Source organism: Heterocephalus glaber, unplaced genomic scaffold (assembly GCF_053883595.1).
Source record: "Heterocephalus glaber isolate CG9 unplaced genomic scaffold, H.glaber_assembly_v1.0 deba00000937, whole genome shotgun sequence".
In the NCBI taxonomy this organism is placed as follows: domain Eukaryota; kingdom Metazoa; phylum Chordata; class Mammalia; order Rodentia; family Bathyergidae; genus Heterocephalus; species Heterocephalus glaber.
In genome coordinates this window covers 12,258,348-12,511,527 of record NW_028258173.1, presented here as the reverse complement: position 1 = coordinate 12,511,527, position 253,180 = coordinate 12,258,348, and the positions used below count along the sequence as shown (strand labels likewise).

The window sequence follows — 253,180 nt, the reverse complement described above, 5'->3', positions numbered from 1 at the left end:
GTGGACATCCTTGTCTTGTTCTTGATTTTAGTGTGACTGATTTCAGTTTTTGACCATTTAGTATGATACTGGCTATTGGTTTTTCATAGATGGCTTCTATCAGTTTGAGGTAGAGACCATCTATTCCAATTTTTGTAAGGTTTTTATCATAAATGCATGTTGGTTTTTGTCACATGCTTTTTCTGCATCTATTGAGATGATCATATGGTTTTTGTCCTTGACTCTATTGATATAATATATTACATTGACTGATTTGAGTATGTTGAACCATCCCTGCATTCTGGGGTGAATCCTACTGGGTCAGGGTGTATGATCTTCTTGATGATCTTTTGCATTCTATTTGCCAGTATCTTATTAAGGATTTTTGCATCTATGTTCATTAGTGAGATTGGCCTGTAGTTCTCTTTTTCAGTTGGGTCTTTCTCTGCTTTGGGGATCAAGGTGATGCTTGCTTCCAGGAATGAACTCAGGAGTATTGCTTCTCTTTCAATTTCATTGAAGAGTTTACACAGTAGTGGGAGTAATTCCTCTGTAAATGTCTTGTAGAAATCAGTGGTGAAGCCATCAGGACCCACCTGGGCTTTTCTTAGTTTGTAAGTTTTTAATTATGTTTTCAATTTCATTGAATGATATTGAGATGTTCAGAATTTTTAGGTCTTCTTCATTCAACTTCAGTAATTCCTACTTATCTAGGAATCTGTCCATTTCTTCTGTGTTTTCCATCTTATTGGCATATAGCTTCTTGAAGTAGGTATTGATGGTCCTCTGGATTTCTGCTGGGTCTGTTGTAATTTCATCCTTTTCGTTCCTAATTGCATGGATATGAGCCTTTTCTTTCCTTTTTCTGATAAGATTGGCTGAGGGTTCATCAATTTTGTTTATTCTTTCAAAGAACCAACTCTTGACTTCATTGATTTTTTTATTGTTCTCTTAGTCTCCATTGCATTGATTTCTGCCCTGATCTTTATAATTTTCTCCTTGCTATGGGCTTTGGGTTTGTCCTGCTCTTCTTCTTTTAGAAGCTTGAGGTTCAGCATCAGGTTGTTTAATTGGGCTCATTCTGTTTTCCTAATATGAGTATTCACTGCTATGAATTTTCCTTGTAAGACTGCTTTCATTGTGTCCCATAGATTTCAATATGTTGTATGGTCATTGTCATTTAATTGTAGGAACTATCTGATTTCTTCTTTAATTTCCTCTATGACCCATTGGTCATTCAGAAGTGTGTTGTTCAATTTCCATGTGTTTATGAAATTTTTTTGGTTTCTTTTGCTATTGATCTCCAATTTCATCACACTGTGATCTGATAATATACAGAGCATAACTTCAACTCCTTTACACTTACCTAAATATGTTCTATGAGTGAGTATGTGGTCTATTTTGGAGAATGACCCATGTGCAGCTGAAAAGAATGTGTATTCTGATTTTGTGGGGTGGAAGACTCTGTAAACATCTGTTAAGTTCATTTGTTCAAGAGTTTGATTGAGTTCTAGTATTTCCTTGCTCGTTTTTGGTCTGGTTGATCTCTCTATTTGTGACAATGGGATATTGAAGTCCCCCACTACTATTGTATTAGTGCTTATATGATTTTTCATGTCTGTTAGTATGTGTTTTATTTAGCTGGGCACACTAGTGTTTGGTGCATAGGTATTTATGATTGTCATCTCTTCCTGTTGGATTGTTCCCTTTACAAGGATGTAGTGTCCTTCTTTGTTTCTCTTAATCAGTGTGGGTTTGAAATCCACTTGGTCTGCAAAGAGGATAGCTACTCCTGCTTTTTTTCAGGTTCCTGTCGCATGGAGTATTGTTTTCCACCCTTTTACTTCCAGTCTATGAGTTTCTTTTTGAATTAAGTGTGTTTCTTGTATGCAGCATATTGTTGGATCTTGATTCTTGACCCATTCTGCCAGTCTATTTCTTTTGATTGAGACCATTACCTTTGATGGTTATAACTGATACATATTGAGTTATCATTGTCATGACTTTTTCTTTTTGTTGGATTCTCCCCCTTTGCTTTTAATTTCTTGTCATGCCCAGTGCATTCTTTCTGCTAGGCTTTCTGGGGTTGTGTTCCTCATTGTCTTTTCCTAGGATTTTGTCTAAATTTTGTTGGAGTGCTGGTTTGGTATTTATAAAGTTCCTCAGGTGCTCTTTGTCATGAAAGTATCTTATTTCTCCATCAATTTTGAAAGATAGTTTTGCAGGGTACATCAATCTGGGTTAGAGGTTGTTTTCCCTTAGGCCCTGGAACACATCACTCCATGGTCTTCTTGCCTTTAGGGTTTGCATTGAGAAGTCTGCTGTGATTCTGACGGGCTTTCTTTTGTATGTGATTTGTTTCTTTTCTTTACCTGCTTGTAGAACTTTGTTCTTCTGTTGGGTTTCTGGAATCTTAACAATTATAAGCCTATGTGTAGAATTTTTTTTAATCAAGGCTAGTTGGAGTCCTATATGCCTCACTTTTCTGTATGTCAAATTCTTTTCCCCTGCTTGGCAAGTTTTCTGCCGTCACTTCTGTGAACAGTTTTTTTCTGTCATCTGCACTCTCTCCTGTTTCTTCATTGACTCCAGCCAGTCTTATGTTTTTCTTCTTTGCATCATCTATCAGCTGGTGGATTGATTTCTCATAGTCCCTTACAATTTTAAAGAAATTTTTCTTTTCCTGCTCACTAATTGAAATCTTATCTTCTAAATCTGAAATTCTCTGTTCACATTGGCTCATTCTGCTGTGTAGACTTTCAATGGAGTTTTCAATCTCCTGGATATCTGTTTGCATCTGTTTTATTTATTGCATTTGTTTTCTATGTTGGGATTCCATCATGTTCCTCTGTTCCTCTATTTTTTTTTATCTATGTCTTCTCTAGATTTAGTAATCATGTCTTGTACTATGGGCACAATCTCTGCTGTTATGTGAGAAGTTATTTCTAATTTCATTTTTTCCAGATTCTCTTTCATTGCTAGTTCAGGGAGTCCAGGTGGTTGAGTTTCAGATTGTTCCATCTCCTTTCCCTTTGAGGCTGCTTTAGGTGATCTGGAAGTCTGGTTCTGAGGCTTGTTTACATGTCTTCTCATTTAGATGGGGGGTGTGGAGTATTGCTTATGCCTGCTTGGCTCACCTCCTCTGTGATGGGAGCAGTGGTAGGTTGGCCTGGAAGCCTCCTCTGCACTGGGAGCTGTGGCACGTTGACCTGGAAGCCTCCGCTGTACTGGGACCTGTTAGGGAAGGGGATTTTTGAAGAGGAGACATTTGGTCAAAGCCCTGAAGATCAGTCAGAAATAGGACACATGAACAGCTGGGAGAAAATTTTCAGTAAAGGGAAAAGCAGTTGCAACGGTCAGGTGGTACAAACAAGCTTGGTGAAATGATAGATTTCAAAGGGAAGATGGGTGATGAAGTAAGATCTGTGGCTGCTGTGTGGCAGATGAAAGGGTAGAAGATTGTATGTAGCAGAGCCAGAAGCCCACCTGGACAACAGTGGTGTGGGCGCACAGGCCCCAGGCAAAGGCCCACCCAGATACCATCAGTATATGAATGCAGGCCCCAGCCAGAAGCCTGCCTGGACAACAGCTTCACAGGCATACAGGCCCCAGCCAGAAACCCACCTGGACACCATTGGTAAGGGACACAGGCCTCAGTCAGAGCAGCACAGTTTAGGGATCCAGAAGGCCATCATTCTGGGCCCAGGAATTGGTGCAGCAGTGAGCAGTAGAGAGAAGGCCTCTCTGAGGCTTGTTGAGAATTGAAGCCCACTGGGAAACCAAAGAGTCACCTCAATAAAGGCACAACAGACTATGGTGGTTGGTGAGTTGTTGGGGTCAACACCTTCCACTGGAATCAGACTTGTTTCAGGGGAAGGGTAGCTTGAACCTGTGGTAGAACTGTGCAGAGTTCAAAGCAGAAGGAGGTTAGGGAGCTCAATTACAGCCTCACAGCCAGAAACCAGCCTGAACTTCAGTGGACTATGGCTGGTTGGCTGAAATCAGTTGACACAAATCTATACACTACTCATGTTGTCCACTGGGGACAACAGAGACACACCTTGAAGGGGACATTTTGTCTTTTTTTCTCCTTCTTCTTCATTCCTCACTTTTCTTGTTCCTGTTTTTGTCCTTCTTTTTGGTACCAGGAATCGAACTTAGGACCTTGCGCTTGCCAGGCAGGTGCAGGGCCACTGAGCTACATCCCCGGTCCCTCAATTGTTCTTATTTTTATAAGAGTGAGAATACACTTTCTGGTTTTCTGTTGCTGCCAGTTTGTTCTGTTCTTGCTTTTGTTCCTTCTTTCTCTCTTTTCCTTCTGTCTTCACCAGTTTCTCAAAGTTCCCATGATCTTCCTGTGTCTTCTAACATTACCTCTAACTTTTCCCTCTCTTTCTATTTCTCTACCACACAAATCCTTCTAAATATCCCAAGAGGGCAAATTCACTATGTTGAAGAGCTTACTTACTGCAAATATATTTCTGGTCGATTCTAGATTTTCATATATAACCACAAGTCTGGTTCATGTGATCAAAGGTGGTAGATTAATAGTTACCACAGGTTGTCACTTTCTGGGCTGTATTTGATGCTATTGTTGATGCTGATTATATTACTTTGGCCACAGTGACGTGATTGTTCTAGTCAGTTGTCCTTCCTGGTATACCAAGACTAAGATTACCTAATGGCCATTTCAAAGAGAACAACTAAACTTGGAAGGCAACCCAAGAAGTAGCCATTCAATAAAGGATCTAAATACTAGCAATAAAGATACTCGCAATAAGCATTTTACAAGCAGCATCCCAGGGATTAAACCAAAAACATCAACAAAAACAATAAGAAAATATAGAAATGGAAAGACACCTAAACAAGACTCAAAACCAGACTTCTAGATCACCAAAAGAAAATCCAAGGGGCAACAAGATGGAACAATCTGAAACTCAGTCACCTGGACTCCCTTAACTGGCAACAAAAGAGGACCTGGAAAAAATAAAATCAGAAATAATTTCTCAGATAACAACAGAGATGGTGTCCTTAGTAAAAGACATGATTAATAACTGTAAAGCAGACTCAAAAAAAAAAAAATGACAGAGCTCAAGAACATGATGGAATCCCAGCATAGGAAAGCAATGGAATCCATAAAACAAATTCAAACAGATATCTGGGAAATTAAAAATTGAAAGTTTATGAAGCAGAATGAGCCAATGTGAAGAAGATAGAATATCTGATATAGAAAACAGGATTGTGATTAATGACCAGGAAAAGAAAAATTTCTTAAAAATAGCAAGGAACCATGAGAAATCAATCCAGCAGCTGCTAGATGATGCAAAGAAGAATAACACAAGACTGAGTGGAGTCAATGAAGAAATGCAAGATACTGAAAATGATAAAAAACTGTTTACAGAAGTAATGGAAGAAAACTTCCCATGCAGGGGAAAAGAATTTGACATACAGATAAGTGAGGCATATAAGACTCCAACTAGCCATGATAAAAAATATCTACACCTAGGCATATAATAGTCAAGATTCCAAAAACCCAACAGAGGAGAAAAATATTACAAACAGTTAGAGAAAAGAAACAAATCAGATACAAAGGAAAGCCCATCAGAATCACAGCAAACTTCTAACCACAAACCCTCAAGACAAGAAGAGCCTGGAGTGAAGTATTTCAAGGCCATCAAAAATTATAATGGACCCAGCAGAAATCCAATGGACACAGCAGAAATCCAGAGGATCATGAGTATCTACTTTGAGAAACTATACACCAGTAAGATGCAAAACACAGAAGAAATAGACAGATTTCTAGATACATATGAAATACCAAAGTTGAATGAAGAAGACCTAAAAATTCTAAACAACCCAATATCAATCAATGAAATTGAAAACATAATTTAAAAACTTACCAACAAAGAAAAGCCAGGGTTCTGATGGATTCACTGCTGAATTCTACAAGACATTTAGAGAATACCACTGCTGTTTAAACTCTTCAAAGAATTTGAAAGGGAAGCAATACTCCCAAATTCATTCCTGGAAGCATCACCTTGATTCCCAAAGCAGGGAAAGACCCAACCGAAAAAGAGAACTATAGCCCAATCTCGCTAATGAACATAGATGCAAAAATCCTCAATAAGATATTGGCAAAGAGAATGCAGAAGATCATCAGGCTGAGGATTTAGCTCAGTGGTTTCGCCACCTGCTGCGCAAGCACAAGGGCCTGAGTTCGATTCCTGGTACAAAAAAAAAAAAGATAATACACTGTGACGAAGTGGGATTCATCCCAGGGATGCAGGGATGGTTCAACATATGCAAATCAATAAATGTAATACACTACATTAACAGAGCCAAGGATAAACACCATATGATCATCTCAATAGATGCAGAAAAAGCATTTGACAAAATCCAACACTCATTCCTGATAAAAACCCTACAAAAATTGGAGTAGACAGTCTCTACCTCAACCTGATGAAAGCCATCTATGAAAAACCAACAGCCAACATCATGCTAAATGGTCAAAAACTGAAATCCTTTACACTAAAATCAGGAACAAGACAAGGATGTCTACTATCACCACTCCTGTTCAATATAGTTCTGGAAACATTAGCCTCAGCAATTAGACAAGAGAAAGAAATAAAAGGAATAAAGATAGGAAATGAAGAAGTCAAACTGTCATTATTTGCAGATGACATGATACTTTAAAAAAAGACCCCAAGTACTCCACCAAAAGTCTAGACTTAATAACCAAATTCAGTAGACTAGCTGGATACAAAGTCAGCACACAAAAATCAATAGCCTTCCAGTACACGAACAACAGACTCACTGAGAGAGGAACTGGAGAAATAATTTCTTTCACAATAGCATCCAAATAAATGAAATACCTAGGAATCAATCTAACAAAAGAAATAAAAGGCCTTTACTCTGAAAACTATAACACTCTGAAAAAAGAGATTGAAGAAGACATCAGAAAATGGACAGACATCCCTTTGCTCCTGGGCAGGAAGAACCAATATAGTGAAAATGGCCATATTTCCAAAACTGCTATATAGATTCAATGCAATCCCAATTGAAATTCCAACAGCATATTTCACAGAACTAGAGAAAACAATCCAAAAATTCATTTGGAATAAGAGACCTAGAATAGCAAAAGCAATTCTAGGAAACAAAGACAAGGTATCAAAATCCCCAACTCAAAAGTATACCACAAAGCTACTGTGATAAAAAAAAACAACAACAACAACAGTATAGTACTGACAAAGAAACAGACTCAAGAATCAATGCAACAAATTAGAAGATGCAGAAACAACCCCAGACACACTCAGCCACCTCATCTTCGTTCTTTTTTTGTTTGTTTTTTGGTACCAGGGATGGAACTTGGGTCTTTGTGCTTGTGAGGCAGGTGGCAGAACCACTGAGCTAAATCCCCAGCCCTGCCACCTAATCTTTGACAAAGGAGCCAAACATTCTCACTGGAGGAAAGATAGCCTCTTTAATAAATGGTGCTGGAAAAATTGGGCTTCAACTTGCCAAAGATTAAAACTAGACCTATATCTCTCACCATGCACTAAACTAAAATTGAAATGGATTAAAGATCTAAATATTCAAACAGAAATACTGAACCGGCTGGAACAGAGGTTAGGTAGGACTCTTGAAGACATTGGGGTAGGAAAAGATTTTAAGAAAACCTCAGTTGCCTGTGAACTAGCACAAACAATCAACAAGTGGGATCTCTTCCTATTACAAAGCTTCTGCACAGCAAGAGAAATGACCAACAGCGTGAAGAGACAACCCACAATGTGGGAAAAAACTTTTACCAGCTGTTCCTCAGACAAAGGTCTACTATTTAGAATCTATAAAGAACTTAAAAAAAATCAGACCTCCCAAATTTAAAGACCCAATCCAAAAATGGATATCTGAAATGAACAGACATTTCTCAGACAAAGAATTATACACACCAAATAAACATATGAAAAAAATGTTCAACATCACTGGTCATTCGAGAGATGCAAATGAAAACAATACTGAGATTCCACCTCACTCCAGAAAGAAGGGCTGCAATCAAGAAATTAACCAATAACAAATGCTGGCAGGATTGTGGGGAAAAAGAAACCCTTCTCCACTGTTGGTGGGAGTGCAGCCTGGTGCAACCACTGTGGAGATCAGTATGGAGATACCTCAGAAAACTAGGATTAGAAGTTCCATTTGACCCAGCTATTCCCTTGCTGGGTATCTTCTCAAAAGAATTAAAAGAATCATAACACAGTGATATATGCGCACCCATGTTTATAGTGGCACAGTTTGTAATAAATAAATCTTGGAAACAGCCCAAATGCCCATCAACTGGTGACTGGATAAAGAAGATGTGGTTTTTAAATAAAATGGAGTACTACTCTGTCATAAAGAATGAGAAACTAGAGACATTTATGGCTAAATGGATGCATATTGAGGCCATACTCTTACATGAAACGGATAGGGCACATATGTGTAAATACCAAATAGTTTCTCTAGTGTGAGAAACTGAAAGTGTAAATGAGAATCAAAATATATAATAGATAATGGGAAATGGAAAGAAAAGGTTCAAAGAGGAAGGGGAAGGGGAAGTGTGAAGGGTATGTGAAAGGTAAGAAGGGAAAGGAAAAAATATGTGAAAAAGAACAAGATGGGAACAAAGTCTCTGTAAATAGGGAGGTGTGGAGGGGTTGAAGGGAGGGCAGGGGAATGGAGAAAAAAGAAGAACCAACATATATCATGTGAAGATGCAAATTCCCAATGATGAATGTCATCATATTGTATACCTAAAATGTACTGATAAACTTAATGAATTTAAAAAAATTAAAGGAAAACATGGAAATAGAGCTTTTCCCAATAAGGAGCAGAAGAAGGGTTGGAGGGAGGAGAGTGGAGGGGAAGGAAATTTTAAAAAAAGAATTAAGATGTGTTATGTACATGTACAAATTCCCCATGATGAATGTGAACATTATGTACTGCAAACATGTGCTAATAAAAAAATTTAAAAATGTAAAAACCTAAAATAGCAAAAGATTATTAGAAATAAAAAATCTACAGAAATAAGATACCAGGGTGTTACCAAGTTCTGGGGTGCTAGGAACCCCTTTCAGAGATTTTTTTCTAGGTTCTTCTCTTGAACAAAGAACTGGTCAAGACAAGCACAAAGGGTAGTGAGATTTTGTATTTATTAAAAGTAAGAAAAGAAACATGCTGTGCAGAGTGAGTGTGAGCCAATTAAAAGTAGGAAAAGCAGTATACTCTACTGGGGGGCAAGAGGGTCACCATGAAGGAGAGCACTGTGCCTAAGAGCTTAATGGTAGCCATCTTTGTATTTCCCACTCCTTGGACTGACCTCAGGTCTAAATCATCCTATCAAAAACTTGTTTGAGGGGCTCAGTGGTTCCACTGCCTGCCTCACAAGTGCAAGGACCTGTTTGATCCCCAGTACCAAAAAAATAAAACTTGTTTGAGTTCTCATGAGAAGAATTGAAGTTAGCACTTTTTGATTGGAACTGTTTTTCTGTACATGTCCTGGCATGCGCACTTGCTCAATCAACGGTTTGCCACACCCTAATCTCCTGCCTCAAGAGTATGAGCTATTGGATCATTTGGGTAGGTGTTAAAGCATCCAAAAATGATGTCAAATGTTTGGTGGAGACAGAGCTTGATTTCTGCACATATACTTACTCCCCAAGAATGTTAATTTCACACTATCAAGGATGTAAATTACATACACATACATCCAGTTTTATTTTATTTATTTATTTATTTTTGTATTAAATTCTTTTATTGGTACATTGTAGGTATACAACACAATTACATTTCTCATTGGGAATTGTACCTTTACATAATGCATCTTGCTTCTTATTTTGTCCCCATTCCTAGCCCTCCCTTCACGCCCTTCACCCTTCCCTATTTACAAAGACTTTATTTCCATTTTTTCCATTTCTCAGCATTTTTTCCTTTCCCTTCTTTCCTTTCCCCTGTGCCTCCCACTACTCCTACCCCTTTGGACCTTTTCTTCCTATTTTACATTATTGATTATTCATTCTAATCCATGGTACATTTTAGGTATACAATATAATGACATTCATCATTGGAAATTTGCACCTTTACATAGTCTCTCTTGGTTCTTGTTTTTCACCCTTGCCCAGCCCTCCCTTCAACCCCTCCAGCCCTCCCTATTTACAAAGATTTTGTTCCTATTTTTCCATTTTCTCATATTAATCCCACTCCCTTCTATCCTTTCCCTTAGCCCTCCCACTTCCTCTCCCTTTGCCCTTTTTCTTCCTATTTCACATTACCTATTATACATTTAGTACTTATTTACACTTTCAGTTTCTCACACCAGAGAAACTATTCGGTATTTACACATGTGTGTCCTATTTATTTCACTTAAGAGTATTGCCTCAATATGCATCCACTTAGCTATAAATGTCTCTACTTTCTCATTTTTTATGGCTGAGTAGTACTCCATTTTATTAAAAAACCACATTTTCTTTATCCAATCTCCAGTTGACGGGCATTTGGGCTATTTCCAAGTTTTAGCTATTACAAACTGTGCTGCTATGAACATGGGTGCACATATATCACTGTGGTATGATTCTTTTAATTCTTTGGGGGAAGATCCCCAGCAGTGGAATAGCGGGGTCAAATGGGATTTCCAGTCCTAGTTCTTTGAGGTATCTCCATACTGATTTCCACAGTGCTTGCACCAGCCCACACTCCCACCAGCAGTGGAGCAGGGTTCCTCTTTCCCCACAGCCCCACCAGCATTTGTTATTGGTTGATTTCATGATAGCAGCCATTCTTTCTGGAGTGAAGTGGAATCTCAGCTTTGTTTTCATTTGCATCTCTCGAATGATCAGTGACGTTGAACATTTTTTCATGTATTTATTTGCTATTTCTACTTCTTTGTCTGAGAAATGTCTGTTCATTTCAGATGCCCATTTTTGGATTGGGTCTTTAAATTTGGGAGATCCGATCTTTTTAAGTTCTTTATAGATTCGAGATAGTAGACCTTTGTCTGAGGAAGAGCAGGTGAAGATTTTTTCCCACATTGTGGATTGTCTCTTCACACTGCTGGTGGTTTCTCTTGCTGTGCAGAAGCTTTTTAATAAGAAGAGATCCCATTTGTTGATTGTTTGTGCTAGTTCACGGACAACTGAGGTTTTGTTCATAAAATCTTTTCCTACACCGATGTCTTCAAGGGTTCTACCTAACCTCTGTTCCAACTGGTTCAGAGTTTCTATTTGAATATTTAGATCTTTAATCCATTTTGATTTTAGTTTAGTGCATGGTGAGAGATACAGGTCTAGTTTTAATCTTTGGCAAGTTGAACCCCAATTTTTCCAGCACCATTTATTAAAGAGGCTATCTTTCCTCCAGTGAGGGTGTTTGGCTCCTTTATCAAAGATGAGATGGGTGAGTGTGTCTGGCATTGTTTCTGCATCTTCTAATCTGTTCCACTGGTCCTCAAGCCTGTTTCTTTGCCACTACCATGCTGTTTTTATCACAGTAGCTTTGTAGTAGAGTTGCAGGTTGGGGATTGTGATACCCCCTGCCATGTCTCTGTTACCTAGAATTGCTTTTGCTATTCTGGGTCTCTTCTTATTCCAAATGAATTTTTGGATTGTTTTCTCGAGGTCTATGAAGTATGCTGCAGGGATCTCAATTGGAATTGCATTAAATCTATATAGCAGTTTTGGAAGTATGGTCATTTTCACTATATTAATCCCTCCTCCCCAGGAGCAGGGGATGTCTGTCCATTTTTTGATATCGTCTTCAATCTCTCTTTTCAGAGTGTCATGGTTTTCAGAGAAGAGGTCTTTGATTTCTTTTGTTAGGATGATTCCTAGGTATTTCAGTTTTTTGGATGCTATTGTGAAAGGAATTATTTGCCCTATTTCTCTCTCAGTGAGTCTGTCATTGGTGTAGAGGAAAGCTATTGATTTTTGTGGGTTGACCTTGTAACCAGCTACTTGACTGAATTTGGTTATTAAGTCTAGAAGACTTTTGGTGGAGTTCTTGGGGTCTTCTATATAGAGTATCATGTCATCTGAAAATAATGACAGTTTGACTTCTTCATTTCCTATCTTTATTCCTTTTATTTCTTTCTCTTGTCTAATTGCCACGGCTAATGTTTCCAGAACTATATTGAACAAGAGTGGTGATAGTGGACATCCTTGTCTTGTTCCTGATTTTAGTGTGATGGATTTCAGATTTTGACCATTTAGTATGATATTGGCTGTTGGTTTTTCATAGATGGCTTCTATCAGTTTGAGGTAGAGACCATCTATTCCAATTTTTGGTAGGGTTTTTATCATAAATGCATGTTGGATTTTGTCAAATGCTTTTTCTGCATCTATGGAGATAATCATATGGTTTTTGTCCTTGGCTCTATTGATATAGCGTATTACATTAATTGATTTTTGTATATTGAACCATCCCTGCATCCCTGGGATGAATCCCACTTGATCAGGGTGTATGATCTTCTTGATGATCTTCTGCATTCTGTTTGCCAGTATCTTATTAAGGATTTTTGCATCTATGTTCATTAGTGAGATTGGCCTATAGTTCTCTTTTTCAGTTGGGTCTTTCTCTGCTTTGGGGATCAAGGTGATGCTTGCTTCCAGGAATGAATTTGGGAGTATTGCTTCCCTTTCAATTTCATTGGAGAGTTTAAACAGTAGCGGCAGCAGTTCCTCTCTAAATGTCTTGCAGAATTCAGCAGTGAAGCCATCAGGGCCCGGGCTTTTCTTAGGTGATAAGTTTTTAATTACATTTTCAATTTCATTGGTTGATATTGGGTTGTTCAGAATTTTTAGGTCTTCTTCATTCAACTTTGGTAATTCATATGTATCTAGAAATCTGTCCATTTCTTCTGTGTTGTCCATCTTATTGGCATATAGGTTCTGGAAGTAGGTATTGATGATCCTCTGGATTTCTGCTGGGTCTGTTGTAATTTCACCCTTTTCATTCCTAATTGCATGGATTTGCGCCTTTTCTTTCCTTTTTCTGACAAGGTTGGCTAAAGGTTTATCAATTTTGTTGATTCTTTCAAAGAACCAACTCTTGGCTTCATTGATTTTTTGTATCATTCTCTTAGTCTCCATTGCATTGATTTCTCCTCTGATCTTTATAATTTCTTCCCTTGTATGAGCTTTGGGGTTGTCTTGCTCTTCTTTTTCTAGAAGCTTGAGGTTCAGCATCAGGTTGTTTAATTGGGCTCATTCTGTTTTCCTAATATGAGTATTCACTGCTATGAATTTCCCTCGTAAGACTGCTTTCATTGTGTCCCATAGATTCTGATATGTTGTATTGTCATTGTCATTTAATTGAAGGAACTGTCTGATTTCTTCTTTAATTTCCTCTGTGACCCTTTGGTTATTCAGAAGTGTGTTGTTCAATTTCCACCTGCTTATGAAATTTTTTGAGTTTCTTTTGTTATGGATCTCCAATTTCATCGCACTATGGTCTGATAATATACAGGGGGATAACTTCAATTCCTTTGCACTTACTTAAACATGTTGTATGAGTGAGTATGTGGTCTATTTTGGAGAATGACCCATGTGGAGCTGAGAAGAATGTGTATTCTGATTTTGTGGGGTGGAAGACTCTGTAAACATCTATTAAGTTCATTTGTTCAAGAGTTCGATTGAGTTCTAGTATTTCATTACTTATTTTTAGTCTAGTTGATCTATCCATTTGTGACAGTGGGGTGTTGAGGTCCCCCACTACAATTGTATTAGTGCATATATGACTTTTCATGTCCGTTAGTATTTGTTTTGTATAGTTGGGTGCACTAGTGTTTGGTGCACAGATATTTATGATTGTCATCTCTTCCTCTTGGATTGTTCCCTTTACTAGGATGTAGTGTCCTTCTTCATCTCTCTTAATCAGTGTTGGTTTGAAATCCACTTGATCTGCAAAGAGGATAGCTACTCCTGCTTTTTGGGGGGTTCCTGTCACATGGAGTATTGTTTTCCACCCTTTAACTTTCAGTCTATGAGTTTCCTTTTGAATGAAATGTGTTTCTTGTATGCCGCATATTGTTGGATTTTGCTTCTTGACCCATTCTGCCAGTCTATTTCTTTTGATTGGTGAATTGAGACCACTAACATTGATGGTTATAACTGAAAAGTATTGACTTGTCATTGCCATGACTTTTTCTTTTTGTTGGGTTCTCCCCCTTTACATTTAATTTCTTGTCATGCCAGATGGGTTCATTCTGCTTTGCTTCCTGGGGTTGTGATCCTCAACCTCTGTTCCTAGGCTATTGTGTAAAATTCTTTGGAGTGCTGGTTTGGTATTCACGAAGTTCCTTAGGTGCTCTTTGTCATGAAAGTATCTTATTTCTCCATCCATTTTGAAAGATAGTTTTGCAGGGTACCTCAATCTGGGTTGGAGGCTGTTTTCTTTTAGGGCTTGGAATATGTCACTCCAAGCTCTTCTTGCCTTGATGGTTTGTGTTGAGAAGTCTGCTGTGATTCTGATGGGCTTTCCTTTGTATGTGATTTGTTTCTTTTCTCTGACTGCTTGGAGAACTTTGTTCTTCTGTTGTGTTTCTGGAATCTTAACAATTATATGCCTGTGTGTAGATTTTTTTTGATCAAGGCTATTTGGAGTCCTATATGCCTCACTTATCTGTATGTCAAGCTCTTTTCCCCTGCTTGGGAAGTTTTCTGCCCTTACTTCTGTGAAGAGATTTTTTATGTCATCTCCACTCTCTCCTGTTTCTTCATTGAGCCCAATCAGTCTTATGTTATTCTTCTTTGCATCATCTAGCAGCTGCTGGATTGATTTCTCATGTTCCCTTATAATTTTGAAGCAATTTTTCTTTTCCTGGTCACTAATTGCAATCTTATCTTCTATATCTGAAATTCTGTCCTCACACTGGCTCATTCTGCTGTGTAGACTTTCAGTGGAGTTTTTCATGTCTTGGAAATCTATTTGCATCTGTTTTATGGATTCCATTTGTTTCTTATGTTGGGATTCCATCATGTTCCTCAGCTCCTCTCTAGATTTATTAATCATGTCTTGCACTAAGGGCACAATTTCTCCTGTTATCTGAGAAATTATTTCTGATTTCATTTTTTCCAGATCCCCTTTTGTTGCCAGTTCAGTGGGTCCAGGTGGTTGAGTATCAGAGTGTTCCATCTCATTTCCCTTTGGGGTTGCTGTAGGTGATCTGGAAGTCTGGTTTTGAGACTTATTTATGTGTTTTCTCATTTCGACTGGGGCGGGGGCTGTTAGCGCCTGCACGGCTTACCTCCTCTGAGCTGGGTGAGGTGGGACAGGGGCTGGGAGCAGCGGTAGGGATGGTGACCCAAAAGCCCTTTCCTGTGGTCTGGGAGCAGCCGGAGGGATGGTGGCAGGGAAGCCCCTTCCTCTGGGCCAGGAGCAGCGGGACAGAAGGTGGCCCAAAAGCCCTTTCCTCTGGGCTGGGAGCAGCGGGAGGGATGGTGACCAGGAAGCCCCTTCCTCTGAACCAGGAGCAGTTGGACTACAGCTCAGAAGCCCCTACCTCTGGGCCGGGAACAGTAGGACTCAGTACCTTGGTCTGGTGGTCTGGTGTCCTCTGCGCCTTGGTAATGTGGAATCAGGTGGCTGCCTGTCTGCAGTGGGGTGATTCGGTGTCTTCTGCTTGACTCAGGACCTCGGTAGGGCATGCACAGACCTGCCTGTCTGCAGCGGGCTGATTCGGCGTTTGTTCCGCACGACTGGGGACCTCTACATCCAGTTTTATAGTATTGGCAAACATGAAAATGCCTTTCTCTGGCAATGTTGAGCCTCACATGTAGAAGAGTAGATAATTGTAGGATCCTGGTTTGGAAATTTGGGACAAGTGTGGTGGAAAGTATTAGTTGGAAGGTAAAAATCTCACCAATTAGTATAGTTTAGGTGACTAAAAACAAAAAGAATGAAGTTAGCATGGTTTGGAGGATAGATCAAAATATGGGCTTTGAGTTTCTATGTTCTCTCTTGATAATGTAAATGAATAATGGTATGAATTACTAGGATGGAGTTTGAAAATAATGAGAAAAAAGTCAAATATTTAGCAAGCTGTGCCACTCAAAATGTCAATGTCAAGAATGCCATTGTTGAAAAAAAACTCACATCTTTGCTGAGAATAAAGTATCACTAAAATTATTTATTCATAATAATTATATTTTCATTTATTATGACCTCATAAAGTTATTCTTACTTTCTACTTGAAATACTTCAAGCATTTATGCAAATTACAACTTTTAATAACAAGTTAAGACTTTTTTTCTAGGTTTTTATAATACAATGAAGCATTAACCCATCGGAAACCATGGTTTCTTAGTTTGGATTGGACCCAAAGAAGGGTTTTAAAGAGACATTAAAACATTTCCTCCAATTTGCAATGAGAGCTCCACTTCAGGAGATAAATTTTAACTCAAAATTTTAACTCTTTTTGTTCCAAAATTGCAGTGATAGGGCTGGGGATTTAGCTCAGTGGTTCCACTGCCTGCCCCGCAAGCACAAGGACCAGAGTTCGATCCCTGATACCGAAACACAAAACTGCAGTGATTATAACTCAATAAATCAAAACAAGAAAAATATGTGTATTGACATCTGTAACTAACAACTAAGTTACTTCCTTGGCTAGACACTTTGGGAATGATGTAGTACAGATAAACAATGAAGAATTGTATGACTAGCTAGAGAGATAACATAGATAAACATACTAGAAAATAACAGTAATTGGTAACACCTGGAACATTCTGCTGCATACAAGGACTGGGGACAAACCACTTGGCTTAGTTCAAAAGTCTTTGGCAATTGCATCAGTGCTTTTGTGTGAGGAACACTTCTTCCAGGTTTTTGCTGTTATACTTTTCCTGGCACAAACTCCTGTATTAGTCAATGTTATCTGTTATAATAAGCAATATCAAAATATCAATAATATAAGTATGTTGATACTATGAAGTATTCAGTGGCAGTGTAGTTTTTCTCTTTTGGCTTAGCCCCTTGCAACTAGACAGGACAGCACACCCAGTCCTTCTCCCATGGCCTCTGCATCTCCCAAGATGGACACAGAGCAGAAACTCCTCATGCTTCAAAACTCCATCACTTCCCCTTCTTTGACTATCTGGAGAAAGTTTTCCTTGTTATAGGATGTGACCATTAAGTCAGATACTCTAATCTGTTCATGCCCACTACCAAAGTAATCTTCTCATGTTAACATAATATGTGTCATGCAACAAAACAGATACAATGGAACAATAACATATCATAACCACAGGAGCGAGATTAGGAGAGGAAGCATCTTAGTGGGCCATTTCAGAAATTCTGCCTCTTCCAGTGATATATTTCAGATAAGAAATAATTATCATATTATATATAATTATTTGCTATTATGAGGCCTACATGAAATAACCAGTATATGTGTAGAATCTAGCAGATAATGTGTATTCTTTGATGCTGTTGCCATTATCCTACTATGCTTCTGAAATGATCATAGTTCTGAAATTCTGCCTGCCTAAGTTTACTGTTTCAGTTTATTTTATAGGCATGTTGGATATAAATCCTCTCCTTGAAACACTTTCACTTTTCTTCATTTTTTAGCTTTGAGAATGTACTTTTGAAATGCTAAGGTGATATATGCTTCTCTTGGCCAGCTCCCATAATATAGCATTAACACGAGGTCATTTAAAAACTCTCAATGTCTTAACTAAGATTTTCTTGTTACTGGGGCATGATACCTGACTCTACAATTTAAAGTGGAAAGGTTTATTTTGGCTCACAGTTACAGTCGTAGTGGGCTGGCTCCATGCCAGGACCACAAGGCAGAGAGGATCGCGGTGGAGGAGGGCTGCTTGTGTGCCTGGACTGACAGGAAGCAGAGAGAATCATGGGAGGATGCAGGAAGGGAGATAGACCCTTTCAGCCACACCCACAGTGAACTGCCTCTTCCTACCAGACCCTACCTCCAAACTGCTAGTCAGCTATTCCGCCCCCATTAGCCAGTCACCTTTCAAAAGCTCTACCTATGAGCACATGAGGCTTTGGGAACATTTTAACTCTGAACCATAATATCCACTAAAATGTTTGCTGAGTCTACTATAAGGTTAATAGTACAATTCAACCAAGTCTTAGAAAGTCATGTGTGATTTAGAAGATGAGCCTTCTAATACAATGATAAGTGCAGTTTTTTGAACTTGGCTCATTGCAACCTTATTGTAGTACTAATTTAAGTAATGTGAAACATTATCTTTATTGTGCTGACTTATATCTATTCATGTGTAACGCATAAAAGTTAAATAGAACTACTGCTAGTGTCTCCTTAAAAAAATAATAATCTGGGTCCCATTGCTTAAGCTTTCATGTGAATTTTCTCTTAGGTTGAGGGCAGTGGTTTATTTCATTAGAATCAAAGTACAGGGTAGTTTTTTTTTTTTTTTTTCAGAATTGGTTTCAAATGTTCAGTTAGCTAATAACAATAATGGTAGTAATGACAACAAAAAATTCATTTAAGCCTGAGTGCCAATTTATGGTGCTGGTTTTAGAGTGTTTCAGGGTTACTAGTTGGACAGGTCATAATGTATAGAGACACAGTAAATTAGAATTATGATATTTAGTGCCTTAAAGAGTACCCTTATACAATCAAAAACACAAAAGCAGAAATATGTCTCTTTTTAAATATTTTAATAGCATGTGTCTGCAACCCCTAATAAATACACTCATTGTAGGCATGTGGTGCACAGACATTTTGCATCTTGATCCTTTCTGCTTCCCCAACCTCACATTCGTCCCATGTCACCCATCTCCAGATCCCCTTTCCATCTCCACCAAGTCCAGCTCCCTGTTTCTTATCACCTATCTTTTATTTTCCTCTTTAGATTATTTATATGTTGGGTTTCTCATCTTAGAGAAAGATATTTGATAGATTTGATATTTAATTTGTAGGTAAAATATATATTGGAAAATGTTCATCAACTTGATCATTCAAATTCTTATCGTAAGCATTTACCTTAACATGTTTTGAATTTCCTTTATAGTCACAAAAGACAAAACACTCTACAATCTAGAGGGTTAAAATGACAGAAAAGGAGAGTCAGGGAATTGAGCACTCTTTAGAATGGTGAATTACAAGAGACAAGAACCATGCTGCTGGGTAATCAACTGATTCTCTTTCCCCTAGAATTAATAGTATGTCTTAATTTTACCTAATCAAAAAGATAAGAAAATATTCTATATTGTGAAGTTCAGGGAGAGAAAAGCAAGCAGTCTCTGCACCATCCTCAGCCATGGAAACAAATCATCCTAAGTGCTATTTTAGTTTAACACTGTATGAAATGGGATGTGCTTGCCGGTACCTGGCTGCGTGGTCTGGCCGAATCTCAGGCGCCATCTCTGCTCTCACTGCCGTACCCGCCCGCCCCAGTAGGACTAACGTTATGGAGAAAAGTTATCACATGAGTTTCAAAGTATTTTGTGCTATATCTGAGATGAGGCTTATTATTGCTATAAAAGAGTAACATGCATAAAGAAAACAGATATTTGGAGCTTCAAGGCTCTTCCTGTGGGAGGAGCTTCCACTTCACGGAGGGATCGAGTTCCTCATCAAAATCGTCCATTTCTTGCTCCTTGGAGAGCTCCAGGAAAACCTGAAAGGGAAGAAGGAGAAAAGAAGAGAAACGGATGTCGCTCTGCCTTCCCTAGCTCCAACTGAGTACAGTTGTATCCCCTGGATGAAATAAAATGACAGAAACTGCCTCACCTGCTCCAGGGTGGACTGGGAGAGGCTGTACTCCTCCATGTCGAAGCTCTGTTTCACTGCATAGAGGTGAACAGACATCAGGGGTTTATGCATTGTAAATGAGATTGACTAAATCATTGTAAGGCACAAACAACAAGTGAAAGCAACAATGCTAAGGGATGTGACAAACATTCCTAGGCTGGGCACATTATATGGTTTAAATATGTAAACATGTTTGCTTAGGTTAGGAGGGGGCACAGCTAGGGCCACACTTGCATGAGGTTGTGCAGCTTTAAAGATATGCCTTATGAAACAGTGCTGAGAAGGCTTCCTTCTCTGCTTTTGAGCTGTAATTTAGCAGCCTCGACACAGGAACAGATTGTGAAAATAAGGGACATTTAAAAAATAACAGCATGAGCATACTAAAGAGAAGACATCAGTGGTCTTTTCTAGAAGCCACGGCAGCCTGTCCCTAACCAGGCGGGACATTCTTCTGGCTGAGCAAGTTAGACTGGGTAGGACAGTTAGAGTCAGCATAACAGCCCAGTAGATGGGTTTTTGGTGGAAATATGACCCCCAACGTCCCAAGCTAATAATGACACCAATGTCTATGTAGAGACCACTGTGAACTATCACACAGCCTGGGGAGTGGAGGTGCTCAGCTGAGGACTGGAAAGAAGATGTATCAGGATGACCTTGGATGCTGTCATCAAGGGTCAGAGATGCTTCTAGAGCCAGGTCATGAGAATTTCTTCCTTAAGTCAGGTAGCAACTGAGCAAAGCTATCACTGAGACATTGGAAAATGAAACAAGCTGCTTGGAGGAACTAAAGCAGTGTTCTCCAGCTCAAAGGGAAGCTGCCAGAGAGTGGGTTACTGTTGGTTATGCTGTAGGTCTGCTTCTTGATCTATGGCTCAAGTCCATAATATGCACTGCAAGGTATATGCCTTAAATATAGTGTCTGCAGTGAGCATGTATCTATGATCTAAAAGCATGTAACCATTTTCACTGTATAGTGAACTTCATCTAATCTTGTATTATGTTATGTGCCAAAAATACAACTAAGTAAAAATGAAAAAAAAATCCTTTGTGCCATTTCATGTACAACTACACTTACAGAACCTGTTCACCGCATTGGTTTCCTGCCTCTAGAATTCAAATTCAGATTTTGACATCAAGATCTAGCATGGTTTTATCTCAGTTTAGCTGGTCATTTCTGTAAGTATTCTGTTTGAGAATTATCTGCTTCTCAAAACCTCACTCAAACTGATCTCGCTTACCGGTCTCTAATTTGAAGAAGGCCCGTGATAAAGGTTGCACATCCTCCACTGGCAATTTGTAGACCATCAGCGAAGAGTACCTGGGAGGAGAGGAGAAAGAGTTGATCTCTGAATGTGCTGGTCATCACCTCCAACTGACCAAAGTCTATGGCAAATATTCTGTATTTTTAAACTTTCATCAGTAAGAGCGTTTGTCATGGTAGGAACTCCAAGAGTAAAATTTGGGAGCACACTGCATACCACTCTCCAGGTTAGTGTCACAGGCTCCAAGGCAGGAATAATGTAGGGCCCGGCTAAGTGACATTTTAAGTCTTGCTTTTGCCATCTACCCACAAGGGAGAGCTTAGGGCCCTCACACCATCAGATAATTTCCTAAAGTTTCCAAATACAGTAGATTCCTTCTGTACAAAGCCACCCATTCATTCACCCCCTTCCCTCACTCAAATAAAGCTGTGTTCCCAATGTGGGAGTAAGCAAAATGGTCTCTGAGGTCAAAGCAGATGTCTTCAGGAATCAGGCCTCAAATGCTGTTCAGGAGGACCTTAGGCTCAACAGGTGCTACTTGGGTAGATATCAGCCTCCTTAGGATCAGAAATAGTCAGAATGTGATTTCATTTCAAAGGATTTATTTTCTTGCATTTATGGAACAGTCAACCCTATCCACAATTACTGATTCCCATTAATTACTAGAATCTTGGGTAGCAAATTTAGTAATACACTCCACAGGTTTTAGATAAACCACTGATTAATAAATAGCTCTTGCTGTTCTGAATTATTTCTTTCATTGTTCTGATTTTTGCCCTGTAATTCATTTTCCCTGAAAATTCTAGGGAAAAATATCTGTATAACTTTTCCAACGAGGGTGTCATCCATGAACTTTTATATAAAATCAGGGTAATTATGAATATAGAATAAAATTAAGGGCTACAGTCTAGTTCTGCCATTGGTCACCTCCAATCTATTAAGTCATCTGTTTTAGTATGGAGCTTTCATTCATAATGATAATAATAAAATCTGCTTACTGGGAGATCACCATGGTCAGCTAGGTAGGAGCAGTGAGGGAGAGAGACTTTAATACAAGCATAGGAGGAAAGCAGGGGGACAAGCAAAAAACCAAATTTGGCCAAGTCATCAGAAGGAGAAACCCACTGGACCAAAATCCAGCATCAGGGAGGGTTAGAAATGGAAGCTCATTGCTCCTGGACTGCAACCTCCCTTATGACCCAGGAATGACCTAGACATCACCTTGGGAGAGGATCTGGCTCCAGAAGGAGGATCAGCATTTCAGTGGTGGCCTGGCTGATGAAGTAGTCTCCTGATTACTCTGCCCTTCCCATGGGGAAGAGAAATACAGCCAGCAAAATATTTGCAACCCAGAGTATGAGAGATATTAAAAGCCAGAATGATGTTCAAGAGGACACCAGCAGCAAGCTCTGGGGAATTTGAAAACAATGGTGACACTCTGATTAAGGATCAGGATTTGAGCAAGGAAAAAAACTGGCTTCAGGCTTGCAAAAGCGAGCAGTGTCTGAGAGTGGTAGGACTCTGGGGAAAGAAGCAGCCAGATTGACTCAGAAATAGTTACTCGCCTATTCCTTCCCCATACACTGGGGCATTGTGGTTATGGGACCTCTCGTAACTCAGTAACTCACTAGCAAATGCCCACAGGAGAGCCCCCAACACCCTCCTCAGGGACTGCTGAAAGCAAGGAGCCCTGGGGCTTTTTCCAAGTCTCAGAAAGTGACACTTTGGGGAAAGGGACTGAAAAAGGACTGGGGATGGAAACACAGAGTAGTGTCTGTGCCTGGGGGTGCCTGGGATATGCAAGATGGAAGCCTCCTGGAGGGAAAACCTGAGGCGAAGGTGGGATTTGCTGTGCAGAAAAAGCCGTGGGGAGCAAGAAGCTTTTGACAGAAGTTTGGAGAGGGGGAAGCAACTTGGGCGCCCAAAATTGAACTCAAACTGCAGTATGAATGAGACCATGAGGATGCTTTGATTTTGTGCTTTTGAAAATGCATGAGTTTTTAAACTTTTCTTCTATACTTTCTTTCTAATTACTATTTTCATTTTCCCCTTCTCTTATTTTTCTTTTGTCCTCTCTTTCTTATCCCTTTATCTTCCCTTCCTTTTTTCCTCTCATCTAAGATAGCTATGGAGATATAGATGTAGATATAAATATAGAAAGATATAGATATGGTGTCTGCATGTGTGCAAAAATTAACTGGTGCTTCAATTTAAATAGTGTGTCATGGCCGTGTCAAGATAGCCCTCACCAAAATTGTGCATAGAGGATCCAGTCATAAACTAACCCCCAACAAATTAACAGGTTCTGACAATCTCACAGCTTCCATCAGTCTTTAGATAGGACACTCACCCTTTACTCAAGCTATAAAAATAATTCCAACAGAGTCTGATCTCCTATATTTTATCTATTGATATTTCTCTTCTTTCCCTCTCTTCTTACTGACTTAATCCTTTCCTTTTGCACTTTTTTTTCTCCTTACCCTCCACGTCTTAGTCTGCTGGTACTAGTAGAATTCAGTCAGTAAGGAGTATTAATAAAAGAATGAAATTGTTAAAATAAACTTTAATGTATATAATGGATGCATGTTTGGATCTGTTGACATTGTTATAACCAGTAGATTCCTTGCAAGACAGTGACCAACTCTGATCTTACTAAGCGGAGTAGGTTAAAGAGGTAGATAAACAACAAAACAAAACAAAGCCAAGAACACATCACTGGAAAATAGACACTAACTAGAGTGACCTCCATAGTAGCAACAAAGTCTTTCTATTCTAATTGACCCTTAACCCCCAACACACACACACACACACACACACACACACACACACACACACATACACACACCATGAGAAAATAAACTGATAAAATGTCTCCCAACTCCCTTAAAGGAGATCCATGGGGCCTCAATGGGGAGGAAATAATGGAGCAATGTGATATAACTAAAGAGATAATAAATTTAATAAACAAAACTGTCAATGAACTTAAAGAAGATACTATCAAAAACTTTCAGAACTAACTAAAATGATTCAAAACATGAATGACCAACTCAACAAAGAATTACAGTCCATGAAAATATGCCAAACAGGAATAAGGGAAATAAAAAAATTCTAATGAAAGTATAGGAAACAGAAGCGAGCAGTGTGAGAAGAGTTTCAGAATTAGAAAATGGGACTGGTGTACACAAGATACCTTTAAAAAACACGCAATGGATGATGGGAAATGGATCCAACAGCTACAAGTGACTCCAAAAAGATTAATTAGAATTACAGAAAGGACAGCATAAATGGCTTAAAGAATATTTACAGAAGTCAGCACAAAACTTTACTAGTAAGGAGAAAGAATTCAACATAAAAATAAACAAGAATATTTACAGGAGTCAGCATACAACTTTACAAGTAAGGAGAAAGAATTCAACATATAAATAAGCAAGGCACATAGAACCCCAAATAGCCATGACCAGAAAAAAATTTTCTATGATGCCTCATAGTCAAAATTCCAGAAGTCCAACACAGGATAGAGCCTTTAAAGTTATTGGATGAAAACAGCAAATCACTTATAAGGTAAAGGCCTTAGAATTACACCAAACTTCTCAACATAAACCTCAAAGGCCAGCAGAAGTTGAAGTGAAGTGTTTCAAACATTAAAAGAAAACAAATATTAGCCCAAACAAATATATCCTTCAAAACTGTGTTCCAGAAGTGATGAAGAAATAAGCACTTTCCATGACAGAGAATACCTTAAGAAATTCCTAACCCCCAAGCCAGTGCTCCATAAAATTCTCAAGGATACCCTAGACAGAGAATATGAAGTCAACAATGCCAAAATGTATGATGGGATGAAAACATCAAGCAGGGTGAACAGTTAGGCAAAGGAAAATAAAGGAATCAGCAACAGGAGAAAAAGAAAAACAAAATGTCAGGAATAAGTCAATGCCTTTCAATAATGACTCCCAATGTAAATGGTCCCAATTACCCAATCAAAAGACGCAGATTGGCAGATTTAATCAAAGGAACAAAACTTAGCGGTAATACTACATACAAGAGACACATTTAATCCAAAAAGTAATTCATACACTAAAAATTAAAGGATGAAAAAGAATAGTCCATGCAACAGGAACTCAAAAAGCAAGGAGGAAATCTAATAACAAATTCTGGCAAGGCTGTAGGGAAAAAGGTACCCTTCTACATAGTTGCTTGGAATGTAAACTGGTTCAATCACTATGGATGTCAGCAGGGAGATTCTTCAATAAACTTAAAGCAGAAATTCTATTTGACACAGCTATTCTTCTAGGCATCTTCTCAAAAAAGTTAATGACCTCATGTATATAGAAGCATAAATACATATATCTGTTGTGTAGGAGCATAAGTCATAATAGCTAACTCTTGGAAATGACCCATATATACATTAACTGATAAATGGACCAAGAAAATGTGGTAAATATACACAACAGAGTACTACTCAGCCATGAAGAATGATAAATTTGAGTCATTTGTTGGAAAATGCACCTTGAAACCATGTTAAATGAAGTAAACCAGACATGCAAGCATAAATACCACATTGTTTCTCTTATATGAGAAAGCCAAGGTATGAATAGAAGCAAAAGAAAAGAAAATATTATGGAACAGGGAGATAAACCTTCTGCAAGTGGGAAGAGAAACCAGATATTGAGGAAGGAAGAAGAGAATAGAGAGCAATAAGTAAAATAATTGCATTGTAGACATGTACCACATCCCCACAATGAATATAATCCTTGTATACAGTAAAACATGCACTAATTTTAAAAAGGAGATCAACATAACACAAAATGTTTGAATTTTGACTGGCTCTTGAGGGGTTTAAATATAAAGCACATTGGTGATTCAAATGCGAAATTTTTTCCCTAACTTTATTTGGAAAACTTATTATCTAATATTATTGTCACATGTTAAATTTCTTGGGCATAAACTATCTTGATTACAGTAGTTCTTAGGAGATATTTAGTACCACATTGAAAAGTACAGTGTCATGCTATCTGTAATTTATTGTCAAATGGTTGAAAAAATCTTAAAAATAGATTCTAAATTCAGTGTGTTATCCCAGATAGGTTCTGTAATTTAAAAAAGACATTAGTAGGAAAAGTGGTGAAATCTGAATGAATCTATAATTTCGTTAACAGCATTGTGCTGTTGTTAATTACTTAGCCTTGAAAACTGAGCCAAAGTTATGCAAGATATTAATAAGGAAAATTGGGTGAGTGTTGTACAGGAAATCTGCAGTATAGATGCAACTTTTCTGTACATCTAAATAAATTGGCTTAGTGAATTCCTTGTAAACACCAGCTCGTTATCCAAGTTACTCATTGGAATAACGGTGTCTACTTTTAAAGATCTGAATGCCGACTAGATAACAGGCCAGGAGCTGCACCTAGCACACTGTAACCCACAACACAGGTGACATTGGCTTCGTAATCGACCCTCTGTGTATTTTATTTCTTGCTGTGTCCCACAAATACAGTATTTACTTTGTTTAGTTTTTTTGTTGTTTTCTTTTGGGTTAAATGTAGCCCCCAGTGATGGCAAAGCAAAACGACTCTCAGGAAAAACAATATTTGGTACCAGATGGAAAGCTGGCACCAGCTTTACCTTTCTTGCCGAGCAGCCTGGGGGAAGAGCCTCAGGATTTCCGCGTGGAGGGGCTCCACCTGGGTGGGAGTCTTCACCTTCATCTCCAGCAGATAATCTTTGCCAAATTTGCTTTTCAGGTGTTGGATGGAACCAATACACCTGGAGCAGAAGAGGAATCGAAAATGGACAAGACAAACACGGGAAGCATGTCTAAAACTATGCTCCAAACGTCTTGATTAACCACTGTCCTGTCGTTTCAAAAGGGTGGTGGCATAAGTGTTGTCAGCTTCCATAACATGGATGGGCCAGGTGTAGGCCAAGACGGGCGCTCACCTCAGCCTTCCAGACACCATGATGGCCACTCGGTCACACACGGCTTCGGCCTCTGCCATGTAGTGGGTGGTCAGGAGCACACCCCGCTCTGTGTCTCTAAGGGTGGCCCGTATTGCTTTCCTACGTCGTCAAGAGAATAGTTACAGTTAATGGAAGTCTTCTGCTTCATCTGGAAGTGGTAGAAAGGAAATTTCTGCTAAAGCAGAAAGGAGAAATAATAAATCTAGGGGCAAGAGTGAGTCAGGCAGGATGAGCACAAGCCAATCTGTTTGGACAGGAATATTGTGGGGTTTTTTGGTGTTGTTTTGTTGGAAGTGGTAGAGATCAAACCCAGGGCCTTGCACGCGAGGCAAGCACTCTCTTACTGTTTCACATGCCCAGCCCTAAACTGGGGACTTTAACTAAAGAAGAGAGTTGGGGAAACTGGAGGGAAGGATACATGAATAGCAAGTTTGAGCAGAGATAAACGTGCAGTGAGAAGACAGACAAAAGTGAGCTGCACTCCTGAAGCACCAGGACCTTCAGGGCTGAGAAAGAGAAACAGAAAGTGTCTGAGCAGCAGCATTCAGAAAGCCGAACTTCACAGGCCAACTTGGTCCCCCAGCTCTCTGTGAGTCACTAGTTACTGTACAAACGGAAACCTGTTGTACAAAAAGGGGCCGAACAAGCAAACCAAACAGTGAAAGAGTACTGAATTCTGAAAAGCTTATTTTTTCCTCAGTGAGAACTGGATATAAAGTATCACAGAAAGAAGTTTTTGGCCAAATATTAATTTTAATTATAGGGATAATATTTGCTACTCCTAAAAACAGTGTGAAGGAGAGACTTTTGCTGTGTGTCTAAAAAGCATTAACAAAACCTAAACCTCTCCCATGGGAATCAGCGCTGGCCCTGATGGCAGCTCGGCTCCTCACCATATCTGCTGCTGGCCCTCGGGGTCCATCCCGGTGGACGGCTCATCCAGAAGCACCACTGAAGGGTTCCCCAAGATGCTCAGCACAAAGCACAGCTGGAAGGACAGGGACAGCCCATTGGTGCTGGTCAGCGAGCACACAGAGCCACACCAAGCCCTCCAGCTCTCCATACCTTCCTCTTCATCCCCTCTGACAAGGTCCTCACGGGGGCCTGCAGCTGGTCCTGAAGCTTGAAGGCTTCCACCAGCCTGGCGGGGACACAGCAGAGCTTTAGTCAGCTCCAAGGTGTGGAGGGTGAGGGGAGGACGGGCCCCGGGAAAGCGAGAGTGCAGGAACAGAGCCCAGACACGAGGTTCTGGAAACCCCCTGGGAGACTGGGTGCTCTGAATCTGACAGCTGACCTGATCCCCCAGTGAGATACATTTGGCATCTTGTAAAACTATAAGCACAGCTCATGGTGTCCAAATCATTCTTGTGCACTCTAGTTCATACCTAAAGTTTAAATGCATTCAACAAATTTTATCGTTGAATGTGTACTTTTATCTTTTCATGCTTCAAATGAGAGAAAGAGAGAAAAAAACCCTGTGTAAGTCTACTGAACTCTGAATGGGTCAGCATTTAGAGTTGCCCATCCGAAGTGTCGGAGAACATTGTCACCCCCAACTTCCTTCTGTCCCCTGGGTACAGAACAGCCAGGTGCAGCTCCCCGTGTACCGTGTAACGGCCACCTCAGCATCGCCCTTGCGCAGCCCCTTCACGGCGGCAAACACCTGCAGGTGTTCCCTCACGGTCAGGCTGGGCCACAGCACGTTCTCCTGAGGACAGTACCCCAGGAAGCCCTGGGGTTCAGGAGAGCTGCTCCCTCTCAGGAGCACCTGTGAACAGATGTCAGAACCTGCATTTGCAATGCTCCTCTTAGTATTGGTATGGTTTCTTTCTCCTTATTAGTTCTGGTCACAATCTAGCTGGGGAGAAAGAATTCATTCAGAGAATGAACACACAGACACAAGCGTATGCAAAGGTATCACATTATCCTATGTTGAGAAATGCATTGAGATGCAAGTTAAAAGCACAAAATAATGTCACCTCACACCCGTGATAGGAGCTATTATCAAAAAGACTAGAGGTAAGCATGGGTGAGGAGGTAGAGAAAGAGAATTCATGTTTATTGTGGATGGTATACATATTTCAGTATAGCCATTGTGGAACATAATACGAATTCTCCTCAGGAAATGAAAACTGTAACTAACATGTGACCCAGTAATCCTACTTTTGAGTATATAGCCTAAGGAATTAAAATCATTATGCCCAAGAGATATTACATTCCCCTCTTTATTGCAGCACTATTCATAACAGGCAAGATATGAAATCAATTTAAGTGACCAGCAATGGATGAATGGAGAAAAAAGCGTGGTGTCCATGCACAACAGAACACAATTCAGCCCTTTAAAAAGGGAAATCTTGTCATTTGAGACAACATGGGTGAATCTGGAGGACATTTTGCTAAATACGACAGGTACTGAAATACAAGTACTGCATACTCTCACTTAAATGCAGGCTCTAAGAAGTTGAATTCATATAATTAGAAAGTAGAATGATGTTTACCAGAGGACAGAAGAGGCAGCTGGAAGAGGAAAGGGAAATGTTGATCCAAGCTTACATGGATTCAGTTAGAAAGGAAGAGTAAGCTTTCATGATCTCTCACACAAAATGGTGACTATATAAATAATAATTCATTTCATTTTTTGGATTGCTAACAGAATAGATTTTAAATGTTTCACCACCAAAAAATGATAAGTATGTGAGGTGGTAGATTTTGTTAATGAGCCTGATTTAACCATTCCATATTGTAAGCAATATAGAAAGCTTCATATTGTTACCTCATAAAGAAGTCCAATTATTAAATACCAATAAAATACATTTTAGAAATTATTTTTTAAAAGAAAAAATGAAATATGTTAGATTTGTTGAATCTTGAAATTATGGCTGACATAATAAATCCCTTCAATGGTATCAGACTAAAGCACCTTAATTTAATTGTTCAACACTTCATTTCATTCAGATAACTTTATTTTTTTGTTTCTTCTGTGTTTCAGATGTTGCACAAGAGCTTTGCCTGGAAAGGAGAAACTCTTCAGTATCTCTGCCCATATGACATCTCTATTCTGTGATGGGATAAGCAAATAATAAATTGGATAAAACAGTTTTTTATTAGCAGCTTGACATAATATTTGTGAAGTTGGGGTGGAGAAGAGCAGGGGAAAGTGTTTTAGATTGGGCGATCAGAGAGCCCATCTGTGGGCAGAGGCAGGCGTCTGGGGCAGAACAAAGAGCAAGAGCAAAGCCCTGTGCAGGGCGAAGCTTGATGTGATCTTGGACCAAGGTCAGGAGTAGGGTGAGCAAAGGAGAGAGAGCTGCAGCAGAAATACACGGAAGACAGCAACTGCAGCCAGCCACAGGTCAAGGAGAGGTGACCTGTCAGAGTGGGGATTACTGGAAGTATTTAAGAGAATAACATGGTTGAAAACCGTCATACTGGCAGATCTGATTAAGCTCATTTCATAACACCTAAGAAGTCGGTTTTATCACTTAGAGCTCTCATTTTGAAATGTTTTATGCCAGTGGGGCAATGAACAACTATGCCTTTATTCCACTGTTTGATGAGAAGAACAATACTGAACTGATTTGGGGCCCTGGGGTGTCTGCACTGGAGAGCTGCCCCAGCTGAGTAAGCAGTCCAGGTAGGGTCAGCTGAGCCGGGGACATTCCAAAGAGACCTCTTCCCATTGCCTGCTGTCATCGTGGCTTCAGAGGAACTATGAATGTGGGACTTCTCCCTCTTTTTCTGAGAAATTTGTCAGTGATATTCATGGCTACGCTTTCCCCCCTGGATTGACCACTGACACTTTCCCCTGGCACAGTGTCACAGACCTCGGCCTTCTCTTGGAATGCTTTCCAAAGGAGTTCTTGAGATTTTCTACTTCCTGTCACAGAAATTGGCAGAAAACATTTTGTCTCTGTCTTGTGATCTCTCTGATAACTCCAAGCTCTTTGACATCCTGCCCAGCCTCTGCCTCTAATACAGGCAGTGCAGGGAGCAAACTTTCTTCAACATCACTGCCTTGTGTCTCAACTTCTCGCCATTCTTAGAAGCACTTTATCCCATCTGTACTGGGGAAGTCTCTGGGAAGACCGAGTATGCTCAGTGACTTTTCAATTGGCAATAGCACATTAGGAAGGGCAGTAAACAAAAGATTTTGTTTTATATTTTACACAATTCTACTCAACACTAAACATCAGAATATTGAACTAACAATGTCCATTAAATATAATCCATAAATTATGAGGCCAACTAAACAGAATTTGTTACAATTTTGATAATGATTCTTATCCAGTTATGCTGGGCAATATTCCCTCTTAATTTGCTTAAAAGAAATAAAAAGTTAACTCAGTTAAACAAGCATCCATATTCAATGACTAGCATTTGTGTGCTTTAAAGTAGTAATTTGTTGTTCAATATATTGCTTAAATAACAAATTTATTCTTCAATATATTTTTTAAATAACTTAAAAAACTAGTGAGTAACATTATTCAGGTTGCCACCTGGATATTGTTGGATAAAATACTATTCATCTTGTCCACCTACCTGACCTGCACTTGGTTTTGTTTCTCCAGTTATCATCCGAATGGATGTGCTTTTACCAGCTCCATTATGTCCTAATAATCCTAAAACTTCACCTGCAAGAAAAGAACATACATCAGTAATAATAACGCTATCGTTAGACATCTCAGTATGTGATACGTGCTTTATTTATAATATTCCCTTTAATTGTCATGGTGGCCCTAGAGAGGTTAAAACCTTGAAGAGTTTCAGTTCCTTGCCAAAGGCCAGGCATATGAGGAATGACAGTTCCACGCCTGGAAGGCAGCTGTGTCAAATGGAAGAGGCAGAAGTCAGCAGATTGGCTCCTTTTACCCTCTGCCTGCAACATGTTCAAGACTTCAGAATGTACTAGCCTAGCCCAGATCAGTTCTCTGGTGTATAGTAGTGATCATTAGGAAAGCAATTAATGCTAAAAAATGAAGTGTGCAGTTGCAATGGTTTATTCTAATGCAAAGCTTGTTATTTTAATTCAGACCCCACTCTGTCCCTATTCAAGGAGAAATTAATTTTTATTAAAGAAGTTCCTCAGCCAAAAACAGAAGAGTTACTGGGTCCAAACCTTTTCTAACACAGAAAGAGACATTTCTTGTTGCTGTTTTCTTCTTTCTCTTAAAAAAGAGGCATTTCTTCTCTGTATACTCCTTTCGTAGACAGCTAGCAATAATGGCAGGTTTCTGTAAATGACAAGTCATACATGGAGATGGTATATGATATATATGGTTTTTTTTTAACCAGGACTAAATATAGAAATTTTTATATTGATGGTGCAAAAGCAATGAAGAATCAAACTGCTGCATAGATCAAGCCAGTGACCCATCAGTGAAAGCTTTCCTACCATGCATTAATGGGAAAAAATGTGCCTCTTTCTTTTGAAAATGTCCCTGATGAAAAATTAAAAGGGGATCATTTCATTAAAGCTCAATTTTTGGGTACTGATTATCTTTATAGTCTCAGTGACAAAGAAGGGAGGACACATAAAGACTTTTGCTGTATAAAAGACCAATGATATTTCCAGGCAAAGCAATTACATAGTTGAGTTCTGAGCTGAAGGAGGTACTTTATAAATGAAATTCTGTTTTTATTTCAAAGAGAAATTGACAATCACTCTGGAATTTGGCAGATTTTTTAACAAAATCATTTCACAGAATACAATTGATATTAACTGTTGGAGATGATAAAATTAGGAATTCAAGCAAAAACTAGAATTTTTTTTTTTAAATGAGACAGAGTCTTACTACGCAGTTTAGCCAGGCTTGAACTCACTATGTAGCCCAGGCTGGCCTCAAACTCATCCTCCTACCTCAGCCTCCCAAGTGCTAGGATTATAGGCGTGCACCACCATGCCTGGCCAAATTTTGGAAATCTTAAGACTTGTAACCATCATTATGGCTTTGACAGCTATCAATGTAAATATTTTTCTGAAATGAGTGACTGAGAAATTACCAAAGGTGCTTTCATTGCTACTGAATGAAATACATTAACATTTAGAAAAACCACAGTAACTGTACGAACTAATGGGTGCCGAATGACCAATGCATAGTGTTAAACATCGGGCCAGGCTAAAGGCCTATTCAGAGGGTAAGACAGACCAATGCATTTTCAGGTAACCAACCCTAAAATAGCTTAAAATAGGATTTTAGATTTTACATTGTAACTAAGCTTAAAGAAACTATTAGTTATCTAGTTTTACTATAACATCGAAGAAAAATACCGTAAGAATATAAAAAGAAAGACTATGAACATACTGATAATCTTCTGAACTATTGTCTATGAGACTGAATTTTCTTCATATACTTCAACCAAGATAACACATCATAATAAACAAAATATGAAAGATGTGAGAATATATCTTTCTTCTATAAGCCAGACATAAGACACATTTGCAAACATATAAAATAACTTTTCTTCTCACTGGAAATCATAGTTATTTTTGTGAAAATGTTACTACTGCTAACATGTATTGGGCTTAATAATTTTAAGTACAGAAGTATATTAAACATTAAACCATTTCTCAATTTGATTTCTAACATAGTAAATCTTCATGGATTAACCCACATAAACCAAAGGTATTTGGGCTTTCCAACAATTTTTAACAGTGTAAAAGAGTTAAGATACCAAGATTTTAGAAATATGGAGGTAGGGTAACACACTATTTCATAACTGGATTCATTTAACTGACAATGATTTTCTTAGTTGGTGAAAAAACTACTCGGCACATTTTACCTGCTCAAAGTTTGGAGATGTTAAAGCATTTGATGTTCTTACTCTTTCTAGCTGAACATCTTCATCCTCCCCTTCTGGGTCTTCTAGATTGTGAAATACACTACTGGTTCTTGGAGAAATTCTAGAGTTAAAGAGTTTCATTAATAATCAGATGCTGTTTCCCAGTGTCATACCAAGATCATTTCATCCTCTAAACTTTATATTTGAGTGGAGTGGATGATTCATAACACTTCATAATTTCTGTCTTTTGAGGAAACCTTTCCTCTTTACAACCTTCGTGATTTAGTCTGTAGTGTCAGCAAAGTAAGCTATCATTGCTTCTTCTCTCTCTTTCATTATCCTTACTATGGAGCTATCACTTTTTCATCTCAACAGACAACTTAATACACATACTCTAGCAAGAAAATTATATACTGTCTCACGATAAATATTTTGGAAACCATAGTTATGATGCCAAAACATGGATATTATCAAAATATTTTTTGATAGTAATGGGCTAGAATATTTAAAAATCAGGTGTGTCACAGAAAATTCTAGCTATATGATTCAGCACAGGCATTACTTTCTTTTTCATTCCAGCTCAAACCTTAATACCAAGATCATTACTCTAGGCTCTGGTTCCTCTACCCCTTCTTGTCCCATGTGATCGCAGATGGTACTCTCAAGGTCTTCTGTCATGTTCGCACTCAACTTTCTGTCACAGTTAAAGATGACGTTAACATGGTGGCAGGATGGCTGACTAGCTTAGTTTTTTCGGAACTGAGGGTCTTCTTGGGATATGGGACTTCCAGTGTTAAGGTTGTGAAAACTCTAGGCAAGTGGAGATTTCTAAATGGAGATTCCAATGATGAATGAGGTCTCCAAAGAAAGATGCTTCTGATTTTGTTCTTGAGTTCTGACTAGAAAGTGTCCTCCTTCAAGGTCATTTCATGTCTGACTCCATTTCCTTTTCTACTACAGTCTGAGAGGAATTGTTCATGATCTACTTGCAGGGCTTCTCACCCTCCCAGGAAAAGAGTGGTTGTTGCTGTCTTTGGCCTCTTACCCACTCTGTACTATTTTCTGTATCCACTTTATTCCTTTAGCTGTAGGCTACACAGACCAGTTACTATTCAAAGTGATTCTGTCCCATCTAATGTGCCACAGGCCCCCACTGAAAACAGTGCAGATGAAACCCTTGCTTTTAGTGAACCACATGTGTTAGTGCTGTTCTGACTACTACGAGGTCACAATTGTCTTAAAGCCCAGTCCCTGAATTCCACTGAAGTGTACTGTCCTATAGCCAATGCTTCAGTATATCCTAGTGTGCCCTTGATAACTGACTAGGTTTTTCCCTGTATGCAATATCTTTAAGTAGTTATCATTTTAAAAAAACCACTAAAATACTTTTCCAAACCTAAAGACAGGATCCTTTCTCATTGTTTTCTTTCCAAACTTGCATTCCAGACATCGAAGAATAACAAGAAAGATGATTAAATGAACATACGGCTAAGGAGAAAGAAAGACACTCAAAATTAGAAATACTAAAAGGGAATATCAGAAGTGAATTAGAAATTCTCGTTCTTTTACAAGCACATATTTGGAAAAAATATTGAGAATTTGAAGGACAGACTATTAGGATAGTCACAAAAAGTTAAGTTCAATTACATTTCTTTGGAGAGAAAAACTAGTAGTGTTTTATATTATATCAAAATATATCTATATTACACTGAACACAAAATTTTATTTATACTTAGGTGATATCTATCTTTATCTCCAAGAATTAAGCATTATTAGGATCTTTGTAAAGATTTATTCTAATTTTAGAGATATTGTGTTTAGGTGGGACTTAAGTTGTATAAAACACCTTAAGTAAATTTTCAAAATATAAACAAGAAAGCACAATTGAAGAGTATAATGAAAGATATTTCTCCAAATGCAACAATATTTCAACGAGAGTCAGGCTTACAATTAGGAACACCAGAAAGTCATATTTCTTCCCTTGTTCTGAAGGGGCATCATGATATATACGGTGCTGGAAAAGGAAGGACAATCTTTAAATACAAAGTTTTGTGATTCATGAGTTTTACTCAAACAAATGTGACTGGCCCACTGAGCAGATCTGCTTATATTTCCCCAGGTTTCCCAATGGGACAAGGGATGTGCCAATTCTTAGACACATGTGAGGGACACACTGCTTTTATTTGAATGAGATTCAGTGATTATAGGTCAGGTACTCAGAGGCTCGGTGCTTGCAAATCCCCATGGTGGGGGAGACGGAGTTTTCCCTCTCCTGCGCCACTGCTCATTGATGGTGCCCTTCTGCCATCCCTCTTTTCATTAGATGCTTAGAACCACCATGCTGCTTTCCTAGCCCAAGCTCAGTTCTCAGACAATGAGAACACAGAGAGGTTCACCCAGAAGATGCTCCTAACCACAGAATCATGAAATTTGTTCCACACGTGCACTTTTCTGAGGAGAGGGCCCAGTGCTTGAGTCAGATTCCCCAAGGCTGACATACCCAGAAAAACTCTGATAGACTAACAGGTGAAGTGATGATTATTTTGAGTAATACGTCCCCCTTCTGTTTATATATGTATAGAAATTAGTCACTAGGAAATGGGAATTTATTCCTTTTGTATGAAATAAAAATAGAGAGTACCAAATCAAATGTGACTCTATTGTGCCAAATAAAAAATGTAGTATCAAATGTAATACTAGGGTGTATCAAGCATTAGTAACCTCAATCCCAAATATTAGGGGAGAATTTTTTGTCTGCTCTTTTTTGACTAAATATATTCAATGACTTTATCAGTATAAACATTTTCCACCTGCTCATTACCCTGTACCAGAGGCCAGTAATGGAGGTAAATTTGTACCTGTAGGCCAACAGGACTATGGACTATTCTTGGTGTGGGGAGGGACTTTATATTTTAATTTTTAAAATTTAGGTATTCATATTTTTTCTTTTCCCTTCTTTCCTTTCCCCTACCCCTCCTACTTCCCCTACTCCTTTGGACCTTTTCTTCCTATTTCACATTATCAATTATACATTTTGATCCTTGTTTACACTTTTGGTATGGAAACAAAGTCTTTGTAAATAGAGAATGGTGGAGGGGGTGAAGGGAGTGGAGGGGAATAGGGAAAAAATAAGAACCAAGATACATCATGTAAAGGTACAAGATCCCAAAGATGAATGTAACTGTATTGCATACCTAAAATGTACCAATAAACTCAGTGAAAAAAATTTAGGTATTCAGCTTTCAAAGCACATATTTTTCAACTAAGGACAAAGCTTTCCTAAATAGCCACATATTTCAAGACACTTGAACAAATATTGGGATTCCTTACGTCAAAATGTAGCATTGTACAACCAACCAAGGTGGCAAATGGAATTAAGGCACTGACACAATACAGAAATATGTCTCCAAGGAAATCCCCCATAACAGCTGCAGAAACCAGTGTGACCTAAAAGAAAAATAAATATCTATGTTATGCTGCTCTCTGAAACAGTATATTTTCAAATTTGAGATCATATGAAGTTTTTCTGATTTTGACATACACTTCACGAACCAAGATAAAATCAATATTATCATAAACATTTCCAGCTAGGCTTCACTTTCTTTTGTTTGACTATGACAAATATATCAAAACTGGACAAATTTTAGGATATGATGTATAGACTAAATTTTTTTACATTCTGATTTAGTTATAGAAAAACAAATATAAAGTTCTTTAAAGAGAAAAGTAAGATTCAGACAATCATTAAAGGAAAATGGTCTTGAAATTGATCAAAACCAGAAATGAAAAATTAGAGGGAACCATTTTCTTAGGTATATCAAAAGGAGAAATATAAGCATGTAATATACCTTTAAGTGACATGGGCACAAATATTATAGCACAGAGTTCAGAGATGAGATGCTCGCATGTACAGATTCACACTTCCTCTTCTAATCTACTATAATGACTCCAGAGAAGGCCTGTCCTGCCTTTTATTTCAAACTGTCATTTTCATGGCTGTCACAGGACGGTTTCTAAAACTCTATCTCTGATTGTATTCCTATTACAAAAGCTTTCACATTTTCCCATAATGAAAGATAATCACCCCAAGAATAGATTGGTGAGCTTATCAGTTAAGATTAGACTTGGATCAACCTAAATTTCCATCTTAGCTAGGACATTTGGGTTTGGCTTTCTGTCCTGTACACATGCCACCAGGTTCTTAGCATTTTCTAGGATCAGCCCGATTTTCTTCCCTTTTGAAGTTTTGTTCATTCATTATTTTCTATTTTCATTATCCTTCTTTACTAATTGAAATGTTTCTCATTCTTAAGAAATCTTCTTGGCATGAAATTCATTTCCAGAAATTAGCCAATCTCTGCATTTCATGGTTTTTAAAAAAAACTCAATTATTATATAGATGATCTACCTCAATGGACACTCTTGTCTTTAGTATCTGGCTGTATAAATACTTGTGTGTTCATCTATTTCTACTAAAGGATTCTTTGAAAATAGATACTGTGCATTTTATGGGTCTTATCACTCATGAGTCTCAATGCCTGGCACACAGGGAAAGTCAACAAATATTTATTGAATGATGATTTATTTGGAATGTTTAAAAAACACAAGTTAGAAAAAGTGCATATAATTTACACGTATTTTCCCTCCTAATTTTATGGAGAGAGTTATGATTTTTATCAAAGAATTCTGAATGGGGAATTTGGAGACTTAGTCTTCAGTTTTAGCTTTCATTAATAATATTTGTAATCTTGTGCAACTTCCTGGGGTCTTTTGGACCTCAGTTACTTTTTCCCCAAGAAGAATGTTAGAAAGATTTCCAAGTTTCCTAAAAATTCCAAACTTTATGGTAGTATAAGAAACTTGACTGTTTTCAAAAAAAGAACAAAGCAGATATGGAGAGAAAAAGCATACTTACAAATGTATATATCCACAATTATATCACGCAACCCCTAAAAATTGCCTAGAAAAATACAGTAGAGGTATTTCAAATGTGCTATTATTTTATCTGATGCCTACTAAAATTAATAAAGCATTAGCTCTTCATAATAAAAATAAACACATCTATAGTAAATATACTTACAAAATAGAAGCAAAATGACCAAATGCCACTATTTTTTCTCCCATTACGAAAGATGAATGAAATCACATATGTCATGAAGATAACTGATACGGAGTAACCAACAATATATAGGATCTGAAATTAAAGACACTATTAAGAGTATGGAAGACAAATGCAGTCCAGGAAACCATTTAGATCCAAAACTTATCATACAACAAGATCTTTTAAATTATATCAACTAGAATACTTTAAATGTCATTGAAATTGTTTAAAGGAGTGATAACAGTAAAATGGTAGAGTAGGCAGCTCCAAATTCCTATCTCTCAACAGAAATATCAAAAAATAAGCAGCACTGGCAGGACCAACTTTGTCAGAACTCAGTACATGAGTCAAAGTTTCATGGCAAATTCTGAATCAATAAAAAGTCCATTTTAAGATGATAGGTATGCTTTAGCATGTTCTGACTTTGCTTTTGTCTCCTTCCTTCCCCAGGGAGTATTGTCCTAAAGATGGCAACCTATGTTTCAATGCAGGATCCTGCTCACCAATTCCAGGTAGAACACAGCTAATCTTATTGTCAAATTACTGTAAAGGTCTGACCTAATCTGTTTGAGAGTTATCTGAAGAGCAGGTTCAGGCATCTTCTCTAGTTTCAGCTAATGCAAATTCACTCAGGGTGGAAAAGTGGGAAATATTGCTCAAAAACAAATAAAGCTAATAAACATTCTGTAGCAGCCTGGAGCAAAATAGAATAGCTGAGATATAAAGTAGATCATCCTGAACCTATAAAAATTTTCTAAGGAGAGTTTCATAGGGAAATAAGAGCATTCAAAAGCACCCATATGTGCCAAGATATTTAGAAAGTCACACAAATACTAAGGCAGAATGTGTACCCGTGAAAAAACCTGAGAAGAGTCGTGCAAAGATGAATGACCACTGAAGGAGCACCAACCAACATAGCCTATCTGGATAGGCTTGAGAAGATTTTTGAGTTTCTGTTTCTCAAGGAAATCTCTTTCAAAAACATGAGTTGAACTAGATAAAGGAACAGAGATTTCAGTTATCACATAGGGCTGAGTATACAGCCTGTGACAATGTTGTGGAAAATACTCTAACCAAAAGATAAATATAGAGCCAGGGATGTAGCTCAGTGGTTCTGCTGCCTGCCTCACAAGTGCAAAGTCCCACGTTTGATCCCCACTACCAAAAGAAAGAAAAAAAGAGATGAATATAGCCATAGTATCTAAAAATAGCAAATTCTACACAAAGGGGAGAACCTGTTATCTAGAGTTACCATGTTATGATATTCAAATTGTTCTTCCAAAAACCTAAAACAGAAATAGAAAAATGTATCCTATATTCAAAGGAACAAAATAATAAAAAACTCTGAAGAAGTCTAGATATTGAACTTACAAAATGACAGCTTTAGGGCCGGGGATTTAGCTCAGTGGTTCCGATGCCTGCCTTGAAAGTGCAAGGACCTGAGTTCGATACCCGGTACCAAAAAGAAAAAAACCAAAAAAACCAAAAAAAGCCCCAAATGACAGCTTTAACAATTATATTGCATATATTCAAAAACACTAAAGAAAACCATGGAGAAAGAACTGAAGGAAATAAAAAGTATATATTTAAAAAGAGAGTGAAAATAAACAAATATAAATTATAGAAATGAACAGAAACAGAAATTCTAGAATTTAAATAGATACCAACTGAAATAAAACTTTCACTGAAGATATTCATCAGTACATTTGAGTTGGATGCAAAAAATCAACAAACTTGAACGCAGACCATTAAAATTATTCAGTCTAAGGAGTAGAAGAAAAAGAAAATAAAAGTACACAGAGCTTAAGAGATCTGTGAAATACTGTGACGTGAACCAATATATACATCTAGGAAGTTCCAGAAAAAATAAAAAAATGACAGAAAGAGCTCTTGAAGAAACAATACCTGAAAACTGTCCATATTTCATGAAGCACATGAATGTTCACATCTAATAGGATTACCAAACTCTAAATAGAAAAACAAAAGTAAAAACAAAAAAACTGTCTCATACCAAAAGAGTTTGATCTCAACTCTATAATCCAACTGTTGATATATGAAGACAAAAAGATAATCTTGAAAGTAGCAGAGGTAAATGACTCATTATATATGATGAATCACTAATTAACTGATAGTCAATTTCTCATCAGACATGGCAGAAGCCAGAAGGCAATGAAATGATGTATTTAAAATTCTGAAAGAATAAAACTTTTAAGCAACTATTCTTATTTTGGAATTTGGAAAAACTGTCATTTGCCCAAAAATGCGACAAAATTAAGACATTTCCAGAAAAGCAGAAGCAAAAGGAGTTCATTACCAATTGATATGACTTATGAGAGCTACTAAAGGGAGTCCTTCAGGTTGCAATGAAAGAACACTTGACAGCAACTTGAAGTTGTACAAAAAATAAATATTTTCAGTAAAAGTAATTACATAGGCAAATATGAATAGTCTTCTATTTTTAAGTTTAACTCCATTTTTTATTTCCTATATGGTTTAAATGAAAACGTATGAAGAATAATTACTAATTTTTGTTGTTGGGCTCACAGTGTAGGAAGATGTCATTGGTGACAACAGCATGGAGGAGGTAATGCAGAGTTTTTACGTGTATTTGGAGTAAATTGATTATCCATTCAAATTAGATTGCTATACTTTGGGATAATAAATATAATCCTCCTGGTTACTGCAAAGAAATGATCTAAGCTATAATCAGTAACAAAAGGTAATCAAAATGATCCATTACAAGAAGTTAAAATGGTAAAAATGCATTGATGAAGGAAATGAGACACGAAGAGGGAATAGGACTGACGGGAGACAGGACCAAAGAAGAAATCACAACAAAAATTAGAAAATATCTACAAATGAATGAAAACTAAAACACAATGCATCAAAACTTTGCAGAGTGAAGTTATGGTAGTGCTCAGAAGGAAATTTCTAGCTGTAAACGCATTTGTTAAAAATGAAGAATTAACATAAATCAAAAACTGAACATCACATCTTTGAGAACTAGAAAAAGAAGAGTTAGCTAGCCTAACAGATAGTAGATAGGGAAGAAATAATAGAGCCCCCCAAAATGAAATAGAGAATGGAAAGAATCAAGAAAACCAGAAGTTGATACTTTTAAAATACCAACATAAATGACAAAACTTTAGCTAGAATGACAAAGCAAAAGTAGGAGAGGCAAATAAGTAAACTTGAAAGTCAGAGTGGGGATCTTACTACCAACTCTACAGAAATAAAATGAGGAGGCAACCAAAAGAAATTTACAGAATACTCTGACCAATTGTTCATCAAAACTAACAGATCGACTAGATAAAATGGACAAATTCCTAGAGACACATAACCTTACCTGACTTAAAAATGAAAATGTGTGTGTGTGTGTGTGTGTGTGTGTGTGTGTGTGTGTATAGCTGGAATCAGGAATCAAACTTCTTTCCAAAAATGAAGTGCAAAAATAGATGGTTCCTCTGGTAAATTCCATCAAACATTTAAAGAATTTGTATCAAACAAGTCCAGTAAAAAAAAAAAATGGACAAACAACTTAAAGAGACATTTCTTCAAAGAAGACAGAGTCCTGGTCAATAAACAATCATCAGTCATTAGGGAAAAGCAAATCAAACTTACAATGGGAGACCACTTCTCACCTGCCAGGATGGTTTTACTAAAAATTTTTGAAAAAAAAAGAAAAACAAAAAACAAAGATAATACCATATTTATTATCGTGCATTGTTAATGGTGATATAAACCAGTATGGTTAATGTAGGAAACAGCCTGATTCCTCAAAAGGATGAACTTTGAATTACCATACAACTCAGTAATTCCACTTAAAACTGAAACAATCTTACATCAATGTTCATTTCAGCATTATTCACAGTAGTCTACAAATGGAAACAACTCTAGTGCCTATGAACAAACGAACTATGTACAAACAGTGGAATATTATTTAACCATAAAAAGGAATGAAGTTCTATTGCATGCAACTTTAAAAACATTATGTTATGCAAAATAAACCAGCCCCCAATGGACAAATATTATGTGAAATACATAGAATAGGCAAATTCATAGAGATTGAAAATAGAATAGCAGTAACCTGGGGTTGGGAGTAGCAAGAAATGGGAAATTATGTTTAAGGAGCATGAAGTTTTGTGAATGAAAAAAATTTTATTAAATTGAATTTTGCAAACAAAAATTATTAAAATGGCAAATTTTATGTTACTTGTATAATACAACAATAAAAAAGTCTTAAAAATGAAACAAAATATTAAATATAAAAGAATGCATTACATTACATGAATGTCAATATTTCTGATTAAATCATCTCGTGTTATTTATTTTATGAATACTGTCACTTACCTCAATAAGTACATCAACAGCTGTATATATATCCCCTTTTACTTTTGAGGTATAGTATACTAAATACATAAAGAAAATGAGTGAAAAGTAGATTGGAACTTCAACCAGTGCCTGTCCAAACCAGTAAGCAGAAGGGTTCAGGCCTGAAATCCACAACTGCAGTTGAGCTTTGTTCTGAATAAAGTATGAGAGATATAAATAAATGAATGGTGAAATTTGCTTTTAAGAAGATATAGAACATATAAGAAAACAACTAAATGAATTCATATTAATAGAAACACACCTCGCCTCCAAATGCTTTACAGACTAATGGATATGGGTAATTTCAAAACTAATATTTCCAAGTTTGCTTGTAATTAATGAAATGATCACTCAAAATCTTCTTGATAGAGATATGGAGAAGGTCTCAGAATAATGATGTAATCTATACTACAGTGAATAAAACAGTGACTTAAAGGCATAAAGGAAAGAATTTATCCATCTAAGTGCTAACTTTCCATGAAATGACTCAACTTTGAGTCAAATATAGGACAATGGATTTTCTTCGTTGTATTCTGAATAAATATCATTGTTAACACTATAAATACTTAAACATATTTTCTAATTTTCATTGTAATTTCTTCTCTGATCTATCATTATTGGCAGTGTAGTCTTTAATTTTCACGTATTTCATAATTTTCTAAGCATCTTATTATTTCCTAATTTAATCACATTTTGGATAGAGATCATATTCCGTACAATGTAGATCGTTTAGATGTTATTGCTTTCATCACTGAATTTTAGCATAATCTGCCACATAGTAATTAGTAACTAATAGCATTATATCATAATTTTTGATATGGATTTGACATGGATTTGAGCCCTGATTTTCATCATGCTCAGCAAGGACTTTAGCACTGAGCTCCATATCCAGTCTTTTGTTTGTATTTATGTATTTATTTTAGCTTTAAGATAATGTCTCTTGAAGTTGCCCAGGCTGGGCTCAAACCTGTGATATTCCAGCCTCAGCCTCCTGGGTGGCTGGGATTATGAGGCTGCTTCTCTGCACCCACCTGTATCTGTCTTTTCTGCTGTTCTTCATTACTGTATGTATATCTCCATTTTCATCTGGTGTTAGTGTCCTTCTGTCTGAAAGGGTTCCTTTGGTAATGTTTAAGTGTGTACCTATCAGCAATGATTTCTCTTCATTTTCATTTTCATCAAATCTATTTGTTCGTTTATTTTTGAAGTATGTTTTGCTGAAGACATATATATGTATTTAGTTTGGCAATTTTATCCTTTCAACATTTTAAGGGTTTTATTTCCTTACCTTCTGGCTTAGGTTCTCTTAGACCTGTCCTATCGCTGTTTTTGTTTTTCTTTGTAAAATGTCATTTTATTTTGGAGATGTGTCCTTTTTAATTACTAGTTTCAGCAATCTGATTATGATGTACCATCTAATGATTTTCTTTTGCATGTGTCCTGTTTGGGATTCCGTGAACTTCTTGTATCTGCGAACTTATATTTTTCATCAAATTTTGAAAATTGTTTTGAAACACATTTTCTGTCACTTGGCCCCTCTCCTGTAGGGAATTCAACTGGTATACTTATTCTCTTAAAACAACTAAGGCTCTGTTAGGGTTCTCAGAGATTTTTCTCTCTCTTTTTCAGTTTATACACTTTCTATAGCTATAAACAACAGTAGTTTAATTTTTCATCAGGTATGATAATCTTTACTTATACAAGTCTCATTTGATTTGTTTTCATAAATTTCTTCTGCTCCTCATCACATTAATCTAAAGCAGATTACTATTTGCTTTTTCAATGTTATTTCTGTTGTTTACAATAGTATTTGTTTGTCTTTGTCATTTCTGGGTCTCTTCTCAGTTGATTTTCCACTCAGTTTGTTTGTATTTTCTTCCTCCTTTGAATGTCCAGTAATTTTTCTTGGGTTGGCTCATGTGCATTTTAAATTGTTGAGTATTGGGCTTTGCTTTCTTCTTTCAGCAGGTTCAGTTTTGTCTGGTAATCCACTTGCTTGCTCTACTTTAATCTTGTTTTAAAATTTTTGTTAAAGACACAATTAGAGGAAGCTTTACTACAGGGCTAAGTTAGCCCTAATGTTAAAGCACACCCCTTGTGGGTTCAATCCTTTCATAAATCCTCTAATAACTGATTGGAAACCAAATATTTTCTACTTCTTTGTGGGCTGTGTGAATTATGCATCTTATAACAGTTTGTTCATTTTTGCCTTCATGTAGTTTTACTACAGGTGCTTTGCTTAGTGTTAGCAACAAATTCAAAGCAACCCTAATGCAGAGTTCTGTGGCTCTTTCTCTATGTAGCTCCATCTTTTAAATGATCCTGCTGAGAAAATTCCAGCCAATTCAACCTACTTGAACTCCAAATTTCTATCTCTTCAGTTTATTTTTTGTATTTTGATTAGTGTCTATTCCACAAAATATTTCCAGAAAGACAACTGTGATGAATGGAGAGATAATGTTGCTTGTTTTCTTCTCTTGGTTATCCTAGTCTGCTATTGTCCATTTTCCTGTGTCTAAAACCAAATATTCTATTTTTATCAAAAATATTCATGGTAGGAGGAGAAATCTCATTCAATTAGCCAGAAATAAAATATTCTGAACTTTCATTTATTTCTCTTTTTTCTTCATTCCTTTTTCTTCCTTTTGTTCTTTCTTTTTACTGATATTACCTACAAGTGTTAAGAAAGTGCTCCATATGTAAACATGCATACTGTCTAAAGAAACCCCTTATAAACTGAAAGTGTAAATAGAGACTAAAAGGTAAAATAAAAAAGAAACCCCTTATAATCCACTACAATCAATTTCTAATTAATTAAGTAAACTAAATTTTCCATTATTTTCTATTACCTTATAGTCATCGATGCTGGTCATGGAAATATAAGGAGAGAGACAGGACATCAAAACGATCCATGAGATGAGATAGGCTAGATTATTAAACTGAGAGTAGATGTCATCCTGAAAATGTGAGAAGTGCAAAGGACTTAAGGCACAAAGTTGACATTCATTTTCTGGTTGCCCTTCTCAAAATATAATTAATCTGATAATCTGAAATCTTGCCTTGGTTTAGTTTTGAGGTTGCCATCTCCTTTCATTCATTATCAGTGTGTATTAATATGTTTAGTACAGATTTTTTCCAATATTTTGTATTCACAGTTGCTTGAATCTGCAAAGGCAGAGTGCATTAAGATAGCATGGCTGACAGCATAAAGTCAGTTGTGCCACTTGGTGTCCATACAGAATGACACAATACACAATACAGTTGTGTTAATACCGTTAATAATGTTAATAATAACAGTTTAATACTGTTAATAATGACTTTGTAGATGAAGCCTCAATTCTTGCTTTATGACTTCAGAAGCCAGAAAATTAAACCAAGAAGATTTTGATTAATGAAACACAGTACATCATATATGAAAAAATTCTTAACAGACTGTTAGCAGTGCTTATCATGAAAAATAAATTTATACTATCATCTTACTGAAGGGAGTTCATATTTTCTGAGCATACAATAAGATATAAAAAGAAAGTTATGATTATGCTGCAAAATATATAAATAATTTTGGACACATGGGTTATTGTTATTTTATGTGTAGATGTATTAATGGCATTTGTTATTCTAATGAAATCTAGATTTGAATAGGATGTAAAATATACTGTTAGCCTGTTTTATTTATTAATTTGGCAAATATATTTTTAATGTTTACCCTATTTCTGTTCTTATCCCCAGGACAGGGTATAATATGTCAATAGGAAATTCAGTCTCTTTTCCACCAGTGGATAAAAATGTACTTATCAGAGACTAATGCAAATAATAATTGCAAATGATTAATACATTTTTTGGTTCTCCATAACACACATTCAGATCACCTGGAATCTACATTGTGTAAAAACAAAATTTCTTGTCTGATGTACGGAGAACACTTCAGCGGGCCTGAGCGGACACGGGGACTGGGTTACTTGGGAGAACCTGAGTGCGATGACGCCTCCGCAAGTCTGCTGTTGCAGTGTCAAGCAGTTCTGTTCTGCTGTGTTACGAATCTTGATAATTACAAAATGATGATCACAATCACACCCATTGGTTCAGGTGCAAAGAAGTATAATTTTTCTTCCTTTTTTTTCACTTAATTCTCTCATATTAAAAACATATGGCTTTTAATGGTAATCAGCACTGCGAAATGGAACTTTAAAAGTTGGAATTTTTTTCTTGTAGAGATAAGCAACTTCTCCAAACTTCCTCCTTCTCTCCTCAGCCCCAAAGAAGTGACAGAATATGCAGGTGCCAGCACCAGGAGGCCAGGAGCCTGGTTGTTTACCACAAGAAAGAGAAGGATGAGCCACAGATGGCTGGAAGTGACAGAGCAAGTGTGCAGATCTGCACTGTACCTCTGTACCCCCTCCCTTCTGATCCCTACTATAAAAGGCCCTTGCGCACCTGTAAATGGGAGGGTGACTTGAAGCAAATAGGCCCCTCCATTTCTGCAGAGCCAACTTTGAATGAATCCTTTTTCCTTTTCACCCAAACATATGGCCTCCTTCCATTTGGTCAGCAGCGAGCAGGTGAACCTGAGCACAGGAGCTAAGTGGCCGGAGCCTAAGTGGCTGGTATGCTCTGGTTATGGTGCTCAGTGATCTCATGCTCTTTGCCTTATCCACTCCCTAAAAACGTCTCAGACATCTTTTTAGCTGTGTTTCACATTTAGGAAATTTAAGTTCTGTAAGTGGACTGATATTTTTAAGAGCCAGAGACCAGGATGCATTCAAATGCTGCTCCTCTCTCTGGTACTCTCCTCAGTCACATTCAGATCCATTAGGATCGTTCTGAACAGAGTGAGCTGGAAAGTCCTGACAGACTCGGGAGATGATGCACCTACCACGTCAGGATATGTGCTTCGGTCAGTGTGAATGCTCCCTGATGGGCTCAACATTCCAAGCAGTCCGTTACTAACAATATCCACAAGAACTGGGAAGCAATTCAGTCTCTTGGTATTGCATGACAATGAAAAGCTGTAATTCTGAAATATAACAAAAGGGTTATGAAATCTGAAAGATAAAATACAACATTAGGGAGTGAAATGTATAAATATTCTTCTCAAATACAACAATACAGTAAATGCTGAAATTGGCCAATATATTACTAGATCCTCAATTTCATTTTCTTTGAAGAAGCACAAATTTTAACATTATAATTTAACAATATCCCAGTATTTCAATGTTGGCATATTATTAAAATTACAACCGAACCTATAGAAGGCCAAACTCATCATAAATATAGAATATATTTGATTTGAAGATAATCTTTGAGTCCTCTGACCTAAGGCCTGATAAGGCCAGTGGTAAAGAGTTTATTATTTTTAAATAAAACAAAACTTTCAGACTACGTATCCTGTAAAATTTCTGTGAGGATTATAAGAATTCCATACACTTGATTCTGATCTTTGCAATGGATTTTAGATGATATGAACTTTGCTTAGCAACATCGCATGTTTTCTTTAACCAGAAAAAAAGTATGTGCAATGGAGCAGATTATTTTTCTGGATCACACTGATGTTATAGTATTACAGCCATGCTTTGAGGTAAAACCACTAACTTGGTATCCACATACCTTTCCATTGCCCGACACTATGATGGCTCCATTGTAAGACAGCTCCTCTGTGCCATTTCTAGTTCCAAAGGCATCCACTTCCAATGCTATGTTCTGTTTCTCCAGTGAATGTATAAAGTCATCAATGCTTGCTCCTTATAGGCAGTGAAATGTAAGAGGCAATGAAAAACCAAGAGAACATGTGAAGTTATGTATCAAAATGACCCTTTATTGTCAACACTTGTAGCAAGCAAAAATACAGACTCTAAAAATGTTGGTCCACATTTCCTTTTTGAACAAAAATCTCTTGATCTTTTATATGTAGATTTTATAAGTATGTTTTAATAATTTTTCATTTACTTATGATTTCTGATAAAAAAAACTAATTTTTGTTGACATTCTATGATTTTTGGATTGGAATTTTTAAGATTCATATATTGCCTTGCCAATGGCTACCAAAATGACCATATTCTCAAGGTGTTTTTAAACACACAAATTAACCCTACCAATGAATTATTTGATTTGACAAATCTCTATATATTATTATTATGAGAGTAAATGTTGAATCATTTTTATATAAACTCATTTTTCAATATGTATCCATATAATGCATTTGTTCTTTCCTAACCACTTTCAGCATTTTTACTCCAAATTAGGATTATTTTCTTTAGCCTTCAACTTTGAAACATGTCTAAAACATGCTCATTTTTTTCCTTCCTGCTTGTGTTTTCTAAGGAGCGTTTTAACAGCATGAATATTTGGAAATTGAGAGCAACATTTTCACCTGTCTTATTGATGATCAGTAAGTTAGAGAGAAGTTTCTGTGGTTGTTGGTCAGGGGTGAGGAAGTACATATGTGGAGACAGATCCCAACAGTAGTCTTCTGGATAGAATATCTTATGAGCATTTGCTGCCAAAATATGCAGAAGTCCACTTCCAAAAATCAATATCCTATGTAGAATAAAATTAACAGTATAGATCCATAGCCATTTTCCAGTCTTTAAAAAAGGTCTCTGCAGCCAGGAATATCATACAACAAGAAATTGTTTAAAATAGACATAATCTATATGTGGCTCTCTCATTTCTTGATTTTTTTTCCCCGATAGCTAAAATGAAGTGATAACCATGGAGATATCCTTGGTCCATTTCTCTTGTTATTCTTTGACTATGGTTTTACCTTTGCAATTGTGGGATATAACTTCTTGAACTCTAATCCTACTTCTAGACTGTTATAGTACTTCTGTCCTATTTTCCCTCTTTCTTCTGCATCATCTATTAATATGTCAGACTCAACTTGTTCTCTTACTATTGCTCCTTATTCTGTTAGTGGAAACATTTTCCAAGCCTCTCAAACTAAAAAACACTTTTAGATTTTTCTTTTTTAAAATTCTCATTTGAAAAAAATCTAGATAGTCTTACATTAGCACTACTGGGCAAATCTCAAAACGTCACTCATTTCTGGTTTCCAAATTTGGGGTGTTTCACTACTCCTTGTTTTGCTACATAGGTACCATCCCTCTATTCTCTATTCTGTAGTCTCCCCAGTCTGTTTTAAAGATTTTCCAGATTAATTTTAAAGATTTCTTTGGACTTTGATTTTGCTGATCTCCTCAAAAGCTTTAGAAATTCTAATTACCCATTTAATTAACAATATTGACTGAAATACTGCTATGTGCCATGCCTCACATCTGCATATTGATTGACAAAGGACTGAGGGACTACTAGTGGGAATGGACACAGGGTGCTAATGTGATTTGACAAACTCTTTAGGATCAGGCTTATTATGGCTTGTGTTTAGAGGTTCCCCTAAAGCCTCCTGCAGTCATAAGTGGGGCTTTTTCAGAGGTGGCTGGATCTAAAGTGTGTGATCGATTCATGATGAGGTGCTAGGATTAAGGGTGCTGGGATTAAGGTGTGTGATTACTAAATCAGTCCACTGATTGGATTGGAGCCCACCTGAAACCTGGTGTCCTAGATGGAATATAAAAGGGGCAGAGAGAAGCTGCTATTGTCACTTGTAGCTTGGTGCCTTCTGCCTTCTGACCTCTACCTGTCACAAACTGTTTCTCCTCTGCAATGCCCCTCTGCCATACCACCCTGCTTCGAGACAGTTGATTATGGGCTGAAACCTCTACAAAATGTGAGCCAAAATAAACCTTACTCCAGGCTTGGTTTCCAGCTAACATGACTATGACTCACACTAGTCACCCTTCATTCTAAAATTCCTTCCCATTTTCTTTCCAGTTAAAGCTGTTTCTGGTAAATTTGTGCCACTGACTCAGTTTCAATTTACAAATTTCCACCATCACTGAAGAAAGGACCCACATTAGCCAACAACACTCACAGTATGAAGAGAGCTTTCCTTTCATGCTTTATCTTCAAGAAGCGTACCCTCGCAATAGCACACACTTGCTGCCACAAGAGAGCCAGACCAGCCTGTGTCTCACTCATCCCACTAAGTGAGGAGACAGTTTCTCCCATTTCAAAAAGCCTCCCTGTTTCTCTTGGCCCTTCAGCTTCTACATCTCCCAAAGCACAAAGATCTGTAAAATAAAATGTAAGCAATGCCTAGTAAGTGGCATCTTGTGGGCTCTTGCTTGAATTTTCTCCAAGAACATTCTTTGATCCAGTGACTGAACACAATCTTTATGTAAATAAGAGCAGAAATTCCAAGAAATATGAAAATACATATAAATAAAAACTTGTATACAGATATTTATAATTTAATTTATAATACACTGAAAATTGAAACACTTCAAAGTATGTTTCCTGAAAAGGAAATAAATTATAGAATGTAACTTAACAATAAAGGGGAAAAACTTCTGATACATATGACACATTCAAATCATAAGAATATGAAACTAAAGAATTTGGCACACTATTCTTCTACTTGTATTAGCTTCCAGAGGAGGGAGATACAAACTTTGGAACAGGTAGCTTATAGAGATTCACTTGGGGCAAAGCTTAGGAAAGGTATAAAGAAGGGGATGAAGAAAATGTTCTAAATCTTATTTTATGTGATTAGTTAAGAGAATTTAAATTACTCATTATGAAAAATTAGTAGATGGGCATTTTATTTTATCTAAATTACAGTTCATTAACTAAGTAATAAAACTGACTCATGGTGAATCTCAGTAAACTATGAATATAAAATACTATTGTATCTTTTATTCAATTAGTTTTTCTACAATAATAAACCATAACAATACTAGAAAATCAAATCCACAGGCTTATTAGTTATCAGGTCAATTCATACAAATAAATAGGATTTATATGATGAAATATTAGAAATGGATTTTTAAAAATTTCATTTAACAGAGCCAAAATACAGCAACACAAGAAGAAAAAATATACAATACACTGTAAGATCCTTAGGAATTAATTTAACAAAACATGTGTAAGAGCTTCTTTAAAGAGAAGTCATCAAATTTTGCTGAAGTACAAACAGAAAAATATGGGCAAGCCAATCCATATTCACAAATGGGAAGGCACTTTTGTCAAAATTTTAATTTTTTCAGATATAATCCATAAGTTCAATGCCTAAAAATGGCAGAGAAATCTGGTCCAGTTCACTTCCTGGGGCTGTTGCATCCCAGCCCTGGGTCAGTTGGACAAAGCCCTTGAGCTAGTGGGCTTTCAGAACAGATTCACTGCCTCCCTGATGGATGAGCTGCTGAGACTGGATGGTGTTCCAGTGGATAGGAAGAGATCTAGGGTGAGCAACTTACGTTAGGCCGTTACCACCATAGCTGGGTCTGTGTGAGACCAACAGCTGGAAGAAAGGGAACAGGTAAATTCTTACAAACTGCTTCATTTTTCTAGTCTACTGCAGAAAACTCTGGATAAAAGGGGGAAGGAAGTTTGGAGTAAACAATTCTAGTCCCCATGAAGGTGTTCTGAGTAGACTCGGAATGAACTTTTATTTCTCCAGCATCTCGGTACCATCTTGAAACCAGTCACATGTGAAAAGATTAGAAGAAAAAAAGTCTAAAAAGATAGAGTTCTCATTGAGGAGCAAGTCTTATCTTACTTTTCTGTTGACTCTAATGTCTCCAATGAAGCCATGGAATGATTTTAATTAAGGGGGAAAGATAGCCTATTTAATAAATGGTGTTGGAAAAACTGGATTTCAACCTGTCAAAGATTAAAACTAGACCCATATCTATCACCATGCACTAAACTAAGATCAAAGTGGATTAAAGATCTAAATATTAAGACAGAAACACTAAACTTGCTGGAAGATAAGTTAGGTAGAACTCTTGAAGACATTGGCATAATAAAACACTTTATGAACAAAATGTCAGTAGCATGGGAACTAGCACAAAGAATCAACAACTGGGATCTCATCTTATTAAAAAGCTTCTGCACTGCAAGAGAAACCACGAACAGAGCTAAGAGACAATCTACAATGTGGGAAAAAATTTTTAGCAGCTGTACCTCAGACCAAAGTCTACTATCGAGAATATATAAAGAATTGAAAAAAATCAGATCCCCCAAACTTAAAGACCCAAATTCAAAAACGGGCATCTGAAATGAACAGATATTTCTCAGACAAAGAAGTAAAAGTAGCAAATAAATATATGAAAAATGTTCAACATCACTGGTCATTCGAGAGATGCAGATGAAAACAACACTGAGATTCCACCTCATCTGAGAAAGAATGGCTGCTATCAAGAAATCAACCAATGACAAATGTTGGCTGGGGTGTAGGAAAAAGGAACCCTTCTCCATTGTTGGTGGGAGTGCAGACTGGTGCAACCACTGTGGAAATCAGTATGGAGACATCTTAAAGAACTAGGGAAAGAAGGGAATGGAATTAATATAAGAAAATGAAAAATTGGAAACAAAGTCTTTGTAAATAGGGAGGGATGGAGGGGTTGAAGGGAGGGCAGGGGAAGGGGGAAAAGTAAGAACCAAGAGAGATTATGTAAAGGTGCAAATTTCCAATGATGAATGTCATTATATTGTATACCTAAAATGTACCAATGATTAAAATGAATAATTGATAATGTGAAATAGAAAGAAAAGGTCCAAAGGGGTAGGGGAAGTGGGAGGGGGAGGGGAAAGGAAAAATTATGAGAAATGGAAAAAATGGAAACAAAGTCTGTAAATAGGGAAGGGTGGAGGGGGTGAAGGGAGGACAGGGAATGGGGAAAAAATAAGAACCAAGATGCATCACGTAAAGGTACAAGTTCCCAATGATAAATGTAAATGTATTGTATACCTAAAATGTACCAATAAAGGAATTCAAGGGAAAAAATAAATAAAAATAGAACTAGGGCTAGAGGTCCCATTTGACCCAGCTATTCCCCTGCTGGGTATCTTCCACAGAGAATTAAAAGAATCATACCACAGTGATATATGTGCGTCCATATTTATAGTGGCACAGTTTTTAATAGCTAAAGCTTGGAAACAGCCCAAGTGCCCATCAACTGGAAACTGGATAAAGAAGATTTTTTTTTAATAAAATGGAGTACTACTCAGCCATAAAGAACCAGAAACTAGAGATATTTATAGCTAAATGGATGCATATTGAGGCCATACTCTTAAGTGAAATAAATAGCACACACATGTGTAAATACCAAATAGTTTCTCTAGTGTGAGAAACTGAAAGTGTAAATAAGAATTAAAATGATTAAAACAAATACTTGATAGTTGAAATAGGAAAAGGTCCAAAGGCGTAGGGGTGGTGGGAGGGGAAGGGGAAAGGAAAGAAGGGAAAGGAAAAATTATGAGAAAAGAAAAAAAATGGAAACGAAGTCTATGTAAATAGGGAAGGGTGGAGGGGGTGAAGGGCGCACAGGTAATGTGGACAAAAATAAGAACCAAGATACATCATGTACAGGTACAAGCACCCAATCATAAATGTAAACATATTGTATACCTAAAATACCAATAAAAGAAAAAAAGGAAAATAACAAGAACCATTCAAAAGTTATATCTCTTATAAAATTACTGATTTTATTTTAAGTGTCTTGAAATACTTCTATGAGAAACAATTCCAATATATCAAAACCAAGTGTCCAGGGTTTAAATGCGAGGATCACTCTTTTGTAAGTTTTCCAAACAATTAACAATGTTGCGGAAGCTCAGGAAAACTTTATGACACTGATGAAACAAAGGGTTTTCAAAATTTGCACTGCACAGGACACTGTAAATACTATTTATGCGGTATTTTCTTTTAATTTTATTTACCTGGTTGGTCAATATCAGATTTCCCTTCTAATTTCAGGAACACCTCATTCAATGTTGTCATGGAAACACCATAATTCTCAATTCCTAGGTCAGGACAGCTTTCAAGATCCCTATAAAGATCTAAAGAATGAACAAATAATGAAAATCACAAGTGAGTTGGGTAATAAACACAGCTTTCTAATTCTATAGGGGAAGGTTTGAAAATGTTCTTGTGAAATGCAAAACATACCCATTACATAATAAAATTTTAGCCAGGTGTGGTGGCACACGCTTATAGTCTCAATACTCTGGGTATTGAGACTAGGGCAGGAAGATTGCCAGTTTGAGTACAAACCGGGCTACTCAGCCATACCCTGTCTCAAAATAAAAAAAAAAAGAAGTGCCCAGGATGTATTCAGTGTAAAGGTCTAAGGTTTAATCCCTGGTACTCAAAAAAAACCCCTGAAAATTTCATAATAAATAAACTTACTTCTAAGTAATATGAATAACTTCTCATTTTGAGTTTATCTGTTAGTATAGCCCAAGCTTTATTTTCCTAAGACAATTATTTATTATATTCATATTTCTGCTGAAATTTTCCTATTAATTTTTTTATTTTTTAAATTTATTTTTCTTTCCTATGAATTTTTATTAGATATATTAAAAAATTAAATCTGTAAGGAAATTTAGATCTGTATAACTCTAAGCCAAGTTAAATGAATACTCTTTTCCAGGAACCAGTTTTCTAACATTGTTTAGGAAAAAATAAGGCACTAATGGGGAACCACATGGAGTCTAATCAACAAAATAGAAGGAGCAATTGTTAAGAGGCCCATGGTGATGCAGAATCAATTTTTCTTCATAATATATGAATCTGAGAGGAGACCATAGGAACTGTGTCCTCCGTCATCTCTGTTTCTGAGCTCAGAGGGAAAGAATACATAAAATCACATGGAAAAAAAACAATACAAAATGAGAGATTGACATAGAACTTGTCTGGGATATGGTGTTAATATTCACTTTTTCGAGAAATTCTGATTCCATCCACCCATCCACCCATCCACCCATCCATCCATCCATCCATCCATCCATCCATCCGTCCATCCAATTATCCAAAATGTCTGTGGTGCGCTATTGTGGGTGAATAAACAAAGTCTCTATTTCCACAAGGTTGAGTTACAGAGGATAAATGAAATATAAATTTAATCTAATCTGGATCCTGCTGATTTTCTTCAAGTCCTAGGGTTTTGTCTCCTGAAATACATGAGTTAGAGGCACATTTATAAGCATTTTTCCTCAGTACTGAATACGGGAAAGTGGATGTGATTTGAACTGCTGGTGAGCACTGAGAGCCATTCTTCATTCCACTTGAGATTTAGTTCATCTTTTTCTAAGTCACATATTCCTTTTCAGTGGACTGATAAGAGTTCAATTAACATATTGCCCACTGGTTCTAAGGCATACTTGCATTTTTATGAGAAAATATGCATTTGAATTTCCTTGCTTGGTAATATATTACTTGTGTGGCAAAGTTATCTGTTTCAGTCACTAACCTGGGTGTCATCATCCCTGGAGACCAGAGGCAGATGCCCTGAGTGACCAGCACCATAGATCTGTCTTTATACATTGGCCTGATAACCAAAGCTGTTTCTAAAGCCACAACAAAGGAAACAGCCACACAATGAGGCTCTTAAATTAGTTGAGCCAAAGGTTTTCAAATCACCATGTTCATTACAGATTTTGAACTCTAGGATATTTGCCTTCACACTTTAAGGTGATTGAAAGACAGCAAAAACAAACTGAAGACTTACTTAAAAGTCATTGTGATTCAATCACTATAGTATGACAATGTCCCTTAGAATTTATAAAATAACCCAATCCTTGCAGTAAGCATTAAATCAACTTTAAACTCTGTGGCTGGAAGGCAGAACTAATTACTGCTGTTTTTTTCTTATGTACTCAATGACACATTTCTAGAATATTTTCATAAACCCATAATTTTTATTGTTAGTTTTGATTTTGATTTGTTTTGGTTTGTTTTCTTCTTACTTCAGATAAGTTGCATTTTGTTCTTTTCCATCTGGCAAGAAATGCTTAGTTGCTTTTTAGAAGACAGATACAATAGAGTAAGTTTATCCACAAGGAGCAAGTTGCTTACACACACGACATCACCCCTGGAAGAAGTTTATGGACTATGTCAAACCTACAGCATTTGAGCCACCAACCACAGGACTTTCCTTGTTCTCTTTCCTCAGATCATGGAACTGAAGGCACACCGTAATACTGGATGATTTTTAGCAAGTAACTTGCTGTCTGTGTACCTGTTTACTCATATCTAAAACGGGGATAGCTATCATACCAATCTTTTACAGTACTTCGAGAATTTGGTATGCTGCTTCATCCCAAAAGTTCAGTATCATACTTGGTACATATTAATCTGACATGTCATGTTATTTCTTGTCTTTGCTGATGATTTCATGTTATGGTTTCCACATAATGAATTACCTGGAAATTTATTTGTTCTTTCCAGAGGCAATATATAGATCAGTTTTCCTTCATTCTCTGCTGACAATTTGGCATCAGGGATGTGGTGTTTAACAAGTGATGTAATTCTTTCATGAACACATGTTTCATTGAGCTGTAAACTGGTGTTCAAAAAATAGACACAGAGAAAAAGACACAGAGACACGGAGAGAGGTTTTCAATTCTTAAAAGCTGGGCTCAATATCAAAGGGCATGCATTATTTGAAATGTACACCAATATCATTCAAAAAAATTGCTAGAAAAAATTACTCATAAGTCCAAATGTAAACCAAATCAATTTATATGAATGTGGTAAAAACTTCTTGGGTACTAGCTAAGAAACTATACTGGTACTCTAGATGAGACCAAATACAGTTTTGTCAAGACTGAAAAAGTTATAGGAATACTGGGCTTGAATATAATCAACTAGTGTGTACATTTATCTAAATCTACCCTAAGCTTTCCCTTATCTGTGGTCTCTTCAATATGCGAAACATCAAATATTCCAACCTCATCCACCCTCTATCTCTCTGTACACACACGTCTTATGCACATGTGGTGTTCTTATGTCTTCTAATGTTTGTGTTAGGTATCATGCTTACTTTTGCTTATTCTCCTTCATTCCTAGTCCCTCAAGTGGCCCTACCTCAAGTGATAGCCGATCCCCCATTTCTTCTTCAAAAACAAAGAAGAGCCCGCACACTTCAGCTTCCCTTTGGAGAGAAACAGTTTTCTGTCTGAAAAAAAAGATACAAAGAATGATTCTGCCCTTCTTTTGAGACATCTGGCAATAAGCTGTATTATGAACTATTCAGAAGTGTATGCCGCTTTAACCATAGACTGCAATAATGGCAAAGGAACAGGTTACTATTAGATGAGTACCACTGGTTATTTCTGTGTCATCCAACTCCACAGCAAGACCTAAGTATGTGGACATATTTTTGAGAGAGATAAATACCAAATGACAAATTTTAATTGATTCTGCATCAATGATCTGCATTTTTCAAGTTGACTTCATTCAATTCAGAATACATTCATATCTTTTTCAATATGGAATGTCATTAATTTACAACGAGTGAGCCTCCTAGGAGATGACACCCTGTGTGACCACAGTGACCAGAGTTGGGAGGGTGATCGATTTTTCACACATTTTGTGAGCAAGACCACCTTGTCCATGCTCACAGGGCCCATCTGTGCAAATTCAGCCGTGGGGAATGGTCATCAATGTTGTCATGGCTCCTAAAGTTCTCAACACGATACTAAGAGAACCAGCAGTTACCAGCCAGGATGTCTGCCTCATCCATGAACTGAGTACCAAAGAGGATCACATGGCCTGCTTTCCGCTCCTTCAGGAAGTTCCATACTCGGTGCCTTGAGAAGGGGTCCAGCCCAGCAGTGGGTTCGTCCAGGAGGAAAATCTGTGGGGGAGGAAACAAGAGAGAATCATCCACTTACAAGGGAAGCAGACCACACAGACAGCAGTTGTAATTTTCAAAGATATAGTGGTGAGGTATTACTCTTATATCTAATACTCCATTATATAATTTTCATTACAAAAGTTCTTTGCAAATAAAGAATTTTTAAATTTGAATTTATGTACACATTTAGTGTGACCTACCTGAGGATCTCCCAAAATGGCAATCCCAAAGGTTAATTTCCTTTTCTGTCCACCACTTAAGTTTTGGGCAAGAGTATCCTGAATATTCTTCATTTCCAATTCCTGCAAAACTCTGTGCACCTAAAAAAGATCATGTTCACCATAACTAGACTTTTAAAAATTACTAGCATTATATTGTAACGTGCAGTGGTTACATTCATGAGCAGTGCCTGGGTTTGCATACTATACCATGTTTATTTGCTATAACTTTAGGTAACTTATTTGTCCTTGCTATATCTCAATCTCATATATAAAATGGAGATTCTATTTTCTCAGAGTTGTCAAGATTAAAAGATCTAGTATAGTGAAATCTAACAGCAGTATCACAAGTTATATATGTGTCTCATACTATTAGTTTTAGGTTTTCTTTCCATATTAATATATTCTCTGCACATAGATAATTTAATGAACCCAAAAGTCAGGGTAAATTGGATTAATCATTTGACCAGCACTTTTATTGATTTTTATATTATTTCTACCATATTATGTACCTCATTATCAACTTCATTTGGCTGAATCCCTTTTATTTTCGCAAACAGCCTAAGATTTTCTTTCACAGTGAGGAAGTCAAATTGTACATTACTTTGCGGACAAACTCCAGTGAGCTCGCTGATATTTTCTAAATCAGTTATTTCAGAAAGTTTGTTGTTATAAATAGTGACCCAACCTATAACCAGAGGATAAAAAGTTATTATTAAGATAATACAGCATCCTTAATTTAAGATAATCATATATATATATATATTTTTGTATTAAATTCTTTTATTGGTTCATTGTAGGTATACAACACAATTACATTTCTCATTGGGAATTGTACCTTTACATAATGCATCTTGGTTCTTATTTTTTCCCCATTCCTAGCCCTCCCTTCACCCCCTCCACCCTTCCCTATTTACAAAGACTTTATTTCCATTTTTTCCATTTCTCATCATTTTTCCTTGCCCTTCTTTCCTTTCCCCTGTCCCTCCCACTACCCCTACCCCTTTGGACCTTTTCTTCCTATTTTACATTATTGATTATTCATTCTAATCCTTGGTACATTTTAGGTATACAATATAATGACATTCATCATTGGAAATTTGCACCTTTACATAGTCTCTCTTGGTTTTTATTTTTCACCCTTGCCCAGCCCTCCCTTCAACCCCTCCAGTCCTCCCTATTTACAAAGATTTTGTTCCTATTTTTCCATTTCCTCATATTAATCCCACTCCCTTCTATCCTTTCCCCTAGCCCTCCCACTTCCTTCCCCTTTGCCCCTTTTCTTCCTATTTCACATTACCTATTATACATTTCATCCTTATTTACACTTTTAGTTTCTCACACCAGAGAAACTATTCGGTATTTACACATGTGTGTCCTATTTATTTCACTTAAGAGTATTGCCTCAATATGCATCCACTTAGCTATAAATGTCTTACATATATTTTTGAAGTTACTAAAACTGGATGTATGATTTTATCTTCAATTGTCATATGATTGATAGATTATGAATTTTCATGTTAGGGATCTATTTCACCTATGTGGTGTTTGAAAATATGTCCACATCTCTCCTCCCATCAAGAGGGGAAGTCAGTTTCTCTACGCCTTGCAACTAGTATCAGCCATGTGACTTGCTTTGTGAAATGAGATCTTAGCCAACACCACCCAATGAAGGGATGGACCATGATTCTCCACTGAGTTCTCTGTTTTGCTGCTTACAATCTTAAGATGCCAATTCTAAAAATTTAAGCTCACCTCTTGAGAGAGACAGAGAGAGAGAGAAAGACTGGGGAAAGTAGAAGAAGAGGAAGAGGAAGAGAAGGGAAAGGAGAAGGGCAGGGCAGGGCAGAGAAGAGAAGAGAAGAGAAAAGGAAGAGAAGAGAAGAGGAGATTCAAACATCCCAGATATGTGAGTGAAGCTATGCTAGGCAACAAGCCACAGTCAACCCAAAAAGAATGGAAGATTTTCTTTGCCAACCTATCAAATTATGAGACATAACACATTATTACCTTTCAAAAGCCACTAAGTTTGAGATTACTTTATTTATACAGAAAAAGGTAATTAGTATCTGTGAAATAAGGAGTCATAACACCATGAACATCTGAGTGTTGTGAAACACTCAAATTCTCTATATTTTAATTAAGGTTATATCTACTTTATAAATGAATAATATAAGCCAAACATAAATTTCAGACACTTCTCTATCTGTATCTATACTTAGTGTTCAGAGGAATAATAAAGGTACAAATGACTCACTTGTCAACTTTGAGGAAAGTCTCTTACCTTTGGTAGGAACACACAACCCAGTAAGAATGTTTAACAGTGTCGATTTCCCAGCTCCACTATGACCAAGTACTGCAGTGATCTGGCCTTCATATATGTCAAATGCTAGGTCTTGGAGGAAAGCATGAAGGGAAGAATGGGAGAAAGAAATAAGGAAAGCAAACAATCCTATACATAGACATAGGTTTCGTAGGGAGCCTCTACACTTCCGACTGCATGGTCATGGTTTCTGACAGTCTAAATTCATGCATGTGTTAAATCCAATTAATACTACAATATTCCCCTTATGTAAATTTCAAAAGTATGTGATTTTAAAAAATGAAACAGGTTTTATATGCCTAGGTTCAACAGCATTGCCTGGCACATTAAAGTCACTTCATAATAATTTAATAAATAAAAATGGATCAGTAATAAGTTATTGTGTAGCTAAAAGCCGTGTAATCCACATATATTTTTGTCTCCCCTACAAAGCAAAATACATACAATCTTAAAGATGTCTATCAAGCTACGTTAGAAAAAAATATGAGTTGTGGAGCAAAGCCATTGGACAAATCTACTATTGTATATTATACTATGGATCTTTCATGTACATGTAATTCCAAAATTACCCAAAATAGAGATAATAGTGCATTTGGATGGAAAACTGATCATGAGATTCAAACATCCATTTACAAATAAATCTGCTAATTGCTCACAAAGGGAAAAATCAATTTAATTAAAGTCAAGAATTTCATGTAAAAATATAATTTTTTTTTACCTTTCAAAGCTTCAACATTTTTAGGCTTTCTTCTATATTCTTTTGTAAGGTTTCTGATTCTGACAAAATAGGAAGAAAAATTAAAGTTGACGATTTTCTTCAGTCTGTAATTCTGAGTTTGAGTGAAAGGATTGGTAGTTCTTGTCTTTGGAGCACAAGAAAATCTGAGAGTTTCTCAATTTCACTTAGTCATTATTAGATGTCACTAACACTTTTTTTTTACTATTTTATCTTGAGATAGGGTGTCACTGTCACTAAATTGCTCAAGCTGTGCTCAAATTTATGATCCTACTGTCTTATCTCCTGAAGTGCTAGGATTACAAGGATGGGCAACTGGGCCTGGCTAATTACTGTTTTCCACATTTGAATTAACAGAGGATTTAAAAAAATTTACCATCATAAGACCCCAACCAGAAAAGGCTTTGATATCATGGCTGTGGCTTAGGCACTGGGCTTGTCACCCAGCCTCACCTTTGAGCTGCATCATCTCCATTGATGGGAAGGCTAGACAATAAAGTAACATAGATCTCTAAACGGCAAAGATGTGTGTGAACCACAACAGCAAGTTGGAGATGACGATGTCTCCAATTTAACCATGATCCAGAATCTCTTAAGGTGGTATAAAAATTGAGACAAGAAACAAGTCTATAAATGAGCTACTTGGTGTCATTCCATTTGTGCCACTGAAACTAAACAGTGTTGCATGTTGCCTACCTAGCAGATGACTCATTGTAAACATTCAAAAGTATTGGATGCCATTGATTAGATGATGAGCATTATTTTAGTAGAAGAGATTACAATTATGACCATCAGTCCAGAGTATCAACTTGATTGGCTTTATCATCCACCCAGGCAATTGGGGGAGCACATTTCTCAATGTGTCTGTGTGAGTCATGCAGGTATATCTTTGGGATCTATTTCTGGTCCCTTGCCCCTTCCTTTCTGGCTGTACTCTGCTCTGCTTCCCAGCCACCATGAACTAAGCAGCTTTGCCTCACCCAACCCCTTTGCCATGGGGTTTCTGCCTTGGGGCCAACTTACCATTGACTGAATCCCTAGAACCATGAGTTAAATTAAGCTTTTCCTCCTTTAAATTGTAAGTGTCAAGTATTGTGTCTCAGTGACAAAAAAGCTGACTATTAGAGTAATTAACTATGGCTGTTAGTATAGCTATGGAGCCTAAGATACTTTATCTGCCAAGTTTTATTCTATTAGAAAAATACATGATTCATAAACTGATCCAATTTATGTTTGTTATTTGTCACCTACAATCTTTTACTACATAGTTCAGGATTCATTTTTATTGATGGAATTAATTTCTACTTCTGTCTCAATCTTATATTTCATTCTTCCATAGCACTTCTGCTTTGCTAAGTTTCTGGAGAAAATATTAAAGAGACAACAAATAAATCAAAGCCACTGCCTAATGTGATTTTCACTGCCTGAGATTAAGACTGGTTCAAATCACAAGACAAAAAGTGTGCTGTTAACAATGGAATAGGCTATAAAGTGTAAATAAAATAGGTCCTATTAGCAGCCAAGAGCAATTTTTAGCTGTTTGCAGTGGAGTTGACAAGAGCAGGTCTGATGGATGAGAAGGGGACCTTGATGCCTTTTTCTTCCTTATTTGGCAATAAATGCCACTAGCTCCAAACAAAATGGAGATTTTATTGTCACACAAAAAGGAGATGTGCACAACTCTAAAAGGCACATTTTCTTGAGTTCCTTGTTTTCACCTCCAGGCCTTTGCTTTTCTTATTTCTTTCTCCTTCATCTTCTTTGTAGAAATGATAAACAGATGAGGAGAAAAAAATTAGAAAAAGAAAGTAGGTAATATAAATGACACGGGGAAAATGTGAATCATTGAAGCAGAGGAAAAGATGACGAAGATTAGAGAAGAAAAACAATAGAAACAGGCAGAATGAAGGTTTTGCTGAGTTGTAGCTGCTGGTATGTGAACTCTGCATTAGATGTCAAGGTTGATATTAAGAGTAACACCTGGATTTTAAAGGAAGTGGGGGAACAGAGGACAATGACAGTTTCAGATCCAGCTAGGTGAGGTTAGATAGGAGCCATGGGAGGGATTATAAAAAGATTCCCAAACTCCAGGGATTTAGCTCAGTGGTGCCACCGCCTGCCTTGCAAGCGCAAGGTCCTGAGTTCGATCTCTGGTACCAAAACATAAAAAATAAATAAAAATAAGAAGATTATCATGGCCTCAGTGTTGTCTGGAGCAGGCTCAGGCTGAGGATAGCTTCCTGGCCTCCGACCCAGCCATTCTCCACAAACCATGTAATCTATTACCTGATGGCTTCTTTCCCATGGAATTCTGTAGACACTGGTTCAAAAGCCTCATCAGAAAACTCAGACTCTGTTTCATTCTCAAGGGCCACATGATTAGCTGTTTTCTTTTGACACCAAAATGAGGACTTCAAGAAAAACAAAGGTGAATGTCGATGTCCATATTCATCTATGTGACCCAGACAGAATTATATGAGATCAGTTATGGTTTTAAGCATCATTGGATTAAAACTAAACATGAGGACAATGTCAACAAAATGAATAGTGTCTTAAAATGCTTGATGTGGACAGCAGTAAAGAAAAAATTATTAGATATTACTATTATATTTGTATTAAAATAACTAGCTTTATAAACAACATTTGATAAACAATACAGCTGATTGAATTTTAAAGCAACATTAACAACCTTTCTAACCTCACAAAAGCTGAAAAGCAGACCTAGCACATGCTGTGTATTATTATATAGTCAAGCAAAAGATGAGAACTGATTATTAAGCAGATAAAGTGAATGTGTTTAGGGACAGCAGCATAACTTAACAAAACCATGTAATAGATCTTAAGAAAGTGAATGAACAGAAACAGTTGATTCATTAAAATAATATGAAGGGCAGCATGATACTAACTCGCCACCTATACTGTAGTCAGAATAAATTTAATGTATCCCTAGGTTCCTCTTATGATGTTCCTTTCTTTGGCTGCAAGAAAAATAAAACTCTCAAGAGATATGAAATGCATGTAACTGGGGTTTCGGAAGGAATAGGGAAAAGAAAGAAAATGTTCCAAGGAATAATAGCTAAAGATATGCCAAAGTGGATGAAAGACACAAAGTCATATATCCAAAAAGCTCAGGGAATTCCAAGCACATATAATAGGAAGCAAACCATTTCAAAATTAAATGGCTTAGCTGGGCATGGTGGCACACACCTGTAATCCCAGCACTCAGGCGGCTGAGGCAGGAGAATCACCATGAGTTTGATGCCAGCCTGAAACTACATAGCAAGACTTTGTCTCAAAATAAATAAATAAATGGCTTAAAACTAAAAAACAAAAAGGAAAAATCTTAAAAGATGCAAGAATAAGAGTGATGGGATTCTTCCTGGTGGGGACAATGCAAGCTGAAAAATGGAGGCTCCTGTCATCTGCAAGTGGTTTAAGAACATCAGCTTTAAATTATTGAAAAAAACCCCAAAGACTTTCCACTTAAAACTCTATGCTCAGTGAACATGTATCTTCCAAAAATGAAGGCAAAATAAACAGCAGGGAAAAATGAGTTATATAGTCAGGAATACATCAACACTTAATAAAAATTATGTTAAAAGAAAAATAGGAAAATTACATATTAGATTTCCTCCAATCTTAAACTGAGGCCCAAGAAAAGACTTAATAATCTTCACAAGATTATGGTCAACAGCCAAAGAAAATAACTTATAAATCTACATTGGACTCATAGGGAAATGTCTTTCCTCAAATGACACTATTTATTGTAGAATGAATGGGAAGTAAGGAGTCCTGCTTGCTATAGCCCTGGGGAAAAAACTAAATGAAGAAAAAAAAGCTGGGGGGGAGATTAAATGGTATTTTCCAAGAAAAAGAAAAATCATGAAAAATTAGTAGTCTCAAGTTGCTTGAAATAAGAGTACAATATGAATAAATATGAAATTTGAACACAAAAGCAAACATCTTTGCAATTTAACAGTGGAAACAAAAACAGCAGTAAAACATAGAAGACTACTTTTAACCATTTCTCAAAGAAATTTGTTCAAATTAGACAAATATTATCAGACCTTTTGCATTGGGTATTTTTCCCTTATATTGGACTACTTTTTATTAGTGGTGGGCAAAATAAAAGGTGAACATAAAAGTATATAATCTAAACACTGCACACAAAGACAAATTCAAATGTATATGCCTGGATATATAGCAAGTTACTTATATCATTTCATAAACATATTGGCAAAAAATGATAAACCAAGTGAAACGTTGTATTCTGAACATTTCAATAAGCCAGACACAATCATCATGTATAAGTTACTCTCTTAAATCAACTTGATCAGTTAACTAAATCAAGAATTCCCTCTGCTTTTTTCCTCTCACTCATTCACTTCTCTCCCTTTCTTTCTGAATTTACTTATGGCTTGTTGGGGAAGAGTCCTGGCCACTTTGTTTGCATGACACAGTGTCTGTCCTTAAGCATGGACAGTATCCTAGATAAGTGCACAGGTATTTACTGAGTACCTAGGATGTTTCAGATTCTCTCAGTTCTATCAGCCAATAAGACAAAAAAATGACTGCCTTTGAGGAGTTTATATTATAGGGACACATTGATAAATTGCACTAGAATAAAACTATAAATGTTTGATTGAGTCCTCTTCCTATTTTAGTCTGGTTCACATCATAACCATCTTGGAAGTTCTGAAAATACAGATGGCTTGGTGCTGCTCCCAGACAATGGGATCAGAATGTCTAGGGTTGAACTGATTTTGGTTTTTCCTTAAACTTCTTGCAACAACACCAATAAAACTGGAGGACATTATGTTAAGTCAAACAATCCAGGCACGGTAAGAAAAACACCATGTGGTCTGATTTCTTTTGGAATTGAAAAAGTTGAAATAAGAGAAGCATACAGTACAATGGAGGTTACTGGGGGCTGGGAGGGCAGAATAGAGTTGGGGAGATGTTGGTCAAAAGATACAAAATTTCAGTCAGACAAGAGGAATACGTTCAAGAGATCCTACCCCATGGTGGCTGTACTTAATGGCAAAGTGTCACAGTGAAAATTGCTGAGAGTAGATTTTAAGTCTTCTCACCACAAAAAAGGATACGAGGTAATGCATATGCTGATTAGCTTGGTTTAGCCATTCCACAATTAAACATATTTCATAATTTCATGTTGTGCAGGATAAATATATAAACTATTGGTTAAACCAAAAAAATAGCAAAGTTCCTGGGTAATTCTGGTATGCAAGCAGAAATTAGAACTGCTGAGTTTTAAGTAACTACAAATTTCTATGGTTAAGAGTAAAGTCAGAGAGCATTTAGGAATCAAATGTCCTAAATGTATAAAAGAGAAAGAGACAGAGGAAATGCTAAACATACACTTAATTCACTAAAGAGCTATTGATTCTGTACACAAAATTCATATTTCAATCTTGAGCAGTTAAATTGCAAAAGAGAATAAAAGAAATAATTTTGCTGCACTGGTGGCTATGATCATCTCCTTCCTGTCAATGCATAAGTTCTTGAAATATAGGTAATACATGTGTAGAAGAAAATTCATAACTGTAAAAAGCATGTTAAGTTTTATTGTGCTACTACTTACTTGGCAAAATTTTTTCAAAGTAAAACGTCAATGCCAGATAGAATAAACTATCAAGGAACAACATGAAAATTGTAGCTATGATTAGATTTGGGTCACCCATTGAGTCTGCATTAGAATTCATATCAAATTCCAAGTGTAAGAGCTGAAAATTAAAAATAAACCAATAAATGCAAGCAACTTAACTCTTAATTCTTTTAAAATTTAGCTACAATATAGACTGTGAATATCACTTTCTGCCAGACTCTAAGAATACAAAGTTAAATCGTATGGCTATTTACAGTTCTCTGTTGGAAAACTGGGACATGTCTAAATCGTACTGTAATTTAGTAACAGACACAGTAGACTTAGATATTACATGAAAAGAGTGGACCTGGTAAATATAAGAAAATCACAGACGAGGCAACATTTAAGCAGGTACTTACACAGAATTTCACTAAATTGGGAATGGGGATGAGGTAGGATATTTCAGGAGATGGCTGCATGAGAGCTGAAAATGCTGCAAAATTGCACTGTGCACTTAAGGAAAGGTCAATGGAAAAACATTGCCTGATCCGTATTTCTCAAGAAAGGAGCACTATTAATTTGTTATAAGCACAAGACAATTTATTGACCTTACTGTATGTTGGGGGGGCAGAAATGGTCTCTTCATCATACAAAATTAGGGAAAGTGATGAAAAGATATTTTAGGAATGAAAAAAGTATCTTTTAGTCAATATTTGACTAAGAAATACTATTTTTAACTTCTTTTGTTTTATAGTTTTCAGAATTGCAACATATATCACTTTTATATTATTAAGTGAAAAGGTTAATTGGAATAAGTTACAATTCAATTTATAATATAAATTCCATTTGAGGAGATGATGAAACACATTAATATTTTATGCAAAAAATTGTGAGCCTACTCTTCATTTTTTTCTGGTTACTCATCAAAGAACTTATTTCTAGATGAAAATGTCTTGTGGTTTTAAAAAATTATCTTTGTAGCCCCTTAAGCATGTTGTTCAGCAGAGGCAAAAGGCTTGCAAGTCTAAACATGGAACATGGACTATAGACTATTACATTTCAGAGGGAAATGGTATTTGGGAAATGTCACTAGTAAATAAATGCTCACCTGGGCCATTCCAAGTGTGAAGGCAAAAGGGCTGAAGAAACTTAAAATCCACTCCAAGGACACAGGAAGGTATCTGTACAATGCCACGAATCCCAGACCTCCCCAGGTGACAGTGAGAAGGAACACAACAAGGCCGGTGAGGAAAGGCTTCTTCAGCAAGATGCTCATCAGGAAAGCCAATGCGATCTACAATGAGAGGAGATCCAGTTGGTTTATGTTTCTTTAATAATTATTAGTAGTATGATGAAACAAAAGCTTTAATATAGAAAATTATGGTTTAAACTACACCTTGCATCACAAATTGGCACCACGAAGCACTACAAATCAAAGAGTACGCATCCACAGATGGGCTCATGCCAACAGAAAAGGAGTATGTGAGGAATGTCTTCATTGCAAACCAAGTTTGTTTCTTCGAGGGAGAGCTGGACAGAGAGAGATTTTATTCAGCAACTCACCAAAGACAGTCCATAGAAGAAAAAGAGGCTGAAGACCACCATGAAGCCAGCCAGGATGACAAATTGGACTGATTTTATAATAAATGCCAAGAAAAGGGTCAGAATGAAGACAAAACCAGCATAAAGCAAACCCCAGGAGAACCTGATAGGAAAACAAAGGGTTACTTCAGTATTTGATCAGATGAAAACAAGTACCTAGCTTGGAGACTAATATTATCCATCCTTTTGTTCACTCCTTCCCTCACTCACCAGTTATTCACGGAATCTTCTGTGATATATTTATAAATAGAACATGATTATTTGAGACTGAAGGAAGATATGCTTTTTCTTAGAATTAATACAAATAAAACACACACAAATTTCGTGAAGACTGGAGAGAAAGAAGTCTTACAGGTTTGGTTAGGAACTGTCTCCGCTGCATTCTAGCTCTGTGGCCTCTGGCAATCTACAGAACTGCTTTAATCTGCTTTTCTCCCCTTGAAAATGAGAGTAATAGGAGTGTGGATTCAATAAGACAAGGAAAATGCACAGAGCCTTGCCCCGTATGGCAATCCTTGATCAAATGTAAGATTCTTTTCATCATAGGCAAAGGGTCTCCGATATAAAAATAATTTGATACATTTTTATGAAAATAGGAAATTGCTCCTTATGGTTATTCTAATTACTTCTCGGTTACCCCAGAGTACTTATTTCTCCTTATATGGACACCTAATATTCTGAATATTTTAAAAGTCATGTTCTAGTAAGATAGAATGACCTTTAGCCTCTTACTTTTACTAAATTATTTTCCTTTGTCCTTGAAAGATATTTTTTCTCCATTCCTCATTAATACTTTCTCTGATAATCTAGTTTTTTTCTATACTCTCAAAAATGTTTAATGGACATTGCTTCTTGGCCTTTTGGCTAAGATCAAGTGTAAAAATGTTTAATGGACAATTAAATAATACCACTGCAAATACTACTAAAATATTATTATATAATTAAGAAATTAATGATACTTTATTATGGTTAATAGGTAACTTACGTTGCATTTCCTACTTTCAATACAGATATTTACTACTTTATATAATATTTATGACTATTAGTCATTTATTAATTTACATCCCACAACATGGCTATGGAATAAGTATTATTCCTTTCATGTTGCAGAAGAGAAACCTAAAAAGCAAAGAAGTTGATTCATTTTCTTTCATCTCAGAAACAGATAGAAGTTAACTTGCAGAAAGTTGATAGCAAGGTAAATTACTGCAACCCATAATTATTCGTATAATTCCCATTCATGCAATTCAAATTATATTTTTCAGGTAGAGAACGTAAAACTCTCTAAGTCAACCCCCCTTTCACCTGATTCTATAATATTCTGAGCTAGTTTAAAAATGGGCTAGTCTGATTCTATAATCTAATGGTCTAGTCTGAATATTGTATGATTCCAACCGTACGACACTGGAGAATAAGCAAAATGGTAAAGAGGGTAACAGCCAGGGATTTTTAGGAGTTCAGGAGGAGAAGAGAGGATAACAGATGGAACATACAGCAACTTCAGGACCGTGAAACTATACTACACAATATTGTAGTGGTGCACACATGATATTGCCTACTTGCTTAAATCCACTGAACTGTGTAACACACAGAGTGAGCTCTTATTTACTATAGTTTTTACTTATAATGATAACTCATTAATTTATAAATTGTGATTCATGGATTAGATTAACACAAGGTATATGTATTAACAGTGACATCGTCAGGAGCTGGGAAGCACACTGTCTCTATTTTCTGCTCAAGAAATGAAGCCTATTGTTTAGAATATAAAATAAAAAATGTTTCTGTTACGATTCTGACATGTCATATGATTAAGGAAGATTGTATTATCTTTTGATAAACTAGACTCTCACTTTGAAGTTTTATGTTCTTTCAGGTACACATTACCCAAACTGCCCAAACAAATGTTGACAGTCATAATTTACTGACCACTTGAGCCTTCTTGAAGTACAGGTTAGGGTTTTTCAAGAATAGTCTCATTAGGGACCAGTGTGGCAGGATATTCTTTCCTCTTTTTGCAGAAAAGGAAACTGAGATTTCAGTATTTTAGGCAATTTTCTCATGCAAACATAACTGTTGTGGGAAGGTGAGATTTGAATCAATGTCTCTGTTAATTTTAATGGTTCTGTTTTTTTTCTGACCAGAAACTGCCACTCAGGAGCAAAGCAAGCATTTATCTCAACGTCAATTGTCAAGCACAGTGGTGGCTTTTTCTTTGATGCCCTTAAAATGGTGTAACATTAAAGTGACCCAATAATTGTTCTCTCGGTCTGGCAAAAAACAAACACCTTGGAAGAAAATGTTTTATTAAATGTCAAAAACTAAATTCTCAGGGCCGGGGATTTAGCTCAGTGCCCCGTGCCTGCCTCACAAGCCCAAGGTCCTGGGTTCGATCCCTGGTACCAGGAAAAACAAAACAAAACAAAACAAAATAAAACTTTCTCATAAATCTGAAAACAAGAAATACTGGTTGTTCAATATTTAAAATATTGCCTCAAATGACAGATATACAATCCATTATTCAGCTCAGGGCAAAGTGTGGCAAAACACTGATAAGCATTACACCAGGGGAAATTATTTTATGCAGAATAAAAATGTTAGGATGCTATAGGCTTCAGTAAAGAGGCTTTTTATCTAGAAACCCACTTTTTCTGAGTTTCTCCACTTATTTATTTGTGCTACATGTGACTCACCAGAATGCTGGATCTTGGAGGCCCATCATTGTCATCAAGCACTTCATCTTCTTCCTTTCTCTTGTAACACTAAGTGAGACATAGTAAGTGAATGGGGAAAAACAAATAATACAGATACAAATGAAGAAATCTGTTATCTTTCCTTCTTGACCAATGAAGGGATCTATCTTCATGTGTTTTCCAGTAACTGACATCAATTCTTCCATCACTGAGTGATTTGTTGAGATCTAAACATAGATATCAGTGAATAAAATTTATGAATTCAGATGATATCCTCTCTTTTCTTTCCATGAATTTATACTGTGCTTGTCTGGATTCAATGTCAATCTAAATTTCCTCTTATATATTCTGCTTCTGGTACACTTGTCATACATTCTGATGCACCCTAATTTCTCAGACTTTACAGTGTGTTTTATCACCTCTATGCCTGCCACTGCCTGATCAACTTTCTTGGAATTTTTCTTCCTCATATGAAGTAGGCATTCTTCCCACCTGATAATTCAAGCATAAATATCATTTCAATAGAAGTTGTTCTATAGTATTCTAGGCTGCGACTCTTGCTTCTCTACTCACAAGAACTTAGTAACTATGCTGTGTTCTAATAATTTTCTTCTATTCTAATAATTTTCTGAGTTCATGCCTGGCTTCCTGGCACTATTGAATTCCGTTAGCAAAAGTACCTGTTCTAAATGTTGTTATCTCCATCTTTATGCTATACTTGGCTTATAGCTGAAAAAAATGAGTAAATGACTAACTAAAAGAATGAATGAAAGAGTAACTTAATGGGTAAGCAAATGAATGGCTAGAGCTTTTTATTTATATTTTCTGTCACAAAACTTTTGATATGTCTAATAGCATTAATTTTCTTTGAATATTAATTTCAGTTGAACATTAATTTACATTAAATGTTTTGTACTCACTTCTATAATGGCAGCATTTATAGCTGCTTGAAGAGCCACAAAACCTTCTGTCCAGAATTGTGAAATGCCACAATCAAAACTATCTCTAACTTCATGGCAATGAACTTTGGGGGGAAAAACAGAAGCATAACTTTAATTATGGAATGTAGTAGTCCTGAATATAAGAAACAATGGATTTTACAAGTCTCCAAACTTACATGCTTAATGCTTATATGTTGACTCAAAACCCATAAAAAACACAAATTCTAGTAATTATCCTCAAAGTGTAGAGAACAGAGAATTCCTACTTAAGAAATGTTCCTTAATTTCTATTTTATTCTAAGATTCACTCTGAAGCTTTTCCATATTTTCTTCTGTGCATTGCTGCCTCTCATTTTTGTTTAGCTTATTTTCCCTGCTTTTCTACTATTCTCAAAATAATTTTTATAATTATAAAAAAGTAGTAAAGCAGTGTAAAATAAGCCAAAATATAAAACAAAGCATTTGCTAATAAGATTACACTGCATATAACACAAAAATGTCAACAAAAGGAACTTCTAAGATAAAAGTGAGTTTTAAAAATTTGCTTAATTTTCTGAATTTTTTGTCTTTTTAAAATAATCTGTATTATAAATAATGAACTTGCAGGTAAAGGAATAGGAAAATAAGTCATCCGCAATAGACTAAAAAAATTGAATGCCAAGGGGGTGAAAGTCTTCTGGAATGAAAATTATAAAATACTGGAAAAAGGACCTGAAGAAGACACTAGACAAAGGAAGTCTTTTGGAGAAAAATTATTTTAAGAAATGAAAAGGCAAAACTACCCATTTATTGGGTAATAAACAATTATAGTTTATTAGAGAACAATTAGGATTAGAACAATTAGGATTAGATTAAGAAATTAATTGAACACATTATTAATTTTAAATATTTTTAAATTATGAAAGTATACTTAAGATTTACACATGATATAGGAATTAGTTGAAGAAATATCTTTGTATTGACTACCCACTTTAAAAATAATCCATTAATAGGGTGAAATCCTCTTATGTCTCTTCTGTGAGCTTGTCCTATTGCTGCTATTACCATCTCAAACTTTCCTGAAATTTGCAGTCATCTTTTAAATCTTCTTACTTTTTTTGACAATGTTTGTATTTCTAACCAGTACTTAATAAGCAATTTAAAATTTTTTACATGTCCAATTTTATGTCTTTTTTAGTAACTAATAAAATCTTTTACATATTAAGAATATTCACCTTTTCTGTTTCACTTGATGCAAATATCACTGTATGTGACCACTCTTATGATCCTTTTTTATGAATATAAATCTTGCCATGCCTTTTAATAAAATTTTATGTTTTCCATTAATGGAAATTTTTTACTTATAGATTTTCCCTCTCTAGATAATTTTATAATTGCTACTGTTGGTCAGTCTTTTCAAAAATGCTCCTCTGTCACCAATTGCTACCAGTGCTTCTTGGTTTTTCTGATAGTATATTTTTTTCCTTTCTACTGACAAAATTATTCTATAGTATATGTTTGATAATCACATTTTCTCAGCATCTAACTCTTGTGTATTGCTTCTTGCATACACATAGTGTGTAACTAGCAATTGTGGACTGTGAATTCACAATCAGAGAGGATCTGTCTTCGGGTCTTTTCTGGCACTACAGAGAAGTCTGAAGTTTAAGAACAGTTTTAGACATGCACTCAGCATGCACTCAATCCACTATCATTTTAAAATATGTTTGTACTTGAGGTTTTACGACAATGTAGGTGGTATAAACGAGAACTACAAGTCGACATAAAGACAAAAAGATGCTAAAAATTAGCAAAACAAATTTTTCCTTTGCCCCACCCAGAGCCCAAGGTACAACACAGAAGTTCTCTTATTCTTTTTCATTCTAACAGAGTGGTTTCCTTCTCCCTCTTCCCTTGCATTTGAAATTTAGCCTTTGGAAAATCCCAGCCTAATGTAGCTGTCTCCAGCTAATGCAGGCACAAGACCATGTTAACTTGTCTTAAAGTTGCTACTGAAGTGCAGACTTCTTGTTTGCAAAGACTGATAAACTGATAGAGCTTTATTAAACAACATTATTATAACAACCTGATTTTTGATACCCCTTTTCTTGTTGGCCATTAGAATTTCCTACCTTTCATGTGAGCTTAGCTTAAGAAGAATTTTTTCTTCCAAAATAAATTGTCTAACATTTCTAATCTATCTAACTTTCCTTACTTCCAGAAGTCACTGTTACCTTGTTATTGAAGTTGATTGTTTTGTACTAATTAATATCTCTACACATGCTGTATTGTATAATACGAATTGAAAGCTCTGTAGTTTTGTAGCTGGAAAGTTACCTGAATGGTCTTGGTGCTCCTTAATGATTGGGATACGAGATCCTCTGAGGAACTTTAAGTGATAAGAGAAAGGACTGGTAAATATGACTCTCACTACATCTTCATAATGGGTTGAAATGAGTTCTGTCATATTTTCTTCATCTGGAAAAGCTATTACTTTTCTTCCTGCCATTACAAGAAAAACATTATTGCTATAAATGATTTACTAAAAACAATGACTCTGGGAAACCAGATTCTATTCCTTCTAATACATTTGTTTTCATAAAAATGAACCCAAGTTACACAACGATCTTAAATCACTCAAAGTAAGGATGAGAAGAATACATTTCTAACATTCTAAATAACATCAGAAGGAATACATGGAAATTAATTTTCTTTCATGGTCTCCAATTAATTAGGCAGGTAAGTGACATAAAATATCATAACATTCCAAATAGACTATTAACAGAAAAATTATTCATCTAAAATCCTCAAACAGTGTAAAATAGCGAATTGTATATAGCCCAACTAGCCCTGATTTGCATTAGTGGAAGTAACTATACAAGTTTATTTTTTGCAAAAAAACCCAATTATGTATGATTAACATATCCCAGAAGAGTATAAAGTTCTTAAATAGTAGAATAGCAAAGTGGGTGTCACTAACATAATTTCTATTTTCCACAGATATTGTGTTCAACTCTATAATAAATGTGTGTATAAAATTTTATACAAATATATGTTAAAAACTGAAAGAATGAAAAGTGAATACTTGTTTCTTCATTGCAATGGGTATTTGTGTAAAAGGGGAAGACCAGACATCAGGCATTCTTATAAAAATGGATCTTAACCCTTAGTGCCTATCCTAAATCTGTGGGATACTTGACAGGATACCAAACATTTGTTCCTCCATCATCTTAAAGATGCTGTGTTGATTGTGAGACTAAACTCTAAAAATATGGGACATGGTAACTGTCTAACAAATATTATCATTGCATTTGCCTGGGAATATTCAGAAGCACAAGTTCAGAACACTGTGGACCTCAGCAGGACATCCACCAAAGACAGGATGTGTCCAACACATCTCAGGATGGGGTGAAGGTGGGCCTTCAGTGGACATTCACATCAGGACACAATCTGGAATAAGAAGTGGATTCAGCATTGGTAGGTAAGAGGTATTGTGTAGTGTTGCAAATTTAGGTGTAAGGAGTGCTATGATGTTTGGTGAGGTGCCACAGGAAGGTAAGTTTGGGACAGTTCACATCCACAGGTTCGCAGTGTACACTGATGCATGGACAGGAAGGAAAGCCCGGCATCATCTGGGAACTGAGGGCCACAGAGACTCTACATAGTAGGTGCTTGCATTTGTGCTACAGTGATCGGGAACTTCTGAATACGGAACTTGCTTTTTGGGGTCAGAATTCAAAGCAAATTTAATGGTTACATGGACCAGTGTGGATCTATGGACAGAGCTGTCTAAAAAGGGAAAAGTGGTTATATTAATTTCCAGCAACTTGTATGAAAGTCTGCAGGTCACCTAAGAACAGCGCTCTTTGAGGGGGATTCTGATACTCCAAGGTAATTTCAGTTTCCTTCTGTGACATTTTGATGCTCAAATTTAAATCACATTTATGGAGTAATCTTCATGGATGATTTTTTTAGGGTTTTTTTCTCATTTTATGTTAAAGAACACTATCAGATATGCATATGTACTTGTAAAAAGAAAAATAATCTGTGAGCTTTATTCTCCTGATTTCCATTCGTCCTTCTACTAAGCCTCTTGAGATTTAGGGGTGACATCACACTTCCTCTTTTCTTTCCATTATGTGGTTTGGAGGTATTGTCATGGGGACTGAGATCCTATGAACTGGAATATGAGAAAAGATATGCTTTTCTTCCATGAGTGTTGCTAATCTGATTAGAAGTAAGTCTTGAAACTAAACTAACAAGTCTAGAATAAGTACAGTTGGTAATTACGTTTTTACTTAAAACTATATGTGTCAGGATTCTTTCACTTATCAATGAAAGGTTCAAGATAAATAACATGCTATTGAAAAGATACTATAAAAGAGGATAAAGATGGCTTACAGTTGCTTTAGGATTTATACAGAGTGCTATAATTACATTAATCAAAAGTTCTTTGAACCAAGCTCAGTGTTATTTTAAAAAGAGAAAAAAAATTATGGCCAAGTTCTATTTGCAGTGATAATGCTCATCTTACATATTCACGGATAGCTACTCAACTGTAAAATAACTCAACTGTGGACAGGATTTGTTTGTTTTTTGTTTCTGTTTCTTTGAGACAGGGTCTCACTCTGTAATTTAGGCTGGCCTTGAACTCACTACGTACTCCAGACTGGCCTTGAACTCGTGGCAATCCTCCTGTCTCAGCCTCCCCAAGTACTAGGATTACAGACATTGGCCACCACACCGGGCAGGAAGAACAGACCTTGAAACATAGAATACACCTAGAAGGAACCTTCACATTTGAAAAGGAAAAATCTTTTGGATGTTAAGGAGTGATTTAATTTCAAATTCAAGAAAGGGCATTGATAAATGCTTGTTAGCCAAGAACACAACCAAACACCTTCAGACTTCTAAATGTTACTTGAACAGCAAGGGTCTCATTTTAGTATCAACAAACCCCTAAACACTCCAAAGTTTGAAAATCCAGTCTTGTGTTTCAAAAATCTGTACATAAGTTAGTTATTTACTTTGTTTAGAGAATGAGTGGTATAAGCACTCTTCTCCCTGGCTTTATTTTGTTTGCAGATAATGATTTGTAGCCCTTTTCTGTAATCAAAGGAAATTATATTGACATTCTGTATTACCTGGTAGTTTTGACAGCAAACATTTTATTAACTATAAATTAATGGTATATGTTTGTGACCAAATTAAATGCAGAAATTCCCCGATTTTATATAAAACTTACCCGTCATGAAGGAGGCAGAAGAGACTTTATTCATTATCCTTTGAGTTGTTTTATTGAAAGGTGTGTATGCAATCACAAATGCGGAATCATTAAATGAATCTATACGTCCCAGGTCTACAGGAGGCATTGATGAAAAATCATAAACTTCATGAAGTGTGTAAAAGGTGCACAAGATCAATAGTAAAAATGCTGAGTACAACCATTCCTACATACTCAGAGAGAAAGAATGAAGAAAATAATGACAAATAAGTCAGTCACAATCCGTTTTGTCATATAGCTGTGCTTTTGTTTGGCTACATTTCCAATTCATCTCCTGTAGTGTGTGCTTGTTGACATATGCGAAACACAGAGGTTGAACAGTGTCACTAATTTCAATGAATTTTCCATAGAAGTGAGGTTGATTGCTCTCTAAAGCTTGCGCCTGTGCATATATTGGATTCTAATGCATATCAAAAGCACTGACAATTGGGCTGTGATCAGAGGCTTAAACTTTATGCACCAATATGTTTGATTTTACTGTAAGTGTATGTGACACATGACAGTTCTAAGGCATTTTTCTTTAGAAATAATTAATACCTTGGTTACATTTCAAGACTGCAGGATTGAAAAGTTAAAAACTGCGGGGACCTTAGAATACTGGCCTGGTATGGTAGGTATTAGGCCTAGAAACCTGTAAACTACAAATAACAAATCACTTTTCAATTTTTTAATTTCCAAAGTATTTGGCCTTACAAAGAAGTTCACTGAATATGTGCTTAGCACAATCACAATTTGAACAACAAATGCTAACTAGTTATGCCTATCTGATACTTAAATCATGCAAGATTATAAGAAATAATGTTTTTTTTCCTCCACCCTATTGTATCAACTCTCTGAAATCTCTATTTTCTTAAGAAACCAAATGCTTATTTTAAAAAAATAGATCAAAAACTAAGTCCTTGTTCCCAGACATTGCATCTATTGGGTCAAATGTTTATCATTCCTTCAATTTACCATCATCTTTATCTTAATTCACCACCATCTTCATCTTAGCATTAACGAATACAACACTAATATTTAAATGCCTTCTTAAGCTTTTAAAATATTTATTGAATTTCAATTTCTGCCTTCTTTATTATATTTAGTCCTTAATATATTGGCTCCGCCTTCACTGCAAAGAAATGTGGTTTATTTTTCAGGGCCAGTCTATAAAGAATACTTGCCACAGAGGGAAATGCATTTTAACAGCACACATATGAAAGAACATAAACATTGCATCATACCATCAAAGTGTCCCTTTTCATTCTCTTTTTTTTAATCAAGTTCTTGCAAAATAGGGCCCATGTTTGTTGACACACGCTTATCTTTCTTTTCACCATTTTGCTGTTTAATAAGAAAAAAGGAGAAATAGAGGTTAAGATCTTAATATAAGAAAAGATTTTGTGAAAACAATTCATACCCTGATTACCCCACATTTCCAAAGAGATGTTTAAATTCTGTGAATCCAAATTTAGCCCTTCATCTCTCTAATGCCTTTTATCTCTCCTTCTTCCACATCTCCTTCTTCCACTGTTGACTTTTTCAACAGTGTATTTTCTTAAACATATATACATCTATTCATTCTATAAACACATTTTAATGCATTTGCATTGTTAGATTCTCTGCAATACAAATCTTTAGAAACTGATTTATTTAAAAACAATTTAAGAGATATTTTGTGAGCTTTTACAGAAGTCATTTCACTTATATTAATAGGATGTGAGGCAACTACACAATTTCATTTTCCCTGGGGGGAAAACTTAATCTTCATATTTCTTCTATGAAAATGTTACAATGTTAATATAGAAAACATACCAGATTTTTGGATCCAAATGATTCTGTTCTTTTTGACAATGTAAAGGGGATTATATCATAAATATAATGACTCTCTGTTCACCTGAGACAAGATATCTAGGTGATGAACCTAGAAAAGGAATTGCAGTTATTAGGTATACAATTACCAATCATCATCATCCTTCTTCTCATTTTACAGAAATTTAGTTCCACCTTCTCTGTTTATAATATAATACACAAGAGTAGATATTTCATGACAGTCATGAGTTGAATCAATGTACGTATTGATTTCACAAGTTACCATGGAAAGACCATAATACGTGGTGTGCTGAAGGTGGTGGAAAGAGTTTCCTTGAGAAGAATTCAGAAAGTCTTGAGCTGGATTAAGAACCCATGAGCTTTGACCTATCTTTTTCTGCTTCCTGTCATTGACCATCTGGAAGAATCAAAATGACGCAGGTTATAAAGGAAGTGGTTATAGTCTTAGAGGGCAGGACTGCTAAATAAAAACAAGATGAGTGTGCTCTAGTGGGAGAACTTGGGAATGGAGAGAAATAGTGTTTACTACTTTAGAGCCTTAGATTGAGGAAGCACACAGTGGAATTTGAGTCAAACTTGGGCACTCACCCTCTTACATACTCTTTTCTGATGAGGAGTGCTTCTCACCACGAGCACCACCTCAGCCATTCTATGTTGGGCACATAGAATGATACTATTGAAAGCAATCTTGGTTTTTGATCAGCAAAGAAACAGTAAAGAGAATAAAGAATTTGCTTTAGCAGCTTTTATAGCAATATAAAATTTCTGCAACATTACAGTATATGTTTAGTATTTGTATAATTATTGCTCTGGGAATTAGAAATAAAGTGATTCTTCACAACATGGTTTGAAGGATGTTACTGTGCAATGTTCTGGGGAAATATCATTCTTCCCAAGTTGACAGCTGGGAGAGTTGAGCTGCAGCCTGAGGAAATGGAAGGCCAGGCCCTCTATGGAAGGGCATGTTGTGAATGCAGCTCCTCTCAGCATTTGGGCGGTCCAGTCACCCTGATCCTGAGGGGCAGAGTAACATCTATGATTTCCAAGAATGTGAACCAATGGCACTTCTGCTGTGTGTGTGTGGGGGGCTGTGCACATGTGGTTTGAGTGGGTAAATGACTTTAGTGAGGAAAAGATGAAGAGATGAAACAAGTTAGATCTGGACCATCTTGAAAGGAGCCCCTGAGCAGGAATAATCAGGAAGTGGAAGTACAGTGGTAGATGAGTCCCTTCCTGCAACAGAAGCATCAAGTTACACTCAGGAATTCTCACTTGTATGAAAGTGTTCCTGAGGGGAAGAAGGGTCTTCTGAAAAGTTGGTGCACATGTCAGTCAAGGATCTCCAGATAAATGGACAATAGGGTGTGTGTGTGCATATATATATATATATATATATATGTATATATATAGCTATCTATTGATATCAATATACATTAACTTTAACAGAAAAGAGAGATTAATTGATTTTAAAGAATTGGGTTCATCCAACTTCCAACTGTGGGGTAGCAATTTTAAAATCTGAAGTGAAGGCTACCAGGCTAGAAACTGAGGAAAGAGTTGGTATTGAATTCTTAAGTCCAACTTTTGCAGGGCTGCAAGCTGGAAATTTAAGCAAGGCTTCTAGGTTGGAATCTTGAAGAGAATACCATATTCTCTTGGAGAACTTCAGCATGTGTTTTCTAGGCCTTCACCTGATTAAATAAAATTCACTCACCCCTGGGATAGTAATATGCTTTCTCAAAATCTACTGCCTTAAATATTAAGCTAAGAAAAGTACCACTTTTGCAACGTTTACACTAGTATTTGACCAAACAACTGAGTACCAAAACTTGGCCAGGTTGACACACAAAAATAACCATCAAAGTGTGGGACTTTATACAAATTTTTTTGCAGCAGACACTGTATGTATTTCCCAAGAGGAAAAGTTTCAGTGCATGGTTGATTTTTACGTCTTCTAATAACCCCAATCAACGACTCCTACACAAATATGACGTGCTTGGCATTTCCTGGAAAGTTTGTCTATAAAGAAGAACAAATGTTTATAATATATTCATAAAAGGTTATAATTGCATAAGAAAATAGATTTCTTAGCCTGAATTACAAAAAATATTATTTTATAAAGAACATTAATTTTATGCAAAGCATGACAGGGATGGCTTATATAAATGAAACAGGACTTTAAGGCACAAAACCTGCATCTCCATGCTGACCTATGTCAATTGGCTCTTACATCTTGAAATTAGCTGAAAGTGACCTCTTTTTGTTTTCCATGTGGCTGCAGAATGGCCAGCATAGTTTTTCTGCAACATTGTCACAGAGATAGGAGTAGTGTGTCCCTGTCCAAAGCCCTCGTCTCAGGCATGAGATAGAATCATACACTGGGTGGTGCTATTTCCTAGAGTCAGTGATCAGGCAAGGAGTGCAGGGACAATTTTCAGTGGGAAGCACTTGGCCACTGCAGGCTCAGAGGGTATCATCAGACCAGGAACCTGCACATGGCTGGTTAGCAAGATTAAGAGGCAAGTCTAGTAGAAGCAGGTGATGGAGACAACAGGACAGAAAGCCTACAGAATGACAGCTAGATAGAGGAGGAAATTCAAGAAAAAAAGCCTCAGGTCAGGACGTCCAGGACTCCCATGGGTTGCTTCTGGTATTGTAGATGTTCTTGAGGAGATTGTTGGGCAGGGTGAATCTGCCAAAGGGGTGATCTCCCGATTATGAAATCAGTCACAGCCCAGTGTAGCCTGACAAACTGAGCTGGATTCCCAAGTAAATCAGTCTTAGTGTGTAACCAAGTGCCTTAAACTCTTCTGTGTTCACTTTTCTTCCCTGATTCATATATGCTTTTACATTGAATATATGCTTTCTGAACAAAAAGTAAAGCATAGTCTTGTTATGATAAATTTCATAGTTTACTTCTAACTGTAAAGATGCTGATTTTTCTTCTGCCATGCTAATGTTAAAATCAGAAGAAAACCTTTTGTTTCACCACAACAAAGGAAAACTGTTGATTACAAACAACTCACAATGGCAAAGGAAGTGGACCTGAAATTGAACAGTTGTAATAAACAGTACACATTTCTCAATCTGACTTGCACATTTATATTCCAAGAGTAAAAGATGCAGGGATATATCTTCCATTTCAAAAATATCAGTCTGAGACTGAGAGGCAGAAACAATAAAAACATTTCTCTAAATATTAACAGTAAATACTCTCACAGAGTAAATACATACAAAATCCTGCAAATTGCCATGTAATAAAATCATACACTGTATAATTACATTAGCAAAGGCATTCACATTCAGAGTCACACATCAAATACAGCCAAATCTTTCAGTTTCTTATGACCTATCTAGCAAATTTCCAGTTAACTGGCACATTTCCTCATTTAAAAAAATCTCATGGTCACAATTTTTTAAAAGATACTTATTTGCAGAGTCCTTTTTGTCTGTGCAGTTTATCAGTTGATATTCAGAAATATTAAATTAAGTTTTAATAAATTTCCCCACAGATATTTGATATTTAGTATATGAAACATATTTATAATTGTATAATACAAATACAAAAATTAAGATAAACTTACTTTTGGGGTTTCTGAAGAAAGTGACCTATAAACTCAGTTCATTCTTGGGTCTTGTTTTTTCCAAGAAAATGGTTCACATTTCTTACTGGTCTATACATCTTTCTTATACTTGAACTCTGTCTGCTCTGAAAGCTCCCAATCAGACTGCTTTTTAGAGAGAGCACAGTTGCAATTTTCTTGGCTTGCTGAACATCGAATTCACGTGATCACTCTTGAACAAATTCCTTTTATTGACTTTCAGCCAGTTTCTGCAGCAGAGACCAACAAGCTGTATTTGGTTGGCTGGTTGTTTCAGGATTCTAAAGAGCTCTATTGCTGAGAGAATCCAGTATTTGTAATTTTTCTATGCCCCAGGAGAAATTAGCATACTTCAAAATATAAGATACTAACATTAAACAGTAAAAACTAAAAAGACTAGAGAAAAGGCTTTTATCTCTACCCAGGAGTCCTGGATCTCCTGGCTGATGTGTCTAGTTAAATAATCTAATCATTTTGAACCTCATTCCTTCACCTCATTTTTGTACAGTATTTACTTCTATGAGAGTTTCTCAACCTGAACACAATTGATATCCTGAGCTATATAATTCGTTGGTGTGTTAGAGGGTGGAGGAGGCAGTGACAGAGGAGAAAAGAAGAAAAAGATTAGAGGAAATGCGAAAGCCAAGGAAATGACACACCAGAGTGCTGAGTAGAACACTGGGTCATCAAGTCGGATGTTGAAACACCAGCAATGATGTCAGGAATTATGATGAAGACACTGTGATTTTTTGCCTATGTATTGAGTCCCCAGGAATACTGATTCCACAGGATAACAAGGAATGTGGATAATATACACATATATACAGTTTTGTTGCATTTGGCAAGCATGAGAAATATTTTTTTCTGACAATGCCCAACTTAACAAGTGAAGGAATAAAGAACTGCAGGTTCTGGTTGGGTAGTTTAGGATGGGTGTGGTGGAAAGTCAGAGTCGGAAGATAAAATGTGGCTAAAGAGTATATAGTCTAAGTGATAAAGACAATGAAGTTGGCTAGTTAGAAGGCAGAACATACTATGGCTAGATTTTGAGATTATAAGTTCTCTTTTGATAATGTAAATGAATGACATGAAGAATTGCCAGGAAAAAATTTAAAAATAGTGAGAAAATAATCAATTAGTGAGTAAGCTGAGCTACTCAAAGCGACAGAATAACTTAAGTTTAGTTGAAGATGAAGAATGAAAAGGGCAATAACAAATCTGGATTATCTGATACAAACATTTTTACCTCAATTTTCCACTTTTTCAGTTTTATTTATTTTTTCAATTTTTAATTTTATATTTTATAATCATTGCATTTCTTTTTTTAAAATTTCTTTCTTTTTGTTTTTGTTTTTCTAGACAGGATCTTGCTGTGTGGTTCAGGTGGTCTTGAACTCACTGTGTAGCCCAGGGTGGTCTCCTGCTTCAGCTTCCCCAGTGCTGGGATCACAGGCATGCACCACTATGCCCAGTGGGTACAGTCCTGTTTTTATTTTCATGGACAGTCTTTTTCACCCTTTCCAGTTCACTTCCCAAATTCAGCACCATTAGTCACTGGGCCTCATCTTAAATAAGTGCTCAACGCAAAAGGTCATAAACAAAGCAATGTGGTTCACAAAGGGCATGGAGCTATGTAGATAAGAATGAAAATCCAAATAAGCCAACCATAGCAAAGACTTTGGTCTTGATCAAACAAATTAAAATTTAATATACATTTTTTCATTAAGTTTATTGGTACATTTAAGGTATACAATACAGTTAATGTGAAATAGGAAGAAAAGGTCTAAAGGAGTAGGGGAAGTGGGAGGGATAGGGGAAAGGAAAGAAGGGAAAAGAGAAAATATGAGAAATAGAATATACATTTATTAATGTATATTCATTATGTAAGTCATTATCCAGCCTACAATTAGATCTTATATTTCATTTTACATAGCTCAGAGTATTAAAAAAATTAATTTCCATTGTCACTGTACTTTCTGAAGCTAAATTTGCAAATATTAGTCATGACCTGAGATACACCTATATTTTTGTAAACAAGTAATGTTATCTGTCACATTCTAACTTGTGAAATAAGCAAATAATGATAAGATCTCTGAGGTCCTTTACTATTCAGAATCCTGAGATAGTTGCTAATGGATGAGCTAAGTGTATCCTCAAGTTCCAGGTAAGGAAGATTCAGTGCAGAGTAAGAATTTCTTTCCTTTTAAGCTGATAACATTAACCTCAACATGAACCTTTTCTATCAAGATTCTCAAGACATGGCTTTTCCTTCTGTAACTGGTGGAATACCACCCCTACAAAGTAGGATTTCACTTTATTTCTGGTAGTTGTTGCTACATTTACTTTTGGAGATTTCACTATAGACCTCAGTTAATTGAGTACTTTATTTTCCCTCACAGAAATAATTTACAGACTATTGTGCAACCGAGGCCTCTGCTCTCTTAAAAATATTCAGAGATGTGAACTTCAAACAAAGGTTATTGCAATGTTTACATATACTTCTTGATTATTGATCATTTTTATCGCTAATTTACTAGATTTGTTCCATAAGAACAGTTTTTGTACTGTGGTCCAGAAACCAAAAGTCCTATAAAAAGGAGATTCATGGCCATGAACTCTTCATTTTTTACTTTACCTCAATGCAATAAAATTATCAAGTGGTTGATGTAATAAACAGGTCAACATAGTACAATTTTGAAAATGTCTTCAGATATCCTGGGTTGTCACACTCATGTGGGAATGGGACTGGCATCCAGTGGGTAGAGACCAAGGATGCCACTAAATGTTCTACAGTACACAAACTTTCATCACCACCCAAAAAAGAATTTTGCAGGACAAAATGTTAGTTGTGACACTGTTGAGAAATTTGCATCTCATATAAAATAGATAAATGAAGTATCACTAAAATTATCTATTCATAGTCATTGCAATGTTTCATTTATTAAGCCCACAGGATAAATTATGTTTGCCTTTTACTTCAAATGCTCCAAACATTTACTCAGTACAACAAAAGTCTAGATCTACTGTATAATACAAATCAGAGTGGACCCATCTGAACACATTGTGTCTTGGCTTAAATTGTGTTACCTCTGGCTAGCTTGGGTTCTTGCTTTTAGTAATAATGAAAATTAAAACTAAAGCATAAATCTACAAGGGTGAAAAGTTTTGATTGGAAAGTTAGAGGGACTCTAACTTAGGTAGCTGGAAGGGGCATACTGATACAGGGCTTCAGACAGGCCTACCCACAATGTAAGGTAGCCAGATTTCAAGGATTGGTTTGTGGGCTGGGGTCCCATTGAGTGCTATTACATTCTGGTGTCATAGTTCTGAAATCCTTTTGACTGAGGGGTGGTCTCATTTTCAGATGATGACAACTTCAGGACAATGGCTACAAACTTCATGGCAGGACTAAATGTCCTGGTAATCCTCCGACCTGGTGTCCTCAGTCTTAAACAAGGTGAGAATATGTAAACTCAGGGCTTATCAACCTTGTTTTGCCAAATTTTAGACAGACACCCCCCAAATGATTAACATACCTATATGCAGAACTAGAAAGAGACTTGACTCCAGATTAACAGTAACAAAGGATACAAAATGAAACCCAGAACTCGTTTTGCTTTTAGTTACCTATTGGTTATGTGTAGATCCAAATGAAGAGTCATGATTCATAAAAACAACAACAACAAAAAAAAACCAAACAGCTTTTAAATACCTAGCTGTTCCAGGAGAATCATGCTTTTAATGAAGAGCAAAAAAGGGGTTAGGATGCTGCCTGTTTCCATTTTTCTTATGGTGGTCTCCAATTATGTCATGACTGCATCGCTTGTACCCAAAGAGGTATTTTGTCCCTCAGTAAGTGTTTTATTTCAAGATAGCAATTTTAATGCAAGATTTTAACTCTCTTGCTTTGAAATTTCCACAGATATAATTTAATAAATCAAAACAAGAGAAAATTTATATGAGTGCCAGTAATAGATAAATTACTATCTCTTGGTTAGACAATTTGGAGATGGTTATAGTGCAAACAGGAAGTAAAGAAAGTATAAACAAGCAGAGTCAACACAGATAAACAAGTAGGAAAATAATGGTGGCACTGCACAATAGGATCTTTGAAAATGGGAACAACAGAAATGAGATGGGGCCAAATATTACAAGCATACATACTGATTTGTCAACCTGAATAAGAAATGCCCTACCAGATTGGATCAGCATAGTTCTGGATATGAAATTGCCATGGATAGAACTCAATAATGGCATATAACTCCAATAAAGGGATTTACTGAAGACAGAAGTCCCACCCCGGGTAGGGTTGTCTCCTGAATGGAATAGAAGGGACATGAAGGAGGAAGGCTGGCTTCTGTTTCTTTGGAGGAGCTCCAGCCTACAGCTTCACCTTGGACATTGTTTCTTGGCTTCCAGCGCAGACCTTTCAGCCTCCTGACATGGACTTGTACAGGACTCTGCAGTGAGCTCCAGGCCTTTGACCTTCTCCTGGATCCTTCATAGCTCCATCGTTCAGACAGCCCTTCTGCACTCTTCCACACCTGACTCTGGGAGCAGCCATTATAAGCCTACCTTGTAAATCCTCATATTTATATATCTTGCATAAGATTTGTTTCTCTAGTGAGCACCGACTGGTACACAAGGGTTAAGGGAGTAAATGAAGACAGAGACGTCAAACTTTCATCCCACTGCAGTCACCCATCAGATTTCTGAGGCTCAAGTGAAAAGTCAATGTTTTCAGCAAAAGCAGCCTTTAGATCCCCAAGAAATAATCTAGGCAACTGTTATCAAAACCTAGACTTCAGAGGTGTTTGAGAAACTATAATGTATTACCCTGCTGTGTGATCTTTACAATTAGTGATATTTAAGTCTAGTAAGAGCAAGTGGAACTAGAGGATTTATTTACTTTTTTTTCTTCTGTAATGATTCACGTGTTCTGTTAAACATTTTGCTTCTGTGATTTTATCATGGTCCCATGACAGGTTTGTTGAGAAAAGCACAAGGGTAGAGAAGTAACATATCATGCTAGAAGTGGTAATGCTTCATGGTGTCCAGGGGTTTGTTTTGCTCTCCTATCCTTCAGCCCCAGCATGGTGGTCCCTAAGTGTCTTAGTGGGAATGGTCACCCTCGTAGGGTTCTGTTCCACTAGAGGACTGGGGACAGCTCAAAGGTCTCTGGCAATTGCACCCTGCATGAGAAACACTTCTTCCAGGTTTTTCATCTCACCTTTTTCTTGGTATCAACTACTACATTAGTCGTTGTAATGCTATTTATTATAAAAACAACAGCAAATACTCAATAATCTCAGTAGCTTCATAATACCAAGTAGTTAGTCACGGTTCCGTTTTTCTCCTTCTGTCTGTTGTCTGTCAAATACTATAGGACACTCACATTCCTCCTCCCGTGCCTCCCCCATCTTCAAACATAGACACCAAGCCTCAAGTTTTCCTCTTACCTTGAACTTGCATGACTTCCCCTGCTGCCACTATCTAAAGAAACCATTTCCATCTTTAAGGGACCAGGAGACTAAATCACATAATCTAATCTCTCCATGCCCACCCAGATAACCTTCCGTGTTAATGTGAATTGTGTCACACATTACAACAGACACAATGGGGCAATATCACATCATATCCACCGGGTCTAGAGATTAGTAAACCATTTTAGAAATTCTGCTTCCCAAATAAAAAATATAAACAAAAATAATTATCTCGATGTTATTACGAGGCTTGCATACAATAGTCAATATAGACACAAAATTTAGCATATAATGTATTCTTAGTCTTCTTATAAATGAAATTAACATTGCCATTATCTTATTATGCTTCCAAAACTGTCAAATTTCTGAAGTTCTGTGGCCTAAATCTAAGGTTTTAATTTCTTTTATAGGACTGATAGATACAAATATTTTTCTTAAAAGATTCTCACTCAAATTGTTAGCATTTTTGCTTTGTTTTTTTAGCCTGAGAAATATGCCCACAGGATATTAAAGTGATGTGCTACACACTTCTTTGCCAGCTGTCATAATATAGCATTATATACACTTTGTCATTTTAAAAAAGTGCTTCACTAAAATGCTTCCTGATCTAACAGAATTTTCATGGTACAATTGAATTAAGTCTTAGAAAGTTGTGATTTATTTAGGGGGAAAGACTTTTAATACAGTATTTGCACTATTTGGCTTATTGCAAGGAACATTTATTCTAGTACCAAGGTAAGTAAAGTGAACTGTAGTTTTCAACAAGTGGTAAGTCCCCCTTTTGAAATAAGAAAGCTGGGGCCCTTTGCTCAAGCTCTCCTGTGAGTGGAGTGATGCCAGTGTGGTTTTCATGAACTAGAAAGATTCAAGAAACACTAGAATAAAAGTACAGGTTTTCCATATAACTGCCTTTGAATGTTCAGATAGCTAGAAACAGTAATAGTGGTAATAAAACAGAAATGGTACTACATTAAATGTACAATTTATTGTATTGATTTCAAGGTGTTACATGGTCAGGTGTAACACATTTTAAGGTATTACATGGTTAGGCTTAGGGTTAGTGGTATAGGTCATACTATATATAGGTATGGTAAATTAAGACCAATGAAATAATGAAGTTTTAGTCTGTAACAGAAAAGTACAACCTTTCATCTCATATATATATATATATGGAAGGTTTCAAGTTTGCACGTAACAATACATCATAATATGTCCCATTAACTTGGAACATTCAAATTTATATTGCAAACATGTATCTTAACAGATTTCAAATTCCTTTCATAGTCACAATAGAAAAAACAATATTCTACAAGCTAAAATCTGAAAATGATTTAAAAAAAGAATCAGAGAACTAAGAACTGCTTAAAAAAATGAAAATTACAAAAAGCAAAATCTGTGCCATTAGGTAATCTCTTTCCCTTAATGTCAGTATTATGTCTGATTGTACACTTAACAAAAAAGATAAGAAAATATTCAATATTTTAAGTTCATGGAAAGAAAAGTAAGTGGTCTTTGTATCATCCTCAGACACATAAACAAATATATCATGAATGCTGGTTTAAATAACCCTATAAAATGGGATGTGGCTGGGTGGCATGGTCTAATCTCAGGCTTCAGTGCCCTAACTTTATCCACCAGCCCCACTATATTATTGAAAAAAATTAGCACATGAGTTTCAAAAGTAATTTGTGCCATATCTGAGATAAGGCCTAGTAGTGCCATAGAACATTGTCGTAAAAAGTGTCATGAGCTTTAAGAGAAGCAGAGCATGAAGCTTTAGGGCTCCTCCTGTGGGAGGAGCTTCCACTTCACAGAGGGATCCAGTTCCTCTTCAAAGTCATACAGTTCCTGCTCTTTGGAGAGCTCCAGGAAAAGCTGTAATGGAAGAAAAAACATAAAGGAGAGGGATGTCAGGCTGCCTTCTATGGCATCAACCATGTGCACAAGGTAGCCTTTGTGGGCACTTGGATTTCATGGGTGACAGAAGATCACTGAGATGGACCCACCTGCTCCAGGGTGGACTGCGAGAGGCTGTACTCCTCCAGGTCAAAGCTCTGTTTAACTGCACAAGGATGAATATACATTAGGTGCTTATATATTTTTTATTTGGAGAATTTTACTTTGTCAAGGTCAAAACATTGACCTTAAATATAAAATATCTGATCACAAATATTTTTGTACTAAATATGGGAATCCAAATGCACTATAAATAGTTCAGTAGGATGGAAATACTGTCCCACTTTCTTAGAGTTTTGATGGAAGCACCAGAAGATTGGAAAACTCTATTAGAAGCTGCAGAGCTTTCAAGGAGGTGCAGCTAAGGGATGGTTTCCTCTGAGCTGGAAAACTACCATGTTTATCTCTTTCCCAGCCCTCATTCTTCTCCAGAGGCTGCCTTGAAATATGTCTTCTAGTAGATTCTACCAATGGAAAGCTTAGCAGAAGGGACACGAGACAAGGGGGGCTCATGGCATTTATTCTTTCACTCCCTGCCTGACACCAAGTGTATCCCTCGATGGACAGTCACTATTTGTGTCAAGGTGGCAAATTCTGCATGATTCCACTCCCAGGTTCCAATCACCATTTCTGTGTTTTGTACCTTTACCTAAGGCAATGACAGTCTTGCTGTTTCTAGCCTTGAGATATTGCACAGTTACTGCACTCTTACACAGGAGACCCTGGCGTCACACTACAGCTCTGATGATCAACTTTTGCTCCTTATTATCTCTTCTCCCTTCCCCTTTCACTGCACCCTGGAGAGACACAGAATATCAGCTTATCAGTCAAGAAGAGAAAAGAGTAAAAAGAGAGACAGCTGACCATGCCATCTTTCCAGCTGCAGATCTCCAAAGTAGGGCAAGTCTGAGCTGGGAGAGGCATGTAACACTCAAGTTTTGCTGGAGTTTGTATGACTCAAATGTGATCTGATGTAGAAGAAGGATCTATGCAGCCAGAAAAAGAAAGTGCCACAAGATGTGCACTTTGCTTGCACAGTACCGGGCCTAGTCAACTCCATAAAGTCCATATTGCTGCTGAGAATGTAATGATGTCTAATAACAGTTTGAGAAAAAAGCTCTAGTTCATGTTTCCGCATTTTGTACATTGTGTCATATTCATGTAACTAGAGTAAGAAATTATGGTTAAAAGTTTTTTCCCCAAAATAAAAAGCTCAGTTTTAATAAATTAAGCAGAACAGAAGCAATTGGGAATAGGAGAGAACATTTTTGAAAGCAGAAATATTAGGGCCTTTTAAAGAAATGTTCAATTGTATTCTAGGGAGGCAGTTTTTCTCCATCTCTCTGCTGCTAATTCATTACAAAACACATGAGAAACCACTGTGGAAATCCTTCGCGCTGGAATGATGCAAAACTGGCCATGAAGGAAAAATGATCAGTATGAAAAACTAACCCTTCCAAGGAGAAGCCTCTCCTTAGGAATTGGGAAGCCTGTGGTCTGCATGGTTTTGCAGATAGGTAAGAAGTCAGAAAGTACAGCTCAAGAGCTCCAGGGAAAATATGTGACTCACTGGGGTTAGTACCCGGACACTGATACGACAGGCAGAAGCTACGCTGAGTGAGATCAATGCAATCTGTGAAAAGCAAATGCAGTGCCTAAAAAGAGCCACAGATTAGCTCACTCAAACAGAGAGGAACCATCTCACCAGTGTCAAATGCTACCCAAGAAGACCTCAAAACAAAAAACAAATTTCTGTTTTTCTGTTTGTTTACGTTTTGGGACACTCCAGCCTTGAATGTCAGTGGTCTCTTTCCTCCAGAGCTTTGTTGGGCCAGGGCAACCTCAGCTCCAATAACAGTTCAGTCAGATCATTCTTTCTTGTGGGGACTGACTGTGCAGTGTGGAGTGTCTAACATCAAGCCTGGCCTCCGTTCACTCGAAGACTGCTGCACCCTGTCTCCCTACCTCTAGGACTAATTATCCCCACACTTGGTCAAATCACCCCTTTTCACAAACCATTGCCTTGGAAGTCTTAGTAATTTATTTATGGTAAAAAAATTACAATTCTAGGTTTATGTGTTTTTTAATTCTGGTTTGCGTTTCTTCTATTTCTCAAAGTCTGATCTCTAAACAATCACTTACCGATCTCTAATTTGGAGAAAGTCTGTGATAAAGGTTGTACATCTTCAACAGGCAACTTGTAGACCATCAGAGAGGAGTACCTGAAAAGTGAATAATGAGGCTGAGCTCCAGATTCCAAGGTCACAACCTCCATTGGTGCATGTCTTAAACAGAGAATAATCTTGAGAATAATCTCTTGAAACATACATGTATGTATGGTCTTGGAGACAACCATAGAGGTATAAATGCTCTTTGATCAACTAGAGGTCAATCTACTAAGAGGAGAATTGGGAGACAGGGGAAGAAATCAATAGCATGAAGCCTTAAGAATGAAGCAAACAGGACTACTTTTCCATGGCCTTAACATGAAGATAAAACCATTTAAGTAAATATTACTTAACCTATTAACCTACCTGAGCCTTAACTGGTATTACCGAAGATAATAAAAATTCTAGGAGTTACAATCCACTGAGCTTTGACTGATGCTGCTTCTGTGGTATGGGCTTTGTACAGGGAATCTCCTTTAATAGGGGATGGTTTTGCTGTCTAGAAAGGGCCACTGAGAAGATGGAAGCACATGCACACACTAGGACCTGGCCTGTTGCAGCGCTCCCATGAATGCTCATTCCCTTACAAGATAATGCTCAGTCCCTAAATCAGTAGTTTGCTATCTCATTCTTCTCCTGTAGTAGCCTTTAGAATGAGACCTTTCTCTAGTTATTAGAGTACTGACAATTAAAAAACAAAAAACAAAAGAATAAGAGGAAAAAGGTCTTCTTCCTCATCACTGTAACTGAAAATCAACCAAAGACCAAGATTGGGCAACACGTGTGTTTACCTTTCCTGCCTAGCAGCCTGGGGGAAGAGCCTCAGGATCTCTTCATGGAGGGGCTCCACCTGCGTGAGGGTCCTCACCTTCATCTCCAGCAGGTAGTCTTTGCCAAATTTACTCTTTAGGTGTTGGATGGAACCGATACACCTGGAGGTCAGAAGTGGCAGTCAAGAAGGTAAGGGAGCATACTCTGACCAGTGCCGTCCAGCCTCTGGAGGCCAAGGCCACAGCACCCCCAGAGCCAGAAGCAGCATCTCCAGCTTCTCACAGAGGAGGTGTGCTGTGACCTGTGGGTCCAGGGTCGGTCTGCAGAGCCCTCACCTCAGCCTCCCGGACACCATGATGGCTATGCGATCACAAACAGCCTCGGCCTCCGCCATGTAATGGGTCGTCAGGAGGGCGCCCCTCTCCGCGTGTCTAAAGGTGGCCCTGATTGCCTGCCTAGAATTAGGTTAAAGGAAAATAAATAAAAGTACTGTCCAAGGTAGGGTAGAAATTTTTAAAAAGAAATTTCCCTTTTCACACATATGCAACAGTTAATGAATTCAGAGTAGACTCAAACCAGGATGATGGTAGGGATAAGAAGCAGAGAAATAACCAAATTATTGGTTATAATTTGGCAACTGGTTTGGGCTGAACATACAATATGGTATTGGGTAAAAGTTATTTAGCAACTTTCTGAGTTTGAACAGTGTTTCTGAGAAGGCAGATGGAAGACAGAAAGTGGAACTTACTAAAATGTGTGATAATCACAACAAGTACTAAAAGGTACAAAATGGCAGAAATTTCCTAAAATAATTAAAGAATATATTGAGGATTTGGAATGTTTCCTTTACTCTCCATATGAGTTTTATGTTAGGTGATGTTGCAGAAAGAGTTAAAGTTTAGTAACTGATTGATTTGACTATGCCCCATGCATACCCAGAAGACTTATGAAGAAAATAAAATTCTTAGAATGGATATTTAGTTGAAAGAGTATATCTTTTTCTCCTCAATAAAAACTGATCGTAGGGCTATTTTTTCCTTAATGTTGCTTTTTTTCATAGTGGATGAGTGACTTATCCTTTTTCAGTAAATAATGATTTTGAAGGCATTTACTAAAGGAGCCATTAATACACATAGGGGCTACACATGTATTTCCTCACCACATCTGCTGCTGGCCCTCGGGGTCCATCCCAGTGGATGGCTCATCCAGAAGCACCACTGATGGGTTTCCCAGGATGCTCAGCACAAAGCACAGCTGGAACAAGAGGGACAGCCTGTCAGCGCCAGGCTGTGGGTGAATAGAGCCACACCAAGCCCTTGTATACCTTTCTCTTTATTCCCTCTGACAAGGTCTTCACAGGTGTCTTCAGCTGGTCCTGCAGCTTGAGGGCTTCCACCAACCTGAAGGAAACAGAGTGAATCAAACTTCATTACCCAGGAGCAATGAGGATTGGATGTAGGAGAACAAGCAAATCAAAACATTATAGTGGAGAAAAGTAAAGAGTCACCAGGATGGTCACTAACTGTGAAACCATTGAGGATATGCTACGGTTTAGATGTAGTTTGCCCCCTAAAGGGTCACGCATTGGGAGATTGGCAATGTGGTGACCGTAGGAGTTGGTGTGGACCTTTAAAAGATGGAGCCTAGTAGAGAGTCCTGAGGTTGTCTAGGTCACTGGGGTGTGCCTTGAGGAGGAGTTGGGGGATCTCCCTCTGTCTCTGGGTTCCTGTCTGATCATGTGATCTCTCCCACTCACACACACTCCTGCTATGACCCATCATGGCTGGGTCCTCATCAGAGGTTGAAACAATGAGGCTGCCCAATCTTGGATTTTCACTTTCTAAACCATGGACTAAGTCTCTTTTCTTTGAGAGTCATTAGCTTTAGGTATTTCATCATAGTAAGACAAAACTGAATAATGTAGATATTTTATGACTCTTTCTTGGATGTCATGCTCATACTTTCAATGGCTTCTTCCCATATTAAGAATAATCAGTAACCATTTTTCCTCTAGGCTTAGAGTTAGAGAAAATGATATTGATCTGGGTACTAGATGATCAAGACTTTTCCCACAAGCAAGGGATCATTTATTAGAAACTCGTATCTTTAATTTTGTGTTCTTGAGTTTTGTTTGCAACACCATTAACATCACATCCCCCCAAGATAAAATGCATGTGGTTCGCTCACGTACTGTGTAATGGTGACCGTGGCATCCCTTTTCTTCAGCCCTTTCACAGCAGCATATACTTCCAGGTGTTCCCTCACTGTCAGGTTGGGCCACAGCACATTCTCCTGAGGACAGTACCCCAAGAACTCCTGGGTGTCCCCTTCACTGCTCCTTTTCAAAATCACCTAAACAAAAGAAGTTCATTTTCTAGTTCTGTTCAGAATTGTGTGTGTATGTGCATGTGAGTGTATACTTCAGGGAGTTCCCTTCATGTACATACATGGGTGCTAAGGGTATAAAAGTAAATAAATACAAAATTTTAAAAGTTACTAAATATAGCTCTGGGAAAATTACAAACCACAATAATTTAAAAGGCAATATTTCATATTGTTATATTCTTCCATTATAGTTCACACCTACTACCAGTTTCATTAGTAAGGTTGAATTCCAGGTGGCTTATTTGGTGGTTCATCACCTGACTTTATTCACTGATCTGAAAATTCAAAAGAATAGATACTTGTTAAGGATTCTGCTTCCCCAGTCATAAATAGTTATAAGTATAGGATCTGACTAACAATAAGGCAGTGGTTCTCAGTCAGGGACAATCTTCCTCCCAGAGTACATTTAGTAATATCCGTGGATATATTTGGTATCACAACTTGTGTTTATATCTGTGGTGGGAAGGGTGCTACCCGCACCTGGTGGGTAGAGGTCAGGAATGCTGCTAAACATCCTACTACACACAAAAATTATCCAGCCCATTTTAAGGTTGAGAAATTCTGAACTAAATAATATATGAAAAGCCTTTACCATGATGGTACAAAGGAACCCAGTTAATTTATGCCAACATTCGTTATTTTTATGAGCCAGGCTCTGTGCTATCCAATAACTTAAATAGATAATATATACTCCATGCTTGCCATATGCCAGAATCTAAGCATTTTATATATTTTGAATTACATTGTCTTTACAGAAACCCTACATATGTTATGCGTTAACTTCATCATTACTGTTTTACATAGGAGAAAATGCACACACATGTGGATTAAGAAATTTTAAGAAGAGAATATGATGACTGCAGCTGGAATCAACCTTCAGAGCCCGTGCCCTTAACCTTGATGCTATATTGTCTCCCCAAATACAAAGCAGGAGAAAACAACTTAGCTTTGCCTCATAGAATTTGCATTCTAGAAATAGAAACAAAAAATTAACAAGTAAATACATAAATGGACTAATTAAGTCCTCTTCTTAATCCATTCAAGGAAGCAAATGTTCCTAAAAATAACATGGAGAATTTAATGTAGCAAAAAGTAGAGCCTTGTAGAAAGTTCTGAGGTTGTCAAGGTCACTGGGGTGTGCCTTGAGGAGGAGTTGGGGGATCTCCCTCTGTCTCTGGGTTCCTGTCTGATCATGTGATCTCTCCCACTCACACACACTCCTGCTACGACCCATCACGGCTGGGTCCTCATCAGAGGTTGAAACAATGAGGCTGCTCAATCTTGGATTTTCATTTTCTAAACCATGAGCTAAATGTCTTTTCTTCATGAGTAATCAGTAATTAGGAAAAGGTCTTTTAGGGAGGTAGATTTTTTAGTGATGAGGTGATAACTAAGCACATGAGGGCAGGGCACACCAGTAGATCAAGCCCAAAGAAACTGCAATGCAAAGGTGACAGAAAGCCAATCTGGCAAAGGGTACAGGATATGAAAGGCTGCCAACAGAGCCCATGCCATGCCAAGCCTTTTGCAGCCATGGTAAAAATTTTTGAATCAATTTTAAGTCAGAGGTTGTAATCTGGAGAGTGACAAGGCATCATTTGCATTTTTAAAGGACTGCTGTAGCTGCTCTGTAAGGTTAAAAATGAAAATGGAAAGACAATTTAGAAAATGCTTGTAGCAACCATCACCACCTCACAACATTCCTTCTCCACACTCCTTCTGACTTTTACCTGGTATCAAATGTCAAGAGCATTTTCCCTCTGAAATTGTAGTCCTTAGGTCTCTAACCCTCATTTTACCCAAATTGGACTAGCCAAGTAAGATGCATGTATTACTGGTTTTTTGCTTTGGAATTTTGACAATTATCAATGTTTTTCTTCCATATAATATCTATGCTCTTAATAGATCCTGAGTCTCTTAGCACCACCCCTGCATTATGACTGTGCTTCAAGAACTTCAATGGATTTACGGTGCTGTCTTCTGCGGGCAATTTCTCACCTATTACTGGCCACATCCTTGTATCCAATGGGCCAAAATGTGCCCCAACAATTACAAGGAAGTTTCTGTTGCATATGCACCTTGTAGAGACTTATGCAGTTCTACTTGCTAATGAACTCATTATTACAAAATGTCACATAGAATCTTTAATTACAACACATAAACAGAAAAGTTATTAAATATGAAGATTCATGACTATAACCACATGAGCAGGCCTTATCATTATTCTCACAGTGGTTTCTGGTGTGAAATTGGATTAGATAATTCAATTTAACAAGTTCTAGTTATAGATAATTCAACAAAACAAAGACTTCTGATCTCAGCAATATATATTTCCCTTTAATAGCTCTATTTTTTCACCGAGTATAGAAAACAATAGACTTTCTCATCAATCAACTATTTTTGGAATTCGGGAGAAAAATTTTTAATCAATCCTCTTCATTCAGTGCATAAGTCACACAAATTGCTTATGGACTATCCAAATGTTTTTATGATTGCCATCAATATTCATTGTAAAATATTTGTTCTAGGGAACATTAATGACCATATTTCTATGAGTTTTACTGACCTGCCCTGCAGTTGGTTTTATATCTCCAGTTATCATTTTAATCATTGTACTTTTACCAGCTCCGTTGTGTCCCAAAAGCCCTACAACTTCACCTGAAAGAAATAGGTATGCATAGATAATTACAACAAAAATAAAAGCAAGCCAGGCACGGTGTCACATGCCCGCAACACCAACCCTCTGGGAGGCTGAGCCAGGAAGGGTGCAAGTCTGAGCCCAGCCTAGGCAATAAGACCTTGTCTCAAAATAAAAACCTAAAAAAGGGATGGGGATGTAGCTCAGTGTGAAGGCCCTGGGCTCAATCTCCAGTAACACAATCAATCAATCAGCCAATAGCAAACACCGTTTGTGGACCCTAACTGTCGAGCACTATGTGAAATGTGCTATGTATCTTATTTCACTTATTCTCCCCCCATACACACACCTACTGTTTATTACATGGTTCATATTTTCTTTCTCAAGTGAGGAAGCTGAGACTTATAGAGCATACATAATTTGCCTAAGGTCATACAGCCTATAAGAGGCTGAGCTGGAATTTGAAACAAACTTTCCAAAGCTTGTTGCACTTAACAAGCACTTCTGTAACATGTGCTATTTTTAGGAACGAAAAATGTGTTACTATGCCTCAGGCAGTTCCCTTAGGTTATGAAGTTACACTACTTTACAATCTATACAGGGCTGACGTGTAGCTCAGGGGTAGAGCACTTACCTAACATGTGTGAGGTTCTGAGTTCAATCCCCAGCACCATAAAAATGTAAACGTTAATGTATATTTGAAAAAAGTAAACAGAACCTATATCATTGTTTTTAACAGAAAAACTGGCTCTTTTGTTGTTATTGTTGTTTTTTTGAACAAAACAGACACAGAATCTTCATGTGCAAAGCAAAACTGTAAGTATAAGTGTGGTTTCTAAGCAGGAAGGAGCAGCCTTAGTGTGATGACAAGTCGGCTGCCTTTTCTGTTCATCACTAGATAACTCCAGATTCAGATACTCTTCATGCCTTGGAAAGATCCAATCTTTAGAGGCCAAGATCGCTCTAATAGCAGAACTGTTGTTTCCAACCTTTTTTAACACAGAAAGAGACGTTTCTTGTGGCAATTTTTTTCTTCCCTCTGGAAAAGCAATTTTTCTTTTTGCCTGCATATTCCTTCCGGAGACAGCTGGCAGTGATAACTGGTTTCTGGAAAGACGAGACAATAGTAATGGGACATTATTCTCTCCTTGAATTAAGAATACTCCATACTCAGATTCCTCAAAAAAACTAAAACTAGAGGTTCCATTTGATCCAGCTATTCCTCTTCTCGGTATCTTCTGAAAAGAATTAACCACAGCAATATATGCACATCCATGTTTATGGCGGCACAGTTTGTGATAGCTAGATCTTGGAAACAGCCCAAATGCCTATCAACTGGTGATTGGATAAAGAAGATATGGTTTTTTTTTTAATACAATGGAGTATTACTCTGCCATAAAGAAAGATCATACTCTTAAGTGAAATAAATAGAACATACATGTGTAAATACTGAATTGTTTCTCTGGAGTGAGATATGGAAAGTGTAAATGAAGACCAAAATGGATAAGATATACTGTGAAATAAGAAGAAAATGTTTAAAGGGGAAGGAAAACTAATGGGGGGAAGGGAAGGAAAGAAGGGAAAGAAAAAAAGAGAAAAGAAGGAAAAATGGAGACGAAGCTTTTGTAAATAGGGAGGGATGGAGAAGTTGAAGGGAGGGAAAGGGAATGGGAAAAAATAAAAACCAAGCTATATCAAAAATTCCCTATGGTGAATGTGATCATAATGTCTACCTAAAAGGTACCAATAAAGTTCATGAATAAAAAAAAGAATACTCTGTACTCCTTTCTAGCAAACCTTTCTTTATTCAAGACCATGGAAAAAACCAATCCTAGAGCTTGACACTGTCAAGTGAATTCTCTCAAATTTATATCCCTTCAGAAAAGGGACACTGGCATAATATCGTGATTTGTGCTAGCTCTTCTTCAGAGAGAAGGAATAAAAGCATTCACTGAATCAATAGATTTAAGACACATACTCTCTCGTACACACGTATGCATATAAATACATACAACTCAGTTGAGCTGTCTCTTCCTGATTCCTTGCATTAAGCTTTAGTTGAACTACAAAACTCAAAATCGTACTTAAGTTCTATAACATTTTGCTGTACTTATCAAAACTATGACTTTGAAAAGTAAATTAACAAATTAATCTCTGTGTGTGTTCGTGTTTCCCTTTCTCTCTTAGCTCTGTGGGTACTGCATACCTCCTGAAGTCAAATAATAAATTACATGAGTAAGGACAAAAGAACCTCAAGTGCTTTTCAAAAATTAGAACTAGAAAGTTGCTCACTTTATCTGACAGCCAAAATGATTTGATGAAGAATATTTTTGTAATTTTTACCTCTTCCTCATCCAAGACGGCCATAGCATTTGTTGTTCTTACTCTTTCCATGCTAACATCTTCATCTTCTCCTTCAGGTTCTTCTGGGTTTGGAAAAACATCACTGCTTCTTGGAGAAATTCTAAAATCAAAATGGCATGATAGTGATAGGTTTCCAGTTGAAAAGCTTTTAGCAAAAGCAATGAATTCTCTGTGAACTGCAATCAATTATTTGAGTAGATTAACAAGGAGCACAGCAAATTTTCGTTCTGAAACTCTCTCATTCACCTTTGAAACAGCCTCGTTACTGTCAAAGAATTAACTGATGCTACTTATAGCATCTCTGATTTTTACCTAAGTTTAATTCTCCTTGATGGTTATGGTAGCTTTTTTCCCCCCGAAATAATAAATTAACACACCCTCTGTGGCAAAAGGATTTTGAGGCGGAGTTTCATGAGAACGATGGATCAAAACTCTCAGAGTCAGGGATGGTCCCAGGAAACTTAGGACATCTAATCACCATTCCAGTGTCTACTCAGTTATTGAGCAGGATCACTTCTTGGGAATTTGTGTCAGACTCACTCTTCCCTCACTAATTCCTTTTTTCATCACCCCTCACTGAGTCCTGCTAATTCCTACATTTCTCCCTTGAGCCACCTCAAATAAATGCATTTATTTGGCTTTCCAAAACATGTTCTCACATTCTACTCTGTCCTCAACATTAAATTTGAGCCTGATATTCATTTTGGGTGGTAAGCTTGGTGTTCAAGACATACTTGATCTTAATTTTGTATTATGTAACTTATAATACCTTCTTATTTTTCCCTGTTTCAAGACCCTCTGGTATCCAGCTTCAATTTCATTTTCATTCTCCTACAACACAAGCCTTCAAGTTCATTTCAGCTGCCTCCTCTCAGCTACAGGAGGAAGGCATGTATCACAACCTTTGTCTTACTGCTCACACTTCATTTCCTTTCTGGATTGGCTACACTTGTGTAATTGCCTGTCTGTACTTGCACATTATTTTAAAGATTTGACCCCTTGCATATAAGCTTCCTGAAGTATACTAGTAATATCACAGTCTGCCTTAATTTTCATTCTTATCTGTGCTAATGTGGTCTCTCACTAGATTACTGTATACACAATGATTATAATTCATGTTACTTTACTGAGTTTACAAAGTCTCTTAAAATAATCTTGGTCAGGTGGTACTTTTAAAAATTAATTTAGACATATTAAAGTATCTTTAATGAACGAATATTAAATTGAACATGAAATTCTGTTGATTTTTATCAACCTGAACACAGGGTCCTTTCGCAACGATTTCTTCCTAATGTGTCCTTCCAGACATCGTAGAACAAAAAGGAAAATGAAAAACTGGAAGTAAGGCTAGGGGGAAAGAATGACAATCAAAATTAACATCATCATAAAAACAAGTATTTCAATTCTGGAACTTATTTCAGGAACTGGATGATTTGCTACAACTGTATCTATATATAAAATTACACTTGATAACATTTCACAAGGCTAAAATAATAATAATATTCACACTATTCATAGAACAATATTCTATGAGACTCTCAAAGTTATTTTCTCTGCTATTTAGAGAAAATATAAGGTAGCATTACTAAGTTATACCACTACTACTCATGCTGCTAAGAATTGGTACTTCACACTTGGCACCCCATGATTATTGTAATGATAATGATTTAGATCAAAAAGTCACTTAGTGTGCGTGTGTGTTTTCTTTCATATGCCTGAAATGCTGTTTTTAATTTGATGCAATTCAAAGAAACTCAAACCATGCAAAGGCTGTGTTCGCTCATGAATAACGTTGAAAAGGAAATGTCTTCTTACTATTAGCAATGCCAGAAATACTACTTGAGATTCTGAAGTTCCTAAGTAATCTGCAGAGTCATAAGAAATCTGTAAAACAAAGAGAGTTATTTATTTATATACCCTTCCCTTTAAATGACCTTGCCACCATTTTACCTAATTCTCCCCCATGTATCAGGTAAAGTCAATTTCTGACTGTGCAGAATGTCTTCCTTTCTTCCAAGGTGCCTCAGCCAACTTGTCTGTAGGCTGAGGTGCTCTTCTGTGAGATACTGTGAGTTAGCAGGATTCTGGGCAATATTGGCAAGATCCACTGAAGCCATGGGCAATGCTGTCTTAACATAACCCTCTCAACTTCTGTCTTTCTCTTCCTATTTGTGCTCTTTTGCTGCATTCTTTCCTCAGAAACCCTGTAGTCATATTTTTTATTGTTCCCCTATATCTACTTTTGGGAATAATCACAACAATCCTTCAAACCAAATCCATTACCAAGAGTTTCATATATAAATGCATCTTTCCAACAGCCCCCACCTAAAGGATATTTTATTTCATTATGAATAAAGGGTAAAGGAGTCATTTTTATTTATTGAGCTGTGTTTACCAAGACTTTTCTCCGAGAAAATGTAAATCTCTTGCAATAAATTTCAAAGTATCATAGCCATCTATCATCTAGAAAAGATATTGTTTTCCAAATTGGTGGTTTCTTATGACTCTAACATCATTTCAACTGATCTTGTTCTCCTAAGTGTCTCAGATGACCACTTCCAATAATTGTACCCCATTCCAAAAAGAGCTTGGTGCTCCCTAATTTCTTCCCTCTCTGCCATCAAATTGTACTTTTCCATATTTTTGAGATTCTAGTGTCCTTACTCCATAATTTGGAGTTGGTTAACCCTCAAACCACCAACTTTTTGCCACTGTCTATCACCCCCGTCATGTCCTTAAATTGTGTCGGTCTTAGTTCAGAATCCATGGCCTATTGTTCAACAAGCCCTCCTGATATGGAACCGCACCTCTCTCTCCTTTTCTTTTTCTTTATTTTTTGATACCGGGAGCCAAACTCAGAACCTTGCACTTGCCGGGCAGGTGTGGTGCCACTGAGCTTCATCCCTGGCTCTCCTTTTCTTTATCAGACTAACCTGGCAACTTTTTATCACTGATTGAACCCAATTCTCTACTTGGAATAAACTAACTGCCTGAAAAGCAGACTGTAACATAAACTCTCCACTTGGTTGGCTGTGCTTGAAAAGTAGGGTAGACTGTCTTTCAGTAGATTAATCCTACTGACCTCACTCCCTAAAATAATTTTTCATATCTTTTCTTCTATTGTCAAAACCCCGCCCCACCCCAATTACCTCACTCTCAGCTGATGACTTCATTTCCCTAATAAAAGCATGTTATTCTCATCTTTATACCAGCAAATCACTAAGCCACTTACCTCTATATTTATGTACTCTAACGATGATCTTGTTAAATAAATGGAACGTTTCTGCGTTTTTGGAGACCAACCCTTTTACTTGTGCACTTTATTGTATATCCAACTGTCTCCTTGACATTTCTCTTAAGTTTCTGTGAGGAACTTTAAACCTAACTTATCCAAAACTTAGCAGAGAAAGCACTTCTCAGTAGGGTTCCCAGAGTGAGAGTTAGCACGAGAACTATAAAATGCCCCTTGCCTGGGGTCTCCATTGACCTTCATGAACCAAGGCCTGGCTTCTTCCTGAACAAGAACATGCCCCTTGCCTAAGGTAAGACAATTGACTTTCTGAAGAGAAAGACTTCAAACTTTGTATGGCTAAGGACTCTGCTCATATTTTTGCAACGCCTAAGTCTTTCTCTACTGGCTGTACATTTTATGATTCTAGGACAGGACTAGAATTACTTACCTCAGAAAACATGGATAGAGAACCAATCAGTGTGAAGGGTGGTATTAATATAGTGCAGAAAAATAGCCTCAGAAATCCATATTCACTTAGATCAGTAGCAACTATTGTGAAGATGGTGACCTAAAACAAAAGCACAGCATAGTGTCACTAAAGTTTAACACGACTATAATCTTAAGTGAAATAAATCAGACACACAAGTTTAAATATCAGATTGTTTCTCTTGTGTGAGAAATCCAAAGGTTAAATAAGGAGCAAAAGGGAGGACAGTTATTTGGAAGTAGGAAGAACTTGTTTAAACAGAAAGAGTAAAAAGGGAAGGGGTAAGGGCAGGAAGGAAAAAGGGATTGAAAAAAGAGAGAACTGAGGGGAAAAATGGAAACAAAGCTTTTGTAAATGAGGAGGGAAGGGAATGAAGGGAGGGGAGGGGAATGGAAATAAAAGGAATTAAGATATATTATGTACAGATTTTATAGAATTTAAAAGGATATAGAAAGCATATTACAAAAATCTGTTTTGAAATAAATTTGACAACTTCTAAGAAGTACCTTGGAAGACAAATTAATGAAACTAACTCTAGAGGAAATATAAAATTTGAATAGCACCTATTAAAGAAAGTATATTCCTAGCTTGAAAACCTACCTATATGACAACAGCAGGCTCATAAACATTTTAACTGATAAATTATATCAAACAATTAAAGCAGAAAAAAGAAGGAACACTTCTCCCCTCATTTTAGGAACTCAACATTGTGCTAATCCTAAAATTGGATAAAGATAATAGAAGAAAAAGGTATGAACATAGATAGAAATTTGTTTAACGAAACAAACTATTAGAAGTCAGATCTGGCAGGATGTAGAAAGTGGTTTTGTTATAGGGATGGCAGTGTTGGTTCAGCATTGGAAGATCCACCCCCAAAAGTCATCATTTTAACAGAGGAAAGGAAAAAGCCATATGATTCTGTCACTAGTTGGAGAAAAAGTATTGAACTAAATTCTACAGCTGTTCATGGTAAAAGCTATCAGGAGACTAGAAGTAAAACAGAAACTTCTTAACAGATTAAAGACATGTACTCCATACTTCCAGCGAGAATGCCTTCTATGAATGGAGAAGACACAATGCTTTCTCCTTAAGGTGGGGAACAGGGGCAGATATGCTTACTCTTTATCTGTCCATTAAACTTTGAAACCTAGGCCCCACCAAAATAGTCTGGCAATAAAATGACACAATTAGGATAGGATTGGCATGGCAGAAGTAAAATCTGTAGTAATGTGTCCTAGATCTTGATATTGTAATTTAAAAAATGTATAATTGACATTGTGTAACAGGAAGAAAAGGTCTAAAGGTGCAGGGGAAGTGGGAGGGATAGGGGAAAGGAAAAAAGGGGAAAGAAAAAATAAGAGAAAAGAAAAAAAATGGAAACAAGGTCTTTGCAAATAGGGAAGGGTGGAGGGGGTGAAGGGAGGGCAAGGGAAGGGGAAAAATAGTAAGAAAAAAGAAACTCATGTAATGGTACAAGATCCCAGTGATGTATGTAACTGTATTTTATACCAAAAATGTACCGATAAACTTAATGGGGAAAAAAGATATATTATGTACAAGTACAAATTTCCCACGATGTATGTGATCATTATGAAGGGCAAATATGTACTAAAAAGTAAATTAATTTAAAAACCAATCTGAATTACAGTCTGTTTTCAAAGAAGGTAATAATTCATCTCACTAATGTTCTTATTTTCAATTATTATCATTTTTTTTTCTTTGTGACATAAGAATAGGTCACTATTCTATTAGACTGAGTATTAATTTTTAATAGAAATAACATTCCTTCTCAAACTCACTGTGCATACAAGTCAGCTGAAGTTTTTGCTAAAATTCAGATTTTGATAAAAAAAAGTTATTATACCATTTGTGAATTTTTTCATCTCAAATTAGGTCACAGATATCCTTTTATGTTAAGCATACTGGCTATTCATTTCTAATAAGTGCATATTTCTTTAAAGAGATACCCAAGAATTCACAATTTTGTCTTCAGAAAATGTATTATTTTTAAATTTTGTGACCTATTAAGCACAGGCTACATTAATCCTTCTATTTTGACATTTTCAGTCTTGTAGGAAAGATTCTGAAAAGCACAGTTGAAAGTTAAAATTTATGGAAATTTACAATTTCAAAGGTTACTAACATTTTCTAAAAGGATAGTGACAATCTATTTCTCTAAAGCCCTGAATTAGAGTGCATATTATGCCACATCTCACTAAAAAAATGCTAGATTTAATTATTGTAGGTATCTTTGTCTGATTGCTGATATTATGTGAATAATTTCTAAATACTGTGTAATGTAATATGTCATTCATTTTTGGTAATTTTTGCTTGAGTTTACATTTTCTTTTTATTGGGCATTTTAAAAGAAATTGTGTGATATTTCTTCAACTCATTATTTTTCTTTAATATGATTACTAATACTGAACAACTGCATTCTGGAATCAATTATGCTGGACTGTTTTTATTATTATCCTGTTAACTTCTAGGTTTGTTTTGCTATCTTTTTATTTAGAGTTGTCCTTTATTGTTCTAAGTGAATTTATCAATGTTTTTCTTTCTGAGGTGCTGTTATTAAAGTTATGCCTGTTTTATAAAAGAAAATATTCAATTTTGTGGATGCTTTTCTAATGAAATATGCTACATGCATGCTTCCCAAAGTTATTTAATCATATATATTTAACCGATTTAGTGGCCATGGCTGGTATTTTTACAGCAATTTTTCTTTTCCTGAATTCACTATTTTGTTTTATGTTTTGATTGAAATATTTTAAGCTTAAGGTTATGTCTTTCATATGGATATAATTTGTTCCTGAGTGATTTTTTTCTTTTCTTTTTTTTAGTACACTATTTTTTAGAGAAGTTTTGGCTTCACAGTACAACTGAGTGGGTGGAATAGGGATTTCCCACATAAACTGTGACCCCATCTATGTGCCTCCCCTATGATCAACATCTTCCACTAGAAGTATATATTGGTTACACTTGAAAAATCTGCAGCTTCATTTCAGTATAACCCAGAGTTCACACTTTACACTAGGTTTTACTCTTGGTCTTATATATTCTATGGGTTTGGACAAATTTACAATGTCATGCATCCAGCATCATAGTATCATAAAGAGTAGTAGTTTGACTAACAGAAAATATTCTGTGCCACCTATACATATTTCCCCCTTAATTCTCGGCAATCTCTAATCTTTCTGTCTCCATAGTCTGGCCTTTTCTAGAATGCAGTGTGGATGAGATCACATAGTATGTACTATTTTCAAATTGGCTTCTAGTAATATGCATTCAAGTTTCCTCCATACCTTTCTGTGGCTTGATAGTTCATTTCTCTTTGGCACTAAGTGATATTCTATTGGCTGCATGTACCAGAGCTTATCCACTCACCATCTTGGATATATTGGTTGAATAATACTAGTATAAACATCTGTGTGCAGGTTTTTGTGTGACCTAAGGATTTTATTTTTTAAAAGTGCTTATAATAGCTGCATTCTTTGAGATCACATTTGAGTGGGTCAAATCTTCCCTAGAGTTATAACTAGATATATAAAATTTGGGGGAAAAGAAATTTCATTTACGTTTCCTCAAATATATGAAAACTGAAAAAAGAGCTGTGGGAAGTAAATTTGGAAGCAGCTTGAATTTTGCTTTTGTATAGTTGATTCCCACTTCTTGGTTGCTTTTCCTTTGAGGTTTCACACATTAATGAGTATTGCTCATTCTATAGTAGTTCTTTCTTAATTTGGGGGATAATTTTTCCTTTTATAACCTCATATATGTTGTTCTAAACAATATATAGATGAATTTCATTTTTTACTCAAACTAGAACTTGCTGTACTTTCATTTTATAATTTGTATTTACTCATTGTATTTTATTTTTATTTTCTTCCAAAAGACAAATATTTGCACATATGAAACATTCCTCTCATCATACCCTAAACTTCCCATACCCCTTTGGTGGTATAAACACTTTGAAAAACTATTTGGCACAATCTACTAACATTGAACATATGAGTATTGACCTAAGGATTCCACTACTATGTTTTTATCTTAAAATATATAGACATGTGAACCAGAAGAAATACAAAAATGTTTATAACAGAGTTTTTCCTAACAGTCCAAAAGAAGTCACTTGAATGTTTGTTGATGGATAAATATAGTGTACTTATAGTGCAGTATTTATTATTATTATTATTAATTTAATATAATACTACAGCAATGGAAAGAAATGAACTACTATGGTAGTTATCAGATACAATAGCATTTGACTCCCAAAATACATCATTGATTAAGTGTAGACAGTGAATAATGAATTCTGCATGATTCCATTTTTTAAAGTTCAAATTGGCTAACCTATGATATTACAACTAAGAACAATGATTTTCTATAAGGAGGGAGTAAGGTTGGAATGGGGCAGGAGGAGATTCTAGCCCCTTAGTAATATTCTGCTTCTTGATATACCTGGTGGTGTTATGAAAGTGCTTATATTAAATTTTTATTGTGTTTAAAATCTGTGTATTTTCTGAATGTAAATTATACTTTTCAATTAAATTTTCTTTTTAAGAGATTACTTTGGTTATTATATAGAGAAAAGTTTGTGGGATGCAAAAGGAGAAGCAGAGAGACCAGTTACAGATCTGTTGCAATACTCCAGGTGGGACATGATGAAAGCTCAGAGGATGGAAGTAGTGGTGAAAGTGGAACACCAAGCAAGTGGGAAATGCTCGAGAACTGAAAGGACATGCATAAGGACTAAATGTGAGAAGAGACAAAGAGAGGAAAAACAAGACTTTGGATATGAGCAACTAACTGGGTGGATTCTGCAGCAATGTAACCTGCTGAGTGATGAGGAAGCATAGAATTGAAGAGGGATGTATTTCAGATATGGTATCATTGAGGTCCTTTAAAAATATTCAAATGACATTGTAAGCGAACTACGAAGGATAGAAGTCTCTAGCTGAGGAGGGTCTGTAGCTCTGGAGCTGTGTAGAGATCATTGTTTGTGGTTGGTATACACCCACACCATACATTTTATATATGCCTATTGTTATCTTACAGTTATTAGAAATTTTAGAAAGCAATATTACTTTGCCATTCTGCTTAGTACAAAGATTAAAATACATATTCCCACATTTATTCAAGAAAGGTTTAAAAATAAAACAATAGGTACTATGTATACACTTACAGTTAAGAAGAAAAATGACCAAATGCCACTATTTTTTCTGCCATTGCGAAAAATAAATGAAATCACATATGTCAAGAAAACAAGAGATGAGACATATCCAATGCTACACAGGATCTGAAAACAGAAATACTTAAATTGGATAAAGTAAATACTAATTAGGAAAGTACCCATGTGCATCTCTCAACTTTTCAAAACTATAGGAAAGATAATTTTATGTTCTTTGGATTAAGTTAAACAATAGTATTCCACTGGTGAGAAACTAGACTAATTAAACTATTTCTTAATCTTTTTTACTTACCTGGATTAACAGGTTTTGAATTATGAATATAATCTCTTCTGGGCTAAAAACATAATCCATTATTTGCATCAGAAGGAGAATCAAAAAGTAGAGGGGAATATCCACCAGTGCCTGTCCAAACCAGTAAGCTGAAGGATACAGGCCTGAAATCCATAGCTGGGAGTGAACTTTTTTCTGATGAAGAAATAGAAAAATCATTAAAAGGCCCATAAAACTTGAGGTTTGGGAAATTTTAAATACATACACACAAAAGCATTTATTTTTGCTATATTCCTTTAATAATTATTATTCTGGTTTGGCAAAATGCTACTACCATTTGCCACACCCCTATTTCAGAGACATTAAAAATACTGCAGACCATGTTCATGACTTTATTGCCCAAAGGGACAACGTGACAATATTACTAGCTAATCTTTCATCAGTAAGTAGGCATTTCTGTTCTTTTCTTTCCAAAGGTACTTCTTCCTTTGACAAGAAGACATGAAAATTGCGTTAAGATTTAAGAATGTGAGTTTACACCTGTCTCTAAGAGTCCTGAAATTTATTATGAACATGAACAATGAATTTATAACTGGCATTTTATTTAGAGTCTAAGGATTGGTCATTTATTTAATTAATTTGATTTAAAAAATCTTTTGGGAGTCTTCTAGACTTAATAACCAAATTCAGTCAAGTAGCTGGTTACAAGGTCAACACACAAAAATCAATAGCTTTCCTCTACACCAATGACAGACTCACTGAGAGAGAAATAGGGCAAATAATTCCTTTCACAATAGCATCCAAAAAACTGAAATACCTAGGAATCATCCTAACAAAAGAAATCAAAGACCTCTTCTCTGAAAACTATAGCACTCTCAAAAGAGAGATTGAAGGTGATATCAGAAAATGGAAAGACATGCCTTACTCCTGGGTAGGAAGGATCAACGTAGTGAAAATGGCCATACTTCCAAAACTGCTATATAAATTCAATGCAATCCCAATTGAAATCCCAGCAGCATACTTCATGGACCTCGAGAAAACAATCTAAAAATTCATTTGGAACAAGAAGAGACCCAGAATAGCAAAAGCAACTCTAGGTAACAGACATGGCAGGGGGTATCACAATCCCCAACCTGAAACTCTACTACAAAGCTACTGTGATAAAAACAGCATGGTATTGGCAAAGAAACAGACTTAAAGATCAGTGGAACAGATTAGAAGATGCAGAAACAACTCCAGACATACTCAGCCATCTCATCTTTGACAAAGGAGCCAAATACCCTTACTGGAGGAAAGATAGCCTCTTTAATAAATGGTGCCAGAAAAATTGGGTTTCAACTTGCCAAAGATTAAAACTAGACCTATATCTCTCATCATGCACTAAACTAAAACCAAAATGGATTAAAGATCTAAATATTAAAATAGAAACTCTGAGCCAATTGGAACAGAGGTTAGGTAGAACCCTTGAAGACATTGGTGTAGGAAAAGATTTTATGAACAAAACCTCAGTTGCCCGTGAACTAGCACAAATAATCAACAAGTGGGATCTCTTCTTATTAAAAGGCTTCTGCACAGCAAGAGAAACCACCAGCAGTGTGAAGAGACAACCCACAATGTGGGAAAAAATCTTCACCTGCTTTTCCTCAGACAAAGGTCTACTATCTCGAATCTATAAAGAACTTAAAAAGATCAGACCTCCCAAATTTAAAGACCCAATCCAAAAATGGGCATCTGAAATGAACAGACATTTCTCAGATAAAGAAGTAGAAATAGCAAATAAATACATGAAAAAATGTTCAACATCACTGGTCATTCAAGAGATGCAAATGAAAACAATGCTGAGATTCCACTTCACTCCAGAAAGAATGGCTGCCATCATAAAATCAACCAATAACAAATGCTGGTGGGGGTGTGGGGAAAGAGGAACCCTGCTCCACTGCTGGTGGGAGTGTAGACTGGTGCAAGCACTGTGGAAATCAGTATGGAGATACCTCAGAGAACTAGGACTGGAAGTCCCATTTGACCCTGCCATTCCACTGCTGGGGATCTTCACCAAAGAATGAAAAGAATCATACCACAGTGATATATGTGCACCCATGTTCTTAGCAGTGCAGTTTGTAATAGCTAAAACTTGGAAACAGCCCAAATGCCCATCAACTGGAGACTGGATAAAGAAAATGTGATTTTTTTAATAAAATAGAGTACTACTCAGCCATCAAAAATGAGAAATTAGAGACATTTATAGCTAAGTGGATGCACATTGAGGCAATACTCTTTAAGTGAAATAAATAGGACACACATGTGTAAATACTGAATAGTTTCTCTGGTGTGAGAAACTGAAAGTGTAAATAAGGATTAAATGTATAATTGGTAATGTGAAATAGGAAGAAAAGGGGCAAAGGGGAAGGAAGTGGGAGGGCTAGGGGAAAGGATAGAAGGGAATGGGATTAATATGAGAAAATGGAAAAACAGGAACAAAATCTTTGTAAATAGGGAGGACTGGAAGGGTTGAAGGGAGGGCTGGGCAAGGGTGAAAAACAAGAACCAAGAGAGACTATGTGAAGGTACAAATTTCCAATGATGATTGTCATTATATTGTATACCTAAAATGTACCAAGGATTAGAATGAATAATCGATAATGTAAAATAGGAAGAAAAGGTCCAAAGGGGTAGGGGTAGTGGGAGGGACAGGGGAAAGGAAAGAAGGGAAAGGAAAAATGATGAGAAATGGAAAAAATGGAAATAAAGTCTTTGTAAATAGGGAAGGGTGGAGGGGGTGAAGGGAGGGCTAGGAATGGGGAAAAAATAAGAACCAAGATGCATTATGTAAAGGTAAAATTCCCAATGAGAAATGTAATTGTGTTGTATACCTACAATGTACCAATGAAAGTGTTTAATACAAAAAAAAAAAACCTTTGGGGTTGACATAAACAAGACACCTATAAAATGTTGCACTTTTCTTACCATCTTAAAGTGAATGCAGTTTTTCATTATTAGACTGTGAATATTAGTAAGTAAATTTTGATGCTGTAACCCATGGAAAACCACATTGCTACAGTGATTGTTATAACACAAGGTTTTACAACTTTATCATGGACTGTTTTAACAATAAAGCATACAAGCAATTAATATTTTAAGTTAAATTGAGTTTATATAAAAATATTTATTAGAAAAAAATTGAATGCAGATAAAATATATATTGTGGGAAGGAGAATGCATGTGAAAGAAAACAGGAAAGAGAATGATAGTGAGCGCATATTTAGAGAGCTTGATGTCTCCTGTTCATTAATTTTCTTAAAATATATCTACAGAGTATTACCATGTGCCTAGTTTTAAGTTGGCTATGGGGATCTTGTGGAATTTAAATCACAGGGGAAGAGGGGGATAAAGACAATGCATATATATATATAGCTACATTACTAAAATTGTGTATGTTAATAATTATGGGGTAAAGTCAGAAAGGGGCACCCTTGTGAGGTGACACTTGAGTTAGGGTCTTGCTAATGGATAAGAGTTATTTTGGTGACAAGTTGGAAGTATTTTGGGCAGAAAGAACACCAGGAGAGATGGCCTTGCAGCAGGAAAAGGTTGATATTTTAGGAAAACTGGAAAGAACTGGCTATAACATTGTAATCAAGGTGGAAATGACATCTGACTGAGGCACCTTTAAAGATACAGCTGATTCCAGATCACCCAAGGGATTCCAGGCTATATGGAAGGGATTTCACTATTGCTCCTTAGCACAATGAGAAACCACAGCAGAGATTTAGACAGGAAATTAACCTGGCAGCTTTGTCTTTCTGCAGTATTACACTGCCATGGTCTGTAGGAAACAGAGAAGAAGAAAGCTAATGTATGCCCACAGCAGAGACAAGGAGGTAGTAGTGCTCATACAGGAAGAAGACTATGGCGCCTTTCACTAGAGTGTTGTAAGAAAGGTGAGGAATACACAAAGATTCCAGATATAGTTCAGAAGTAAATTTCATGACTTATCATTCACTAGCTATGGTGGGGAGGAAAGACGTGTGTGTCACTTAAATTTGAATTTTACATAAAATATTTTGATTGTAAGTATTCCCATACAATATTTGTAACATATTTATACCCAAAAATTCATTACTTATCTGATATCGAAATTGAACTGGGTATCTGTAGTTAATTTGTTTAACTTGGCAACCTTAGCAAAGTGTTTGCTAGGTTTCAGTCAAGAGTAAGAAAAATTATTTATGGAGATGAGCAAAACTTGAGTATGTAGAATTTAGAACAAAAGAATCGGCTTTCATTATGTTTTTTTCCCACTCAAGAGGAAGCAATGGATAAATGAAAAAGGTTCAGGTGCCAGGACCATGCATAGATTCTTAAAGTGAGCTCAGATGGGTATCTATTTTAAACTCAGTAAGAAAGTAAGGAAACTTGGCTGAAATTATTTTTGTGCTGAGATCTCAGTGACAAGAAGTCAACTGTGCAAGAACACTCTGGTCAGGAAGAATAGCCCAATGATAATGGCATGAGTGAGAACCAGAGAATGGGGTAGGCACAGCAGGAGACTGCAAGGAAAGGTAGGGAAACATACAAAAGATGGATGATGCAGACAATGTAAAGAATTAGGATTTAATTCTAGCTATAAAGGGAAGCTATTGGAGGTCATTAGATAAAATGATCAGGTGATCTTATTCTGAAAGTTCACTCTGGTTGTGTGAAAGGAATTAATTGCAAATAAAGAGACCAATGAGTAGATATCTAAGTGATCCAGGCAAAGAATTCTGATGACTTTGAGTAGGATGAAAATAGTAGAGATGGAAAGAAATGGATGAATTAGATACATGTGAAGTAGTACTGAAAGAAGCTGCTGATTAATTGGACAAGAAAGATAAAAGACAGAAACAAAGGTTAATTGCAAATTTCAGGCCAGAGCAACTATAGAAGATACTACCATTCATTGATATGGGAGAATTGAGAGTAGAGCAGATCTGGAAAATGAAAAGGAAAATGAAAGGTTTTCTTTCGCTCAAATTTGAATTGTCTATTTCTGACCTATGTGGAGATATCAAGTAGGCTATTGTATATACAGAAGTTGAGAACTCTGGAAATAGCTGAAAGGGGGCCCAGGACTAAATCCTAGACTTTTAGCCATGGGAAAGTTACTATATGTCAAGTATTGTTCTAAGTGATATTTAGGTATTATTCCATTCCATCCTCACATAAACCTACTTCAGATAGATGTAAGTATTACACATTTTACAAATGATGAAGTGAGGCAGAGAATTATTGAACAACTTTCAAAATTCATATAGCTTGATAACCAGAGTCAGGATTTGAACTCAAGGAGATTCAACTCAGAAGAAGGAGGAAGAGGAAGAGGATAAAGAAGAAAAGGAGAAGAAAGAAGAGGGGCAAGAAGAAGGAGAAGAAGAAAAGATAAAGATAGAAAAGAACAGTAGAAAAATGGTGAATAAAGTGAAAGAATAGTATTTTGTATTTGTCATGGGAGAAGTTCCTAAAGACAGAAACATTTAAAAAAGTAAAATAAATGAAAATTAATTCAAGCTCATCAAGGACATTTTCTGAATTTTCAACATCACAAAGCAAGCATGATGTCAAGACATGCAGAAAGGGACAAGGGTCTTTCAGAGGAACTAGAAGTACCATGGAGAAGGAAGAAAACTCTATTACAGGATTCTTGAGTTTTATATGAAAGAAGCACAAAAATGAAGCTTCAAATGGACAGTCGTTTTTGACAGTAAGTCAAATTTCTGTAGTGAGTTGGTCAGGGCTGTTTAATTGAGTAACTTTACCAACTAAGTCAAAATTGGAAACCATCACTGAGAGAGGGGATACGATTATGTCTATTGGGGATGTGGTTGGGTTAGCAATAAGTATCTGTAAATAAAACCCTAAGTGATACACAGCTAAAAGTTATCATTCCCTGCTAGTCGGTGATACTTCCCAAGATGCTCTTCCTGGGGTCTTGCGTTTGTTTAAAAATTTTTTTTAATATTTTGAAAACCTATTAATAGAATGCTTGATCATTCATTGTAGCAAGCATGTACATTAGATGCATCACCTGCATGTTAATCTATACCACAAGGGTCAAAGGAGAGTTCCCTGGACATTAAAAATATTTGAGAACTTTGCTAACTTCTTACTTTAGTGTCGTCAATGCTGCTCATGGCGATGTAAGGAGTGAAACAGGCAGCCAGTGGTATCCAGAAGAAGGCGCTGCTCAGGTACCCATAGTCATAAGACATATGTTCCTGAAATCACACAGAACATGGTGAGCAGATGGCAATGCTCATCTGGTTTATTTGAGCTGTCTTAGCTAAATTAGCCAAATAAAGGAGTTGGGCTAACCACTCCGGGCCCTTTCCAAGGTGCTATTTGCAGTTTCTTACCCCTATTCATTTTCAATCCTGTGTTGCAGTAACTTTGACATTTCAAACATGTATTCTAATGTACTTATGAAAATGCAACCTCAAGCAGATGGTAGGAACTGGATGGTCCTGTGGTTAACAACTTTTGAGGCAGGCATGAAACATCTGCTGTCTGTCTTTATGACTACAGCATCACATGCACTGATTCCATATATATCAACACTGACGGTGTAATAGAAAAGACATTGTGAACTACCAATGCTCTCAGAAACTGGTGCCAAATCAGTTCCATTCAATGTTGATGTAAATTCAGCCCCCTAGTTCAGCATAATGCCCAAGTGGCAAGTTCAAATGCCTTCAAGGACCTGACAGAGATTACCAAGCAAATATTATTAAAAAATAAGAGTATTGAGGCTTGGAGAAAAATAATTAGCACACACTCTATACAAAGACATTGAGGTTTTTTAAAAAATCATAATCCTATACAGGTTAAAGAGAACCTTGAGTTTTGTTACAAGCTTGGATTTATCTATAATTAATTGCCTAGTTACAATGCAAGTATCCTAAGTTTTGGGGTCTCTTTTCTACTACCTCCTTTTAAAATTAGTGTCCCTCTGAGATCTTACAGCACATAAAAATTGTTCAAATGAGGATGCCTATGTGATGATGAGGCCCTGAAAAGGGAATAAAGGACACCAGTGACTACATTAATCAATTCATATCTTTGCCTGTGGACACCATGATTAATTTTCCTGATTTGCAAGTCCTCTGTGTAAGGATAAGTCACAGTCTCAACAGCCAGCTTCCTTACTCATGACTTGGTTCATAAACAACATATTATGTCCATGTTAGATTATATCCACCCATAGTCAGAGTTTGGTGAGGCTCGACCTGAAGAGGACTCACAGAAAGACACACACCAAACTGGGCAGTTTGGTCAGGCGGGGATTCATTGAAGTGGCTGGTTGGTTGCACTGTAGGAAATTCCCATAGATGATGAAGGCCACTGAGTGGCATCAGAAGCAAGGTCTGACCTACAGTGAACACTGTGCTTTAGGATCTAGGAGAATGAGTTTGCAGAATTGTAGGAAAATGTCAACAGCTGGATGGGAAAGCAGCAGTGGCAAATTAAAAGGAGCAACTTTACATAAAAAATCAAAGTCATCTGGGCATTTGGGTAAAAAATACTTTGGAGTTAAGACATCTTTTCAAAGGCAGAACTTCAAGTCACTTGCTCCTTCTTGGGAACAACCTATTCTTGATTTTCTAGAAAACTGACTAGTCTACTTGAATCTGACACCTAATGAAGCACACTGGCGCCTCTATGTACTGTAGTTTCATCAGCTGTCTTACAGTAATAATAATAATAATAATATCTCAAAGTCTTATTGGAGTATTTATAAATGTCAGTGCAAGGCACCCACATGGTAAATACTCCTTTTGTCTTAGAAGGAAGGAAGATACTGATGCAATATACTTTGGAGTAACTCTGAAATTATATTTTCAACTTGACAGTAAAGGAAATATAAACATTAGATAATTAATATCATTGAAAAGCTATATTTAGATGTGATATTGTCTTTTAGATTTTTAAAGAATTCTTTAATAGATAATGTATACTAAAATACTTAGAAATAAAGTGATATGGTTTCTGGGATTTACTTCAAAATAGTCTTGAGGCCACATTTTTTTTTATTTGTATATATTTTATTGGTACATTTTAGGTATACAATATAATTACATTCATCATTGGAAATTTGCACCTTTACATAATCTCTCTTGGTTCTTATTTTTCCCCCTTTCCCCGCCCTCCCTTCAACCACTCCATCCTTCCCTATTTACAAAGGCTTTGTTTCCATTTTTTCATTTTCTCATATTAATTACATTCCCTGCTTTCCTTTCCCCTACCCCTCCCACATCCCCTTCCCCTTTGCCCCTTTTCTTCCTATTTCACATTATCTATTATACCTTTTAGTCCTTACACTTTCAGTTTCTCACACTAGAGAAACTATTCGGTATTTACACATGTGTGTCCTATTTATTTCACTTAAGAGTATCGCCTCAATGTGCATCCATTTAGCTATAAATGTCTCTAATTTCTCATTTTTCATGGCTGAGTAGTACTCCATTTTATAAAAAACCCACATTTTCTTTATCCAGTCTCCAGCTGATGGGGATTTGGGCTGCTTCCAAGTTTTAGTTATTAAAAATTGTGCTGCTAAGAACATGGGCGCACATATATCGCTGTGGTATGATTCTTTTAATTCTTTGGGGAAGACATCCAGCAGGGGAATAGCGGGGTCAAATGGGATTTCCAGTCCTAGTTCTTTGAGGTATCTGCATACTGATTTCCATAGTGGTTGCACCAGTCTACACTCCCACCAGCAGCAGAACAGGGTTCCTTTTTCCCCAAAGCCCCACCAGCATTTGTTATTGGTTGATTTCATGATAGCATCCATTCTTTCTGAGGTGAGGTGGAATCTCAGCATTGTTTTCATTTGCATCTCTCGAATGACCAGTGATGTTGAACATTTTTTCATATGTTTATTTGCCATTTCTACTTCTTTGTCTGAGAAATGTCTGTTCATTTCAGATGCCCATTTTTGAAATGGGACTTTAAATTTGGGAGGTCTGATTTTTTTAAAGTTCTTTATAGATTCGAGATAGTAGACCTTTGTCTGAGGAAGAGCAGGTGAAGATTTCTTCCCACATTGTGGGTTGTCTCTTCACACTGCTGGTGGTTTCTCTTGCTGTGCAGAAGCTATTTAATAAGAAGAGATCCCACTTGTTGATTGTTTGTGCTAGTTCACGGGCAACTGAGGTTCTGTTCATAAAATCTTTTCCTCCACCGAGGTCTTCAAGAGTTCTACCTTACCTCTGTTCCAGCTGACTCAGCATTTCTATTTTAATATTTAGATCTTTAATCCATTTCAATTTTAGTTTAGTGCCTGGTAAGAGACATAGGTCTAGTTTTAATATTTGACAAGTTGAAACCCAATTTTTCCAGTACCACTTATTGAAGAGGCTATCTTTCCTCCAGTAAGGGTGTTTGGCTCCTTTATCCAAGATGAGATGGCTGAGTGTGTCTGGAGTTGTTTCTGCATCTTCTAATCTGTTCCACTGGTCCTCAGGTCTGTTTCTTCACCAGTACCATGCTGTTTTTATCACAGTAGCTTTGTAGTATAGTTTCAAGTTGGGGGTTATGATACCCCATGCCATGTCTCTGTTACCTAGAATTGCTTTTGCTATTCTGGGTCTCTTCTTGTTCCAAATAAATTTTTGGATTGTTTTCTCAAGGTCCATGAAGTATGCTGCTGGGATTTCAATTGGGGTTGCATTGAATCTATATAGCAGTTTTGGAAGTATGGCCATTTTCACTACATTGATCTTTCCTACCCAGGAGCAGGGGATGTCTGTCCATTTTCTGATATCATCTTCAATCTCTCTTTTCAGCAAGCTGTAGTTTTCAGAGAAGAGGTCCTTGATCTCTTTTGTTACATTGATTCCTAGGTATTTCAGTTTTTTGGATGCTATTGTGAAAGGAATTGTTTCTCCTATTTCTGTCTCAGTGAGTCTGTTGTTTGTGTAGAGGAAAGCTATTGATTTTTGTGTGTTGACCTTGTATCCAGCTACTCTATTGAATTTGGTTATTAAGTCTAGAAGACTTTTGGTGGGGTTTTTGGGGTCTTGTTTATAGAGTATCATGTCGTCTGCAAATAATGACAATTTGACTTCTTCATTTCCTATGTTTATTCCTTTTATTTTTTTCTCTTGTCTAATTGCCATGGCTAATGTTTCCAAAACTATGTTGAGCAGGAATGGTGATAGTGGATATCCTTTTATTTTCCTGATTTTAGTGTGAAGGATTTCAGTTTTTGACCATTTAGTATGATACTTGCTGTTGTTTTTTGATAGATAGCTTTTAACAGATTGAGGTAGAGAACATCTATTCCAATTTTTTGCAGGGTTTTAATCATAAATGCATGTTGGAATTTGTCTCATGCTTTTTCTGCGTCTATTGAGATTATCATATGGTTTTTGTCCCTGGGTCTATTGATATAGTGTATTACATTGATTGATTTGTGTATGTTGAACCATCCCTGCATCCCTGGGATGCATCCCACTGGGTCAGGGTGTATGATCTTCTTGATGATCTTCTGCATTCTACTTGACAGTACCTTAGTAAGGATTTTTGCATCTGTGTTCATTAGTGAGATTGGCCAATAGCTCTCTTTTTTGATTGGGTCTTTCTCTGCTTTGGGGATCAAGGTGATGCTTGCTTCCAGGAATGAATTCGGAGTATTGCTTCTCTTTCAATTTCATTGAAGAGTTTAAACAGTAGTGGCAGTAGTTCCTCTATAAATGTCTTGTAAAATTCAACAGTGAAGCCATCAGGACCTGGGCTTTTCTTAGTTGGTAAGTTTTTAATTACTTTTTCAATTTCATTGATTGATATTGGGTCATCTAAAATTTTTAGGTCTTCTTTGTTCAGCTTTGGCAATTCATATGTATCTAGGAATCTTTCCATTTCTTCTCTGTTTTTCATCTTATTGGTGTATAGGTTCTCGAAGTAGGTATTGATGATCCTCTGGATTTCTGCTGGGTCTGTTGTAATTTCACCCTTTTCTTTCCTAATTGCATGGATTTGGGCCTTTTCTTTCCTTTTTCTGATAAGGTTGGCTAAGGGTTTATCAATTTTGTTTATTCCTTCAAAGAAGCAACTCTTGGCTTCATTAATTTTTTTGTACCATTCTCTTAGTCTCCATTGAATTGATTTCTGCTCTAATCTTTATAATTTTCTCCCTTGTAGGAGCTTTCGGTTTGTCCTTCTCTTCTTTTTCTAGATGCTTGAGGTTCAGCATCAGGTTGTTTAATTGGGCTCGTTCTGTTTTCCTAATATGCATATTCACTGCTATGAATTTCCCTTGTAAGACTGCTTTCATTGTGTCCCATAGATTCTGATTTGTTGTATTGTCATTTTCATTTAATTGAAGGAACTATCTGATTTCTTCTTTAATTTCCTCTGTGACCCATTGGTTGTTCAGAAGTGTGCTGTTCAATTTCCATGTGTTTATGAAATTCTTGCAGTTTCTTTTGCTATTGATCTCCACTTTCATTGCACTGTGGTCTGATAATATACAAGGGATAACTTCACTTCCTTTGCACTTACTTAAACATGTTGTATGAGTGAGTATGTGGTCTATTTTGGAGAAGGACCTGTGTGCAGCTGAAAAGAATGTGTATTCTGATTTTGTCGGGTGGAACACTCTGTAAACATCTGTTAAGTTCATTTGTTCAAGAGTTTGATTGAGTTCTAGTATTTTGTTGCTTATTTTTTGTCTAGTAGATCTATCTATTTGTGAGGGTGGAATATTGAGGTACCCCACTACTAATGTATTAGTGCTTATATGATTTTTTATGTTTGTTAGTATTTGATTTATATAGTTGGATGCACTAGTGTTTGGTGCATATATATTTATGATTGTCATCTCTTCCTCTTGGATTGTTCCCTTTACAAGGATGTAGTGTCCTTTGTCTCTCTTAATCAGTGTTGGTTTGAAATTCACTTGATTTGCAAAGAGGATAGCTACTCCTGCTTTTTTTTTTCGGGTTCCTGTCGCATGGAGTATTGTTTTCCACCCTTTAACTTTCAGTCTATGAGTTTCATTTTGAATTAAGTGTATTTCTTGTATGCAGCATATTGTTGGATTTTGCTTCTTGACCCATTCTGCCAGTCTTATTTCTTTTCTTTCTTTTTTTTGGTACTAGGGTTTGAACTCGGGTCCTTGCACTTGCTAAGCAGGCGGCAGAACCACTGAGCTAAATCCCAGGCCCCAGTCTATTTCTTTTGATTGATGAATTGAGACCATTAACATTGCTGGTTATAACTGATATGTATTGATTTATCATTGTCATGACTTTTTCTTTTAGTTGGATTCTCCCTCTTTACATTTAATTTCTTGTTGCATCTGATGGATTCATTCTGCTGTGCTTCCTGGGGTTGTGATCCTCATTGTCTTTTCCTAGGATATTGTCTAAAATTTTTTGGAGTGCTGGTTTGATATTCATGAAATTCCTAAGGTGCGCTTTGTCATGAAAGTATCTTATTTCTCCATCCATTTTGAAAGATAGTTCTGCAGGGTACATCAATCTGGGTTGGAGGATGTTTTCTTTGTGGCTTGGAATATGTCACTGCAAGCTCTTCTTGTCTTGAGGGTTTGCATTGAAAAGTCTGCTGTGATTCTGATGGACTTTCCTTTGTATGTGATTTGTTTCTTTTCTCTAACTGCTTGTAGAACTTTGTTCTTCTGTTGGGTTTCTTGAATCTTAACAATTATATGCCTATGTGTAGTTTTTTTTTTTTTTGATCAAGGCTAGTTGGAGTCCTATATGCCTCACTTATCTGTACATCAATTTCTTTTCCCCTGCTTGGGAAGTTTTCTGCCATCACTTCTGTGAACAGTTTTTTAATGTCATCTCCACTCTCTTCTGTTTCTTAGTTGACTCCAATCAGTCTTACATTATTCTTCTTTGCATCGTCTAGCAGCTGCTGGATTGATTTCTCGTGGTCCCTTAAAATTTTGAAGCAATTTTTCTTTTCCTGGTCACTAATTGCAATCTTATCCTCTATATCTGAAATTCTGTCCTCACATTGGCTCATTCTGCTGTGTAGACTTTCAGTGGAGTTTTTAATCTCCTGGAAATCTGTTTGCATCTGTCTTATGGATTCCATTTGTTTCCTATGTTGGGATTCCATCATGTTCCTCAGCTCCTGTCTAGATTTATCAATCATGTCTTTCACTATGAGCACAATCTCTGCTGTTATCTCAGAAATTATTTCTGATTTCATTTTTTCCAGATTCTCTTTTTTTGCCAGTTCAGGGAGTCCAGGTGGTTAAGCTTTAGAGTGTTCCATCTCATTTCCCTTTGGGGTTGCTGTAGGTGATCTGGATGTCTGGTTTTGAGACTCATTTACTTATCTTCTCATTTCAAGGGGAAGGGTGCTGTTAGAACCCACGTGGCTCACCTCCTCTGTGCTGGGAGCAGTGGAATGGTGGTCCGTCAGCCCCTTCCTCTGGTCTGGGAATGGTGGAATGGCAACCAGGAGGCCCCTTCCTCTGGGCTGGGAGAGGTGGAACGGTGGCCCAGAGGCCCCTCCCTCTGCACTGGGAGTGGTGGAAAGGTGGCCGGGAGGCCCCTTCCTCTGCAATGAGAGTGGTAGAATGGCAGCCCGGAGGCCCCTTCCTCTGGACTAGGAGCAGTGGTACGGTGGCCTGGAGGCCCCTTCCTCTGTGCTGAGAGAGGTGGAATGGCAGCCCAAAGGTCCCTTCCTCTGGGCTGGGAGTAGTGGAACGGTGGCCAGAGGCCCCTTCCTCTGCACTGAGAGTGGTAGAATGGCAGCCTGGAGGCCCCTCCTTCTGGACTGGGAGCCTTGGAATGGTGCCCCAGAGGCCCCTACCTCTGCGCTGGGAGCGGTGGCCGGAGGCCCATTCTTCTAGGCTGGGACCTGTGGAACAGCAGCCCGCAGGACCCTACCTCTGCACTGGGAGTGGTGGAATGGCCTGAGGTCACATGTTTATAATGAGTGAGGTTGGCTTACAGGTGCACTAGGATGTTATATGTTCTACTCTATGTATGTTTGAAACCTCACATAATAAAAAAATGTTTCCTTAAAAAAGAAAAGAGAAACAAGAACTATTCCTATGTTCCTAGTTCTAATTCATTCAGGTCTCTAATCTGGTCAAAGTTGAATATCCTCTAGTGGAAGGTTCATTTTTGTCTTACTGGAAATTGAATTCAATACCTTCATACTGAGCTACATCCCCAGACATTTTTATTTTTTTATTTTGAGATAAGGTCTTGCTAAGTCACTGAGTTGCCCAGGCTGGGCTCAAACTTGTGATCCTCCTGTTTCAGCCTCTCTGACAGCTAGGGAAATTTCTTTTAAAGCACTCCCAAGAAAAAAATAATAATAACAATAATGATAAGATATATAAGTTACTAAGCACCTAAAGTTTTCTATGTTTACATGCCCTGTCACTTGTTCTTATAATAATTAGACCAAGTCAGCCCGGTGTTCATATTGCCTCATCTATTTTAAGAGAAATTTTTGTGATGAAGCTATTATCTGATTTTTTTTCAGTTTTGGTACAGTAAGGCCTACAGAAGTCAGATAGTTTAAGCCATTTGTTTGACCTTGAGGACTTCAGCTATTTCAACTATGTCTGTGTACCTAGGGCTGTAGGAGTAGGAGATCTAAGACCAAAGGTGAAATTTTTCCCCAAATATTTGTACTTTCTGTTGCTCCACTAACTCTAGGTCAACTGAACAAGGTTATAATGTTTTTTAATCACTCCTAATAGTATGCATATTACTATATAGTGACATATATAAAACATAAACCTTTTTAAGGACAGATCCCTAAGAATTGGCATATTATTTCCACATTTCAAAGACTTTCTTGAGAACTTCTAATGGCTCAGGATAAGTGAGATAATATCATACTTACTGCAAAAAATGTGCTTCTATCTGTCTGAATGTGTTCTGTAGAATTAAATGTTCCAAGTAACCCATTGCTGATAATATCAATGAGGACAGGAAAACAATTTAGCCTCTTAGTATTACAGGCTATTGAAAATCTGTGATCCTAAAATAAAATGAATATTTTTAAGTTAGCAAAAAGCAAAGAGAAATTTAATGAATGAATATGATAGAAAAGCATCCAGGTTACTGACAAATAGTAAAGGCAAAGTACAAATGTGATTAATATCATCAGGCCCAATATTATCTGACTGATTTCCAGTACACTTAAAATAATCCAGGGACTTTGGTTTTTACCTACCATAACATCAGCCATGTGGCTATTCATGCCTAAGATATCACAAAACAGTGTACCTCAAATGAATTGTAGCAGTTTTATAAATAATATGGGGATACTCAGGAAGCAGGAGACAGGTAAGCAGTTATAAAGAAAGCTTATGTTTTCACAAATACTAAGCTTATGTGTAAAAGCTGTTTTAAAATGACATAACCTTTATAGATACATATGCAGGTAGATACACATGTGCCTATTTCTCCCTCATGAAAAAAATAAGTAAATTATCTACATTGCTGAAAATATGAGCAAGCATCAATAATGCATTTTTGCAAACATAAATAAATCAAATATATTGTATCTAACACAATTACCCAAAGCAATGCTCTTAAAATACTATTTTTCTGGTCATATTGGAAACTAACTCAACTGGGTCCTACTGAGGACTAGTTTGAGCAAACATAATTTCTTAGTTTATTTTTGACATGGAAATGTTTTCCTAAAAATTAACTTTAATGACCTACAAATGATCAAATGGTAATTTATCCATTTAAAATAATTGTCTCATCTTTTCTATTAGTCTACTTTTGTGCACTGTAACTCAAATTGCTACAGAATCTAGGCAAGTGACACATAAGAGTGAAGCAGTGTAGAGATACACCAAACTGCAGAGTATAGGCCAAGGTTAAATTGGGCAGTTGTTCTCATTCCAACTGAGAGTAAGATTTAAATTAATTATTGGAATGGAATCCTATTATATAATTAAATAAATTACCAACTGCAACACACAGTTATTGTATACTGTTACCCTGGAGGCTGCAGGCAAATTATTGTAGCCCAGCTTCTCTATTTTTGTCCAAATGGCCTTTTATGTCAGTTGATTTGAATAATTCAAATTGTCCATTCATGATACATCTTTGGTGAACTGCAGCAGAGTCCAACATACCTCTTTATCCCTTGACACTGTGATGGCTCCATTGTAAGACAGCTCCTCTGTGCCATTTCTAATTCCAAAGGCATCCACTTCCAACGCTATGTTCTGTCGCCCCAGTGCTTGTATAAAGTTATCAATGCTGGATCCTACAATGAGGGGAAAGATCAAAGAAAGCAAAAATGGAACAAAACGACAAACACAAAAAACATTTTTAAAAAAACAACAAAAAACTAAATGGTATCACTCATACCACACCATAACTGCCTGTGGATTTATTTCAAAGGTAGAATTGGGGGCTATGCTACCATTCTGTTACCATGGGCATGACAAACATTGTTTACCTGGAACACCTGGCATTTACTTATAATTTCCATTAGTGTGAAAATGCTAAGTAATAGACCAGGGATGTAGCTCAGTAGTAGAGTACTTGCCTAACATGTACAAGGGCTCTGGGTTTGATCAGCAATAAACCAAATAACAATCATCATAACTGATTAACATTGTAATCCTTGACACGAATGATCTTCTATCTACTTATAAATTTGGAACATTATTTTTCCAGGGCCCAGCAATTCAGAGACTTACAAAATGATATAGAAAGACTTCAAAAGTGAATAAATGACGTACATGCTTACATTTTCTTTGCTTGCTTTGTCCAAGAGGCTGGGTTTAAGTACACTTAAAATGTGTTTCTAAAACAAACTCTCTAGTATTGTACTTTGTATTTTTTTAAACTAACTTTCCATTTGGCCTCATAAGCTTTTTTGTAAAACATTTCAAAATTTTTTTCTTTATGTGTTATAGGAATCTCTTGAAAAAAAAAACATTTAAAAGGTGCATTTCAGTGCCGGGTTCACCTGTTTTATTGATGACCAGTAAATGAGTCAGAGGATCCTGTGGAGGTTGTCCTGGTGAGAGGAAGTATATATTTGGAGATAGCTCCCAAGAGTAACTTTTTTGATATAATTCATAGAATAAGTGTTCCAGGAGTTGAGGGAAAAAGCTAATCCCAAAAAGCAATAATCTATGTGGGAAAAAAAAATAAAAGAAAAACTAATCTATAGTAACTTTTTTTAGATTACTAGTTTTGAACAAATAATGGGTATCATCATAGAAATATATTGTACCTATTAAACAAAAAATTTGAATCATGCTTCTTCCTTTTTCCTCTTTTAACACTAGAGGGTTCTTATGTAAGTATCTTTTGTCTTTTCTTCTTCCTAGTTGTTTACTCCTGCCTTGAACATTTCATTTGGTCCTATGAAGCCTGCTTATTATGACTTTGAATCTCTCTCCAGTGCCCATTTTTTAGCTCTATTTCAGTCCCACACTCCTTCCTTTACCTGCACCACTGCAGCCTGGCATATCACCAACACTCTGAACCTTTCTCCCATCTTGTCCAATTTATGCAAATTACATTATTTTTTCATTCACTTGGGATTCAAAGTTCAATTAGTTCTCACTCGTTTTTATCCCTGACATCTCCTTTCAAATGGCTGAAAATTCCTGTCTATAATATCAGCATATTGCTTGCCTCCAAAACATTCTTTTCCCTTCCACTTTTCAAGTTGGGCATTATTGTCTCTTTTTATAATATCCTTGTTATTTTAAATAATTATTTTCATTTTACCCAATGCCTACTATTTCCAAACAATTTTGCAGCATTGTTGATTAATCTTCTTGTATTTTATTCCAATAAAATAAAAATAATACTTTAATAGGTTCTTAAAATCTCTATATACCATATTCTTAAAATAATATTTATTCTGTGTTTCAGTGAACTAGGATTAGTAACAGTTCTTTAGATTTCTCATGTATTCCCATACTCAGTACAACTACCTGTCTGAAATTCTTTCTCTCCTTAGTTCAATGACTTCCATTCTCCTGTTTCAAATTTAAACTCTCTCTCAGGTCTTTCTTCTGTATTTGAAATAATCTCTTTAATACAAAATGTCATAGTTCACAAGATTGTCAATTTTGTATTATACTTATTGAGTGTTTATCTAGCTAATCACTCTTCTGGAAACACTGTTGCTATAGTTTGGAAGTTGAATATCACCAAAAGCTCTGTATGGTAGTGGCTTAGTACCCAGAGTGGCACCATTGGGAGGTAATGAACTGGGGGTTGGGGGGTTCATATGCTGTATCCTTAGGCCACTGAGGTGTATCCTTAAAGGGGATCATGAGACTTCGGTCTCTCCCTCTTTGCTTCCTGGCTCATGATATACATGATGTGTTCCACCATGCTTTCTCACAGTGATGTGGCATCCTCACCAGAGGCCCAAATTATGGGCCCACTTGGTCTTGAACTAGAAGCTCCAGAACTGTGAACAAAAATAAATCTTTTCTCTTTATGAGTTGTCTCAGGTATTTCATTATAGTGATGAAAGGCCAACTAATATGACTTTCACGGCTGGTTTATTTTAATATATGTACAAACATTTGACAATAGATTAGTGTATAAATGTGCTCATAAATATTTTGGATGAATGAGTATCCTCAGTGTAGAGCAAGGCTTAGGGACAAAGGTAGCATTTAGCAATGAGGCCGAAGCTATAGTAATATGTGTGAACCTTGCAGAGGATTCCCAGATGTAGTTGTGATGCTAAAACAGAAATTCACACTCTCAAAACTGTGACATTGAAATTCTATCCCAGTATCCAGCCTGATAACTGTAACATTAACTCTAACCTGAGCTTGTAGCCTGCTAGTCTACTGGTCTGCTTTATGGATTTGAGATGTGCCAGTCCCTACAGCAGTGTAAGCCAATTCTTAAAATAAATAATATACATATCTATCTCTAGCTCTATCTCTCCTATTGGTTGCATTTCTCTAGAAAATGCCGAGAAAATCAGATTTGGGAATCTTGGAGAAAGAGCAAAAGGAGTTTTGGGGATGGGATGTGCTTGTTAAGATTTATTCTAGCTCATTTGAAAGAACAAAACTTGTGTGAAATTAAAAGAACTTCAATGTTCATAGGTTTTAATCATATACGATATAAATAATTGAACTTATTGTTCAAAAGCCCACATACAGTTACTGGAATTTATTTTATCTGAACGTTCTTTTTTATGATTTGTCCTCACATTTATTTTGAGTGCACAGATCAAACAAAGCTGAAATACTCAGACACTCACATGGCCAACAGGCTTTTTCTTTCATTCTTTAACTTCAGAAAGCGAACTTTTGCTATTGCACAGAGCTGCTGCCTCCAGAGTGCCATGCCACCTGCTATTTTCCTTTTTACATGGAGGGACGACAAAACTTGTTCCAGCACAACAAGGCTTGCCATGTCTTTTATCTCATCACTTTGTGATTGTCCCCAACTTGCAATATCTAAAACATAAAATCTGTCATTTTTAAGATGCCATTTTAGTTGTCCTTTACTTAACTTTTCCTACGATCATCTTTTCAACCACAGCTTACTGAGTTAGCACCTTGGGCAAAAATATAAGTAATCATAAGTAATCTAATTCATGACATTATTAAAGCAACTATTAAAGAAGTTGGAGAGGAGCAAAAAATATCGATAGAATAAAAAGAAATCTTGGAGCTAGGGATGCAGTTCAGTGGTAGGGTGCTTGCCTAGCATGACCAAGACCCTGGATGTCAGCTCCAGCACCATGCACCAAAAAAGCTAAGTATAACCACTAAAAAATGTACCAAGCATATGATGTCAAAAAGAGAATAAAGAGGCAAGGAGAGATTATAAATACACTTGAAATATACTTGATCAGTTTTGTAAAAATGACAAACGAAACTAACAATGAAAAGCATAGAGTAAATATGACGACAGTAAACCAAAGTCAAGAAAATGCCTTAACAGCAATCAAACAACAAAAACAGTACTTTCTAAGGAATGACAATCAAACTGACAATAGATCTTTCAATAGCAACAATTAAACTTGAAAACAATTAAACCTGGAATAATAACTTCAAACTATTATGAGAAAAGTAATTCTCACCATAAATTCTAATTTTCTTTTCTCCACATCACTAATATTCAGGTAATATGATATTTCATACTTATTTTCATTCTTATTTTCTTCATGAGGACATAGCGTGATATAATTCTGTATTCAACAGAGATATCTCTTTTCTGCTTTGAGTTTTCCCAAGACCAGTACCAACAAAGGTATATAATTGCACTCTTCAAAGTAGATTTTTCAAGATAAAAATTTGCACATAAAAATAAAATTCAGCACTCTTGCCTCTCTCCCACCCCCTCCTTTCATCTCCCCCTTCACTTCCTCCTTTTTCTTCCTTCCTGTTTCCCTTTTGTTTTTTTACCTGATTCATCAATAGTTGATTTTCCTTCTAACTTCAGGAACACCTCATTCAAAGTTGTCATGGAAACACCATAATTCTCAATGCCTTTGTTAGGACATCTATCAAGATCCCTGTAAAGGTCTAAAAGTAGGCACATAGATCAAAAGAACATAATTTATAATAACATTGATAATAATTATATTTCTCAAAAAACAGATTAGTGATACACTAAATGCATTTTTCATCAGAAACAAAATTGATATAGATGTTCTCTTATTTGTAAAATACATCTATAGTGTGAGTTTCCATGTCCTCTTAAGTATAAAAGCTTAATCTAAAACTTCATTTTCTATTCTTAGAAAGCTACAATTAAAAAAATATTTTATTTAATGTATTTTTAAATTTTTAATTTTGTTAGATTATAGGGAGTGTTTAATTCTAAGCTACAACTAATTAAAGAATATTTTTCAGAGAATAGAAATTCTTCCTTCCCTAACTACTGTTTCTCATCCATTCCTAAAACAATTTTCCCAATAATTATTAACTTTCTTGATGCTATCTTGTGCCTCTAAGTTACACATTTTGGAACCTGAAACGTGTTTGCCTATGTGTTTTAATTTACTCATGAGTGACATGGGGATAATTTTAGGAACTGATAGTAGAAGTGCCTTGGTGTTGGAAATGCTAAATGAGTTAATGCACAGTGCTCTGTACTTAGAAGGCATTAAAACTAACTCTCATTCTTACCAGTACTGTTAGTGCTAGTTACTCTATTCTTAAATAAATCATTCTGTGGTCTCTACATTTTGTTACCTGGAAATTTGTTTGTCCTTTCCAAAGGCAAAATATAAACAAGTTTTTCTTCACTTTGCTCTGTTAATTTGGCATCAGGGATGTGCTGTTTAACCAGTGACGTGACACTCTTTGGATCACACATTTCATTCAGATGCAAACTAACATTTAAAAAGAGTAAGTTAAAATTATTTTTATTTAACACTGTCTCTAAAGACAAATTCTTAGCTATCCATTGCTTATCACTTCACTAATATTTATGAGACTAAAATATATAATTTACTGGAAAGGAAAATATGTAATAATAGCAATATAGTCTCATCTTCTTAATCTATTCAACATGGCAGATGAACTAGTGAAATGGTAAATTATAGTCAGATGAACTAACTCAAAGACTATAATTTGGAGTAAAGGGTACTCAGCAAAATCTTGGTTGGGATAAAGTAGAGGATAATGCTTGATTTTGTCTCTATTCAAAAATCCAAACTTGAATTTTCCCTTTGCAGTATTGTACAAGTGCTGCAAGAATTTGTGGACTTGAACATTATAAAGCAAAAATGGAGGTAATTTGTATAGTCATTAAGAGCATGGTTTAAAGGTCATACTAATGTTGGTTCCAGAATTTGGGCAAGTTGTTTAATATGTCTGAGCATTAGTTTTGTCATTGTGAGATGAAATAATGGTCATTTCTCAAAAGACCCTTTAAAAGCAAAATATAACAGTACAGTATGGCTGAGACAGCCCAAGATCTTTTACCAAGTAAACCCTCAAAACTGTTATATAATTTTATCATTTTTATATACATAATTTCTTCAAGTCAAAGTCAGTCTTTTGAAAAGAAGGTATAAAATTCTTTATGAAATTATTGGACTTTGGAAAACCCATTATTAATCATATCCACTGAAATGTACTGATGTGATTGAGTACTGAAAGTATCACAATCGACTGATGACACAGACCTAAAAGTTTCCAAGTAGGAAGAATACAGGACCTTCTGAAAGGAGTTTATAACATAGTGACAACACAAAGAAGCATGTTACAAAAAAGTGAGGGAGTTAGAAGTCCAGCTGACTCAGCTTCCATACTTTGCATCTTGTCAAATACTGACTCATTCACCATTTCTTAGCTTTAGCTATTAATTAGGGCTTATGACTACTGGTTGACAAATGAAGTTTCTGAGGATCAAAGAAGTTAATCAAGTTGGCCAAAGCAACAATTCATATTAGTTTTCTCAAGGTTCCAGAAAAGAAGACGCTCACTAAGAAGAAAACATTCAGCAATAACCTTCAAGAATAGGTAAGATTTAAGGAGCTGGGGATTTAGCTCAGTGGTTCTGCCACCTGCCTTGAAAGTGCAAGGTCCCAAGTTTGATCCCTGGTACCAAAAAAAAAAAAAAAAAAAAAAAAAAAGGAATGGGTAAGATTTGGATAAGGTTAAATGGACTGGAGGAGGACATGTTATACAGGTGTCCCTCAGCGTAAGGAAGTAAACTATAGCCAACTATGGGACATGCTCGGAGAACAGCAGCAAGTGGTCCTGTTTACTTGGAGAGTAAGCAGGAACTTGATTATGACAAGTAATAATGATGGAATGTAGATTTGATCAGGTTAGGCACTCAGTGTAAATAATGAGGTCCATATAACTACTGGGGATAAGTGATTTAAATTGCTTAAGAAATGTTAATATTTTAGTAGAAAATACAGTAATCTTGATTTTAATTCAAAGACTCTACCAATTACAAACAGTATGAGATTGGTGGGTTACTAAAACTTTGGTATGTTCTAGTCTTATTTGCCAAAGAAGGGTAATAGTAGCATCTTCTTAGGGCTATTTGAAGGATTAAATATGATAATATGAGTATTCTACATGTACATATTATAGCAAGAATCTAAAATATAGTAAACACTTACTAGGTAATAGAATTACTTAACAGTGATAATTACTATGATAAAAGCATATAGAAAAGAACGGCCAAAAAATGAGGTCAGAAAGACTAGAGAGGAAGGTAGTGCAATTGTCAGGATAAAGAAAAATATACTTCTGACGTATGATAAGAAAAAATGTTAAAATATCAATAAATTATGCTTACCAAGCAGCATGTTATGAAAATATTTTCCCAACATTTATTTAAAACTGGATTAACCATCCTTATATTTTTAATGTTCACAATCTCACCTTCCCTCGGCATTTTCAACAAATCCCAACGTGTCTCCAACATTAAGAACCGTACCTTAAATGGTAGCCAATACCCCACCTCTTCTTCAGGAACAGAGAAGAACCAGCGCACTTCAGCCTGCCATGGGATATCAATACCTTCCTATCTGATTATAAGAACCAAGATGAAATTGTATTAAGGAATTATTTCTTCACCATTCATAAGTGAATCCACTAACAAATAATGCATTTTAGAAGCATGATACACTAAAATAGATGCATTCTAATTCTGCCATGTGTAAAACACTTTCGTTGTCATCCAAAGATTGTAATGATAAATTATGTTTATTTGTTCTCTAGAATCTTTAGAAAAGTTATCAAGCATGTAAACAATGTGTTTCAAGCCAACTGATGTCCCTATTCAATAAAAAAAACCACGTCTCTGAAACTGTACTGGATATTTTACAACCTCTGATGCTAGATAATTGAAGTAGAATATGACCATAGGACAAAGTACTCTGGGATACAGACATGCAAAAATCTTACTAGTAAAGTGACAAGTGAGATGGAGCTTATAGAGCATATCTATTCACATTCTACACATGTTTCCAATTTCTCACTAAGATATGTGAATGAAAAACCAGAAATTACCAGCTAAGATATCAGCCTCATCCATAAACTGGGTACTGAAGAGAATTACTCTGTCTGATTTCCTCTCTTTCAGGAAATTCCATAAGTGGTGCCTTGAAAGAGGATCCAATCCAGCAGTTAGTTCATCCAATAGCAAAACCTGGACAGTAGAAATGAACATAAAAATGTTTTTCCCAGTCAAGTAGGATTCCTCTAAAAAGCACTATACTTGTAAAAGTGTTGAGGAGAAGCAACTTAGTACTATGTCATTGTAAAAATTCTCCTACATTTATTGTTTGTAAATTGTTTGATCTAATACATAGTCTTCAATCTGATTTTGCCAATAGTTTTACTTCAACTTACCTGAGGATCTCCTAAAATGGCAATCCCAAAAGTTAGTTTCCTTTTTTGACCACCACTTAAATTTTCAGCAAGAATGTCCTGAATATTTTCCATCTCTAAGTACCGTAGAATTTGCTGTACCTAACCAAATAAAGAACATTTATTTTTCACCCTTGCCCAGCCCTCCCTTCAACCCCTCCAGCCCTCCCTATTTACAAAGATTTTGTTCCTATTTTTCCATTTTCTCATATTAATTCCATACCCTTCTTTCCTTTCCCCTACCTCCCCTTCCTTCCCCTGTGCCCCTTTTCTTCCTATTTCACATTACCTATTATACATTTAGTCCTTATTTACACTTTCAGTTTCTCACACTAGAGAAACTATTTGGTATTTATACATGTGTGTCCTATTTATTTCACTTAAGAGTATGGCCTCAATGTGCATCCACTTAGCTATAAATGTCTCTAATTTCTCTTTTTCATGGCTGAGTAGCACTCCATTTTATAAAATAACCACATTTTCTTTATCCAGTGTCCAGTTGATGACCATTTGGGCTGTTTCCAAGTTTTAGCTATCACAAACTGTGCTGCTATGAACATGGATGCACATGTATCACTGTGGTATGATTCTTTTCATTCTTTGGGGAAGATCCTCAGCAGTGGAATAGCAGGGTCAAATGGGACGTCCAGTCCTAGTTCTTTGAGGTATCTCCATTCTGATTTCCACAGTGGTTGCACCAGTCTACACTCCCACCAGCAGTGGAGCAGGGTTCCTCTTTCCCCACAGCCCCACCAGCATTTGTTATTGGTTGATTTCATGATAGCAGCCATTCTTTCTGGGGTGAGGTAGAATCTCAGCATTATTTTCATTTGCATCTCTTGAATGACCAGTGATGTTGAACATTTTTTCATGTATTTATTTGCTATTTCTACTTCCTTGTCTGAGAAATGTCTGTTCATTGCAGATGCCCATTTTTGGATTGGGTCTTTAAATTTGGGAGGTCTGATCTTTTTAAATTCTTTATAGATTCGAAATAGTAGACCTTTGTCTGAGGAAAAGCAGGTGATGATTTTTTCCCACATTGGGGGTTGTCTCTTCACACTGCTGGTGGTTTCTCTTGCTGTGCAGAAGCATTTTAATAAGAAGAGATCCCACTTGTTGATTATTTGTGCTAGTTCACGGGCAACTGAGGTTGTGTTCATAAAATCTTTCCCTACACCGATGTCTTCAAGAGTTGTACCTAACCTCTGTTCCAACTGGTTCAGCATTTCTATTTTAATATTTAGATCCTTAATCCATTTCAATTTTAGTTTAGTGCATGGTGAGAGATATAGGTCTAGTTTTAATCTTTGGCAAGTTGAAACCCAATTTTTTCAGCACCGTTTATTGAAGAGGCTATCTTTCCTCCAGTGAGGGTGTTTGGCTCCTTTATCGAAGATGAGATGGCTGAGTGTGTCTGGCGTTGTTTCTGCATCTTCTAATCTGTTCCACTGGTCCTCAGGTCTGTTTCTTTGCCAATACCATGCTGTTTTTATCACAGTAGCTTTGTAGTATAGTTTCAGGTTGGGGATTGTGATACCCCCTGCCATGTCTCTGTTACCTAGAATTGCTTTTGCTTTTCTGGGTCTCTTCTTGTTCCAAATAAATTTTTGGATTGTTTTCTCAAGGTCCATGAAGTATGCTGCTGGGATCTCAATTGGAATTGCATTGAGTCTACATAGCAGTTTTGGAAGTATGGCCATTTTCACTATATTAATCCTTCCTACCCAGGAGCAGGGGATGTCTGTCCATTTTCTGATATCATCTTCAATCTCTCTTTTGAGAGTGCTATAGTTTTCAGAGAAGAGGTCTTTGATTTCTTTCATTAGGTTGATTCCTAGGTATTTCAATTTTTTGGATGCTATTGTGAAAGGAATTATTTGTCCTATTTCTCTCTCAGTGAGTCTGTCATTCGTGTAGAGCAAAGCTAAATAAGAACCAAGAGAGATTATGTAAAGGTGCAAATTTCCAACGATGAATGTTATTATATTGTATACCTAAAATGTACCAAGGATTAGAATGAATAATCGATAATGCAAAATAGGAAGAAACGGTCCAAAGGCGTAGGGGTAGTGGGAGGGGCAGGGGAAAGGAAAGAAGGGAAAGGAAAAATGATGAGAAATGGAAAAAATGGAAATAAAGTCTTTGTAAATAGGGAAGGGTGGAGGGCATGAAGGGAGGGCTAGGAATGGGGAAAAAATAAGAACCAAGATGCATCATGTAGAGGTACAAGTTCCCAATGAGAAATGTAATTGTGTTGTATACCTAAAATGTACCAATAAAAGAATTTAAGGAAAAAAAAGAACATTTAGTCCAAAATCCAAACGTTTATTTTTACAAAAATATTATTTTTTTCTGTCCTCAGAAAGGGCCTTTTTGTCTAAGCTTTAGATGATAAATTGTGTACAAAACACAAACACGTTTAGAATTTTCTATTTAAGCAATTTCATTGTCGTGGCTATGAGACAGCTCACATACCTCTTGTTCCACTTCATGTGGCAAAATCCCTTTTACTTTAGCAAACAACCTGAGATTTTCTTTCACGGTGAGAAAGCCAAATTGTACATTGGACTGTGGACAAACTCCGATGAGCTTGCTGACAGTTTCAAAGTCAGCCATTTCTGAAAGTGTGTGATTATAGATAGTGATAGAACCTATAAGCAGAAAGTGGAGAGTTACCATCAGAACAAAGTGTCATGTTGCATTTAAGATATTTAAAAATGGAAAACTATATGCAAATTACTAGATCCATTTAAACAGTCTACTTGTAAGCAATACAGCTGACTGATTAAAAATTTAATGTTCAGAATACCTTCTGACCTAGCAGGGATGCCAATCATTAACTGAATAATCATAAAGCTATTAACAAAATATTTAAAATGCAACATTTTCTTAAACAAATGCAATATAATTGCATAAAAATAACTTAAACTCTTAAAATTGATTTTTAAAACTGATACATGAAAGCATAAAAAGTGTACATACCATATAATGTATATATATAGTATAATATTTAAGGAAACTTCTAAAATTTTCTCTTAAATACTTGATGTAACAAATAGTTAACAGGCCATTGAAGTTAAGTAATGAAATTCATAGTTAATTCATTTGCTCCTGAACTTGTCCTTAGATAATTGTCCTCTCACCTGATGTTGGGAGTGACAGTCCACTAAGCAGGTTTAACAAGGTGGTTTTCCCAGCTCCGCTGTGACCAAGGAGGACAGTGATCTGGCCTTCATATATGTCAAGTACCAGACCTGGGACGATTTCAAAAAAATTACACTCAGAGCCTATGTGGTAACATTACATTCTCTGAAATTTGTATGTTTCTTACAGTATGGAATATTCAAAATATAATCAATCTTAAGATTCTTCCTTTTAAATTGTATTTTATATGATAAACATTTTAACATTATAGCATCATCAGTGACATACCATTATGCGATTAACAATTTTTTTATAAGAGCATTTTGTTCTTAAAAAGAGGCTGGCTATAGTAAAGACAGCTTCAAGACAAGAGTATACGATGAACTGGAAATAAAGCATATGATGTTAGCATATATGTTTCATATCCATAAGATTCTAAATAGTACATCCTATTTTTAAAAATTCTTTTATTGGTACACTTTAGGTATACAATACGTTTACATTTATCATTGGGTACTTGTACCTATAGAGGATGTATCTTTGTTCTTATTTTTTTCCCCATTACCTGTGCACCTTTCACCCCCTCCACCCTTCCCTATTTACATAGATTTCATTTCAATTTTTTTTCTCATAAAGTACATCCTATTTTAAGAATTGCTATATGATTTTTCATTTACTTTCAAATATTTTATTTTTTAAAATAAAGTCGAGTCATAATATTGGGAATATCTGTTCTTAATTCCTACCAAGGTGCTACAACTATAAGGCATCGTCACTGAGTCAAAAATCCATGTTAAATATAATGTTTGTTACCTTTCAAAGCTTCTACTTTTTCACACTGTCCTTTATATTCTTTTTTAAGGTTTTTGATTCTGCAAAAGAGGAAACCCTTTTGAGGAAACTGTAGATCAACACTTCGAGGCTGCAAGAAAATCTGGGGATTCTTTTGCTTTATACAGGCATGGGCTAAGGGCTCTAGGGTATCTCCTAAGAAGCAGCACCCTTGATCACTGTAGCCTCTGTTTGAGCAGACTACACAGAGAGGGGTAGCTAGCATGCAGAAATATAGCTATGAGGATTATGACAGATGACTCGAGAAGCTAAAAGCTGGAAAAGAAATCAATGGTTAGAAGATGCTATGGAGGAAAATTTTTAAAATGCAACCCAGACACCAGAGCAGAAAGATTAGGGTTTTAGAGTCAAACTGACATGGGTGAAGTCCCAGCTGTGTCACTTGGTAGGTGTTATAAATACTACATGCTCAGAAGTCATTGAGTTCAGTTCTTCAGCAGTCTAATGGGAATAACAGCATTAACTATCATGGAGGGGTAATTTATAGAGTAAATAAGATAATACATACGAAATGCTTGAGATATATAAATAAAATAAAATGAGAATAGAAGTCGACACGAAGAAAAGTTTAAAGCAAAGACAGGTTTAAAACTGGATGTGGTGGCACACGCGTGTAATCCCAGCATTCCCGGAGGCTTAGGAGGAAGCAAGTTTGAGACCAACCCAGGCAACATAGCTATTTAGCAAGACCTTGACTCGAAATTTAAAAATAAATAAAACAAAAGGGTTGGGATGTAGTTCAGTACAAAATCTTTGGGTTCAACCCCTAGTACTGTCACACACACACACACACACACACACACACACAAAGACAGGTTTTAAAAAAGGAATACATAGAAAAAGATTTGAAATGAGTCTAAAGTCTACTATAAGCCAGATTCTGTGCATTTTATCTGCTTTATTTTCTTACATTGTAAGAGCAAATCAGCACATAGATTGTATTATTTTGTCTAGTCTGCTATCACAGACTTAGTGGCTCAAATATCAAAGTTGTTTCTCATAGTTGGCTCCTGGGGAAGGCTCTCTCCCTGACTTGCAGAAGACTGCCTTTTTGTTGTGTCCTTTCTTAATGGTCATGTGCCTCTCTTTTGTCTTCTCTTCTTATAAACATATTAATCCTATCATGAAGCCCCCCCATGATCTCATCAAACCCTAATTACTTCTCATAGACTCCATCTCCAAATTCCATCACAGGTTTTCAATATATGAATTTGGGAGGACATGATTTGATCCATAGGATAGGTAACACCCAGTTTGTTATAGAAGAGACTATGGAGGAGATGGTCCTTGAGTTGTCATAGCCTTGAAGTGGGTACATGGGGTTTGGATACTGTCACTCTTCCTAAACTCTGTGGCCTTGGGCAAATTGCTTGGGTTTTCCTGGCCTTTCTTTCCTGATCTTTTCTTTTTCAGGCAATCATAAGTATCAGCTTGCTTTGTCTCATCATTTCTTCTAAATAATAAGAGTGCTGGGATTTTTCATAAGTTTTGATGGAACTCAGTGTTTATTATATTCTAGGTTAGGTAGACGCTACTCTGTGTTTGATACAATAGTACATTTTAATTGATATTTCAGTTTTCTGCCTTCTATGCTGAGAGTTGATAGTGAGCCAGAGTGAAGGACATTAGATAGATGGACATGAAGCTTTATAACAATGAACTGCTCTGCCAATATGGTGCACACCACAGCAAACGAAGCAGCCAGGCAGTCTTGGGTTACCAAGCTATAGACAAAACCTTCGGCACTATCCTGACAGACAGTATGTGAGACTCTGCTTCCAATGCCTCCACTGGTTGCTAGATATAATCTTTCTAGTTCATAAGACTAATCTTGTTACCTAAAATCCACAAAACTTCACTACATTTTTCTTTGCCTACTGAGTAGATCCAAATGCCTTCTCTCCATATTTAAAGCTTTCTATTACTGCTCTGGTAGGACCTGATTCCTTCCTAGGCATAGAAAAGAACAAAAAACATAATGTTTTATTTGGATGGAGATAATAATCTTCGAGAGCAGAACACCAACTCATGAGCAATAATAGAGTACAACTCAGTGTTGTCAGTTCACGTTGGACCTGTGGTTATAGAACCTAAATATTTAAAGACTGTTAAATTTCATAAAGTTACAGTGTTAAAACAGAATAGTGGAAGATGTAGAGAAAGGTTTTACTGAGGAGTGAAATGAACTCAACATTGAATGATGAATGGAATTTGAGCAAAGATCTAGGATCTTAGAGATTTCTCACTATTTGGAAGCCAAAGCACTCAATATTAAACAAAGCATGTCCATTGTCTCTGAAGGAAGAGATGCAAGGCACTAGTACTTCTAATTCTCCTACTCCTTTCCATCTCTCTGGAATGTCTCTCTCTCCTTTTCTGCAATATCTGTCTTTTTGTTTCATCGTAGCAGCTATAAGGGAAGAGGAGAAGGCCTAAGTGGATCACAGAGAAAAAGGGGTGAGAATAACAAATGAGGTGATGGCCTTGTCTGTCACAAAGAGAGCAGCAGAGGAAGGGACAGACAAGCACAAAAAGGAGAAAGAGAGACAGTGAGAAAAATGGAAATACACATATTATTTATTTGTTGGTAGTTTTTGCTGTACTACAGATATTAGTGAATGTAAATGCTGAGGATGTGAGAAAACACAGTGTGATTAAGAATAAAAGCAGCCTTTCTTGAGCGGATCAGACTGGTTGGAGGTTAGGGAAAAAGGGACACAGGTGGCAGCGCTTGTACCCCTGATAGACCCCTGATCTTGTTCTCCGTTGCATCCCTGTGTGATATGTTACCTGATGGCTTCTTTTCCATGGAATTCTGCAGGCACTAGTTCGAAGGAGTCATTGGATGAAGGATCAGATTCTATTTCATTCTCAAGTACCGCATGATCAGTTCTTTGATATTTACACCAAAAAGGGGACTTTAGGAAAAACATGGCAGAATGTCACTGTCCATATTGGGCTATATGACAAGGGGCAATTAAACATTAAGTCAGTCCAGACTTGAAAAACTTTAGTCACCATAGGGCAGCATGTCCATGCAAGCCCTTTGATATTAAACCCTAACCCCCATTGTCACCTTAAAGTATAACTGTTTTAGTGTCTTTACACATGCACAAAACCGTGAGGAAAAAATTACTGAGATGTCATCATCTAATAGATGTTTCCAATATGAGAGGGGTGTAGCATTGTAAACTAAATAAAGATATCCTTGAAGCAGACCGAGATGTTTCGGGAGGAATTGAAATCTAACATTAAGAACAGGTCTCACTTCAATTTGGTCAGATACATTAATATGTTTCCCAGAGTTCTTGGCTATGGTGAGAAACAGGCTCTGTGTCATTATGTGGCAGTGTTTCATCAAGCCAGCAAGTACCAGATGGATCAAAAAGAAACACCAGAGAATCTCAGGGAGCAACAAAATTGGGTGCAACTTTTTAAAAATAAAAGAAATGCAAGCTTTGAGATACAGCTAAGTTGAAGAGCACTTGTCTAGCTTGCATGAGGCCCCAGATTTAATTGCTAATACAAAAAAGCAAATGTGTAATAATGAAAAAGAAAAAAATGAGAAGCTTTCTTTAGTAATTCTTATCAATTAAAGATATAGCTTTTGATCATCATTAATCTTAGCAGGAATGGAATAGAAAAAAACTGGGAAATGCTAATAAATAATAGAGAAAAATGAAATAGGCTATGGAAGTTTCTGCCAGACAATAAGGATAATTAATTAAGCACATTTCTGAGTTTACTTTTATGTACCTTACAAGTTAATTATACTAAGTATATATTGCTGGTTTCATCATTTTTAAAAGGAAGAATATAAACATTTGCTTTAAAACAGGTTTTTCTGTAATAATAAGGGGGATGAACCCAGATTTACTATCATAAACATTAAAGTATCTATCTCTCTTGAATTATCTACCTACTGGCAACTTACAACTGAAAAATTTTTCAGAGAATTACAGTTGTTTAGTAAATCATCAAAATCAAGGCTTTTCATTTCCACACACTGAGATTCAAAAGCAACCTCAGAATTAATCTGAGCAAAGCTTTGTGTGCAGAATGAATCCCTTACACAACATCTGGGCCTTCAAATATGACTCTTCAATATTGTTAAAAATGTCACCTGGTCATGGTCAACATAATTGTTCTGCAGCTACCTCTAAATGTTATCATCTAGGATGGTATATTGAATTTTATTTTTTAAAATAATGCTACTTAACAGCCATCTGGGCTTCCACACTTTAAAAATAAAGAAAAGACTTTCATTTTCATGTGGTTTAAAGAAACCCAGATACATCACGTTATTTCCTCTGATCACTTAGCTTAGTACGCCTGTCAAAATCAGCATGAATATTTTTTGAATAATTTTCTCCCAGTGAACTCAAGGTAGATGCCATCTCAGAACTTCCATTTTAATAGAGCTCACAAAGTATTTGTATCTTTCTACAAAATTCTTACCCAGGACAATTTTGAAACCGAGTAAATCATAACTAGAGAAAAATAGTTTCTTTCACTTTTGAAAAGTAGTACATACATCTGTGGTCTTTTCTTTTACTCCTTAATATTCATTTTCCCCTAAAATTACTGAAAGCAGTTTGTCAATCTTTCTTTATTTAACAATAACCTGTATTTTAAATATGTATCAACAATGTAAAACAACTTCACTTACGATAACTGAATATCCTGGTATTACTTCCTTACATATATTACTTTAACTTTATATTTACAGGGTTTCATTTACTAAAGTTGATAATATTGCATAAATTAATGGAACAATTGTATTATTTTTAAATTTTCCAAGCTCATTTCACTTACAGACTGTTTCTAATATACCAGAGTTCTATGTATTATTACAACATTTAAAAAAATTTCTAATACTGTTTTATTAAAGTATTTTGTATCTATTTCTAAATGTTCGGGCACTGCTGGGTTTTTTTGTATTTCAAATTTTTGATTGATCTTACCAAGGCTAGCTATGTTCTCTTGTATTTTAAAAGTGGTAAAATAAAAAAGGTAAAATCTTTTAAAAAGCATTTACAGTACTGAACATTATCAAATTTTAGTTTGTATGATTAGAGAATGGTATGATTTTTTGCTGTTAACTTAATCAGTTGTATTGCTCAAGCAAATTCCACTAGGCTATTGTTGAATTACTTGATGAATCTTTGTTGTAATGGATTTGTTCTTGCTCATTTAAATTGTACAACCATATTTCTTTCCCTGAATGATTTTTGTATTGTTTCTATCAACCTTGCTGTAATCCACCAATGTAGAGTAGGTCTTTTGTGCAACTTTATCCCTTGTTTAGTTCACCCACACACACCTTTGACATGCAGAGTACTTTTATGATTTCCTCCACTCAGATTAAGTAAGGTTCTTACCCCCAAGTATGATAATCCACAGCACAGAAATAATGACAGGCCTCAAAATGTCCTACTTTGGGGGCTTTATAACACAGGTAGATATCATTCTTCATCAGTCATTTCAGAAACACTAAAACACTATTTTAAAATCTCTTTTCTTCCTTTCATATACCTTTCTCTCTCTCTCTCTGAGCTCTTCCCTAATATTTATCTGTTATATACTCAGAAATGAACTCCATGGATGCATAGGTGAAAAACTTATTTCTCCATAGAAGAGATGATGCATTCAGCATCCAGTTATTTTTCATCAGTGACCCACCAATGTCTGCTATTTGTGTTCAGTGGGGAAGCACTTAAACACTTCTAAGTATCAAGAACTATAATTCTTCATCTGATTATGACCTACAGCATTAATAGCATAAATTATCCATAATCTCTTGCAAGTGCCTCTTTTAAGAAGAAATGGCCAAAGTCTTTCTAAGTCTTAGAAAGTGATTCTATAAACTAAGTACAGAATGTTATCAGTCTTGTTTTAGAAATTTTTGGTGGAAATGCTACATAATTTACATTCTATACATTGCAGACATTTATTTTAAATAAAAGCACTTAATGAAATTGTATTGAATTACAATCATGCCACTACTTACTGGGCAAAATTTTGTCAAAATATAATGTCAATATCAAATAGAGAAGAGCGTCAAAAACCAGCATAAAAAGAGTAGCTATTATTATGAATGAGTTGTTTGAAGCATCCAAATGGACATTAGAATTCACATCATAGTCCAAATGTATAAGCTGTAAAAAGACAGAATTTACAAAGGGTTAAGAACATCAAGAATTACTGTCTCATTTCTGTTAGACACTAGGGTTGCAAAGATGAATAATCTCAAATCTACAATAATACATAGAAAAGACCCCCAACTTATCTAACTACAAACCACAGTACATACATACCCTGTGAGAAGGTAAAAACTCACAGAAAGTGATAAACTGGACCTAGTAGAAGACTTCATCAGGATTAGTACATGTTGCCTGAATTATTGAAGGAATCTGTTTATAATGTTTCATAATAAGTAAAATAGTTACCCTAACTCTTACCTGGGCCATTCCAGCAGTGAAAGCAAATGGACTAAGAAGACATAAGATCCATTCCAAAAATGCAGGAAGATGTCTGTACAAGGCAGTGAATCCCAGGCTGCCCCAAAAAATGATAAGCAGAAATACGGCCAAACCAGTGAGGTGAGGTTTCTTTATCAACATGCTCATCAAGAAAGCCAAAGTTATCTGAGAAGAAAAGAAATTCAGCTGGTGTAATACTTGGAGAACTATCAGTGGCACAATAAAAGGAATTTCATATTAGCTATGATTGGGTAATTGTCCTTGAAAGACTGTTATGTTAAAGTCTTGGTGCCTTTCCCAATATTATTGGGAAATTATTAGGTGGTAGAACCATTAAGAGGTGAAACCTAGTGGGAAGTCTTCTGGTCACTGGAAGAATGCCCTTAAGTAGGACTGTAGTACTCTAGCCCCTTCCTCTTTCTCTATTTTTCACATCCTCATCACGAGGTGAGCAGTTCTGATCTGCCATGTATTGCCACCATGATTACGCTGCCTCACTCTAGGCCCAAACAAAGGAGCAGATCAACCATGGACTGAAACCTCCAAAACTATGAGCCAAAATAAAGCTTTCCTCATTATAAGTTAATTATTTCAGGCATTTGTTACGGTGACAGAAAGCTGACTAATGCAATATTATAAAAGTGTATTTATGTAGCATGTCCAGACCCTGAGTTTGAGCCTCAGCACTGCCAAAACCAAAACAAAACAATGTAAAACAGAACTATATACCATCAACTCTTGATTAGAAACTGTCTAGATACAGGTCTTACGTAAATACTGTAAACACAACATAAGAGGTGAAAACAAAATCAATGCAACATAATTGGAGAGAGAGAAAATTCATCAACTTACCAAAGACAAGCCATAGAGGAAAAAGAGAATGAAGACCACCATGAAGCCAGTTAACGCAACAATTTGGGTAGATTTTACAATAAGAGCCATCAAAACAGCCATGACAAGGATGAAGCCAGCATACATGAAGCCCCAGGAAAGCCTAGCAGAGAAATATAGACTCTGCTCAGAGTGCTATTGTACCATCACTTCATTTACTAATTTACATAGTCAGCACAAGATTTGTGACACACACCATTTATCAGGGATCAAAAGAATGCAATGGCTAACAAATCAGAAGCTTATATATTATAGGGGAAGGTAAGCTGGGATTGAACTTGGGATTCTCCTGCTTCAGACTCCTGAGTAACTGGGATTACAGGTATGCATTTCCATGCCTGGATAACATTATTGTTCTTTTCAATTTTTTTCCAGAATTATGAAAATCTACTTCTAGTTTGTAGACTGTACGAAAATAGGCCATAATTGCCAACCTTTGACATAAATGATTAAATATAGATTCAGATATACACAGAAGACATAAATAGATACAGATAAATACATGGATATCAAGATGTTTTTCCCCTCTACTATTAATGTCGCCCCAAAAAAGAGAAACAAAATTCCATAGAGGGTAAAGAAAATAAGCTTTCTAACTACATAGGCCTGGGTTCAAGTTTTCTCTGCTACTTCCTGACTAGATAATGCTGAGAAGTAGTTATTTAATCTCCTTAAACTTCAGTTTTCCCTTTTGGAAAATATTAAGATAATTAAAGGTAATTAGATATTTTCCGGATGTAATATGGCAACTGGTCTATAGTGGGTCCACAATGAACAAGTGGTTTCCTTTTATTTAGAGTAGAAAATGCCAGCATGTTTTAGGAGGTCTGGTCTTGTCATTTCTGTTTTGTTTTCTTTTTCATTGTACTGGGACTCTAACTCTTGCATGTAACTGGACAAGCGCTCTACTTGGGTTCAACCCAAGGGGCTTTGCACCTTTGCATTCTTGCACCCAGCCGATATTCCTTTATTTTATTTTAATTTTATTTTGAGACAATGTCTCATTAAATTGCCCAGGCCAGGCTCAAATTTGTGATTCTCCAGCTTCAGCCTTCTGAGTAACTGAAATTACAGATGTGAGCTCTCTCACCTGCCCCTGAAGTCTAATTATTAATGCTCAATTGTAAGGCTTCCATTTTAATAATGCACTTCATTTTCTGGAAGTTGTTCGTTTATATGTTTTTATAGGCCTCCTCTTAATACCATTCAAATGCTGTACAAATAAAACACCTCAGCCTTTCCTTGCGGGAGGAAAAAAAGCCCTGACTTTTAATTCTTCCTTATTTGCATTTATTTGAGTTTTCCTTAAATCATATTAGTTATTTTTCTCCAACTCTTTGTAGATTTTCATCATCTTTTAAAATAGAGTAAGCACTATTTCCTTCAATATAGAGATACAACACTTCACACACACACACACACACAATAGGAAAATCTCCCATTGTAGACCAGATCAGCAATCTAATTTGTCTTTTCTATTTCTGCACTCAGAATACTGAACACTCACTGGTCAAACCTTAGTTTTCTAATTTCCATCTACTGTCTTCCAAAAATGTATGGAATAACATTTCCTAAGCATTCTGTGAAGAAGTTTAAACACATTTCTTGCCTTAATCTTCATGACCAATGACAAAAAAATAATATCAATGTTTAGAAAAAAGAAAACTGAAGTTGAAAGAGTTGAAATAATTTGTGCAAGGTGGAAATTACTAAATCCCGAGTTGGAGAAGTCCCGGGCTTCCTGTCACCCAGGCCCATCTTCTTACCACTCAGCAATACTACCTTCACCTAGGGAAGCTCAGTGCTCAATGAGCATAACTGCTTTCTTTTCTCAGTGTTATAAAACTGCTGACTCATTCAACCTGGGGTGAAAACTAGGCACCATTTTTAATGCGGTATCTGAAATACATGCTCTGTTGCTCATTGAAAACCTCAGCTTCTTATGTTTGGTTTAACCAGACGTGGTAACTAGTAACTGAGAGTCGTCCATGTATTGTCAGTACCCTAAGGACTGGAAGACAGCTACAACACAGGTATCTGTCTTTAAATTTTGAGAATTTGAGGTTTCAGTTTGCAAACGAGTAGGTCCATCATTCATCTATAACACAGTACTTTATGCAAGCGTCAAGTCTAAATATGCTATTTTTATAGATCCAAGGAGACTAATCAGCCGAGTCATTCTGTTTATGCTGAACAATGGATTGCAGTCATATGATTTACCAGAATGCTGATTCTCGAAGTCCCATCATTGTCATCAGTGATTTAATGTATTGTCTTTCTTGTGTAACATTGACTGACAAATGATATATAAATGAAGAAAAAGAAATAATGCAGAAGAAAATGAAAAAATCAGTTGTAATTCCTCCTTGAGCAATAAAAGGCAGTATCTTCATATTTACACCAGTAATTGACATCAGCTCTTCCATTATTGAATGATTCACTGCGATCTTAAGAAAGATAGTGATGAAAAATGATCATTAATCAAATCAGTACAAGTTCATGCTCTTTCACTGACTTGTAAGGAATCACACACATTTCACACACAAATATGTAGACTAACGACCCCTTTTGTGTCTTAGCTCCTTGTTTCCCCTGGAACTCTTCAGGTTTTATCATGACTCCCTAGAACATCTCTGGCTACCAAATTCCCTAGAAAAAAGTTCAAATTATGCTTTAGACCAATTGGAATAACATTTTAATAGTAAATCTTCACTGATATTTCTTAAATATTCTTTCACTTCATTGTTTGCCTAAAACACCTTTTAAAAACTCATTACTGAACACTTATTATAAATATCATATTTCCACCTCCCTTATCACCAGATCTTTGGATAAAAGTGTCTATTCTGTGCTTATTTTCTGATACCCAATGGATCAGATGGTTTGAATATAAAACTTGTTTACACAATGGTTTGAATATAAAAGTTGTTTGCTATATTGTGCCTAGTTAATGCAGTGAATAAATTATAGGAAAATCCATGTCTCCATCCACTAAACTTTAATTTATAATGCAATTAATTTTGCTTAACTTAATACTCACTTCTATGATAGCAGCATTAATGGCAGCTTGAAAAGCTACAAAACCTTTCTCCCAAAACATTGAACTTTCACATGTGATTTTTTCATCCACTGCTTGACAATGAGCTGTAAGAAAAGCAGAACAGATCCTTTATTATAGTATAGGATGCTCTTGGTTATGTGAAAAGTCAAAATTTCCAATGTTCCTAAAGGAATTCAAAATCTACAATAATGTAGTGTATTGTAAGACATCGCAATTGAGGTTTGTAAAGTGTACCCAAGAAAGAATACACTAGAATTTCTTTGTTAATATTTGTATGACCAACTAACAATGATTTTTCACTCAACTTTATAATTCTCTCTCAATTTCAGAATGTTTCTGCTGAGATTTGCTCTTCTGTTTCTTGTGTATCCCCCCAAAAGGCACTAAAATGATTTTTAATATTTGGGAATTATTTAAAAGGAGCTTTTTTATTGAGGTTTTATTTAGGAGTAATATAGAAATAATAGAAACTTCAAATTTTTTTTTTTGTACCGGAGATCGAACTCAGGACCTTGCAGTTGTGAGGCAGGTGGAGGGACCACTAAGCTAAATCCCCAGCCCAGAAATTTAAAATTTTTGATGAAAACCATATTTTAAAATATATGTTCTACTGAATAAGGATGGATTTATTTTATGTTCAGAAAATATATTTTTTGTTCATTTAACTTCTGCTATCACATATACCTTTCTGTAACTAATGCTTTGATAGCAAAAAGAAAAGTGTTTTTCTGCTAGGAAGATTACCTGAATGGTCTTTGTGTTCCTTGACCTTAGGGATTCTATGTCCCCAAGAAAATTTCAAATGATATGAGAACATATCATTAAAGATAACTCTCACTGCATCTGTTGAATAATTTAAATTCAGTTCAGTCATGCTCTTTTCATCAGGCCATCCCATGATTGTCCTTCCTGCCATGTGAAGAAAAACATGGTTAAGTAAGATTTCTATGCGGTCCAAAACCAGCATGCCAAATTCAATTATGTTGAAGTTATTTTTTAGAGGTATTTATTCCCCAGATGCAGTGCTGTAAGACTCATACTTAGAGGTGAGGTGGAAGATTTCTACTGTTATAGGGTAAATCAGAAGTGTTATATGGCAAATACTTTTATTGCAAATATATTACCTTTTATGACAATATTTTTATTGCAAATATTGCCTTCCAAAAACAAAGTGTTTAGCCAGTAATTTAAATGAATTTGAAGTAGTAGCAATTCCATTGCATCCATTTAAATTCATGTACAGGCATATCTACCTAACAACAAAGCTATTTTCATTAGTCAGTGATATCAATGTGGCCAGATTTTAAAGATGTCATAAAATTGTCAAATATGATAATATTTTCCTGAGAAACTGTTTATTCTAAAATATATAATGTAAAAGGCTGTTACTAATGAAACCCAGACACTTAGCCCACATAATTTCACAGTCTGGTGCATATTCCTGATCCCTACAACACATTCTTAGGTTCTCTGTATGTCCTGTAATCCACCACCTGCATTCAGAGGCTTAACAGAGTCAGATTTAATCCTTGTGGTCAGATTATAAATGGCGATAAATTATCAGAAGCTCATAAAATCTGATTGTTTCTCTTTTGAGATATTAGCAACAATTAATGTTCAGTGCCTAGATCCATTAGTTAATGAAGGCTTCAAAATGCTGTTACTGTATTCCTATCATTTCTTTTTCATTTATAAGTAAAAAGCCATTTATAAAATAGTGCTTTTCCGTTGTCTATACAGTTATGGAATTTTATAATTCAGATAAGATAGATGCTGGAATTTCCCGTTTTTTAAAAGTTTACATCATAAGCACTCATTTGCTGCTATTCTATAATGTAAACAAGAAATTACACTTTCTTTTTAATCTCATTCTTAAGGCAGAGTTAAATTTCTATTTGACAAGTTTTGAATTATAATTATTCTACTTATTGAATCCCAACTTGAGACAAGTTGACTCCTGAATCCTTTTGACATAACCAAAAAGTTCTTGATGATTTCCTAACCTCTCTTGAATGACAAGATTCTTCATTCTATAAGGTTCCTGTCCCAGTCTTCTGCCTTTTCTTTTTTCCAGTACTGGGGATAGAACTCAGGACCTTTGCATCTCCCAGGGTGCCAGAGTACAGGTCTACACCATCACTCTAAATTTGCACCCCCTTTTTTTCATACTGAGACTCTTGGTTTTCAAGAACATAGGGTCAAGATTGAGATTATTCTATAATTTCCTATTGGTTTATCCTACTTCAAGCATATAATATACTCACAACAGCAATCTAATACTGCACTACCAGATAATTACTAACAATGGCTTCAATTGGTGTTCTTCAACTGGCTGTCTACTTTCCTGTGGATGCTTGTTAGCTCTTACGGGCTTCTCCACAGGCCCTTCAGGTATTCCATTGCTTCCCTTGTTTTCTTACCATCCCAGAGAGAAACACTTCCTCAATCACTTATATTTTGGGATACAAGGAAAAACTTTGTACCTAGTTTTGTTGTACATGTTGCTCATAGGTATCTGGCTTTGCTATTCAGTTTCTGTTTAGAATTTTATGTATTTGAAGAGATTTTTAAAAAACATATCACTTCCATTCGATCTTTCCAGAATCTTCTCTAAAATATAATTTAAATAAAAATGAGCTGAACTCATTTTAATATGTACTATAAAGGATAATAATCCTTCAACAGAATCATCTAACAGGACACTAGTCAATGGAGTAAGAAAATCTCCTTGATACTGGAAAGGATTATGCTTTACTGCTGTTAATAAACTCCAGAAACATCAACATTTAACACAACTTATCAAGGAAATTCCACAATGAATTTGTATATTTTGCAAACCAGAAAATTATCATGAACTCCAGAAAACATACCTTTCATGAATGGAGCTGAAGCTACCTTGCTCATTATCTCTTGGGTGGTTTTGGATTCGGGTGCGAATGCAATAATATAATTAGAAGCATTGAAACTATCTACACGTCCTAGATCCATCGCAGGTATTTGGGAAGAGTCATTGACTTGATGTAAATTGGAAGAAAATAGGAATGCAAACAGTACTAGAAGAAATGATAAAAGCCATTCCTACATAGCAATGAGAGAGAAATGAAATAAATCAAGAGGTGTTCTACCATAAACAACTGAAACCACTTAATCCTGCTATGAGGCTTGCATTCCATTTTTTTCTCTCCCATTTTTAAATGTTTTAATTTACTTCTGTACTTTAATCTGCACATTTGAAATATGCACACTGTCCAAGACAGATGTGACATCAACATCAATTAGTTTGAGAATCTTAGGTTTATCATTCTTAAAGGCAGGGCTGGATTCCTCCATGAATGGCCGAATGGTTTATCATAATTTTGAAAAGTAGGTAGCATAAAACAGATAAGTAGCCGCCATCAGCAGGAGCAAGGTCATATTTTCTTTCGTCTTCTGCTGTCTGCACAGAATATTGCTTATAAAAATAATTTTTAAATTGTCACTGTGACTGTATTTTGGAATTGGAAGTACAACACAATGCATTTGAAGCCCAGTGATAAAAAGCCATGTTATTATTTTAGTTATAATTCTAAACACAGGCTTTTACAAAGAGGTATACATCATATTCATTACATACAATTTTATCTATGTTTGTTGATCTGTGTCTATCTACACAGACAAAAATATAGATATAATGTTTATTAAACAGACTTAAAAGTTTGGATTTAAAACATTTGTATACAGTACAACCTCAACTTTTATATCCATACTTACATAATCCTTGCTCCATGCAGAAATTTTTTGTATACTTTATTCACTGACAATCCAACCACTCAATACATACTTATTGAATGAAGACACACACACGTTTTAATAGATCAGATGCTAACAGACCAACTCTTGAACTATGGCACTTCATGAGTGATTTCAACTTATTATGATTTTGTACATTTACTGAATTTTCTATACAAAGCACATGTAATCATTGTTACAATAAAAATAAGTATTTTTTCATAGAAGTAAAAGATCAAAATGCAGCTTTGTTTTCCTGTTTAAACGTCCACTAGTTTTTTCAGGCTGAGATTATCTGTTTCCATAGTTGAATTGTTCCAAACAACTAAAATTTATCTTTATGTTTCTGTTGATTGGCATATAATATTTGTGCATATTTATGAAGTACACTGTGGCATTTTGAGTCACACATATATTGGACAATAATCAAGATAATTACTATGTCCATCACTTTACATTTTTATTTTTTATTTATTATAAGAACATTCTTTTGATTCTTTAAAACTTTGGGACAATTCTGAATTAAATCTGTGCTAAATTCTGCCTCTTTCTTTGACTTTGGCCTTGAAATGCTGTGTAAATGCTTTCATTAAATTCAAATGAGTGCAGATGTGAAGAATTCTCTGTAGTATAGAGACATAGCTTCATTTTGAAGGAGTTTCTGAATATGAGTGCTTTTAAAAAATATCTCAAGTAAGACATACAATAATTACACATTTTTAATTTTATTTGAAAAATAGCGGGGTCCAGATTTGGAAAAATCTAGCCTGCTAATTAGGCTTAGAATGTACAGAAAACATTAAATGATGAAGATAAAGTGTTTGTGTTGCTGAGAAAATACTTTTCCCCTCTAATTATGGGAACACAGATTGAACCATACCAACATGGTCTCTCTTTTCATTCTCCACTTTTTAAGGCAGTTCTTGCAGAGAAGAGTCCACATTTGTTGATGCACGCATATGTGTCTCTTGCTCATTTTGACCTGTTTATTTTTAAAGCGAAGAAGTAAAGGAAGCAAATATGAATGTCCCAAATAGAAAACATTGTACAATCAAGCAAAAGAGAAACATTTTAACAGCTGTTTCCAATTGCATGCTTAGAGAAGAATGCTCAAAGACTTAAAAAGAACAAAAAAGAGAGAGAAGAAAGAGATGCTCAATCTCTGAATTGAAAGAAATAAAAATTAAAACTATTGAGATAACATTTATTTCTCATTGTACTGACATATATTAGAGAGTTTAATAGCATCAGGAGCTGGTGTCCCTGCAGCTCTTGGCAGTTAAATTGTCTAGTAGGGATAAAGGAATGTTATATACTAATAGTGGAAGTATAGACTTAGTCATTTAGGAGATTTATTACATTTTCATTACTACTAAACAGTATCCTACTATTGATCAATTCTGCTCCTAGATATGTATCCCAAGAAAATTCTCTTATGGGTTCACCAGGGAGCCTGTATATGAATGTTTTCATAGTGTAGATTATTGTGGCATAGTGTTGCAAAACAAATTTCAAAGCATACCATCCAAATAGTGCTAGACAGGAATTAAAAGCAAAGATTGTTCTTTACTCATTCACATGAAGCTAAAACATAATGCTAATTTAAAAATAAGAAACAAAGTTTCAGTTATATTATATGATTTATATGAATTTATACTATGTGCAATGCATATTTTTCAAAAATATCCAGGAACTAAAGGAGTACCATCAAATGTCAAAAGAAGGTCACCTATGACCTTGGGAAATAGGAATGAAGTCCAGGTGTGAAACAGGAGCTAGAAGTTAGAGGAAATAAAACAAGACATGCTCTTTGTGTGTCACAACCTCAAGAGTATAATTAACAAAACTCGTTATTCACCTTTTATAAATGAAATCTGACAAAGATTCAAGAAAAACACACAAACACAATGGCATCAAAATACAAAAGCAAGTACATAGAAAATATAAAAATTACAAAGACTTTCATACTGTTCATTATGGCTGGATTCGCCTACGTAGATGGGCTTCCAGTAATAATGCCATCAAGAGGCTCTGATAGCTGAAAACCCCAAGTAAAACCAAACTGCACATTTCCACTGAGAAAGCAATTCTGTAACTGGTCTTGGTACCTACAAGTGTTTAATACGTTGCCCAAGTGGCTACTCTTCTTTCTTTCTATAAATTAATATATATGCTAGAAAATATAAATAAGGAAAATTATATGATCTAATTGTCATAAATGTGGTTGTTTCAGTTAAGACTAATCTTTTCCACTGCCTATTTTGATGTAAATATCAGGAAGAAAAGAATAATGCTCACTGCGTTAGCACAAAGCACCTCATTAGCTTAAATTGCACTGAATAGAAAAAAGTGTGTAACTTAAAAGTTATAAATTGGTTGAAAAAGTCATTTCCCAGTTAGATGAAATTCCTGATATTTGAAGAATAAATGCTTTGCACAACAAATTAGATTAAAATTCTTTTTATTAATTATGATCAACAAGTTTAATAAAAGTATTTCTTCAAATTTTCTTAATGAAAATATTCTCGTCAGTTAAAACAATTTGAAACTCAAAATCTTGTATCCTCTAATGTTAATAATTCCATTGACAGTAAAACTAAATAATAAAGAATAAGTAGTTCTAACTTTGCAAATAGTTCATACTTTCAAAGAGTATAAAATCACATTCCTTTCAACGTAGCTAATAGCCTATTCTATTAGATGTGCTATTTGTCCAAAGGCCCTTTAGTCATGGGGTAAAATGGAAAATCTTCCAACTGGTTATTTAGCCATACAATATAAAATACTCATAATGCTTTGAAAAATCAAAATGACTAGTAATTCACTGCATTTAATGATTTCCACCCAAATGTTTTGATATTTCTGTTTCTAGTCTTTATATTTACAAATGCAAAATAACCACAATTTAGAAGTTAACTTACTCTCAGGAAAGCTGAAGTAAAAATCTAGAAACACAGTTCATCCACGGGTCTTTGTGTCCTGGAGAATAATTCACATTCCTTTTGGGTCACTACTACATCAGGGTTTTAATTTCATGTTTATTGTGTGAATAGTTCCGTTTTAAACTGATTTCCGAAGAGGATTATGGTCTCAATTCAGACAAGCTGCCAAAATCTCTGTGTTCACATAAGTGACTCCTGTACTGTTTTCCATTTCTTTGTCTCCTGCCAGTTCCGCAGCAGGGAGTTCAGGGTTGCAGATGGTTGGCTGGACGTAGCCAAACATGAGGAACTATTAAACCAAGGAGAATCTAGTCTTTCTCAATTGGCCTTTTTCATTATAGGCCCTAAGGGACAGCTGACCCCCCTCATAAGATTAAAGATTAAATAAGAAGCTAATTCAGAGAACGTAGAGCAAAGCAAAGCAGAAAACAAATTTTTTTTTCAATGACAGGGATATACATAGAAATTGAATCAGAAAGTTTCTCAAAATGTTCCACAGGTTCTTAAGATCTGGATCTAGAAGTATGGCAATGAAGTGATGTAATTTTTTTCCCAGGAAACAAAGTAAATTGAATTGTTACCTGCATCTCAGTTTTCATTGCATGCATCTTTCTTGGGGTAAAAAACAAAATAACAACAGTAAAAAAACAACAAGAGAATCTTTAGAGCAATGTTGTATAAAAAAATGCCTGCATCCTCAAGGCTTGTTCTTCCTGTAGCAGGTTCCAGGAAGCAAACTACTTTCACCTAGTTTCCCCATAGGTGACTGCTGTCCTGGTTTTCAGTATAGTGAGAAAAATATTTTAAACAGGTAATAGCTATCACTCTATATTTTTAAAATACGGCATGTGAGCAGAAGACAAGGCTGTTCCAAAATTTATTGTAATTAATGGAGTCTGTTTTGGGCTAAAGAAGACAAGTAAAAACAGTCTGCTCATTCTGTTGTCAGCCAGTGTCTGTTAAATTCTTCTGCTCTAAAATTACTTCCTGAACACATAATTGAAGGGAAAACAAAACCTGCTTGTAATTTTGAAATCAGACTTTTATCTGTGTCCCACTGATCATGAATACCATTTTAAATCTACTTTAACTACCCTAATTCCTTCAATATTTATTCATTTCTACTCTTTGCTAATTATATGAGATCAAAAATTTTCAGTAAGCAGTCTGTAGAAGCAGACTGCACTCATCAATCCATGAGACACCAAAAGAGACTTCTGATTGTTTCTCTCTGTCTACTTTCTCAGTAGAAGATACAACTATCACGTTTAAGAATACTGCTAATATTTTGTGCCCTGAGAATATAATTAAGGAAGTTTGTAGGATAACATGGTCTCTCACTTTCAGTTCCGGCCCTCATTAACTTTCTGTCCTGAATTCTGTCCCTTCCCTTCAATATGTTGGCTTTTCCTTTGACATGTGCCGTACTATATAATCACTGTGACCCTGTAACAGAGCAAACTCACCCTCACCAATCTTCTCAACAGTTTTAAGTTTAGTCGTATGTATTTATTCACTCTTCTCAATAAGCTTTAGACTCAACTTGCCAATGAAGATAACTTTATAGAATTTCAAAAATTAGGTGACACTTTTTTTGTTTTGTTTGTTTGTTTGGGTACTAAGAATGCAACCCGGAGTACTGTAGCACTGAGCTGCATTCTCGGCTACTTTTTAGTGCACAACTACCACTAAGTTGTGCAGGCTGGCCTCAAACTTGCTTTCCTTTTGCCTCAACTTCCCAAGTAACTGAGATTATTTATAGACATGTGCTATAATTCTCAGCTGAAAGGCACTGGGGGTGGAACCCAAGGCCTCCAGTAAGCTAGGCAAGCTCTCTGCCACTGAGTTATATCCCCAGGCTCATGCATAAATATTGACACATTTAACCTGGAGTAATAATGCCATAAGATAGACACAATTATAATCAACCTCACCTTACAGATGACAGAAGTTGAGGTTTTAGATGTTACATGGAAATAACTCCCAACCTGTTAGATGTGCCAAGTTCATATCTCAGGATATTGAAGAATGCAGTCGAGGACAAAGTTTGTTAAGAATAGGAAGTGTCTTACTAAGAGAAAGCTCCGAAATGAAGGAGGGGTTCCAAAAGTGGGTTGTCACTGAGGGTCTTTGTCAAGGGGTTTTTATATAATAAAATTACATCACAGGTTACCTTGGGTCAAACTACAATCAACCTATAGGATTATAAGTACAGTTACTTAGCTAATACTGATCTAATAGGAAGACAAGGTATGCAGCATGAGTACATAGCATGGAGAAGAACAAAGGCATTTCTGGAAGGGGTAGGAGTGAGGGTCAGCATGTTCTTATTGGACCAAAATGTGCTATTTACAGTATAGCTTTGAGCTGTTGTTTATCTCTGGGGAGGCTTAGCCAACATGTCTTCATCTTGGGGTCTAGTTTCTATCAATTCAGCGCTTGCCCACAGGTCTACTTTGCCGCTTCTCTATTCTATTCTGTCTTGGGCCTAGTCCCTTTCTAACTATCAATTCTGCTTAATTTGGCCATCTGTAATATAGAGTTTATATAACTTGCCCACATCCACTTGATGAGTTACAGGACCTAGATTAAAGCCCAAAACATGTCCAGAGTTTATGATCTTAAAATACAAATGCTATGCTTACTCTTATTTGTATGTATCTCTGTTCATTCAAATAAATAAATACATCCTTGTCACCCATCTTGAAAGCCTGCACTTCTTGTTCCGGGAAAGGAGTCAGTGAAACTGCAACTTAATTCTACAAATACGGTTGGTTTTGGAACCTCCTTGGACCAGTCCAGTGACAGTCTCAGCTTCCCAAGTTGCTGCTGGGACTACAGTCCTGTGCCACAACATCTGGCCAAGAAAAGTTTAATTTAAACAGAAGATAAAATAAGATGACTGGGGAAATGAGTTGCTGATCCTGTAGATTTACATTCTTTCCATGCAAAGTAAAACAATTGCAAAATTAATTAAAAAGAAAAATTAAATGATACTGTTTTAGGAACATCTTGTAAGCAGACAATAGTCAAAATATACCTGAGAATTGTAAATACAAACTTCATTGAAATATTCTCGCGAGTATACACATTTTTCAATTTCTTTGGCCTTTTCCTTTACTTATTTTGCAGCAGCATTCTCCAGAAGTGTCAGAAGTTTTCTGATATGCTTTGATTCAGACTGGCATGTTTTTTTGGGGATTCTTACTTGCTATTTACGTCCAGTACTCATTACCCTGGGACTTGAGTGGAGCTCTGCTTATCACTGTGGACAAAACCTGCAAAACTTGATATGCAAGGCAATGTAGCGGGAAGGGGTCTGTAGGCAGGGAAAGAACAGAATAAGGGATTCATTAGGCTTTCTGGCTCATCCTGACCAGAAAGAGTTAAAACTTTATTGGAAGGAGCATATTATTAAAAAGAGGGAGAGTTGATAAGCAGAAGCATGAAAAATCCCAGAAGCTACTACCCCCCACCTCCAATGAAATGCAAAGGAGACAAGGGGCAGCCACCTAACTCTTATTTAGTATATGCAAATACATACACCTATGCCCTTATATATATATTTTTTCTCACTCTAGGGTCACTGCATTACTGCACTACATACCCACATCCCCTTACTTAATCACTAACTTTAAATTGCCTTTCTATCAGGCTACCCCCCAACTAATGCTCACAAAAGGGGAGGAGGGAATCACACAAAGCCCTCCGCAAGGAATATGCACATAGGAACAGGTGCCATTGCTATTAAAATCAAAGACAACCAGAGAGCCAATCTGACTGTGTCAAGGTCCTGGTACCTACATGGACAGAAGGGTCACTAGTCCTGATAGAAGACAGGGACAAAGGCTCAGGAGAATCCATCTTTCCAGAACATCCTGCCCTCTCTTTGGGGGCAGCTTTCTGTCTTCTGCTTTTCCCTCCTTACAAATGAACTGTCTTCCTTTCTTAAATTCTGTCCCATTAATTTTTTTTGGTGCTGAATTTACAGTCCCACTTGCTTGCTCATCCTAGCAGAGGCACAGTTCTCACTCTGTATGTAACAGAAAAAAGAATCAAAAGGAGAGACAGAATGCCTGCTTTATTTCCCAGAGGCTTTTCTGGTCTTGTTTTTTGTCCTTCTTAAGTCCCAACTACACTATCTGCCCGTGGGTCTTATCTGATACACTCCAAAATCTCTTTTTGTTTCCAGAAATAAAATAAATAAATTCTACATGTCCAGTTTCATGCATTTTTTTTTGCCTTAAAACATCCTTTGTAAGATACATTCCTGTCCTCCATTTTTATTTGTATTTACAATTCTCAGGTATATTTTGACTATTGTCTGCTTACAAGGTGCTTCTTAAAACAGTATCATTTAATTTTTCTTTTTAATTAATTTTGCAATCGTTTTACTTTCCATGGAAAGAATGTAAATCTACAGGATCAGCAACTCATTTCCCCAGTCATCTTATTTTATCTTCTGTTTAAATTAAACTTTTCTTGGCCAGATGTTGTGGCACAGGACTGTAGTCCCAGCAGCAACTTGGGAAGCTGAGACTGTCACTGGACTGGTCCAAGGAGGTTCCAAAACCAACCGTATTTGTAGAATTAAGTTGCAGTTTCACTGACTCCTTTCCCGGAACAAGAAGTGCAGGCTTTCAAGATGGGTGACAAGGATGTATAGTCCTACTGTCTCTCAGATTACCCATTTGGCAGGCCATGTCTGAATGCCAACCATTTATATGGGTTAAAGTTGAGATATGCTACCTGCCAATACTGCAGTCTCCTTGTAGGATCAAGGAAGTGAAATTTACAGGTAAAAGAGGTAGACTATTAATGGATAAAAAAAGCCAATTTGCAGATGTAATGGAATTGCCCAGGCTTATGGTATCTTTTTTTTTTTTTTTTTGGTAAAGGGGATCGAACTCAGATCCTTGTGCTTGCTCAGCAGGCGGCAAAAGCACTGAGCTAAATCCCCGGCCTGAGTTATTGTATCTTGAGAGGAAACAGAAACATACATTTATTTATTTATTTATTTATTTACTTATTTATTTTTGCTTAAATTCTTTTATTGGTACATTTTAGGTACACAATACGTTTACATTTATCATTGGGTCCTTGTACCTGTACATGATGTATCTTGGTTCTTATTTTTTCCCCATTACCTGTCCTCCCTTCAACCCCTCCACCCTTCCCTATTTACATGGACTTTGTTTCCATTTTTTTTTCTTTTCTTATAATTTTTCCTTTCCTTTCCCCTTCCCCTCCCACTTCCCCCTTCTTTCTTTGGACCTTTTCTTCCTATTTCAAATTATCAATTATTGGTTTTAATCGTTTTAATCCTTATTTACACTTTGAGTTTCTCACACTAGAGAAATATTCGGTATTTATATATGTGTGTCCTATTTACTTCACTTACGAGTATGGCCTCAATATGCATCCATTTAGCTATAAATGTCTCTAGTTTCTCATTCTTTATGGCTGACTAGTATTCCATTTTATTAAAAAACCACATCTTCTTTATCCAGTTTCCAGTTGATGGGCACTTGGGCTGTTTCCAAGCTTTAGCTATTACAAACTGTGCCACTATAAACATGGGTGCACATATATCACTATAGTATGATTCTTTTAATTCTTTGGGGAAGATATGGGGTCAAATGGGACCTCTAGCCCTAGTTCTTTGAATTATCTCCATACTGATTTCCACAGTGGTTGCACCAGCCTGCACTCCCACCAACAACGGAGAAGGGTTCCTTTCTCCAACACCCCCGCCAGCATTTGTTATTGGTTGATTTCTTGATAGCAGCCATTCTTTCTGGGGTGAGGTGGAATCTCAGTGTTGTTTTCATCTGCATCTCTCCAATGACCAGTGATGTTGAACATTTTTTTTTATGCTTATTTGCTGCTTTTACTTCTTTGTCTGAGAAACGTCTGTTCATTTCAGATGCCCATTTTTGAATTGGGTCTTTAAATTTGGGAGGTCTGATTTTTTTTCAGTTCTTTATATACTCTAGATAGTAGACCTTGTCTGAGGTACAGCTGCCAAATTTTTTTCCCACATTGTAGGTTGTTTCTTAGTTCTGTTGGTGGTTTCTCTTGCAGTGCAGAAGCTTTTCAGTAAGATGAGATCCCACTTGTTGATTGTTTGTGCTAGTTCCTGTGCTACTGAGATTTTGTTCATAACGTCTTTTCCTATGCCAATGTCTTCAAGAGTTCTACCTAACTTATCTTCCAGCAAGTTTAGTGTTTCTGTTTTAATATTTAGATCTTTAATCCACTTCAATCTTAGTTTAGTGTACGGTGATAGATATGGGTCTAGTTTTAATCTTTGGCAGGTTGAAATCCAGTTTTTCCAACACCATTTATTAAATAAGCTATCTTTCCTCCAATGAGGGTGGTTGGCTCCTTTGTCAAAGATGAGGTGGCTGAGTATGTCTGGAGTTGTTTCTGCATCTTCTAATCTATTCCACTGATCTCAGGTCTGTTTCTTTATCAGTACCATGCTGTTTTTATCACCATAGCTTTGTAGTACAGTTTCAAGTTGGGGATTGTGATATCCCCTGCCATGTCTCTGTTGCCTAGAATTGCTTTTGCTATTCTATGTCTCTTCTGATTCCAAATGAATTTTTCAATTGTTTTCTGTAGTTCTGTGGAGTATATTGTAGAATTTCAATAGGCATTGTATTAAATCTATATAGTAGTTTTGGAAGTATGGCCATTTTCACTATATTGGTTCTTCCTACCCAGGAGCAAGAGATGTCTTTCCATTTTGTTATATCCTCTTCGATCTCTTTTTTCAGAGTGCTGTAGTTTTCAGTGTAGAGGTCTTCTGCTTCCTTTGTTAGATTGATTCCTAGGTATTTCAGTTTCTTGGATGCTATTGTGAAAAGAATTGTTTCCCTAATTTCTCTTTCAGTGAGTCAAAAACAGAAACATTTAAACCGGGCTTGAGTAACTTTTGTGTCCTGAAGCTTCAGGTTTTTCTAAGTAAAATTTTTAAATTCTGATTTTTCTGGTCTTTTTCACCTACCTTTATTTCTTCTATTATACCTCAATCCTCAAATCAGGAGGATCACTTGAGCCCACAAGTTCAAGACCAGCCTAGGTAATATAGTAAGATACCCTATATCAAGCGTTAGCGGAGGAGGAGGTGGTGGTGGTGGTGTCACAAGTAAAACTTTCCTGCAGTTTTTCATTTCTCCATTTCCATACTAGTCATGTTTCTCTGTTCTTTTGTTTCAGTTCCTCTTTACCCCATTTCTTATCTAGAAAGTCCTGGATCTGCATTTTGAACTACTAGAGATTATCCTTAAATGTCAACATATTTCAAACTGTATTACTCTGGCTATTTTTAAAAAATCAGCCCATATCTCTAAGTAACTTTCTTTCACTCTTCTTGCCTCTTTCAAGCATATTTGAGCTTGAAAAAAAAGAATCATTTCTTTTTCTCTAAAAGCTTATTTATAAAAGTTTTGATGGTATCCAAAGTGAATGGTTTTGGTTTTTTGTTTTGTGTAAAATGAATATTTTAAAGGGGAATTGAAGAGGAAAATAGTAAGAATTCAGGAGAAATCAAATAACAGATGGAGGGCTGGTTCTGAGGAAGAAAAGTGGATAAAAGGGAAGTGAACTGAACATAGATGAAAGAACAACCTTGAAAAACAGAAGGTGATATAGATGAAATAGGAGATAAAATATGAAAATATTATATCTCCTAACCTGTTAGATATCTGATACATCAAGCTTGTATTCTCTGAAAATTGAAGAATGAATTCTAGGAACATAAGAGAGGAAGTGTTAAGAGTTAAGTTAAGAGTTAAGAACATAAGAGGGAGTTAAGAGTAGGAAAATGTTTATTGATGGGCTAGCTCCTAAGAGTCTTGAATTGGTAGCCAGGAACCTCACTGTACAGGGTTTCATAGAGCAAAGCCCATGTAGGTACAACGTGGGATATAGCTATGATCACCCAATAATGTTACAAGTATAGTTGCTTAGGTAATAGTGCTCCAATTGGGAAACAAGTCACATAACGTGTGTGGATGGAAAGAACCAACTTCTAGGAAATGATGGTTCCAGAGCTCTTTGGTCACCCACCGAGGTGACTGATGTCTATCTATATTTCTATAGGCCCAGCATTTGTCCTTAGAGGAAGTACACAGGCCTGGTTATCTTAGTCTTTATCTTGAGGCCTGGTCTCCAGCAGGTGTGTCTCCACCACAGTTGCCATGTGTTTTTATCTTTGCCCTAACTCTCTTCAGGGCCCAGCCCTCTCTGACTACCTATAATATTTCTATCTAGCTGTCTATAACAAAGGGATAGTTTGTTCTCTGTAACAAAAAGTTGAAGAAATTCAGTGAAAGATGAATGAATGTTTAAATATGACAATATAAAATAAAGTTTTCACCCAGGAAAACTTTTTCTCCAAAGTCAGGAGCAAATTTTAAAAGATCATTAGGTGCTCTAAGCAATTGAGGATAGTATTAGGAACCTAGAAATAGGTACAAGGAAAATGGGAGAATACCTTAGTCATGCTGTCACTGGGGTGGGGATGATAGTCCTCCAGGCAGAAAATAAGGAACTTAACCTACCCTTTTTGCACAACAAGTATGCAGGTTCACTGAATCGCACTGCAGAAAAATAATTTTCAGGACATGCTGTAAAAGACATGAGAAGGGTTTATTAGATTTAGGATGCATTCAAGAGTGGAGTATGGGTGTTCAGAGTAAAAATGAAACTTATTTGGAGCCAGAGTTTGGTACATTTAAGAGAATGTCTTCAAGATGGGTGATCTAGGATATGTATTCTGTCAGTTTACAGTGCAAGCCATCTACATGTATTTGAATTTGAGAAATGCTGCCTGCCAAAATTGCTGCTTCCTGAGGATCGGAGGAAGCACAATTTCAGGTGAAAGGGATACATTAAGAATCTGGAGGGCCAGGGATTTAGCTCAGTGGTTTTGCCACCTGCTGCGCAAGCGCAAGGACCCGAGTTCAATCCCCGGTACCAAAAAAAAAAAAGAATCTGGATTTACAGGCTGACTGTAAAGGTATTATAGACAGATAAGTTAGGTAGAATTATTATAGGCAGTCAGACAGGGCTGGGCCCTTGAGAAAGTCAGTGCAAGAAGTAAAAACACATTACAAGTATGGCCAGAGGCACATCAGTTGGAGGTCAGGCCTCAAGATAAAGACAGAATGACCAGGCCTACATACTTCCCCAAGGGATGAGATAAGTGGTAACATCTGGTCTAATGGAGTCTAGATAGACATGGGTCACCTTGGTAGGTGACTAAGACCCTTGGACCCATCACCTTCCTGAAATGTTCTTTGTTCTTTCCATGTGCACTTGCTACATGATTGCTTCCCCACTGGATCACTGTTACCTAAGGGACTATGCTTGTAACCTTATCGGTCAATTGTAGCTTTAACCCACAATGCACCTATGTGGTTGTGCTTCATAAAACCTTCCCCTGCAAAGTGAGGTCCTCGGCCACCCGTTCAGGACCCCTCGTGCCTCTCTGGAGCTAAAATATCTCCTTTCAGTAAATATTTCCTACTCTTAGCCTCCCTTATTCATTAGAATTCATTCTTCAATTTTAGGGAACACAAACTCAATGTATGATATCTAACAGGATTGGGAGTAATAATATTCCCCCTATATCATTTGGAGGTCTATATCATTCCTACATCAAAAGGACCTTTAGGAAAAAAAGTTACAATTTGAACGAGTTTCCCGGAAGGGAAAAAGGCTTGAGTAACTTCTGTGTCTTGAAGCTGTAGTTTTTCTGAAGAGTTCAACTTCAAAATCTCAATTTTTCTCTCTCCTTTTTACCTAGTTTTTATTTTTTCTAACCTACCTCAATGCTAGGTACTCTTAATACCTTCTGAAAAATCTTGCTGCCACTTAAATCAACAGGAAAATTTGTCTCTGAACTAATGGCTCAAAAGAGTATATTTTAAAAGTTGTTAATCATTGATTAAGAAAGACATCAATGCTACTGAAGATGAAAGAAAGTCTTACCAAGAAAAATGCTAAATATGAGCAAGGGAAAGTTATCAAACAAGATGAGTCACTTAAACTCAACACACTAGCATCAGTACAAATGTCAAGGCAAAAAAAAAGAAGCATATGAATTTGTGGTAGGAGGTTAGGTCTGGGGCAAAACCAATTAACCTACCAGCAAAAATCTGCCAAATTCATGGAGACCCAGGATACATGTGCCAAACACAGGATCCATGATGACTCAGCAGCTCCTGAGCACAGTATACAGAACCAATCAGAAAATGTTACTTTCAGTGTTTTATTTACAACTGGCATGAAGTTAAGCAAGTCTTTCCACAGGGCAGTTTAAACTTGATGCCAGGCCAAGTGAGTTTTTGGTAGGACACCTGCCCCACTGTCTTATTTGCACAAGGGAGAAGCCAATCCAAGAATTCCAGATACAAAAGACCCCTTTTCCTTACCCTTGTTGTGGCTGTGAGTCTGTTCACCAGCCTGCTCTCATTCTGCAGAGAGACCTTCTTTTCCACTTTTAATAAATGTACATCCCCACTACCTTTTCTGTGTGTCTTATCCAAGTTTTTGTTTAGGGCACCAACAACCTGGAAAGAATTCCCCTGAGACCCACCATCTGGTCACAAATTGACATGTCTATTGCTCAATTTCATAATAATTTTGCTATTTCATTCACTTTATTAATGGTAATTTGTTCAGTGCCTGAATATGATTTTATGTTTTCTGCTTACATTCACCAGCTTTGAATTAATAAAAGAAAATCACTGGGCAGGGGCTGAGGAGGTCCTCCAAGAAGAGGATGTGGAACCCAACTCACCCCACCTGGCGGGTAGATTGTAGTGTTGCTGACTTCTGTCACAGAAAAAGAATTTTCAAGATGTGTCATGAGAGGCATAAAGAGGTTTACTAGGCAGAATTTTAAAGGCATACACTCAGAAAATAGAGTACAAGATCATGAGAGGAACATTAGGGTCTGGAGCTAGGACTATGCATGTGGTCTTAGGGGTTTCTTTAAGATGAGTGTTCTAGGATGTATATTCCCCCTGTCAGGTTACTCACTGGCAGGCTATATTAGAATACAAATCATTTATGTGTGTTTTAGGTTGAGATATGCTACCCACTAATATTGCTGCGTCCTTGAGGATGGAGGTCTGTAGAAGGACGGGCAATTTATAGGTGAAAATCATGGGCCCAGACCACAATTTACAGGTTTATTGTGTCCTAAAGACGCTTAGGATTTTTTTTATGGTTCCTGAAAGGGAAAAAGGCTGGAGTAACTTTTGTTTCCGAAGCTGCATTTTTTCTTAAAATTACCATTTGAAAATTACAATTTTCCTTGTTCCCTTTCTACCTATTTTTTATTTCTTCTCTTCTATCTTGGGGCAGGTCTATTACACAGGGTTCTCTTCTTGCCTTATTTCAGCAAGAACATCACAATCAATTGTAATTACATATCATCATAAGCTATATAGTTAAGAGTTAGAGGTGCCACACAAGGATCACTGGGTTTGAGAGAATTAGATACTGCTCTCGTTAACTATCTTCTCAGCTTCAGCTGGAGTCAAAATGTAACGTGTGACTACCTGTTATGCTGGATGTCAATCCCTGTGCAGAAAGCTTAAATAAGAATGCTGGGAAATCTCAACTCCTTCCTCATTCCACAGTATTTCTGGCCACTAATCTTTCCTATCATGTATCTTTTTCAGATGTTTGATTGAATCAATATATGTTATATTTTTGCGGGGTGTTTTCCTTCATAGAAATTAACTACTTATTATTAATATAAGAAGCTTGGGTAGTTAGCCTTTTAGTCAACAGTGAAAACTGCAGACAAAGATGTATTCAGTCATCTGAAAGTATTGTCTATAATACATAATTATAACTTCTTGAATATTTTTGCAGTTTTCTAGTGTACTCCGTATAAAACTTAAAAAGTTGAAATTATCATCTGCTTCAAAATAATACAGTGTGACTTTAAAATGTAACAGCAAGATTCCTGTGAATTGCCAGACTATGCTAATGTGGCTACTTCCTCATCAAAGACAAAAAAACAAAAATGAGTAAGATACAATAAAAAGATCAAATTCAAAGATTAAAAATAAATATCCAGATGCCGGAAATGAAACAAGAAAACACAGTTAAAATAAAATAAGTATTTTATGCCAGAAAATTTTGAGTTGGTTTGGCAGAGCCTGAATGATATGCCAGCTAATATATAATTCATTGTATAAGAATAAAATAAATACATCTTTGCAAAAAACCCCTGAAATTTCTCTTTTCTAGGTACCTCTGAAAGAATAACTAAACTTCGAGAAGTAACGTAAATTAGACATGCATGCTTAAATATTACATGGTTTTTCTTAAATGGGAAACTCAAAGTATAAATAATTTAATGAGAATAAATATAGAGAGATGTATTACAAAACAGGGAGATAGATCTTTTGCAAATAGAAAAGGAACAAAAAGCGAGCAGGGACAGTGGAGAAAGGAAGGGAAAATAAAAAAGAAATAAGATGTGTTATGTGTGTGTTCCAACTCCTGACAAGGAATGTAATCATTATGTACTAGAAACATATATTAATAAAAATATAAATTTAAAAAAGTATAAAAGAAATTGAGCTCAGAAGGAAATAGCTGGATGCTAAACACTAATAAATGTATTCATAACCTAAGTAAATATTGACCGTACAAACAAATAATGATAACTAAATTTGTAGGAAAGAATAAGCATAATGAAGAGCTAAAATATTAAAAGCAATTATACTGGAGAGAGGTATGATCAGAACTAAGTTTCCTGGAAAACTTACAGTTCAAGATGAGGATAGAGGTGCTGATTAACTTTAGAACTGCGCTACTCAGTATGGCAGAGGGCAAACCCAGAGCCCTGTGGGGATTTAAATTTCAAGTTTAGTTAGTTAAAAAGCCTTGATATTTTAAAATTCAGTTTCCTTTATCTGTGACATGGAAAAAGCTTGGAAGTCATCATTTCATGACTTACAATAAGAAAAAAAATCTTAAAAAACTGAAAATTGATGGTGTTTCATGGACCCATCAAGACTTGCGCTTTCGAGGCACACTACGACATTAAAATCCATCAAAACAAGTGAAGGCAAAGAATCAGAGATCATCTTACCTGGAGCAGAAGTCACTAGGAAGAAAACATTCAAAAGTAATTTTCATGAGTTGCTGGAGGCTGAATGCACACTAGAGCGAGAGTGAGACCCTCCAGGGGTCAGAAGCATTGGATGTAACTGGACCGGGGCAAAAGCTGTAGGCCTAGGAAAATCTATCTAACTCTAGAGACTGAAGGAAAATACTCTGACCTCTCTCATCTTTCATGCTCCCATCTTCTGAGACTTCTTCCTATTATGTTGATCAAATTCAAAGGGAAGCCAGTCATTGAAGAAGAGAACTGGTGATGCTCTACTCAGTGGTCAGCCTCTTTGAGAAAGTCTATGCTAGTAAAATAGAAAATAAATCCAATATAAAGCTTGTCTATAGTAGACTTGGAGATAGTATGGTTCTTTCACCATTTTTATTCTTTCTTTTGTTTTATTCTAACCTCTTATATCAGTTCATCTGCCTTTAGACAGTAATTTTCATAAAAGCCCACTAATACCTTCAAAAACAATCACATTTGATGGTTTTAGCAAAATATGTCCAGTTTAATATTTTTAAATAGTCATATGGATCAGTTTTTAAACAAAAATGTGTAAAGAACACAAGCAAAGATTTGTCATATTGTTACATATTGCTACATATAACCATCTGTGAAATGGTTATATGTTGCAAAGTTATACATTTGAATAACACAGAATTTGTTGCCTGAATTCCAGAAATAATTTAAATAAATTCAACTCTCATACGTCACTTGCAGTTCCTGAATAAACAGTAAACTATACATCATTTATCATAGATTTGGAAACATAACTTTTTAGATATAATGACAATATAATTTGATTATTCTTTATAATAAATGCTGAGCACCAGAAGTGTTTCAGATTTCAGACATCTTTAGATTTTGAATAGTTAAACATAAATAATGAGATATCTTAGAGTTGGGAAAAGTTTAAACACGAAGCTCACTTATGTTTTCTAGGTACCTTATACACATGACCTGAAAGCAATTACATACAATATTTGCAGTATGCCTGTGTTTTGACTGTGACCTGTTACATAAGAACAGATGGGAATTTTCATGTTGGTGTTTAAAAAGTTTTGGAATTAGGAACATTTTGAATTTCAAATTGAAATATTCAATCTGTATATATAAAATATATTGGTAAAATATGTAATCATATAGTTTATAAAATGGATAAGAAAAAGATTAAGGCACAAAAATAAATAAGAAAAGAATATAAATAATTAAAACAAAATAAAATCCAAATGTATAAAGTTGCAACAATACTATTAATTTGAAATTAAAAGTATTTCAATGTTATATAAGTAAATATGTATATCTATTCAAGAAATTATGTTGTACTAAATGGTTACAACTATGTTTAAAAATACAATGAAAAAGGAAGAAGATAGTTGAAGATTTTATATGGACCAATACTTTTATTCAATTTTATTTAATTTTTGTATTTCTCTCCATTATATACATTTTCAGTAAATATAAAAAATGTTTTTAAGTTACATAGTACATTATCGATTATTCATTCTAATCATTGGTACATTTTAGGTATACAAAGAAGAGGTACAAAGGGGTAGGGGTAGTGGGAGGGGCAGGGGAAAGGAAAGAAGGGAAAGGAAAAATGATGAGAAATGGAAAAAATGGAAATAAAGTCTTTGTAAATAGGGAAGGGTGGAGGGCATGGAGGGAGGGCTAGGAATGGGGAAAAAATAAGAACCAAGATGCATTATGTAAAGGTACAATTCCCAATGAGAAATGTAGTTGTGTTGTATACCTACAATGTACCGATAAAAGAATTTAATACAAAAAAAAAAGTTATATAGTACAGAATGATGTTATATAATATATCACTGAAAAATAGAATAGGCATATTGTTTGGTCTTCAAAAGGTTTTCTGGTGATACTCAGAATGAAATGGGTAATTTTAAAGAAAAAAACACAACAAAATGATATGTAAAGCTGACACATGAAAGATGTGTATAGATGGATACATATGCACATACACAAATATAAGAGGCAAATGAAAGTAAAATAGTAGCAAATACACAGAAAACTACTGATGAAGTGGTGAGTAATCAAAGAACTGAATATTTAAAATTTAAAAATTATTATAAGGATTCCCTTGAAAAAATATTATAATGACTCCCTTCTTAAAAATTTGCCTAGTGTGTGGTTGTTCACTAGTGAATTAAATGCTTCCTAACCCTTGTGAATGTTAAAATAATTTCTGGAAAGATTTCAGGAGAAGAATATTGCACTGTGCTTATATATAAAATTAAAACCATAAAACTGATGTATCAAAAACCAGGGTGAAATAGTCTCACTGCTGCTGGCTACTGAATATACTTCTCATATGTTTCAACAATTTCAATAAAAGAATATTTTCATAAATGGTTAAAAAGTCACATTTCAAAAAATGCTAAATTTGTAATTTATTTCCACAATTTACAGTGCTCAACTTTTTGGGTGACTTTACTAATATTTTATTAATATTTTGTATTGCCTTTATGATTACACTTTCTATCTCCCCTAAGTCTAAGAAGAATAATTTAAAATTTTATTCATTTATTGATTAAACATATAAAATAAATCCTGATATTAAATGATCTTCTAAATTATGCAATTATTATCACATAAAATGTATGATTATAGGACATCAACAAAGAATAATTAAGCCCTGAGGTTTTAAGGCTCATTGGAATTAGGAAGGAGTTTCCATCTCATGGTTGTATCAACTTCGTCATCAACATTTTCCAGCTCTTGCTCCTTAGAAAGCTCTAAGAATACCTGAATAAGAGACAAAGGATAAGGAAAAGAAATTGTCATTTTGTTGATTGTCTTTCAAATAAACAGGAAAAACCCATGGTGCTTTCATGTGAAATGCAGAGTCTACTGAGTTGACTCACCTTTTCCAGTGTGCACTGAGAGAGGCTATAGTCTTCCAGATTGAAGGTATGTTTCACTGGGGAGAAAAGAAAAGAGTAGGAGTAGATGTAACAACTAATTACCAAAAATCATTTCAGTCATATAAATCACAAGTACATGTTATTAATAAATATAGAAGATAAATTGAATAAACAAATGCTTGGCAGAAGGATGAAACAATGATTGTCATAAAGAGTAAATATGAATGCATGTTAAATTCACCTAGATGTTAAGATCTGTTCATATAATCTTTTGATAATACATGTTGTGTTGCTTAGTGTATGTGTTCTAGGGAGATATATATGTTCCTTGAGGGACAACATCATTGATTGATATATTCTCTGCATGAGGAAGATGTCAGTCCCATCTCACACTCTGAAAGAACCCAGTACTCCATTCTGCAGATCCATCTGTCATTTGTCACTCGATTCACGTACTCACATGTATCATTTATATACAAAAAATCTCTTATGTGAGAAGCACTTTTAGATGCCAGGAAAAGAACAACAAAGAAAACAGACCAAAACTTGTCTTTGTGTTTTGTGGATAATACTTTATTTTATTTTATTTTATTTTTTGGTACCAGGGATCAAACTTGGGACCTTGTGCTTGAGAGGCAGGCAGTGGAACCACTGAACTAAATCCCTGGCCCATTGTCTATGCGTTTTGTATCTTAGTAGGAAGAGAATGGACATTAAATGTATGCTTAAATATATAATAAAATAAATGGTTTTAGTAGCTATGGAGAAGAACGAAGCAGATAAAGAAATGGGGAGAGCTGCACACTTTTTTTATAGGATCATCAGGAACAGCTATAATGATCAGTCAATAATTGAGCAGAAACCTGAGAAAATGAGAAAGTACCCTGGATATTTAGGAAGAATTGCACAAAGAAGAAATTAGCAAGTGCAAAGTTCTGAAGCCCTGTAGGGCCTATTTTTAAAATATATTATATATTACATATCATCTCTTTTAAATTATTATTCAAGTATGATCTTTCAAAAGTTTTATTTAAATATGGTCATTCTTACCTTCTTCTAGCTTGTGAAATGCCTGAGATAAAGGGTAAACATCTCCTATTGGCAGCTTATAAGTCAAGAAGGAGGAATACCTGGGAATAGGAAAACAATTATATTCAACTCAGAATTTAAGGGAAGAAGACAAGCATCAAAATAAATATTGATATTATCCTAAATTTATTTTTATAAATAAAAGCGATACAAAGTAATGTATGACTTAAATATGAGATCAAACTTATTTATCAATGGAAATAAATTTTAATGATTTTTGGTGTCTGTTATAGACAGATCTAATAATGATCCAGCATAATTATATATATATATTTTTTTTTTCTCAGTTTACGCAAACTGTTTACTTGTTGGTCAGGAACTAACCTGAAATGAAACTTCAGCCTTGTCATCTGAAAAGTCACTTGTAAAGAGAACTATGTGATTGGGGTGGGGGGCACAGCTGTAGAGGGAGGACTCAAAGACCTCCCTGACCTCTAAAGGACAGCCAGCATTGACTTGGGACATTTGCTTCCATGTGCTACTTTCAGCTGTATAACCTCATGTCCTCCTCTTAGCTCATTCCCAAACAAGAGTCCTGATGGCCCCAAGCCCAACCAGACCTCCAGGACTTCCTTTCTTCACATCAGCCCCTGCTCTTCACACCTTACCATTCATGATCTTCCCACATATATCAAATTCACTTCTATGATTTATGACATGGAAGGTCTAAGAAAAAGGATGGAATTACATGTCCTAGCATTTAATACCATATATAATTCATTATATTTACACTGTGCTAAAATGCAAAGAGTAGCTTTATGCCTTTTTATATGTGTTTGTTCTAAGAAATTTTAAATTCAGCTCCTGTTCCACCTCCTTGCCTTTTCCCCCATTAACGTACAGACATACACAAGCATATATATACAAATGTACATCCCTCCTACCCTGCTCTCTCCTTTACATTCTCCATTTTGGAGTATGAACATTTTATTAAAGGGAGACTCTATCTTGATTGCTGTTTCCTATAGAGATGGACGGGTCACAGCTTCCTGAGTTGCTACCAAATCTCTTACAACCTGAAAAACTCAATACATCAGTTTTTGAGATTCTGATCTATTATTATAAAGCCAAATCGTCATGAATTCTCACAGAGAGTAAAGTAAACACTGAGAGGGTAAATCCGCCATGTTTCTCCATAGCCAAGAAAGCTCTTTTCACCTTTCCTGCTGTGCAGCCTGTGGGAAAAACTTCAGAATCTTGGTGTGAACCAAAGGCACTTGAGAAAGTTCCTTTACTTTTAGTTCTAGAATGTAATCTTTGCCAAGTATTCTTTTCAGATCTTGGATGGAGCCAATGCATCTATGGACAGGAAGGAAAATATATTGGAAAAAACACTGCCTTTAATTTTTTATTGTATTAATTTCAAATGCAGTAGAAAGAATGTCAGTGAAAAAGCCAAAAGTTAAGGTTCTAGATGGTGATTTTTGCCCTTTCCATGGGGAATTTTGATCCGGGGTCAAGAGTAGGCTTTGGAGAGATGCTCACCTCAGCCTTCCAGACACCATGATGGCCACTCGGTCACACAGAACCTCAGCCTCAGCCAGGTGGTGGGTGGTCAGGAGGACAGCCCGCTCTGTGTTTTCAACAGACCTCTGAATTGCTTGCCTGAAGTGAGCCAAGAAATTAACAGTATTTAAACAAGAAAGTACAGAACAATAACCAATAGTATTAAGAGTCTAATTAAAAAATGCTAGGGAAATATGAATACTGACTAGCTTTTTGATAATATAAAGAAAAGTTTTAATACTTTTAGATGTGTGAGTAGTATTGTAATTATGGTTTTAAAAAGTTGTCTTGTCTTTTGAGATGCTAATTGAAATATTAATAGATAAAAGGATAGATATGCTGCCTCACATCTCCTTTGAAACAATGGGAGGATAAGGAAACGAAGTGGGTATGGGTCTAGATGAAAGAAGGTTGACCTTCTATTGATTACTGTTGAAACTTAGTAGTGGTCTAATTGTTCTAATAGATTATAAAGGACTTTTCCTACATTTGCATAAAATCCCAAAGCACAAGGTTTTTTAAAACTTGGAAAAAACATTGGAGAGTCGCAAATATGAAACTGAATTGGAAGTTTTGTTAGTACAAAGAGGAATTCATAGATAAGAAAGTAGGAAGAAAAAAACTGTAAAATTGGATAGTCAAACATCACAAGTTAAACAAAAGAGGGAAAAGAAATGGAAAATTATGTCAGTGAGTTTACAGTCTCTAGAAAAAGGACCAGAAGAAGAAAAAGAAAAGTTATAGATATTTCAATAATTAAAAGGTAAAATTAAACACATTCCAAGTTAAAATGCTTTAAACTCCAACAAAATACTTAGATTTTTTTTTAGGCCTAAATACTATAGGACTATGGTGCTGATTAGATCATCTATTTGTTAAATATTTGTTTTCCTAATAATATGAATTTTTTTTTTGGTACCAGGGATCAAGCTCAGAACCTTGTGCTTGCAAGGCAAGCAGCAGAACCACTGAGCTAAATCCCCGGCCGTTAATAATATGAATTGTCTCTGCTATATTTTGGATCTTGAATGTCCCCTACAGGCCTCTATAATAAAGGCTGGTTCCCTTGAGTCATGCTATTAAGAGATGGTGGAATGGTAGAATCCTTTAGTGAGAGGTCTTTTGGTCGTGTGGCATGCCCTTAAAGGTATTATGAGGCCTCAGTGCCTCTTTTCTTTGTTCCCTGGCTCATGAGTTAACCAGTTTTGCTCTGCTATGTGCTCCCACCATGATATCATGGGCCATTGTAATGAAGCCAACTGATCAGAACTGGACCTCTAAAACTGTGAGCCAAAATAAACCTTTTCTCTTTTCAAATTAATTATCTCAAGTGGAAAAATACAGTGGCAGCTGATGTGACTACTAATATATCAGTTTTCTGCCACTGTGACAAAATACCTGAGAGAATTGATTTAAAAGAAAGGTTTGTTTTGGCTCATAGTTTCAGTCCATGGCCAGTTGACTGCTGTGGTTTGGCCTATGAAAAGGCAGAACACGGTGAGAGAGAGGGCGTGGTGGAGCAAAACTGCTCCCTTCCCAGTAGCCAGGATGCAAGAAGAGGGGCCAGGGTCCCTCATCTCTTACAAGGGCATGCCTCCAAAGACCTACCTTCCTTACACTATATCCCACCTTCTAAAGATTCCAATGACTCTCAATAGCACCAGAGGCTGGAAACTAAGCCTTCAATACATGAACCTTTGAGGGTCATTTAAGATCTAAACTATAGAAGCTGACTAACACAATCTCCATTGGATCACGCAGGAACTAGTAAGTTTGAAGGTTAATTTTCCAAGATTGATTTATAAATCAATCTTTATATAATGTTTGTACTCTGGCTCTGTGAATTATGATAATGCTCACCACATCTGATGTTGCCCTGTTGGATCTATGCCTGTAGATGGTTCATCCAGAAGCAGGATAGGTGAATCTCCCAGGATGCTCAGCACAAAACACAGCTGCAAGGCACAGAAACCCACTGTTTGCTTCTATACCATGTCAGCCCTCAGAGTAGAATCAGAATCCATACATACCTTTCTGGTAGTTCCTGCTGCTAACTTCCTCACTGGAACATTCAGATGTTCATGCAATTTGAAAGCATTCACTAATCTGATAGAAACAGGATGAGAATATCGGGTCAACAAAAGATTTTTGGAAAACTCTGGCACACAGACTTGCAACACTGAAAAGGGAAGCTTGATAGTATTATCCTCAAAGCTCCAAATCACAATAAAAAGAAAAAAAACAGATTTGGAGCATGATGTATTTTTCACCTCATAAAATCTTTTTAAGAAAAATTAGAATTCTGAATAAAAAACTGAAAATGGATGGTTATTCTATTCCCAACTTTTTATTAGAAAACTGAAATGGTGGTTGCTTGTGATTATTTACTTGCTTATTCCTTGTCAATTATTTTATGCAGTCACTTTTTCTTAAGCTTCCTCATTCAGAATGCAGGAAATCAGGTCTTGTTCCCCATCCTCTATCAACACTCTGTAAAGGTGAAAATGCCTTTCTTCTAAGCATTCTTTATTAGTGAGTTTATTATCAGTGGTACAGCACCCCTGCCTTGACACAAAGGAATCACAGATCTTTTCTCTACCGTGAAATGGTAATGGCAGTGTCGCCTTTCCTCAGCCCTTTCACCGCAGCATACACCTCCAGATGTTCTTTCATCGTCAGCCTAGGCCACATCACGTTCTCCTGAGGACAGTATCCCAGGAACTTGATCATGTCCTCTCCCTGGTCACCCCAAACCGAACTGAATCCTTTCAGTTCCACCTACAAAAGTACAATGGCTTTAGAAACAAGGTAGCCTTTTCTCCAAAGGTAAACTGATCAAGAACACTGACATATAACTTTTAAAGCCTAAGGTGTTGGAGAATCAAGGAAATCTCATAGAAATTGTTTCATATTTATGAGAAGACACAATGGAATCTACTAACATAAAGTTATAGTCTTACATATAAGGGAAAAGAGAGACCTAATCAGCTCAGGTGGTTCCTGAGAAGCTGTATGAGGAAAAGATCCTTGGCTCCTGGTCACATTCAATTCCCCTTACAAACTTTTAAATGCCCAGCAAAAGTAATAAAAGAAGGCCATACTCTTAAGTGAAATAAATAGGACACACATGTGTAAATACTGAATAATTTCTCTGGTATGAAAAACTAAAAGTGTAAATAAGGATCAAAATGTATAATTGATATTGTGAAATAGAAAAAAAAGGTCTAAAGGAGTAGGGGAAGTGGAAGGCCTAGGGGAAAGGAAAGAAGGGAAAAGAAAAAATACGAGAAAAGGAAAAAATTGAAATAAAGTCTTTGTAAATAGGGAAGGGTGGAGGGGGTGAAGGGAGGGGAGGGGAATGGGGAATAAATAAGAACCAAGATACATCATGTAAAGGTACAAGCTCCCAATGATGAATGTAACTGTACTGTATACCTAAAATGTACTGCTAAACTTAATGGGAAAAAAGTAATAAAAGAAAAAAATAATTTTAACTAAAGATGAGAGTATAGTTTTATATAGTCTATATTTATAATGAAACTTCTATTTTTAGACGACAAATCATTTCTTTGTTTTTCACTACCTCTCCAGCTGTTGGCTTTGTGATTCCAGCTATCATCTTAATAGAGGAACTTTTACCAGCACCACTGGGGCCTAGCAATCCAAAAATTTCACCTGAAAGAGAAGAATCAGATTATCAATATTGGAAGTGAAATACTGACTTACATTAACTTTTTTCTTCACTGAAATCTTTTGAGATCTCTGTACCTCTCAGTTAGTGACATTTTAAAATTTATAACATATATAACCCATGTCATGAAAACATTAATTCTTGTAATTATATCAAATACTAGCAGAAAGCCTACGAATGTGATGTCAGCTGTCTCTTTGCTCCAAATTTCTTGTTGCAGTTAAAAATGTGCCCCAGCTGTTTTCTATAGTAGATGGTTGAAGTACAGCGTATATAGGTAAATGATTCCTAAAACTAGGAACTAAAATTCAACTACCTGGGCCTAAACTACCATGACCTTTCATGTGAACTGATGCTCCCTACCCAAATTTATGAACAAGCAGCAGTCAGTATGTAATCTTTTCAAAATATAAATTAGAAGATGACACAAACCTGCCAAAAACTCTCCAAAGGCATTACACTAACTTGGCATAAACACAAATGTTTTGCTGTTTTAAAATGCTGTTCCTAGCTGGGCATAGTGGTGCATGCCTGTAATCTCAGTACTCTAGGAGGTTAAGGCAGGAGAACTGCAAGTCTGAGATTAGTCTAGGCAATTTAGAAACTTAGTAAGACCCTGTCTCAAAATAAAAAGAGCTTGGTATGTAGCTGACTGCAAATGCTCTGGATTCAGTACTCAGTACTAGAAAATAAAAGCTATTTCTAATGTAGCCCCCTCCACTTCATTGACTTCATCTCTTCCATTTATAGATGCATCCAGAGGCCTCTCTGTATGAGATGCAACCATCCCAAATATGCTGCTATGCCTGAGTCCCTGTCCTTAGTGTTTCTTCTACATGGGTGCTCTTATCTTTTAATGTTACGCATAATTAGCACTTTAATATCATACAGATCTTGGCTGAAATGTCACTGTTCAAATGAGGCCTTCCCTGATTCTAACCACTCACATCATTTCACATATTTCAGTGTTCCACACAAAACTTATTTAATACTTGACATTTTTCTTGATCAGTTATTTTTATTTATCGATCCCCTCCTTGCATATAAAATCCATGAGGGAAGAGAAGTTTGCTTATTTCCTTCACAATTGTGTTTCCAGACCCTACAACAGTCCCTGACACCTGAAAAAATATGTTAGATGATTGAGTGGATGAAAGCTTCAGCAAGTAAAATGTTGCCTATAACACAGATTTTCATTGAATATTTCTAAATATAATGATGAATTTAAAAAGTGATCACTCCAAACCTTTCTTAACACAGAAAGAGATATTTCTTGCTGCTATTTTCTTCTTCCTCTTTGCAAAGCAGTTTTTCTTCTGGCCTGCATATTCTTTGTGTAGACAGCTGGCAATTATGGTTGGTTTCTAGAAGAAATGACAGTATGATTTTCTTCGTAAGTTTCTAAGACTTTATGTTCCTATGTTCTCCCTACTGGAACCTTTCGTGACCTGTGTCATAAAACAAACCATACTCTGAGTTGGGGGTAATCCATGCTGTATGTTACAAATATCATGTGCATTCATTAGCACAGAAAAGTCTCTTGTTTCTAAATAGACTGATAAAACTGCATAGTTTCATGGAATCTGGTTCATGTCGAAGCTCATGGAAACATCATAACATCTGAATCAAATAAATGAATAATCCTTTAAAAATCTTAATCTCTATTTAGCATGCTATAACAAATCTTTCATCCTTTATATCACGAAGTCTTACATTTTAAGTTATAGCACTAATTATGAAGCCTCATTTTGTCAAAAGTAGAATGAAAACATTATGTTTTGTGTTCTCTTAGCTCCCAGGGCACTCAAAAAAAAAAATGTCTGCCTACTTAAGGATTAAAAATGCAACAAACTCCAAGCTTTCAAAACGAAAATGAGAATGTCAAACTCTATTCTGGACAATTCTTGGATATTTCCAGTCGTATCTGTTTTATCACTTGCTTTTCTACCTCATCTAAGTTTGAAGTGGTCAGAGCAGTTGATGTTCTTATTCTTTCTGCTTGAACATCTTCATGTTCATCTCCAGGTTCTTCTGGATTTGGTTGAGCATTTCGACTTTGGGGAGAAATTCTGTGGAGAAAATGAATTAAACTGGCTTTCTAGTTGTCAGAAATCTTTTAAGTGTCAGTATTCCTGAGATTTAACCATTGTCCTTTCTTTCAATAGACCGTGATTCTGTCCATGGTGCTTCTGTTTTTTGCTGAGAACTCCCGTCTCACTAACCAGAACGGCTTTCTTGGTGTTGCTGCCATTATTCAAGCAAGCATCTTTGACTCTTTCAAATTTAGCAGCAAATACTGTCCTTCCTCTTGAAAATCAAAGTTTCTCGTTTCCTTTTATCACTCTGAGGTCATCTTAATCACACTAGGTATTTGTTTCAGCATCTTTTACTGTGAACTTTTTCCAGAGTCCTTCTACTTGCTAAACACTCTGAACTAAGTTGGTAAATCAACTCCGTTCCATATCTTCTATTTAGAGATGCATACTATCTTGGATGAAACAATGGCATATTTTTGTACTCATTACAATTTCTGAGAAACTTCTTGTTCAGCTGCTTAATAGAAAAACTGTCCTTAACAGTCCTAATTTTTTCACTAAGCCAGAAATTTCCCAGATGATTATACTGATTACATTTTAAAAATAAATCCATAGTAACAAGCTGACTGTACAGCTACCACCTAGGAGTATTCAAATATGATATTAAATATGAAATTAAATTTATCCCAACCTGAAAAAAGGATCCTTTTGTATTACTTTCTTTCCATATTTTAGTTCCATGCATCTTAGAACAAAAATGAATAGCAAAGCCTGAAAGTAAGGCTAGGAAAAAGAAAAAGTTTAATTTAGATATAAATTCACAAATATAACTTAAACATTTGAGGAAAATTGGTGATGTTTTGTCTTCAGGTAAAAATAATAAATTCTTATGAGTTGAGGATCAAATCTAGCTATACAGTCCCAATCCACTTAGCTAAACCTGTCTCCTGTCTTTTGCTCATAACCCATGTTATCTGTTCCATTTTCAAATTTACCTAAGGCTCAACTACTCCTCATTATACTGTGTAACTCCACCCAAGTCCAGATCATTATTTCTTACCTGGATTATTGTAACACATTCCTACCTGGTCTTCCTCTGCTCCTCTTGCCCTACAAATGTATCTTCATCTCAGTAACCAGAGCTGCTCTTTCAAAATAGAAGTCTGATCAGTCACTCTCCATAAAACCCTCCAGTGGCTCCCCCATGGCTCAGAGTAGCATCAAAGTCCTTAAAGTGGCCCAGAACACACTGTGTAGCCCCTTTCCCCAAACCCACATTGCCCACTATTTCTGTAACCATCCCTTCTTTTACTCTTCCTCTTTCTAACTCTGTGAATATCACACTAGCCTCAAGGATGAGCCTGGAACATACCAGAGTAATTACTGCCACCTCTTCCTGAACTGTTCTTCTCCAAGCCCTCCGATCACCCATCTAACCCAGTATGTATTATTAATTTAGTTTATTTTCTATCTACTTCCATCAGGATATGAACTTTATGATGTTAGAGACTTCTCATTTTACTTTTAGGTCTAGAAAAAGTACTGACAATAGTATTTAAAGATAGTTTTCTTCAGCCTAAGTATACAAATACCTTTCTTATTTAACTCTTGCCTTTTTATCCATAATTCAAATGATTTCCTTTATTCTGCATTTTGTTTTTGTTTTTTCTTTTTTGAAACAGGGTCTCATGATGTAGTTCAATCTGGCCTTGAATTCTCCGTGTAGCTCAGGCTAACCTTGAACTCATGATGATCCTCCTCCCTCAGCCTCCCAAATGCGAGAATTACAGGTGGCATATGCCACCATGCCCAGCTTATCTGCATTTTTAAAAGCTCTCTTAAATTCAGAGGGAGGTAGTAAACAGAATAAACAAAGTACAATTAATTTTATATTGAATTCTGGACTTACACATTCTATTTCTACTTATAAAAAGTGTTTCTAGGGTTTAAAAACATGTCTGATGTCATATTTAAAGCACTTTCAGAGTTGGTACACCTTAAACAAGAAAGATAAAATCATTATCATAAATGATAGCCATCCAAAAGAATATGTAGTAAGATAGAAAGTCCTCTTACTATTAGACATACTAGAAGATCAACTCCACTCAGGTCAAAATTTAGTTCATTAAATTCTCTGAAGTGCTCTTGGATTCTCTGAAAAGACCAAAAAAAGGCTAAATGAAAATTAATTTGCTTTATGATATACATATAATAATATCAAATTTCCCATCTGAACTATTTCCCTGGTTAAGCTCAATTGCTTTGTGTGTGCTGGTGACAAATTCTGTACAAAGAAGGGAAGCCTCCCACTCAATTCTTACTATTTCTCAATGAGCAAGTAACCTATATCTGTTCCTTTCTTTCATTTTACAAAAGTGTTTTGTTTTCAAACCAAAGCCTTTGATGAAAGCATAGCAGAGAGAGGTGCTGTCATTTGGAAAAACTTCTGTGAGCTAAAGTATTCATCCCGTGTTCCACACAAGCCTGTTCACAACCTGTGCAAGTCTCCTTACATTTTAGAGGGAAAGTGTTCTCACCAAAGGGATGTTTATAATCAAGAATGCCAGTCATTGCTCGGCCAATGGAAAAATATTTTTACAGACAGATTTTCCCAGTTCTCCAAGAACACAATTAATGTAGCCCCTCTTACTTTCTTAAGACCATTTCAGGGTGTTTTCTTGACTGAGCTGTTCTCTCCGCTTAAGCCATGCTCTGCTGCGTCAATGTTTCAAGGTCTTTCTGCCTTTGCTCCGCCTCTGCAGAGCATGCTTTCCTCCTCTCTCACTCTGCCACTAACTCACTCTTACTCATCTTTCAGGAATGTATTTACACATCACTTTCCCAGAACTCTGGCTCTCTGGAGTGCAATGACTGCACGTTGTATGTTCTCCCCTGGCACTCTGTCCTTTTTGCCCTCCACTGTAACCTTAGGTTTTGCTCTTTGTTTCTTGTGGTTTTTTTCTCTTCCAATACTGGGGAAATCCAGAGCCTCCTGCTAAGCTACATCCCTAGCCCTTAAAAAAAAAAAAAAAACCTTTTAAAAAAATTTTGAGACAGGGTCTGCCTTAGGCTCTAAATTGGCCAGGCTGAACTGGAACTTGTGATCTTCCTGCCTCAGCCTCCAAGAGGGTTGGGATTACAAGTGTGTGCAAATACACTCTGCTTCTTTGTAATCTGTAAGCTCATTGTATCAGTGTACTTGAGGTTGATCTTTGTCTCATACTATGAAATTCTATGAAAGGAAGTACTGTGTTAGCTTCAGGTAACCCTAATTACTATTACATTGCCTAACACAGCACAGTGTTCGATGCATGTTTTTGAACAAGTGAATGGCATTGTACATGAGTTTACCCTCACAGTGGATAATGAATACTGTCTGAACTAGAAAGCTCTGTCGATTTGCTATTAGATTTGAGTAGCATTTAACAGTAACTATATTTTGCAGAGTGCATAAGGCAAAGTTTTTTAACAGCTATAAGAGGTACAATTTTAATTCCATAAAATTTACCACTTAAAAGGTACAATTTAGGATGTGTTGTAAGTATATAGAGCTGTGAAATCACCATCACAATTGAAATTTAGAACATTTTAATCATCACAAAGAAATTATCACTTTAGTTGCCATCACTGTCTATCTCCATAGGTCTGGGTGAAACACTTCAATAGGTTACATACTCAAAATAAATGACACAGTTTTTAATCTTACCTCTCCCAAAAAGATTTGGAATGCACCCAGGGTAGATAAAGGAACAAGTACCATGCTAGAAATTATTATACTTAAGTGGAAGTATTCAAATATCAAGAAGTTGAACATGATGGTCAAGACCTACGAGGCAAGTCCAAATATTTTGCATTAGACATACTCAGCTCATTCATAAGTGAGAAAACATTTAAGATGTAGGTATTCTTATCATGCATATCACAATTTTCCCACATGCAGATGTATCTTTATGGCCATCACAATTTCCCCTTTTAGAAAGAAAAGGGGAGGAAGGCTTTTGTTAATATAAATGTTCATGATCTTCAGCTTTTCAACAGAAAATTCTTTAAAAAAATTTTTTTAACATGTATTAGTTGTACAAATTAATGTGTTTGTTGTGACTTTGACCTCTCCTTCTCATTTCCCCTTCATGCTGAGTATTAAACCCAGGGTTTCATGCATGCTGAGCTACACTCCCAGCCAGTATAATATTTTAACACATACACAAGGCAGCAATAAACATTTCTCTCTCTTGATCATTTATGTCAGAGCTTTTGAACTTCTCTGTTCTAGATCTTCACAAAATTAGGAAAGGTTGTAGTAAACTATAGCCATCACACTGTGCTATGGAACACAAGAAAATTTTTTTTCTGTGTTTTAGTACCAGTAGCCAATCATATTTTATATTCCATCCCTCCTTGTCCTTCTTGACCTCTCATAGTCACTATTCTTCATTCAGACCTTTTTTTTTTTTTTTTTTTTTGGTACCGGGGATCGAATTCAGGTCCTTGCAATTGTGCAGCAGGCGGTGAAACCACTGAGCTAAATCCCTGGCCCCAGATCAATTTTTTTAGCTTTCATATATAAAAGAGAATATGTGATGTTTGTATCTCTGGGTCTGCCTTATTTTGCTAAACATAATTTCCTAAAGTTCCTTCCAGTTTGCTGTAAATGACAGGATTTTATTCTTCTTATGGTTGAATAATATTCTTTTGGGTATATATATATATATATATATATATATATATATATATATATACACACACACACATATATATATGTATATATATATCACATTTTCTGTATACATTCATCTTTTGATGGGCATTTAAATTGATTCAATATTTTTAGCTATTGTGAATAGTGTTGTAATAAATATGGGAATGCAGGATTTATTGTGCTGACTTTCTTTCCTTTGAAAATATATCCAAAAGTGAAATAGCTGGATCATACAGTAGATCACTTTTTAGTTTTTGGGGGAACCTCTGTACCACACTCTGTTATGGTTGTATTACATTCCCATCAACAGTGCATGACGAGTTCCTTTAACTCTTCATCCTTGCTAGCATTTGTTATTTTTTGATAAAATAGCCATTCTAACTGGAGTGAGATGATGTAATTGTATTGACTTGCATTTGCTACTAGCTAATGATATTGAGCATTGAAAACATATACATTTTATGCACTTGTACTTCTTATTTAGATCATTTGTCCATTTTATTTGGATTACTTGTCTTTTTTTAAAAAAGTTTTTCCAGTTCTTTACATATTCTGGATATTAAACCTTTGTCTTTTTGGATATGACTCCCAAAGCAAAAATAGGCAAATGGGATTATATTAAACTAAGAAATGTCTGCACAGCAAAGGAAACAATAAAAAAAATGAAGAGTACCATACAAAGTGGAGAAAATATTGGCCAACTACTAATGTGACATAAAAATTCCTACTAGATAAAAATACTGGAGATTAAGACGAAAGCTAAAATGACCAGATAGATTTCTTAAGTGCTTTAAGTTCCATATAAGACAGTAAAATAAAGAGATGAATTACCTTTTCAAAGCCACAGTAATGACGTAACTATAATCAGAGATATAAATATATTTCACTGTAAAACTGTGGTATAATTTTGTTTTCACATTCTAAACAAAGAACTGTTTCTTCTACAAAATTCTTTATTTTTACAGCTTGCCTCTAGAACATTTCTAGTCTTATTTGAAGTCTTATTTCAATCTGAAACATAACTGGCAGCAAAGGAAAAAGGACATCCAATCATATGTAGATACGTTTTGATTATAAAAATACAGTGTTTCAGAAAGTCATGGTAGATTTTCTGCTGATCCTTATTTGCTATAGTTTATTCAAATCATAGGAAGAACATCTTCCTCCTCACATTAGTTCATTAACCGAATAAGGAAGGGGTTCTGTATTATCATGACTTTTGTTGGAAATAGTAGCCAAATTTTTACTTTTGTTCATTTTTTTTCCCTTGGTGCTGTATATCCAAGAGGCATTCACAATATGATGATGCTGATTCTGATCTGTTTTCTTCTGTGATTTGAAAAAATAATCCTTTTCCCCCATTACCTATGGGGGAAAAATAAGAACTAAGATACATCATGTTCAGGTACAAACACCCAATGATAAATGTAAATATACTGTATATCTAAAATGTACCAATTAATATATAAATTTAAAAAATCCTTTTACATGATTCCTACTCTTTATTCCAAAAAAGGAAAATGATTTCTATGCTCTGAGAGATGAAAGTCATTGTTCTACAGGATTCTGTGTATCAATATCTAGAAGGTATGTCATATTCTGTGGAATCAATGCACAGATTTATACTGTGCCAAGCACAACACTTGGTTGAGAAAATTCTGTGCACAGTTTTCCAACCCAAAGTATCACTATAGATCCTTCATCTACAAGGAAATCATCCCTGCTAAACTTCTCCAATGGAAGCTAAAAGAGGGCTGTGTCATGGTTCTATCACTGCTGAACACACTCTCATCTGAGAGGTTGCCAGTTCTATACACACTGGGATAAGTTGTGAGCATAAGGTAAACTAGGGCTGAGTTTTCACTTGACACATAGCAAAACTATGTTTATCTAGACTACATTTGTCCCAATCTGACATAATTTCTGGGTAATGAAAGTCAATACAAGGAGAGAAAAGCCATAAATAAAAAGGAACCATAAATCTATACTCCCAGTTACTTAGGATTGAAGAAGAATAGCTGAATGTGCATCTAAAACGGCACTGAATGGGGCATCTCCAGCATTATGAAGGCTGGTGAGTAACACAATTGTCAACAGCCACATTAGCCAATAGCCCTGATATTGCTTGACTATCAGTGCCAAGAAAGATTTCATTCAGAGTTGAAACTAATGAAAACGCAAACAACAGACATGAATTCTTTGTTCACTTTTGATAGACGTATACAAGAATGTTGGCTGAAAGGAAACTACGAGTACCAGTAAGAGTGTCCTTAATGACATCTCTTCAGCATATCCAGTAACTCTGATGTTAGTGGACAATGGCAGTAAGTCTACTGACTGAACAAAACCTTTGGTGTACAGAATCCACAAGGTTAGCCTCAAAGCAGTCTTCCAAGAGAGGTAATGCTGTAGTTCTTTCCGCAACTTCTGTACTTGAGCTTCAGTGTGTTGATGACAATAAAAGAGATAGCTATAGACACCATTTGTTGAATACATAGAAATGCAGCCCCGAGAAGTCAAATCATAGTATTGTCTAATAAGAAGGAACAATGGCTATGTGCCTGGCAGAAGTATCTAAGGCTAATTTTCCTATAGAAGTGGTGTGATGGAAAATGTATTTTCTTACAGATGGTCTTGGGTTGTGTTTCTCCTGTGGTTTCAGAACTCTTATGCCAAAAGTTAAGAAATGTTTTCTAGATAGACATTCAACCACAACTTGAGGATAACAGCTTAAAGGCAGACCAAAATACAGAGCCCAGGGAACTCCGGGTCTCCAGTGTTTCAGTAAATGTTTCTAGCAAAGTGTTCCATAATTTTGGACGTACTCTTTGCTTTCATATATATTTACTACTGCGTTCTCTGACACAGTTATAAAACATCTTTGATATCTGAAACTCTAGCAGCATAGGCTAAGACACTTTTTAGAGGACTACAGAAAAGGATTGCACTTTCAACTCTTACAAAGCCAATTTTCATTCCAGTGTTACCAGGAAGCCTTACATTCTAAAGGATCCATAAACTCAACAGTACATTCTTGTTTTAGACAAGATCTCCCTTTACACTGCACACTAGCCTTGAACTCACTATGTAGCCCAGCCTGGCCACAGAGATCCTCCGCCCTCAGCCTCTTGAGTGCTTGGATTGGGTTGCACCACTATGTCTGGTTCAACAGTCTATTTTAAACTTCAATTCTTCCATGAAGTTTTCCATGAATTCTGTTCAAAGAGTTGTGCTGGAATTATTCAGGAATGTCACTGACTTGGTAACATGAATTACATTTCCTGATTTTTTTTAAAATGTGATTTTAAAATAAGGGTTTGAATATCCCTTATCAAAAATGTTTGTGGCCAGAAATGTTTTGGATTTCAGATATGTCTGGATTTTAGAATGTTTGCATATATGTAATGAGATACTTTGGGATGAGAAACAAATCTAAATACAAAATGCGTTTATGTCTCATATACGTTTTATATATGTCTAAATAATCTGAAGTGCTTCCTTGAGAATGCTGAGTAAGTTGTGTTGTACATCCTGCATTTTGACTGCAGCCCATCACATGAGGTTAGGTGTGGAATTTTCTACTTATAGTATCATCTCAAATTTTTGAATTTGGAGCTTTTTGAGTTTTCTGATACAACTTGTATTATTTTTCTCATTGCTCAGAGTAGATGTAACTATATTCAACGTTACTTTGAAAGTTTAAAAATAGCTATCCATTGTGTGTGGGTGTGAATATACTTACAATGTAGAAGCAAAATGACCAGAGGCCACTATTTTTCTTCCTTTTGCGAAAAATAAATGATATTACATATGTCAAGAAGGTGAGAGAAACTGCATAACCAAGAGAAGTAGCAACCTGAAGATAATATAAATAATATCATAGTCAAAGAATGAAATACTATTTGAGGGAAATATTTTAAAATTTTATTGTACATGGCCTTTGCATGGGCTTTTTGCAAATGAAATTATATTGATGATATAAAATAGTACTGTTAAAAGGTATTATTATTGTTATCATTATGTATATCTAAAATATACCAATAAATATATTGTTTAAAAATATAAAGATATTTGGAGATTTACACCAAAATAAATTTTGGTCTATGTAATGTGTTACTTACCATAGCAAATATGGTTCGAATTCCAATATAAATTTCTGTTGTTCTTGTCAGGAGAACAATTAAATACATCAAGAGGAGAATTAAACTGAAGAGGTTAACATCCACCACCGCCAGCCCAAACCAGTAAGCAGAAGGGTGGAGGCCTGAAATCCATAGCTGGGACTTAGACTTCTTCTGATGAGAAAACACAGGGTATACACAGATTCAATTAAAATGCAAGCCCAAAAACAAACACACTGGGAGAATTTTCAAGATAAGTATAATCTAATATTTCAATATTCTAATAATATTTTTTTAGGAACCTGCACTCTACAGATCCAGTTCTATTTTTAAAAATGTATATTTTTATTTGGTAGTTTTTATTCACAATACCACTTTAATGAATAATGAATAGAAGACACATAATATTGATCAGTGCATAAAGTTCCTTCAAAACAAATGTTGTTTTGTGACCTGAAGAACATGTAAATTTTTCTTTTGTCTATACATCTTCTCAGAGAGTTATTGGCTCAGGATGTTGAAAGCGGACTTATCTAAATCTGTTGTGACTGGATAATGGGCATAACCAAACACAAGTTCATCATGAAATTGCAATATCCAGAGTGCAAAGCTAATCCAAGTCTTATATGTGGTCTCCAATTTCAACCTTAATGATTTCCTCCTTGTACTTAGGAAATAATATAGTAAAAATTTATATTTTCCTTTGAGTTGAGCAATTATCTGACTGTTTCTGTAACTTTGAAGTGAAAAGTATTTTTCCATTTTTAAAAGTAAATTTTCTGACTTGTTAGTAGGAAAATGGATGCACCTTAAGACCATAATGTTAAGTGAAATAAATCAGATACATCAACTTAAATATTGCATAGTTTTTTATATGAGAAATCCAAATTATAAATAAAGACCAAAATAAAAGAAAGATAATAGAAAGTAAGGAGATAGCTTTTTCTCAAATGGGAAGAGGGAGAAAGAGATGGAGGGAGATAGAGAAAAGGGAAGGGAAGGAGATGAAAAAAGGAATTAAGATGTGTTATATACATGTACCAACTCCATACAAGTGGTGCAAACATTGTGTACTGCAAACACGTACTGATAAAAACTTAAAATTTAAATTATAAACGTGTGTACATGAATCAAAAAAGAAATAATGCTTAACTGTGTTATTCAAATTATAAATATATTTAAGTATTTTTCTCAGAGGAAAGTGTTTTTAACACATAGCATTAAAAATACAATTACTGAAATTCCTGAAGATTCTTTTCTTCTTCTCCCCCACCCTCCACCTTTTTCTTACTTTGTAATCACTGACACTGCTCATGGCGATGTAAGGAGAAATGCTGCATACAACAAAAAATAAGAAAGAAGAACTTTCTGGCAGCCCAGTCCAGTCTATAAAGGTGTTCTGCAAATATAAAAGGGACTTTAAACTAGTGAATATTTTAAATGCAATACTAATAATTATAAATAATATGCTTTTGGAACTTAGAAAATTCAAAGTATACATATAGTTCATCAACAGCTATAAGAAGAAATGATTTCTTATTTAACATGAGGCTTCAATTCAAAGAACAAGGAAATGTCAAAAATAATTCAGAACATACTTTTGGGTATATATCCAAAAGATCTGAAAATATAGATTTTTGGCGTTGGTTTGTTTGAGGCAAGATCTCACTGAGTAGTTCAGGCTGGCCTTGAACTTACTAAGTAACGCATGCTGGCCTTGCATTTGCAGCAATCCTCCTGCCTCAGTCTTCCCAGTGCTGAGATTACAGTTGTGTGTTACCACACCCAGCTTGAAAGCTATCTGCACATCCATGTTCATAGCATCATCACTCACAACAGTTAGGAGGTAGAAACAACCCAGTGTTCATCAGTGGATGAATGAATAAACAAAACATGGTGTATATTTACATACAATAAGATATTACTCAGTTTTTAAAAGTAAAAAAAAATTCTGTCACGTGCTACAACACCGATGAACCTGGAGGACATTATGATAAGTGAAATAGACCAATCAAAAAAGACAAGTATTATATGATTCCACTTATGTAAGATAGCTAAAGAGGTCAAATTTCTGGAAGGAAAATGTGAGTCCGTGGTTACCAGCAGGAGAAGTATGAGGGAAATAGAATTGTTTAATGAGTACAGTTTTACTTCTATAAGATGAACAAACTCTGGAGATCCACCTCACAAGTTAAATATATGACTTCTACTCTGATAAATGGTTGTGACAGTGAATTTTGTTATATGTTTTTACTAGGATAAAAAATAATAATTCAGAAGTTAGGACTTTTGTTTAAGAGATAAGTCAGGCCCATACAGCATGTCTTTTTCTGCAAACTAGAGAGTGATATGTGGGTGGTTAGAGGTACTGTGTGGTATAGAGCTAAAAAGGAAACTTGATTCTGTTGAGTCCAACTTCAAGGAGATAAAATTTAAATCACTGTCTGCCTCAGGCTGGGCCCAAGCCCAAGCAGTGTACAGAACCAGCTCACATTATAGGAAAGCAACACAAATTTGTCTTGAAATAACTGTAAACTCTCAAATTTTATTTAAGAGTTTTGAGTCGATATAACTTTTTGTCTAAGTGGTAAAATGAGTTACTGTCATTATAAGAACAAAGGTGTGTGCCACTGCAATGGGCAGTGCCTAAGAGAGTAGCTATGGAACCTTGGTCCATTTTGATCTGGAATAAACAGGCAATGATATGGGAAAACTAAAAACCAAGAAGAAATAAAAACTCTCTTTCTGGTACCTGCTGGTTCCACTTTCTGGAGAGGTCCCTTCAGACACCATTTTATTCTGAACCATCTGTGCTCTCTCTCATCACATGGTCAGTCATGCTTCAACTCAGAGGTGTATATATCTATCACTGACCTCTCAAGTATATTCCAGCCCTATTTTCTCCCTTACATGCAAAAAATCTGCACTTGCACATACTACCAACACCACTGATACAATGAAGCCGAAACTGAATTTGACACGTGTCACAAAAAGGGCTTCCCTTTTGACAGATCCATTTTTAATCTTGCTTCCTGCTCTTCCAAGGTTCTGGTGTGAAATATTTGTAGTCAACTTTGAGATAACCCCCTTGGTATCAACTAGAAAATGATCACCTAATAAACTTAAAAACAGAATAATGAAATGGTTACATGGGTGAAGCTCATGCAACAATCATGATGAACTTGAAAGCCACCATCATATACCTGAGCTAGAGGGACAAAAAGGAAGGGGATGATATGACTGGAACCCGGTGCGGAGGGCCCCTCTGCTCTTCTGTATCCCATCACTCTTTGCTATTGTCTAGCTGGAAAAAGCCAGATTGTAGCCAGAATCCCAAAAATGCAGCCTGTATCTGATATCCTTTCAATGCAGTATAAGTATAGGTAGGTAAAGGGATGAATCAGGTAACAAACAGCCCCAGGAGTGGCAAATTTCAATCTTCTACCCATTCAGTCAGTGGTGTATGCACACACACACACACACGCTTTCACAATCAAGTATGTATATAAACTTCTTAGAACATCCCTTAGAAGAATATGACACAATATTGAAGAGTACTAGCCCAGAAGGATTCTATTCGCAAGAAAAAATTTTATCACTGTTTAAAATGTCAAGACACAATAATAATTTTAGGATTAACATTCAACTTTGAATATCCAAAAGCTAAAGAGAGCAAATATAAGGTACTTGTGAAATTTTTAATTGTTCAGAATCAGTAAGTTTAATACTTGCCAAAGAAAATGGACTTCTCTCAATGCGAATATACTGTGTTTGATTAAACATTCGAAGTAGCCCATTGCTGATAATATTAGTAAGGATGGGAAAACAGTGCAGTCTCTTGGTATTGCACACAAGTGAAAATCTATAATCCTAAAAACCAATAAAACAAGTGATGTTAATTCTAAATGTTTGAAACACAAAAGGAAGGTTTTTATACATAAGATTCTAAGAGTGCCACATTCTAGCTATGTGTCCATCTTCAAGCTAACTACATTTGCTGAGCTTCAGGTGAATCATGTGTGAAAGAAGATACTAAATGGGTTGTAATATGGTTTTAAAGAGATTATATATATCAGGCCATGTACAGTTGATATTACAGAGTCAGCATCCACTTAATACAAATTAGTATTAGTATTACTAATTTTATATCATTTTGTTCCTATGGTAAGCAAACAAAGGAATGCTGATCTTCTAGATAGAAGATAAACATGGAGTCTCTAATGTATGCATAGTTAGCCTGCCGCTGAAGAATCTGTATGCTTTCTAAAATAATGTATCTATAATGTTCATAAAAATATCCATACATTCAAGAGGTTCAATATTGTTTACATATTACCAGTAGTTCACATAGTAAATATGGTAGAAGACACCTACCAAAGTAGTTTTCCACAGGTGACACAATTTTATTACATTTTTCATAATATATTTAGTTTAGGCAAAATTGAGTTTCATGATACATCTTCAAAGGTTTGTTCTATTTTTTTATTTCCCTTGTAGCAATAAGTGAAGAGGTAGTTTTATGTAATAGCCCTTCACTTTTAATGTAATGTAAATAAGATCAACTTGAGATTAGAATGTATTTTGAATAGTTTTTTCCTAGATGCATCTCTATGTCTTGGACACTTTTAAACAACTTGAAATAAGGTGACACATGGAGAATACTTTCCTCTCAGAAGTTTCATGTGAATGTCATATTATTTACTATATTTTCTCAATGTATAAAAACATTCAGGTAGTTAGCAATTAAATAGGACTCTTTAAATTCATAATTGCATTTATAAGCTGTAATAGTTTATTGAGATCAAATATAGTTAAATTCACTTCTTTCAAATTTAAAAAAGATCTAATTCAAAAAAAGATAGAAAATGTTTCACAAAAATGTATTTAAGCTTCAGCCTATTCAATATGGCCTCAAAATGATTTTCTGAATCAGGTTGCTATATACAAGCTAGGCTGACTTTCTGCAGTTCTAGGCTGATTTTCTGCAGTTTTGAAACCAGTTAAAATGTAGAAATATTTTAATGTGTTCTGTGTGTGTGTGTGGTCATAAAAGCAAAAAACAAGAGACAAACACACCTTTGGTCTACCAGAAACTATGATAGCTCCATTGTACGAGAGGCTTTCAGTGCCATTTCTGTTTTCGAAGTCATCTACTTCCAGAAGTATATTTTGATGCTTCAGTGATTGTACAAAGTCTTCAATATCTGATTCTAGTACAAAGTCAATAACAGAAGACCACATAAAAACAAGAAAATATGTGCCAATATTTTTTCTAATGAGCCCATACATAATTCTAAGTTGATATTTATATTATACAAATGTTTCCACGGACATCGCAATTATAATAGTCCATGAAGAAAAAAATCGCTAACTCTACCATTTTCTATTCTGCAAATCTTATGATATGATGAATTACATTTATACTTACGTTTAATGCAAGCTAACATGTGATCATTTAAACAAGGTAATTCTATTTTATGGCCATTATTATTTGAAATGATAATTATAGAAATACAATAATTATATGAGGATTACTTCACATTTTTAATCCTGATGATAACACTCTCCTCTCTATTCTTTCAGATAATAGGAAAATAAATATATATGTACAATACACAAATATATTTTACTTTATTTTATATATATGAATGTATATTGCATATGTATATGTTTCATAAATATATTTTTCTTAGAAAATGGAAAGTGAAAATGATGCTGCCATCAAACCAAAATTTTTATGTCTATCTAAAGAAGAAAGTACATGAAATTCAGAGTGAAATAAGAGCTGAGAAAAACTCAGCCTAGAGCACACAGGAGCAAATAACTACAAAGGTAAATTTCCAAAAGATACCAAAACTCAGAGTGGATTAATGCAAGGGAGTGACTTATGGCTCTGAAGCCATAGTCAGAGTCTCTACATCTGGAACAAGCTGAATAGTCAGGTCCCCTCCATGCCTCACTCAGTGAGTGACAACAGCTGCACTTTTCCGCCAGGTAAGAATCTCATTTCTACTTTCTAAGAGGCACTTTGTGAAACAATCAGCAGGGCAAGACCTGAAGTAACTCCAGATAATAATCAGGGAAATATGGAATGGAAAAATGTAAAGAAAAACTCTTTCTCTCTCACAGCTTTTGAAATGAGAGTTCATTCTGAGTATGTACAAAGTAGGCTCTGGAATTGGACAAATAGGACTAAACTTAAGACACATTAGGATTTCCCCCAGGTTCAATGGACATACACATAGAAAATAAGTTATCCATGTACTCTGCATCAACTACACATGCCACTCCATCTCCATCACAGGGTAAAATAACGGTGACTTGTATTCACCCAAACGGGAATTCTCAAATGAAAAGACAAACATTTTACCAATCAATAATAATGGTTCTGAAAGTCATATCACTAATAATACTTGCCAACTTGGGTGTACACAAAGCTTCTCACATCCTTTTATTAAAAGGTCAATCCACATCAAGCACATGTGGATGTTTGAGGGTGAGGCTATAATACAGAATGCATAAACTGTCCCCAGGAAATTTGAAATGATACAGGTGCGGGATGGAATTTTTTTCCTATTCCATAGCTGTGTTCAGTAGGCCTACTGCTTGAATAAATCAAATGTCTAATCAATAAATTATTTTCATGCTCAGAAACAAAAAAAATCATTAGATTTTGAGGGCCAGGATTTAGCTCCGTGTTCCCACCTCCTGCCTTACAAGCTCAAGGTCCCAAGTTCGTTCCCTGGTACCAAAAATAAGAAAAAAAAATCATTAGATTTTGAGAAAAGAGGACCAAGATGGCACAGAATCCTCAAACTTCGATCTCAAAATACTGAACAAATGAGTATAAAAAAAACTATGAGAGAATTCAAGTTCATTGTCCTCACTGTAACTAGAGAGTAAAAAACGAACAAACAAACCAACAATACCATGAGACAAGCTGAAAGGTAAAGAAACAATCTAAATCTTGGAAATGAATGTGCAATTAGCAAGACTTTCAGTTTTAAGGCAGCAGGGAAATCTACTTTCCAAAAACCCAAATGAAAAACAATAAGCATAACAAGAAATAGAAATGAAAATATTATGCCATGTTTGATTAAATAAGAGACATCTACAACCGAGTATCACATATACATGTGAAAAACTGAAAGGACAAGGAACTCATCAAAAGAGAAATCCTACTGTGCATTTTTATAAATGTCTTAGGTAGAAACAAAACTTCTCTTTCAAGTCAATTAAATAGTCATAAAATATTCAATTACCCATTCTTTGGGATAACAAGATAAAGAGCCTTCCTGAATCCTGTTACTTCACAGAGGTTCATGGATTGTAGAAAGGAAAACTTAGATGTCAATCAGTGGTTATAATATCTATGGTATAGATTAGACTATCATTGTAGCAAAGAAGTTGAAAATAAAGTGGTCCAGTTAAGATAGAGGTTTATTTCTCTTTCGTATAATAGTGTAGCATTATCAGGTAGAGATTGTATAGTGGCCTGAGTTCCTTCTTTCTTACTCCCCACCATCCCTGAGATCTCCAAAATCAGAGAAAATATGCACAGTTTCTCATAAGCTGTTTTCTATAAATCTACATTTTATTCTTTTGCAACTTGTTTTTCCCTCAACATGTGCTATTTAACATTGAAAATAATCTATTTCTGGTTTTCTGTTCACCTGTGTGATTGATGATCAACAGGCTGGTACGGAGGTCCTGAGGAAGTTGTCCAGGAGACAGGAAATACAATTCTGTTTTAAATTCCCAGTCGACAGTTTGCACTATCATAGAATATGCTATTTTTTCCATAATCAAAGGGAATAAAGCCATTCCAAATATCAATAGCCTAAACAATAAAAAATTACTTTATGAATCTACAGCAATTTTATTTCTTCAATCTGACACCTCGTAATAGTTTTAGCATAAAATCTACTTTATACGAACTACACTTCTAGTTATTAAAATTCTTAAAGTCATATCCAACATGCTACATGGGATTAAAAGGAATTACTACAAAAACAAAATAGCAAACTGTTAACAATAAACACACCTGCATGCAGAAGCCCAATCAGGGCTAACAAACAGGTGTTCCTGCTATCAGTGAAATCAATTTTTTCATTTATCTGTCCTCTGGTACAAATTCTGGGTACTGTATTCTAGTTTTAAATCTCTTCTGGCTTGAAGATCTTTTGAATCTCACCATCTAACAAAATCACAGTACTCACAGGGTCAAAAGTGTTTTTCTTCCACGTATTAACTTTAAGAAACGAAGCCGTGCTATTGCACAGACCTGCATGCTCCAAAGGTCCATGTCACCCACAGGTGTCTGTACTTCATGGAGAGAAGAGCAAGCTGGCTCTACTTCATTGGGGCTTTCTGAGTCGTTCACCATTTCTACATGTTCCAATTCTATGTGCACATACACACATATTAGTAATGGCATCCTGTGGCACCATAGATATTTTTAAATATTAAAAATTATTTTACATTTGATTTTATGCTTATAACCAGATTCAAAGGAATCTTTTAAACAGAAATTTTTAGTATTGATTAAGTTTAGAGCTCACCACTGCTTTAATATTTTCTTTATATTATGTTATGTCTTATAATTGTGAATGGTGATACCTATTAAAACTTTTAAATTAAAAATTTTTGTATTATAACCATAAAAATATCTGTGATTACAATTCAGAAAGTATAAGAAACATAATAGTGTTCAAATTCTATAAGCTCAGCGAGAAAGTGTACTAAATTCATACCAAAGAAGAATTCAGACAAAGGGTGTTTTTTTCTATGCCTTTTAGAAAGGAAAAGTCTCAATGTAACAATATTCTAAGGGGTTTCAAAAACATTCTCCTTAGGAATAGTTAATCATTAATGTCCAAATACGTACTACTGAGGTATCAATAACCTAGTATTGCAGGCAAAAAATCATTATTTCTGAAACAAACAGACCTGCAAATGAATCCCACATTCATAACTTACATAGGCAACATGATTTGGATCTTAGCTCTGGTTTTCCCAGCTATAAAATGAAGCCAATGACACTTGTTGGAAAAGGTATTTACTGAAGGAAGGTACTGTCACAAGTGAATATCAATATATAGTAATATATTTATCAAAGTATCTAGCAGAACTCCAAAAATGACAGCTTTTATTATTATCACTCATTAAAATACTAATATCCTCTCCATTTATGCCTTAATGGATTTTTTGTATTAACAATCTAAGATCAATTTTTATAAGAAACTCATGCCTCTAAGAACTTCCACAGCCTCAGAAAGTCCAAGGAGTGAGCACTTGAAGATAGGAAAAATCTGCTAAAACAGGGAGAAGATAGTTTCCAAAAAGGAATTTGGTAGATTCCAAGAAGGGATGTGTGCTTAGACCTACTGATGATGTCAAGCCCCTCCCAAACATCAAAGTCAAATTTGGAGTGAATCATATTCCTTAGTGTGAATCATACCTAAGAAATTATAAATAATGAATGGACACATGATGATTTGGAAATTGATTTTTGTGAATTATACAACTGGTTTTACCTTGCTTGGTAGTCAGTTTTCCCTCCACATTCATGAAGACTTCTTTCAGGGTTGACATGGAGATATCATAACTCATCATACCCTGGCCAGAATACTTATCAAGATCCCTGAAGAGGTCTAAAACAAAAGACAGGAATTTACACATTTAAGAAAATAATATCAATTACTAAGCCCAGTAAGTCAACACTTATGTGAAAGACGAAGCATAACACTGTACAGAAAATTTTGTCTTTGCAACGTCACAGTAATCAAAAGCAAAACTTCATTAGAATGTTCTCACTCTCTGAAGTGACTTTCAAATTCTTTCTTCAAATTAGCTAACTCCACCTCCTATTTTTAGATTATGAATTTCCTAGTCTTTGGGGAAAATATGAGGATCAGAAATACCATCATCTTTTCATCTCATCTCCACTCTAAAAGTCCATGTGTACCTCGACCCACATGCTGGGTCTGTATGGTGCAAGACATGCGGCTGCTTCTAATAAAGCTTATACCCTTAAGTTCTGCCTTCTACCCATCCCTTCTGAGCCCATCAAAGACTTCCTTTCCCCTCCCATATCATCGGTTTCTTCCACATCTATTGAGTCATCTCAAACAACGGGCAGAACGCTATAATATTTATTAAACAAATATAAATAAAACCAACAAAGCACAGTCATTTTATCATATCCCTCTTCACATGCATATATGGCTCCAAAGTTTTATTTACCTTTAATTTGTCACATCCTATTCACACTTAACTCCTGAAAGTCCAAATGCTATTCATATCCCATATATATATGTGCAGTTTCTATACTGGAGATTGAGCCCAAGGCCTTTGCACACAACACTGAGCTACAAATCCAGCCTTTTCTTTATTTTTAATGTGGAGGCAGTCTTGCTAAGTCACTAAACTACCTGGTTGGGCTCAAACTTTCAATCCTCCTGTCTCAGCCTGCCATAGTGCTGAAATTACAGGCTTACAAGTTTATTAAGTTCACGTTCAGAATAAAACAGCAGGCTAAAAAGTTAATGTTCCTGGGTATATCCCTTAACCAGTGATGGATCGAGAGCAGTAAGTGACCCCTTCCCTCCATGACAGAACTCTGAGAACACTTACTTAGTCTTTTATTCCCCCTTAGTCCCATTTTACTTAAATCTCCCACCACAATAAGCTGCTGAATAATGCAAACTTCCCCATCTTCCTTCCCTCCCCTGTCTCTTTGTTGATTGCTAGTGAATCCAGGGATCAATTACCAAATAAATTCAGTGCACTCAAGTCCTTCTCTCACATTCTGCTTCTCTGATAAATCAAACTAAGACAAAATCCAAATCTATTAAACAATGAAAATTATAAATCAATGTGAACATTTAATCTCAACTTTTATTTCTTTGTATTCACATTCAAGTTACCTGGAAATTTATTTGTCCTTTCTGAAGGCAAAGTATACACAAGCTTTTCTTTGTTTTCTGTTTTCAATTTAGCATCAGGGATGTGGTAATTAATGAAGGATGTTATTTGCTCTGGATCACATATTTCATTCCTATAGAAACTAACATTTAAAACAAAAGGCAAATCATTTGCATTTTCTCCATTCTGCCTACTATTTTTATAAAACAGACTTTGAGTACTACTTCACTTGGGTTTTGTGAAACAAGCAAAATGAGTATTATGGTTAGGAGGACATTATGAAATGTCCTCCCAAAGATAATGTGTGGAAGGCTTGATGAGCGCAGCAGCCGTGTTCAGAGGTGAAGCCTTTGGAAGACAATTGGATCATGACAGCTTTACCTTCATCAGTGGGTTAATTCATTGATGGATTCTGAATGAGCTATTGAGAGGTGTGGAAATGTTGAGAGGCAGCCCTAGTTAGAGAAACAGGTGGCTGGGAGAGTGTCATGGAAGCATGTATTTTGTCCCAAGCCCCTTGATCCATCACGCTCTGCTTCCTGGCCACCAGGAGGTGATCAATTTTGCTCCCCTGCACACTCCCCACCAGGGAGTTCTGCTTCACCACAGGCCCACAAACAATGGAGCCAAGCAACCACAGGCTGAAACCTCTGAAAGTGGGAGCCACAATAAATCCTTTCTCTTGTAAGCTGATTTTCTTGGGGGCTTTGTCACAGCAGTAAAAAGCTAACACAATGAGTAACTAACAATAATCCAATTTAAAAATGTTATTTATATACAGAAACTGGATATAGTCAGAAAAACTGAAAACACAAAGACTTCTTGTGATTAAAACTATATACCACATATAAGAATAGAAGGAGATGAGAACATGAGACAGAATAGGCTTTTAAGGGAAATAATCACAACTATCAGAAATTACGGGATAATACAGAAATTTGGCCCACATCCATGCTTTGTTTTTTAAAAATCTTCTTTAGCCTGGACATACAGTTTCTTGTTAAACACAAATCTCACCACTCTTTGAAAACAATTTATTCTCTGTTGATACTAGCTTGTGAAAATATTTGCCTTTGAGCCCTATGAAAATATACTACAAGATTGTATGGATAAATTGAGAACAATGGAGAGTAGGAAGAAAGTTTAGGCTGTACAGAAAAGCAACCTGGAAAAGTGACATGAAGTGGTCCTGCTATGAAGAGTCAGGCTTGGCTTATCATGTTGTGATGTTGCTCATCACTAACATTAATAAAGATAAAATAGGCTGGAAAGTAAGAAATATGTTTGGGAAACACTTATAAATCCAGTATAACAGAGATGAAGTATGAGACCAGTTCTCTTTCTTAATTGTCTATCTTTTTAACATACCACTATTGACAACATACACATTCTGTCTTTTCCTGAAGTCTTTACCTTAAATGATATCCAAGACCCCATTTTCTCTTCAAAAATACAGAAGAGCCCGCACACTTCAATCTGCCATTGGAAAAGATTACTTTTCTATCTGAGTAAAAAAGAAGGAAATGAGCAAAAATATTAGGAGTCATTTCTTCTCTTTCTAGAAAATATAAATGAGAAATTAAAGCTCAGAATTCCAAAGAAGTGTTGTAATCAGTGTAACTGCATCTATTACACATTTTAAAATTTAAAACACACATTGAAATTGTTGCATTGTGAGCTCATCAGCACCAATCTATTTCAGTACCCTGCAAAACTTTGTGCAGAAAAAACCACCACAGATTACATGGGTGCATCCTTTACTATAGATACTAAAGAATGCTTAGCTATTTTTCAGCCAAATATGTATTAATGAAAGTTCAGATGTTTAAGTAAACTGATGGCTGATCTGGAAAAAAAATCACATTGTTTTACTAGTGATTAAAACCCAGGAAAAGCACAACCAGGGAAGAACTCCACAGTGTGGTTAGACTTGTCACCCCCTAGACTGCCATGGACCATAGCACACTGAGACGGTGAGAGCATTGCTCTTAACCTACGAGTAGTCTTTGCATCTATATTTCCCAAATTTTCCACTGTAACACTGAGATAAAACCAGCAATTACCAGCTAGGATGTCAGCCTCATCCACAAACTGAGTACTAAAGAGGATCACGCGATGTGCTCTATGTTCCTTCAGGAAATTCCACACTTGATGTCTTGAAAAAGGATCCAATCCAGCAGTTGGTTCATCTAAGAGCAAAACCTACAGAGGATAAGGAGATACAAAATATGTCTCTTCCACATTAAGTATTTCCACATGATTCCATGGAAAATAATACAAATCAATTAATACTTAGTTACTTATCTCCAATTCTTCTTCATAGTTAGACATATCAAGTTCTCTCCTGATACACTACTATAAAAGTTCTACCACTTTTAATGGTCAAAGTCATGACTGACATTAAATCTGTTTTCCTCTGTATGCATAATACTTACTCGAGGCTCTCCTAAAATGGCAATTCCAAAGGTCAACTTTCTTTTCTGTCCTTCACTTAAGTCTTTAGCAAAGTTATTCTGGATATTTTGCATGTCCAATTCCAGTAAAATTTGTTGTACCTATATGAGAAAATATGATTCTTAAAATACAAAATGATCCATATTATGCAATTTTAACTGCCCACTGAAGCAGTATGTACTTTTTATAGGACTTCCTTGTCCAAGTTTTATTCATAAAAAACCAGATAAGTCACTGAAGAGAATGCTGTGGTCATGATTTAGCTTGGAAAATGACTGACAGTTCAGATAATCCAAATATGCTCATCTACCTTTTGTTCCACTTCCTGTGGATGAATCCCTTTAACTTTAGCAAAAAGACTAAGGTTTTCCTTCACTGTGAGTATATCGAATTGCACATTATATTGAGGACAAATACCAATCATCATTCTGATTTCTTCCAAGTCTTGTATTTCAGAGATGTTTTTATTATAGACAGTAACTGATCCTAAGAATAGAAGTTAAAAATAATTTAATGTTGGCAAGATAATACACTTTTCACAAATATATAAAATGATAATTTTATAAATTTAACTACTAATTATGATTGACATAAGTGTATATTTATAGTATTGCACATTTCTTCTATAATATCACTTAATGGAATAAAGATGATTTTCATGAAAATTGAGGAAAAATGAAATACAGTAATACTTTGGTTCATGAACACTTTTGTTCAAGAACAATTCCATTTGCAAACAGAAGCATTCAGCAAAAATTTGCTTCCACTCACAAACCACTTCAGGTGATGGACACAACAGCCATCTTCCTTGGATAAACACTAACATGACCATCTTCCCTAGAATGGTGGAACGAATTAAGTTCATGAACCAAGGCACCACTGTATATTTAAAATCATACAGTTCTGGGAAACAACTTTAGAAAACCATTTCTTTGAAGCCATTCAATTTAAAATGAGAGAAGCATACCTATCATTCTATCATCAGATATCCTGCCTTCGAGAAATTTCTTTCTGCTTACCTTCTGTTGGAACAGACAATCCATTAAGAATGTTTAGTAAAGAAGATTTGCCAGCTCCACTGTGCCCCAAAATTGCTGTGATTTGACCTTCATATATGTCAAAGTGTAACCCTGTTTTTAGTATAAGATAAATAGGAAGGCATTAGATAAGGCTGGTCCTAAATACAGAAGTTAAGTTACTCAATATTTTACATAATATTCAAAATTGTCCTAATTGACAAAATAACACTTGAAGAACTATAATAACTTAGACAACGTGCTACTGATTCTTGACATTGGTGAAATATGTATATATATATTAAAATAGTATGTTATTGGTGCAAGACAGTGACCAAAGGGTTAGAAGTCTAAAATGGGAGGTCTGTGCATGCCCTACCGAGGTCCTGGGTTGCACAGAACACACCAAATCAGCCCGCTGCAGACAGGCGGGTTTGTGCGAGCCCTACCGAGGGCCTGAGTTGTGCGGAAGACGCTGAGTCACCCCGCTGCAGACAGGCAGCCACCTGGTTCCACACTACAAAGATGCAGACGCAGAGGACACCAGACCACCAGACCAAGGTACTGAGTCCCGCTGCTCCTGGTCCAGAGGAAGGGGCTTCCTGGTCACCATCCTTCCCGCTGCTCCCAGCCCAGAGGAAAGGGTATTTGGGCCACCTTCTGTCCCGCTGCTCCTGGCCCAGAGGAAGGGGCTTCCGGGCCACCATCCCTCCCACCACTCCCGGCCCAGTGAGAGGGGCTTCTGAGCTGCCATTCCACTGCTCCTGGTCCAGAGGAAGGGGCTTCCCGGCCACCATCCCTCCTGCTGCTCCCAGCCCACAGGAAAGGGCTTTTGGGTCACCATCCCTACTGCTGCCCCCAGCCCCTGTCCCACCTCTCCCAGCTCAAAGGAGGTAATCCGTGCAGGCGCTAACAGCCCCCCGCCCCAGTCAAAATGAGAAAACAAGCAAATAAGTCTGAAAACCAGACTTTCAGATCACCTACAGCAACCCCAAAGGGAAATGAGATGGAACACTCTGATACTCAACCACCTGGACTCACTGAACTGGCAACAAAAGGGGATCTGGAAAAAATGAAATCAGAAATAATTTCTCAGATAACAGGAGATATTGTGCTCCTAGTGCAAGACATGATTAATAAATCTAGAGAGGAGCTCAGGAACATGATGGAATCCCAATATAAGAAACAAATGGAATCCATAAAACAGATGCAAATAGATTTCCAGGACATGAAAAACTCCACTGAAAGTCTACACAGCAGAATGAGCCAATGTGAGGACAGAATTTCAGATATAGAAGATAAGATAGCAATTAGTGACCAGGAAAAGAAAAATTGCTTCAAAATTATGAGGGAACATGAGAAATCAATCCAGCAACTGCTAGATGATGCAAAGAAGAATAACATAAGACTGATTGGGCTCAATGAAGAAACAGGAGAGAGTGGAGATGACATAAAAAAATCTCTTCATAGAAATAATGGCAGAAAACTTCCCAAGCAGGGGAAAAGAGCTTGACATACAGATAAGTGAGGCATATAGGACTCCAAATAGCCTTGATCAAAAAAAAATCTACATGTAGGCATATAATTGTTAAGATTCCAGAAACACAACAGAAGAACAAAGTTCTCCAAGCAGTCAGAGAAAAGAAACAAATCACATACAAAGGAAAGCCCATCAGAATCACAGCAGACTTCTCAACACAAACCATCAAGGCAAGAAGAGCTTGGAGTGACATATTCCAAGCCCTGAAAGAAAACAGCCTCCAACCCAGATTGATGTACACTGCAAAACTATCTTTCAAAATTGACGGAGAAATAAGATACTTTCATGACAAAGAGCACCTTAGGAACTTCATGCATACCAAACCAGCACTCCAAAGAATTTTACACAATATCCTAGGAACAGACATTGAGGATCACAACCCCAGGAAGCAAAGCAGAATGAACCCATCTGGCATGACAAATTAAATGTAAAGGGGGAGAACCCAACAAAAAAAAAGTCATGGCAATGACAAGTCAATACGTTTCAGTTATAACCATCAACGTTAATGGTCTCAATTCATGAATCAAAAGAAAAAGACTGGCAGAATGGGTCAAGAAGCAAAATCCAACAATATGCGGCATACAAGAAACACACTTAATTCAAAAGGAAACTCATAGACTGAAAGTTAAAGGGTGGAAAACAATACTCCATGCGACAGGAACCCGAAAAAAAGCAGGAATAGCTATCCTCTTGGCAGATCAAGTAGATGTCAAGCCAACACTGATTAAGAGAGATGAAGAAGGACACTACATCCTTGTAAAGGGAAGAATCCAAGAGGAAGAGATGACAATCATAAATATCTATGCACCAAACACTAGTGCACCCAACTATATAAAACAAATACTAACGGACACGAAAAGTCATATTTGCACTAATACAATTGTAGTGGGGGACCTCAACACCCCACTGCCACAAATAGATAGAACAACTAGACAAAAAATAAGTAATGAAATACTAGAACTCAATCGAACTCTTGAACAAATGAACTTAATAGATGTTTACAAAGTCTTCCACCCTACAAAATCAGAATACACATTCTTCTCAGCTCCACATGGGTCATTCTCCAAAATAGACCACATACTCACACATAGAACATGTTTAAGGAAGTGAAAGGGAATTGAAGTTATCCCCTGTATATTATCAGACCATAGTGCGATGAAATTGGAGATCCATAGCAAAAGAAACTGGAAAAATTTCATAAACACGTGGAAATTGAACAATACACTTCTGAATAACCAATGGGTCACAGAGGAAATTAAAGAAGAAATCAGACAGTTCCTTCAATTAAATGACAATGACAATACAACATATCAGAATCTATGGGACACAATGAAAGCAGTCTTACAAGGGAAATTCATAGCAGTGAATATGCATATTAGGAAAACAGAATGAGCCCAATTAAACAACCTGATGCTGAACCTCAAGCTTCTAGAAAAAGAAGAGCAGGACAACCCCAAAGCTCATACAAGGGAGGAAATTATAAAGATCAGAGGAGAAATCAATGCAATGGAGACTAAGAGAATGGTACAAAAAATCAATGAAGCCAAGAGTTGGTTCTTCGAAAGAATCAACAAAATTGACAAATCTTTAGCCAACCTTATCAGAAAGGAAAGAAAAGGCCGAAATCCATGCAATTAGGAATGAAAAGGGTGAAATTACAACAGACCCAGCAGAAATCCAGAGGATCGTCAATACCTACTTCCAGAACCTATACGCCAATAAGATGGACAACACAAAAGAAATGGACAGATTCCTAGATACATATGAATTACCAAAGTTGAATGAAGAAGACCTAAAATTTCTGAACAACCCAATATCAACCAATGAAATTGAAAATGTAATTAAAAACTTATCAACTAAGAAAAGCCTGGGCCCTGATGGCTTTACTGCTGAATTCTACAAGACATTTAGAGAGGAACTGCTGTCACTACTGTTTAAACTCTTCAATGAAATTGAAAGGGAAGCAATACTCCCAAATTCATTCCTGGAAGCAAGCATCACCTTGATCCCCAAAGTAGAGAAAGACCCAACTGAAAAAGAGAACTATAGGCCAATTTCACTCATGAACATAGATGCAAAACTCCTTAATAAGATAATGGCAAATAGAATGCAGAAGATCATCAAGAAGATCATATACCCTGATCAAGTGGGATTCATCCCAGGGATGCAGGGATGGTTCAATATACGCAAATCAATCAATGTAATACACTATATCAGTAGAGCCAAGGACAAAAACCATATGATTATCTCCATAGATGCAGAAAAAGCATTTGACAAAATCCAACATGCATTTATGATAAGAACCCTCCAAAAACTTGGAACAGATGGTCTCTACCTCAAACTGATAGAAGCCATCTATGAAAAACCAACAGCCAATGTCATACTAAATGGTCAAAACCTGAAATCCTTCACACTAAAATCAGGAACAAGACAAGGATGTCCACTATCACCACTCTTGTTCAATATAGTTCTGGAAACATTAGCCACGGCAATTAGACAAGAGAAAGAAATAAAAGGAATAAAGATAGGTAATGAAGAAGTCAAACTGTCATTATTTGCAGATGACATGATACTCTATGTAGAAGACCCCAAGAACTCCACCAAAAGTCTTCTAGACTTAATAACCAAAGTCAGTCACGTAGCTGGTTACAAGTTCAACACACAAAAATCAATAGCTTTCCTCTACACCAATGACAGACTCACTGAAAGAGAAATAGGACAAATAATTCCTTTCACAATAGCATCCAAAAAACTGAAATACCTGGGAATCAACCTAATGAAAGAAATCAAAGACCTCTTCTCTGAAAACTATGGCAGTCTGAAAAGAGAGATTGAAGATGATATCAGAAAATGGACAGACATCCCCTGCTCCTGGGTAGGAAGGATTAATACAGTGAAAATGGCCATACTTCCAAAACTGCTATATAGATTTAATGCAATTCCAATTGAGATCCCAGCAGCATACTTCATGGGCCTTGAGAAAACAATCCAAAAATTCATTTAGAACAAGAAGAGACCCAGAATAGCAAAAGCAATTCTAGGTAACAGAGACATGGCAGGGGGTATCACAATCCCCAACCTGCAACTCTACTACAAAGCTACTGTGATAAAAACAGCATGGTGCTGGCAAAGAAACAGACCTGAGGACCAGTGGAACAGATTAGAAGATGCAGAAACAACACCAGACACACTCAGCCATCTCATCTTCGATAAAGGAGCCAAACACCCTCACTGGAGGAAAGATAGCCTCTTTAATAAATGGTGCTGGAAAAATTGGGCTTCAACTTGCCAAAGATTAAAACTAGACCTGTATCTCTCACCATGCACTAAAGTAAAATCAAAATGGATTAAAGATCTAAATATTAAAATAGAAACGCTGAACCAGTTGGAACAGAGGTTAGGTAGAACCCTTGAAGACATCGGTGTAGGAAAAGATTTTATGAACAAAACCTCAGTTGCTCGTGAACTAGCACAAACAGTCAACAAATGGGATCTCTTCTTATTAAAAGGCTTCTTCACAGCAAGAGAAATCACCAGCAGTGTGAAGAGACAACCCAACATGTGGGAAAGAATCTTCACCTGCTCTTTCTCAGACAAAAGTCTACTATCTCCAATCTATAAAGAACTTAAAAAGATCAAACCTCCCAAATTTAAAGACCCAATCCAAAAATGGGCATCTGAAATGAACAGACATTTCTCAGACAAAGAAGTAGAAATAGCAAATAAATACATGAAAAAATGTTCAACGTCACTGGTCATTCGAGAGATGCAAATGAAAACAATGCTGAGATTCCACTTCACTCCAGAAAGAATGGCTGCTATCATGAAATCAACCAATAACAAATGCTGGTGGGGCTGTGGGGAAAGAGGAACCCTGCTCCACTGCTGGTGAGAGTGTGGACTGGTGCAAGCACTGTGGAAATCAGTATGGAGATACCTCAAAGAACTAGGACTGGAAATCCCATTTGACCCCGCTATTCCACTGCTGGGGATCTTCCCCAAAGAATTAAAAGAATCATACCACAGTGATATATGTGTGCCCATGTTCATAGCAGCACAATTTGTAATAGCTAAAACTTGGAAACAGCCCAAATGGCCATCAACTGGAGACTGGATAAAGAAAATGTGGGTTTTTTTGTATGATCCCATTTTTGAAAATTGGTAGATCCATAAAATTTGTGAAAAGACTTTACATCACATTCCTAATCAAGATTAATTTCAAGGTGGTATACTTACTTGCATTCTTCTTTTTCTTTTTTGAGTTGGTTAAGTTTCAAAATTTGCACATAGAATTTTTCCCATTTTTTTAAATAAAGTTGATGAAAGAATTAAATATTTTATTTACCTTTTAATGCTTCTACTTTTTCAGACTTTCCTTTATACTCCTTCTTAACATTTCTGATTCTGTAATAATATAGGGGTGCTTACTTAGTCAACATAGAGGTAAAAATAGCATAGATCATGAATATGCCTAGTTATAGTGATAGATACAAATCAATCACTTTAGTAATGATGACATAAGCAGACTACTTAACAGGACAAATACTTATTTTCAGTTCATCCTTTCTCCTGAGGTAGAAAAATAAAAGAATTTCTAGAAATTTAATGTTAAAATACCAACATTTAGGTTTTAAAATGTAGAAAAATACTTTGCAATATCATTTTTTCCTCTAATTTTAGGAACATTTGAAGTTCTTTCTTCTAATCATAGAATCATCAACCATCATTTCCTTTTCCCCCTAACCTTGTTCATTAGTCAAACCCTCAGCCCCTTGTATTTTCTATAACATTCCAACAGCTTCTTTCGAACTCTATGCTTTGGAGACAATTGAATTTTTCACCTTTCTTTACATAGTTCTCAAAATAAAATATAAATCTAGCACCTCCACTTTCTTACCTTTCTTTTCTTCCTTACTTTCACTCTAATCTCTGAACCAAACACTCTAGTGAACCTCTTCATACTTAAATCATTAGTTGCTTCCAAATTATCAAATGAAACAAATGCTTTTCCATCCTTGCTTTATTGGATTGAGTCACTATTGGTGACTTTCTCTTTTTTAAAGTGTCTACATTCCACTTGATTGGTTTTTTTCTGTTTTCCATATGTTCATTCTCTGTTTCCTAGTAAGATCCTCTTCTTTCACTAGACACACCATGTTTTGTTCTACAGAGTTCTCCATGTACATTATGGATCTAGGCTTCTCATTCTAGGCTCTCTCTCTCTCTCTCTCTCTCTCTCTCTCTCTCTCTCTCTCTCTCTCTCTCTCCCCCCACCTCCCTCTCTGCCTCCCTCCCTCCCTTCCTCTCTGAGATACACACACTTTTAAATAAGTGATTATCAAATTTGAATGCACATTGGAATCCAAAGGAAACTGATGCCTGAGAACTACCCTTGAAGATTCACAGCAATTGATGTGGGATGATGACTGAGGATTGGGATAGTAGAAAAAGTTTCTCAGATGTTGGTAATGTGAGGTCACTTTTGAGAAGGTGAATATTCAGAAAGATCTCAAGATCTCATTTGATCACCTCCCATACCTGTCCCTCTACCATTGTGGAGCTTATGTCACATAGACACGCCTCTCTTGTCTTAATTTTTAACACAGACTCATCAATCATTTTTCCAATTATGATGTCCCATAAAATTTAACTCAGAAATAGTTCTAGTCTTAGATCGTTTTTCCTCATACTAATTATAATAATTTTCATTTAGTCTTTCATTGATTCACCTTTTTCTACTACCTCTAATTCTTTTCCTTATTTCCAGATTTCCCTCCTAGAATTTAAGTTCCACACAGAAAATAGGAGGATTTATTTTCAAACCAGTTTTATTCACTCCTCCACACTCTTTAGGATTTCCCCATGAGCCTCTGAAGGAAAATGAAGGCTCTTCTGAACAACATAAAGCAACCTCTCATTATCTTTTCCATTGACTTCTTTCTGCATCCTCTGCTTCATCTTTTTTTTGCCAGGACCAGCTAACACCTGTTATATCCTGTGCAAAGCTTAGAGCTCTTTGTCTTTATTTTCCTGCTTGATGGGCAAATGTGTCCTCTCCATATGCATATGCACACACACATACATTCAGATGTTCACATACACAAGTGTACATATGCACATATTAACATCACTTTACCCTGCTTATCCTTAAAAGGATGTTCATTGCAGCACTGATTGTGAGAGCAAAAGTAGAAAACAACTAGAATGTCATTCAGTGTCAAAAGGGATAAGGTGGTAGATTCATATCTTAAACTAGTATGTTAAAGTTAAAACCAGTGCATTAGTTCTTTCTTATCACTATGAATAGATCTCAAAAAACATATTGCCGAGTATAAAAGCAATATGCAATATTGGACAATATCATACCATCTACTGACTATTTTAAAAACAGAATTATAACACATGTTGTTTAGGAATAAAAATGCAAGCTGCAATTATGTAAATACGGATGGGAGTGACAATACTAAATCCATCATAAAATCCAATTCTGATGAGGGAGTGAATATTATCAAGAGATCAAAGGAGTCTAAAACATTTTATTAAATATGATATTTAATAAGCTCATATATTTAATAAAACATGAACCAAATAAAATAACAATATGTGTATGTATTCAACCTGAGTAGTGACTATGTTAACTTTCAAATCCTAATTTTTTTCAGTAATTTTTAACTATTAAAGGGAAAACTACATATTTTCTTCCTCCATTCTCCTAAACTGGGTTAGTTAATATACCTCTTGACCATATAGCCCCTAGTTAATATCCCTATTCCCATATTTACCAGATTAAATTTTATATATATCTATTTATCCTCTTGTGTAGATTGTCTGCTTCTTGAAATATTCATCATCTTTGTATCCCAAAAGATTAGCATCAAACCTAGAGCACAGTAAATTCAAATTCCATTTGCTGAAGGAGTGAATAAGATGAGTTAAAAGATGTGAAGGTTGACAAGGGGCTTCATTTCAGCCCTTATTTGTGTAGTGGGATGCCCACTGGAGTGGGACTTTAATGCTTTACTTTAATAAAGAAAATTCCATTTAGGAGCAACTGGGTTTTTTCTCCCCAAATTTTAGAGATGAAGATAAGCATTTATGTTTGGCATAGGCTTCTTGCCTGTGTTCTGGGAATGTTTCTTGAATGGTCTATAGTTGTAGGAATGTACAGATGTTCACACGAGTGGTCTCAGAGGAGAACAGGAATGAAGGGTTATGGGTGAGAGGGAGTGAGTTGTGAAAGAAAAATAGATATTTTTATAGAACCAAGATTATGATTCTGGTTAGAACTCTACAAGCTTTCTTACATATCCCTGGTCACATAAAGCTCAAAGACTGCTAGGAAAAGGGAAATAATTCATTTATATAAAAAGCAGAGACAATTTAAGAAAAAAATAAATCAATACCTTAATACTTCTTATATTCATACCAAATTGAAGTCACACATCAGGATTGATTGGGATAAATTCAACATCCTCTAGTGGTGGAGGAAGGGCAATAATGTGACTATGAAAGGGTCACAGTGAAGAAAGAAGATACACTTAAGGGTCAGAAACTGTGTCTAATTTTGGATAGTCCAAGGGCAGGTTTAAACTGCTCTGTAGCCCCAGAACTTGTTTCAAAACATATTATAATAATGTAGTTTTATTTTTAGGGTTCCCAACTGGTATAAAGGGATTGATGACATTGGAACTGATGCTTTGGGGATCATTTCTCACTCGAGCTTTCTCAATTGGATAGATACCTTCCACAAACCTGGTATACTAGCTGGGGGCAGGTGTGGCTTATTTTCCCCTCAGAAATCTTAACAGAAAAACAGGACAGACAGTAGATAGGCAAAGCTTAAGTAAATAGCCTAGGCCTACCTATGCCCTTTGTCTTACAGATGAACATTTCACTTTCTACTTATTCATTTTCCTTTGCCACCTGTTATCTCAATGGTAACCAGATGTTAAGAGCATAGATTCAATAGCCAGACTGTCTGGATGGCAGCCACAGTTCCTTAGTTACAAGTTGTGTGACACTTAGCAAGGGATTTAACTTTTTTGTACTTCATTTTTCTCATTTGTAAAATAAGGAAAATAAAACTACATGCTTTGAAAGCTTTTTGTGAAAATTAAGTGCATGTCTGGAACATAGTAAATACTGTATGAAGATATGATACATAAAAAGCAGTTAATATTTAAATCTCTGCTTCTTTAAAAGTTTGTTTCAAACATAGTAGAAAACTCTACAGGGTTTTAAAACATCTACAATACTTGTGTTCAATCCCATACCCTCTGAGTTGGAACTACTGAAAGGACAATCTGAAAACAGATATTTTAAGTGTTCCACACAGGATTCCATTACCACATCAGATTGCATAGCAACCCTAGAAAGTTAAGTGTTTATTTTATTCCACAGAAAATACTGAGGCTCAGAGAAAATTACTCATTTTTCCAAGATTACACATCAAATGAGAGATAAGAGTGGGTGTGAGTAGGTAAGAATCTGATTCCAAACTTCTTCATCTACCATCCAGCAAAAATTGGATGAAACTACAGAAGACAAGGTTCAGAGAAGGAAAACAGCAAATGTAAGAGTGGTGGGCACAGAAGACAGAAGTAGGGAGGCAGGGAAGATGGAAAGTGACAGGTAACCTTGTATGGTGGTAATCAAAGGAAATTTTCCTTTCAGGTACAGTTAGGAGAAACTGGTGATGTTGACAAAAACAAACTCCTTCTGTATCAATATTCTGCCTTGTGAGAGACTGAAATATTGATTATGCCCAGTGCAGGCTGTAAAGAGTTAACCCCACAATTGGCTTGTTCATAAAAAGTGAGACCAGGAGAAGCTTACGGGCCGAGGGCAGAGTAACTCGCACCCAAACTCCGTTCCCACAACCAAAACCTTCTTACTAGGAAAAACAATGTTCTAATTGCAACCATATATTTTGTGTATTCTGTTCTTTTTTTTTTTTTTTTGGTACCTTGGTACTGGGGATCAAACTCGGGTCTTTGCGCTTGCGTAGCAGGCGGCAAAACCACTGAGCTAAATCCCCGGCCCATATTCTGTTCTTAATTTGAGAATGCTTTGTCTTTTCCTTTACAGGCCTTGTCTCCACTGGTTTCCATAGAAACCACAGGATTGCACATCCTTAATATAGTTCCACCCTTGCACATAGCTCGCCTTTACCCCAAGTTATTACCAATAAAAATCAGTGGCTTGGACTGTCCAGGGCTTTTGTCCATTGCACCGGCATTGGTCATCCTGGTGCCTCGCTTTCTGACTCTTAGTCCTGTCTTTAGTTTTTCCCCTCAGGCCTGCATCGTACACTAGGGAAGAGATTAGAGTCTACTGCAGAGGTTTCTGGGGTTCACAGTACTGCCTCAGGCTCACCCTCTTGCTGAAGGTTAACAATTCTTTAGCCTTGTGATCATGTGTTAGTATAAATATTAATGTGATTACCTGATGGCTTCTTTTCCTTGGAACTCGGGAGCAATAGGTTCAAAATAATCATCAAAGGGATGTTCAGGATCTATATCTTTCTCAAAGACCTCATTATCAGTTTTTCGGTGTTGGAAACAAGATGACCAATTCAGGAAAAATAATGGAGAATAATGGCATTCATTCCCATCTAATTAATCAAGAGGTAATATAATATCAGATCAGTAATATTAATACAAGTAGTAAAGAAGCCTGTTCAGAATAGTGCAAATGTCTTGAACTCTCAAACGTTGTGGAAAAATTATTTTCCATCTTATTTCCCATTATTCAGTAGAAAACTTAATGAAATAAACAATGAGAATTCAAATGAAAGAACAATGCAAAATTAAACAATATTATAGAGTTTTCAACAAAATACAAATCAGAGGTTTGAATAAAACATGATCTACACTTTCATTTTCTCAAACCAGAGAAACTATTTGGTATTTACATATGTATGTCCTATTTATTTCACTTAAGAGTATGGCCTCAATGTATATCCATTTAGCTATAAATGTCTGTAGTTTCTCATTCTTTATGGCTGAGTAGTACTCCATTTTATAAAAGAAAGCACACCTTCTTTATCCAGTTATCAGTTGATGGGCATTTGGGCTATTTCCAAGCTTTAGCTATTACAAACTGTGGTGCTATAAACATGGGTGGGCATATATTGCTATAACATGATGGTTTTAATTCTTTTGGGAAGATACCCAGCAGGGGGATAGCTGGGTCAAATGGGTGTAAACGAGGACCATAATGTATAATAGATAATGTGAAACAGGAAGAAAAGGTCCAAACGGGGAAGGGAAAGGGAATTGGGGGGGTGAGAGTAGGAGAAAGGAAAGAAGGGAAAGGAAAGTATATGAGAAAAGGAAAAACTAGAAATAACATCTTTGTAAGTAGAGAGGGGTGGAGGGCTTGAAGAGAGGGTAGGAGAATGAGAAAAGAAATAAGAACCAAGATACATCATGTAAAGGTACAAATTCCCAATGATGAATGTCATCATATTGCATACCCAAAATATACCAATAAACTTATTGAATAAAAAAATGATTTAAAAGATATTTAGAAGAATGGAAGAAATCAAACATTTGCGAAAACACAAAGCCTTAATATGGCACGTGAAAATAATTGTAGACATGTTTGGGAACTTAAATAATCTAACCAGAGCAATACAGTTGAATATAATATTAAAATCTATATATTGACATAGAAGCACACTAATAAAATAATAAAAATAATAAATTATACTTCTCTGGATAAATATGGTTACATTTTAAATTTTTTCCCAATTAAAAAATATGAAGTAGTACTAATGACCCTCAAATATAAACTAGAGATATAAACAGGAATATATACCAAAAATACATATAAACATAGAAGACAAACTTAACTACAGTTAAAATGGAGGAAATATATAAAATAAAAATAAGAAAATAAATAAGATCATGCATAGACAAAAGCATTCTGATTCTACTATGTGTGAAGAAATTTTGGGTTTATGTAAAATTTGGTTGTGGAATAAAGAAAATTTAACCATATAAATAATGTACTTCTGTAAATATGAAAAATGCTGAGAATAATGCTGAACAAATATTTATTAGAGAACATGTCCCTTGTGCAATGGCCCTGTACTAGTCAAACTATAGCAAGAGCTAGTTTCTTCCAGCTTATTCTGATACATATCCTAAGTATTACTCATTCCAAAGCCTTTCAAGGATACTTGTAAAAGTAACATTATTTAATTATTATATAACTGTTTTATAATTAGTATTATCATACAATTATAATATACTACCATATGAAGTCAGAAGAATAATTGTTTTTACAAGGAAACTTCTTTGAACTATTAAATCTATGAAGTAGAAAAAGAGAATTCATTTGGACCAAGATCAAAAAATATTGATTTTCACTTCTAAAAATATATTTATATAATGTTAAGAAAAACTATTCAATGTAATCAATAACTATAGAGGTCAGAGAAAAATATACTACTACTTACAGGGTAAGATTTTGTCAAAGTATAACGCCAATACCAAGTAGATAAGACAATCAAAAGCCAACATGGCAAATATTGCTATCATTATATATGAGTCTCCTGAAGGGTCAGGAAAAACTACACCATTCAAGTTATAATCCAGGTGGATAATCTAAGAGTTAAGCAAAAATAATAAAAGTATAAATTAGCAAATACGTACTTTGGCATAGCATTGAGAGTTATTAGTTTACTAACTAGCTTTTTCAAGAGACCTTTACAAGTTATCTAGCAAACATGTAAGTAAACAAAGCTATTAGTTAAAATATTTCTATTATATAGTGACCAAAAGAATATCAAAGGAAGCCTGGTTTTTAAAAATACAGTATGTAAAGTCTAGAATTTAAATTAAAATTAATTTGCTTGCTTTCATCAAGTCATTGGAATATCACAAAATATCTATTCAATGTAACAAATGATATGCAAATGTTTAAAGAATCTAAAAATTTAAAGTATCTAATTAGAATAATGATGAGAATTTACATCTTTTAGTTTTATTATTGTAAATAAAGATTTTTATTTATGGTAGCTATTAGGTTCCAGGCACTATTCTAAGTGTTTTAAAAAATATTTTCTTATTTAGTCTTCATCATAACTCTATGAGGTAAGCCTTCCTATGTTTATCTGCATTTTACATATGATAAAACACAAAGTGGAGAAGGTTAACCAGTCAAAGTCAAATTCACATAATGAGGTGACATCAGAACCTAATGAGTCTTGCTCCTAAGGCCGGTTTCTTACTAAACATACTGGTAGAGTGTGTGCCTAGCATGGGCCAGGCTGTAGGTTCAAACGCCAGCATAAAAACAAAACAAAACAACAAAACAAATAAAATATGCAAAACCACTACACTGAAAACTAAAATAATTATTAAGGGAAATCAAAGAGGATCTAAATCAATGCAAAGATATATTATATTCATGCCACCAGAACTGTCAGATTTCCTAAAAATTAATGAAACCTTTAATTGCATCCAAATCTTAACAGCTTTGCACATGTATGTGTGTGAGTTGATAATCTAATCCTAAAATTTACAGCATCTCAAAGAAACTAGAATAAATTTCTTTTGAAAAAGAAAATAAAATAATAAAACTGTGAATACCAGACATAAAGACATGTTACAAAGCAAATTAAGACAGTGTAGCAATAAACGATGACAAGCATATGGGCCAATACATGATTGGTTGAATTATGACAAAGGAAACACTGCAATTTATTTGAGGAAAGGATGTTCTTTTCAATAAACAGAGCTGAAGAGTGGGAAATTTATGTACAAAATTAATACTGCCTCAACCTATACACACAAAAGTTACTTTGAAATAGATTTTATATCTATATGTAAAAGCTGAATCAATTAAGATTCTAGAGTAAAGCTGGGTGTGGTGGCACAAGCCTGTAATTCCAGCACTCTGGGAGGCTGAGGCAGGAGGACTGCAAATTCAAACCCAGCCTGGGCAATTTAATGACTTAGCAAGACCCTGTATCAAAATAAAAATTTTAGGCCAGGGATTTAGCTCAGTGGTTCTGCCACCTGGCTTGCAAGTGCAAGGTCCCATGTTTGATCTCCAACACCAAAAAAATAAAAAATAAAAATAAAAATTTTCAAAAGGGTTGTTGATATATTTCAGTGCTAAGGCCCTGCGCTCAATCCTCAGTACCAGAAAAAAAAAAAGAAAAATAAAGCAAAATATCTTTTGACTTCTCAAATTGATTCAAAAGCATTTTACAGAAAAGGAAAACTTGATAAACTAGATTTTATCAAAATTAAGAACCTTTGTTTATAAAAATACCATTAATAAATTTAAAACCCTACAAACAAATAACTGAAAAATATCTGATATCCAACAGTGTATAATGAATTCCTACAAAGCAATAAAGAAAACTCAGTAGAAAAATAAGCAAAGCCCTGGATACACAATTTACAAAAAGGAAAAATTTAAATAACCACTAAACATGAAAAGGTACACAGCTTTTTCAATAATTAGAAAAAGGATATTAATAATCACAAGAATAAATCCCTACAAATCTATCAGAATGGATACAGTTTCAAAAATTGACAATACGAAATGTTAGTGAAGATTTAGAAAAACTGGATCACTAAAACACTGGCACAAATGTAAGTTGACAGAATTTGAAAAAAAATTTGATGCAGCTTCTAAGATTAATGTTTATGTACTGTAGGACCCACTACTCAACTCGTAGATAAAGACCAAAGAAAACTGGCACACTAGGAAACATGTACAAGAATATTTGTAGTAGCTGTGTTAAAAATCATCAAAAATTATGGCTGGGGTATAGCCCAGTCAGTGGTGGAGCTCTTGCCAAGCATATGAGGCCCTGGATTCAACTACTAGCACTTCAATCAATCAATCAATCAAATGAAATTTCAAGACTGGAAACTAATGTCATTTATCTATCATAGGAAAACTGATAGTATATTCATACAATAGAATATTATACAACACTGCACTAAAGTTACACACAAAACTATGAATGATACCTAAAAATATAATGTTAAATGAAAAAGCCAAATTTTCAAAATATATTTTATACAACATAATTCATATAAAGGTCAAAATAAGCAAAACTAGAAAATTATATTCTGAAACACAAACATGGGTATAAGAAAAACAAGAAATGATTATCATAAAACACTTTCAGAGGATGGAATGTTTAGTACCATTCTATCTCTTAATCTAGTTCATGGGTACTTTGATTTGCTTTATAATTATTTGTTAAACTGTATTACATATTTTAAAAGTTGTCCATATTTGACTGATAATTTATTTTTAAATGTTTTCATAATAGGTTTACATAGCAATTTTTAATAAACTAGCAGGATGCTTTCATTATGTGAAGGGAAAATATTTGTATACAGGAAAAAATATCTCAGAAGGAAAATACAGCTGATTGGTGAAAATTTTATAATTTAAGTTTACTTATGAGATGACAACTTTTCTACAGAAAAATAATAAAAACATTTTCAAATTAGGTTTAAAGTTTAAAAAGTGCTTATAAAGTATCAAAGTCTTTTAAAAGTTCAACAATAAATTAATTGTTTTTTACCTGTGTCATTCCAGCAGTAAAGGCAAAGGGGCTACAAATACTCAAAATCCACTCCAGGGATGAAGGAAGTTGTCTGTAAAGTGCAGTGAACCCCACACACCCCCAAAAAAGTGTAAGGAGAAACACAATCAAGTTGGTGAGGGCAGCCTTCTGCAACAACACACTCATCAGGAAAGCTAAGGTTATCTGAAAGACAGTAGACTTTAGCTGTTAAATGTATTCACTTCATTAAGAATCACTGGTGGCACAATGAAATAAACATCTTTTTACTGTAAAGATAACTGTCAGTGAGAAAGTGATGAAATTGTTAAGGTATAATGATTTTGCCCTGCTCTCAATCCTTCTCTGAAAGAGGATCTTTATCTGCCTTCCTTGTATACTGGGTTTTTGTTGCCAAGGAAGGGGTGGAGGAAAATATGAGGATAGGGTAGAAATGCAGACTTGGAAAAACTGAATGAAGCTACATTAATGCACTAAGGAAAGGCATCTATAACCGGGGCAGAAAGCATTGGAGATCCTTGTTTAGAGAAAGAAGAGGAGAGCAGATTAGATATTTTGTATGGAGATCTTTAGGGAAAAACATATCAAAAAAATTTTCAACAATCATCTAGAAAAGTCTTAAGTAGTTTTAAATTCAAACTCATCTTTATTTTTGATGCATCGTTTGATTAATTTAGACCTTTGCACAAAAGAGAGATCCAATTTCACATGGGCTTACATCATTTTCTCACATCCACAGAGATTTTATCGAGCAAACACACACACACATACACACACCATGAAAGGAGTGATAGTACTTGGTACTAACCTACTGAGGCATTAATATTTGTTACATACAGCTAAGACCTAAATTGGAAAAAGTAGTAATTAATGTATGAGCTTACCAAAGATAAGCCATATAAGAAAAAAAGTGTAAATATGACCATGAAGCCAGTCATGACTATAATTTTGTTGCATGTTATGATAATTGTAATGAATATGGAAATAATGAAGATGAAGCTAGCATAAATTAAACCCCAGGAGAACCTAAATAAAGAAGAAATTATGTAAATTATTTTCACTTTATTAAGAAATATTTTAATGATGAAAAAGCATCTAACAAATAATATTACACTTGTATCTGCCACCTAGCTTAATAAACATGATAATTATAATGCAAGAAGCCCACTATACACCCCTTACCTGACCATAATAATTCACCTTCCTCCTACTAAGGTAACCACTTTTCTAAATACACTGTTTATAATCCCTATTTGGATTGCCTTTACCATCTAGAGATAATAGATACTGAACATAAGCAACCACCAATGGGAAAGGATGCTTCAACCAAGTAAATGACTACAAACATCAGCATGTCCCTGTAGGTACCTATTAGTTAGGCCTCAGCTCTGTGTGTGTATATTATATAAATAGTATGAACACTGTCTAAACTCTCATACTGTACGTATTCTTCTGCAATTTGCCTTTCTTGATCAACATTAAGAATATTATGCACTGCTGTATAATAAATATTTCATTGTATGAACATATCCTAGTATTCTGCCCGTGGACATTTGGGTTGTTTCTAATTTGTCTTCTCATTACAGTGTTGCTGTTATGGCTTGTGTCTAGATGTACCCCCAAAGCCGCAGGTAGTTGTAGGTGGGGCTCTTTCAAGGGGTGGCTGGATCTAGAGTGTGTGATGCTGGGATTGATTCATGGTGCAGTGCTGGGATTAAGAGCACTAGTATTAAGGGTGTGTTACTCATCCTAAGTAGCCTGGATAGGGTATAAGGGATAGAAAGAGCTGTGGTCCCTTGTTGTTTTGCCACCTTCTGTCTGCCATGAACTGTTTCTCCTCTGTGATTCCTGTCTGCCATGCCACCCTGCCTGGCAGCCAGCCAATTACGGACTGAAACCTCAAAAAACTGTGAGCTAAATAAACCTTTCCCCCTTAAACTTTGAGTGTTGGATATTTTGTCTCAGCAATGAGAGAAAAATAACTAAGACAGTTGCCAAAAACTTTCTCATATTTGGCTTTTTTTGAAGTAATGCACAAGAATATCTGTAAGGTGATATTGATGAATTAAAGACTGTATCTTCTGCTTTAGTTGATATTTCCAAATTGTCTTAGTGATAGAATGATACTTAACAGCTACTGGTCAACCAAGTAATTCTACAACCATCAGGGGCACATGATAATTTGATCATTCTTGAGGATCTCTGCGTGGATGCAGTAGTAGGATAAAATTGGAAATTTCATAATTCCTCTAAGCCCATTCCATTCTTCCTATTCTTCCTCATGATTTCCTAAACTGATATAAACTATGGCATGCCTTTGCATATTCACACTGCTTTCCTTTAGATATGTTCATGTTCACACTTTTAGAAACTACTTAAGAAGAATTAGTATTTAATCTTAGCTCTAATAAGACTGTAGGGCGCATTAGTCCAAATTTTTTTTTACAAATAAGAAAATTGAATGTAAATCCCTATTAGTTAATAGGGTTATTCAAAGTCAAAAAATAAATCAGCAACAAGGAACAGATGAAGCTAGAGGCCTTTGCTCTCTCTACAGTCTCTTGTCTGTTTAAAATTTCATAATTAAATATGAATTCAACAGCCAAAAAAATACAGCAAAAGTATTAACACCAGGACTTTGTATCAGTATGTCCCAGTAGAACGTTTATGCTGCATTTGCTGGTTAGTTGACTTATTTTTAATTTTCTTGTTATTACAAAATTTCAGCCTGTAGTAGAAATATCAGATTTGAAAAGCATAACACATTCTGCAGAATTCACTTTCTGAATACAGAAGGGAACTACTTTAGGTAGGAATTGAAAATACACAGTATAGGAGGATTACCAGGGAAAAAGATTAAACATTACCTAGTAAAAGGAACCAGTTGCAGGGTGGAGCTGAGAGATGTTAATAAACCTATAAAAACTTCTGGCTAAAAACAAAGTAATTCAGACATAGTATTTAAAAAATAAATACTGATTACATTTCACATTTATGACATTAGCAAGAAAAAGTAATGAGATGTATTTTCAATAGATACACAGCACTTTATGGAACTGTTTCAAAATTCTTTTTTTATAGTTATAACGATGTATACATAAATTCATTTTGCTAAGTTTTAGGGTACATGTATATAAGAATCATCCTGAGAATGAATCAGCTCAAAGGAACATTTTAAAAATTTTAATATGAGATTGACTGGAGACTCTCTGAGTGATTGCAAGCATTCTGTCCCACGGAACCCGTCCTGGACTGAAAGAAGCCCTTCTCCAATGATTCCCTCTGTGTTCCCATCTAACAGATTTCATGGGTGGCAATAAATTCATTCCTTTGTATTTCTCCATGTCCCAGTGCAAAAAAAAAAAAAAAAATCCTTCCTTTTAAATTTTAAAACATGACTTCTTCTTTTTCTATTTCACAATTCATACAAATTAAAATTCTCTCGGCAAAATATATTTTACAGAATAGGAAAGATTTCTTAGATCATAATATTATTTCGGGGAATATGTAGCTTGCAAAAGATTATTCAATAAATAATTATGTATCTATTTGAGATAGTTCCACATGCACAAATATCTTCTTGATGTGAGAAATACATGGAGAATTATCCCCCTCGATTCAATTTTTTTTTTTTTTTTTTGGTACCGGGGATTGAACTCAGGTCCTTGCGCTTGCGCAGCACTGGGAGAAACCATTGAGCTAAATCCCTGGCCCAATTCAATATTTTTTAAATACACTCTTTTGGTGTAAAATAAACAGATTATTTTCCTTTTTCCTAGGAAATACACATTCTGTCACTGATAATCTTATAAAATTCTCTGTCTTCTTGGGAGTTTAGAGCTCATATGATTTTCTTTTCTGTTTACTAATCTCACCTATTTATTATTTTGCTTTGTTTCTATGCAGTTATTTGTATTGATACAAACACAGAAAGATATATACATATACACATATTTCACAATCACTGTAAATCATTTGTGGGACAGGGAAGACATAAATATTAATACATGAAGCAAAGGTTCTCATTAACCCTTTCTACATGCTAGTCTATAGCTATTTTTAAACTTTCTTCAACCTGAGGAAGCTTGGACAAATCAGCTGATAACTGCAGGCAGATCAAGCAGAAGAGCTGCAGTCGGAACACCTTGGCTAAAGTCCCACCTCTGGTGCTCTGATTCTCTTTCACTTTCACTTTCCTTGTTTACAAATTGGATGGTAGTGTCTCTATCCCAGGCTTAGTTTAGGGTATTAATGGCACAGGAAAAGTGCCCAGTAAATTGTAACCACCATTTTTCATGGCAAATTTTAACAAAGAGTAAATCAACAATTCAGAACAAAGGAAAAACACCCAGTATATCAAATTTAAACCATGATGTTCAGAAAGAATAACATTTTTCCACGGCTTCATAGTTTCTGTTTATCAGTTTGCACCACTTGAGTTACTCACTCACCAGAATGCTGAATCTCGTAGACCCATCATTTTCATCAAATCTTTATACTTTTTTCTCTCTTTTGTAACATCAAGTGATACAAAATATATAAATGAGGAGAAGTAAATCAAGCAGAATAAAATAAAGATCTCATTTTGAAGAATATCTCTAGAAATAAAAGGTAATGTCTTCATATTTATAGCAGTGACTGACATCAGCTCCTCCATCACAGAGTGATTTGTTGTAATCTAAGAATTTAAACAAACATAAATCATTGAAATAATAGTCACTGGTGAAATTTGAGTAAGTCTTGAGGATTTAGTGATGTCAGTTTCTTAGTTTTAATATTGTACTATAGCCATGCAAGATTTTTAGCATCGGAGAGCACTGGGTAAAGGATATACCACCCTCCCTGTACACTGCTTTTGTAACTTCCTGTATTTCTGAACCACTTCTAAATTGAAAGTTTAAAAATAATCAGTGGCCCCCTCGTCTAAATACTTCTTTCGTTATATAAGCGTGAAAACTTGAATGTATGTCATTGCTGTGGTTTGAATGCGTCCCCTCTAAAATTTATGTTGAAATTTCATCCCCACTGTGTTGACATTAGAGGTGGGGCCTTTGGAAAGCAATTAGATAATGAGGAAAGAGATTAGTGTCCTGTCAAAGGGCTGGACAGAACTAGCTGAGAGCCTTTTAGCTCTTCCGTTCTTCTGCCCTATGAAGACATTTAGATGGTGATACCTGTCAGGAATGGACCATCACCTAGCACTAAACCTGTCAGTACCTTGATCTTATACTCCCCAGCCTCCAGAACTATGAAAAACAAATTCTTGCTCTTTATGAATTAACCAGTCTCAGATGTTTGGTTACAGCAGCACAAATGAAGTAAGACAGTCATCTTTCATCAAAACCTTGGTGCTGCTGGAGTTAGTTTACATTACACTATATTAAACCAATCCAAAGCTACATTACAAATTTTCAGATGAAGACTTACTTCTATTATAGCAGCATTAATGGCAGTTTGTAAAGTCACAAATCCTCTACTCCAATACGAGGACAATGCGCATAAAAAATCATCACCTGCCATCAAGCAATGAGCTGTAAGCACAAAGAAAAGCATTCCTGCCATTATGAGAGGAGGGCAGTTGGAGAATAAGAAACAAGAATCTAAGGGAAAACAACTCAGTGTCAGGAAATAAAAAGAAGATGAAAGTGAACACTCTGCTTCAGCAATACTAGATTCCATGCCTTGTCTCAGAATGCCAAACACATTCCAGCACATTCTTTGCTCCTGAATGCTCTCCTTATAAATGAATGTGGGGTTCACTCTTTCCCTTCATCTGGATCTCCACTCAAAAGTAACTATCACATTAGTCTTTAATGATCACAATAAATAAAATATCTAAAATCACTGCTTTACAGTTTATCTTTTAACCTTGATTTATCTTACTTTGTTGCATGTATAATAAGCTCTGTGTTTTGTTAACCTCGGTCCTCAGGACCAAGAACAGTACAGAGCATGTTAACACTCAGTGAATGAATGGGAAAGAAATGATTTTACTAGTCATATCAGTTCTGTTCCCTAAGAGATCTTCTAACCCATCAGCCTCTCTTCCTTTCAGCTGCGTCCCTTATCATCTGAGCCACCATCAACTCACTGGGAAGTTTTGCTACATTCTTCACAAAGCATCTGCAGTACCTTCTTTGGGCTAAATCAAGAGAGCTCACATATTTTGCCTTGATGAAAGTGCATCACTGGCTATCCAGTACCCTAGGTTTACAGGATCCAGCCCGAGTAGCTTTAGCATCATTTTCCCTTTACATTCCTTTCCATGTGTTTCTTCCATAGTTGCTTTTCTCACCTCGGGTTCTTCACATTTGTGTTTCTTCTATCTGAAACACAATGCCACTAGCTTCTCACATCTGACATCCTCCTGGTCTAAGTCTTCACAAGAGTGTTTCTTTGGACTTTCCATTAATTATTTAATGTCTGTCTTTCCTACTCCACTGGACTCTCACCTGGTGTTGGGAACTCAGTCTTGATCACCCCTGCATCCTTTGAAACACACACCTGAGACCTCAGTAGACATATGTTGTTATTCAAGAATCTTGGGTGGTAAACCTCTAGTGGGAATATACTTTTAGGTCTGGAATAAGTTCAACAATAAAATGTCATTCTGTTTTCTCAGATGCCATTGAAAGAATCTCTGTTCCCTATCACTACCTATTCCTTTAGTTAAAAACATTAAATTTCATGCCATGAGATTTTATATGAAAACTCACTTGATAAATCTTCCCTCAAAAATGGAATTGCATGTCCTTGAAAAAATTTTAACTTGTAAGAGAAAGTATCACTAAAGATGATTCCCACAGCACGTGGTAAGTTCTTTAACAGTATTTCATCCATATAGCTTGTATTTGGCACCCCAATGATTCTTTCTTCTGTGAATTACAAGGTAAAAATAGACAGAAAATTGTCATAAAGTTTCATCAAAACAAAATATTCAACTGTTATTAGATATTTTCATTAGACTTAAATTAAAATCACTTTCCATTTAAATCAAATAAACTAACAAGGTGGGAAATTTTATTTTAATGTTCTAGATTCCAGAATCAGGATACATACATTAGAATTGTGTTTTCTTTTAATAATAGTAAGTGTCAGGACAAGTGTTAGGTACACAAAAAACATTATGCTAGGATAAGTAGTTCATAAGAGAATGAAAATATAAAAAATAGAGGAAATTGTTTTAGTTACAATACAGCTGAGACGTCTAGATTTCATATTTACTGAAATATAGACAATTTACATGGCCTTTGTCTTATATAGGAAACAAGATAAAGTGACTATTTCTAACAGCCAGAAATCTCATTTGTTAGAAATTCAATATTAAACAATAAGTAGCCAGATTACACTCCACTCACCAAAGAATGAAATATTAATTCTAGTTTCCTGACCTAATTTAGAATGAAGACTTTTAAAAATGTTTACAAATGATGCTGCATGCAGAAAAGAATAATTTTCAGTGATCCATTTTACTCTCCACAATTATGGCCCAATAACCATGACCAATCTTTTATTTAGATTCTTTTCTTGAGCTATAAATCATAATTGTTGCATTTCCATATTAAAGACATACCGACCCACCAGTGGATATATTCCTTCTGGTCACTATTCTGTAAATATTTATACCCAGCAGAAATGTGGACCTTCCTAAACTGAATCTCCATCAAGCTGAAAGGATTCAGAAGGATAACTGCTGTGACCTAAACAACTTGTGGGCTATCTTGATAATTATTTAGCATCACTGTGACTTCAAATTAATAAATCTTATTTTAAAAACTAGTATAAGTAATTCTTTCTTGTCTTTAGTACACCTACCTTTCATAAAGGGAACAAATTTTGTTTTATTCATTATCTGCTGGGTTATGTTAGAGATTGGTGTGTATACAATCATTACCGAAGAGATATTAAATTTATCTACTCTCCCAAGATCTTGAGGAGGCATTTCAGGAAACTGGTTATTTTCTCCCAAATATGAAAACAGGCCTATATACAGTCCTAGAAGTATTGGAAGGCCCCATTCCTATAAAACATTGTAAAAAAGAGAGAAAAAAACAAATTTAGATAATTTCCCCTTAAAGTCAGTCAATATTAATGAACTGTTGAGGACAAATTCCAATTTGACCATGTACTCTTCAAACTAAGGAGAATCCAATGAAAGATAATACTGATTCACGAGGTGCATCTTTTTTGGAAGGGTGCTACCAGTCAATTTTTTCATTAAAACATGGAGCACTTCAGAAGTCCATTTTCCCCCCAAAATAAGACCTGCTGGGGTAGATCTTATTTTCAGGGAAGGAGGTTATGTAAAAACTAACAGGATGGGAGCCAGGGATTTAGCTTAGTGGTTCTGCCTCCTGCCTCCAAGCGCAAAGTCCTGAGTTAGATCCCCGGTGCCAAAAACAAAACAAAACAAAACCTAACAGAATGTCTAATAGGATAATAATCTCCATATTTCTGGGCAGCAAATTCTAGAGTTTATAAGGCACAGAGTTTCCCAGATAGCATTCAGAGTAGCATATAGAAATTTTTTTGTCAATTGTCATATCATTGTGTTAGAAACTGCACATGCCTATAATCCCAGCTACTGGGGAGGCTGAGAGAGGAAGAACACAAGTTGAAGGCCCACCTGGGCAACTTAGTGAAACCCTGTCTTGAGATTCTATTTAAAAAATTTTTTTAAAAGAAATTGAAGATGTAGCTCAGTGCTACCAGTGCCCTGAGTGGTAGAGACTATCTGCAGATTTCCAATATCGACAATCTCTTCCTTCTTGACACAATGCTAGAGTGTGTCCCCAGCCTCCCAAAATGAAGTGGGACTAAATGATTGAGTTCTAGCCAATGGGATGTTGACAGAAGTCATATGTGACCCTTTCAGGACTGGCTAATGAACCTTAGCATAATCTTCTATACTATTTCTGTCTCAATTCATCTTTTTCCTGATCTACTGATTTGATTCAGAGGATTCCATGGACATGTCCAGGATCTAGGGAGATAGCAGAGTTCCTAGATGAAGAAGTTTTGGTCCCTGAATGACTAGAGAAGATGCCTCCACTCATCCAACCCACTTCTCTATTACCAAACTTTAGTCTATGGATTTCATTCTGTGAAGCCACGGAGTTCTGGGCTAGTTATCTGTCACTAGCCCACCATTTGCTTAATGCAAACCAACAGTTGGGTTGGTTTGTCATAATTCCTGGGAGTAATCTTTATACAGAAAATTAATAGCCTTTAATATAAGAACACAAAATTCAAAGTTCTCAATTTATATTAGGCAAAATTTTTACTATTTCTTGGTTGTAACTGTATAATATGTGGTAGCTTTAACAGTTTGCCATAATTTACCATACAATTAAATTTTAATTTAATCTCTTTAAATATGCATAAAATTTGAATTCTTTATAATTTTTTATTATTGTTCAGGGACTATTTTAAGTCTCTCAATTAAACAAATGCAACTAGAGAAAAACCTCAAAATCAGTAAATACAATCTGGTAATTAAAATATAACATTTGAAATCACTAGGCAATAAAATAAGAGTTCTAGGTGTAGACAGAGGCAAACCTTCAGTCATACCAATAAGCTCTCTCTTTTCATTCTCCATTTCTTAAGAAAATTCTTGCACAGAAGTGCTTGAGTTTGGTGATATACATTTATTTGTTTTATGCTCATTTCACCTGTCCATTAAATGAACAAAGAGAAAGTAAAGCAGAAAAATAAGTATTAGAAAGAAATCTTGATTTTACTTTTCATTATTACTTGTTAAAACAGTTTAAAATACTATTGCAATAATCCATGACTAAAGTTTCACCTCAAATATTCATATATTCACTTTAAGCTATCTGGTAAAGTGAGTTTTGGTGGGGAATTAGAATAATTACTATCACACTTGTATAATAACAGAGTAGTACAATGGAAGAACTACCATTAGAGTTCATAATCTGGAAGATAATCTCACATGTTTTTACCTCTTATCAGAATTCAACAATGTGGAGAGAATAATTAAATTATATCTTATCCTATTAGTAGTCATTTCTTGTTTCTTGTATTTTAATAGGAATCTCAGAGCTAATCAAGTTAACATCAAAATTCTATTTCATTTATCTGAATGTCAAATTATGCTCATCAGATATAACCCCAAGAAAATGTTTTTATAGTATTTACCTTCAGAGTGAAGTAAACAACTTTTAAGAAATGAATTAGAATGTGGAATAACAATCCAGGCTCAAATTACTTGAAACTTGATTCTGAGCCACAGGAAGCTAAAACAGTTTCTCTCAGTTTTCCTGAATTCAGAAGTCCCTGAATAACTCAAGAAACAAACTACAAAACAGTTTTTTTAAAGAACAAGAAGAAAATTACAGGAGAAAATATTTTATGCCTAAATGGTTTCAAATAAACAGAAACCATTGTTCAGTTTTTATAATATGTCAAGTTAATTATTTTCACAAATTTGCAAATTGAAATATTCAGAAAATTCCCCCTCAACTAATACAGAAACAAAGTTTACTAGTTTTCTTTTACTGTATATCTAAACAATAAATATTGGATAGGAAAAAATACAAAAATTTAGCCACTAAGTAAACAACATAAAACATATAAGTATTTGGAAACTTCTGAAAAATAAGATTGATTTTAGTATCCATATATTTGACATAATACAAAAAAATCAAAGCTTTACTTACTGTCAGGAAAGTAGAATAAATACTCAGGAAAAAGTCAAACCACAGTTCTTTTTGTCTAGTGTAACAATTTAAACTTTTTGCTGCTTCTTCATTTAGTCCTTAACTTGGTGGCTACTCCTAACAGTTCTTACTCAGATTGGTTTCTGAAAAGCGGTGGTTTTTGAAAAAGTCAAGCAAAGCTGCACATGATAGACTTGTTTTGTTTTCTGTGTTCTTTTTTCATTAAGCCAGTCATTCTGCAGGGAAATAACTGTTCTGTGATTGGTTGGAATAACACAAACCCTATGTTTGTTCATTTGGCCTTTCAACTCCAGGAAGAGGGGAAATGGTAGATAAGGAAAATGGTACTAGTCAATTGGACATCATGAGACCAAGATGGAGGAAAGAGCAAAAAAAGAGAAAAAAAAACAAACAAACCAAAAAAGCAGTTAAATTTGTGTGAGAAATCTCTTTTTTCCCATTAATGTTTAACACATCTGTGAATTTGCCAAATTTAGCCTAAGCAGGCAGAACATAGTGGAGCAGATTTTTTTCCTCTTTTTTCCCTAATAGAGCTAAGCAATCCATAGTCTGTCTTGGAAGAACACCCAGGGTGGACAAATGAATAATTATGAACAAATTCCTTTCCCCTGCTGTATTCATAGTAAATGTAGGATTTTATAATACACATGAACAAGATAAGAGTAAATGCATTGCTAATGACTAAAAAAAAATCATTGAGGTAAACTTTTGTGCATAAGTACCGGAGAGAAAAACTAAAAAAGTATTCAATTCTCATTTCAAAGTCTTTCTGAAAAGAACTGCAAACTTTTCTTGACCAAAGTCCATGAATTGGGAAATCTCAAATATTTGACATGGCTCCCAGTCCACAGATGTTAATAATCATAAAGCTGAGAGATGTTCTGGAGTAAAGTTGGATAATTAAAAGAAGAAAGAGTTAGGGCTGGGGATTTAGTTCAGTGGTTCCACTGCCTGCCTCACAAGCGCAAGGTCCTGAGTTTGATCCCTGGTACCAAAAAAAAAAAAAAAAGAGGTAAAGCTATATATAGAGAGAGTTAAAGCCTATATATAGAGAAAGTTTTATATATATATATATATATATATGTACAGAGTTAAAGCCTATATATGTATTTCTTTATATATATGTTTATATATATATATATTTCTTTAGCAATTAGTCCTACTTTTAAAATAGTCAAAAGTGAAATCTTGCATGTCTTTTACATTTAAATTGGCAGAAACACACTGCAAGAGAAACCACCAACACAGCTAACAGACAACCTACAATGTGGGAAAAAATTTTTAGCAGCTGTAACTCAGACAAAGGGCTACTATCTAGAATATATAAAGAACTGAAAAAAATCAGACCCCCCCCCCAAATTCAAAGACCCAATTCAAAAATGGTCATCTGAAATAAACAGACATTTCTCAGACAAAGACTTAAAAGCAGCAAATAAACATATGAAAAAATGTTCAACATCACTGGTCATTTGAGAAATGCAGATGAAAACAACACTGAGATTTCACCTTACCCCAGAAAGAGTGGCTGCTATCAAGAAATCAACCAATAACAAATGCTGGTGGGGGTGTGGAGAGAAAGGAACCCTTCTCCATTGTTGGTGGGAGTGCAGACTGGTGCAACCACTATGGAAATGAGTGTGGAGATACCTCAAAGAACTAGGACTGGAGGTCCCATTTGACCCAGCTATTCCCCTGCTGAGTATTTTCCCAAAAGAATTAAAATAATCATACCACAGAGATATATGTGCACTCATGTTTATTGCGGCATAGTTTGTAATAGCTAAAGCTTGGAAACAGCCCAAGTGCCCATCAAATGGAAACTGGATAAAGAGGATGTGGTCTTTTTATAAAATGGAGTACTACTCAGCCATAAAGAACGAGAAACTAGAGTCATTTATAGCTAAATGGATGCATGTTGAGCCATACTCTTAAGTGAAATAAATAAGACACACATATGTAAATACCAAATAGTTTCTCTGGTGTGAGAAACTGAGAGTGTAAATAGGACTAAAAGGATTAATAACTAATAATTGATACTTTGAAATAGGAAAAGGTCCAAAGGGGTAGGGGTGGTGGGAGGAGATGGGGAAAGGAAAGAATGGAAAGGAAAAATTATGAGAAAAGAAAAAAAAAATGGAAACGAAATATGTAAATAGGGAAGGGTGGAGGGGTGAAGGGTGCACAGGTAATGGGGAAAAAATAAGAACCAAGATACATCATGTACAGGTACAAGCACCCAAAGATAAATGTAAATGTATTGTCTACCTAAAATGTACCAATAAAAGAATTTAAGTAAAATAAATAAATAAATAGGCAGAAACAAAGGTAATGGAGGTGTTCTGAAGATCTCAGATCTGTGGGAAGGCTACAAACTTAAAATTTTGTATCAATAACAAAATTTTTGTTGTTATACATTTTAATGGGTGTTATTCTTCATTTTAAGAGTCAAAAATCAATAATTTCTTAGATCATATATATTTTACATTACTTACTCTTTCTTAGATGCTTAGTTTTTAGTTTTCCTCTCCTTGACTTCTTAATAAATTCTAGTATATTTTCACTCTGGGGACACAATTTTCTTCATTTAAATGTGAAGATTTCCCTACAAACAGTGACCTAATATAATGAGAAAGGTCCAACCTAGAAGGACACCAGAAGCATGAGTAAAATATATTCTAGATATGTAACTAAACTTAATAAATGAGGAAGAAAACATAATGAAAAGAAACTCATAAATAATGAAAGAAACAAAGAAAGGAAGGCAACTTCCCAAGTCATAAAATTAAAAAGAGGACTTAAAATTTTCCTGGAACTGTGAGTGGCATCTCAGGCAATTGAGAAATCCCACTGAGACTCAGGTCTTGGGTTTCTTAAGGCCCTTGTGAGCTGGACTTGATCCTTATCAAGGTGGGATGCAGGAATTCATATCTTTGCTTGAATTTAGAAGCTTTAGAGAACTGTTTAGTATTAAAAGTAGGCTAGAAAATTTCACCTACTATCTGTAGGAAGTAGTGGAGATTGGAGGACAACCTCTGTGGCACATAGAAAAAGAAAACCCTGAGCATTCATACCCTTTGTCAGATAAAGGAGACAGAAGAGGGATCTCCTGGCTTAGTAACAGAAACAATACCATAGCAGTTGCTGTATGCACTCTAGAGCCAAATTTGGCTCAAATTCTAGTTCTCTTATCACATTTCCAAAGAAGAGATAGTTAGAGTGCAGGCCAGCAGCATAACATAGCATCTCCAGGATTTAGAATCTAGAATCTTCACCAAACAACAACTTGGTGAAGAGAAGAGAAAGAAGAGCTCCAGAAATCAAGAAAAAGCTGACAGGAAAACCAGAATTCACAGAGAAACTGAAGACAAGGGAGAGAAAATAACAAAGCACTCCGGAATGTGAATCCTAGCTCCCAGGGAGGAAGACTTGTCTCCATAAACATAAGGTAAACCCATGGGAAACAAAGTAAGGAGCTTGCAGTTCTAGCCCTTCCAAAAATCCCACAGTTATTGTAAACTGCACATTCAGTGTAGGATTTTACTCTGGAAGTGACTTCTTCCACATGGCAGGCTTGAGTTGGAGATGAAATCCATTGCAGCACCCACTATAATTGGAAGCAATTTGATCAGGAGCCATTTTGGGAAAGAATTAATTAAGACCAAGCTACTCTGGGAACCAGAAGTTACAGAACAAGTATACACTTTAGGGTTTCTGCAGTCACCTTACCACAGTGACTGAATGGGAGATGGCCAAAGTAGACAGAAATGGAGAGAGGGTGGGCTAGTCATAGACCATCTGAAAATTTTAAGGAGTGTTAAACTCAGAGCAGTAGGACATGGTGGTCTCACACACTGTGGTGAGAAGTCAGGCCAGTTATGTGTGATTTTCTGAGGGGTGTGGGTATGAAAGTACTTGCATAAAGTCCAGTGTTCTGCTTGATGCTTCCCCGACCCCACCGCCTACTTCTTGCTTTCCCTATCTGCCAATGTGATCAAGGAAACCCCTTAGACATCATGGCTAGCATATTCCAGAGTGTATGGACAGAGAGGCCTCTGGAACAAGGTAGGCACACACAGGCCATAATACTAAGCAGAGATAGCAGAGACTTGTAGTGAAGGGGGTAGGGGGACAAACACTAAGAGCTGCTGGAGTGAATAAAACTATAGGACAGAAACCATACTACTGATTAAAACTGCCCAACAGGAAAGGTGTGGCAAGACTCAGTGACACAGAAAGCAAAAATTGAGATGAAAACCAAGTAGGTCTTAGTTGGGACTTGGAATTCCCCCTACCTATACCTGGTGGTTTCCAATACTATAGATCTTCAAAAGAAACCATTTACGCCAACACATGGAAGACTTTTTGGTCTCATTTCTTTTTTTCTTCATTTTTCAGACTTTATTTCTTTTCTCTTTTCCCTTTTTACTTTTTTTTGTCTTTTTTCCTCATTTTAATTTTCTTTTCCTTACTTGTTTTCTTCTAATACTTTAAACTAATTCTATTAACTTTCTTTTAACTTTAATTTGATTCTTTATCTCTTTTCTGTCCTGCTTCTCATCTTCCTTTTCTTTAGGTTTCAAATTTTACTTCTTTTATTTTTCCCTTTTCCCACTCTTCCATTTTTATTATTGCAATTAAACTTCATTAGCTCTTTAGATATTTGGTTAAATAAATGTTATTTTTGCTGATATAATTTCTGTTATTAATGGTAATTTAGTTGTTGCATTTAGCCGATATTTACTGTATGTCAATATTTGATTGGTTTTTGTGTCTATATTATTATCATAGCACTTTTCTATTGATAAAGATGGTTAAATTATAGTTTTTTAAATTAATTTCATTGGTACATTTTAGGTATACAATATAATGACATTCATCATTAGAGATTTGGACCTTTACATAACATATCTTGATTCATATTTTCCCCATTCCCCTGACCTCCCTGCAACCTCTCCAATTCTCTCCACTGACAAAGTCTTTGTTTCCATTATTTTTATATTCTCAGGTTAATTCCATTTTCTTCTTTCCTTTTCCCTACCCTTCCCACTTCCCCTTGGCAACTTTTCTTCCTATTTCACATTATATATTATACGTTTTAGTTCTTATTTACACTTTCAGTTTCTCATACCAGAGAAACTATTTGGTATTTATATATGTGTGTCCTATTTATTTCACTTAAGAGTATCACCTCAATGTGCATCCATTTAGCTATAAATGTCTCTAATTTCTCATTCTTTATGGCTGAATAGTACTCCATTTTATTTTAAAAAGCCCCACATTTTCTTTATTCAGTCTCCAGTTGATGGGCAACTAACTGGACTATTTCCAAGTTTTAGCTATTACAAACTGTGCTGCTCTGAACGTGGGTGCACACGTATTGCTGTAGAATGATTCTTTTAATTCTTTGGGGAAGATAATGAGCAGGACAACACCTGGATCACATGGGACCTCTAATCCTAGTTCTTTGAGGTATCTCCACACTGATTCCCACAGTGGTTGCACCAGTCCACATACCTATCAACAGTGGAGAAGGGTTATTTTTTACTCACCACCCGGCCAGCATTTGTTATTGGTTGATTTCATGATAGCAGCCATTCTTTCTGGGGTGAGGTGGAATCTCAGCATTGTTTTCATTTGCATCTCTTGAATGACCAGTGATGTTGAACATTTTTTCATATGTTTATTTGCTATTTCTACTTCTTTGAGAAATATCTGTTTCAGATGCCCATTTTTGGATTGGGTCTTTAAATTTGGGAGGTCTGATTTTTTTAAGTTCTTTTTACATTCTGGATAGTAGACTTTGCCTGAGGAAGAGCAAGTGAAAATTATTTTCCACATTGTGGGTTGTCTCTTCACACTGTTGGTGGTTTCTCTTGCTGTGCAGAAGCATTGCAATAAGAAGAGATTCCACTTGTTGATTGTTTGTGCTAGTTCATGGGCAACTGAGGTTTTATTCATAAAATCTTTTCCTACCCCAATGTCTTCAAGAGTTCTACCTAACTTCTGTTCCAGCAAGTTCAGTGTTTCTGTTTTAATATTCAGATGTTTCATCCATTTTGATTTTATTTTACTGCATGATGAAAGATATAGGTCTAGTTTTAATCTTTGACAAGCTGAAATCCAAATTTTCCAGCACCATTTATTAAAGAAGCTATCTTTCCTCCAGTGAGGGTGTTTGGCTCCTTTGTCAAAGATGAGGTGGCTGAGTGTGTCTGGAGTTGTTTCTTCTTCTTCTAATCTGTTCCACTGGTCCTCAAGTCTGTTTCTTTGCCAGTACCATACTGTTTTATCACAGTATCTTTGTACTATAGTTTCAAGTTGGGGGTTGTGATACCCCTGCCATGTCTCTGTTGCCTAGAATTGCTTTTGCTATTCTGGATCTCTTCTTGTTCCAAATGAATTTTTGGATTGTTTTCTCAAGGTCCATGAAATATGCTGCTGGAATTTCAAATGGTATTGCACTGAATACATATATATATATATAGCAGTTTTGGAAGTATAGCCATTTTCACTGTCTTGGTTCTTCCTACCCAGGAGCATGGGATGTCTTTCCATTTTCTGATATCATCTTCAATCTCTTTTTTCAGAATGCTATAGGTTTCAGAGAAGAGGTCTTTGATTTCTTTCATTAGGTTGATTCATAGGCATTTCATTTTTTTGTATGCTGTTGTGTAGGGAGTTGTTTCTCCAGTTCCTTTTTCTGTGAGTCTGTTGTTCGTGTGCAGGAAAGCTATTGATTTTTGTGAGCTGACCTTGTTTCCCGCTAATTTACTGAATTTGGTTATTAAGTCTAGAAGACTTTTGGTAGAGTTCTTGGGGTCTTCTATATAGAGTATCATGTCATCTGCAAATAATGACAATTTAACTTCTTCATTTTCCATCTTTATTCTTTTTATTTCTTTTTCTTGTCTAATTGCTGTGGCTAATGTTTCCAAAAGTATATTGAACAAGGGTAGTGATAGTCGACATCCTTATCTTGTTCTCGATTTTAGTGTAAAGGATTTGTTTTTGATCATTTAGAATGATATTGACTGTTGGTTTTTTATAGATGGCTTTTATCAGATTGAGGTAGAGGCTGTCTATTCCAATTTTTGTAGGGTTTTTATCATGAATGCATGTTGGATTTTATCGAATGCTTTTTCTGCATCTATTGAAATGATCATATTGGGTTTGTCCTTGGCTCTATTAATATACTGTATTACATTTATTGATTTGTGTATGTTGAACCATCCCTGCATCCCTGGGATGAATCCCACTGGGTCAGGGTGTATGATCTTCTTGTTGATCTTCTGCACTCTATTTGCCAGTATTTTATTAAGGACTTTTCCATCTATGTTCTTTAGTGAGATTGGCCTATAGTTCTCTTTTTCAGTTGGGTCTTTCTCTGCTTTGGGGATCAAGGTGATTCTTGCTTCCAGGAATGAATTTGGGAGTATTGCTTCCCTTTCAATTTCACTGAAGAGTTTAAAAAGTAGTGGTGAAAGGAAAGAAGGGGAAAGAAAAAATATGAGAAAAGGAAAAACATGGAAACAAAGTCCTTGTGAATAAGGAAGGGTGGAGGGGTGAGGGGAGGGCAGAGGAATGGGGAAAAATAAGAACCAAGATACATCATATAAAGGTACGATGTCCCAATGTTGAATGTAACTGTATTGTATACCTAAAACGTACCAATAAACTAAATGAAAAAAAAAAGTAGTGGCAATAGTTCTTCTCTAAATGTCTTACAGAATTCAGCAGTGAAGCCACCTGGGCACGAGCTTTTCTTAGTTGGTAAGTTTTTAATTACATTTTCAATTTCATTGATTGATATTGGGTTGTTTAGAATTTTTAGGTCTTCTTTGTTCAACTTTGGTAATGCACACATGTCTAGGAATCTGTCCATTTCTTCTGTGTTTTCCATCGTACTGGCGTATAGGTTGTGGAAGTAGGTATTGATGACCCTCTGGATTTCTGCCTCGGTCTGTTGTAATTTCACCCTTTTCATTCCTAATTGCATGGATTTGGGTCTTTTTTTCCTTTTTTTGATAAGGTTGGCTAAGGGTTTGTCAATTTTATTTATTCTTTCAAAGAACCAACTCTTTGCTTCATTGATTTTTTTGTATCATTCTCTTAGTCTCCACTGCATTGATTTCTTTGCTGATCCTTATAATTTCCTCCCTTGTATGAACTTTGGTTTTATCCTGCTTTTCTTTTTCTACAAGCCTGAGGTTCACATCAGGTTGCTTATTTGAGCTCGCTCTGTTTTCCTGAGTATTCACTGGTGTGAATTTCCTTTGTAAGACCGCTTTCATTGTGTTCCATAGATTCTGATATGTTGTATCGATATTATCATTTAATTGTAAAAACTGTCTGATTTCTTCTTTAATTTCCTCTGTGACTCATTGGTTATTCAGAAGTGTTATTCAATTTGCATATGTTTATGAAATTCTTGAGGTTTCTTTTGCTATTGATCTCCAATTTCATTCCACTATGGTTTGATAATATACAGGGGATAACTTCAATTCTTTTGCACTTACTTAAACATGTTCTATGAGCAAGTGTGTGGTCTATTTTGGAGAATGACCCATGTGCAGCCAAAAAGAATGTGTATTCTGATTTTTGTGGGTGTAACACTCTGTAAACATCTGTTAAGTTCATTTGTTCAAGAGTTTGATTGAGTTCTAGTAGTTCGTTGCTTATTTTTTGTCTAGTTGATCTATTTGTGACAGTGGGGTATTGAGGTCCCCCACTACTATTGTATTAGTGCTTATTTGACTTTTCATGTCCATTAGTACTTGTTTTGTATGGTTGGGCACACTAGTGTTTGCTGAATATATATTTATGATTGTCATCTCTTCCTCTTGGATTGTTCCCTTTACAAGGATGTAGTGTCCTTCTTTGTCTCTTTTAATCAGTGTTGGTTTGAAATCCCCTTGATTTGCAAAGAGGATAGCTCCTCCTGCTTTTTGTTGGGTTCCTATCACATGGAGTATTGTTTTCCACCCTTTAATTTTCAGTCTATGAGTTTCTTTTTGAATTAAGTGTGTTTCTTATATGCAGCATATTGTTGGATCTTGCTTCCTACTCATTCTGCCAGTTTATTTCTTTTGATTGGTAAGTTGAGACCTTAACATTGATGGTTATAACTGATATGTATTGACTTATCCTTGTCATGACTTTTTTGTTGTTGGGTTCTCCCTCTTTGCACTTAATTTCATGTCATGCCTGATAGATTCATTTTGCTGGTCTTCCTGGGGTTGTGATCCTCATTGTCTTTTCCTAGGATATTGTTTAAAATATTTTGGAGTGCTATTTTGGTATTCATGAAGTTCCTCAGGTGTTCTTTGTCATGAAAATATCTTATTTCTCCATCAATTTTGAAAGATAGTTTCATAGGGTACCTCAATCTGGGTTTGAGGTTTTTTTCCTTTAGGGCTTGAAATATTTCACTCCAGGCTCTTCTTTCTTTGAGGACTGGGTTTGTGTCGAGAAGTTTACTGTGATTCTGATGGACTTTCCTTTGTATGTGATTTGTTTCTTTTCTCTAACTGCTTGTAGAATTTTGTTTTTCTGTTGGGTTTCTGGAATCTTAACTATTATATGCCTAGGTATAGATTTTTTTGATCATGGCTTGTTGGACTCCTATATGTCTCACTTATATGTATATCAAGTTCTTTTCCCCTGCTTGGGAAGTTTTCTGCTATTACTTCTGTAAATAGTCTTTTTTTTTTTTTTTTTTTGGTACCAGGAATTGAACTTGGGTCCTTGTGCTTGCGCAGCAGGCGGTGAAACCACTGAGCTAAATCCTAGGCCCTGTAAACAGTCTTTTTATGTCATTTGTACTGTCTCCTGTTTCTTCACTGACTCAGATCAGCCTTATGTTATACTTCTTCACATCATCTAGCAGCTGCTTGATTGATTTCTCGTGGTCCCTTACTATTTTTTTATCTGTGTCTGCTCACATCTTGCACTATGGGCATAATCTCTGTTGTTATCTGAGAAATTATTTCTGATTTCATTTTTTCCCAATCCTCTTTCATTGTCAGTTCAGGGAGTCCAGGTGGTTGAGTATCATATTGTTCCACCACATTTCCCTTTGGGGTTGCCTTAGGTAACCTGGAAGTCTGGTTCTGAGACTTATTTATGTGTCTTCTCATTTCAATAGATGCGGCCTGCTGTGCCTTTGTTGAGGCAACTTTTTGCTCACCCAGTGGTCTTCAGTTCTCAGCAAGCCACCAAGCGGCCTTTTCTCTGCTGTTCACCATTACACTAATTTCTGGTTTCAGAGTTCACTGCACCAATTCCTGCCTTCTGGATCCCTGCCTTGCCCTGTTTTCTGGCTGGGGCCTGTGCACACTTGGGATGCTATCTACGTGTGCCTCTGGCTAGGGCCTGCCCTCCTATGTAGCTGTTGTCTGGGAGGACCTTTGGCTGGGGGCTGTGCACCTCAGTTGCTGGTATCTGGGCGGGCTTCTGGCTAGGGTCTCTGTGCACTTAACAATGGTATTGGGGCTGGCCTCTGGCTGTTGTTGCTTGTGTGCCTCTGCAGCTCTTTTCCACTAAATTATAGTTTTTATTGGTATGTCAACATCTGGTTTATCTCTGACTCTACTTTTATTCCTGATCTGCTATTGCCAGTGATGGCATAAATGTTACTGTTAATTAATTTTTACTGTATGCTTGTATTTGGTCTGTCATTGTTTCATTGATATTGCTGTGGTTCATTTTCCCCTTTCTATGTGGTGCTGGGGATCAAGCCCCCAGAAGAAAGTTGGACACTAAGAAGGTCCTCAAATATTATGCAGAATTGGTTGAAGAGGGGCATGAACACCAAAACATAACTAAACACTGGGAGACAGATTCTAACTAAAGAAGCTACACAGTAGATACAGAATGTTTCTACCCTAATGATCTCCAACCTTCAGCACAAAAATGACATACAAAAAAGCAAGACAGGTCATTGGTAAGTGCATGCAGATCCCAGCAAGCAGTGGTGTGGACCAGAGCGGCGTGGCTGGAGGCAGGTCCAGCTAGGCTCCCACCCCAGTCCCAGGGGCTTGGGCACACAAGCCCAAGGCAAAAGGCCACCAAGAAAAGAGCTGAACAGGTGCACAAGCAACAGCCAGAGGCCCACCCCAATACCATTGATAAGGGCATACAGATCTCAGTGAGCAGCAGTATGGACCAGAGGTAATGCTTGCTTCCAGGAATGAATTTGAGGGTAATGCTTCCCTTTCAATTTCATTAAAGAGTTTGAGAAGTAGTAACATTAGCTCTTCTCTAAATTTCTTGTAGAATTCACCAGTGACGCCATCAGGACCTAGGCTTTTCTTTGTTGGTAAGTTTTTAATTATATTTTCAATTTCATCAATTAATATTGGGTTGTTTAGAAATTTTATATCTTTTGGTTCAACTTTGGTAATTCATGTGTGTCTAGGAATCTGTTCATTTCTTCTGTGTTCTCCATCATATTGGAGTAGAGGTTCTCAAAGTAGGTATTGATATTCCTGTGGATTTCTGCTGGCTCTGTTGTAATTTCACCCTTTTCATTCATAATTGCATGCATTTGAGATTTTTCTTTCCTTTTTTTAATATATGGCTGGCTAAGGGGGTGTTGATTTTATTTATTCTTTTGAAGAAACAACTCTTTGATTTGGTGATTTTTTTGTGTGTCATTCTCTTAGTGTCCACTGCATTGATTTTTGCTCTGATCTTTATAATTTCCTCCCTTGTATAAGCTTTGGATTTCTCTTGCTCTTCTTTTTCTAGAAGCTTGGAATTCAGCATTACGTTGTTTATTTGAGCTTGCTCTGTTTTCTTAATATGGGCATTCACTGCTATGAATTTCCCTCATAAGATTGCTTTCATTATGTCCCATAAATTCTGGTATGTTGTGTTTGCATTATCATTTAATTGTAGAAACTGTCTAATTTCTTCTTTAATTTCCTCTGTGATCCATTGAATGTTCAAGAGGGTGTTATTCAATTGCCATGTGATTATGAAGTGCTTGTGGTTTCTTTTACTGTTCATCTCTAATTTCATGGTGCTATGGTCTGACAATATACAGGGGATAACTTGAATTCCTTTGTAGCATGTGGTCCATTTTGAAAAAAGACCCATATGCAGCTGAGAAGAATGTGTATTCTGATTTTGTGGGGTGGAACACTCTGTAGACATCTATTAAGTCCATTTGTTTAAAAGTTTGGTTCAGTTCTAGTATTTAATTGTTGATTTTTTGTCTAGTTGATCTATTTGTGACAGTAGGGTATTAAGGTCCCCCACTACTATTGTATTAGTGGTTATTTGATTTTTCACATCCGTTAATATGTGTTTTATATTAAAATAGAAACGCTCAACCAGTTGGAACAGACGTTAGGTAGAACTCTTGAAGACATTGGTGTAGGAAAAGATCTTATGAACAAAACTTCAGTTGCCCGAGAACTAGAACAAACAATCAACAAGAGGGATCTCCTCTTATTAAAAAGCTTCTGCACAGCAGGAGAAACCACCAGCAGTGTGAAGAGACAACCTACAATGTGGGAAAAAATCTTCACCTGCTCTTCCTCAGACAAAGGTCTACTATCTTGAATCTATAAAGAACTTAAAAAGATCAAACCTCCCAAATTTAAAGACCCAATCCAAAAATGGGCATCTGAAATGAACAGACATTTTTCAGACAAGGAAGTAGAAATAGCAAATAAATACATGAAAAAATGTTCAACATCACTGGTTATTCAAGAGATGCAAATGAAAACAATGCTGAGATTCCACCTCACACCAGAAAGAATGGCTGCTATCATGCAATCAATCAATAACAAATGCTGGTGGGGCTGTGGGGAAAGAGGAACCCTGCTCCACTGCTGGTGGGAGTGTAGACTGGTGCAACCACTGTGGAAATCAGTATGGAGCTACCTCAAAGAACTAGGACTAGAAGTCCCATTTGACCCACTATTCCACTGCTGGGGATCTTCCCCAAAGAATTAAAAGAATCATACCACAGTGATATATGTGCACCTATGTTCATAGCAGCACAGTTTGTGATAGCTAAAACCTGGAAACAGCCCAAATGGCCATCAACTGGAGACTGGATAAAGAAAATGTGTTTTTTTATAAAATGGAGAACTACTCAGCCATAAAAAATGAGAAATTAGAGACATTTATAGCTAAATGGATGCACATTGAGGTGATACTCTTAAGTGAAATAAATGGGACACACATGTATAAATACTGAATAGTTTCTCTGGTGTGAGAAATTGAAAGTGTAAATAAGGACTAAAATGTATAATAGGTAATGTGAAATAGGAAGAAAAGGGGCAAAGGGGAAGGAAGTGGGAGGGCTAGGGGAAAGGAAAGAAGGGAATGGAATTAATATGAGAAAATGGAAAAATAGGGACAATACCTTTGTAAATAGGGAAGAATGGAGGGGTTGAAGGGAGGGCTGGGCAAAGGTGAAAAATAAGAACCAAAAGAGATTATGTAAAGGTGCAAATTTCCAATGATGAATGTCATTATATTGTATACCTAAAATGTACCAATGATTAGAATGAATAATCGATAATGCAAAATAGGAAGAAAATGTCCAAAGGGGTAGGGGTATTTGGAGGAGCAGGGGAAAAGAAAGAAGGGAAAGGAAAAATGATGAGAAATGGAAAAAATGGAAATAGTCTTTGTAAATAGGGAAGGGTGGAGGGGGTGAAGGGAGGGCTAGGAATGGGGAAAAAATAAGAACCAAGATGCATCATGTAGAGGTACAAGTTCCCAATGAGAAATGTAATTGTGTTGTATACCTAAAATGTACCAATAAAAGAATTTTTTTAAAATATGTGTTTTACATAGTTGGGTACACTAGTATTTGATGCATAAATATTTATGACTGTCATCTCTTCCTCTTGGATTGTTCCCTTTACAAGGATGTAGTGACCTTCTTTGTCTTTCTGAATTAGATTTTGTTTGAAATCCACTTTGTCTGCAAATAGAATAGTTACCCCTGATTTTTTCTGAATTCCAGTCACATGGAATACTGTTTTCCATCCTTTGACTTTCAGTCTAAGAATTTCTTTTTGAATTAGTGTGTTTCTTGTATACACAATATTGCTGGATCTTGTTTCTTGATCCATTCTGCCTGTCTCTTTCTTTTGATTGGTATATTGAAACCATTGATACACCAATCAATTTTGAAAGACAGTTTTGCAAAATACATAAATCCAGGTTGAAAGTTGTTTTCTTTTTTTTTTATTGGTACATTTTAGGTATACAATATAGTTACATTCATCATTGGGATCTTGTACCTTTACATGATGTATCTTGGTTCTTATTTTTTCCCCATTCCCCTGCCCTCCTTTTACTCCCTCCATCCTTCCCTATTTACAAAGACTTTGTTTCCATTTTTTCCCTTTTCTTGTATTTTTTCATTTCCCTTCTTTCCTTTCCCCTACCCCTTCCACTTCCCATGAAAGTTGTTTTCTTTTAGGGCTTGAAATACTTCACTCTAGGCTCTTCTTGACTTGAGGGTTTGTGTTAAGAAGTCTGCTGTGATTTTGATGGGCCTTTTTTTGTACATGATTTGTTTCTTTTCTCTAATTGCTTTTAATATTTTGTTCTTCTGTTGGATTTTTGGAATCTTAACCATTATATACCTAGGTGTAAAGTTGTTTTTTTGTTGTTCTGGTGGGGTTTTTTTGTTTTTTTTTTAATCACAGCTAGTTGGAGTCCTGTATGCCTCATTTATCTGTACGTCAAATTCTTTTCCCCTGTTTGGGAAGTTTTCTGGCATTAATTCTGTGAACAGGATTTTTATGTCATTTGCACTATCTCCTGATTTTTAATTGGCTCCAATCAATCAATCAATCTTATGTTATTCTTCTTTCCACCATCTAGCAGCTGCTGGATTGATATCTCATGTTCCCTTGCTATTTTTAAGAATTCTCTCTTTTCAGGATCACTAACTGCAATCCTGTCTTATGTATTTGATATTCTATCCTCAGTATATATTTTCAGCTGTGTATATTTTCAGTGGAGTTTTTAACCTCCTGAATATCTGAATCTGTTTCATGGATTCCATTTCTTTCCTAGGCTGGGTGTGCATGGTTTTCATCATGTTCCTGAGCTCCTCTATTCTTTAATCTGCATCTGTTCTAGAGTTGCTTAGCATATCTTTCATTATGGTCACCATCTCTGTACTTATCTGGGAAATTATTTCTGATTTCATTTTTTTCCAGAGCCTCTTTCATCTGTTTTGTTACTTCCCTTATTACAGTTCAGGGAGTCCAAATGGTTGACTGTTGGATTGTTCCTTCTTATTGCTCCCTGGATTTGCCTTTAGTGATCTGGAAGTCTGGGTTTGTGTCTTGTTTAGGTGTCTTCTCATTTTTATTTTTTATTTTGTTGTTGTTGATGTTTTGGGGTTAATTCCTGGGTTGATATTTTTATATATTGCTTATTGTAAGTATCTTTATTGCTAGCATTTAGAACCCTGAGGGAATGACTACTACTTAGAGGTGTCTTCCAGGTATACCTCTTCTTTGGGTTTTGAGTGTGTAATAACCCCTAGGCAATATTGGTGTTGATATACAAGGAAGGACAGCAGATTAGAACAATAATATCACCTTGTCCAAAGTAATACAATCAGCATCAACAATAGCCTCAAACACAGCTTAGACAAGGATAAATCATGGTAATTATTACTCTGTCACCTTTAACCATATGAACAAGACTTGTGGTTATATATCAAAGTCAAGTACCAACCAGAAATATGTTTGCAGTAAATAAGCCCTTTGGTATAGTGAATTTACTCTCCAGGAAGAAAACTTAGAGAGAGTTGAGGGAGAGGACAGACAAATAGGAGAGGGAAAGGTGAGAAGTAGGGCCAGAGGACACAGAAAGACCATGTAAACTTTGGGAAAATGGTGATGACAGGAGGAAAAGAGAAAAGGATGGAACTAAAACAAGAACAGAACAAACTAATGGGAACAGAAAAACCAGAGACTGTACTCACGCTCTTACAGAAATAAGAATAGTTGGGCCGGGGATTTAGCTGAGTGGTTCCGGCGCCTGCCTCTCAAGCGCAAGGTCCCGAGTTTGATCTTGGTACCAAAAAAAAAATAAGAATAGTCAAGAAAAAATAAAACAGGACAAAAAAAGGAACAAGAAAGGAGAGAAATGAAGAAAAAGAAGAAGAAGAAGGAGGAGGAGGAGGAGAAGAAGAAGAGAGAAGAGAAAAGAAAGGAAAAGAAAAATGCCATGGGCAGCAGTGTGCAGATTTGAGTCAATTAATCTCAGTGACTCAGCTGTAGTCCACTGAGATTCAGACTGCTTTCTGGCTGCAAGGCCAGAATTGAGCTCCCTGACCTCCTGTGGGTTTGAACAATGCATGGTTCTGCTGTAGGTTCAAATCAACCCTCCTCCACAGTAAGTCTGGATTATAGTATGAGGCAGCTGATCCCAAAAGCTCACCAATGGCTGCAGTCAGCTTCATCTTTATTACAGTGACTCTCCTTGCTCTCCTGGTGGGCTTCAATTCTCAACAACCACCCTCAGAGAGGCCCTCTCTCTGCTGCTCACGACTTTGCCATATTTCAGAGCTCAAAAGGATGGTCTTTCTGCTCTCCACTGTTGTCTGGATCTGGTCATCACTCTCACAAGCAGTCTGCTGCTGATGGCCCACTGGGGTGGTCCTGCTGGTGATGGCATACGTGAATGGTCCCGCTGCTCAAAGAGGACTTTATTAAACATACATATAATTGTACTAAAGAATGTTCAATAGCTTAAAGAAAACAATTCAAGATATAAATGACCAGTTTGGTAAAGAATTAGAAATTATGAAAAGAAAGCAAGAAGAAATACAATATCTAAAAACTCCATAAAATGCATCTAGTAGATTCAAAAATATGAAGACACTGTTGAAATTGAAGACAATGTGGATATATAGTAGATTATAAATTTAATGATACCCTAAAAATGACATCATGCAAGCTAGATCCAGCAGCTACTAGATGACAAAAAAACCCCCAGAATTATAAGAAAAAAACCCTCAAAATTAGATGACTCAAAATGTATTTTTGATGACTCAAAAAGATTTTCAAGTCCTAAAAGTAAAGTTTTCAAAATAGACTTGTATATCTACAAAATGAGCTTTTAAAATTGACAGAGAAGGCTTTCGATGACAAAGAAATCCTAAAGAAATACATAAAATTAAACCAGCACTGTAGAAAACACTCAAAGGAATCCTAGACAAAGATGAGACCATCAGCTCCAAAGAGCCAAAGGAAAAGCATATATCTAACTAGAAGAGTAGCTAAACAAAAGGAAAAAATAAAGACAAAGGAAACAACCAAAAGAGTGAAGACACAACATACAGAATGGAAAAATGAGTGTTGCCAGCTACGCTTGAGAGAATTACTGTCTAGAATATATAAAGAATTCAAAAAAATTAGACGCCCCCAAATGAAAGGCCCAATAAAAAACTGGGCCACTGAAATGAATAGACACTTCTCACAAGAAAAAGTACAAATGGCCAATAAATACATGAAAAAAAATGTTCAACATCACTGGTCATTAGAGAAATGTGAATTAAAACAATAGTGATGCTTCATCTTACTATAGAAAGCATGGCTAGTATCAATAAATCAAATAGTAACAAATGCTATTGAGGCTTAGGGGGAAAAAGGAACCCTTGTACATTGTTGGTGGGAATGTAAACTAATACAGCCAATATGAAAAACAGTATGAAGATCCCCTAAAGACTAAAAATTAAAATTCTATTTGACCCAGCTATTCCTTTTCTAAATATCTTCCCCAAAAGGTTTAAAGACATCATATCACAGTGATAAATGCATATTTATGTTTATATCAGCATAATTCATAGTAGCTAAATCTCAGAAGTGGCCTATATATGTTCATCAACAGATGAAAGCATAAATAAAATGTTGCATTTATACAAATAGAGTACTACTCTACTATAAAGAAAGATAAAATTTGAGTCATTTTTAGGAAAATGAATGCACTTGAGACCAAATGTTAAGTGAAATAAATCAGACACAGAAGATAAAATATTCCATGGTTTCTCTCATGTGAAAAACCCAAAGCATAAATAATTGAGGAATAAATAAAAAACAGACAATAGTAAACAGAAAGACAGATCTTTTGAAAAGGGGAATGGGACCAAGAGACAGAGAGATGGTGCTGAGAAGTGGGAAGGGGTTATAAAAAGAATTAAGATGTGTCATTTACATGTACCAACACCCACAAAGAACGTAATCATTATGTACTATAAACATGTACTTAAAAAACTTGAAAGAAAAAATTCGACTCTCCAAAATAAAAGATCCAATTCAAAACTAGGCCATTTAAGTAAATAGATATTTCTTAGAAGAATTACAAATGGTCAATAAGTTCAGGAAAATATGTTTAGCATCTTTGGCCATTAGAGAAATACAAATCAAAACAAAACCGAGATTCTATCTTATTGCAGAAAAAAATGGCTATCACCACAAACTCAAAAAATATTGAATACTGGCAAGGTTGTGTGTGTGCTGCGGGGGGGGGGGGGCTTTCTACATTGTTAGTGGGAATATAAACCAGACCACTATTGAAATCAGTATGGAGATTCTCAAAAACCAAAGGTAGAAATTCCATTCTATCCTGCTATACCTCTTTTGGACATTTCCCCAAAAGTTCTAAAGGCATCATATTACAATGATGAATTCATGCAGTAGCACAACTTACAATAGGTAAATGTTGGATACTGCCTAAATGTCCTTCAGGAAATAAACGGATAAAGAAAATATGGTATGTATACACAATGGAGTACTACTCAGCCATAAAGGATGACAGATTTGAGTTATTTATAGGAAAATGAGTGTACCTTGATACCATCATGTTAAGCAAAACAAATTAGATACAGAAAGTTAAATATTACATGGCTTCTCTTATATAAAATACCTAAACTATAAATAATTCAAAGAGCAAAATAAAAGAAGATAGGAAAGAAAGTAAACTTTCTGCAGATGGGAATGGGTCTATGGAGGAGGGAGAAAGGAGGATGGGAAGGGGCATGGAAGGTAAAAAGGACTAAGATGTGATTGTATATGTATCAACTCCCCACAATGCATGTATTCATTACATAATTTTTAAAAGCTAGTAAATATTTTTTTTAAAAATTCATGTTCTGACATGTAGAACTGTGTGACCTTGAATAATCTGTTTAACACTTTCCCTGTAAATATTTTTCATCTATAAAAATTGGGAAAGAACAGTGTTAATTAGATATATATTGTTATTGTGAAGGTTAAATGTATTAATTGAATGCATTATTTAATGTAAGTGCATAAAACATGTAAGTACACACAGCAATGACTGGAAAATTATAAAAGCTCAAAAGTGTTATTTATTGATGCTGATACTCCTCCTTATACTACTACTACCATTGTTAGTATCTTGGAGCACCATCAAGAAAACATAAACTATTCTATAGAGACATTTCCAAAAGTGAGGACATAATGTAACAGAATTTTTAAAAATCTTCACCCTTGAAGCAAACCTCGTAATCAAAATCCTACATGCACAAAAACATCAGCAGACCAAAATGAGACTATTAGCAAGGTCAAGACTAGAGATAATACAAACTATGACAGAAGGTATAAAATACATATTCTGAGTATAGAAGAAATAATGTAAATTAGCTAAAACTGAAGAAAATGAAAAGTAAGACTAACAGGAAAATAGCCCATTCAAATGTATAAGCATTTAAAGAGTATTCATAATTAAAATTAAAAACTTAACAGATTTTATAGCAGAATAGACATAGCTGAAGAAAAAATTAAGAAACCAAATATATATTTGAAGAAGTCACATAAAATCTACACAAAGACAGATGGAAAAATATTGAAGAGAAGTTAAAAGACAAAAGACAGTATCAGAGTAGATGTAATATGAATTCAATAATAAGAAAAATAAAGTGAATAAATAAGAAGGTCATTCAAAGACAAAATGGATGAGTTTTTCTGAATGGAAAGTATGAGTACTCAGATTAACAAGTGAAAGTGTTCTGTACATAATTATAAACAAAAGTTCAACAAGCAAATACTTTGTAGTGACCTTTGAAAATGGTGGGGGGGAGAAGAGAGAAAAGAGGAAAATATTTTAAAACAATAAAATGGAAAACACAGATTACTAAGGATCAGCAGTTAGCCAAAAGACATCATAAAACAACAAAATAATGCCCTGAAAGAGATAAAAGAAAATGAACAATCAACTTTAATTTCTATACTTGGCTGGAGCAGTAATTTTAATCATCTATTTCTTCTTCTTTTTAATGTGTTTTTCTCTTACAAGCATCTATATTTTGCTTTTCTTCCTGTATGAAGAACATCTATAAATATCCGTTTGTGGCCAAAGTCACTAGGATCAAATATTGGGATTATGCCAGCATTGCCTTAGAACCAAATCTCAGTGCTAAGAATTAACAGTTCTTGCTACAATGCTATCACAGCTGCCAGCATCTCAGTACTTAGAACTCCTAGAGAGAGCAACTAATCCCTGTCTGGAATTTGCACCACTCCAGCCCCAATCTCTCTCTTATTAGCCTAGTTTGAAGTCGCTTGATAAAGGTGCAGCACCTAGAGGCCCACCCTTTTGAGCTTGCCAAAAGAAGATAAAGCTGTTCCCAGAAAATGGGGACTTATTGTGAGTTAACTACTCCCCAATATGAATTTTAACATATTCACTACTTCTGTAATAGAACTTTACTGATTCTTCTACTTGAGTTTTATATTTATATAGTTTAATTCTCCTCATCAGTCCAGTGATTTTTTTTTTCCACTAATGGCCTGTATTCTCCATTGGCCAGCACTGGTTAGTTGCTGTAGGTTCTCTTGTCAAATAATTAGGTCAATGTTCTTTTTTTATCCTCTTGTCTCTTCCTCTTTTTACTTTTTTTTTTAATAGCTAACCTCTCTTATCTTCTTCTCCCCTTTTCTCTGTACAATCGATGCATACAGGAGTCACCAAAAACAAAGGCCTTATTCACTCACATTACTACCATGAACTAGAGGTAGCTCTGGTTGAGTAGTAAGAGCCTTTGGTAGTATTTTCTTCTCTCCATATGATTCCAAATTTGGTTCTGAGGGTAGAAAAATATAAAAACAATGTGATGCTGCCTGGTGGAGTATTTTCTTCCCCAGATGATTGTTTCCTTTTCTGTTCAGTGACAGAAAGAGTTTTTCTTAGATTGACCATACTCTCAGGACTCCCTGCAAACAGAGTAAACTTTGCATCTGTCGTACTACTCACAGACTGGAAATGAGTGTGCTGGCTACTGGCATTTTCTTTCAGTAACAGTCTGGGCGATGCTAACAAAGTTCTCTGGGGGTTATACTAAGAGTCTGAGACCTTTCTCAGTTTTATCATAGATACATATACAATATATATTATATATATATGTTTTTCGGCCACCTTTGCTTTGTTTTTGTGTTTTCATTTTAGAAGGTAAGAGGGAGAGTTTTATGGAAATGGATACTTCACTTATTAATGCCTGCAAACTAGAATTACTTTTTGCCCTTGAAAATTTTCTGTAAATCTAGAGGAACTGATTGATTATACTGGTCAAAATGTCCCACATAAAAGTCCAGAAATTCCAAGAATATATTGAAAGTGCTTAAGTAGATAAGTGCCAAAGTTATAAATGCAACATTCTAAGTTGCCAGAGTGTTTGTAACAGGAAAATTTAGAAACAACCAATATATCTTTCAATTAATTTTCATGTAAAACTTTTCAGTACCTCTAAACATTGAAGTACAATATAAGCATTATAATGACTAGCTATAAAATAAACTGGGAAATGTGATATTCATATTATGATGTTAAATAAGACAATTACAAAAGGGTGAACATAGTATTATCTTATGTGTGTATATAATAGGAAAGGCATTAATTAATAAAGAGAATTTTTTCCTATTTAGATACATAAATTACAGGATTTATTATATGGAACATTGATGATGTCAGAATTTTTATATTTTTTTATTAGATGGGTTGGATTCACCATTATAACCATTTTAAAGTGCAATTTAATAGCATTAACTTATTCCACTATTTTACAACCATCACCATTATCTAATTACAAAGTTTTCATCCACACCAAACAGGAATTCTGCGTCCATTAAGTGATAACTCCCTCTCTCCCCTTTCCCTATTGTTTGGTAAACTTGATTGTCTCAATGGTTGTGCTTATCTCATATGAGTGCCTTCATGCAATATTTGTCTTTTCGTCTGGTTTTTACCTAAACCAGTACAATCCTGCTAGATTTGCTGATGCATTTGTTTTGCATGTATCCAATTAGTACTTTGCTCTTCTCTGTTGCAAATTCTACACATTAGAAACATTTGAATATCATCAACTCTGTAGACTGTGCCTCCACCCACCCTGTCCTTTCACTGCTGCTTCAGATTCCATCTTCAGGTGGCTCCTCTTGCAGTGAGTGCTCCTGCCACTTCTGGAGTAAGCCTCATTTTGTGTGGAAGTTGTTGCTTGCCTGAGCTCTTATTTTCCTGTGTGATTCACGTGGGACTCTGCAGCTACATGGTTAGTCAAAATTCCAGACCCCTCATAAATGTACCCCAGACTTCTCTCTTTTCTACTCAGGCTGTGGGCACTTGGTATCAAATCCCAATC

The 253,180-nt window shown here is 35.9% G+C and overlaps 3 protein-coding genes across 13 annotated transcripts; all 3 read right to left on the bottom strand.

Moving 5' to 3' along the window:
* Window positions 1–18,637: 18,637 nt before the first annotated feature.
* Abca8 (ATP binding cassette subfamily A member 8) lies at window positions 18,638–83,866 on the bottom strand. 3 transcript variants are annotated; one of them, XM_013067620.3, is made up of 40 exons: window positions 83,698–83,866; window positions 80,096–80,204; window positions 79,525–79,624; window positions 78,263–78,467; window positions 75,355–75,519; window positions 73,018–73,121; window positions 72,098–72,324; window positions 69,366–69,507; window positions 68,911–69,096; window positions 67,800–67,941; window positions 64,484–64,649; window positions 62,180–62,238; window positions 61,423–61,533; window positions 59,651–59,826; window positions 59,121–59,240; window positions 58,782–58,920; window positions 58,149–58,239; window positions 57,485–57,624; window positions 55,001–55,120; window positions 51,150–51,348; window positions 49,590–49,756; window positions 48,827–48,960; window positions 48,096–48,236; window positions 46,072–46,179; window positions 43,202–43,375; window positions 38,831–38,944; window positions 37,081–37,197; window positions 35,699–35,764; window positions 35,147–35,238; window positions 33,751–33,871; window positions 32,087–32,201; window positions 31,510–31,601; window positions 28,578–28,738; window positions 28,036–28,111; window positions 27,864–27,958; window positions 26,950–27,069; window positions 26,635–26,775; window positions 20,989–21,068; window positions 19,730–19,785; window positions 18,638–19,616 (listed from the first exon to the last, which is right to left on the bottom strand). In XM_013067620.3, the coding sequence occupies exons 3-40, from the start codon at window positions 79,618–79,620 to the stop codon at window positions 19,518–19,520; spliced, it is 4,857 nt and encodes a 1,618-aa protein (XP_012923074.1). In that variant the 5' UTR covers window positions 79,621–79,624; window positions 80,096–80,204; window positions 83,698–83,866; the 3' UTR covers window positions 18,638–19,517. The 3 variants fall into 3 exon arrangements, with proteins under 3 accessions (XP_012923074.1, XP_012923075.1, XP_012923077.1); XM_013067621.3 differs by having other exon boundaries at window positions 78,263–78,376; XM_013067623.3 differs by lacking the exons at window positions 69,366–69,507; window positions 72,098–72,324; window positions 73,018–73,121; ... (3 more) ...; window positions 80,096–80,204; window positions 83,698–83,866 and adding an exon at window positions 69,199–69,317.
* Window positions 83,867–90,164: 6,298 nt separating this feature from the next.
* Window positions 90,165–169,658, bottom strand: Abca9 (ATP binding cassette subfamily A member 9). Its single transcript, XM_004870288.3, is given in 40 exon segments — window positions 90,165–91,073; window positions 91,205–91,260; window positions 93,297–93,376; window positions 94,114–94,254; window positions 94,429–94,548; window positions 95,253–95,347; window positions 95,418–95,493; window positions 96,285–96,445; window positions 99,045–99,136; window positions 100,106–100,223; window positions 101,460–101,580; window positions 102,736–102,827; window positions 103,296–103,364; window positions 105,161–105,280; window positions 110,385–110,498; window positions 110,683–110,856; window positions 116,808–116,915; window positions 125,542–125,679; window positions 126,794–126,927; window positions 127,639–127,805; window positions 129,919–130,117; window positions 131,072–131,191; window positions 131,864–132,003; window positions 134,073–134,163; window positions 134,648–134,786; window positions 134,990–135,109; window positions 137,486–137,661; window positions 138,154–138,264; window positions 138,968–139,026; window positions 141,797–141,965; window positions 145,017–145,164; window positions 145,468–145,653; window positions 146,341–146,482; window positions 148,600–148,826; window positions 149,420–149,523; window positions 150,185–150,349; window positions 152,311–152,518; window positions 154,089–154,190; window positions 166,310–169,030; window positions 169,470–169,658. Coding segments are annotated over 39 exon segments (4,941 nt in total). The 5' UTR covers window positions 166,370–169,030; window positions 169,470–169,658; the 3' UTR covers window positions 90,165–90,974.
* A 1,026-nt stretch (window positions 169,659–170,684) lies between these two features.
* On the bottom strand, window positions 170,685–231,186 carry LOC101724434 (ATP-binding cassette sub-family A member 6). Of its 9 annotated transcripts, none has more exons than XM_021248595.2 (40): window positions 230,512–231,186; window positions 229,991–230,149; window positions 229,403–229,503; window positions 227,645–227,849; window positions 226,546–226,704; window positions 225,257–225,360; window positions 224,281–224,507; window positions 220,714–220,855; window positions 219,830–220,015; window positions 216,731–216,878; window positions 214,711–214,879; window positions 209,612–209,670; window positions 203,730–203,840; window positions 203,021–203,196; window positions 202,692–202,811; window positions 202,320–202,458; window positions 201,670–201,760; window positions 200,259–200,398; window positions 198,867–198,983; window positions 197,550–197,733; window positions 197,004–197,170; window positions 194,407–194,540; window positions 193,063–193,200; window positions 190,622–190,729; window positions 189,331–189,501; window positions 188,952–189,065; window positions 184,217–184,336; window positions 182,587–182,664; window positions 181,202–181,293; window positions 180,423–180,543; window positions 179,721–179,838; window positions 178,367–178,458; window positions 177,383–177,561; window positions 176,814–176,889; window positions 176,644–176,738; window positions 174,763–174,882; window positions 174,436–174,576; window positions 173,239–173,318; window positions 172,189–172,244; window positions 170,685–172,069 (listed from the first exon to the last, which is right to left on the bottom strand). In XM_021248595.2, exons 3-40 carry the CDS (start codon window positions 229,496–229,498, stop codon window positions 171,968–171,970), a joined length of 4,875 nt encoding a protein of 1,624 aa, XP_021104254.2. In that variant the 5' UTR covers window positions 229,499–229,503; window positions 229,991–230,149; window positions 230,512–231,186; the 3' UTR covers window positions 170,685–171,967. The 9 variants fall into 9 exon arrangements, with proteins under 9 accessions (XP_021104254.2, XP_012923083.2, XP_021104256.2 ...); XM_013067629.3 differs by having other exon boundaries at window positions 189,331–189,504; window positions 230,512–231,184; XM_021248597.2 differs by lacking the exon at window positions 174,436–174,576 and having other exon boundaries at window positions 189,331–189,504.
* Window positions 231,187–253,180: the final 21,994 nt, after the last annotated feature.

Coding starts and splice junctions, on each gene's coding strand:
- Abca8 (XM_013067620.3), bottom strand. CDS start 79,620: ATGGTGAAAAGAAAGATAAGCGTGTGTCAACAAACATGGGCCCTATTT. Junction 58,240..58,781: donor TGAGGCAGACATCCTGGCTG/GTAACTGCTGGT, acceptor CTTTTTTTTCAG/ACAGAAAACTGTTTCTCTCC. Junction 48,961..49,589: donor ACTGATCATCAATAAGACAG/GTGAAAATGTTG, acceptor ACTGCCTATAAG/GAGCAAGCATTGATGACTTT.
- LOC101724434 (XM_021248594.2), bottom strand. CDS start 229,498: ATGAGCATAAAACAAATAAATGTATATCACCAAACTCAAGCACTTCTG. Junction 197,171..197,549: donor AGAAAAACACTTTTGACCCT/GTGAGTACTGTG, acceptor TTTATTGTTTAG/GCTATTGATATTTGGAATGG. Junction 174,883..176,643: donor ACAGGGCAACATCAGATGTG/GTGAGCATTATC, acceptor GGCTCACTTCAG/GCAAGCAATTCAGAGGTCTG.